The sequence below is a fragment of the Bacillus rossius genome, chromosome 1 (assembly GCF_032445375.1).
Source record: "Bacillus rossius redtenbacheri isolate Brsri chromosome 1, Brsri_v3, whole genome shotgun sequence".
Lineage (NCBI taxonomy): Eukaryota > Metazoa > Arthropoda > Insecta > Phasmatodea > Bacillidae > Bacillus > Bacillus rossius.
In genome coordinates, this window is record NC_086330.1 from 237,350,473 (window position 1) to 237,600,983 (window position 250,511).

A 250,511-nucleotide genomic window follows, 5' to 3' on the forward strand; every position below is an offset into this window, starting at 1 on the left:
AACGTATTTTCACATTAGAAGCTATAAGTATGTAAATAATATATATATTTTTTTCGTCTTTTAACCCCCCCCCCCTCCCCCCCCCCCCTGAAATTTTAATGACGCAGTCTGCGCCGTTACCCCCCCTTGTGGGCACCCCTGCCTTTTCCCACCAAATTTTCCCACCTTTGCCGGTATCAATGTGCGGTTCTTAGAAGGCGGCCAAGTCGCCGCTATGAGCTCACGACAGGGACCGGAAGTGCGCGTCACGGCGTCGTGACGTCACGGAGGAGTGGTCGGGCAGCGGCCCGCGGTCGAGCGCTCGAGCCAGTGTGTCAGTCTGCGACGAGCCGCGATGTGGACGACAGCGTGGTGCGCGCTGCTGGCGGCGCTGCGCATGCGCGCGGCGGGCTTCAACCTGGACAGCGACCACGCCGACGTGCTGGCGGGCGCTGCGGGCTCCTACTTCGGCTACTCGGTGGCGCTCCGGGGAGTTGGCCGCGCCGACGCCAGGTACGTGCCTCGCGTCTACATTGGCACGGCTGCCGCGTCTGCTGCGTCTGCTGCTTCCTCTATAATGCTTCGAGATCATAGCACGGGTAGAATTTACATGTGTAATAAAAATAATCGACAAAGTAATAATAGAACACTAGATATTCTTGTTCTTGTAATAATTTTTAACGTATTTAGAATATAAATAAACATGGCTACAACCGCAGATAAGTTTTCGGCTTCTATCGTTCTAAGGAGCGACGTAACGGAAGAGCTCAGCACCGCCGAGCTAATCTGTACGGGTTCGTCTCCGTCTGCGTGCTTTTGTAGAAACCCTGTTCCGTGAGATCTCCGTTTACGTGATCCGTCTTCGATTCCGTGTCATCGTAGAACGTCCCTAAGAGCCGGGCCAAACTCCACTATTATAGAAGATAAAAAGACTAAACGCTACCGTGGCTATAAATGTAAACGTGATCTGCGCGGCATCACAGACATTTTAGGGTTTATAATTATGCTAGATGACCCGGTGAACTTCGTACCACCTAAAATTAATTTGATTGTAACTCTTCATAAGCGATTATCAATCCTTATCAACCTTCCAACTCGAATTCATTGGAATCGAGAATTTTAGCGGCATCGTGTACGGTTTGGGTTTTGTTTGGTTATTAAATGAAACTCGTCTGTAATTTAAATGAATTCAATGTATTTTATTTACATGAAAGATAAATGCAGTTAACATTCAATGCAAAGCTTTCTGGTAAACTGCATTTTTCGTTTTGTTTTTCGGCGCATAAATAAACAAAACTGATGGCTTTCCAACACGCTACATACAGTTGTCCATGCGCGAAACACTGAATCTCCAAGTACTTAAATGTGCAAACTTCAGTGGTCATCAGTGCGGTTCGCACGTGAAGTAGCTCACCGCGCATTTAAATGACTTCGACGACCTATGTCATTGCAATGAACACTGTAAAACAACACAATCATAATCAATGAAATCTGTCGAACTTGCCTTGAGAACTTTACAACTTATTATTAACCTCAAACTTATTTCTCGAGTTTTGCTAAAACACATTTTAATGAATTTGTGGTTATAGTTAAGCCTGCAAAGTTAATTATCCTTTAAAGAATGGCTGATCAAAATGAATGTTTGCAAAATTTAATTAATTAAATTCGCTTTAACCAAATCTATTATCAGTAGGTATATATAGTATGTCCTGGTGCAGGGGGGTTGGGGGTCGGGAGCCGGGGAGCCACGGCCACCATCTCGGATTACGTCACTTCCGGCGGCCATCTTGGATTCGACCTTGACCTTTGACCCCGGCGGCCATCTTGGATTACATCACTTCCGGCGGCCATTTTGTTTTTATCTGCCATTTTGTTTACTAGAACATTCCGCCAATTTGAGTTTCGTCCGCCATTTTGAAAATCTTTATTTATTATACGATTTTAATGAAATCAATTTTAAAATTTATAAAAAAATTAAATAAAATTTAAAAATATATTACTTAATAAAATTTTAATTAAAAACCTGCGCATCGAACACCCCACTCCTCTACATTACGAGTACACAAACTAGCCCCCCCCCCCTCCACCTCTGTTACAATGACATCGTCATCGAACACCCCACTAACCCCTGTTACATTTTTTCGTTACACCACATTCTTTAAAATAAATTTATTATCAAAATAAAAATATATATACCATCGTTGTCTGCTGGAGGCAGCCATCTTATTTAGTGGAGACCGCCATCTTGATTTCATCTGATGGATGTCGTCATCGGGTTTAGGTTTCTAAAGTATGTTAGTGTATATAAGGTCGAGTTTCAATTCTCTACCAACATTATTATGAACCTTATAGACCGAAATTTACAAAATCCACAGTCATTTTGTTGTTGTAACCATAATTTTTTCTTAAAGTCTTATCATTTATAGGTTTTAACTAAAATATATATCATCAATACTATCGTTGTGGATGCGTTAGTTAAAGTAATGATAATTAAAAAAAAAATTATCACTCCATCTTAGCGGACCAGAAATTTTTCAGTCTCCTAACTTACAAGTAATATTCTCTTCTCATGTTTGCGTACACATGTTTAAAAGCTGCATGGAAGCAGATATTTTTTAATGTTTGCGTATAATATCATTTCACTTTTCCGAAACCAATTTTAAATAAAATAATAGGAGAATTCATGTTTTATATTAAAATAGTAAAACAATATATGGGTAAAATTGTATTTATTAAAAATAAAATCTCATGAAGAGAAAAACGTACAAGAAAAACAGAACTATACAGCAAAGGGAAACCATGCAACAAATGGAAAATTTACAACAAAATAGATATAACAGCAAAAACAGAAAACTATACTGCTAAACTGTAACTATACACCAAAATGGAAAATATATACAAAAAATAAAACGACAAAACAGAAAATAAATACAGCAGAAAAACTATACAACAGATTATTTTACAGGTCATTGCCAACATATCCGTGGGGGACCGTGCGGATACCATCTTCGCAGATCAGCCGTTTGTCGTCCTCCCACGTGATGGCCAGCTTATTGCTATATTCGCTGTATAGTATGTGCTGCCGGGAGCGAATGGCTCTTACACCCGCCCTCCTTGTGCGGTGTTCTTGCAGGGCAACCAGGTAGTCGCTGAATGTGATGCGGTTTTTGACCACGCACCGCTGGATGCCCTTGGCCTTTTTCTCGCTCTTACCACCACACCTGTAGGCGTAGAGTTTGGCTCGTAAGCTTACAAACTCCTCCATCACTTCTCCCCCACATTCATCTTTGAATTTGCCAACAACTTTCTTGTTGGTGGGGGAGAAGCAAGGGTGGCCGGAAGGGTAGCAGCTGGTGTCGAACTTCTCCATCAGTATAGGGTCGGCTTGGAGGTCATGGTAGAAGTCCTGTGTCTGGATCTCATACACGAAACTGTCTGTATCCATGTACGCCAGATGAATATTTTCAGAGTATTTAGGCTTCATGGTATTGTAGTGGAAGTCATACATTAGAATCTTTGATAGCTCAAGTACGGCCAGTCCGGCATAGATCGGCTTGTCAAATATTATCGTTTCATGGTTCAGGTGGACTAGAGACAAATTCGGCTCGTACATTGTGCGATCCTTGAAGGATGGGCGGCACACCAACTTCTTGAACCTCTTCTCAGAACACACCAACTCCATTTTGAGCCTTCGTCTCTTGTTCTCCATCAATTTTCCGAAGGTGGAGTTCACAGCCAACTTGAAGAACTCCTTCTCGAATTCGTTTGCTGCTGCTTTACGCTTGTTGGTGTTCAGTCGAATATAGGGCTCCAACCATGCCGACTGCTCAAACTGAAGAACTTTATGTATTCTTATGATTTTTAGTCCATGCGATACGGCTTGCTGGAGGTTTTTATAGTGGACGATGTAGTGCTCTTTATTTTCCAGCGTTGTCATCAGCTTTGATTGTTTTGAGCCGGGAGGACATTGATTCACGGGGAGAAATGGCAGGTCTTTGTGACTTTCGTGGAGCTCGGGAGGGTACTCCACGTCACACTCAATTATGTATCCAGTAGGTGAATTTTCCGGAATAGACATAACATCAACGGATGTATCCGACCATTTGAAATGACGAATTGGAAGCGGTAGAGACATCGCCCACCCGTACAAATTATTTGCATCAATATACTCTAGGAATATGGATGGCTTGGAAGCATCATATGTCTCAGGCACATATGAATTATTCGCAACACAATGACGTTTGATGCTTTGCGCTACACCACCACGAATACCAGCCTCCACAAACATATACATGTCATAATCTGTGAGTAGCTCTAGCTGTACACCTGTGGTTCGAAGCATCGCGTCGAAAGCGAACCCAGGACAAGAAATGTAGTGAGATGGATCTAAACTATATGTCTCCAAACATATGGAACGGAAATTCTCGAATACATCTGCTAGGATCAGAACATCCGTCTTCAGGTACAAGTCAGCATACTCCCCCAAAGTAGCACACTGAAACTTGTCCCAGACTTTCACTGCATGAGCATACTCCGTCTCTGAAATCCCAGAATCAGTCAGAATATTAAAGAAATCATCGATAGGTGGAAGACTCGTATCGTCTAGTCGAGCAAAAGAATCAACGAAGTCGTAGGGGAAGACTCCCTTGCGAGTAACCAACTCCAAGTCATCAGGAGCGAAAAACTCAGCAGTACTGACAAACTTGTCTGCAGGCAAGAACTCAGCGAGCGAAGCAAGACCCCGACTCATGAAACGGAACGTATCAACAAACTGAATGCTGAACTTATCATGTAACTTTTTGGAAAAAGTTATCAGCTTCTCTTCCGAATTAGGAATGATGAAGATGTCTTTAGTGTCGTACCCCAACTTCCTGATAATGAAGTTCTGATCGTACGCCAGGTTGTGGAAGAACACAATCATCTTTTTCGGTCTGCGCCTGAGAAGGTTGCAGTCATTACATGCAGGTCCAATAAATTCACCGGTGAAGTGATTATGATCACGAACTTTCTTTGCGACCCCTCCGAACTTTCCTTTACAGTAGCAACAACACCTTGCTTGCAGAAAAGCAGTGTTCTGCGAATGTGTGAGCGGAGTCATAGGAACAGACGTAGAAAATATTTTCTGTACGTCATGTCCAATCTCCACAATGCGGGATATGAATTTGTCTTCTGCGTCACAACCACGATACACTTCAGGCTGTGAAGAAGTGAGGTGTGCTGGAATGACGGAGTTATCTGCTTTCACATAAATGCAGTAGCTGTATGCTTTATGCTTTTGGTACTGCAGCGTGTATGGCTCATCAGGATTCGGGTGACACGTATGGATTTTCTCCAGAATAGCTTCAAAGTCGCAATATACCACGATGGGCATCTTATCACTGTGATGGAAGTTTTTGAACTTCAGAACAGGTGGCTGGCCATTTTCATCAAGCTGTGGCATCTCAATCCTAACAGCAGCATGCTGTTTGCAGAGCACACTGTGTTTTTCCAAACACTGAAGACCAGTGAGCCCACTAACCCTATCCTGATCATCATAATGCTTGAAGCATCTTTTGCAAACATGAATAGCCTCAGTGTGTGTAGTGAGTTGGGACCGAACCAGGGCAGAAAATTTTTTAATGTATGTGAAATGGGACGAATCGTCATTGACCAAGAGCAGTAGATCGAAATGATGTTCTTTCTCTTCAGGAGCGACTCGTGCAGGAACAACATTCAGATTTTCGTCGATACTGTAGATGTTGATAGAGACTCCGGGGTTCTGTTTTTCAAACAGCGGTATTTGCTTGATTGGAGTAGGAAACTCGATGTTCGTGAAGTTGAATTTCTCTTCCAAGTCATGGTACCGCTGGTTGACACGTTCAGGATTCCGCCCTTCCACATACTTTACCAGGATCGCCCACTTGAAGCACATGTGATCATCCAGGTTTTGTGGATTGATCACTGCATGTTTTGTTTCGATGGAAGTAGGTAGGTCGATGTAGGAGCTGGCACGGAGTGGATCAAGCTTTTTGATTCTCAACTGTAGTCTCTTAACGGCCGATAAAGTCCATCCGGACCCCTTACCCATATAATCTTCCTCCTCCTTGCAGATCTTGGAGATGGACTCGGCAACTGCTTCCTCCACCTCGTGAACTGCGTAGAGGGGGGCATTCATGGTTTTGAAGGCCCTCTTGTCTTCGCTGGCATCCACAGGTTTCTCGTAGTCACACTCCAGCATTATGTTAAATTTCAGCGGTCCATTCTCTTCAATCTCCTCCATGAGCTGGCTTATTATTTTTGCCTTGATGGAGTTGAGATATGCGCATATGTCCTTGGCAGTACTTGTTGTGTTTTCTGCCACGTATGTTTTCAAGTTGCCCTTGAAACCTACTTCGGCGGTGATGAAGCCGTGGGTATTGGCCAGACCCATGCCGGTCACCACCTTTGTACGACCTGGCTTGGACATAACTGCAGGCTTAACTACTGCCATCCTCTGCTTTTTGGTCGGAGGTGGAGCAGGCCTCTTGCATACCTTAATGTGGGCTTTCAATTTGTCAGCCCTGGCGAACTCCTTAGCACAGTTCTCGCAGGAATGCACTATGCGGTTTGGGTTTAGTCCACAAGCAGACTTCTCATGTCGTCTGGCATGGCTGGAGTTCTTGAAGGCCTTATAGCAGAAACTGCACCGCATGCTTGATGTCGTGGTGATAGCACCGGTACATGATGCAAGGTGCAGCTGCATCTTGTCACTGCGAGCGACAGTCTTGCCACATAGGTGGCACTGCTGGTAGTCACAATGCAGGTTCTCGGCACACTGTCGCTCGTGTCGGTAGCAATTCTTAGATGCCGTGAAGGAGGCAGAGCAGAAACGACATTTCTGAACGGTAGATGTCATCTCGACAATCGGTAGTCCGGTCTCAACGTACGGAACACGCGAAGGAAGCTCGACGTACGGAGAACTGCAACAAAAGAATTAAGAATACAATGTAGCTATATGTTACATGAAAACAAACATAACCTCAAAACTCTAGCCCTCAAGCTTACTAACCTAAACTGCTAGCAATGTTACTAAATAAAAAAAGTTGCAAACATATCCTCAAAACTCTAGCCCTCAAGCTTACTAACCTAAACTGCTAGCAATGTTACTAAATAAAAAGGTTGCAAACATAACCTCAAAGCTACTCCTTCATGTACAATCCTAAAAATGGTAGAATATTTAAAGTACTGATAAAAGTTAAAGCTGAAAAAGTATTCAATGTTAACTCAAAATGATTGATTACATAACCTCAAAACTACACTAATGCACAACTCAAAAATGCTAGAATATTTAAAGTACTTACTGTTAAAAGTTTAAGCTAAACAATTACTGGTTACCCACACATAAGTGTACAGAGAAAAAACTAGCTAGCAGATAACCTACGAAAAAGCTGAGAAACATAAAAATATTAACGAAACATGTAGCATACCTCAGAAAACGATGAAGTGGAGCTGCAGAAGATGATGTATCGTTGGCGGTAGGAATCATGGTAGCAGCGAAACTCACACACGAACTAGCTCACTCAAACTCCAATAACACAATGAAGCTCCGACAGCTAATCCTGGCCTTTTATAGCCTCGGACCTGCCTGTTCTTGGAAAAACCATTAGGAACAGAGTATTTCTGTTGTATCCGCCAATAGGAATGTAGTACATGGAAGTACCATTGTCTTCGGAAAAACCCAGCATGACTTATGTGCATGTCGTAGCAGGTCTGTGAGGGGTGGGGGTAGAAATGTAACCTGACAGCCAAACAGAGGAAACCTCTCTCGGGTAAAACCACTAATTACCTAGGTGATTAGAGATTAGGGCGCGAGGCACTGCCTGCATCGTGACTCATCACTCAGGAATGTCGTCTCGCAGTGCCGAGGGGACCCAAACAATAGACTTGACCGTGCATGTCACAACAGGTACATTAGTCCGCGACTTTGTGGCGCCATGAGGCGCTCATGAATGTCTGAGCCTGCCACAAACAGCTCGTCAAAGAATCATCACGAAGCACTCGAGCTGCAGTCATGACGCGCATGCTACAACAGGCCCGTTAGTCACCGACTTCGTGGCGCCAAGCTGACACTCGGGTAGACAGGTAGCTAAATGATAATACTAGTAATGCAAGGAAATAAAAAAAATCGGGTATGTTTAATACATTTTTTAAAAGTAAGAACACATTACAAAACTAAAACATTAAAAATTTATTCTACATTTATTATGACCAACATTCGTTTAAAATTTTTTAGCATTTCATTGCGAACAATCAGTTGAACATCCACAGAATGACACATTTTGCTGATGTTCCAGGAACAAACCCTTTTCACAACCATTTAAGGAGACTTTCCTTAAGCTCTCTTTTCATTGGTCAAATAAAACATCTCCCTCTCTTCCCCTTTTACAATGATGCTGCTTCACCATCACACTAAAATTCTGTAAGACCAAAAAAATATATACTTCCCTTAAACCTTACGGTAGAAATTTCATCCTAGGATGCTGTTACTGCATCTAGAAATTAAAAATTATATTATCTCATACAGGTTTTATTTACATGTTAGACTTAACCATCCTACCACACACACACACACACACATGCACACACTTACACACACATGCGTGCGCATGCGTGCACTGAGATGAAATACATACTTGCCCACATAATGTACTTTTATTTACAAAGGCAACATATTAAAACACATAATATTTAAATTTTGTGTAGATTGGATGGTACCAGAAACCATACTGCAAAACGAGCGGACAACACTTGAGTCTTTTACTATGATTGGGCTGACGGATTGCCTCTGGAACGCCCTTGTTACCTTCAACGACTCAGAATTAAAACTTTTATCCATCAAAAAACAACAACTGTTTAACTAAGCAAACATACACCCTACACCCCTAAAAAAATTGTTATTACACAAGGCATTATTTACATGGCAGGAGACCGCACACACGAAGTGCGCAGCTTCAGGTTAGAAATATTGATTAAAATAACTGCTAAAGATGCTAATTTGTTTATGAAAAAATTGCACATGAAATACAGACACTTAGTTATTTACACACACGTACATACATACATACTTACACCCTGCATGGCTTCAGAAGGAAGTACGATATTTTAAAAACCACTCAAGACTTACATCTGTTTATGAAAAGGAGCTAAATATTAAAACATTTTCAAAGTTAATTTTAGAGATGAAATATCATGTGCAAGTCCTTGCATGCGAGAACATTTTATTACGTAATTATCTTCATTTTTCCCAAACCATAGGTCTGATGTCTGGATACCACACAAATCACATACTTAAGATATGCACTACGAGATGACTGCACGCCAGTCCAAGCCCATGCGCTTAGAGACGAAACTGCACTAGAAGCGTTAGCAAGCATTGCAATTATCTAGCTTCACTAATGCAGATTCACCTCTGACTAGGTGGACCTCCTGAAACAGTAAACATAGGACAGCGAAACACATTAAAATAATACATTTCAATACATTTCAATAATATAAAACACTGCATATTTCACGAAAATCACCACGCAACTGACAGCCCTTTCAGTCACAATTCTGCGAATGCTATCACAGAATGCTAGATTTAGAAAGAAAGGATCATTCATTCCTTCATTGTGGAACAAAGTGATACATCACATGAAGAGAAACAAAAAAGGCACACACTTCGTTCTTAGACTCGTGCCGCCTCCTTGACAGAGATAAAAGATTTAACACATAAAATAGTATATATTTCATTTCCAGCGATGAAGCTGTACCAATATCACCTTGACAAGCTTAGATGATCTAGGGAGAGACAAAGTAAATATATTAACAAAAAAACGACTAAAAATCATTTACAAACAAAATACTTAACATTCCTTCGATTACATATTTTTCTCAATTTAATAAATGAGAGAACACAAACATTTGCTTAAATCACTATTAATCAATTTTAAACTCTCGTGTACATCAGGAAAAAATATATTGTAACATTCATTATTAGTTGTAATGTAAAAAATGCAAAACAGTTTCTTTGTGGGATGTGGAATGCTCACTCACGATCGAAAAAAAGAGGGGCTTCGCTGTAACGCAAGGGGAGGGGGAAACCATCTTGAAAGTTGATGTTTCTCATATATTTGGATGTATAGTAATCAAGCAAGTAATAACATTTTGTGGTATAATCTCCGTCTGATTAAAGTTTATTTGCTAACATGAATTCACAAATTAAACGAATCTCTGAGTACATTTGCTTATCTTTTATAGAAAAAAATGCACAGATTGATTGTTTTATCATGAGTAACCAGGAGCACACTAAAAAAACCAAAAAAATTCTCGCCAATAATAACCAACAGCACACAAACAATAGAAAAAAACGATGTGTCAGTAATAACATGCAGCATGCGAAGAAAATCACCAAAATATTGTCAAGAATAACCATCAGTACATGTAGAATACCAATAAAAATTAATATGAAAAATGCTGAAGTGCACGGAGAAAATTATCAAATTCTTGTCAGGTAAAAAAAGCAGAAGCAAATGAAAAAAAACTCAACAAAATTATAACACAGTAAAGTTGGAGCACCCGTAGAAATCTATCGAAATTTCATGTGAAAAAATAGGAGCACTCAGAGAAAACTATCAGTGAGAAGATTAAAATCATCATACATTATCAATTTTTTTTTAAAAGTTCAAATAAAATCCTGCCAGATCTCTTTGCTTAAGCAACATGGGAGTTCTTGCACAAGTCAGCTTGTGAACTCTTTGCTTAAGCGACATGAGAGTTCTAGCACAAGTCAGCTTGTGAACTCTTTGCTTAAGCAACATGAGAGTTCTGGCACAAGTCAGCTTGTGAACTCTTTGCTTAAGCGACATGAGAGTTCCGGCACAAGTCAGCTTGTGAACTCTTCGCTTAAGCAACATGAGAGTTCTGGCAGGATTTTATTTGAACTTTTTTAAAAAAATTGATAATTTATGATGTTTTTAATCTTCTCACTGATAGTTTTCTCTGAGTGCTCCTATTTTTTCACATGAAATTTCGATAGATTTCTACGGGTGCTCCAACTTTACTGTGTTATAATTTTGTTGAGTTTTTTTTCATTTGCTTCTGCTTTTTTTACCTGACAAGAATTTGATAATTTTCTCCGTGCACTTCAGCATTTTTCATATTAATTTTTATTAGTATTCTACATGTACTGATGGTTATTCTTGACAATATTTTGGTGATTTTCTTCGCATGCTGCATGTTATTACTGACACATCGTTTTTTTTCTATTGTTTGTGTGCTGTTGGTTATTATTGGCGAGAATGTTTTTGGTTTTTTTAGTGTGCTCCTGGTTACTCATGATAAAACAATCAATCTGTGCATTTTTTTCTATAAAAGATAAGCAAATGTACTCAGAGATTCGTTTAATTTGTGAATTCATGTTCGCAAATAAACTTTAATCAGACGGAGATTATACCACAAAATGTTATTACTTGCTTGATTACTATACATCCAAATATATGAGAAACATCAACTTTCAAGATGGTTTCCCCCTCCCCTTGCGTTACAGCGAAGCCCCTCTTTTTTTCGATCGTGAGTGAGCATTCCACATCCCACAAAGAAACTGTTTTGCATTTTTTACATTACAACTAATAATGAATGTTACAATATATTTTTTCCTGATGTACACGAGAGTTTAAAATTGATTAATAGTGATTTAAGCAAATGTTTGTGTTCTCTCATTTATTAAATTGAGAAAAATATGTAATCGAAGGAATGTTAAGTATTTTGTTTGTAAATGATTTTTAGTCGTTTTTTTGTTAATATATTTACTTTGTCTCTCCCTAGATCATCTAAGCTTGTCAAGGTGATATTGGTACAGCTTCATCGCTGGAAATGAAATATATACTATTTTATGTGTTAAATCTTTTATCTCTGTCAAGGAGGCGGCACGAGTCTAAGAACGAAGTGTGTGCCTTTTTTGTTTCTCTTCATGTGATGTATCACTTTGTTCCACAATGAAGGAATGAATGATCCTTTCTTTCTAAATCTAGCATTCTGTGATAGCATTCGCAGAATTGTGACTGAAAGGGCTGTCAGTTGCGTGGTGATTTTCGTGAAATATGCAGTGTTTTATATTATTGAAATGTATTGAAATGTATTATTTTAATGTGTTTCGCTGTCCTATGTTTACTGTTTCAGGAGGTCCACCTAGTCAGAGGTGAATCTGCATTAGTGAAGCTAGATAATTGCAATGCTTGCTAATGCTTCTAGTGCAGTTTCGTCTCTAAGCGCATGGGCTTGGACTGGCGTGCAGTCATCTCGTAGTGCATATCTTAAGTATGTGATTTGTGTGGTATCCAGACATCAGACCTATGGTTTGGGAAAAATGAAGATAATTACGTAATAAAATGTTCTCGCATGCAAGGACTTGCACATGATATTTCATCTCTAAAATTAACTTTGAAAATGTTTTAATATTTAGCTCCTTTTCATAAACAGATGTAAGTCTTGAGTGGTTTTTAAAATATCGTACTTCCTTCTGAAGCCATGCAGGGTGTAAGTATGTATGTATGTACGTGTGTGTAAATAACTAAGTGTCTGTATTTCATGTGCAATTTTTTCATAAACAAATTAGCATCTTTAGCAGTTATTTTAATCAATATTTCTAACCTGAAGCTGCGCACTTCGTGTGTGCGGTCTCCTGCCATGTAAATAATGCCTTGTGTAATAACAATTTTTTTAGGGGTGTAGGGTGTATGTTTGCTTAGTTAAACAGTTGTTGTTTTTTGATGGATAAAAGTTTTAATTCTGAGTCGTTGAAGGTAACAAGGGCGTTCCAGAGGCAATCCGTCAGCCCAATCATAGTAAAAGACTCAAGTGTTGTCCGCTCGTTTTGCAGTATGGTTTCTGGTACCATCCAATCTACACAAAATTTAAATATTATGTGTTTTAATATGTTGCCTTTGTAAATAAAAGTACATTATGTGGGCAAGTATGTATTTCATCTCAGTGCACGCATGCGCACGCATGTGTGTGTAAGTGTGTGCATGTGTGTGTGTGTGTGGTAGGATGGTTAAGTCTAACATGTAAATAAAACCTGTATGAGATAATATAATTTTTAATTTCTAGATGCAGTAACAGCATCCTAGGATGAAATTTCTACCGTAAGGTTTAAGGGAAGTATATATTTTTTTGGTCTTACAGAATTTTAGCGTGATGGTGAAGCAGCATCATTGTAAAAGGGGAAGAGAGGGAGATGTTTTATTTGACCAATGAAAAGAGAGCTTAAGGAAAGTCTCCTTAAATGGTTGTGAAAAGGGTTTGTTCCTGGAACATCAGCAAAATGTGTCATTCTGTGGATGTTCAACTGATTGTTCGCAATGAAATGCTAAAAATTTTTAAACGAATGTTGGTCATAATAAATGTAGAATAAATTTTTAATGTTTTAGTTTTGTAATGTGTTCTTACTTTTAAAAAATGTATTAAACATACCCGATTTTTTTTATTTCCTTGCATTACTAGTATTATCATTTAGCTACCTGTCTACCCGAGTGTCAGCTTGGCGCCACGAAGTCGGTGACTAACGGGCCTGTTGTAGCATGCGCGTCATGACTGCAGCTCGAGTGCTTCGTGATGATTCTTTGACGAGCTGTTTGTGGCAGGCTCAGACATTCATGAGCGCCTCATGGCGCCACAAAGTCGCGGACTAATGTACCTGTTGTGACATGCACGGTCAAGTCTATTGTTTGGGTCCCCTCGGCACTGCGAGACGACATTCCTGAGTGATGAGTCACGATGCAGGCAGTGCCTCGCGCCCTAATCTCTAATCACCTAGGTAATTAGTGGTTTTACCCGAGAGAGGTTTCCTCTGTTTGGCTGTCAGGTTACATTTCTACCCCCACCCCTCACAGACCTGCTACGACATGCACATAAGTCTTGCTGGGTTTTTCCGAAGACAATGGTACTTCCATGTACTACATTCCTATTGGCGGATACAACAGAAATACTCTGTTCCTAATGGTTTTTCCAAGAACAGGCAGGTCCGAGGCTATAAAAGGCCAGGATTAGCTGTCGGAGCTTCATTGTGTTATTGGAGTTTGAGTGAGCTAGTTCGTGTGTGAGTTTCGCTGCTACCATGATTCCTACCGCCAACGATACATCATCTTCTGCAGCTCCACTTCATCGTTTTCTGAGGTATGCTACATGTTTCGTTAATATTTTTATGTTTCTCAGCTTTTTCGTAGGTTATCTGCTAGCTAGTTTTTTCTCTGTACACTTATGTGTGGGTAACCAGTAATTGTTTAGCTTAAACTTTTAACAGTAAGTACTTTAAATATTCTAGCATTTTTGAGTTGTGCATTAGTGTAGTTTTGAGGTTATGTAATCAATCATTTTGAGTTAACATTGAATACTTTTTCAGCTTTAACTTTTATCAGTACTTTAAATATTCTACCATTTTTAGGATTGTACATGAAGGAGTAGCTTTGAGGTTATGTTTGCAACCTTTTTATTTAGTAACATTGCTAGCAGTTTAGGTTAGTAAGCTTGAGGGCTAGAGTTTTGAGGATATGTTTGCAACTTTTTTTATTTAGTAACATTGCTAGCAGTTTAGGTTAGTAAGCTTGAGGGCTAGAGTTTTGAGGTTATGTTTGTTTTCATGTAACATATAGCTACATTGTATTCTTAATTCTTTTGTTGCAGTTCTCCGTACGTCGAGCTTCCTTCGCGTGTTCCGTACGTTGAGACCGGACTACCGATTGTCGAGATGACATCTACCGTTCAGAAATGTCGTTTCTGCTCTGCCTCCTTCACGGCATCTAAGAATTGCTACCGACACGAGCGACAGTGTGCCGAGAACCTGCATTGTGACTACCAGCAGTGCCACCTATGTGGCAAGACTGTCGCTCGCAGTGACAAGATGCAGCTGCACCTTGCATCATGTACCGGTGCTATCACCACGACATCAAGCATGCGGTGCAGTTTCTGCTATAAGGCCTTCAAGAACTCCAGCCATGCCAGACGACATGAGAAGTCTGCTTGTGGACTAAACCCAAACCGCATAGTGCATTCCTGCGAGAACTGTGCTAAGGAGTTCGCCAGGGCTGACAAATTGAAAGCCCACATTAAGGTATGCAAGAGGCCTGCTCCACCTCCGACCAAAAAGCAGAGGATGGCAGTAGTTAAGCCTGCAGTTATGTCCAAGCCAGGTCGTACAAAGGTGGTGACCGGCATGGGTCTGGCCAATACCCACGGCTTCATCACCGCCGAAGTAGGTTTCAAGGGCAACTTGAAAACATACGTGGCAGAAAACACAACAAGTACTGCCAAGGACATATGCGCATATCTCAACTCCATCAAGGCAAAAATAATAAGCCAGCTCATGGAGGAGATTGAAGAGAATGGACCGCTGAAATTTAACATAATGCTGGAGTGTGACTACGAGAAACCTGTGGATGCCAGCGAAGACAAGAGGGCCTTCAAAACCATGAATGCCCCCCTCTACGCAGTTCACGAGGTGGAGGAAGCAGTTGCCGAGTCCATCTCCAAGATCTGCAAGGAGGAGGAAGATTATATGGGTAAGGGGTCCGGATGGACTTTATCGGCCATTAAGAGACTACAGTTGAGAATCAAAAAGCTTGATCCACTCCGTGCCAGCTCCTACATCGACCTACCTACTTCCATCGAAACAAAACATGCAGTGATCAATCCACAAAACCTGGATGATCACATGTGCTTCAAGTGGGCGATCCTGGTAAAGTATGTGGAAGGGCGGAATCCTGAACGTGTCAACCAGCGGTACCATGACTTGGAAGAGAAATTCAACTTCACGAACATCGAGTTTCCTACTCCAATCAAGCAAATACCGCTGTTTGAAAAACAGAACCCCGGAGTCTCTATCAACATCTACAGTATCGACGAAAATCTGAATGTTGTTCCTGCACGAGTCGCTCCTGAAGAGAAAGAACATCATTTCGATCTACTGCTCTTGGTCAATGACGATTCGTCCCATTTCACATACATTAAAAAATTTTCTGCCCTGGTTCGGTCCCAACTCACTACACACACTGAGGCTATTCATGTTTGCAAAAGATGCTTCAAGCATTATGATGATCAGGATAGGGTTAGTGGGCTCACTGGTCTTCAGTGTTTGGAAAAACACAGTGTGCTCTGCAAACAGCATGCTGCTGTTAGGATTGAGATGCCACAGCTTGATGAAAATGGCCAGCCACCTGTTCTGAAGTTCAAAAACTTCCATCACAGTGATAAGATGCCCATCGTGGTATATTGCGACTTTGAAGCTATTCTGGAGAAAATCCATACGTGTCACCCGAATCCTGATGAGCCATACACGCTGCAGTACCAAAAGCATAAAGCATACAGCTACTGCATTTATGTGAAAGCAGATAACTCCGTCATTCCAGCACACCTCACTTCTTCACAGCCTGAAGTGTATCGTGGTTGTGACGCAGAAGACAAATTCATATCCCGCATTGTGGAGATTGGACATGACGTACAGAAAATATTTTCTACGTCTGTTCCTATGACTCCGCTCACACATTCGCAGAACACTGCTTTTCTGCAAGCAAGGTGTTGTTGCTACTGTAAAGGAAAGTTCGGAGGGGTCGCAAAGAAAGTTCGTGATCATAATCACTTCACCGGTGAATTTATTGGACCTGCATGTAATGACTGCAACCTTCTCAGGCGCAGACCGAAAAAGATGATTGTGTTCTTCCACAACCTGGCGTACGATCAGAACTTCATTATCAGGAAGTTGGGGTACGACACTAAAGACATCTTCATCATTCCTAATTCGGAAGAGAAGCTGATAACTTTTTCCAAAAAGTTACATGATAAGTTCAGCATTCAGTTTGTTGATACGTTCCGTTTCATGAGTCGGGGTCTTGCTTCGCTCGCTGAGTTCTTGCCTGCAGACAAGTTTGTCAGTACTGCTGAGTTTTTCGCTCCTGATGACTTGGAGTTGGTTACTCGCAAGGGAGTCTTCCCCTACGACTTCGTTGATTCTTTTGCTCGACTAGACGATACGAGTCTTCCACCTATCGATGATTTCTTTAATATTCTGACTGATTCTGGGATTTCAGAGACGGAGTATGCTCATGCAGTGAAAGTCTGGGACAAGTTTCAGTGTGCTACTTTGGGGGAGTATGCTGACTTGTACCTGAAGACGGATGTTCTGATCCTAGCAGATGTATTCGAGAATTTCCGTTCCATATGTTTGGAGACATATAGTTTAGATCCATCTCACTACATTTCTTGTCCTGGGTTCGCTTTCGACGCGATGCTTCGAACCACAGGTGTACAGCTAGAGCTACTCACAGATTATGACATGTATATGTTTGTGGAGGCTGGTATTCGTGGTGGTGTAGTGCAAAGCATCAAACGTCATTGTGTTGCGAATAATTCATATGTGCCTGAGACATATGATGCTTCCAAGCCATCCATATTCCTAGAGTATATTGATGCAAATAATTTGTACGGGTGGGCGATGTCTCTACCGCTTCCAATTCGTCATTTCAAATGGTCGGATACATCCGTTGATGTTATGTCTATTCCGGAAAATTCACCTACTGGATACATAATTGAGTGTGACGTGGAGTACCCTCCCGAGCTCCACGAAAGTCACAAAGACCTGCCATTTCTCCCCGTGAATCAATGTCCTCCCGGCTCAAAACAATCAAAGCTGATGACAACGCTGGAAAATAAAGAGCACTACATCGTCCACTATAAAAACCTCCAGCAAGCCGTATCGCATGGACTAAAAATCATAAGAATACATAAAGTTCTTCAGTTTGAGCAGTCGGCATGGTTGGAGCCCTATATTCGACTGAACACCAACAAGCGTAAAGCAGCAGCAAACGAATTCGAGAAGGAGTTCTTCAAGTTGGCTGTGAACTCCACCTTCGGAAAATTGATGGAGAACAAGAGACGAAGGCTCAAAATGGAGTTGGTGTGTTCTGAGAAGAGGTTCAAGAAGTTGGTGTGCCGCCCATCCTTCAAGGATCGCACAATGTACGAGCCGAATTTGTCTCTAGTCCACCTGAACCATGAAACGATAATATTTGACAAGCCGATCTATGCCGGACTGGCCGTACTTGAGCTATCAAAGATTCTAATGTATGACTTCCACTACAATACCATGAAGCCTAAATACTCTGAAAATATTCATCTGGCGTACATGGATACAGACAGTTTCGTGTATGAGATCCAGACACAGGACTTCTACCATGACCTCCAAGCCGACCCTATACTGATGGAGAAGTTCGACACCAGCTGCTACCCTTCCGGCCACCCTTGCTTCTCCCCCACCAACAAGAAAGTTGTTGGCAAATTCAAAGATGAATGTGGGGGAGAAGTGATGGAGGAGTTTGTAAGCTTACGAGCCAAACTCTACGCCTACAGGTGTGGTGGTAAGAGCGAGAAAAAGGCCAAGGGCATCCAGCGGTGCGTGGTCAAAAACCGCATCACATTCAGCGACTACCTGGTTGCCCTGCAAGAACACCGCACAAGGAGGGCGGGTGTAAGAGCCATTCGCTCCCGGCAGCACATACTATACAGCGAATATAGCAATAAGCTGGCCATCACGTGGGAGGACGACAAACGGCTGATCTGCGAAGATGGTATCCGCACGGTCCCCCACGGATATGTTGGCAATGACCTGTAAAATAATCTGTTGTATAGTTTTTCTGCTGTATTTATTTTCTGTTTTGTCGTTTTATTTTTTTGTATATATTTTCCATTTTGGTGTATAGTTACAGTTTAGCAGTATAGTTTTCTGTTTTTGCTGTTATATCTATTTTGTTGTAAATTTTCCATTTGTTGCATGGTTTCCCTTTGCTGTATAGTTCTGTTTTTCTTGTACGTTTTTCTCTTCATGAGATTTTATTTTTAATAAATACAATTTTACCCATATATTGTTTTACTATTTTAATATAAAACATGAATTCTCCTATTATTTTATTTAAAATTGGTTTCGGAAAAGTGAAATGATATTATACGCAAACATTAAAAAATATCTGCTTCCATGCAGCTTTTAAACATGTGTACGCAAACATGAGAAGAGAATATTACTTTTAAGTTAGGAGACTGAAAAATTTCTGGTCCGCTAAGATGGAGTGATAATTTTTTTTTTTAATTATCATTACTTTAACTAACGCATCCACAACGATAGTATTGATGATATATATTTTAGTTAAAACCTATAAATGATAAGACTTTAAGAAAAAATTATGGTTACAACAACATAATGACTGTGGATTTTGTAAATTTCGGTCTATAAGGTTCATAATAATGTTGGTAGAGAATTGAAACTCGACCTTATATACACTAACATACTTTAGAAACCTAAACCCGATGACGACATCCATCAGATGAAATCAAGATGGCGGTCTCCACTAAATAAGATGGCTGCCTCCAGCAGACAACGATGGTATATATATTTTTATTTTGATAATAAATTTATTTTAAAGAATGTGGTGTAACGAAAAAATGTAACAGGGGTTAGTGGGGTGTTCGATGACGATGTCATTGTAACAGAGGAGGAGGGGGGGGGGGGCTAGTTGGTGTACTCGTAATGTAGAGGAGTGGGGTGTTCGATGCGCAGGTTTTTAATTAAAATTTTATTAAGTAATATATTTTTAAATTTTATTTAATTTTTTTATAAATTTTAAAATTGATTTCATTAAAATCGTATAATAAATAAAGATTTTCAAAATGGCGGACGAAACTCAAATTGGCGGAATGTTCTAGTAAACAAAATGGCAGATAAAAACAAAATGGCCGCCGGAAGTGATGTAATCCAAGATGGCCGCCGGGGTCAAAGGTCAAGGTCGAATCCAAGATGGCCGCCGGAAGTGACGTAATCCAAGATGGTGGCCGTGGCTCCCCGGCTCCCGACCCCCAACCCCCCTGCACCAGGACATACTATATATACCTACTATTATCAAAATCCACTAGGTACCTTTCTTTTACGAAAAAATTATTTTAAATGTAAAAGATTTCACACAACCGTACGGAATGAATAACAGTCATGCATGGCGCAGCTCTTATTCCTCGAGTCTCAATAAAACACACTTAATGAATGTGTGGTTATGTATAAGCCTGCAAAATTTACCTTAGAATGGCTGATCAAAATAAATGTTCGCAAAATGTGATTAAATTCGCTTTATCCAAATCATTTCTCAAAATTTTCTACCTCTCTTTAACGAAAAAACTATTTTTAATGTAATAGATTTCACACAACCGCACGGAATGAAAAACACAGAGGAAAAACAGTTATGCACTGCGTAGCTGTCAAACGAAAGGTCCGCCACTTAACGCCATCTATTGAATGTAATTGGAAGTGGCAATTCCCATACAAAATACCAATTTCGTTTTTTTCATTATTTCGGCTGTTTCTTTGGGTTTTTTTAAACTGTTATTTTTTCCTAAACCACCCCAGTATTTAGGCAAACAAAAAAAAATTCAAACCGGTCGAGCCATCTTCGAGTTTTTGCGAGACTAACACATTGCAATAATTGATTTTTATATGTAGAGACTAACTAATGCCCGGCATTCGTTTCAATGCCTCTTTAATTTTTTTTTTTCAAAATTTTAAAAGTAGGTATACATAAACAGAGTGTGTGTGAGTGTATCTCTCTCTCTCTTTCTCTCTTTCTCTCTTTTTCTCTTTTTCTCTTTCTCTCTTTCTCTCTTTCTCTCTCTCTCTTTCTCTCTTTCTCTCTTTCTCTCTTTCTCTCTCTCTCTTTCTCTCTCTCTTTCTTTCTCTCTCTCTTTCTCTCTCTCTCTCTTTCTCTCTCTCTCTCTCTCTTTCTCTCTCTCTCTCTCTCTTCTCTCTCTCTCTCTCTCTCTCTCTCTCTCTCTCTCTCTCTCTTTTCCCCTCCCATCATTATTATTCGGACTATAGCAAAGAGGAAATACTATAAAATACTTAACAGGTATCTATCCATACGACTCGCGCGCCACCTTAAATTCTGCTTTAAGGGTTGTGTTATCGTAATCTCACATAGACAGTGACCTAGCTCGTGTTTCGAAGGTCAAGTGTGCAAAATTTCATCGAGATCGGATCAGTGGTTTAGGAACGCATAGAGGACAAACACAGAAAATTCAAATGTTATTCTAAGTGGCAATTCCCATACAAAATTACCTAACTCGATTTTTTCGATTTTTTAGCTCTTCCTTTGGGTTTTTCGTAGGTAATGTTTTTTTTTTCCTAAACAATCCCTGCAATGAGGCGAACAAAACAAAAAAAACAACAAACAAATCATTCAAATCGGTCGAGCCGTTTTCTATTTTTAGCGAGACTAACGCACGGCAGTTGATTTTTATATAAAGAGAAGACTAAGAGATTTTCAAATTTATTCTATCGGCGTAAAAAAAGAAAATCTGGAAACTCAACTGCTCCCTTCTTTTGGTCCATCCCTCACTCAATACCTACACTGAACCTCCCATTGTTAGAGATGTGCAAGATCTTCGTGTTATTTCCTGGCTGCAGGCTGAAACCCACATTCTGGCTTGTGCACAAACAAGTCACTGCGTTAGGTTCAGTGGACCTTCCACCCAGAATGCACATAGTTGGATTATAATAAACTTGGTATTTTAGTATTGGTTTCTTGTTTGTAAACTCTCCATGATCCACTGAAAATGTCATTCAAACGTTTAACGATGCACAGTCTAGCCTGTCTCCAAACAGCGCTAATAGGGCCGGTCCTGCCCAGTAGGTCTGAAGACCCATGCAGTAAGTGTAGGATCGGAGCTGCGCAGTGCCGAGTTTCTCTGGTCTAAATGTGCCGTGCCTGTAAACACGCGACACAGTCGTTGAGTAATTAGTACTCATCAAGGATTCGTGCCGAAAAATAAAACGGGGGGAAACGGAAGTTTTGCTTTCCGTTTAATAAATGTAGGGGTTGGCATTACTGAGCTGAAGTTAACTCTATCCGCCGCGCCGGCTCTATCCGGCCGCCCGGGAAGCGAGCGTGAGACAACAGCCTGTCATTCCACGCAAGTACGGCAATTTCCAGCTGAGTTTTTATATTTTTACAAAGAAATGCGTGAGGAGGGCTGGTACATAGCGACCTCATACATGTGTGTACTATCAATAAAACTTAAAACCAAAGTGCGAGCCATCGCACAGGTCTCACCAGAGGCTGTAATAGACTCAAATGTGTGATTTTCATGGTCTCTGTCACAAAACTTATTTTTTAAAACCTACTTTGCGAACTTTCTACAATATAGTAGGTACATAGCGACCTTCACACAAGTATTGAAAAATTAGTCCTCTTGGTTCAGATATGATTTGCCTATACGCTTGACACGAACATGACCTGTTTGAATGGTATTCCAAATATCGAAAAATTAGAACTCTTTATGTTCGGAGGCTCTTGGCCTACACGTCTGACATTGTACATTACCTGTTTACAATGTCCGTCGAGTATCGACGAAGAAGGCCATACCTTTGAATACATATACTGTTTAGAAGTCGCGAGTGGATAGGATTTACTCTACGTTTTTCAGAAGCGTAATATCAGCTTGGGAACTTCACCGCTGCAGTGCGCTGCCGTAACGCCCTGTATCGTCTTAGTTGTTATTTACACGTTAGAGCGCAGCGCTGTCGCCTGCTGTCATTCCCCGCACCCCTCATCAATCATTCATTGCAGCTCAACGTCGTTCAACAGGAGGGGGAAGGGGTGAAGAGTTCGACACTTGTCCGCTAGGGACCACCACAAGTCGATGCCCTAGAGATGGTGGCGATTGCGGCGGTGAATTAACCAACTACCTCAAAACCGTATTAGAATTTTTATCCTGGGCTGGCGACTTCTATACAGTATATATATTCAAAGGCCATACTGCCTGTATGTGCCTGACCACCAAATTGACATGCCTAACCAACCTACTAGTCTTGCCTGGTCAACCTGCTAGATGTGTCTGTCTAACCTATCTGATGTGCTTGGCCACCGACTGGGTGTGCCTGGCCATCAACTGGATGTGTGAATCGAACCAAGGTCAGGTATCGATCGAATCAATTGGAGGCTGGTAAATGAGGAATTTATGCTTCTTTTAGGATTTTTCGCCATATTTTATTGAATAAGTATATTTGCTTCGCCTAAAATTAACATTTTCTTTGCATCGAGGACAGAATTCAATTTAATCTCTCAATAAATTAATAAGTTTTTTTTATGTATTTAGAATATTTTCCGAATTTATAGCTTAATAATTACGGATTTTCAAAATAAATTATTCGAAAATAGTGGATTTTAAGTGATATAAAATGGTCGACGAGGTTCCGATCGTAGGCATCGTGCGACGAACACACTCGAACATAGACGCATCTTCACGATTGGCAAGCTAACAAGCAATCAAGCCACCAAGTCGTAGTCCCATAAGAAATACATTGCACCAAAACATACCAAACTGTACTATTGATTTATATCATTAAAAAAGCCTAACACATAATTTCATTACATTAACTAAAATTCCGAAATACCATCTCGAAAATCACAAATTTCTTAGTGAACGACTAATAATTTTCACGCATTTTGGCATTACATTGTTGACGTGATAAAGTATAAGAATAGTGAAGCCCAACAAAAGCAAGCAGCGTGTTTCTCCATGCAATCGCGCGTCACTCACCGGCTTGGCTGTCGGGGTGCCAGGAGACACAGCCCGCTCTGTTATCATCGACCCAGTGCACGGCGCAGTAGGAGAGTTGCAACCAGCGCTTCAATCACCCGGGTACTGACTCAGTACTCAGCAATGAATGAATCATGCCGCTGCAACTTGCTTTTTCGCAGAAGTATGATACCCGAGACGTAGCTGCCACTGAGGTGGTCTCTAGGAAAGCATTTACCGCAGACCCCAACATGGAGCCACTATCTTGAGACTTACATGTCTTTACTCGATTTGTATCGCAGTTGCCCATTAAAATGAGTAAATAGTTACAGCAAGTGAATCATCATCCTGTTGAAAATTAACATATATTTAATTGATGGAATTTTTTACAGCAATGCACACTATCTCAGCGAATAATTATATACACACCTACTTCAAATAGCTGCTCAATATGTACATTGATCGGCAATATAGATATTAAGGGGCCCTCACACTGGCAAAAATTTTACTCAATATTTTGAAGGTGTCATGTTTGTACGAAAATATTGAGAGAGTGAGGAAATATATTGCGCAAAAAAAGGGGTGTTCAATATTTTGTGGAGTTTTCAAAAGTTTTCTGAAAGTTTATAAAAGTTTTGCGGACCCGTCAATATTTTATAGCACGAGAGTGCCGTTTGAGGGGGCTGACAAAATATTGCGCAATATTTTTGTGTAGTGTGAGGGGTCCAGACCATTCAATATTGTTGTACAAAAATGAGCTCAACAATTTTGCGCAAAATATTGAACGAAATTTTTGTTAGTGTGAGGGCCCCTTTACCCTCACAGCTTGTTAAATTATCCCTGTAGTGACAACAAATATATTTCTTTTTGCTGATAAACCTTTTCAGGCACACGCAACACATTATGTAACTATATTTCTAAATATCTACTGCATAACTTGAAACACGCTGACAACAAAACACTCTCGGTTGTTCTATGTTGATGTGACATGGCAATGTTGTCGGCATAAAGAGAGCTGAGTCTATGACCATAGCGTATGGCGGCTGGAGATGCCTCCGATTGCTGAGTGGAGGAACAGTCGTAGCTGCGGGATAACCTCCAGCCAAGAATCCTGCGGCATAGCTCAGATTGAATTCGTTCGGCTGAAAATCATTCAGATTAAAATCATCCGTTTTGTACTTTGACTGAAACATGTTCTGCCGAGCGGCATGCCCTCGTGCAGCAAGCTCCTCGTGCAGCAAGCTCCTCGTGCAGCAATCTCCTCGTGTAGCAAGGTCCTCCTGCAGCGATATACTCGTGCAGCGATATACTCGTGCAGCAAGGTCCGTCGTGCAGCAAGGTCCGTCGTGCAGCAAGGTCCGTCGTGCAGCAAGGATCCTCGTGCAACAAGATCCTCGTGCAGCGATATATTCGTGCAGCAAGCTCCTCGTGTAGCAAGGTCCTCCTGCAGCGATATACTCGTGCAGCGAGATACTCGTGCAGCAAGGTCCGTCGTGCAGCAAGGTCCGTCGTGCAGCAAGGTCCGTCGTGCAGCAAGGATCCTCGTGCAGCAAGGATCCTCGTGCAACAAGATCCTCGTGCAACAAGATCCTCGTGCAGCGATATATTCGTGCAGCGAGATACTCGTGCAGCAAGGTCCGTCGTGCAGCAAGGTCCGTCGTGCAACTAGGTCCGTCGTGCAGCAAGGATCCTCGTGCAACAAGATCCTCCTGCAGCGAGATACTCGTGCAGCAATCTCCTCGTGCAGCAATCTCCTCGTCCAGCAAGGTCCTCGTGCAGCAAGGTCCTCGTGCAGCAAGGTACTCGTGCAGCAAGGTACTCCTGCAGCGATATATTCGTGCAGCAAGCTCCTCGTGCAGCAAGCTCCTCGTGCAGCAATCTCCTCGTGCAGCAATGTCCTCGTGCAGCAAGGTACTCGTGCAGCGAGATACTCGTGCAGCGAGATACTCGTGCAGCGAGATACTCGTGCAGCAAGAGCCTCCATGGCGAAACGCCGTGCGCGTTGGTGACGATGCGACTAAAATACTTTTCTGACCAATCACTTTCAACGTTTCAACACATCTGTAAAGTCAGCTGTGCGAAAAAAAAAAAAAAAGCGACAGACTTGCGGAATAGAAAGAGTTTCGGTTACCATCGCGTCGCGAGTGCAACGTTACTGAAACAAGCGTCGGCATTTCGATTTTTCAATTATGGTTAAACTGGTGCATTGGTAATGCATTAATCACTCGTGTAATTGGAAGATTTTGGCTACCAAGTTCGTTTGTGAAATATTTCAATACGTTTGTCAGAAATGATTTTTCGAATAAATATAAAACTTTTATTAATAAGATTTGTTTATCAAAAACATTGCATTCAAACATGGTTAGACTTGCTCCAAGAAAGTGAAAGAAAAAAGTCATTGGATCGTATATGCTGAGACAACGCGGAATATAGTGGTTCCTGGGTAGGAGGATTGACGTGTAAGCCGGTCTGTGGTGTTGCGGGCGTCCTTGGGCGACTTGCGGCCGAGGTCGAGGTCGAGGTCTTGGGAACCGCTGTTCTGCAGCTTCCACACAAAGGCGCAGGCACGTGCTTCAGCTGATGGACCGCGCACACTTCTAGGTGAGTGCTTAAAGTGGCTGTGGAATGGCAAAGCACCCCGCACCTAATTAAATGTGGAAAACCTAGTGTAAGTTTATATATAAAAAAGGAATTTTAATGGTGACGCGGCTTCTCGTTGATGAGCAAAGAAGTTGTCACCTATACTTATAAATAAAGGTGTAGCCAATCTTGAAGTGATAAGTAATTAGCGTTTATAGCCGGTAGGGTAAGTTGAGGCAATGACGTAATCAGTGTGTGACGAAAGTGTAACGGTTAGAAGGCAACGAAAAGTGCAACGATCAGAAATTGGGCACGCTAGAAGGGGTAGAGGGGTTCCAGGAATAGGGCCATATATGGCATGTTTCCAGCACATGCATATTTGCGTATTTGTATACCTGCGGATTGGCAAACTTGCACTTACGCGCTTGTTTTAATTACTTGGTACACTTGCATACTTGTTCAATCGCAGTCTTATATACATTCGTAGCCTCGCTTCTAATGTGCGTGGCGGTCAAGTACCCACCTGTTATTTACAGCAGTAGTACGTTGCTTACGTAGAAGAACGGTTCAGAAATAACAGAGAACGTAAAATAATGATGTCTAGCATGAAGTTAAGTGAAGTGCGGTCCTTTCCGCATGACAATGAGCCTGCTTCCCGAGATCACGGAGGACGGAAGAAGCCCGGGGAATTGGAACTACGTCACGCCTGAGTGGAGTGGATTAGGGAGGGGGTATTGTCTCACGCGCTCTTTTCCCGGTAGCTTCGAGGCTCCTGTGACACGCCCATCGGCTAATGGCGCCTGCTTTTGATAACGAACCAATTATGTTTTGCAAAAACGTGACCATTTCATATTATGAATAATTTAAATTAAATATATTGCTCAATACAAGCACCACATTTCAACTTCGATGACGTATTTTTTTGGAGAAACATATACTAGTTTCAAGATCACACCCTATTCATGCAATTTCACGCCATCGTCCGCTACTGCCGGGACTTCCTGTTCTTCAGTCGGAAATGTAGCTTCAAAGGCTGAATTTTTCCTGTACTTACGGCACTGACGTTACTGACGAGTATGAAAACATTCTGGAACACCAATTCTCAGTAACATGGCAAGTGCTCCTTCCTCCGGCCATTGTCACAGTGTTTGCCTCTGCCGAGACTGCGTGACCTGCACAGAATACATTGTTCTGTACTTTTACAAAAATATTCCTTTGGAAACCAGTTGCCAAAAAATAGTTTATATTACTGCAAGAAATATATTGTAAGTTTGTACAACACTTGGCTATGGTTAATTTTGCATACATGAAATACGAACATTGGCGAATAATTTTATTTTAATTTGTTTTCTTTAAACTTTTTTTTTAAACCATGGAGAAGATAAACGACTATTCAATAATTGGACTTCATTTTGTTTTATTATATTTATTAATGTGCACAGTTAATACTGTAAAGCTATTTAGGGAACAGTTTACAAATAACTTCAACTATCAGTGGAACTAGAGCAATACAAAGCATAAAATGTCCGGGTAACTATCCGATTCCAGTATTACGGTACTGCGAACACTATTTAGTAATGAAACAGTTGTTTTCATGTAAATGTACCAGTTTATAAATATCTGTAATTTTACACGAATATTTCTGTTTCATTAACAAAAAAACGTACGGTGTGCACTGCAGCTACTGCAGCTACTGCAGCTACTGCAGCTACTGCAGCTACTGCAGCTACTGCAGCTACTGCAGCTACTGCAGCAGGAAGTACAGTCTCCAGCCCAGACGCTAGAGCTGTCAGTAACCTCGGCACGTACGGGAACGCGCGCCAGTCATCTCGGACGTGGGCAGTGGAACAAGGAACGCGGCCAGTGTCCGCTCGGGCTCGCTCGGTTGTCGTCGGCAGTGAGTCACGAGGATCGCCGAGTCGTGTCTCATCCCAGGCACCGCTGCGGTCGCGACTCACTCACGACTCTAGCAGCCGCGCCTGCTGCGACGCTGCCTGCTGACTGGCTTGTTTGTTCCTCGCGTCACCAGCATGTGCAGCAGATCTTTTAAACCATGGTTGCGTGTTGTGTTGTGTATGTCTGCAAAAGTATCAAAATTAAGGAAACGGATTTCTTGTGTCACCTTGAAAATGAACTGCAATGCTTTGACAATAATTCTAGGCTGCCACAAATTGGCCAAAAGAGAATTAAGTCATTCGTCTAGCAGGCAGAGCCTGTGAATGTGGTATAATTCAGCACTAAACAGTTCTTACGACATAACACTGGGTTTTAACAGAGTAAGTCATTAATTTACAATAAACTTTTGGAAAATAAATACAAGTCCAAACTTGGCTTATCTTAGTTTTCTCTGGCAGCATTGCATTTTTACATTCTGACTGCGGAAGTTTTAACCAAATGATCCAGTTGTGGTCTTGTTTATTTATTGTTATGAAAGATGTTCAGTTAAAGAAACATATTTTATCAATCCATCAGAAACATGATTTGCCTTTTACTGTCGTTGTAAACATTACATATTGGGTAAAGGTTTTTTTTTTCTTTTTATGCATGATGACGTTTGCCTCAAGTCTCAGTTTCCATGCGCTGTGCCTATGGTTAAACTCGCAAATATGAATTATAATAAATTTTCTGTCTCTTTTATAGATGTATAGTCATGTTCAACTCACATGGCCACCCACACATCAATGTACTTTTTTTAATTTAGGGAATTAATGAATAACTATTATTTACTGTGTCAATTATGTAAACTTTAAAGAACTACCTTGCATGAAAACAATTGGAAACATTTATACTTTGTTACTATAATTTATTTAAAATACATTAAGTATGTTTGATATGTGAAACTCTAAATCGTGTTAGTATAGTGAGAAACCATAACACTGCATTCTTGGTGTACTAGGTAATTATTGAACAGAAAGAATACTAGCAGTTTTCATGCAACAGTGTTGCTATTTACGTGTAGCCAAGTATGAGTTACTTATATAACTAAAGTTTCATTATAGATGGATATGATACTTCGAATATTAACACTTAAAATACACATGAATAGATAGTTTTCCCCTAGACTAACTCAGTCTTCAGAAAACATTAGCAAGGACCCCTGGTTTTCTAAAGTTAGTAGATGATTTCTGATAAATACAAATAATTTAATTGTCTTTCCATTTAAAAGTGTCTAGGAAAAATACATCAACATACATCATAGTCTTAAAAAGTATATAATAATTCTCAGTGTAAACAACAAAATTTCAGTTGACTAAGATTCTTCATAAACAATGTCTTTGTTCACTAGTACAATAAATTCTGAATATCTTATAAGTTGCATGCTCATCTTTATATTACTATATTACTTTATATTACTGAAAATTGGTGTCGCTAGTAATAATCATCAATTCCTGCTTTTAAATAGCACATAAACGCTAGGACTATATTCTTAACACATAATAAAACCAAACTTTTATTTATTTCAATATGGCACAGCCAAAAGTCACTTCCTCTCCATTTGTTGTTCCTTGTCGAGAGTCTCTAATTTTTGCTTGGCTTTTTCACCAGTCTTGTATTTGGTGTTGCATTAATTAGTCTGTGATTTGTTGGAGCTGGCTCGACGAGCTCTCATTCCTAATTTCATCTTGGCCTCCATGATTTTGGATACGCCCCAAGCCGTGATTTTTTCTCCTAGTCCCGCGTTCGACGATTTACTTATATCTTCGGCTTCCTGCCCTACCAAAAATTTACAACAGAAAACAACAGAAAATACAACAGAACTTTACAACAGAAACCAAATGAAATACAATAGGATACAACAGGATTTTCTGTTGTATTTAATGCGGGAATTGGCCGCTTTCTGTTGGTTTCTGTTGTAAATCTTAGTGTATTTCAGTGGTTTCTATTGGTTTTTGTTGCAAAACATTCTAATGGATTCTGTTGTTTTCTGTGGGTTTTATTGTATTATGTTGGGTCTTGTTGTTTTCTGTTGCAAAGAGTTATGTTGGTTTCTGTTGCATTTCAGTGTTATTCATTGTATTCTGTTGGGTATTGTTGTTTTCTGTTGCAAAAAGTTCTGTTGATTTCTGTTGTATTCCAGTGTTTTTCATTGTATTCTGTTGGGTTATGTTGTTTTCTGTTGCTAAGAGTTCTGTTGGTTTCGGTTATATTCCAGTGTTTTTCATTGTTTACTGTTTCAAAGAGTTCTGTTGGTTTCTATGGCATACCTGTGTATTTCATTGTATTCTGTTGGGTTTTGTGGCTTCATGTTGCAAAGAGAGAGCTGTCTAGGCTTGTTTAGCCCGCATGATATATACATTTCCCTTCTACAATCGTTCATGTTACAACTTTACATATTGCTATCCCTTTGGATGTTTTGCATTTACAATATTATTTACAAGGCTACAAAACATACTTACACTACACACTTAATAATCTTCATAAATATTTACAATCATAACATGTCTTAACATAACTATAATACATTGTCTGTTCATATTTTACAACTGCCATCTGGTGACGAGTGGTGGCACTACAATGGCCATGGCCGGAAAATTGTGCCGCGGACAGGACTGTGACCCGGGTTTTTGTTTAAATAAAGAGGAGGTACAACGTCAATCTGTTGCAAGAGTTCTGTTGGTTTCTATTGTATTCCAGTGTTTTTCATTGTATTCTGTTGGGTTTTATTGTTTTCTGTTGCAAAGAGTTCTGTTGGTTTCTGTTGTATTCCAGTGTTGTTCATTGTATTCTGTTGGGTTTTTGTTGTTTTATGTTGCAGAGCGTTCTATTGGTTTCTGTTGTATTCCAGTGTTATTCACTGTATTATATTGGGGCTTGTTGTTTTCTGTTGCAAAGAGTTCTGTTGGTTTAGGTTGTATTCCAGTGTTTTTCATTGTAATCTGTTGGGTTTTGTTGTTTTCTGTTGCAAAAAGTTCTGTTGATTTATGTTGTATTCCAGTGTTTTTCATTGTATTCTGTTGGGTATTGTTGTTTTCTGTTGCAAATAGTTCTGTTGATTTCTGTTGTATTCCAGTGTTTTTCATTGTATTCTGTTGCAAAGAATTCTGTTGGTTTCTGTTATATTCTAGTGTTTTTCATTGTATTCTGTTGGGTTTTGTTGGTTTATGTTGTATTCCAGTGTTTTTCATTGTATTCTGTTGGGTATTGTTGTTTTCTATTACAAAGAGTTGTGTTGGTTTCTGTTATATTCCAGTGTTTTTCATTGTATTCTGTTGGGTTTTGTTGTTTTCTGTTGCAAAAAGTTCTGTTGATTTATGTTGTATTCCAGTGTTTTTCATTGTATTCTGTTGGGTATTGTTGTTTTCTGTTGCAAATAGTTCTGTTGATTTCTGTTGTATTCCAGTGTTTTTCATTGTATTCTGTTGCAAAGAATTCTGTTGGTTTCTGTTATATTCTAGTGTTTTTCATTGTATTCTGTTGGGTTTTGTTGGTTTATGTTGTATTCCAGTGTTTTTCATTGTATTCTGTTGGGTATTGTTGTTTTCTATTACAAAGAGTTGTGTTGGTTTCTGTTATATTCCAGTGTTTTTCATTGTATTCTGTTGGGTTTTGTTGTTTTCTGTTGCAAAAAGTTATGTTGGTTTCTGTTATATTCTAGTGTTTTTCATTGTATTCTGTTGGGTTTTGTTGGTTTCTGTTGTATTCCAGTGTTTTTCATTGTATTCTGTTGGGTATTTTTGTTTTCTGTTACAAAGAGTTATGTTGGTTTCTATTGCATTCCAGTGTTTTTCATTGTATTCTGTTGGGTTTTGTTGTTTTCTGTTGCAAAAAGTTTTGTTGGGTTCTGTTGTATTCCAGTGTTTTTCATTGTATTCTGTTGTTTTGCTGATAATTTTGAAGCATATATGTAAAGTCCTATTACCATCACCATGTATCCCGTACATTAATACTGATATAATATCAATAGGTAAAAGTTCTGTATCGCGTATCCAAGATTATCACTTGGCCCTGTACATTTTGTTCCCCCATAACCTGAATAAAGATTATAATTTCTTTTATACGTCACATTACGTGCTATCGGACGTAACACGTTGGCAATTCGGGCCTCCATACTGCTAAAAAAAATTCCTGCAAGGCTTAACGCTTGGGCTTGGGTACACAGTAGGGACTCACGTTTTTTTTTGTTATTATTTACGTTGCATCAAGTAAAACAACAAAGCATATTTTTTATTTGGATATATTAAAGCAATGTAACATAAATAACAACAAACATAAATTTACATTATTCCCTACTGTGCATCCAAGCCCAAGCGTAAATCCTTGACGCAAGCCTTAATGTTTAATAAATCTTATCTATAACCCCTAAATATATATTAAAAGAAATTATTATTTTTTCAATTTCTTCAATCACTTTCGTAGCAAACAAATGTCACATTCGTAACCTTGCAGTGTGTCCCAGCCTGTACAAAGAGAGTGAGCCATAAAAATGTGTTAAATAGTTAATGAAATATGTATTTAGAGAAATGTTATTATCCAATGGTAATTTTACACTAATAAAACTCGGTAAATAAAATATGTAAACGATAAACAGACGTTTTTCTTAAATGCCAAAAATAATGTGGGTAATGCCGATCAGTGGTGGGAAATGTGATCACTGTAATCGGCATAACGCCCGAAGTCATCCGCCATGAAACAGATTATGTACAAGGAAAAAAAAAATTATACAAAAATCACTAAAGAACAGCAAGAAAAACAAAAATTTAAAAAAAAATCCATAAGTCTAGCATAAAAATTTCAGATTTACAAGATGGCGGCCATAACAAAAATTGAAACAGAGACATCATTCAAAATAGCAGAAAGCTCTAGAAAGTATGGCGGAATTAAAAATGGCGGAAAGTTCGAGAAAATAAAATAGCAGATCCAAGATGGTTGCCAGGGACAAGGTCAAAGGTCATCCAAGATGGCCGCGTTACGTCACAATCCCAGATGGCGGTCAGCACCAAGCACCACAGCCAGAAGTCAGTCCCAGGAGCTCCTTTTCTATACTCCTGTCCACGTAACCCCCTCTCCACACAAATGTTAGAGAAGCATTTAGCTGAAAAATATTCAAAGTCCACATAGCTACATTTTCTTAAGAACACAGTAGTTGCTAAACGAAAGAAAAATGTTCAAAGTTCTGATAGCTAACAAAATTATTTAAAAGACCCTATAGATAGCCGCCCACGAAAAGAAAAACGAATACACAACCTCAAATATACGCATTTACATGAAATCCATAAATTAAAACCACAAAATACAACTAATAACACTACCCCTCAAAATAACATAAAGTAGCCCTTGATTCTTGCTAGCTTTTGTGCAGGTGTTCAAAACAACTCGCGAGTTTTGGCAGGTATGTGATGTGTGAAGGGGTATGGCGTATGGGGTAAAAATATGTTAGCAGCCTGGCAACAAGTATGATTAACCTAAACATCAAGGACCAATTACAACCACTATTGACTTTGGAAATTAGAGATATGGTCGGGAGGTACCCCCAGAATTATGACTCATCGCTCAATAATGTCTGAGAGCATGAGCTAGCCACAACAGACTCAACCAATTCACGACATCTTGGACCCAAGAGTCACTCAGCACACAGACATTATCTACTCACACAGCTAAACTTGTGAATGACAATATTTGACATAGTAAATGTTATAATTATGAGAGGAAATAGAAAAAAATTGAAATCATTTAATACTTTTTTTTTAGATTCAGAACATACACATGCATGTGTGAAACTTAGTGTGGGACTTAAACGAAAACATTAGTTGTTCACGAAACATTTTTAGTAAATAACTTCATACCTATAAATACCCCTATTAAACCCATAAATCATTGTGATAAATTATCAAACCAACCCACAACACCATCAAATTAATCTGCAAGTTAGCATAATGCAGCCCCTGTTTTGAAATCAACCTAAGATAAAAAATCACTTAAATACCACCAATGTAAAAATACAAGGCGAAAAATATGCATGAGTTCAAGTGTGGAGGTTATCTCATCCATACTAGTTTAGGTTCTTACATTAAAGGAAACAAATATCTCACCCTGGCCACCAAATCATTTAGACCATCCCAAGATACCTATAATATCTCTTATTCTGCCAGTATTCTGGAAATCACAATAATATTTCGTTTCAACAACAGCCGCATAGTAAATATTCTCATCATCTTCTCAGCTATCATCAACTCAGCTATCATCATGAGCAACATATTCATCCAGATTATTTTAAGATTTCGTAATCTTTGACATCGAAGCTTCTTCTTTGTCCTGAAGCATCCTTTCTAAGTGTCCATCAGTTTTCAAAGTTCGAAGGCTCTACTAGAAATGGGCTAAAGCATATTCTCAATTTTCACACTAATGATACTTACATCGTCTTCAGTCTTCCTTAAACCTTCAACATCCTTAATTTAAAGTTCTTCATGGCAAGGAATAATATTCAACATTCAGCATATTTTTTTTGTATTGAAGCTCCATCATTGTAATTCATCTTGCCATGTATTTTTAAGCTCTCTCTCTCTCTCTTAGAGCAAAATACCTATCACACGGATCACAACTTAACATTTTATGTTGTTGGCTTTTGACATGATCATTCTTTCTCGAGGTTAAACCCTTGCCACAATAACTACACTAGTGATCTTTTCGTGACGTTAATAACATCGATCCAGAATCCATATAACTTTGTACGACAAATGTCAGAAGCAACCTGAAAGTTTGTATGGAAATGCCAAACGTAAATAGAAGATTAAAATATACTATCAGCGAGAGTTAATTCCGAATTTGAAATAGTACTTGGTCAAGTAGTTCCGCTTCTCACAAATAGATTTCGCAACATGCTGATTTAAAGTATTAATTTTTTTATTCGTTATGAAGTAAAATTGATTTAAAGGACATAATATTAGTCAATCATAATCGAATGTTGCCCCTCATGGCTACAAATGTAGTTAATTCAGCAAAAAATAGATCCACTTTACTTCATCTGGCTACAAATGTAGCCCTGTAACCTATGTATTCCGATACTCAACTCACTTTGTTTCGGAGTCTGATGGCTGTATTTATGCTGTTCATAAAGCTATGTTATTATGTAGCATGCAGGATGTATACTTGTGTTCACAAGAGAAGGAAGGATTCGATAGGTCTGAAGGGGAAAGAAAATAAAAAAAAAAATTCCTCGGAACATGCTACCATTTCTTTTATGTAACAAGATAGTGGATTTTAATCAAGTGTCATCATTAATTTATCAGAAATTCTTAGCAAGTAACAAGTCACATGTAGAAATAATCTGACTATATATGGTTTATTACCTCAGAATTCACTGAAAAATGCTATGTGAAAATCAAATTTATTTCTAAATTAAGTCACCGAGTCACCAATTCTGACAGAAAAGGCAATAAAAATATTATTTTTACTCTAAAGCTTTAATATCTGTAAAAAAAAAAAAAACACAAAGGATTATAATAAAAAAATAATAATAATTTTCGAAAGCTTGTAAACTTCTTCTTGCTAAAGCAAGGATAAAGTTCTAGCACAAGTAGTAAGAAATTATATATTTTTAAGTATAATATTTGTTGATTTTTCTAAGACCAAAAATAATTAAATGCTTAAACACCAGTTAATATTTCACAGGATAAACTATTTGTAATAGTCAGTCGCTATTAATAATGAGGCATTCCACAGCATGTGCAATGCTGACAAGTGCCAAATTCTTAAAATTAAATAATAGAAACAAGATGTTGACAAAATGGTTGAAACCTGGATGGTGTATTTCAATTACATCTCTTTAGAAAGAACAAAAAAGAAATTTATCAGATGATCTTGCTGAAATAAACCAGGCAAATATATTTCTACAATTATCATTCCAATTTTTACATTACAAAATACATTTTTCCAATACTTTAAACAAATTTTCATTACATTATAAAGTTGTTTCTGAAACTTTTACGCTCTACGGCGTGCATCTGCCAAAAGAGTACAACTAAACAAGGACCGCGCTGATGGCAGAAATAGTGCGTTGGAAAGAGAAAGTAAATTCCCATTTAAAATGCACATTGCAATCTAAGGTAAAGCTGCGTTGTATCAAAGAGTACGGATAAACAATCTCGAAGTTGACGAGTGACTCACGCACATGGCGTGTTCACGCTGGATCAGGGGTAAAGAAGGTCAGAGGACGAGGAGTCCCCCTTCCCCCGCGGTTCACTCACGGGGCAGTCCCGTCTCTTGGCCTTGTTCCGTCACACCGAAAGCCATGGAAGTGAACCTTCTTTACAGCCGGTAGAGCGAGTCGAGGTGACGTCATCATAGCGTCACGAAAAGAGCGTCCAGGCCCTGCCTACCCCGGGACACATTACGGTGTGCAGAGCTTCAGAAGAGATCACGCGATCTGAAAACTGCATTTGCGCTGAGAGCGGATGCTATTTCTGTTCTATATTTTTTAAACTGTAACACATATTTAAACTAAATTAGAACACGTATTTTCATAATAATGTTTAGACATAAAACACCTGTTACAGATTCATAAAAGCACTCAAGGGACTTGCACTACACCTTAAACTTCATATATACACCATCTAAAGTTATGGTTACCGGTAACATATAATACATAGTTGCCCTATTCAGGACAAGAAGACTGCGCGTCAGTTCAGAGCCTTGAGCTTAGAGAAGATGATGCGCTAGAAGCACCAGCGAGCGTCGCATTACGATCCCGCCTCACCAACTCGGTCACACCCCTGACTGGGCAGGCTCGCGAAAAAGTGTAACGCTCAGTGAGTTATTTAAAGTGTAACTATCAGAAGGAGGAAAAGTGTAACCGCGTTGCTATTTGGCTCCATGTTTGTTCCACTTGCACTTCTCTGGCAACGCCGAGCAACTGGGAGTGGCGAGGCCTGTGGCGACGAATACAACTGCTAATTACACACGACAAAACTGAAGCCTCTTGACACTGCCAGCAACTGAAATTTCAGTTTGATATGAATTTGAAAAATATATAGCTTTAACATTTAAGCCCCTCGATCCGTGAATGTATGCATTATTGTTTAGCCATCATTTTACTTGCTCAAAACACAGATGGCATCAGTAGCAGCTGTGCTATTAGGAAAAAAAACAACATAAAACTATAACCATTATGTGAAGCTTCACTTATTTACTCACGTGAATTTCGGCCAATTACCGGTTTAAAAAAACGGTTTGTGTTCTATGCCTATATCTAACTTTACACTCACAATAATTAATATTATGAAAATAATTTAATTTTTATAGCTATAATTACTTAACCAATTAACCTAGTTTGCATTTACGTAGCTTTTGGGTAGTAATAATCTCAAATAAATGTTTGTTTGGCAAGTCATTCCACAGTTTGATGGCTGAGTATGCAAATGATTCATTTTGCAAACTGTACGTCATGCGATATGAATAATGACTCAACGGTTGACATCAAGGCCATGACGGGTGATCCGTTGAGATTGCAGCATTGAAGGAACACGAACGCACGAACGTGCATGCACACTTGTTCCGTTCCATCACTCCATGCGCGTGTTCATCAATAGAGCGGCGGAATAACTTCCACGCATTCGTTTAGTCATTTTATTTCTATTATCGGAAAAGCAGGACAAATGCACTTAAAAAAAATACGCGCTATTTTATAATAGGTGTCACTTTCCTACATGTGCTTTAACGAAAATTAAAACTTTGACAGTTGAATATTGTCATGTAATTAACAAAACAAAGGCAGATTAACATAGAATCAGACTAGCTTATCTTGCATGTATTAAAATGGTAATTTTTTTATATAAGGGTTGTGGATTTTGTTTAATTAAAAAAAATTCTACAGCCATTCAAAACTTGTCTTCGACGTTAAATGATTTCTTTGAAATACCTGCGGTAAACACGTCTGAAAAATACGAGGGAAATAAAGGTGCAAGAATTGACGGGCCTTGCCTGTGCTGAAGGCAAGTACGTCAGCTGTTTCTGTTAAGCTGTAGCCTTCAGGTAATCAAGGCTGGCCGTCGGCTGGAACCACATACAGGTTCTCATTCCCAATGGAGATATTTTCGTGAACCTTTCCTCCACCGTCCCAACTTCCTGGCGCGGCTGATAGCTGCACGGATACACGGTTTTCCTCGTCGCGATGCCACAGCCGTCACCGTGGGGGGGATACTCCCACCACGGCCGTCACGCCCTGGTCGTGGACTGACGGCGTCTCGTGACGGTAAGCTGCGGTGACGCAGGCATGAATGTGGGATGGGATATGGTTGACAACTCTCCTTCCTGGATCACAAGCCAACATTTCCAGCTGCTCAAATTTAGTGGTCATTTATTATATTTCCCTGGGTGAAAATGTAGAATGGCACTGAAGTTTAAATTATTCTCTCGCTATGATAACCACAGCAGTTACAGTTCAAGCATCAACAGATGGAAAGTAGTTGCTAAATAAAATTTACTTTTTTATTATGTATATCACTAATAGTTTAATTAAGTTTTAGTAGTAGATATCTCATATGAGAACTTGAAAGCTTAGTGTTAACACCAAGGGCAAAAATATGTAGGATTCCCTGGGGTGAGATTACGTTTATCATACTTGTTTCACAGCTATGGCTTTGCAAATGGGCCCCCTCAAAGAGGGGCTATTTGATTCCAGGGGGACCACGCCCATGGTTAACACCTTATCCAAGAATGTCTGTCTACCCAGAGAACAGACACCGACACCACCTATACGCAAGATTGACCGGAAGGAATCTGACGAAGGCTTGACATTATACGACTGCTTTGGTTTCGGAACCTTGGCGCACACTGGAAACGGAATCAGACGCGATACCTGGTTTTCGGTTGCATAAATGCTTTTATTGCGGAAGTTTGAATACAGAAGGCGGCGATGCCAGACCTTAATTGTATTTTCCTGCAGTAATGGCATGGGTACAGTTCAGGGTGACACCAGAGTTTTGTTTATCAATCAGGACACGACAATAAGACAGAAGTGCAAGGAAAAGTAAGTAAAAAAAAACACAAATGATTCGAATTTAAAACAATAATACGAAAGCTACAAAAAATAACGTTAAAAATGTTAATATAAAATGGGGAGAAAATACTGACCACAAATTTGAAATATGCTTCACAAAGGCAGCCGAGTCCAATGAGCACGTCGTGACACCTGGTGTCTCGGGACCCCGCACGCCGCGGGCACCGAGTGTCTGCACAGGCAACACTAGTCGCAAGGATGCGGCATGGGTGGCGCGATAGTCATGAAGGCGGCGGTGGGGGTAAGGGTAGCGCGCATGGACGAGACGATGGGATACCGGGATCGACGGAGAGAGGAGAATCTGTCGGCGCGACAAATCCTAGTGCAAGCCGACTGCACTATTGTATTTATTTACGTATTATTATATATTGAGAACCAACGCCCCCGGAATAAGCCGGGGGCCAATCAGCGGGCGGCTTAGAAGACCCCTTGCATCACGTCGGCGCTCCGACAACTGCGCAACTGTGCCTGGTCGGCACAACCACCTTGAAAGCGACTATAGTTTCATTTTAAACTAAAATAATGTAGACAGCTTTAACTTACGTTTGCCCTAGAATCATTGTTACTAGGGACCTGCAATGGGTAAGGTTGATTTTAGAAAAATAAGCCTAGATATTGGTTTCTGCGAAGAATGCTTAATATTTGAAGAGCAAGAACGGCCCCGTTGCTTCAGAATAGCATCGCAGCACTCAAGCTTCCTTCGGTTTGGAATCGAGGACGACCAGGTTGTCGAGGAGCGCAGTGGCAAGACACTGAGGGTTCAGCCGTCCTGACTTCCTGCAGAGTACCTGCAGGCCGTTCCCGTTCCTTTCGGAATACCCGTGCTTCGTATCTGCAGTAACCTCGCTTACCATTCATTACAAACCTCTACACTTGCTTTCCGACCGTCTGGCCTAGTGCCCAGACTGGTTGCTTTTAAAGGGGGGTGGGTGGGGGGAGATAGAACTACTTTTCCCGCTGTTTGCTTTTGTTCTATACTTTTAGCACGCCTGCCAGGAATGATAGGAAATGTACAGCAAAGTGTTTCAGAGGCATGACTAAATCATAAGACAATTTCACCAAAAAATAGTGAACTGTCTGCACAAAATGATTACTGCCTTCTTACACAAGTGAGCCTTCACGCACCACACCACTGCTCTGTGAACATAAGATACGCCTATTACTTTACGCCTATTACTATTAATTTCGTGTTTTACAAGAGTAAAGGAATACCCTTCACAGCGTGTTGTGCAGTGTTCGTGACGTGAAAAGAGCTGTGCATTTACTCTGTACGCTGTTATTATGTAACAGCAAACAATTATCACAAGAATTACGGTTAAATATAGTTCTTAGCACAAAATAACTATTTAAGCAACACTGGCGTCTCAAGGTGTTACCACTATTACACAGTTTGGTTCTTTCAGAGTTTATTGCATAAACCTAATCAAGCGTGATAAACTATAATTGGCCTCCCCCCTCAAAGACAATATCTAATATATTAATACAAAAAATATAACAAAAATATTATTGACCTCTTTTACAAAATAAATTATCATTTACACTGGGCTTTCATTTAAACTGACCCCGCAAAAACAAAGATACTAATTACTCGTCTAAACCTCAGCTTCAAGTATGTGACTATGTCAACCTCGAGGAAAATATCAGCACCTATCGAATCGCCACGCTCTTCTAGCAATTATAACACTGCGGAATGTGCGGCCAGTCCTCGCCTTCCTCCTGTTGTTCAGCTCGTGGTCACACCTCGCTGCGGCACCACGAGCCTGACACGGTGTCACCAGTCAGGGGCTAGCAAGGCCGGGACGCCGACAGCAGCAGCCTCTTGGCCTTGCAGTCCGCGCAGAATGGATCCGCCTGCACTGAAAAGCTTCTAAACGACGGGCACTCTCAAACCTCGTCCAGCTCAAGAGTATCTCGTCTAGGTCAAAGAGTCAAGACTCCAATAGTAGCCTATTCAAATTTTGTATGTCCAAATCCCAACCAGTTGGTTATGCACCGCTTATCACCTAAATCCATGCATATCGTTACAACTCGTCCTCCTTTTACCAGCTCATAACCACTGCTTCATGTCACGCCTTTGCAGATCCAAATGATATCTGCCTCCTCCCTGTGTCGACCAATACCTCTGTCCGAAGCCTCTCTCTACTCCATGATAGGTAAAGTCCCTTGTAGCCTCATAGTAATCCAAGCTGTCTTACCAAGTCCAACTCGCACGTGAATATTCTCGGCGGCCGCGACAGCGGTTCTTGTTGACAGTGCAGGACACCCCCTCCTCGGTGGCTCCCCTCACCCAGTCCCGGCTGTAAGCTCAGGCAGCCCTCTTTATACGAAAAAATCTCCTGCCCAGACTATAATAAAAAATTCTAGACACTCTCAGACAATATGGCGGACTTACGCCACTTCCAGCCACTCGCCTCTTTCCGATCGTGGCTAAGTGGCTCCGATGCTTCACGAGCTAAGTCCGCTCGCTTCAACTTGCGCGCCCACGCCGTGTCGGGCGGGCTGCGTCACTGGTGGTCGCAGGAGCGGAGAATCTCCTCGGCAAACGGGTACGCAGGTTCCCGTAACAATTTCAAATACGTTCCGTTTGTTCGTGGGAATGATAGATATTTTAGGATTTCAGAGGGGGTATAATTCCCCCCCCCCCGTCCCCCCTGGAACAGTAGCCCGCTGCCTCGTTTTCATAAGTATAAATTAAGTTTTGGCTGTTACGAACTAAAATCGTGTTTACTTTATTAAAACAGTTTGTGAATGTCATTTTTTGAACTGAGCACAGGGTTTGAACCCAAGCCTGTCGGATGCGATTTAGTGAGTGGATAAAAATAGTTAGTCAAGACTGGGTTAAATAAAATGATTGGGTTTCGGACAATGGGTTCAAATTCCCGTGGAGCAGTTGCTGCCTAGCCTGTGTGTGTTTGGTAGAAACATATTGGCAGTTAGGTTAATTTGAATGCACTGTGGATGAACTGCCAGGGCGCAGGACCGCTCTGATGTCCCCGAGACAGCTCTTTCCCGTCAGGGGTCGCTACTAGACACTCCGCGTGGTCACTGCTTCTGTTTGGCAGGCTGTTGGTCTCGGGTTCACTTCCCGGTCAAGTGCGGAATTGTTCTCTCAAGTTCTGAGTGTTGTGTAGTCCTCCACGAGCGCACTGCCATGACGGCCTCAGGCATGCCGCCGTCCCATAGGCGTCACCTCACTTGCAGGGCGAGCAGCTGTCCTGCCCGTAGCGTGACAGCCGTTGAATAAACAGTACCAAGGATTTGTGCCGGAAAGGACCCTTCTTTTCATTTGGTAAATCAAGGGGTTGACTGCTGGGTTCCGGGAATAGGACCACGCAATCAGGAGCGTTTCTAGAATTCCATTTCGGGAGAAGGGTGGGGATAGAACCTGTGTGCGCCCCTGCAGGCAACAGCTGCACTAGTCGCAGCCCGCGAGGCCGCGAGGCTGCCCGGCTCTGGCACAGCCGCGCCTCGGGAGTCGTGTGCGAGGTGCGCATCCTACATGGTCGCCGGAAGTGGCGTCCGCTCGCGGCACAACAGGAAGCCCGTGCGGCGAAAGGAAAGAAGGCGGCCAGAGGAATTCCCGAGCGAGTCACGTGAAAATAACCAGCGGTCGAGAAACGTTTCCTCACTATTTTCAAATAGTTCCGTCAGTACTTTTTGTGTATCTGCTGACCTGCGGGTTTGGTACAGTTATAGGGCGTTCTGAATTTTATTTTGAGGAGGGCTATATATATTTTGGAAATTTCTGAATTTTATTTTGAGGAGGGTTGTATATATTTTTTGAAATTTCTGTCAAATTTATAGTAGCACATAACGATTTGTAGTAATTTTTTTAGTCTTGGTAGCCTGAAATGTGTGGTTTAACGTAAAACCCGGGCCAAACAGCACAATAAAAACAGGTGATTGAAGTACGTCTCCAAAAGCGAAGTAATTTTATGACCTAGGGGAGAGGTGTATCCCGATATCCTAAAAATATTATAGGTTAATCAATTCCACTAATCACTGTCACCAATATTAATAATAATTGAGTATCCGAAGTTTCCATGTTCAATGTAGCAGAGAGTTCAAACCTCTTCTGTTGATTAAGCATTCTTAAAACCCATTCTCAACAAGTGTTATTTTACCCTTAAATGCCATACTGCTCTAATACGATTTATGCTATCCAAGAATCCGAAAATGTGGATTCTGATTATGGGTTGGTAAGGCTTGGATGCTGGTTGGAATCCTCAGCTATTAATGGGGTGGATAGGGTGGACTATGCGACATGATAATGTGGTGGTTCTCCATTTCCTTCCGTAGTATTGAGGCGACCCACTCCTGAACCCAAGGTAAATTTTTCTTACGTGAGAAATCCCCAACATGGCCTGGAATTGATATGTCACATGCCTATCTTGTATATTTCGGTCTGATATTCACAAACCGATATTTAAACGACTAAACATAAACATATGTTCTAAACCTTTATGGCGTGCTTTCACTTCTGGGAGAAGTTCATAATCAGAGAGAAGAATGATGGTCCTTTGGTCATGCAGCACTGCTTAGAACCTTCACAAATTTTGTGATGCGTATGGGCGGTGCCCTAATGCCGGTGCATGCTGTTGCAATGCACGTATACTTATTAACCTCCTACATTGCCTTATGGACGATTTGTGACTTTAAAGGCCCAGAGACAACACTCGCTTGAAAAAAATATCAGTGCTGCGGGCTGCGAAGTAATTGGACAGCAATTGTCTGGTGTTATAGTACATTTATGGTATGTACATTATTTTTTTCTTACGATTCAACCCAATTTATTTATATTAAGGAGTCACCTAGTCAGAGGTGTATCTATGTGAGTGAGGCGGATGATAAGTGCGACGCTCGCTGGTATTTATAGCACGGTATCACTTCTAAGCGCAAGACTCTGAACTGGCGTGCAGAAATTTGAGTGGTAACCATAACAGTATATGGCAGAGAAATGGAGATAAATGTGCGCAATGCAAGGCCCTTCGGTGCTTTCAAGAATATTTACCGGGCATTTCATGCCTAAAAAATAGTCTGAAAAAAATGTTTTAGCCCTTTTCACTCTTATAAAAATACAATTTAAAACGAAACACGAAAGCAGAACTACCATCTGCCCTCCACGTATTCGTAAATAGACCCAACTCTGATGGCTTGAGCAGTGTTTAAATCGCGTGGTTTCTTCTGAAGCTCTGCGCACTGTGTGTGTGCTCAGGTTTGAAAGATACCATACTTGTTTCAACATTTTTTTGGCCATAACAGTTTTCCATCGTTTAATTTAAAATTTGGCTTCCTTAAAGAACAGATTATAATTTATTGAAATGACTGAAGTTAATTACTACTTGGTGGCTGCTGCAAATAGCCTGTGAAGTCATAGGCATTTATCATGAAATTTATGTTTAATAATGACCACAACTGTAATAATACTGTCAATAGACACTATGTAAACAATTTTTTTGTATATTTTTGGGAATTTTTTGGTCAAAAATTAAAGAATTTCAAGTTTACGGCCAAGGTCATGACCTCGGTGGCGTAGAGTGGCTTGCTTTCAGGAGTCTTAAGTCGCTTTCAGTAATTTTCTTTTTTTCTATGTCAAATGTATTTTGAGGCATTTCGAACTTTAAATTTTTGAATTTTCCATTAATAAAACGGGATAGTTTCCCTCAAAACGGGAATTTTGAGGAACTTTGAATGTCAAGGTCATCCAAACTGGCCGCCGTGACGTCAGGGTGGTCGGTCATTAACCCCATCCACAATCCACTCGCTGGACCCTGTCCCAGTACCGACATTCCTATACTACTACGAATGATATTAAAAAAAAAATTAAGGCATAGTATATAAATGGAAAGCCTGAAGTTAATAGGGACTAGCTATTGTTAATATTTCAACCTGTGAAATCATTGGTGTATGTTTCTTATTGTTTTATTTTCGAAAAATTTTACTGCCAGTATAACAACATTATGGACTCTGTAAATCTCAAACAAATTTCCAATAGTAACGCATAAAGAATCGTTAGGTATAAAAACCTTTTAATCTATTAGGCTATGGCATGTTTTTGTTCCTTATTTCCTTTCAACAGTGTTCCTTTTTTGACAGTTTTATTGTCACGTGGCAAATTGCATGGCCTGTGTCATCTGTGTCAGGAAGTCAAACAAAAAAGCATTAATTTTTGTTTTCTTCATAATTCAGGCTTTGCTTCAAAAATACCTCAAATTGTTTAATGGGATATGTATAAAATATCCCCGTTTATTTTATGAAAATATTTAGCATGTCTGTAATTGAATTAATGTAGGGACAGAATTATTTGACGAATCAGAATAGACTGTTTCACTTCGCAACACACAATGTTATTTTTAATTAGTTTGAATGCAATTACTTTGTAAAGCCAGTCTCGTAAATAGTATCTTAACATAGGTGCTTCCAGCTCCATTGGACCCAGCTTTAGATTTGCTCAAACCAGTTATTTTAGAACACAAATCAACAATGTGACAGATTTTTTTATAATTTCCTAATTACTTAATTATCGCCGTAAAGGCTCTGCAGTTATGTAAAATTCTTATCTACCTTGGAAAAAAGGAAGGAAAAAACCTTAATGGTCCGTTGGTGGATCACTCGAGTCGTGGCCAGTAGGATGCTACCCTGGTGATAGCGACTGCATTGTCGACTGAAATGTCTGTGAAACCTGCGTCATCGATGCGGTTGGATTCCACAAGTCAAGAAACTTCAGACAGTGGCAGCGAGAGCCCGCGATTTGTATCATAGGTATTACTTTGGCTCATAACGAGAATAAAAAATAAGGCTCTGTAGTAGATCTAAACTTGCCGCAAAACAACAAAAACTAAATCCTCAATTTGTCTAACATTGCTAAAATCTAAGCGGAACTGTATTTATAAAAGTGTTTGACTGATCTGATTTCAGTTTGGTGGTTGGTGCTCCTCGGGCTAACTCGTCATTTCCAAAAGATGCACGTTTTGTGGAGCCTGGAGCCGTTTATGAGTGCAGGAAGAATGGGCCGAAATGGTTGTGTGGAGACTTGGATCTCGGACCAAGTAAGTATGCACATTGTTAACAGATGAAGATGAAAAGTAAGTTCAAGGAGAAGAGAAGGTGGAGGGAGGCGGTGTCAAATGTTTCTTGGTTTTGGTTTAATTTTTAAAGTACTCAAACGCAAAGTGTTAAACATGCATTTTATGCAAATCTTGCTTAAAAAAAATAGAAGCTACAATTTTAAATTGTTTTACTGCTGGGGAAAATATTTTTCGTAGGTCTTTATGTATGTTAGTGTTTCTGTAATATGTGAAGTCTTCCAAAATTCTTATGAAAAATATTATTTGCTATCATTGAACTTTAACTACATTTGGGAAGGGGGGGGGGGGGGATATTTTAATTCAAACCTGCCGTGAAATGTTAGAAAAATAATTTATGGCTGTTTTAAATTGACATTGTAAGCTTATTAAGATGAACCAAATTAGTTTTAGAGAACGAACATTAATTAACATAAAAAAATGTAAGATGGATGTTTTTGTTAGCTTAAGTTGAAACTAGTTTAGTATTATATATATTGTTACGATTTACCGCGGGTTCGTAAAGGATAGCCCAATTAAAGATTGTGTTACACTACACAGTTTTATTTATTTCCACTACTTATGTCACTTACAATTAATCTTCTAAGATGGCAAACAATTAACTACACTTAAAGAAATGTCTATTCCCCCAGTCACTCGTTCCACACACCTCGCTGGGCCGCACTTCCGGCGCAACTCTCGCCGCAGCACCCCTCGTGGGTCTCCGCCGCAGCACCCCTCGTGGGTCTCCGCCGCGGGACTCCGTCGCCACACTCCGCCGCCGCCGTCACACCCTTCGCCAAGATCCCACACGACGACTCGCTCGCAACTTCACTTGGGACTCCGCCGCGCCCGCGACTCTATCGCCCGGAAACTCCCGACTCCACTGAACTCACTCACTCCCTGCCCTGGAACCTTCGTACAAGGATTCGCCACTCTGCCGCACCCACGGCACTATCGCCCGGAAACTCCGCCGCGGGAGAACTCCCCACTCAGACTCTGACTGACTGACTCCAAGGTCGGACCAACCTCCTTATATAGCCCTTGGGTTCCCGTCCAGAACAATCGGGAATGTCTCCAAGATATCGCGCGCCCTTCGCCGTCGAAATGTCCAGAAACGCGTCGTGAGTCCTGTCGAAGGACGCGGCGGCTGCTCAAAGAACGCCGATAAAAGCAACAAGCATCAGGTTCCCACAAAACGCGCCGATAAACATGTCTGAGTCCTTTTATTCCGCAGTGCGGCCTCTTTTAAGTAACTCGATCTGAGGCAGGTGCGCGCTGCGACGGTCAGGATGTCGCGAGATAGTATGACACGAGATACCAGGGAGAGGATGGGGGTGGAAGGGGGCGCAGACAGGCCGAACGAGCGCGGTGATGCCAAGCACTGCAGCCAAGCGCGATCGTAACTATATATATATATATATATATATATATATATATATATATATATAGCTTAGTGATGGTATGAACAACTTTGCTCTTTTCAATGATCGTTATGTTCGAGAACATTGAATGAAGAATGGCTATCATTTTGTCTTTTTCTCTTTTTCTGACTCATTTTGTTTATTCTCCGTATTTTTTTTATGTACAAGATAAAGTATAAAATACCAAATCATTTAATTCAATATGTTTCATAATGATAATATGTATCATAATTACATATCAGTATTTAATTAAATTGAAATTGAAAATACAATAAACTTAGCAGATCAATTTACATAATAAAATTGGTACTAGTTTATTTACAAATCGCGCGACAAGCTTTTATGATCATATAAATTGTATATAATGAGGTTATAAGTTGATAGTTAAAATTTTTAAAGAAAAATTTATTTTCCTCTTTTTAATGCGTTTAAATAAAAGCTTTTTTTGCTTTTAATTTATTTCACTCTCCTCGCCGCGCCATACTGCTCACGCTAGTGGCCGCCGCGAGCGCTGTCGTCGCCGCCGGACGAGTACACCTCGCTAACACCCCTCGCATCAGAGGCCAACGCCAAGCTACGTCGTTTACCAAATCTAAGGGCGCGGTTACACGGGAGTCTGAACTACTTCAGGTGAACATGTTCAGCTGTTGAGTGCGGTTACACACAGTCTGAACATGTTTCGTTCGAGGCCATTTCTCATTTAACTTAAACAGGTTGGCAAAGTAGTTCAGATCGACATATCTTCTACATTAGCCTCTGATTGGCTGGTTAGAATATAAACAGTCTTTTGCAGAAATTCTAGATGGAAAGTGTTTCTGGCACAAGTTCGAGTAATATTTTACCGAATGCAACAAAAAAACCAACAGATAATTATACATATTTTTTAATTTATCCTGACCTTAATTTTCTTAAAACTGAGATAGGTACTCTCGCTCAAAAAATAATAAAAAATAAGTTTAAAAATTTTACTGTGCATGTTTGAATTCCCGATTTGTAAAAAAATATTGAGCAATATGTAAACACATTTCATTTCTGCTGATAATGCTGTATAAACAAGTGAGAAAATCCCGCGTTTTCTGGATGCAATTAAAAAATAGAGATCAACAACACAGTCATTCGTTGACAGTAGACAATCGGTTTTAGAGCTAAACACACTTTTCAGCAACTACCGTGTAACCGCACACTTTCGCGTTTGTAAACGTGTTTACTTAAACATGTTCACCTGAAGTAGTTCAGGGTCCCGTGTAACCGCGCCCTAAATTAACAGCTAAATTTACAAACATATGTTAAAAACATTGTTCATAATTTTTCTTATATACAAGTTTTAAACAAATATTTAATCAACGATTAAATTTTAGTACACATGACATGTGACAGGACGTTATAGAAACAATTGATGGTTGTACGTATCAATACATAATTGTTTCAGATGTTGAGACAATATTCTGAAGGTTTAAAAAAAATTAACATCTGCCGGATTAGGGTAGTAACCTGTTTTATTTACCCCTTACAGTAATGGTTTGTCATTTCAAAAACTGATCTAGACGGAATTTTTTGGCATTACTCTTGCATAGTAGATATAACAATTTTTAACGGTTTCAATATGTTTCATGTAAAGGGAGTTATAGTGATTTTCTGGTTTAAAAAAAAATCATCCTGACCCGATTATGAACTCATTATGAATCGAGATTGTAATTTGTGCATGCAAAATTATGGCAGCTATTTTATCCATGAAAATAATATTCAAATGAAAAGGTTTTAGAATCATGGAAAATGAAACGAAAAATTATGTAGAAACATTTCGGAAGTTACACCATGATAACGACTGCACTATGTAGGGGAGAGTTGGGTAAAACAGGGTAGTTGGGTAGAACGGGGTACCACTGTTATTTTCCGTACACGTGGTGCTATCTGTGTGTACGTTTGGTAAGTTACTCCTCTATACGTCGTCACTAGAGTGAGGTAGTATGAAGTGTCGCACAGTATTCTTTCGTGCGTAATAATGGAAATTACAAATTTATGATGTTTCACTAAAATGTTTAGCGTGTATTGGTTATACAATATTTAATCAGTGGTTGCAGATATATTTTATGGTAAGTTGTATTCAAGTAAAGTGTTATATTTGCTATGTTGTGCCATAGTAACCGATGTAATTGACGGGTGTTAAGATTTTCTGTTGTCTTTTTGCTTGAGAACCTGCATGTAGGGTAAAACAGGGTACACAGGTAATGGGTAAAACGGGGTAGTACCTCGTTCTGTCCAACCAGTTTCCTGTTTTAATCATCTTTTCGATCAATTGTGCAAATGACTTTTAAAATTAAAAACAGTTTTGTTATGCATACTAAATGTTATACAGAGTTACCTACAGTACATTTATACAGTCAACCAAAAGTCTTGTATCGGTGAGGAAAAAAATTGGAAACGTAAAAATGTTGTAGGCCCATGTAATTAAATTGTAATTTGACTTTATCTTTTTTTCTATTTTTAAAAATAAAAACCATGCTCGAAAAAACCATGTCGTCCTATTGTGTTTCCCCCCAACTGCACCAATAGGTTGCAGCCCTTAGATGTTTCCTTCATGTCCCCATTGATGCAGTATTTTAGTGATGAAGCAAGGAAATGGGTTCGTTTACATCCTGGACGTCCCATTACAATTAACCAGATCGGGAAACTCTATGGCGCTGCATTTATGAAGGCCGCTTCTATAGAAACTGCGGTAAATGGTTTCAGAAGAACTGGAATATTTCCCCTTGATGCAAGTATCTTCCCAGATTGGATGTTTTAGCCAGCGGCAACAACTGACCGAGCTAACTCCAGGCCTTCAGAACCGAGTGGAAATGACACTGTCGGTGATATTTCACTGACTGCTGCAACAACTGACCGAGCTAACTCCAGGCCTTCAAAACCGAGTGGAAATGACAGTGTAGGTGATATTCCAGTGACTGCTGCAACAACTGATCGAGCTTACACAATGCCTTCAGAGTCCCATGGAAATGTCAGTGTTGGTAATATTCCTGGGACATCTGGTTTGGTATCTTCACCAACTGAATCTCGTTTAGGCCTATCTGATAAAAACAATCGAAATGCTTCATCAAACAGTAGCTTCACAATTCCACCGACTACAGTGATGCCGATTTCCCATGTCAAAAAGAATCCTGCAGAAGGAAGAGGACGACGACGTGGCAAGGCAGCTGTGCTGACCGACTCGCCATATAAGAACGAACTAATTATTATTCAGTCAGCTTCACCAAAATCTTTAAAAAAGAAAAATGCTGGTGTGTCTAAATCTCAAAACAGTTCTAAAACACATAAGAATAAAGAAGACAGCAACAAATCCATACCAACAGTAACTTTGCGTGTGTCTGATGATGATGACGTTCCTTGCATTTATTGCGCTGAACAGTTCTCCACTTCAAAATCAGCCGAAAGTTGGGTGCAATGATTAAAGTGTCATTCTTGGAGCCATGAAGGATGTGCTGGTGTGGACACAGATGACTGTAGGCCATTTGAATGTGATTTCTGCCAGTTTGGAATAAAGACTCTGGCCTTATTTTGTGTTCTGATGGGCCTACTATTCCATATTAGGCTAATTAAACAATCATATGTTTTGTCAGATATTTGGGTTCACCGCATATGCAAGTTTGTATTATACATAGTTAGATTATGCTTTTAGACTAACCACTTCCTCAAAATTAACAGTGTTGTGTTATTGTTGTTCAAACAATGTTTGTGATTTTCCGCAAACCAATGTTTTTGTGAAGTTTTACTGCAAATACAGAGGAAAATGTAAGGTGAAGGCTTATAATTGATTTTTTTTTTAAATTCTCATATTTTTACTGACATTTGTATTTATTTGTCATACTACATGTTGTTCAGAATTTTTTATAATGCACATGTAAAATCATTTTAAAAATCTGCTTTCTGTACCCCGTTTTACCCAACCAGTTGGGTAAAACAGGGTAGTGTGCATACATTCAAATAAATAAATATCTCTGCAAGAATAATATTTCAGAAGACACGGTACTAGATGCAGAATTAAACTCACATTCTAATCTACGCATGCTGATGTTTTCAGACAGATACAGCAATATTAAAACAATAAATTAAAGCGATTTATACTAAGTACCCCGTTATACCCTACTCTCCCCTACCTGAAAATATGATATGAAATATGTAAAAACTAATTCCATAAACTAAAAATATGAAACTCAAACAGATAAAATAGTGATAACTAACTGTGGGTGGGTAATCCCTAATTCTAAAAAAAAAGCTTTATTTTAAATTGCAGTGTTAAGGTATACCTATCAATGGAATGCGCAAGTCCTATTTCTTAGTTGGTTGTTGCCTGTGAAGGTCATGGTGGGCCCATCTCTGGTAGCAAATGGAAAATTATGTCAAACAAGAGTCATGGGATTAGTAGTATTTCCTCTCAAATGGAAGCTGACATAGGGTTATATTGTGGTAATGGTTTAGGGTGGGGGGATTCTCCGTTAACCAAGCTCTAAGTCAGAGGGGCAGGGTGGTGCCATGCTCCTAGAGCCAGGTTTTTAATATAATAATATGCCTCATTAACTAGTTTAAATTGACAAAAGTATGTTTTAATTTTTAGCCACTGAATATTTTGTAAGATTTTATCTTTCATGAGTGACAATTTTTTATAAGAATTTAAGGTTTTTAGAAGTACATAAGTATTCTTAGTTAGCCTAAAATAATGTTTTCAAGATTTTATGGGGGAAAACCCACACCATACCCCCAGAAACAGACCTATCCAAAATATTTTGTTCTTGTAGCTTCCTTTGGCCTCCTATACTTCCACAAACCCTGGCTATACCTATACTTTAAGCCCAGGCTAGCAAAAATTCACATCATAGCCTGATTTCCTGAGCAGCAGTTTTGCTTGGATGAGGAAGGGGTAGGAGAAAATCACATTCTTGAATGATTTCAAACTCGCATTCATTCATGATGCACCTGGAAATATGTTGATGTGGATTTTGATTTTCCATTATTTTTTTTTATTTTTTTAATTATAACCTAGTAAAAGTAAAAGAATTTTTTTAGATACAAAATATGGATTTCTTAACTTGTATGTAATAATGATAATGAATGTTTACCTGTGTAGGAAGGCAAGATAAGTGCAGTAGAACCTCGTATATCCGGCCCTCGATTCGGATCTCCGGATAGTCCGGATCAGATTTGTAAACATTTTATTTAATGTTCACATGAAAATAACGTTTGTATTGTACATCTATGCAAACAAAGACGGTTAGTACACGACAATGTGCCGGACCTGCTTCATTAAAACGCCATACATGTTTGAAACAGAAAAAAATTGACAAATTCTTTGTTAAGAAATGATGTGAAAAGTAATTTTACATTTTTAATGAGTTGTTAACAATATAGGGCTTCTATACTGTGCAGTTTTGTTACAAAAAATAGTTTTTTAACATTGTAAATGGCAAGTCTACTTATTTAAGGATTTTATGTTGCTTATAACCCATTTCACCTGGATCATCCCGATTTTCAATTGTCCGGATTACCTTTGGTCCCAGTAAATCAGGATTGACGATTACTAACTGTATATGGACTATACATGTAAATAAATAAGACATCCTTTATTTATTTCTTTAAAGTTTCCTGATAAATTGTGCAGATAATCTGCTTAGTAAGAAACTGATAGGCAACTTTCTTTATTGTAATGCATTGTTAATTAGAAATCCTGTATCAATGTGAACCAGTACTTTTGTGTTTTCCTCAGAGAGATTGAGTTCAAACGTTGCGCAGTACAAGTACAAACTGCGGAAGGAACATGCCGGATATGGGGCAGCCATCGATACTCAGCCAACAAGCAACTCCCCGCTCGTGGTGAGTATTGTCTGTGCTGATCGCAATTTGACTAGTTTTGAATGTTCGTTACTGAATAGTACTATAGTACCTCTGCCCCACTATCAATGTCAACTAGCCGCCTACAAAAATTTAAGATTCATCATGGTTTTTTATTTAAATGAAACATGAGTACGTATTTATTGCTAGGGATAGTATAGAAGGCGATGAATGACTGGGGATGGCGTATAGGGGGTGAGGATGACTGGGGATGGTAGATATTGGGTGAGGATGACTGGGGATGATAGATATTGGGTGAGGATTACTGGAGATGGTAGATAGTGGGTGAATATACAGTCAGTTACACAAGAACGTACGGGCTATAACTTCAAAATTAGGGTTCGGGGGTAGCGGGCGGGGGGTGATATTTTTGGTATCAGGAGACATAAATCTATCATGCAACGATGTCAACTCCTTAGCCGTTACGCTGGACCCATTAGAGTGCAGTAATTGTTGCACAAGTTGCACCGTAACGCCTACATCTGCACGTCAGTCCGATGCACATTCAATGCACATGCAGCCTGCTAATGGACCGATCGTGACCTAAGCTCATCCAGGTATATACGTGAGTTGGGATAGGTACTAGACGCGGTGTTGCGTCAGCTTATTCTATGTCAATGATACCAAGAACCAAGAAGTATTGCATAATATAATTTATAGTATGCAATTATTTCGACGTTTACCGTAAATCTTGCGGTCAACGCAATTTCTACAAGTTTACGCCATAATTAAATGAATAATGACATGCTGTTTGTTTACAAACACTGGAGTAGAATGTGTACCTAAGGTGGTCAATACATTCGACGATTACAAAGTGCATACGTTTTGACATGCTAACTTTTTCAAACTTCGTACAAACAGTTTAACTTGCACGCCATATCAGCTGCTTCGTGTCTGCTTGGCCGCACCATCGAGCTACCGATAAGACCGCGGCGCACGTGACTCTCCAACGCCGCATGGAGCTCCTGGTCACACAATAGATTGAGATGCAGCGACTGTGCTATCTTTGAAGAAAAAACCTTGTATTTCTACTCAGGCGTATCAACAGTAGCTTCAGCCCGTTACAGAGCACGTCGCAACATACAAAAAGTTGAGCTCGCAACGGATTTCTCAACTTTGTATAATGCAAGCCTGAAAGCCCGTTGCACATAGCAACGCGCGTGTAGACATTCTTTTTAATTAATTAACCACACATGACGCACACGCGCTGAACTTCCGTGAAATTCTCAATAATATTATTATGGACAACCACTAACATTAATACCGAGCGATACGGTTATCGTTATCCTCATTCTTCATCGGAACGATATTATATTTATAAAATTCCCGTTAATATCATTGTGGGCAACCACTAAGATTGATACCGAGCGATACGGTTACCGTTATCCTCATTTTGCAACGGAACTATATTTTTAGGTTAATTCCACCGGGATTTACCAAATCACATAGCAACTACCCCGTGTAGTTATTGTAATATCCCGAGATAAGGTATTTGGAATAGTTTGGTTGCTATAGTCACAGAATAAGAGAAGTGAGTACGGTTTTCACCAAGATGACAGAGGTTTCATAATGTTTTTGCAACATCACATAACATTGTGTCTCAAGCATCGCTTCACATTACAGCATACAGAGAACACATCAGACGTTCATACTTGCTGCCTCAAGCAAAGGGCATGTCTAACGTCACTATCATTGCTGAGTGACGGCATGACGACGGATCGTAACAAAGACACTGTTCACGTCATGTTCAGTTATGACCTGCGTCAAGCTTGTGTACGTGTACGACACATGAACACACACACACGCACACGCATACAAGGAAAACGTGTTATGATTTCAGTAAATGTCAGGAACGTTTTAAGATAAAGTAATGTGTGTAACAGAGGTCTGAGAGCAGGTGAGCCTGGCTCAGGTATGGTAGATTGTTGACGTTGACACTAGCCTTAGGATCGATGTTACGTTACTAGAAGTCAAAGTTTTGCGCCAAGGCGTTCGTTAGCTCTGCAGCGTTTATCTTCCTATCTTTCTGCAACACCTGAGAGTCTTATTTTGCAGAGATTCATGCCTAGACCTTATCCAGAAGCGTGCCAGGAGGCTGGCGACCATCGTTTGTGGTGAAAAAATTCAACTGCATTCTGAGCCAAATGCATCTCAATGCATCAGGTTGACATTGCAATGTCGAAATTCCTATTCTCACCTGATGCTGCATCTAGGAATTATGCACTGTACGCTATTGTGTTCCAGACTGTAACTGGGGATGGTAGATATTGGATGAGGATGACTGGGGATGGTAGATATTGGGTGAGGATTACTGGGGATGGTAGATATTGGGTGAGGATGACGGGATGGCTAATAGTGGGTTATTATTACTTGGATCGCTCAGAAAGTTCGTCAGCTAGTGGGTTGGAGTGAGGAACCGTGTGGTACGTGATGTCACCGGTGCCAGTGTCGGAGGCAGCAGGGTCGGCGAGCCCCAAGATACCGCTAATGCCACAGCACAGACCAACCTTGCACAAATTTGAGTAGTCTTACATTCGGCTATTGAAACCTTCTCGATTGAGAATCGTGAACATCCTATACCTTCGGCGAGAGCGTAGGGATCACGGCAGAATCAACCATCGACCTTGCAGCCCTTTGTCTCTTGGCTGTTCATCAACCAATTGTCACGGTGGTGCGTCATCATGGCCTTGGTAATCCAGGGGTACACAGAGGGTTGGCATCAGTGTGTTAATTTTTAATTTAAAATTTATTTACAAATTTAGTTTATTTGGTGAATAAAAAGCGTTAATTTTTATAGTATTACATTATTCAAAATGTGTTGTCTCTAGAAACTTAGATGTTTTAATCAGGAAAACTTATTTAATTGGTTTAGTTACATTATGTTTATTTTGCTGGTCAAGCTAGCAAACCATGTAATTATGCTTTTTGTCAATGTTCAATTTATTTTCATTAATTCTCTCGAATTATTTTCTGCATTCCTCATCAACCAAGCAAGTTTTTTTTAAATGAAAAATCCCATTTTGGCACTTTTTGCCTCCAGGGGTGAATGGGCACTCTAAATGTATCTTAAATTAATTAATGTTTGCTATTAATTTCATTTTCTATTTTTTTTTGCAAATATACATGCAAATAATATATTACAGGTAGCCCTCATAAGTAATGTTCATATTGTCTTAGTATAATTAATATTGTCACTGAAAATTAAAATAAAGGAGGTACCAAGGTATGAATATTGTTACAACTATTAGTAAGGTTGGAGTTAACGAGTTTTGGTTTAATTCCATTCCTGTAATTTTTCAACAGGAAATTACGAGGTTTGCCAACCTGAAGGGTATACGTACACCTTTATAGTCACAAGTATATTTGGAAATAAATTCACGATATTGCTTTGTCCATGTAGCATTTTGAGTCAAGTATTTTACTCTCTGTGTTTCATGTACTGTTTCGTGTACTGTTTCAATAAGTATGTATTCTTTGCTGTGGAAAAGTTTAATATTTATGACTACCAATGAGAAGTTTCGTTTCAAAATTGAAATAGTAACTCAAAAAATTGAATAATATTTTTATTTTGACTAATATTTTTTTAAGTGAACTACATGTCTCTAATTGTATACTCAAGATTACTGCAAGTATTCATTATGTTTAAATATCTAATGAACGTTTTATTTAAAGTATTGTCTTAAAATTATGAATTGATGCGAATTCGTAACGACATTTTACTATAGTGTCATCCTACTTGTTTAAGTATAAATGTAACAAACTCAATTTGCTGGATGAGTCAATCTAATCCTCATATACTATAATTTCATTGGTTGTCAAAATATTTCAAAGAAAATATTGAAATATAGTAAATAAAAACACAACGCTGAAGTCCTGTTACTGTTCACCAGTATGTCTGGTACTCTTAGTATGTAAATCAATAAATAAAATTACTATAGGTATTGTTTCAAGAAACTTAAATTGTGACACAAACATTTAAAGGGTTAAATGGTTCAACGTAATAGTTTATATCTTTTATTTCTTGTGCGTAATTTATTTTTAAACCCTAGAGACCTAGATTTGGATTTGAGTGCTAGATTCGAGGGACTCTTAGATATTCAAATTCTTGATTTGAATTAGAGAACATTGTGATTTGTTCCATCACTAGTTTGGATTGATTATTTTAATCATATAAACCTTTAGAAGTAAATTCTGAGTCAAGAGAAAAATAATTTTCATGAACCAATGCTTAAAATATTTAAAAAAAAAAATTGAGTACATATATATATTTGTAAATTTATATTTCATTCAGCTGTTCATGATTATTTATGAGGTTTTTATTTTACTTTATTGTTGATAACATGATGAATCATGTCATTGAGGAATTTCTTTTTATCAAATAATACTAGGTAATATTTATAAATGATACCGGTAACTATTGTGGGTCAGTCTTAGTTAGTTGTCACATAAGTGTTGTATTGCAATACATGTGATTATAATGTGATTTAATCATTTCTGTGTACCTTTTGTTAGGATTTTGGGTCTGTTTTTTTTCTTTTCATAAATGTGTTAACTGTTACCTGCATCTGTTCTATCGGAAACTGGCCAACAATTGGCAGAGAAACGTATAAAGTTACCTAGAAAAATCACTTTATTGCGTCCCCCCCCCCCCCCTTAAGTTAGGATCAATTTAGTCATCATGTTGTAAGCCAATGTATTTTAAACAAATTTTCCTGTTTTTTATTACTTGTGTTATTTTTATATAACTGTAATGTTAATTATTAATTTTTTTGTGTACAGGTGTGTGGGCCTGGAATAAAAAATGAATTTCTCTACCAGACATATTACACGAATGGCATTTGTTTCGTTTCTACAAAAGGTGCAGAGGAACCTGCTGTTAAGTTACCCTTGTCAATCTTTCGTAAGTGCAAACATTTTAATAAAGCATGCTTACCGTGATTGTCTTACTCGTATGTTCAGGGGTGCCACGAGAGTTTCTTTTAAGGGGGACCATTAATTACAGTTTCTTGGTAAGGGGGAGGGTTGTTGGTCCTCCCAATTTTGTGGCGGTGTTACCTTCAGCCGTGGGTTACTTTAAAAATAAATTCATTTTTGGACATTTTTGTTTCATGGTATTCTAAAAACTACCCTATTGCCTTACCATGATTTTTCCAAAAAATGAAACACTAGTGTGGTACCACACAATGACATGACCTAACTTTCAAATGGATTTAATTTCTTAAAATGTTAATGTTTACGATTTTTAAGGCCCTAAACTATAGCACAGTCTGGCGATACCTAATGAATTAACTTATATTTATTTCATGTGTATTGGTTGGAAACATTATAATTACATCGAAAATCAAGACAATTGGGAATATTGGCTACTGATGATGAGTCTTTCTACCCATTACTGGGTCTCATGAGCACAGGCAACGGCACAGTGTTGACAGCCGTGATGTCCTTATGCTTGTCAAGGCAGGACTACGCAAATACTTAAATTATTATATTGGAACATCACTGTATTAGCGAGTAAGTTTAAAAACTTTAAGTGGAGCCATTCCTTAAAAAAAAAAAAAACTACTCCTAAAAAGGTTTCCAAGTAATGCAGAGATCGTAATATTACATGAAGCGTAGCTTTGTTAAAGTTAAGCAATGTGGTATTATTACGTCACAGCGATCTCTGCGACGTATATTATGTAGACAGAACCCAAATTTGTTAAAGTTGTATATCAAATACAACAAAGTAATTTGTGGTCTCACAGTTTGATTAAAACAGTTCATCTTTTTAAAAAATTGAGTCTGATTTATTTATTGATTAAATTAAAGATGAATAAAAAGTTACAATATGTATTGTTATTACCAGTTACTTTGACATTCAAAATGAAAAATCTCTAATGATGAATGTTAGTTATGAATATTTGGTCAGGTCTGGAGATCGATTCAGGAGGCTGCAACAAAGTGCCTGGAGCCATGGTTCCCACCTCCCCAAGTGTCGAGGCGTAGTCCTGTCCTCAGATACTGGCACTTGAGGCGTAGTCCTGTTCTCCTCAGATACTGGTTATGTTCACACGTGATTTATGTCTTATGCCTTACTTCATCCAACAGCCAAGTACGTAGTAGTTAAAAGGGCTGCCGAGTTACTCGTCATTTGCATGTTTCTTTGCAACATTTATGTGCTCACAGCGCTGATGTGACGTTCATAACGTTGTTTGATTATAATTATTTTTACCTCGTTTTTGAAAAAATCCAAACAGTAATAATAAATACTGCAATAATGTATTTCGTCTTCATAGCATTGATATAATTACTTTTGTGTGAAATATAATATATTAATTGTTAAAAGTTATCACTGAGCAGTTGGTTATCTATTCACAGGTTATAATTGTTTTTGTTTTTTTTAGCTAAGCAAACAAATAGTAATGGAAACCCAAACTACGCTTATGGTGAGGCAGGAATGTCAGTTCACTTTACTAAGGTGAGTGCGGTATTTTATTGCATTAATTGTTTTAAAGTAATATAGATATATGGTACATTAGTATCTCTCATTTTTATTACTTTAGCCATGAAGACACTGCTATATTATTTTAAGAGATAAATTCACATTGTGCACTAATTGGTACAGTATTAGCATTATATTATTAAATTAAATTTTTGCTTGCTACTTAAACAGTTGTGTAGCCTAATTAGGCTAACACTGTGCATACAAAACTGCAAAAAAAAAAAAATGAATTGCTAGAAACACATAATTGCTAAACAAACATTAAATTAAACTAGTTGTCACTGATAAGGTTTTTTTCTCGCTGTTGTAAGTAGTTTAATAGGCTGTTCTGGACAACCTTGCTTGCGTAAGTTTAGGTTCTTTAAAGTGCTCTGTGCTTTTCTGAAGCGAACAGGAGACTCGTTTGCACATTGGTGTGCCTGTGATATCAGTAGCAATAATGTGTGCTTCATCTTCAATTATGTACCATCTTAATAAATATATAACATGCTCTATTTGTACTTATTACGAATAATGATGAGTTTGCATGTAATTGTAGGAAGTTATCAATATTGTAGTTTGCACCTATTATTCAATCTCAAAAATACAATAAATATGTGCGTATTTTTGTCGCCAGGATTTAAATTATGTAATCAAAAATATAAAACAAATACATAGAGGTCAATACAAGACAGATATTATAGAATTTTGGGATCAATAAACTCTATAATCTGTGCTGCTGGTGAGGGGGGTTCGTTAAACTTACCTTCTCTCTTTCTGTACTCTCTTGGCAAGAGATATCTAGTCATTATAAACGATCTTAATTAACTAAATACTTTTCCTACCCGGCTCTAAAGATCTAGTTTCTACATCCCATACAGGATGTCTAGAGAGAGATGAGAGCCAAAGGCTGTACATAAAAATAACCATTAACACTAGGTTTCAAACAACTAACATTTATTTATTTAAAATAACGAAACCAAAATTATAAGATGTTTTCAGTCAGCCTTTACATAAAGAACTTTTAATACTAGGGGACCTAAAATCTCTTCATCATTAACCCAGCTACACTTACCCATACGACCAATGAACAAGAGAGTGTATCAAACCCTTCATTTACTGTAACGTTTACTAGTATTAAAGTTAGCTTAAACGAACACGTAACCTACTGCAATAGTCTTAAACTAGAGAGACAATTCCCGTTAGTAGTTAGATATAGTTCCTCCGGGGACAGTGGATTGTGGATGAGGATTCAGGATTCATGACCTTTGACCTCTGACGTCACTGTTATGACCTTTGACCGATGACATCATCACCGATTTCCTGGAAATTTCCCGATTTTCCACCAATTTTCCTCAAAATTTCCCGTTTTTTCCCTCAAATTTTCCTCAAAATTTCCCATTTTCCCTCAAAATTTCCCTACAAAATTTCCTCATTCCTCCAAAATTCTAACAACCCGCAAATCTCCGGATAGTGGGTTGGAATCATCCTTACCTACCCTCCCATCTCCGGATAGCGGGTTGGTATCCCCCTTACCTACCCACCCACCCATAGATGACATCACCGCACCCCCATCTTGGATTACGTCATATCCGGTCACCATCATTTCCGACCGCCATTTTGGATTCAATTTTCGCATGCTCTATCATTCCATTATTATTATGCAATCATATAGTATTACATCATATTATCTGACCGCCATCTTGGATGACCCGGCTACCATATAGTATTACGTCATTTCCGGCTGCCATCTTGGATTACATCATTTCCATTCACCATTTTGAATTCTAGAACTTTCTACCATTTGGTTTTCCAGTATTTAATATTATGAAGTCATAGCCGCCATTTTAATCACACCTGTTGCAATTTTCGTTACGATCGCCATCTTTGTTTATGACATCACAACAGTCATTTGTTTTCGTCTGCTGAAGGCCGCCATCTTGGATGTTGTTACTATCGCCATCTTGATTTTTTTTTCTTCTGTGCTGGGGCCCGCCATCTTGATTTTACATTATGTTCCGCCATCTTGGATTTCCCCATCTATGTTTCTGATGTTTGTTCCTAGAGAGCATCACCATCGCTCTATTCAGACTCATAAGGTTGATATTTAATTACATACCAATGTTATTATGGTCCTTATCAATATATTAAAAAAATATTGTTTTTATACAAAATACATTCGGTACAGCTGAGATTCGAACCATCACACAGCTCTGGCCTTTAGGTTAGAAAACATACGCCTTTAACCGCTCGGCCATCAAGACAATTACCTATGTAAGAATTAAATAAGGTATATATATATATAAAACATTAACACACATATTCGGACTTGTAATATTTTTATTGAAAGTAATAATAGCATCATCTTTTCGAGAATTATACGACATATATATTTTTATTATTGTTTCAATACTTGCTACCAGGAGCACTAGTGTCTAGCAGAGTGTGGCCGCCATCTTGTTTTCCGTATTCGCTACCAGGAGCGCTAGTGTCTAGCAGAGTGTGCAGCGGCCATCTTGTTTTCAAAATTCGCTACCAGGAGCGCTAGTGTCTAGCAGAGTGTGCAGCGGCCATCTTGTTTTCAATATTCGCTACCAGGAGCGCTAATGTCTAGACAAGTGCAGCCGCCATCTTGTTTTCAATATTCACTACCAGGAGCGCTAGTATCACTTAGTACACACATTAACTGCCTGAGGGCGTCATATTAGTTTGATTCTGCCCTGCTGGAGTGTAGTGCTGTCTTGACCTATAACATCTTAAATATGTCCCTCACCTTGAACTTTCCACTATATTGGATTATAGCATTTATGTTCGTCATCTTGTCACCAACACTATCTTGGCATCATCACATTTCACATTACTGTCGACACCCTGAACTTCCCGCCATCTTGGACTATATCATCACATTTGACTTATAACATATCCACACCGCCGCCAACTTAGATTTTGTTATCACACACTTTAATCTTGACCACCAACATATTATATTATCATCTCATGTATGCACCCACCATACTTGATTATATTAGCATACTAACTTTCATCCTCTGCTAGAGTATGTAGCTTAATTATTCGTAATGAGCATCACCTGATCCTCCCAAATACTAAGATTTAAAAAAATGTATTGTCATTAAACTTATCATGGTCCTTATACCAAAGTCATACTGCAGACTGTGCACTGTAGCACCCTACTCAAACTGACTTACATAGCTTATGTTTTCTTTACATGCATTCCTTTGCGCTTACATTTTATTTATATTGTAACTCTGTATTTCATGTAAACAATATTTAAGTATCCATATATATTATTAATCTTAATAGCAAATGTTATGGTCATGCATGCATCCTTATTTTTATAGTTGTCACCATAAATGAAGCAGGATAAATTAAGGGAAATTAAAAACATAGTATACATGAAACATTTATTTTATTTATAAAGTTTATTATATAACAGTCTTTTTACACAAAGATATATACATCTATTTATCTAGTGGGTCGAAATGGCTAATTCTCAGCTCCAGACGGTTCACCGAATTCAGCGTCCAACCAGATCCTTTACCCATATATTCTTCTTCTTCCTTGCAGAGTTTTTCAATACTCTGTTTAACTGACTGCTTCACGTCGTTTGAAGTATAAATTGCAGCAGCCGATGTCTTGAAAGCACGCTTGCTCACTCGATTCTCGTGCGGCTCCGGTTTACCATATAGACAATCCAACCATAAGTTATATTTTAAAGGCCCATGCGATGCTGTATCGTCCATAAGCTGTTGTATTATATTCTGCTCAATATCACTCAGAAAAGTGCAAATATCTTTTGCCTCACTAAAAGTATTTAGATAGTAATAGTCTTTCAGAACTCCTCCAAATGCAGATTGTGCCAAGTAAAATCCATTAGCATTTGTCTGTAACTGACCAAGCACAGTGTTAGATTTATGTCCAGTTGACGATGCGGGTGGTTGTTGATGCTGATTTCCTTTAATGCCGGAGCCTGTGCACATGGGTACCTCTAGTTTAAATTGAGGAGTCATGATGTTCACATGCTGTTCTACAGGCAAGCGAACTGCACCTTTACAAATCTTCATATGTATTTTCAAACTATCAATGCGAGTAAACCACTGATTGCACTTAACACACTGAATCTTTATACGAGAGGGACTCTTCATACATTTACTTATCTCGTGCCTTCGCGCATGATGAGCAAATGCAAACATCATGTCGCAGTAGTTGCAAGGATGTCTATTTGATGTGCCTTCCATGTCTCGGTTAGCTGTGTCCAAGACCGATGGTGCTTCACTTAAGTTTGGTGTGCTATTTTCAAAATCAATGTAACGCTGTCGTGCTGATGTCCTCACTTTCGACCGCCTAGCTCTTCCTTTGCATATCTTCAGGTGTATTTTCAAGTCATCATTGCGAGTAAACTTCTTCCAACATTCATCACATCTAATCATAGTGCGAGACGGATTCTTCAGGCAATTACTCTTCTCATGACGTCTCATATTAAAACTTGTTGAAAACATCATATTACAGTGCGGACACCGATGCTTTATTGGTGGCGATGGCTCCATGCAGGATTCCGAAGAACTCGCGGTAGGATCCATACTCTCCCCAGATGTCTTTGTAGTTAAACAAGAAAGATAGCTCCCAAGCGATGTTCACTCTTCGGATTTAGGATGACAACTAAGCTACTAATTCCATCCACATCCCTACATATAAAGACAACCCCTACCCCCACTACGACACTCTTCACATCATCAACATGTTTACTTAGGACTCAGCTTACATAGGGTCTCTCTCTCTCTTCTACTCCATATCATTCAACTATCCTAGAATTCTTGAAACAATCTAGAAAAAGCAGATTCATAACCTAACCAATGTAATCATGAGATTATTTCTTTGTATGGTAAACACAACTAAAATACATCTTCTCCAGCTGTCATGATCTATTATTAATAAAATGCCTCATATCCTCTTAAATATTAACATCCTTATAGGACTTTGCACACCTCATTTAATTTCAAAAACTCCCAGCCACTATATCTACGCAGAACCATAAATCATTAATACTATTCCAAATCACAGTCTCACACCAGCATGTTTGTGTAATATTATCCACTTTATTTTTCGTAAAGTTACCATTCCAACATAACCTACTAACATAATACTTTGATAATGTTATGTAGCATTCCATACCATTATATCAGTTAAAGTTGTTACCGTGCATAACTATACTCTAGCCATTGTTCCAAAGCAGCCAAATTTAATACTATCAGCCCATCATTATCATACTACTTAATATAATTCCATACACATTTACTATATGCAAAGATTAACTACGCCATAGTAAATATACAACATAGGTCCACCCAACAATCCAAAATGAATGTCGGTCAAAAGACAGTTTTAAATCTACGAGCCATAACATACATTCCTATTCCTCAGCCTCGCAGTACCCAACTTTCATCAGCTTACAAACTCTTTAAATTAAACATTTAATTATGTATTTTTTCTTTCATTCTTTGAATGATTCTTGCAGTAAAGATTTTTTTTTTGAGTCAAATACTATTTACAGACAATACAATTCACCATCCTGCCATATAAAAAAAGAGATCATATCTCGACTTAACCATAGGATAAATCCATGCAGCATCTAAAAAATCAACTAAATAGATAATACTTAAGATATGAACAAAGTCCGATCTGACATTCTGGTCGAGTCATTGCATATGAATACAAATAGGAGGAGGGACCATAACATATGGATACAAATATGAGGAGGAGGAGGGATCGTAGCTTATGGATACAAATATGAGGAGGAGGGATCGTAGCATACATAAATTACACCCAACTTTACTCAAATACCAACTATATCAACCAGAAAGTAAATTATAAGAGGTATGTTTCCAATTTAAATTACTTTCCGATCGATCATTCAGAAACCCAGGCATAAAACACATAAATATCGTCGAAGATCAAAAGAACTGCAAAGTCAACATATAATATCACAGTCTAAGCCATAAGATCTATGTCCATCGCATTTATATCAACCATTTCCCTTATACACCTTAAGTGTATGAAATGCAAGGCCAGCAAAAATAAATACCTGATACATATTGTCCATTTTAATTGTCCTTTTCACGATGTAAATACTTGTAATGATTATGCGTAGAGATTCCGAATAAAATTTCTTACTTAAATAACAACTACTATGCCACCAATTCATATTATAAGTACTGCTAATAACTCTCCTTACCCACATAATATGAACGTAAAGACAAAAATTACTCAACATGTTAGTAGATCTACACAACAACAATATATAAAGTCATATGTATAAGCATTTACAAAACTTGCACGAATCAAGAAGTTAAACCATACAGGCTAAACATTACTTTAAACCTTAAATATGTAGATCATAAATATATTATTTTCAGAAGGATTGAAACTGTATTTGGCATAAGCATTGCCGCTAAGCTACATACATACAAGTTAATGGCATTAGAACTCATACGATTATTGAGTAACAATTTTGAAGCAACATCTATAATGTAATGTTAGAAAAAAGGAGAAGTAAATGAAATGAGAAGAATCTAGAATTGACAACAAATGCTGGAATTTGACTCACAGCTTTATTTTACTATATATATCACTGATACAGCTAGGTAAATTATACCAGGAACAAGTTTTACACTTTCAATTACGTCCAACAATATTCGGTGATTCTGGATTCAACTGCGAAAACATATCATGAAAGAAAATGTTCTTTATCAGGTTCTTGTAGTCGGACATTACTTAATGTGCCAAGTTAAATCTCTTTAGGTGAATATCTATTACACACCGTTAGTGAACAATCATTTCCAACTGCTTCACTTGAAAATCACATCATCATCATCTGGAAGCCGGCGAGATCTTGTAAACTGGAGGCCAGTCTCATAGTAGTTTGTGCTGGGCTGGATGCTTTCATAAGAATGAAATTATATGTTGCAGCGACTCATGTGCACATTCAAAATATCGCTTCGTGAAAACAACTTTCCACATCTATCACACTGATGCGACTTGGAGGTAGGATTCACAAGACAATGATGTTCTTCATGTCACCGAGCACTACTGCTGCTTGCAAACTTCTGCTTACAATATCTACACAAAATTTCGGATTTACACTTCACAATATGGAGGTTAAAATTTTCTCGTCGCATCAACAACTTTCCACATCTGTCACACAGAAGTATTATATCGGGGGAAGTCTTCATACATTCATATTTTCCAGCACGTGATGATTCTGGTGACACTATAGGTGATGTAGGCGTTGGTGATGACGGGTGCGATGACCTCGGCTTCATTTCCTGTGTAGTAGAATGATTCACTGCTAGTGATCTACCACTAAATGTTTGGCCCATTGCAGGAGAAAAAATAACTCGGGAAGGCTATCCCAATGAGTCTCCGCTATTTAAAGCCCAGAAACAAACTGATGGATTGCTATTTACATTGCGCCTTATATACTCTCGAAACCATGATCACATCATATTTACCAATCAAAAGAAGCCGAGTTCTCTTACATACATAAATATGTATTCACATGGACATGCATGGACATGCACTGCACTCACTGAATACACACAGTGGCCACACATGTGACTAAAACTAGCTCCTAATGGATCCAAATACCTTCAGTAGCTATAATAGCTCCAACTGCTACCATAGCTCCAACTATCTCCAATAGCCCAAATAAGTTCATTAGCTTCAACTATCTCCAATAGCCCAAATAAGTTCATTAGCTCCAACTAGCTCCAATAGTCCAACTAACTTCATTAACTCCAACTAGCTCCAATAGTCCAAATAACTTCATTAGCTCCACCTAGCCCCAATAGTCCAACTATCTCCAACTAGCTCCAATATCAACAACTGCTACATTATCCCCAACTAACTTCATTAGCTCCAACTAGCTCCAACAGCTCCAACTAGCTCCAATATATCCAACTAGCTCCAATAGTTCCAACTGCTATAATAGTCAAACTGATAAAATGACTCAAAATCAATCCAACTGCTAAAATAGCTCCAAACGGCTCCAACTATCCAAATAAATCCAATAGCTCCAACTAGCTCTAATAGCTACAATAGCGTTAACTAGCTTCAGTACTTACAATTAGCTCCAACCTCATCTGACTCTAGCGCCTCAATTGCCCCACAGACTCCAAAGCACCAACCGATTTCAGATATAAGATTACACGAAATAAAATTTAAAAAAAGTTTATATTTATATTAAAATTTATTTCACAATTTTATACACGTTTCGGTAAAACATATTATTGTATGTAGCCTGCTCTCCTTAGTTAACGAAGTATAGTCAATGTTTCTTTGGTGATGGATACTTTTTCGGCATTTTGAAAAGCAACTAGAAGCCTTAACCTATCGACTAATATATTAGGATCAGCCCATGATGTGTAATCTATCTTGCTTATTGTTATTAATATTTTTAAGCTATCTGAAGTCTTCTGTTTTAACAACCGTCTCATTGTCTTCCACGCAGTGATCATCATAAGAATGACCAGGTTTATTTATTTTAACACGACGTTTCCATCGTTTAGGTCTCACCGCTTCAACATATTCTTTAATCTTTTTTATCTTCGGGTGCTTCATCAAAGTCTTTGATGTTTTCAGTAACACAACACTTCCCTTGTTTAGATCTCACAACTTCATCACATTCTTCAATCTTGTCAGTTTCGGACACTTCATCAAAATCTTCGATACCTACATTTCCATCGTTGAGGTCTCTAAAACTTCATCACAGTTCATAATCTTGTGAGCTTTAGGAGCCGCATTACAGTCTTCGATATTGCCAGCTTCGAGTGCTTCATCGAAATCTTTGAAGTTGTCAGCTTCAGCCTGTTCTATGTTGTTCATAATTTAGTGAAGGTAACTTTAATTTGGTGTAAATAATTTTTTTTTATTTCGAATGAAGACACTACTTTCTTCATTAGATTTCAATTCTATTTCATTAGTGATATCTAGTTAGAGTTGGTAGAACCAGCATTTTCAACTTCGAGTTCATAATAATTTTTTAATAATTTATCTTCTTTCCTCTTCTTTGCTGTTGTAGACCTGACCTCGTTATCATTAGATAGCCTGGTTGCACATATCTTGTGATGTTTATTCAACAAATATCTTCGGCCAAAGTATTTCTGACACAGATTGCAACTAAATGGCTTTTGGTAAGGACTTAATGTACACTCTGCTCTGTCATGTCGCTTCGCATTTTTTTTTTTTTTCCCCTCAAGGTGAACTCCTTGTCGCAATATACACACCTGCGTCCTTTCGATAACATTGCTGGCAACGACTCAGAATACATATCAGCTTCTACGACTAATACCAGATGCATATTGGGAGTTTTAATTTGTAACAAATACTTAAATATTATTTTTTTTAAACATGCCATCAGCGGTAACTAATTTTCCTTTTTTTAAAATATGTAGGTTGCAAGTAGTTTCGCTTCATGCTAACATATATCACCACATGCTGTGTCAAAGTTAAGTTTGTGTATAATTAGGTAGGATGCTCTCTTACAGTCACAAGAGATGGAGAGATTCGCTAGACCTCTAGGGGGGAAGAATTCTTTCTCAAGGAAAATATCAGGTAACATACCGAACTGATGCTGGTAGCGATAAATAATCCATGTTAGCTTCTACAGCCAATACAACTTATATGTTATTTTAATAGTAGACTTAAAAAATTCCAACACCAAGAATAAATGTTTCTACTTAGATAAATAAAATCATAAATTGGAGAAGGAGATTTATCAATGTATTTTAATATTAGAATATGTCGTTGCGGATGAATGTGTGTTGACAGCTTTTAACATTTTAATTTTTTTTTATAACAACTGCCTGCAGTCAGCTAAAGAAAAATAAAGCTATAATAAAATTAATTATCTCCCACGACGGCCAATTTCTTTTCTGATGTAGGTGGGCACCATATATTTTATGCTTGCATATTTGTATTAGATATATTTAAAAACATATGCTGAAGCATATATATGTTAACATATCTAAAATTTAATTTATTTATGCTTAAGCATATTATATGCTTTAGCATAAGTTATATACTATATATATATGGTGCCCACCTACATCAGAAAAGAAATTGGCCGTCGTGGGAGATAATTAATTTTATTATAGCTTTATTTTTCTTTAGCTGACTGCAGGCAGTTGTTATAAAAAAAAAATTAAAATGTTAAAAGCTGTCAACACACATTCATCCGCAACGACATATTCTAATATTAAAATACATTGATAAATCTCCTTCTCCAATTTATGATTTTATTTATCTAAGTAGAAACATTTATTCTTGGTGTTGGAATTTTTTAAGTCTACTATTAAAATAACATATAAGTTGTATTGGCTGTAGAAGCTAACATGGATTATTTATCGCTACCAGCATCAGTTCGGTATGTTACCTGATATTTTCCTTGAGAAAGAATTCTTCCCCCCTAGAGGTCTAGCGAATCTCTCCATCTCTTGTGACTGTAAGAGAGCATCCTACCTAATTATACACAAACTTAACTTTGACACAGCATGTGGTGATATATGTTAGCATGAAGCGAAACTACTTGCAACCTACATATTTTAAAAAAAGGAAAATTAGTTACCGCTGATGGCATGTTTAAAAAAAATAATATTTAAGTATTTGTTACAAATTAAAACTCCCAATATGCATCTGGTATTAGTCGTAGAAGCTGATATGTATTCTGAGTCGTTGCCAGCAATGTTATCGAAAGGACGCAGGTGTGTATATTGCGACAAGGAGTTCACCTTGAGGGGAAAAAAAAAAAAAAATGCGAAGCGACATGACAGAGCAGAGTGTACATTAAGTCCTTACCAAAAGCCATTTAGTTGCAATCTGTGTCAGAAATACTTTGGCCGAAGATATTTGTTGAATAAACATCACAAGATATGTGCAACCAGGCTATCTAATGATAACGAGTTCAGGTCTACAACAGCAAAGAAGAGGAAAGAAGATAAATTATTAAAAAATTATTATGAACTCGAAGTTGAAAATGCTGGTTCTACCAACTCTAACTAGATATCACTAATGAAATAGAATTGAAATCTAATGAAGAAAGTAGTGTCTTCATTCGAAATAAAAAAAAATTATTTACACCAAATTAAAGTTACCTTCACTAAATTATGAACAACATAGAACAGGCTGAAGCTGACAACTTCAAAGATTTCGATGAAGCACTCGAAGCTGGCAATATCGAAGACTGTAATGCGGCTCCTAAAGCTCACAAGATTATGAACTGTGATGAAGTTTTAGAGACCTCAACGATGGAAATGTAGGTATCGAAGATTTTGATGAAGTGTCCGAAACTGACAAGATTGAAGAATGTGATGAAGTTGTGAGATCTAAACAAGGGAAGTGTTGTGTTACTGAAAACATCAAAGACTTTGATGAAGCACCCGAAGATAAAAAAGATTAAAGAATATGTTGAAGCGGTGAGACCTAAACGATGGAAACGTCGTGTTAAAATAAATAAACCTGGTCATTCTTATGATGATCACTGCGTGGAAGACAATGAGACGGTTGTTAAAACAGAAGACTTCAGATAGCTTAAAAATATTAATAACAATAAGCGAGATAGATTACACATCATGGGCTGATCCTAATATATTAGTCGATAGGTTAAGGCTTCTAGTTGCTTTTCAAAATGCCGAAAAAGTATCCATCACCAAAGAAACATTGACTATACTTCGTTAACTAAGGAGAGCAGGCTACATACAATAATATGTTTTACCGAAACGTGTATAAAATTGTGAAATAAATTTTAATATAAATATAAACTTTTTTTAAATTTTATTTCGTGTAATCTTATATCTGAAATCGGTTGGTGCTTTGGAGTCTGTGGGGCAATTGAGGCGCTAGAGTCAGATGAGGTTGGAGCTAATTGTAAGTACTGAAGCTAGTTAACGCTATTGTAGCTATTAGAGCTAGTTGGAGTTATTGGATTTATTTGGATAGTTGGAGCCGTTTGGAGCTATTTTAGCAGTTGGATTGATTTTGAGTCATTTTATCAGTTTGACTATTATAGCAGTTGGAACTATTGGAGCTAGTTGGATATATTGGAGCTAGTTGGAGCTGTTGGAGCTAGTTGGAGCTGTTGGAGCTAGTTGGAGCTAATGAAGTTAGTTGGGGATAATGTAGCAGTTGTTGATATTGGAGCTAGTTGGAGATAGTTGGACTATTGGGGCTAGGTGGAGCTTATGAAGTTAGTTGGACTATTGGAGCTAGTTGGAGTTAATGAAGTTAGTTGGACTATTGGAGCTAGTTGGAGCTAATGAACTTATTTGGGCTATTGGAGATAGTTGAAGCTAATGAACTTATTTGGGCTATTGGAGATAGTTGGAGCTATGGTAGCAGTTGGAGCTATTATAGCTACTGAAGGTATTTGGATCCATTTGGAGCTAGTTTTAGTCACATGTGTGGCCACTGTGTGTATTCAGTGAGTGCAGTGCATGTCCATGCATGTCCATGTGAATACATATTTATGTATGTAAGAGAACTCGGCTTCTTTTGATTGGTAAATATGATGTGATCATGGTTTCGAGAGTATATAAGGCGCAATGTAAATAGCAATCCATCAGTTTGTTTCTGGGCTTTAAATAGCGGAGACTCATTGGGATAGCCTTCCCGAGTTATTTTTTCTCCTGCAATGGGCCAAACATTTAGTGGTAGATCACTAGCAGTGAATCATTCTACTACACAGGAAATGAAGCCGAGGTCATCGCACCCGTCATCACCAACGCCTACATCACCTATAGTGTCACCAGAATCATCACGTGCTGGAAAATATGAATGTATGAAGACTTCCCCCGATATAATACTTCTGTGTGACAGATGTGGAAAGTTGTTGATGCGACGAGAAAATTTTAACCTCCATATTGTGAAGTGTAAATCCGAAATTTTGTGTAGATATTGTAAGCAGAAGTTTGCAAGCAGCAGTAGTGCTCGGCGACATGAAGAACATCATTGTCTTGTGAATCCTACCTCCAAGTCGCATCAGTGTGATAGATGTGGAAAGTTGTTTTCACGAAGCGATATTTTGAATGTGCACATGAGTCGCTGCAACATATAATTTCATTCTTATGAAAGCATCCAGCCCAGCACAAACTACTATGAGACTGGCCTCCAGTTTACAAGATCTCGCCGGCTTCCAGATGATGATGATGTGATTTTCAAGTGAAGCAGTTGGAAATGATTGTTCACTAACGGTGTGTAATAGATATTCACCTAAAGAGATTTAACTTGGCACATTAAGTAATGTCCGACTACAAGAACCTGATAAAGAACATTTTCTTTCATGATATGTTTTCGCAGTTGAATCCAGAATCACCGAATATTGTTGGACGTAATTGAAAGTGTAAAACTTGTTCCTGGTATAATTTACCTAGCTGTATCAGTGATATATATAGTAAAATAAAGCTGTGAGTCAAATTCCAGCATTTGTTGTCAATTCTAGATTCTTCTCATTTCATTTACTTCTCCTTTTTTCTAACATTACATTATAGATGTTGCTTCAAAATTGTTACTCAATAATCGTATGAGTTCTAATGCCATTAACTTGTATGTATGTAGCTTAGCGGCAATGCTTATGCCAAATACAGTTTCAATCCTTCTGAAAATAATATATTTATGATCTACATATTTAAGGTTTAAAGTAATGTTTAGCCTGTATGGTTTAACTTCTTGATTCGTGCAAGTTTTGTAAATGCTTATACATATGACTTTATATATTGTTGTTGTGTAGATCTACTAACATGTTGAGTAATTTTTGTCTTTACGTTCATATTATGTGGGTAAGGAGAGTTATTAGCAGTACTTATAATATGAATTGGTGGCATAGTAGTTGTTATTTAAGTAAGAAATTTTATTCGGAATCTCTACGCATAATCATTACAAGTATTTACATCGTGAAAAGGACAATTAAAATGGACAATATGTATCAGGTATTTATTTTTGCTGGCCTTGCATTTCATACACTTAAGGTGTATAAGGGAAATGGTTGATATAAATGCGATGGACATAGATCTTATGGCTTAGACTGTGATATTATATGTTGACTTTGCAGTTCTTTTGATCTTCGACGATATTTATGTGTTTTATGCCTGGGTTTCTGAATGATCGATCGGAAAGTAATTTAAATTGGAAACATACCTCTTATAATTTACTTTCTGGTTGATATAGTTGGTATTTGAGTAAAGTTGGGTGTAATTTATGTATGCTACGATCCCTCCTCCTCATATTTGTATCCATAAGCTACGATCCCTCCTCCTCCTCATATTTGTATCCATATGTTATGGTCCCTCCTCCTATTTGTATTCATATGCAATGACTCGACCAGAATGTCAGATCGGACTTTGTTCATATCTTAAGTATTATCTATTTAGTTGATTTTTTAGATGCTGCATGGATTTATCCTATGGTTAAGTCGAGATATGATCTCTTTTTTTATATGGCAGGATGGTGAATTGTATTGTCTGTAAATAGTATTTGACTCAAAAAAAAAATCTTTACTGCAAGAATCATTCAAAGAATGAAAGAAAAAATACATAATTAAATGTTTAATTTAAAGAGTTTGTAAGCTGATGAAAGTTGGGTACTGCGAGGCTGAGGAATAGGAATGTATGTTATGGCTCGTAGATTTAAAACTGTCTTTTGACCGACATTCATTTTGGATTGTTGGGTGGACCTATGTTGTATATTTACTATGGTGTAGTTAATCTTTGCATATAGTAAATGTGTATGGAATTATATTAAGTAGTATGATAATGATGGGCTGATAGTATTAAATTTGGCTGCTTTGGAACAATGGCTAGAGTATAGTTATGCACGGTAACAACTTTAACTGATATAATGGTATGGAATGCTACATAACATTATCAAAGTATTATGTTAGTAGGTTATGTTGGAATGGTAACTTTACGAAAAATAAAGTGGATAATATTACACAAACATGCTGGTGTGAGACTGTGATTTGGAATAGTATTAATGATTTATGGTTCTGCGTAGATATAGTGGCTGGGAGTTTTTGAAATTAAATGAGGTGTGCAAAGTCCTATAAGGATGTTAATATTTAAGAGGATATGAGGCATTTTATTAATAATAGATCATGACAGCTGGAGAAGATGTATTTTAGTTGTGTTTACCATACAAAGAAATAATCTCATGATTACATTGGTTAGGTTATGAATCTGCTTTTTCTAGATTGTTTCAAGAATTCTAGGATAGTTGAATGATATGGAGTAGAAGAGAGAGAGAGACCCTATGTAAGCTGAGTCCTAAGTAAACATGTTGATGATGTGAAGAGTGTCGTAGTGGGGGTAGGGGTTGTCTTTATATGTAGGGATGTGGATGGAATTAGTAGCTTAGTTGTCATCCTAAATCCGAAGAGTGAACATCGCTTGGGAGCTATCTTTCTTGTTTAACTACAAAGACATCTGGGGAGAGTATGGATCCTACCGCGAGTTCTTCGGAATCCTGCATGGAGCCATCGCCACCAATAAAGCATCGGTGTCCGCACTGTAATATGATGTTTTCAACAAGTTTTAATATGAGACGTCATGAGAAGAGTAATTGCCTGAAGAATCCGTCTCGCACTATGATTAGATGTGATGAATGTTGGAAGAAGTTTACTCGCAATGATGACTTGAAAATACACCTGAAGATATGCAAAGGAAGAGCTAGGCGGTCGAAAGTGAGGACATCAGCACGACAGCGTTACATTGATTTTGAAAATAGCACACCAAACTTAAGTGAAGCACCATCGGTCTTGGACACAGCTAACCGAGACATGGAAGGCACATCAAATAGACATCCTTGCAACTACTGCGACATGATGTTTGCATTTGCTCATCATGCGCGAAGGCACGAGATAAGTAAATGTATGAAGAGTCCCTCTCGTATAAAGATTCAGTGTGTTAAGTGCAATCAGTGGTTTACTCGCATTGATAGTTTGAAAATACATATGAAGATTTGTAAAGGTGCAGTTCGCTTGCCTGTAGAACAGCATGTGAACATCATGACTCCTCAATTTAAACTAGAGGTACCCATGTGCACAGGCTCCGGCATTAAAGGAAATCAGCATCAACAACCACCCGCATCGTCAACTGGACATAAATCTAACACTGTGCTTGGTCAGTTACAGACAAATGCTAATGGATTTTACTTGGCACAATCTGCATTTGGAGGAGTTCTGAAAGACTATTACTATCTAAATACTTTTAGTGAGGCAAAAGATATTTGCACTTTTCTGAGTGATATTGAGCAGAATATAATACAACAGCTTATGGACGATACAGCATCGCATGGGCCTTTAAAATATAACTTATGGTTGGATTGTCTATATGGTAAACCGGAGCCGCACGAGAATCGAGTGAGCAAGCGTGCTTTCAAGACATCGGCTGCTGCAATTTATACTTCAAACGACGTGAAGCAGTCAGTTAAACAGAGTATTGAAAAACTCTGCAAGGAAGAAGAAGAATATATGGGTAAAGGATCTGGTTGGACGCTGAATTCGGTGAACCGTCTGGAGCTGAGAATTAGCCATTTCGACCCACTAGATAAATAGATGTATATATCTTTGTGTAAAAAGACTGTTATATAATAAACTTTATAAATAAAATAAATGTTTCATGTATACTATGTTTTTAATTTCCCTTAATTTATCCTGCTTAATTTATGGTGACAACTATAAAAATAAGGATGCATGCATGACCATAACATTTGCTATTAAGATTAATAATATATATGGATACTTAAATATTGTTTACATGAAATACAGAGTTACAATATAAATAAAATGTAAGCGCAAAGGAATGCATGTAAAGAAAACATAAGCTATGTAAGTCAGTTTGAGTAGGGTGCTACAGTGCACAGTCTGCAATATGACTTTGGTATAAGGACCGTGATAAGTTTAATGACAATACATTTTTTTAAATCTTAGTATTTGGGAGGATCAGGTGATGCTCATTACGAATAATTAAGCTACATACTCTAGCAGAGGATGAAAGTTAGTATGCTAATATAATCAAGTATGGTGGGTGCATACATGAGATGATAATATAATATGTTGGTGGTCAAGATTAAAGTGTGTGATAACAAAATCTAAGTTGGCGGCGGTGTGGATATGTTATAAGTCAAATGTGATGATATAGTCCAAGATGGCGGGAAGTTCAGGGTGTCGACAGTAATGTGAAATGTGATGATGCCAAGATAGTGTTGGTGACAAGATGACGAACATAAATGCTATAATCCAATATAGTGGAAAGTTCAAGGTGAGGGACATATTTAAGATGTTATAGGTCAAGACAGCACTACACTCCAGCAGGGCAGAATCAAACTAATATGACGCCCTCTGGCAGTTAATGTGTGTACTAAGTGATACTAGTGCTCCTGGTAGTGAATATTGAAAACAAGATGGCGGCTGCACTTGTCTAGACATTAGCGCTCCTGGTAGCGAATATTGAAAACAAGATGGCCGCTGCACACTCTGCTAGACACTAGCGCTCCTGGTAGCGAATTTTGAAAACAAGATGGCCGCTGCACACTCTGCTAGACACTAGCGCTCCTGGTAGCGAATACGGAAAACAAGATGGCGGCCACACTCTGCTAGACACTAGTGCTCCTGGTAGCAAGTATTGAAACAATAATAAAAATATATATGTCGTATAATTCTCGAAAAGATGATGCTATTATTACTTTCAATAAAAATATTACAAGTCCGAATATGTGTGTTAATGTTTTATATATATATATACCTTATTTAATTCTTACATCGGTAATTGTCTTGATGGCCGAGCGGTTAAAGGTGTATGTTTTCTAACCTAAAGGCCAGAGCTGTGTGATGGTTCGAATCTCAGCTGTACCGAATGTATTTTGTATAAAAACAATATTTTTTTAATATATTGATAAGGACCATAATAACATTGGTATGTAATTAAATATCAACCTTATGAGTCTGAATAGAGCGATGGTGATGCTCTCTAGGAACAAACATCAGAAACATAGATGGGGAAATCCAAGATGGCGGAACATAATGTAAAATCAAGATGGCGGGCCCCAGCACAGAAGAAAAAAAAATCAAGATGGCGATAGTAACAACATCCAAGATGGCGGCCTTCAGCAGACGAAAACAAATGACTGTTGTGATGTCATAAACAAAGATGGCGATCGTAACGAAAATTGCAACAGGTGTGATTAAAATGGCGGCTATGACTTCATAATATTAAATACTGGAAAACCAAATGGTAGAAAGTTCTAGAATTCAAAATGGTGAATGGAAATGATGTAATCCAAGATGGCAGCCGGAAATGACGTAATACTATATGGTAGCCGGGTCATCCAAGATGGCGGTCAGATAATATGATGTAATACTATATGATTGCATAATAATAATGGAATGATAGAGCATGCGAAAATTGAATCCAAAATGGCGGTCGGAAATGATGGTGACCGGATATGACGTAATCCAAGATGGGGGTGCGGTGATGTCATCTATGGGTGGGTGGGTAGGTAAGGGGGATACCAACCCGCTATCCGGAGATGGGAGGGTAGGTAAGGATGATTCCAACCCACTATCCGGAGATTTGCGGGTTGTTAGAATTTTGGAGGAATGGGGAAATTTTGTAGGGAAATTTTGAGGGAAAATGGGAAATTTTGAGGAAAATTTGAGGGAAAAACGGGAAATTTTGAGGAAAATTGGTGGAAAATCGGGAAATTTCCAGGAAATCGGTGATGATGTCATCGGTCAAAGGTCATAACAGTGACGTCAGAGGTCAAAGGTCATGAATCCTGAATCCTCATCCACAATCCACTGTCCCCGGAGGAACTATATCTAACTACTCCCGTTCTCTTCAAAGTCTTAGAATTCTTCGACACGGTCCACAGCCCGTCCAGCAGGCCCTACATCTCGAACTCCACCGACCGCCGCCGGAGTGAGCCCCGAGGCGCCCACTATCTCGCACTTGAAAGCCTAGCTCCCCCCTTCCAGAAGGTTTCGGCCTGCCATCCCCAAATGTCGCAATCAGGACACAGACTCGCTGAATGGAACCCACTTCGCGCGCGCTCCGAGCGACTCGGAATCGCCAGCACGAGGCAGCGCCGGACGCGCGGCCGAGCACACGCCACACAGTGGTACAGTGGTACAGTGGTACAGTGGTGTGTGCGGCGCCATCACTACCACAGCCCGCTCCCGTCTCCGAGTGGCGACACACAACCAGCCTGCGCCAGCCAGGCGGCTATACCGAACTATTCTGAAACCTGACATTATAATAAAATTATTTCGGCAAATGTATGAGACACAGTCTGTTGTAAGGTGCGCCCATTTTATATGCTCAAGAAGTCACAAAAATTGAGTGTCTTAAAGTAAATATGGTTCTCTCCAGTGACAGCAGAAGCTATCAACCAATGTCTTTCCTCTTTTTCCTGTACTCATTTCTTGTCAATATCTTGTCAATTCTAAACGACTTTATTTTGTAACACGTGAAGTGCATAATGCAAGGTTGTGTTGTTGCCAGAATGCTACGGAGCTGCTTATTGGAGCCCCTGGAGTGCAAGTATGGACAGGTGAGCAGACGTAATGAATGAAAAGTAACAGTGGAGGTTGATTGTAGTAGTTTTTATTGTAAAATTGCATCATTCATCTTGAGTATTAAGTATTGCATACATCTGCTCCTAAGGATTTTTATGTGTTTGCTAAATATCCTTAATTATTAATTTCTTCTCCAAATTTAAACTTTTAAATAATGTCACTTTAAAATGAGAATTATATTTACCAAGAACGTGGTTGAAACATTCTGGAGCGAGCCTTTGTGTTTGATTCCAATTAGCTGCAGTATTGTACCATATTGTTAGACATCTTAATGTTCTGTTAATGGGTACATTAGCCAGTTCAAAATTTAGATCAATACCCAATCAAAATTTAACCCTAGTAAACCTTAAATGTGAAAGTTTCTTAGAGAAGGTTCAATTAATCAACTATGCCCCAAAGTTTGTCACAAATCTCCTACACAAAATATTTGACTTAATTTTAATGTTATATTTGTATATGATTTAAATGATGACCCTCTGTTCAGATGTGGTCATTCGGAAAGTCATCAACATTGGTTAAAAGCCAACCCATGACTTGGCCTAACGTATTTTACCCATGATTGTGTTTTCGTGTTTTTTTTCTGAGAAAATGAAATGAAACATCAGTATTTTAACAGGTTTAAATGATATTTCAGAAGTTAAGATACAGTTGCTGTTTCAGAATATCTCCTTATAGGACCATTTACCGTGAGTTATCCTTGATAAGTACATGTTAAAGGATGCCTGCCATTTTTGTTGACCTTAGAATCACCGATGTGAAAGAACGAGACTCACGTCCTCACATGCATTCTTGTGGCCTTGGAAGGGTTTGTGGCGCTGTCTTTTGATGGAAATGTAACAATAGTCTGTTGCTAGCTAGCCAACTGCTGCCTGCACCCTTTAGGTTGAGCGATAGAAACAGTTAGACGCCATTTTAGTGTCAACTGTTTTAAAGGTTTTTTTGTATAATTTAGTATTGGAAATTAGGCTCCATTAAAGGATAGTATGTATTTAAAGTTAAAATAAAACAAATTGATTTATATGAACAGTATTATTACAGTTGTATTATTCTCAAGATTATATTAGATAGTACAGTGTTTCATCGCATTATCGTCGCAATATTATTTAAGAACGTCAAAATTTGGAAAAAAAAAAATTCTTGCCTAAAAATCGCATGACGATTATGGTTCTGCCATTAGATTCCCAGCGCTTTGTGTAGATAGTAAACATGATCTTGCCAAAGATCACAGGACAAACCTAAGGTGCAAAAGCAATCAGTTTTCAAGTTACTGCCAGGTAGTGCGGTGGTTATAATGGGAAAAAACAATTATTACAATCGCAGTAAAATTTGTTTAAGATGTACCAGCACGACACAATTTCCCATCCAACACGGTCAAATGTTTCGGTCCCGCCATTTCTTCCATATAAGATGTACATTATTTTTTTCCCATGTAAGTTGTTGCTCATAAACTTATTTTCCCATATAAAACTATGTATTTTAAAGTTCAAATTAATTTTTCGTTAACATATACGAAGTTGTCCAAAGTGTAAATTTATTTTTAAAGAATTTTCAAATATTATAACATCTGTTCGTCATCATTGTAACGCTTATAAAAATGTAACCAGCACAAATTAGTGTACAAGTAAACAGAGATTTAACTTCCAGATGATTTTTTTCTTCTGGAATCGGTCCTTATGATTCTCACAATACCAACCACTCAGCAGAAAACCAAAGCAATTTAGTTTTGTCCTGAATTATATCAGGATCTAGGTTATTATTAGAATTCTTCAGGTTCAGGATCTATGTCTATTAATACATTTATATGTTTTAGTGAAATATCGTCTTATTTGTATTTTATTTACTTATATTCATGAAATTAAGGATTTTTATAAGAATTTATTTTAGAGATGCAAGGTGGTGTTCGTTGGTGCTCTAGAACAATGTATATAACAAAATATATAACCATTTTTGGCTTGTAAAATCGCGATATTAATTTACATAATGCCCATCTAACCCAGTACACACAAATTGGCTTTATTTGAAGTGTTAGCTACAAAACCGCAAATATGCAAATAGGAATATACCATTAACTAGTGCCTTTAATACTTAATTAACTGATAAATTCAAGCACACATGGTCACACAAAAATCAACACAACTGTTTGAATTTAAACGTTTACCGAGGTCTCCCAATTCATTTACATTTAGGAGTTTTATATTATTTAATAACTATGCATAATATTTATTATTTTTAATGTATGTAATTTACAGGCATAAGCAACGATCTTTTCACAAGCACAATTAAAAAAAAAAAAAAAAACAAGGAATCCAACCTGATGGTATACCATTTGTTGATTCACACCTTAATTTAAAAAAAAAATATTGTAAAGTGATTTCCTGAAAACTAAAATGTACAAGTCAAAATAATTATATTAAGAAAGTAAATTCACATTTACTTCACAAGTCACATCATTAAAAATTATTTATAATTCAGCTCTGAATGTGAATGACATTCTGATATTGGTATAGACGAAATCCTGAAGCCTGTATCACACGATGGAAGGTTTCGTCAGGCTCCGCTAGAAACTTCTAACATAACTGCTAGCTAGGCGTCCATGGCAACAAGCATGGGCGTTTTTGTGGAATAACCTATCACACATGTTTCACCCATAGAATCTGCAACAAACAAGTCAAGTTCATTGTTTGTGGAAAAAGTAGGTACTTTAGTTTATACGAAGACATAAATATTTACGAAGAAAATATTGATTCACTTATTTAGTTATTATGAACTCTCGCGTCATTTAAAAGACTGTTTGGCCTAATGCTTGTTAAGCGCAATCTCTATTTACATTTTTGTATTCTGTATGTAAATATTAAATTTCAAGTAGTGTTTTGTTCATTAAAAAAGACATAAGGGGTTTGTACATGGACTTTTGTAATCACTTTAGTACATAACTAAATAATACCTTTTAATGGAACAAATTCTTGGCAATATTGGGGAAGAATATAAATGGTTAAATTTCTAGTGTAGCTGCTTCTGATAAATAATCTAGATATTTGCCAATAAACATTATTTCAGCAACTGTATTTTTGTCTTATTATTTATTTAATAATTTTGTGGGTTTTATTGATGCGAGTTATTTGCCAGGATAAAGACAGTCAACCTCCATGGCAGGGACACAGGAATGAACATTGTGAAAATAAAAGCTTATCCTTTTCCCCCCTTTCAATAATTATGAATGGACCAAAATTGATGTATATCTGGAGTCATTTGAGTGCATTTCAATCCCGGAATATATCTACTTTATTATAAATAAATGTGCACATAAACCTTCCACTAGTTCTGATGTGGTAAAAACCCTAAAACATGTTAGAAATACTTTGTATGAAAAATGATGTGGATTATGCAGAAAAGGACATAGTACCTAATACTTGGTAAAATCACAAAACACAATTAACAAATACGGTAGGTGTCAAAATTTGAAGCATCGAAAATTTTTGCACCGATTTTCATGTAATATTTAAAGTTACGAGACAAAAGAAAAATTACTAAACCTCGTGAACACACGAATTATATAGTTTGGAATGACTTTCCTAGTGTAATTTAATTCAAATGCAGAAAACTACTTTACTTCATAAGTCATAACTACCCGTGGTTTTGCATCGAAGTCCTTGTGTATTTGATATATCTCTGTCTTTAACTGGTGCCTTTTTCATTTATCACAATATTTCGGTGAGGCCTTTCATACTCGAAAAAAAAAATTAAATTCGTAGTAATGCGCATTACAATACTGTCGACTTAACACGTGGCATGACAATGGTATAAATGGGCAAAGCCACATCACATAATTTCTTCTAGCTTGAAACTGGAAGTTTTGCCTGCAAAAGCATTAACACCACTGTTTATATGCAATAAACTTCCCGTCACACACATACATAGTTTCTTGAAAAACTCGTATCCGGGTAAAGAGAGGACTCAGTCGGACACTTACTTGGTTGAAGTCTTCATTGCTGGTTGCCCACCATCAGCATCGTACGCTAAGTCTCAGAGTACGCCATTGGCCGTGCTTCTGGCCCATATGGCCTGGGAAAATGTCGTCACCTGCTCGCAACAAACCCTGGCGACTCGCGTTCTGTTGCGTATCATCGAAATAATCGAAACTCACAAAGGACGTCGCCCATTCACAAAATCTGTGCATAGTTCCGCTCCATCCAGAGACGCGATAAAACACACGTCAGGCTTCCGCGAGACCGGCTCTCCCTCGCTCTCTCAGCTGTTCGACTTAGCTCGCTTCCCCTCCATTCCTTCACGAGGTGAGGCGGCGTACATCGTAGACACACGTAAAACACACGATAAAATATTGGCACCAGCGTAAAATGTAAAAGACAATGATCTAAATAGTTCCACTAAATAAATAAAAATTATAAAATTAATTTAAAATACTGTTACGATTTATTTATGTGGGGAGAATTGGCGGGGGGTTCTCTCTCGCCCTCTTCGCCACTGTTGCACTTCCCTTCGCTCGGAATCCTCTCGGAACTGCCGTGGAGGCCGGCATTCTTCTCTAAGGGAGAGAGGGGCTGATGACGAGCCGCATCATCCCGGGCCGACCCGACGCTCGAACAGTCGAGAAGGGCGTCGTTAGCTCACGCGGCGGCCCGCGGAATTACCAAGGCCGCTCAGCGATAGCTAACGGCGCCGAGGCAGGATGATGCGCGTAGAGCGGAGGGGGAGGGGGTAGTGACGACCCTTGTAATCCGGCCAGGAACGCATGACATGCCTTACGTCAGTGGAGGCCACGTGACACGCGCCTGACGCCGGCCAACACCGAACCCGGCGCGCGTCGCGGCCCTGCTTGCGATTGTAACAATACCTATAAAAATTTATAAGAAAAATAAGTGACAAAAACGAACAAACGTAATAGTACTAACTTAGGTGTAAAGTTACCAACGTAATTATTTTCTAACCAAAACGGCTCCCCAAACAAACTACGAAATAAAAAAAAACACAGATAGGTAAATTAGCAAAAAAAAAAAAAAAGGTGGGGGGTTTCTCGTTAGAAAAAATTTATAGTTCATGCAGAGTCAGAAAACCCCAAGGTTATACTACAAAACCTTCCACAAAAATTTGAACACGACCGATTACAAAAACTTTTATGAAAATGACTAGCCCTCTGCTAATTCTTCCACACAACCATCTATACCTGCTGCCATGGAAGACCTTCCAAAGAACTTCCATTGTGTGATAAGGGCTTTAGTGTACAATAAGTGCATCGTAAACCCTATCTATTGACCACGGTTGTATAGATAGGTCTGGCAACTTCCTATTCTTTGCCTTGGCTTGTCTTGTCTGCTTAGAGAAGCTCGTGACGGCCTGCGAACTAACGGTGCTAGTAGTAGTGGTGCCCATCATTAACATTGTGTTAAATGAGAGTCTGTTCTTGAAATTTTTTTTTTCTATTTTAGTATTATTTTCATTTGTTTGAATTCTTAGTTAGGTAGTACCTACCAAATTCATACCAATGCATTAAAATTTAATAGTATTTGACAGTTAAGCTGAAGTGGTGAGAGAGAATGCCTTGCTCTTGTGCCAGATTTTAATGAAGGTTACGGCTGAAAACTGAATTTGAATTTCCGGTTCCCGTTTGAAAACATGGTGTTTGTTTTTGTTATTGAAGGAAATGGAAGGTGTTGTAAGTCAAGAAGAGCCACTTTGCCTTACTGAATAAATATATAATATTGAATTCCCACAACTTTCATAAGTTCATTCTCAAACTACAAAGCATCAAAACAATAAACAAAAACATTTGGTTTGGCACATTTACTGCGATCTGGTGACAACTTTATAAATCAATACATTCGGACATCGGACATCGCAATTGTGGACAGGGCAGTTTTCGATGAGACAATGTGACGTCACTCACATTCGGATAAGGACACGGACCACGCACAGGTTTGGACTATTGTAGACGGGCTCTTACGATATTAATATTAGGTAGGTACTACGTCGACAGTTATGGCTACATTATATTAGTTCCGGCACACATTCAGATCATGGTTTTCGTATTTCTGATTTAAGTGAAAATAAATATGTTTTTATTGCACGACTAACTAATTTAAATTGTTTGGCATGCTTTATATACTCTCATGTTTTGTTTTTATGAAAAAATTTACTTCAAAAAAAGTGCTTTTCTGGTGTAAAAATTGCACCCTTACTTTCGAAACGTTCTTAGCATAAAACTTGTGCGACGCTTATGCATTGAAACATGGTATTATATACCAATGACTTCACAGGGGATGTATTTGTAGCATCCATTCACTTTTAATTTCGGGCATTTCTTAACATGACATAAGTACTATATTAAAAAAAAACATATTTGAAAAATTAAACAATAGAACATTGCTATGGCCTAAAAACTACTGTTGCAACTAGTATGGAATCTCACTGTTTCTATCTCATATACTTAATTTTGTTTATTATTTTAAAGCGACTATCTTAAATATATAAAAATTTATAATGGCTTGAAAATAGTGTGGAAAAATCTTTAAAAGTAAATAAATAACTGCCAATAATATGTTTCTTTTTGAGACATCAGATTGTGTTAGCATTAACAGAATTCAGACATCCTTTCACAAGTAGTTTTTCACTAACTGCAGCCTACAATATTTGTTGCAGCCTCTATATTATGGTCAGCCTTTGGTTAAGAGAACTTCAGTAAAGAACACAGTAATTAAGTTCATTTAGTTAGAATTGGTTGTATTGTCTTGGGAAAATTAACAGTACAATCCAGGTGGGGAAAATTCTTCTAGTATAATTTGATGGTTATAAAATGATGTCAAGTGCCCTTTAACTCCATGCTGTGTTGCATTTTTTTTGTTTGGTTTTACAGGAACAGTGATCAAGTATAATATGGATGAGCCAGGATCAGTTGCGTTGATTCCTGACCCAGCCAAAATAGAAGGGCTTGGATATTATGATTACTTTGGTAAGTGGTTAGAAATAAGTACTTGAATTAAAACCACACAATGTTCTTGGTCTCGCGGTTAGATTCGGAGCACTTTTGAGGAGGTGAACATGTTCTTGCCGAAGGTCACAGGACAAAGCTAAGGTGCAACAACAATCAGTTTTCAAGTTTCTGTTAGGCAGTTTGGTAGTTATAATGGGAAAATACAGTAATTACAATTACAATAAAACTCTTTCAATTAACCCCTTCCTGTCCAATATGTTAAAATGTTTTAAGTCCTGTCATTTTATCCATGTAAAATGTTGCCCATAAAATCTTTTCTTGTATAAAACTATGCATTTTAAAGTTGAAATCCGTTATTCATTAGTATATTAACACTTAATTCATTAATTAACAGAAATTTACAAGTCCAGTGTGTAAATTTTATTTTAAAAACGTTTTCAAACAATATAACCAGCATCTATTCGCTGCTTTTGAGTAGCAAGTATAATAATATAGACATCGCTAGTTGTGATCATTCATGTTTGGTTATGTTGATGACTATATAGAGTGTGCATACTTAATCGAATATTGATATAGATAGTCCCCGATTGCATGAAAAGGGCGCACTCTGTCTCATCCCGAATAAACTACATGTGATAGCCTGAACTGTTTCTTGGTTAGTACTGCCGTCACCCGGCCCTTTTAGAAGGCCCGGGAAGTACCTGATGGGCGCTACGGGCGTCGCGGTGCTGCTGTTGTCCGGGGGGGGGGGGGGGGGGCAGGCTAGTGACTAGTGAGACACACTAGGCCGTTGGTGATGGGTCGTGGGTACTCTGCCCCTGCATGCCCCACCAGGTACGTGGCTTGAAATCTATCCTGAACTCCCCTATTTGGTTGTGAGGCCGCTCGGCCGTGTGGAGGACAGTGTGGAGAGAAATAATCGTAAGCGATACAGTTTATGTTAATTTGCGTTTAATTCACGGACTTCTCCGGTGGTACGCATGGGTACGCGGTACTCCCTATGCGTACACTACGCGGTGTCAGAACCGCTACAAACACTATGCAAATGCGCTATGCGGCATCTGAGCCGTTGTACAGTTACATTAACATACGCTGATTACAGAACAAAACACGACACTAACATAACACTATGAATTTGCCACGGCAGTCTCGCGGGGCGCGGTTACTCATGCTCTGGAGACGGCCAGTACCGAAAGTTAACTGTCTTAGGGGGGCTCTGGTGAGCGTGATCCTAAATTACACTTTACACTTACTTGAGGTTGCAGTCGGCAGGCGTATGCGCGGCGATCTTAGCGAAAGCACGTTGGCTGGATTCGGCCAGTGCCGTAAATTGCGTGGTCCGCGACACGGTGCGGAACCACTTAGGAAGAAGGTCGAGATAAGCCTGGGTCCGCGAAATACATGCCGAGTCGACGTGAGCAGCAATGAAGTAAAAAGGTTTGGATATTAAAGCGAGTACAGAATGAACGATCGGTGGAACAAAGTGGAAGGCTGCTCACGGACTCACATCGATTCGGCGCGGAGTGGTTGGAGACTCCCGAACATTGCCTTCTCGCAAGGGAGGGAAACTTTCACCTCCTTTGTGAGTCGGTGCCAAAAAGTTACATTAACTTAATTTGCTCTATTATAAGCTAAAAACACGTTCCAGGTGCCCAATTAAAAGGTAGCACCTGGTAATTGGGTGCTTAAGGCTTAACAATTGTTTTAGAGTACCTATTTAATTATTTGAATTGTGGCATCAAGTTGGCGACTGTATATTTATTAACATATTGTCTCCCTGTGAACTGTATTAGTGGGATATTCCTAATCCGACTTGATCATTGTCATGGACACTTTAATTAAGGCCAGTGGCCACGGTGACTGTTAATGAGGTTCGTTGTCTGCTCCGTGTGTGCGGTGCTCGCACAGAGTGGCTACGACACAATTGTTTAATGTCTGTGAATTAATAATTGCGTCCTATTGTCGTGTCCCTTCATTGTTTTACGGGGTCGAAAACCCGGAGTTTCGTGCCCTTAAGTTTATTTGAGTCTAAAGGGGTCACGCCCGAGGCGCTAGCCTGACTCATTCCCGCTGGGCTAGGGGTGCGCTCCGAAAACAGGATCTGGTACTAGCGGTGCGGAGCACGGGCTTAAAGGCCATGGTCGGGACGACATCAGTACGTACTACAACGATAGTTATGGGCCCAGAACATAAGTTCCATTTACATTCGGGTCATGGTTTTTGTAGTTAGGTTTTTATTGCATGACACTAAAAAATTAAATTGTTTTGTATGCTTTTGTATACTTTGCATTGAAAATAAACATATTTCCCTTGAAAAGTTTTGTTTTAAAAAAAAAAAAAACTTTTAAAAATTGCTTTTCTAACATAAAAATCGCAACCCTTCTATTCAAACTTGATCTTAACAAAACATGTGCGACGATTATACGATATAACAGAGTATTATCGTAATCCACTCTATACACTTTAAACAGCTCTTATTCTACCACACACGACTAGATTCTTCCAACATGCATATGTTATCGGCACAGGGCTTATCCATCCTTATAAATGAACTTTTAAAGTAAGGATGATCTAATACTTCCTTTTCCACCAATTCCTGATATCCCAATACCACCAACGGTACGTTTTTACAATCAACATTTACAATTACTGCCACATGGTATTAATCAATAATAGTATGCAACTTAATTTTCTATGATTCTCTGATCTTAGATGTTCCTAAAGTAATTTTTTTGTGCTAATTCCAGATCTGCAATCCGTTTTACTTGCTATCACTTTTTTTAATATCATGTAAAGTTTTTTTTAAATTTAGGAAGATCATTTAATTTAAACGTAAAATTTCCAAAAGGGGGTTTTCATTGCAAAGAGGAAATTTTATTTTGAAATAGAGGGAATGGTTGACTACACATTGTTACACCCAGCTGTCCTTAGAAGGGAAACAATAATTCAAATCATTTAATAAACCAAACGTGTTTTGTTATAATTGTGGTATTTATGTAACTGCTACCCAAAGACAAGACATCAGTAGTTTTGTGAGAAATGTATATTATGCTTACTTCGGCGTAAAGCTGGGTGATCAAGACAAGAACTAGGTACCGCACAAGGTATGTCGTACATGTGTTGAGGGACTGAGACTGGAAAAATGGTGCAAAAAAATCAATGCCCTTTGCAATTCCAGTGGTTTTGAGGGAGCCACAAAATCATATCAACGACTGTTTTTTGCTGTTGCCGTCGTCCGGGGTCTCGGGCTCGAGTCCCGGTGCGGCTCCTAGCGGGAATGGCTGTTGTCGATGTAGTGTTTCCGGGTGGGCGCCAGACTAGCTCTGTTTCTAGTCGGTAGGTGGGTCGTGGGGTCGGTTACCCTGCGTGGCTCACTAGGACTGTCGGCGATGTTGCGTGGGATATGAGGAATTCCCTACTTGGCGGTGGTTGGGAGTCATATGGTTAATTTATTAGGCGCTGAAGTAGTGCAACAAATGACGTGCGTCGTTTATTCATGTGACTGTGGGCTTGGTGTAATACCGTTGATTACACACCACGTCGTACAGAGGGTGACGTCACACAATACAGAAGTTACACAATTACACAAAGTTAGTCTGAAAGTTACGTAATAAGACGTGGCACAAATTAACAAAAAATGTTACGTGATGGGACGTTGCACAAGTTTACTGAATGTTACGTGGTGGCGCGTCGCACAAGTTTACTAAAGACGTTCCAGATTCAAAGTGTCGCACAAAATTACTAATTATTACGTATTAGCGTGGCACTAGGCGGTTCTGAGCCTGGTTACTCAAAAGAGGGGTGAGGGCGATTGGAGGCGGCCAATCCCGTATATTAATGTCTCGAGGCGGTGTTCGCATCCACTGTAGTGGAGCGCGGACCGCAGCTAAATTCGTCCAAGTTCCCTTACGGGGTAGAGTCAGCACCGGAGCGACTGGTTTTAGTTCAAGTTTTGTGGTTCGGGAGGCGGCCCGTACCGTATATTGAAACTACCCCGCAGACCAAGTGTGGTGCAGGGGTTTTTAAAAGTTATGCGGCCGGATGAAGTCCTGGACTGAAATTGGACTGGGTACGCACGGAGAGATTAGTAAAAAGAGGTTTCGAGGAAGTGACTATAATTACCAGAAGTGAGTTCAATGCAGACAATGGATGATGTCTCTCCGTGGGACGTGCGTCCGCCCCGGTCTACGAGTCGCGCTGTACTGGTGTGATGTCATGGCGTCCGGCCGAGGCTTGGTGTCCCTCGCGCCAGGGTTGACCTCATTATGTTATTTTCTGATGTGACACATTAATAAGAGATTTTAAGGGCGCTAAATTCCTACATTAATTATTAAGGCTAAATTAACATTACTCATCCCTTCTACAATTTAGAGTTAGTATGTTTACGAATTATGTCCTTTAAATTATACGTCACACCAGCGACTGTTCGTCTCTTGCCGGACTGCTCTGGTGGGGGGTAATAACGAAACACAAGGGGTTAATAATTATGTCACATGGGTTAATTAACTAATCTAGGCAGAAGGCCACCAGGGGGACACTCACGTATCGACGTATTTACACACGTGAGTGCCCGGGCACTCCTACGTCGCACTTTCGTTAATCAACTTTTAATTTATACGTAATATTTTTTAATATTCTGTGTTTGTTTTTGCAACGTGGTTGGCTGTAATGTCGGTCTGTCTATTAGGGGGCCGGGTTCTACCTTGGTTGCTGGTGGCTCGCCTGACTTGGGTGGGCCATGGCTAGGGGCGCATTCCGTTAGCGGGGTTGAATACTGGCGGTTCCAGGTCGGGTTTTAGGGTGGCCTTCGGTCGGACGACGTCACTGTATGGTTAACGTTCAAGGTCGTAACGCAAAAACTAAGGACCTATACTTATATAGTCTTTGACATACACTATCCAAACATTCCTTCGGCCATACGACCAGTTATACTTTGTGAATCTTTTCTTATCCCAGGCCCAGTGCTACAGGAGAGCAATTCAGAAAATGAATGTGATAATGCTGATGATTACAAGCCTGAAGAAAATTCTGCATCCAAATTATTCACCCAAAATGTACTTAACGATTTAACTCATGACCTAAATCTGACAACAGATGCTGCTTAATAGCTTGGATCAAGATTGAAAGCAAAAATCTACTACTACTTGGAGTTTCGTTCTCTTGTCATAAGACTCGAGAGATGGAATTAACAAAATTCCTTTAAGATGAATATTCTCTTGTTTATTGTTATGATATTGACGGTTTATTAAATTTATGTAATGCCACTTAAAATCCAAGTGAGTGGAAGTTATTTATATACTCGTGCAAAAGTAACCTCAAAGGTATAATTTTTCACAATTTAAATTTCTTTTGTTTGTTACTCATTGAACATTCTGTGCATCTCAAGGAAACACATGAAAATCTCAAAGTTCTGCTAAAATGTGTGAACTATGAAAAACATTCTTCGGACAATTTGCAGTGATTTAAAAGTTGTTGGTATGCTACTTGGTCTACAATTTTGCTACACAAAAAAGCCATGTTTTATTTGTGAATGGGATAACAGAGCCAAAGACAAACATTGGAAGAAGACAGACTGGCCCAAAAGTAAAACCCTACAACCCGGTTCACAGAACATAATAAAAGTACCATAGTGATGGGTCGAGTCACCCTATTTCAGCATCGAGTCGAGTTCGAGTTAAACAAAGAAATTTATCTTCGAGTGGAGCTCGAGTCGAACTCATAGAAATTTGTCTTCGAGTCGAACTTATAGAAATTTGTAGAGATGAGTCAAACTTAGCGAGGTTCAAGTGGCAGAATGATGAGCGAAATAAATATAATTTAAATATTTTTCAATATAATATAATTATTGAAGGTTGCCCTTTTTTTTTATCTTCATACTGACACTTTAAGTAAAAATGCACATCCAAGTGACGAATCAGACTTTAAGTTGATGAAGACGGAGTCTTGTAAATTTTTTTGCAGCACTTGCATCTAGCTGTCTGATAATCAATTTTTTCGAAAATTTCCCAAATCTCTGCTCTTGATTTCTGTTCGTCACTTTGTGACGTCCTAGGCCGTACAACCATATCCATTCCACTAATATTAAACAGTTTATGATCAATACGACGTCGGCGACGCAAACATTACTTTCATGTGTAAACATAAACTTCAACAACCTCAATTTTCCGTTCGGCCATGGAAAAATGGTTGGAGATTTCAATTATTGTTGATATCGATTTGTCAATGTGGCAACATTCCCTGGCTGTATGATGACGTACGTAGGCCATTGGCCCGGAGTTAAAATGGCGGCTATCTTGTTTTTAGTAGTAAATATTATTTACTTCCAAAGCTGCCCAAATATTGACGATGTTTGTGGTCTTGTTCATGACTCAAACTAGAGAACATTTTTAAATTCCGTTATAGTTAAATAAAGGTATTTTGTTGCAATTAGAAATGTTAAGTGCATATTGAAGAATGGGATGCACTGTTTGCGGTTATACACGATCGAAAATAAGGCTGTGTTCCAAATAGGTAAACATGCGTGCTCACGTACTCGCTCTCGGAAGTGACGTCACGAGAGTGTTGTTCCATATAGTCGAGTGCGAGCACGAGAACGAGTGCGCATATCGAGTGTTTTTGAATGCATGCTCGTTGCGTACTCTCGTAACCATTTTTTGTTTACGTTTATGTCTGGACTATTGATCTAAAACAAAGGCAAATGAACAATGCACGTTTCATTGTAAGTACCTGTTCGTAATTAAACAACACGCGATGTCTTCATGTGATCTGTAAGACTTGGAACAAATATGCAACAAAGATGAACAAGTATGATACCGGTAATAGTACGGAAATTGACCCGGAGGTACAGGTTAGGATAGTTAATTTTAACATGATGAAACATAAACATATACATACATGCATTTAGGTGATGGATAAACCAACGTACATGTCTAAATGAAGCTGTTAGCATTGTACATTGTTGTAGGAAGCCTCATACACATGGGTGTGTTTACTTTGGAGTATGGTTGTGTTCCAAATGGCGAGCACGCATGGAGCATGCACTTTGCACGCAAGGAATTGTGGGTGTGAGTATGAGCACGAGTGCAAGTGCGAGTGCAAGTGCGAGTGCAGATTATTTGGAACACAGCCTAAATAATCTTCCGACGTCGTTTTCAAGGTTTTCAGTGTTGGATCAGAGGTTTTCCACTAGGTAGGCCTAAATAATTCGTTTTATTTTATTTTACTTTATTTTAAAATACATGGTTTGGTTAAGTACCTTCACGATTGGAAATTGTTCAACATTATGGTCGAGCCAAAAACTAAACTTTGACGAGACGCGCTCGATTTTTCGAGTCTCGACCCATCTCTAATGTACCACTTGTTCAACAAAGCGAGGTACATTAAACTTCACATTAAACTCGGATTAATGCAGCAGTGCACCAAAGCACTTCCAAAAGAAGGTGACCGTTTCCAGTATTTGGTAAAAAAAAATTCCTAAAATATCTTATGCGAAACTGAAAGAAGGGGTCTTTGTTGGACAGCAGATCATAAAATTAATGAAGGAAATTATAGTATAGTATGTTCAATAATACGATGAATCCTGTAGAAAAAAAGGCCTGTGTTTCTTTTAAAGAAGTTGTGGCCACACTTTTAGGTAACAAAAAATTTCCATTTTACAAATAATGGTTAAAGAAATATTGGAGGATTACATGGCATTAGGATGTAACATGAGTGTTAAACTTAACTTCTTACATTCTCATATTGATTTTATCCCTGCAAATCTTGATGATGTCAGTGAAGAACAAGGAGAACATTTCATGATGACATAAAGGACAGGAAAAGAAATATCAGGAAAGGTGGGATGTAAAGATGATGGTGGACTACTACTTCATGCTTAAAGAGATGGCACTGCTGAAGGAAGACAATCGAGGAAGAGAAGTTTCAACCCTTGTCAGACAGATCTTGAAGTTAAATCAACGAAGACAAATTAAATTGTCAGATAATGTTGTGTTTTCATAACAGTCATAGAATTTTAAAGTGAGTATAATATATTATACTATTGTCACTGGAATTTAAGTGCAGTGCAATTTCATACTGGTTTATAAAATACATGACTTTTAAATGAAACTCAAATAAATTGTTCACGCTGCTAAAAATTTTCATTTACTTCAGGGGTTTTATTTACCCTGGGCCTAAACAAGCATTTTGGGATGCTAAATAGTGCATAACTTCTTTAATACTTGGTTTATAATTAAGATTTAGCAAATAATTTAGATAATAATGCAAATCAAATATGAAAAGTGAAATCACTCAAAAATATTAAGTTACAAGAGAGAAAATGGGTGAAAACAAACTTTATTTTACATATTCAGAAATTATTTCTCTTGCAATGTACTTAACATTTTTTAATGGTTGCAATTTTAATAATTCATTTACATTATTATCTAAATTATGTGCCACAATAGTCATTATAAACAAAGTATTAAAGAAGTTATGCACAATTTAGAATCCGAAAACACTTGTTCCAGCCATGGGGTGTCTTGCTACCCTTTAAAAGAAACTCAAAATTGAATTGTATAAATACCTTACGTGATACAGGAAAAGTAAAATCATGTTTGACATCAGCATAAAAAATACTTCTAAAATCACCTTACAGTCTCAAAACATTGTTCCAAAATTTTAAAAGGTTGCATTGTGTAACTGAAAGATAATTATTATTAATATTATTAATAATGCAATTTTTATCAAATTATATATATTTAAAATTTTTATTCATTTGTCAATATGCAGTGTCTAAGTTAATAATTTTTATGATTTGGTCTTAAATTGAAGTTAAAATAATTCATTAAAGAAATATTATTAAAACTACTGCAAATAAACATACTTAGCAGTTATTTAAAAAAACAACAATTTTTTATTATATTCTTCCTGATACCTCTGACCTGTGCTTGTTATCAGCCAAGAGCTGAATATCGGCCAATAAACTTTACAGTATGAGGTATCTGAACAGCCCTATTTTAATTTGAAAAAAGTGAAGTTTTATTGGAAATACTTTTTTTTTAAATATATTTTTTGTTTTGTTTTCCATTACAGCACTTCACATTCCAGCAATTTTTTTTCAAATTGTTGTTTGAAGGTACTTGAAAGATGTAAACATAGGTATGCCTACAAAGTTTAATTCATGTTTGGCAAGTAAATGCAAAGCAGTAAAGCAAGGGTTTGAAGAATGGATGATTCAGGATTACAGTTGTGCAATATTTTTTGCTTTCTTTTTTTCCCCCCCAGGTTTTTCTGTGTGTTCTGGGAAATTCTATTCGTCACAAACACTGTATGTGAGCGGGGCACCCAGAGCTGCCTTGCTGAAGGGCAAGGTGAGTAGCTGACCCTCTTCCTGCCTCGTGTCAACTGTTGGTCCTCATTTCTCCCATGACAGGCGTAAAATATATTTGAGGAAAGAAATTTCAGAAATTCACATTTGTAGTTGACAAGCACTACATTATTAATCACCACAGAAGCTATGAAAGAAATATTTGTAGGTATCTGGCACTAAGCTACAGTACTCTTAGAATGTTTGTTTAGCATTTCAGTTAATGTTTTTAACATAGAAAGAAATTGTACTTTTAACATAGATATTAATATTCTATGTATACAAATGCATACACACTCTTACATAGATACACATACAAATTGTATGTGTATAATATTCCTTAAAAATGAAATTTCTGATTTTGCTTGAATCTTATTTTATTCTGTATTTTGATTTGAGGTACTCATAAGGATCAAATTCAAGATTTGTATTTGAGGAAAAATGGATTCGACCCATCACTCGTATGAATTTCAGCCTCCTTAAATGCTGGAAATCACAATGTTGAACCTGGTGTGCTGTGTATGTGGGAGCTCCCTTGGCAGCTTCTCGTACGCCTCACAGCGGTGTCGCCAGGGGCTGGGCCCGACAGGGTGGTGTGGGGTCCATTCCTCGCAAGGTCAAACCTGGCTTTTCCCCCGTCATATAGTCACCCTGACATTGACAAGTAGTTAAGCACTGCAGTCCATTCTGGCTTATCTGTTCGCTTTTGAATTCAACTGTTGAAAGAATTAAGTGCTTTTAACTGGGAATTTAAGAATTTTTCATAAGCTGGGATACACCCAGTTAGGTTGTTAGCATATCAAGAGAAATATTTACTCGACTTAACATCCTATAAAAATATTCTGTGTTTGAAATTGATTATTTACTGCTAAGATGGTTTTATTTTGGTTAATGCACGTTATGGTAAAATTAAACGAAAAGCATTATTTTTATATCTCTAAAAATGTTGCAGTGGTTTAGGCAAGTGATGGAAGGGTACTGAAAGGAGATGTTCAGCTGTATTTAATTAATTAGTTCATACAGACTGTAAAGTTTTTATGTTTATGGGTTGGTACGGAGGAGGAAGTGTTGTTTGTCGGAACATGGTCGGATATGGAGAGTGTTTTGTTTAAGGTTGTATTGCCGTTTTGTTTTTTGTTCAAGGATGTAGAGAGTTGTGTTATGGAGAAACATGGAGATATAAATGTGCTGATTAAGGATTCATCTTGGTCATCATTACAAACATAAAACAGACATGAATGGTTTCTTAGGTACTGGTGTTCGGTCTGACGGAGGAACCCTGGCAGCCGCTGCAGACCCACGAGCAGCTGGAGGGGCGGCAGATGGGGGAGTACTTCGGCTCGGTGTTGTGTGTGCTGGACCTGAACGCGGATGGCTTTGACGACCTGGTTGTGGGCGCACCCCGCCACTCGGCGCGTGGCTCCCTGGCGGGCGACCACGGCCGCATCTACGTCTACCTCGGCAGCCCGCACGTACGTCCCTCTGATCCACCACCCAATATTATTGTTTACATCTGCATGCACTCGTGCTTTTCCCTTAGTGTTAATGTGATATATCCTGATTTAAAAGTTTTTTGACTCCATAACATTAAATATATATACATATATATATATATATATATATATATATATATATATACACACACACACACACACACACACACACACACACACACACACACACACACACACACACACACACATATATACACAATTCTTTTTTAGTTTTGGTAAAGGTTGAGTCCTGAATTTTTTTCATTTTAAATATTTCTCAGGGAAAGCTGCAAGACATGAACGACACAGTAATCACCGGTAGTTCATGCCCCTCAGCAAATTTTGGGACAGCCATGGCATCTATTGGCGACATAAACATGGATGGTTATCAAGGTATGTTTGTATGTCATACAAGTTTGTTTATTTTATTTAAGAATAATTTTTTTTCAACCTAAAGTGCTAAGTTTTTATTATTTTTTCTATAGTTAAATATTCAAATGTGTTGGATTTGAGGAGTTACGAGGAAGAAGGTCCTATAGCAGGTGTTTGTAAGTTACGAAAGTCAAAAAAGTAGCCTCGAAATAAACGGTACTAATGCGAGTATTCAAAAATTTTGATTTTCAACAGCTTTTTTCCTATCTTGCATTTTGTTTTTAAACTCCTTTCTTCAGTGTATAGTCGCACATTAAATATAAATACAGTAGTTGGAGGTATGAACTCAACATGAATAAAAGAAATCGGAATGAATATTTAGAAGTATAAGTAAATGTAATGTAATGTAATATAATATAATATAACTTGAAATACAAAATGTAATGTCTAATAAAAGTTGTCTGTAAATGTGCTACCTAGTGTTAGATTTTTAAGTTTTTTTATTGGTTTCCGAATGATGGTTGTAATATTTTTGTTAATGTTTCATTGTGTTTATTATTATTATTATTATTATTATTATTAATAATATTATTACTATTACTATTAAAGTACCTTTACAGGCATCTATTTTAATATTTTGTACCATTTTGGAAATACATGAAACATTATCATGAAACTTTATTTTAATGATATTCAACTACTTTTATTACATGGTTAAATTATTCTATAGAGAAGTCTTCACTTTTGGTCTTCTAGTGTCACTTATCAAGCATTATTAAGTATGTACTCCTCAACATGGTTTGTATTGGAGTTGAAATGATCTTGATCTACTCAGAAAGACTGGTGTATATTTTTCTTGCAAAAAGGGAATTGGTTAAAACTAAGAAATGTTAGTCTTGGAAATACTATGTTATACCGTCAGGAGGCATTCCTGAGCATGTAGGTGAATATAGGAAGAGTGAAAGGATGACTTTAAGAGCAATTACATTTCTTGGCAGATCTTGCTGTTGGTGCACCGTATGAAGACAAGGGCGCTATCTACATCTATCACGGATGCAAAAATGGCATGAAACCAAACTATGCCCAACGCATCTTGGCTTCCGATGTTGCATCCCATATTCCCCTTGCCGGCTTTGGATTCAGCATTTCATCTGGGCTGGACATTGATGGCAACCACTACAACGGTACAGACTCTTACAGAACTCTTAGTGCTCAAAGTCCAACACAAATTTGCATTATGGATGGTACAACCTGGTTAAATTAGAAATGTTCACATTTCATATATGTATTAGTAGTGTACTCTTGACTACATTAACCTAGTAACAGGTGAACATTCTGACCTGACATGGTACATGGACAGTGCCATACAGTAACTGGGTGATAAATGGAGTTGAAGGACCAAGCTCCTAATATGTAATATCTATTAAATTTATATACTGCTTTTAGTTATGATAAGCTGTCCCAAAAATATCATAAAGCCCTTTCTATAGTTCCCTATTATCTTAAACATGCAGACTTTTCTTATCACTAGAGACCGGATTATATGTGATTGCATATTTGCATATGCATTTGCATATTTAGCCCATTTTTGTTGGTTATTGCATATTTTACCTAAAATCTTGCGATGATGCATATTTTCGCTATATTTGCAATATTTCTGGGTAGGATAGTTAATGATTGATAATGACCAAATGAAATCGTAAGTTGTAGCTGGCCATATTGATTAGTCGCACGGTCCTTCGAGTGCACTTAGCAGCCGCCCGTATATTGTTTTGGTAGGATAATATTACTGGAGGTTCGTTGTGCAATCAATTGTTTTCAGAATACAAACCTCTAGGGTCAGTTTTCATTAGTTCAACTGTTCACGTTGGGAATATAACCATACACCACCATCACTAGGCAATTGTTTCTGCAGAACATTCATATTTGGTTAAGTTGATTACTGTGTAGATTGCGCTCGCATAGTCCAATATCGATATTGATAGCTCACTGATTTCATGCAACGTGCAAGCGGTCTTGTACCGAGTGAACTACATTTAATAGCCCGCATTATTTTGTGGTTTTAGTCTGTATGACAACAATGTAATGGTGAAATTTCACCAATAATAATTAAATTCTGCATTAAGGTTTTGTTTTATCGAAATCTCACCTAGGCAGTGACCTATCCCTTGTTTGGAAGGTCAAGTGTGCAAAGTTTCAACCCAATCTGATGAATGATGCATGATCTCATAGAAGACAAACACACAAACATTCATTTTTATATATAAGTTTTATAATTATTCTTTTTATATTAATTCTTTGACATAAAAGTACATGGACTGCTAGCACGAATGAGGTAAACTCTGCAGTTATTTTTGGAAGCTTGATCATGGCTTTGCGATGTACTAGCTCCCAGCGTTGTTTTTAAAGTTTCGGCGCTGCACACAGGCCTTGGGTGTTGATGGGTTATGGCTGGTAGGAGGTCAAACTCGTGAGTGTCTGTGTCAACACACAAGCCTGCTGGTGTTGCAGACATCGCGGTGGGTGCCTACAGCTCTGCCCAGGCTGTGGTTCTGAGGTCTCGGCCGGTGGTACATCTGCACGGGACGCTGTCCGCTGATGTTGCTATGATCAGTCTGGATGACCTCGCATTCTCCTTCACTGCTTGTGTTAACTTCACCGGTCAATTCTTGCCACCACAGTTGGGTGAGTACTGCATACTGTGTCATGTGTCTCGTAGATGGCTGTTTATAGTATGTATTAACTAAATAGTAAATACTCTATTTGCCCAAAAATAATGTGACTCTAAATATAATGCGATCCAAAAATTTTTGATATGCATTTATGAAAAGGATGAAAAAGACTTTACGGAGAGGAAATCGCCATTAAAGTACAAAGCACTTGAACATTATATTAATTAATAAATTTGTTCAATATTTACTAAACGTTTTCTGATTCCACTCTCATTTGAAACTTCGAAATGCATTTAGAAAAAAAAATTGTATTATGACTTACTAGCTAAACCCGGCCACGCTTTGCTGTGGCACAGTTTAATATTAATTCATTGTTTAATTTAATATTTTACTGTGCATGGCTGTGGAATGTAATAGAAGAAATAAAAATGTGTTTAGCTTAAATATTTTTATTGTAAAGCTAATGGAAGGACTACATTCCTTGTTTTCCCATTTTTTGCATAAACATATAGATCAGATGGTTTACCGACTCTGGAGCACCCGACATATAACTGTCCATGATAGAAGCATTCATTTTCTAAATTCAAACCGCACACTTGCAAAGATTGTCCTTGTGCTTTATTGATGGTCATAGCGAACGCAAGGCGTATTGGAAATTGAAGTCGTTTGAACTCGAACGCCATATCTGTCGGAATAAGTGGCATTCGTGGAAGTAATACGTCTTCACCTTTATGAAGTCCAATCAAAATTGTTGCTTCAATAAGATTATCCATTAATTTTTTAACTACTAATCGTGTACCATTACATAATTTAGGCTGACAGATATTTCAAAGCAATATAATTGGCACACCAATTTTCAAATTCAAAATATGTGGTGGTAATCCTGGAACATCAAGTGAATTGAGAAATTCCGTTGGAAAGTTCACTGCTTCATTTTGGTGCACTACTGAATCAATAGATTTGTATGTCATTGTTTCACCTTCGATTCTGTTTATAATACTATTGTTCATATCGTGTACGTCAACATTTTTAGCCGCTAGAATGGCTCTTTCGCTCAACCATGCATGATTTTTGAATTTTGTTTCGATGTTTTGGAATACCTTGTCTACTAATTCCTCTTTTGAATCTACGATGTTGCATAAATCAGATGATAAGCTGATTTTTCCTGTTTCTGGATTTGTAGGTACAGTGCCGTTACCAACTTCAATTAATTGTCTTGAAAATATGACTGCTGTTGGATCGTTCTGAAGTTTAACTCGCATATTCGTGGTTAAATGCATTTTTTTTACTGTGCTCCAAAAATTTGAATATTTTTTAATTTAAACGTATTTTTATCAATAGAGTCGAAAGAATATACTTTCAAATTAAATAAAGTTTTTTATTCTTTCTTGAAATATATATATATATATATATATATATATATACATATTTGTGTAAATTATAGTCGTCAAGGCACAATGGTCGAGTAGCCTGATGTGCTTGAACTTCGACAATATGGTACAGCATCGTCGAGCGTGGTCACAACTAAGTTGGGTGACCATGATATTTAGTTATAGAAACTTTTTTTCCGACTTTTCCGGTGGATTTTCCCAAACTTTTATTTCATATAAACACTCTTCTGTTAAGATGCAATGTTCTGTAAAAATTTCAATCCAAACCATCGTATACTTTCCGAGTTTTGCGGCCAAATACATACGGAAGCTAAATTTTTATATATATAGATGTTCAAAAGTGGTTATTCAGAAAGCTATGAATGTGGTGGTATACGTTGGTCCCCATTGGTAAGCTACAAGTTTGTGATTATAATCCGACCCCCACTTTTGTTTTCAGTAGTTTTGGTAAAAATCATTGCATTACATTTTCAGGTAAATACAGTAGGTGCGTAGTTGTTAGGAAAGAATTTAAAAATCACATTCAATCCAAAGTTGAGGCCAGACTTATTTTAATCAATAATATTTTTATGTAAGCCAATTAAACTTTAACCTAAAGAGTAAAATTCAAACTTTTGGTGTTGTGCCCTTAACTGCAAGGATGTCAGACTTTATCATATTTGTGTTTCTTGCAGGCATAACTGCTTCCCTGAAGGTGGACTCAGATCTCAACAGAGTCAGTGTTCATGGCCAGGAGAACGGCCTCAGTTTCAACACAACCGTCAGCAGACAGGCTCAAGACTGCAAGCGTTACACTGTGAAGATAAAGGTACCTAACAATACCAACCACTCGATGCCCTCTTCTATGACAAGTTTATGTGTAATGCCTTGTTGTGCCGGAATTATACCCAAACTCTAGACACCTGCGAGTACTCGAAATTCGAGTTTCGAGTCGAGTTTTTTAGTAATACTCGAACTCGAGCTCGTGGTTTTCAACAACTCGAAATTCGAGCGAGCTTTTCTTGCACTCTACCTATAGAAAAAAAAACTCTCATTATATCGGAATGAAAGTCTTACAACACTATTATCCTTTACTTTATAATGTAACATGATCGACCGTATACATGAACACATCATTTTTACGTACCCGGGATTTACGAATTTCCGTGATTAATTTTTTTTACTTCTATAATTTTCCGCATAGCATTAATGTATCACTTTCCTGCTTTATGCGGAAGTATTTCCCGCTTTATGCGGAAACATTTCCCGCATTTTACTGTAAAAAGCGTTTAAATTGTCCGGGGTCTCATCATTTACGCCATTAAATGTGTGATATAAAGTCCCGTTTAAAATTTTTATGAAAGTTCCTGCCAGTAATGGCGCACGTAAATATAAATATGAAGAAAAGACAAATGAACAACAACTTACGAAGAAATATGGATGATGTACCATAACTACAGTACAATTCCAATAGTTATCTTAAGATAATTACCATAAAAAGAACTAAAGATTCTTTGTAGATACCATAACTACTGCAGAAGCATGATAGTTACCACATTTGCACTATAGTTGCCGTAATAACCGAGATGTGTATTTACCGTGATGGTAATGTATTTATTTAGGACATATTAAAATTAAAGAACATTATTGAAAAAAAAAGGATGTTAAATCTTGATATGTACGGTTGGCACATGTTGCTAAGAAATAATGTGATCTGAAAGAATGCAGTACTACTACGAAAAGTGAAAAGGGTACTCGTGGATTTTTAGGTTATGGCAGTCTCTCTTTCGTTTTTCAGTAATATCGGCCGAAAATTAACAAGAGTATTGGAAGTTGGCAGAAATGCCGATTCAACTAAATATTGGCAAAATCGGCTTCTTCAGTACAGCTCTACATTTGATGACATGAGTAAACATATTTCAGACTACAGGACATTGAAAAAGACTTTAATTTCCATGTAGGTTTATTGTGCGTAAGTTTTTTTTGCAAGTGTAAATTGAATTAAGTAAAATGCTTCTATTTTTATTACTTTAAATTGATTAAACTTAATGACAAGTTACAGATATTTGACACTAATTTTGAGGTTAAACAATTTGGTAAATATGTAGAGTAACGGTATATGCGAAAAAAAATGCTAAAAATCTATGCTCTTTCACTTCCTCTTTTCAAATCAACCGGCGGAGATAAGAAATTCCAAATACTTTAGGAGATATAGAATTTTTTAATTTTGCAATACAACACCTGTACAACCATTAGACCGACGCCATTTTTGTTATTTTGCCGTATGTTCGTGAATGCTTAATAAATAAAATGGTCGATTAGGTCAGGTCAGTTACATTATTAATACTTTCAAACTAAGCGGACATAAAAAATAATGTGAATTAATTTCAATGGTTCTTTAGTTTTAAAGTATTTATAATGTAACTGACCTGACCTAACAAACCCGGACAAATGATGAACATTAACAACTCACGTAAAATATTTTTGTTACTTATTACTTGCGCAACAATATCCAAATAAAAAATAAGACTTTAAAATTAGAAACGTTAAAAACCCACCTAAGTTGGAGGCGGGTACATTTCCTTTGCCATTAGAAGGAAATGATGTAGTCGTTCACCTACGTCGCGATACCTCCGACGGAACATTAATAAATAAATAAATAATCACGTATTGGTTCATTTGAATACTGGCCAATCACGGAACTGTCACGTGACAAAATTGTCCAATAAGAAACATAATAGATACTCGTAAACCAGAAACAATGGTGATCGCCGCATGAATACCCAGGTATTGTGATGAAAATTAAAAAATTCGATATTCCTAAAGTATTTGGAATTTCTTATCTCCGCCGGTTGATTTGAAAAGAGGAAGTGAAAGAGCATAGAATAAAAGTATTTTCGGAATTTTAGCATTTTTTTTCCGCATATACCGCGACTCTACATATTTACCAACAATTTTACTAAAGCATTCCAGCCACACAGGTTGCCAGCGAGAAATGCTTCTCATCTGCTGTAAACACCATCTCCAATCGTAGAGCTAATTTAACTCCTGAACGTGCAGAACAAATTATTTTTCTGCATGATAGATTGAAGAACAGAATTTAATACTCTATGACAATCTCTCTCAGAATTTTTGTGCTGAAAAGTGGAAATGTTGAAACAATGTGAATGTACTTTTCAAACAACATGATTTTTGGTGCTCAGTTAGTTGAAGCTCAGTAAGGACTCCAGAAAAATTGACAAGGATGAAATTATTCCAAAGATATGTTACATTTACACAAACATATACGTACTTGTAAACTGTGGTTATGTTAGTTGGATGATATCAGTTGCTAATGAACCAATGGAAACAGGTTAGATTCAATGGAAAACATGTTTTTTTTCCTAGCAGTGCAAATTATAAAAGCACTCTGTAAATAGTTACCCAAAATTAATAAGCCCACTTCATTTTAATACTTTATTCAAACATTATACCTACTAAGTTTAAGGTAAAAATAATTTCCCAAAAGTGTAACTGTATCACAAAAGCTCAAGCTTCGAGAACTTTCAAGTAAGCTCGCTCGAGCTTGGCTCAAAGTAAAATTCTTAGGCTTGCAGACCTCTAATGTAGGTCTATCTATTTAGTAGGCTAACAATGAAAATGGTTTCTTTTTTTATTTCCATATTTTTCTCAAAAGTTCTCACATTTTATTACTCCATCACAGTAAATTTATGTGCAATAAACTTTAAAAAAAAACTCGAACTCGACTCGATACTCGCGAGTATTTTAGCAAACTCGCTCGAGCTCGACTCGAAGTGAAAATCTTCTGCTCGCAGAAGCCTACCAAACTCTAAATAGTATGTAAATTATAACCTTCCAAATACCAGTATGAAATATTCAAATATTACAAGGAATTCAAAGTTAAGAGTTATGTAATGCCCTGCTGGATTGACTTAACAACTAATATTAAATTTATACTGTGTTTAACTGTTTAAGACAGCTTCTGAAGGGCTGTTTTTGTAAGTATAAGTTATTTAAATGACATTTGTTTAAAATGGCACACAACAGCACAAAAATAAATGAACAGAAGTAAAGTATGCTGAGAGATAGTTTGTGTGTGTGTTTCTGTGTGAGGAGGAGTGGAAGAATGTGAGAAATATCCTGCAAAAAAAAAAAAAGGTTCCTAACAAGAAAATTACCTCTTTGAAAGAAAATGAATGTTTTAGTAATAAAATTTACTATTTTACCAACCAGACTTGTTTTGTTAAAATATTCTGCAAGAACTGGATATATGACTAATTAAGTAATTAATGCCATAAATAACTAAATACCACAGCACTGTGTGAAGGACAAATAGCTTTTGTGTACATGTTGTTTGGAAACTCATAGGAAATATTTTGGTAGGTGATTTATTATGTAAATTGAAGTAGAATTTATCTAAGCCACTTGCAGACTAGTTCAATTCCAGTGATATCAACACTTGAAAATTAAATTTTTCAAATGGAGTTACAATAATATATAAAAATTAGGGATGGGCCGGTCAAATCCTCGAATCCTCGAATCCCACCAAATCTCTAGTATTCGAAAGATTCGAAATTCGAGGGAAAAGATTCGGGATTCGAGGAAAAATATTGAAGTAAATGTAGTATGTACTTTAAAAACTTAAATACTTACAATTTACTTGACCTGTTTACGTTTTCCATGGAACACATCCTATTGAGGTTTTGTACTTTTAATTTGTTATATAAAAAAATTATGAAGCATGTACTGATTTGGGAAACATACTTTATATTCATGAACATGGATGCATTGTCGCTACATTAGCATTAAATAAGGCATAAATCACAGATGTATTCTCAGAATATGCTAAAAAATAAAATAAAGCACATTTAGGATCTAGATTAGTAATATGAATCTTGTTTTTTTTTTAAATAACTTTACCGAGAAATCAGTTACTTAGTAATACAACAAAAATGCCGACTTTCATCACAAGTTACGGTCACACATTTACTAATAACAATGAAATAATGAATGATAAAAATTAATACATTATACAATTATTATTTTAATCGTGATTCAATTTTAAATATTCTGATACATATTCTATTTATAAATTTTTTTTAGGATCAAGTTTGTTTTGTGTAGACTACCAACGTTAAAGTATGTATTATCAGAAAATTCCATGATGGCCAACCAATGAATTTGTTTGCCAATCATTTTGAGCAACACAAAAAATAACTGATATTAATATAAAGAATTTTAATGGGTAAACTGGAGAAAACACCACGTAACTTTTAACTTCGAGCATATTAACACTATGCTTTAGTGAGGGTTAATTTTAAAAGATGCACGCCAATATTTCTTATGGCCTAAAACCATTGAAGCCAAGATGGCGCCTTTCAGTTTCCATTAAATATTTCAGGAAAGCGTTTATCTTCATTTGGGACTTTTAACAAATGTCAAGTTGGTAACTACAAAATATTGTTCCGTCGGATGTTGAATTTCGTTTTCCGATTTCCGTGGATACATGAATTCCAGAAACCATGGTGTTTTTGTAGGAAAGGTGTGAGAGTGTTATTTAAATGCAAGAAATTTAATTTACGAGATTAGAGAAGATCAAAATGTTGAAGTGTAGGAACAGTTTTCAGTTTATGCTAATCCTAAATATGCCACCTGCAATCACTGTAAACAAAACATTTCTCGTGGTGGCACGAGAAACATTTGAAGCTACACCCAGTTCATGTTAGGGCCGCATCATGTTCAGTTAGTAAGCCTAACGAAAATATTTGTGAGAATGTAGATGAACCAAATTTAGTTACAACTGAAACTGGTTCGCCTAATGCAGAAGATAAACCAAAATGTAGCAAACCCATGTTACATAACACTCAACCAACACTTAAGGGTTTCATTGAAAAAAAAAGAGAAATTTAAGCTAGGCGATTCAAAAAGTGCTGGTATTACTAGGTTAATCGGAGAGATGATTTGTTTTGATAATCAGCCTTTTACAGTGGTCAAAGATAAAGGTTTCAGAGCTCTAGTAGCTCACCTCAAACCTAGATACATCATACCATCAAGAAAATAATGCTTGTTTTTTTTAAATAAAAATTTAAAGGGTTAAATAATTATGCATAATGTTTAATTTTTTCTCTTAACTTATAAATTATTTTATAATTAACCCTTGAGATCTGGATTCGGATTCGAGGGGTGGATTCGAGGTACTGTTTGGGATTCAAATTCAAGATTCGGATTCGGGAAAAATGGGATTTGACCCATCACTAATAAAAACCTATTTTAAATTTAACTACAACTGTGGGGATTGTGTTTAATTCTATTAAAATTCTTATAGGTAGTTAAATTTTCTCCCCTTAGTAAAAATGATAAGGCAACCTTTTGTTGCAACTGAATAGAACGCACTGTTTTAACGTAAAACACATTCAAAAGTTTCAGCGGAAATGATTAAATGCCTAAGAAATAGGCAATTTTTTGAGCAGGCAGATATGAACACAGTTATATGGCAGGGAATATTGCATAGTATGATTGTCGCCAGGAACAATCTTATGGCACAGACAATATGTTATTCTTGTACACAGCTTGTTAGTATTTGATGTACATGTTGAGTGTGTGTGTTTTTGTGTCTCTTGCTCTCATGCAAATGCTTTCATGCACGTGCGTGTTTCAATACTCGGCACTTTGTTCTGTCCTCTTGCAACTTCAGATATCAGTTATTATCAGTGGACAATACTTCATTTTTTATTGTTGAACTAAATTACTTTCCTGGCCGTAAAGTACTAAGCAAGTTGATATGTGTTGCATCTATTGTCATGAAATTTTATATTCTGCTGATGTGTTTATTTTCCCACAGACGGGAGTGGATGACTTCGCCAGCCCTGTAAAAGTGTCTTTAGATTTGTCTCTACAAGACACTATTGTAGTGGCTGGAAGTAATCTAAAAGGAGGTAAGTGAGACATGGATTCATATAATTTTTTAGATTTATCATCTTTAATTATACATAATTTTTTATGGGATCAAATATTTCAGAGAAAATTTTTAACTTGCTCTAAACTGATTACAAACCTAGTTAAAGTGATCTCTGCTAGGTATGTAAAACTGTACTTATCATCACTGCTCTGTGTCCTGAAATAATTTGTCTGTGCAGACTTCTGCCAGTCATGCCCGGTAGTGGACCCTGGCAGTAACGGCACTGTGATGTCTGTGCTCTTTGACAACGGCTGTGGGAGCGATGCAGTGTGTCAAACAGACCTGGCTGTGCATGTACAGTTTGTAAATATCACGTGAGTATCTGATAGTTTCTTATTTATAGTATTTGCTTAAACTAAGGAACATCACAGAAGTGTTTTGAATATTTTAGTTGTAGTTTTTTGTTTAACTTAATCTCATCAGTGTATGTTGGTTTATGTACACATTTTAAGTATCTTAACACAAATTGTAGAAGGTGTTGATCAGTGTTGTTCTTGCATATTTTTTTAAAAATTTTAATGATGATTAACATAAAATCCACTATTTACAATGATAAAATTTGCTTTTTTATAACACCATAAAATCTTGGCTATAGAGATTATTAAAGTTATTTTCTTGCAGATTGGTGCAAAAGAGTTTATGTTTTGAGCATGGCTAGAAACATAAATATTTTTTCCTGGTGCCCTAACCGAAACAATATTTATTGAAAGTGGGAATGTTTCTTACTTATGAGGCTTCTAAAATTAAGTATTTTTGCTGAATTTTTGCGTTATAACATGGCACTAAATTAAATGTTAAAATAAACAGTTACATTCTTGATGAATGTTACCCTGTATTTAAATTTAGTGTACAAAATTCCTGTAAATCATTAGTTTTGTGTAGTCTTCAAGTAATAAACAATTTGTTTAAATGTTTCAGTGAGCCATTCATACTGGATCCGGAGAAACCATTTAGTGTGGCTGTGAGCGTGGCAAACTCAAAGGAACCGGCTTATCAGAGCTGGTTCACTTTAGAAACATCAGGAGATGTCTCACTGGTGAAGATACCATCCTCCTGCCAACAGCTTCCCGACACGTTGACTCTGCGCCTTGAGTGTACTCTGGGTCATAAGCCTCTCACTAATGTCAGCCAGCCGGTGAGGGTATTTATATCTAGCAGACTTAAAATAGTGCATATCTAGATACTGCACTTTCACTGGTATTGTCGTAATCATCATTTGCAATTTGCTGCCTAACAATCATGCAGTTGTGGTAACTGCTTATAATCAGTCTTAATACAAATAATTAGGCCTGTGAAAAATTTTGAATGCAAATAATAAATTATTCATATTTGATTCACTCTCGAATACTATTTGAAATAATCAATATTCGTTTCCTAATGAATATTATACATAGCATACCTTGTGAGTTTGTCTTATACCAATGTTCACTGTTGAGGTTAAGTTATTTTTGCAATATAAATACCCCTTTTTTGTTGTTTTAATGGGACTTTGTAATCAAAAACATTAACAATAAGCAATGTTTTAAACATGCTGTCTTGCTAAACAGTAACAGAAACATTGTGTGAACAATTCAAAACACTACATATTAGTGATTTCAAACTTGAACCAAAAATTTGTATTCAATTCAGCACATGCACCATAAGTAGGAAAAAAATCTTCAACAACCGTGGACTACAACACCACAAAACATGGACACTCCATTGCAATGACCATTAAAAAAGTAACCGCCATAAGTTTAGTGTCATATAAATTGATAGTCACAATTGATTAAAAACCATGCAACACAGTATCAGCTTACTTGCTGTATATATCTATGATGAAGCAGATGTGATTAAAAAACATATAAAAATGTACATAATGGTTTCAGATTTTCAATGAAATTAGCCAAAATGGTTTTTATAATATTGCTGAACTAAAATAAAATATATCTGGTGGCCGTTAACAACGAAAACTCATGAATAACTAGAGTTTAAATATGTAAATATGAGCTCATTAAATTACTAATTTGGAAATAACAGCATAAAAAAAATTAACATTTTTCTTAAAATAGATTACATTGGATTTCATGGTATTTTGCGATTTGCGAAAATTTTCTGGATCTATATGCAGAGTAGCAGGTTGTAGAAAGTAAGGATAATTGGAACTGAAATGAAAGATTTGTTGGTTAGGTTAAGTTAGGTTAGCTGCTTAATTAAAACAAAAATTATTTCATAATTTAAAAATCTTAAAAAAACATTTTCCTTATAGTTATTGTAGCTGACTTAACCAACCTCTCACTTTAATATTATTTGTCTAATTTTCCAGATGTTATTACATGACGTGAAAAATTTTTTTTACTGGGATTGTATTTTTCATTCTTACTATTAAAATTTGATATTCATATTCGATTCAAACTAGAAAACTGGTATTCACACAGCCCAACAAATGATATATTTTTCAGCATACAAGACAAATTATATGCAAATTTGAAATTTGAAGAGGGTAAGGGTGTGTGCAGGTTGCGGTGGTGATGGAACTGCATGAAGAGGTGTGCGACGAGCCAGCCCCTGCAATGTGCTGATGGGAGAGTGTTTGCAGGTGGCGGTGGTATTGGAACTGGGTTTGAGCAAGGTGGCAGCCGGCTCAGGAGTGATTGTGTTCAACGTAACGGCGGGGAGCTCTGGGGATGAACAGACTCCTCTAAACAACACAGCGCTCTTGAACCTCAAGCTCTTCTTGGACACCGAGCCTATTCTCATAGGGTATGTCCATGTTTGCTTACTTCATTGTTTTTTTAGCATATGGTGGCCCCATATATTAACTGACAATAGATAAGTGTTAGTGATATGCCAATACCACCCTGTTGTTTCATGAAACAAATTCTTCAACTAGGTTTTTATAGGTATGTGCACAAACCAGCTTATTTCAACCTTACTTATTTTCATGATCAAGGTTTTTATTAGATTGTTTTTTAAGGGGAAAAAAACTATTTTTTTTTACAATTTGTATTTCACAAGTAGGGGTGTACATCACAAGTAACTATATATGCAATTAGTATATTATTTATAATTATAGCTGTCAATATTCTTTAGAAAACAAATTTCTATAAAACTCATTTCCATGATTGGCACATATCATTAAGGTACCGTATTTGATTTATGTTTTAATGAAAAAATTTTGGGTGCCTAATGTAGAATTTACAATTTGTGGCTGTGCAATTTTTTTGTTTTAACAGTTCATTATGAACCCTAGTGAATTCCTGGCATAATTTGAAATCAATTTTGATTCCAGTTACGAATCCTCAATTTTTAAATTTTAGATTAAGTATGTCAAAACAAAACTGTATAACACTATGACCATAGAATTGTTATTAATTAAAACGTTTATATGTTTTTTATTTTTTTTCTTACTTTTAAATTTTTACTTTGAAACAGGCACATTTTACTTACAGGTAGGAATGTGTACTTGTCTGCAGTGTATACTGCTGGCTATGACATGTATTTAAAGGGGATTAATCCCAGGAACTTTAGTTTCTTCCATTTCTTGCTATATAATTTAAAATTTGAGGTATTTACCTCATTTTTTGACATGATGAAGCTTGCAATATCTTTCCAAGCTTTTATACAGTGTTACAATGTGATGTTTACTAGCAGGTTCCAGTCTGTAACAACTGATTGTCTCACGTGAGTGACTACTAAATAGTAATCATGTTCCTATCACATGTATGTATATGTTGTTTTTACTGAATATTTTACTGCACTTTCTGAGATTGGGACATTAAATATTTATATATTTTACACAGTTTTTTTTTTATCATATTGTACCACTCATAAAATGATATGTGTAGTTTTTAGGAAGGTAATATATTTAAACTGCTAATGATGTACTGTATTTAAATTTTATTCACAGTTGGTTTGTTAGTGTAGTTTGCTTCATTATGGACCTTCACACTCTTGCAATCAAGCTACTCTGTAGCGCACAGATTTGTGCAGAAATTTCAGTAGAAGATAATTTTCTTACTATTTTTACCTTATACAGTGATAAAATAAGTAATTTTAATGTCTTGTGAAATAATTTTCCAGGAGATCCAAGCCAACCACACTGTACTTCAGCCAACAGTCTGATGACATGATGCTTGCACACGTCTATGAGGTAACTAACACACAAACTAACTTAAGTATATTGAAGAAAATTGCCCTTATATCAAACTCCACTGAGAAAAAGACATCAGTACCTCCTGTTTTCACACTTTCCTTGATTGTACCCAAATTTTCTGTATTACTCTATTTATGTGACATCACCCCACTCTATAGGAGCACCGTAAAAGGGGCATAGAAGAACTGTGTGCAGAACTATGTCTATTATAAATTAGTACATTCCATGATTTAAATCTTAACATGTGTTCAATGTCATTGACTGTAGTGCTATTAAAGAGTTGTGTAGGTGATATACATATTGATAATCCTGAATATTCTTTGCACAGGTCATCTAACAGGTCAGTGAATAGCCCCTGTGATGAGTATGATACATCCATTAATAGTTCTATACTATCTTATTATAAATTTGAAAATATTGCAAATGTAAGTGTATCGAAGAAAAATTCACAGATTCTTTCAATTTACTATGTTTAACATGTGAAAAAATAACTAGATTTGAGTTTGGTTTTTTTTTCTTGTTTTAGTTTGGTTAAACTCAGTATTGCCAAGTATTGCAAATTTCATTGATTATTATTACCGATTCAAACATCCAGTTATGGAACTATGGAGTGTTATGTATTTATAATGAAAAAAAATAAACTTAAGGATGTCTTAATCAGCATTTCATACAATAAATCACGATCATGTACCTCTTGTGATAAGAAGGTAAATCTTTTGCAAAGCATCTAATATAAATATCAATACTTAAAACGTATTTAGCTTTTTACTCAATTAGTGGTTTGCAAACCTGTGTTACTTTTAAATTATTTGAGGGATGTTTTATCTCGTTACTGTATAGAAGTGGTGTTAATTATTTGGTAGAGTTTAGTCTCTGGTGTAAACTTCATAACATTTGTATTGAACATGTTGAATTGTATGCATGATTGTGATTAATAGAGACCCCGAAAAATGGTGAAGCACGAAATTCACGAAATAACGCGAAAATTTGATACTTGAAACGAATTTTGCGACTTTCCTATGATTTCGACATATTCGCGAAATTCACGAATTTTCGCACGAAATTCACGCATTTTCGCGCGAAATCCACGCTTTTTCGCACAAAATAATGTCCTTAAGTCGCAAGTTCTATTTATTTACGCCATCATAAACATAAGCGTGAAATAAACATAGACTGAAAGACTAGTGCCGTGATATTATCTTCGTTTTGACACGTTACTGAAATCCACGTATTTTTATTACTCTGTTTACAAGCAGTAAATATTGCCATCGCAAATGAAAACAAAATGTAACAAATATCAACAATCGATATGTGCGCACTACCAACATAACAAAATTGACTGTCCACAGTTTTCGTGGTTTGAATAATGGTCGTTTCTGCCGCAAGGCGCACTGGTGTCGATTTTTCTAATCTAATTTAATCGCATGGAGCTAAGATGGCAGTCATTTTTTCGTGCATATATCTATGAGTGTTTACAAATACGTCTACATTTTGTAAGTTTAGTGATACAATTGAAATTATGGCTAAGATGCCGAAAACTTCGACAATGTTTGATCGCGAAAGAGAGATGAAATCGGATGGATTTTATATTTTTGATCAGCGGGACAAAATTATGATGTGCAAGTTCTGCAATGTGCGGGTTGATTGGACACACACACGTGCAAAAAGCATGTGGCAAATGACACACACAAAACAAAACAGAAAAGACAATTATTTTGTCAAGAAAATTCTACAGTGTCTAAACAAATCTCGATAGGCAACAGCGTGAATAAAGCAAACAAGCTTGAAAGTGCTGAAAACAAGAATTTGTTTCTGAATTTGTTAATATTATGCTGTAGGTTAACATTCCTTTAGAAAAAGCTGATCATCCAGCTATGAGGGAATGGTTTAACACCCATGTTGAAGGTTAGCCTTATTTATTTAGAAATGTTTTCCCCCTCTAATAAAAGTTCATAAGCATATGTAGGCCTACAATATTATCAATTAACTTACCTTTAGGCCCAACTTTCCTTCACTTCAAATAAATATGCAAATACCTCAGATTAACAAACACATAAATAGAATGGATTGCATTGTGAAATGGTGAGCACACTACAAGATATTTTTGACTGATTGATTGATGGTTTGACTCTGTAATCCAGCAGTAATCTTGAAAAGGTTAGCTTAGGTCTGGCTTAGAATTGTTTTGAGTAAATTAGCCCATTAATATTTTCAGCGATAACCTTATAAATGCTACCTATTTATAAGTATATTGTAAGTTATGTATACATTAAAGGTGCAGGGGATTTGCCATCAGCCAACACTCTTAGAGAAACTTATGTCCCAAAATTTGGCCAGGCAAATAAGGAAGCAGTAAGGCACGCTGTAGAAGACAAACAGATTGTATTCTTGTGTGATGAAACGACAGACAAAGTGGGCCGATGTAAGGCAGAGTCTGCTACTTTGTAGTGCCTATCTGCTATGAGGTTTTTTTTACACCGCCAATGGCATAATTTTTTCACCTTTTTTGTTTTTTGGGGTCTCTACCGATTGCTTATTTTTACACAGATTTTTTGCACCGCTTGCTTATTTTTACACCGATTTTTTGCACCGCTTTTGTCATTTTTTTACACCGAAATGAGCCAGTTTTATTTACCATTTTCTGGGGTCCCTAGTGATTAATGATGGTTGTGTCTGGTATTAAACATTTTGGGAAAGTGAGGCCATTACAGATAGTGTAACACACAGCAATGCAGGACGAGACTATTAGCGAAGACATCGGCCTTGGCCTTCAATAAAGATAGCTGTGCCTTGGAGTAAATGCCTCGTTGATAAAGAGAGTACTATTACAGTTGGTATATCATACAGCAACACAGGACGAGAATATTTTAGAAGACATCTGCCATGACCTTCAGTAAGGAGGGGTGTGCCTTGTAGTAAAAATCTTGAGACAGTGAAATCATTACAGATGGAAAAGCACACAGAATGCGGGACGAGAATATCTGGAGAAGACAACCTCCATGGCCTTCAGTAAGGATGGATGTGCATGGAAAAAGTCTCATTAATAGCGAGACACTTACAGATTGTATAACACACAGCAATGCAGGACGAGTATATTGGAGAAGACATCGGCAATGGGCCAATGGCCTTTAGTAAGGATCCATCCAATTGTGTGCCTGAAGTGATGTGGGGAAAATGTGGAAGACTGATATCAGGAGGGTTGGGTAAAGTTTTGACCTCTGATTACCTGGAGTATGAGCTTTTGTCTTACCACTTCTTTACACCACTTCATTTCTGCTAGGTTGGGGAAGTGAAGGGAGAATATGAGGTGGGGCAGCAGTTATGAGTGCCCAAATAAAATTTACCTTGAAACATCCTGCTTTTGAGCCTGGGATAAAGCAGTGGACTGTACAAGGGGAGGGGATGGCTAGTGACCACACATGTAGCATGTGTGCTGTATTACACTCAGGCAGCATCACACTGCAGCGTGAACAAAGTGTGTCATTATCAACCAGTGTCTGTCCTTAGGTCAGGAGCGGTGGCCCTAGTCCAATGGCAGAAGTGGATCTGGAAATCCTGGTGCCGACTATGGCCGTCATTGGGGAGAAGAGCGTCAGTGTAGTGAGCGTTGATGTTGTTTTGGTGAGTTCTCCTCCTAGTATGTCTTTCAGAGTGATGAGCAGTCTTCCTAATGTAAAGTATTCACTTTGTTAATTAAATACAGTAAATAACATATATCTAGTCTCCACACGCATGAACACACGCACGAACGCACACACGCACACACACACACAATCGGCACAATCTACACACACAATCTACACTCACTACACACACAATCTACACTCACTACACACACAATCTACACTCACTACACACACAATCTACACACAATCTACACACACAATCTACACACACAATCTACACACAATCTGCACACACAATCTACATACAGATTCTTCAGTTATACTGATATTAATTTCAGCACACACACAATAAATATCTTACATAGATACTATACTATTCAACCAAAAAATATTTCTTATTTACTTTACCTTGATTGCAAGTTGTATTCAGTTCAAAAAACATTTTACCATTAACAAAACATTTGATTTACATTCAACAGATTATTGTTAGTAGTATGAGGTTTGTGAATACTGAATATGACATTTCTTTAAGAAAATGAGTCATTGTAATAGTGAAAAAGATCTTTGTTGAAGTTTTATTAGTACTGTATTGGTCCGAATATAAGGCGACCATTTTTACATAAACGAGAGATTCGAAAATTGGAAGTCGCCTTATTTTTGCACCCAAGACGTCAGAACCGCTAACATTAGTTCCAAGCTGAAAGCTACAGTAGAAAAATTGTTAAACAAAATGTTCACGATTTTTTATATTAACTAAAACTTTGTTACCTCACACGGGGAAAACGATAAATCCACCCAATATTGCAGTAATTCATAATTGTTTAAAGTTGAAAATTAAAATATTTGTTCTTGAGTGAAAATGTGAGTGTTGAAGCATCTTAAAATGGCAACCTTTTATTACAAAATTCATATTTGTACTTTGTGTACAATCGCGTGTCAACATTTACGGTAATTTATTTTCAGATTTTTAACAGAAATATTTGTACTAAAATATCACAGCTATTTTCAGAACGATTGTTTACATTTACAAAGAACATTTCGGATGAAATGTTTGGAAATTCACAGCTGCCAACTGTCTTTCCACAATATTTCTTTGTTGTAAAACGAACATTGCCGAACACGCACGAATACGCCATATTTACAGGAATTGGGTACGTTGCTTCAAAAGCTATTTTAATAATTTCACAGTAATCCACAAAAACCTTTCAAGCAACATAATTATCATAGATTATTCTTTAAAATTCATAGGACAGAGACTCTGTCAGAGAGTAATATGGACAAATATTCGCGGTAACGTCACCGAAGTTATTCATGGCCGTATGCTTCCCCATGGCAGCTAGCCACTTGTTTTGTTCCGACAAGCTGCATTCTTTGTTTGCTTTGTTACGTTTAACACACAATACTAAATAGTAATACGTAGCTTAAGTGAAACGGAAAGTTAAATGCTGTATTTTAAGTGTGATTAATAGCCATTGTAAAAATTTTAAATTCGTAGATACAGTAAACTGTGAAAAATGAACGATCACACATCGGTGAAACGGCGGAGAACGAGCTCTAGACAAATAAACAGCTCTGAAGATGACAATGATGCAGCTGCATTAGAGTGAACATACAAAATAATTTATAGTGTAATACTTAAAAATGTAAATATTTTCTAATTGTTTTCTTTTGACTTTTAGGGTAGGCCATTAAAACTTTTTTTAAATAAGTATGTAATGTGATAAATATAAATTAATTGTTATACATAAATGCAAAAAGAATTTATCAACACAAAATGTATTTCTAATGAATTTTTACATTAATTTCTACCAAAATTATTTTTACATTTGTTTGGCCTCCTGAAACTGCAGGTCGCCTTATATTCGGGGTCGCCTTATATTCGGGCTAATACGGTAAATGTAATTTTTTCACAGAATTGTAGAAACTCTTTTTCTTTATTAAAATATTTAAAAAAAATTTAATTTAAAAGGAAGCCTATTCATTAGTTACTTACCCAGATATCTTATAGAAAAAAACTTTTGTATGGCTTTCCATATTCAAAGAGTTATATAAATTAAGATTTTGTCTTTCCACAAAAAAAATGAATACAATATGTATTTTGAAATTTCGGGAGACTAAAATTAAAATGTAATTTTGCATGAAATATAATTATTTTTTTTAATAATAACTATTAAACTTCAGTAAATTTCTTACTTTGTTACAATGTTACAACATTTTTTTGGAGATCTATAAAAGTATTTGTTTACAAAAATTGAAAATTGTAAGAAAATCTGTCTAAAAGTAACCTTGTATTAATTTGGGCACTATGTATTCTGAATACTGTACTGCAGCACATTTTATCCACCAAGATCGCTGGTTGGTAGCAGAGTGGCTGGACCACGAGATCTAGCAGTTCACCCTTTTGAGGCAAATGTTCCACCAGCTACCTGCATTCCTGCATTGCATTGCAGTGACAGCACTGCAGCCACTCCCCATGTCTGTGTTAAGCATCCTGCTCCGTTTCTGCCAAACTCTTTACATTTACCCAACATTTCTGTTGATTTTTCGTATTTTTGAAGTGTGCGAATAATGATGCTGGACTTCTAGTGTGCGGAGAACGAGACAAATCTCACTGTTCACATGTTCAGGAATGTGGCGGTGCATTCATGGTCGGGAAGTGGGAGGTGCTGAAGTTATCAGTTCGTGTCTCGTATAGTGTGAACTAGTACCAGTGAACAGAAATTGCACAAAGTATTCTTGTTTTCTTTTAGCAAGTATTTATTTCTATTCCACTAGCTGAAAATATTAATTCTATTGCATTGGTGCATATGTTTATGCATTGTCTCTGTTGTTTACACGTGTGTTCGCAGGTATGCACAGTTTCACCAATCATAACGTCATAACATGTTTGCATTAAATGTTCACGAGTAACTGACACTTATGACTACCTATAGCTCCTTCACATATTAAAATCAGATCTTTCTCTGTGAAGCATTGCCGGGCACTTGGCAACAGTGCATCAACTGTCATGCACAGCATTGAGATAATGTACATGAACTATGCATCATGTAATTTGCGGTAGTTTGGGCTCTTAAGACAATAACAAATGTTGATATTCTTCTTATGGTCATTAGCCACCAGGCAAGCAATATCAATCGAGTTTGCAAGCAGCCATGCCGTCGGAGGTAGGGTAAGCCTCTCTCCGTCATGTGCCACAGCCTTGCATTCGCTTCCTATGTCACTGCACTCGTTTGTTTTGTGGATAGATAAGGCCACGTAGAATGGGTAATCAACCTGAAATAATTTGCTAAATTTGAATAAATCCTTTGTTTTTACAGCAACATGCTATTGAAAATGTATGTGGAATGCAGTAAATAGGGTTTGTTTTTTACGTGAAAACGTCTATTAAATCGATGAATGCGGGCTGCACGCACGAAAAAGGATGACTCATTGTCCCGTTACGCACATTGTCCCATTACGGTTTGTCCCGTTACACTCATTGTACGCTTGCGCCGCATTTATCTCTCTTCCACTCGATTGGAACAACCATCGATTTGACTTTTTCGAGGCACATTAAACTTGAAACACTCCCATTCGTTTCCTACTTTTCCTATCATCGTCCTATCCTTAACAGAATAACAAAGATTGGAATAAGTTAAATAGCAAACATGTATAAAAGTTATAGTTAAAATAATATTTTCGTAAAGTAATAAACATATTTGAATTAATGAGTGCAAATAAAAATAAATTTATCCATTAAATTGTAGATTTCATTTCACTCCTTCTTTGTATCCATACAAAATAGTGATAATTCAATAAAAATTATTCAATTTTATTCATAAAAGTATGCAATAATTTCATCAATGTTTTGTTATGACGTTGTCACGTTAAGCTGTCGTCCGTAAACCTACTTTACAGACAACTTTTTTTTTTTTTTTTAGTAAAAGGGAAGTCATAAATACATTTTTCTTGCAAAAAAAATAGTCTATTAAAATAAATTGTATTTAAATTTTTAAAAAAATAATTGTCATTCTAGAAAATTTTGAACTAGACACTAAGTGAAAAATTTATTTTGAGGTTATGAGACTGGTAAAAATTAGTCCATATTGCAGCGGACAGCTAGCGCTGTTCGTGCTGGACGGCCCTCCCCTCCTTTCCCTCCCCCCTCTGTTCCGCCCCTCCTTGCTCCTCCCCTCTTTCCCCTTCTTGCCTCCCCTCCAGAAGAGTGCTGTAGCTGTTCGGCGGGGTTGACGGCACTTCTCTGTCTGGTTTGGTCGTGAGTGTTTGCTCGGAGGCAGGACAAAGGTAGGGTTGGCAAGTGATAACAACTGTTTGCGATGGAGTGTAGGAGGTGTGTCAGTTGAACATGTCTGTATCGTAGTGTTTCTTGCTGGCCTTTGTGATGAAATTCCCTCTCGGCCTTTCCCCTCAAAATTCATTTTGGCATTCTACGATTTCAATGGTTAATGATTTTAATCTTGTTTCCGCCAACCATGCCAGTGTCTGCTTTTCCAGTGCCTTGTTCCCTTCGTTTTTGAACGCCCGTTTTGACCTATAATTAGTTTTCTTTGTATCTGGGTTTCTTGTCAGGTTAATGATTCACGACCGAACGAGAAGCGAGGTGTCGAATTTATCGTGCTTCTTGGTTAGGTTTAATGTGTATAGAGTTGTGCATAGTGTTTAATGTGTAATAGAGAGAATTAAATTAACTTGTACTAATTAACTTGGCTAATGTAGAGATGTTCTATTTATTTTTGTGAGCTTATTTATGCCCATGCGCGGGCGAACTTTCATCTTGCTTGTTTCATGATGGTCTCAGATCGGTATTTTTATAGCCATTGTCATGTGGTTTGTTTTCGCAAGTTCTGTATTTGCGTGAATGTACTCGCTCATGTATAAGGAGTGTAATCGAGTCTAACCTACCATAGTTTTGACTCGTCTCGCTCGGAACTTTCGGCGGTGTTCGGGGCAGCCGCTCCTTACCCTTAGACTAATGGATCTCGGCCATTTGGCGAGTGATAACCGAGGTCGATGTAAATGGGTATGAATTTAATGACATTAAAAATATATTATATATCTAATAATAGGTACCCTGTTTGGACTTGTGAGTATATATAAATGTGACCCTGAGACACCGTGTATATAGGAAAAGATTGTGTAAATCTGATTTTCCCACAATACTAGCTATGGCAGCTCCTGCAGTGCCAGCAATCATCAGTCAGTCCTTATTTCCGCACGGCCGGGGTAGGTCGTTTCATCAAGATTATTGTCTGTGCTGTTCAGTCAAAACAGCTCCTTTTCCCAGAAACCATGAAGGCCTGTAGAACAGAGAGTTTACTCTCTGTTCAAACTTGGATTTTAACATGATAAATTGATAAACTAAACTGAAATCATTAAATCAAGTGCAAGTAATTATCAAATGTGTTAATTTTGTGAGTTAATTCCTTGGGTCAAAAGTTTACTTAGTGAATATTTTACAAAGTCAATATGAAAGATGTTACTGACACCCAAATAAAAATTTTGAATGACATTTCTTAAAGAATATTTCCTGATAACCATGTAAAAATTTGTTTTAATAAGTTTTAAAAAATCACATTTTTGGATCTCTGGTTGGTAATATCATTTCCACTTCAGTACTTAAGTTAAAAATAAAGGTGTGCATCCTTTTAAGTCTGTGATTTAGGAAAACTGCTTGATTTGTTAAAAAAAAATTAGATTAAAATTTTTTTTTTTGGAGATCATTCTCAGATTAGCATTTGTGAGGTATCAATATGTTTAAATTGACATGAGTACTAATATCATAATATGTGATAGTTTTGGAACCTGTGTTGTGTTATCACACTACCATGTGTAAAGACAGTGGTTCCCAACCTTGAGAACCCAGCGGCCCACGTGACTGCCAGTGTATTTTGCATTTATGTAAATGTATTAAAAAAACTTGCAGGTAGTGAAACAGTGAAATGTAACAAAGAAACATGATTCATATCAGTTAAATTGGTTCTGTTCTACAAGCTCAGAATAAAACCATTTTAAAATACATGTTAAAAAAAACACAGGAAAAAATTAATTTGACCTTTTTTTTACCTTTTTTTTTACCCTGATTATAGTTTAAGGTTTAGTGGGAAATGTTTGGCGGCCTGGCATTTGGGTAACACAGCTGTAAGAGTCCGTGTCACGTGCCAGTCAACTGTGCAGTACAGTTGTCTATGAATCACACAATCACACAGAGCCTATCCAAATTTAGTTTGTTTTGTTAGTAGAAGAGATAAAGTATAGTTTATGAATGTTTTCAATTTTCTCAAACATTTCTGGAAAGATTGTTTTTGACTGTTTTAGAATGTAACCAAAAATAATAAATTTGATTTTATATCAATTCTGTCTTGGGTAGAAACAGTGTTGTGATTTATTAGAAACTTAATGGTTTTGATCCCCTACATGATTTTGAGTAATCATTTGAATGTGGACACATTGTGCTACTTTTGGTCATGCTCAGCCTGAAATAGCTATGTGCATGATTAATGACAGGTATGGAAGAAGAGATGTAGTAATGAAATGGAGATTCAAAACTTGTTTTTCTGTCTGCAGTGTTCATGATTGGCGAAGGCCTGTTACGACATAGCCTCTCAAATATGATATAAATATCAGGAGAAATGCACTCCAGAAAATGGTGCTTAAGGGTCGGTCCCACATGTCAAGTTGGTTATTTATTTATTTTTTTTCATTGGTATTATTTATTTATTTCAGTAATTTTCTTGTAAATTTATTTCACTAGCACTTTTGCATATTTTTTTTCCACAAATTATCCCCCATGTATTTATTAAACAACATTTTTGAGCTGTTAAAGATAACACAAGTGATATTAATTATGGGCACATGTGTATGCTTTAACACTATTGGATGATATTTAGTAAATATCTGCTTAGAAAATTTGAGATGAAACACAAAATGCAAGAGAGCTATCTGAATAAACTTGCAGGAAAAGATTCAAACAATAGTAATGACAAGAAAGTTAATAACCAACTCGGCATGTGAGACCAAGCGCTAATTTGTGATCCTCATGAAATGTATCCAGTGTGTCGGGATTGAACGGCAGTCCTGGTGTCCATGACTAGCGTTACTTGACTGCTGTGTGATCGTGTTGCAGGGACAGCTTGGTGCGCGGCAGCTCAACTGTACGTGGCGGCAGAGCTCGGTGATGAGCACGGTTTCCGAGGGCAGCAGGTCTACCAACACGACCCTGCTGCTGTCCTGCGAGCAGCAGCCGGTTAGCTGCGTGGCTGTCACGTGTCACGGAGTCGGTCCATTCCCCACCACTCGCACCGCGGCGGTGGTGTCTGTTCACATGCGTGCCCTGCCCACCCCCCTCTGTGAGTAGCCGTGCTCTTCCGTTGCTATTGCAGGTTCAAGGCAGATACCACTAATATTAGTGACAGTGCACTATGTTTCATCTCTCTTTTATGTTTATGGTATCCATCAGTATGTTTTGACTGAGAGCTATATGAGTAATTAGTATGTGACTGCACTTGGAAACACATGCCTGCCATTGGGGCTGGAAGGCAGTGTGAAACAACGTGGTGACTGTGACTCAGTAAGTCTGGATCCACAATGTACATGTGGCTACCGCTTGCTACTAACACATTTGTGGTGGTTCACATCATAATAAGTTTACTATAAATTTTATTTTTAATAGTGATGGTTCAAATCCCATTTTTCTCGAATTCGAATCTCGAAAGAAAAAATTAAACATTATGCAGAATTATTTAACCCTTTAAATTTTTATTTTAAAAAAACAAGGATTTTGACAGGGTCTGGATCAAGACGATTCCGTTTTTAGTCACATATGTTTCCTGCAGTGCTGAACAAATGTTCAGAGAACACTGTTGCAGGTGGTGAACACAAATATTTTTTGGACAGTTTATGTAGCCTGGGTGAACACGCAGACTGAGTTTTCCAGTATTTGAGGATGTTTATTTCTGGGTTAACTGTAGGATCACGTAAGAATCTGGTCACTTCATCAATTGCTGTAGAATTCGACTTGGTGGATTTAAGGCATTCAGGCATTATCTGTGAGTACAGTGATTCATGTATCCACGGAAATTGGAAAACGAAATTCAACATCCGACGGAACAATATTTTGTAGTTACCAACTTGACATTTGTTTAAAGTCCCAAATGAAGGTAAACACTTTCTTGAAATATTTAATGGAAACTGAAAGGCGCCATCTTGGCTTCAATGGTTTTAGGCCATAAGAAATATTGTCGTGCGTCTTTTAAAATTAAGCCTCACTAAAGCATAGTGATTAATATGCCCGAAGTAAAACGTGATGGGGTGTTTTCTCTAGTTTACTCATTAAAATTCTTAATATTAATATTAGTTATTTTTTGTGTTGCTCAAAATGATTGGCTGACAAATTCATTGGTTGGCCATCATGGAATTCTCAGATAATACATATTTTAATGTTGGTAGTCTACACAAACCAAACTTGTTCCTAAAAAAATTCATAAATAGAACGTGTATCAGAATATTTAAAATTGAATCGCGATTAAAATAATAATTGTATAATGTATTAATTTTTGTCATTCATTATTTCATTGTTATTACTACATGTGGGACCGTAACTTGTAACTGTTGTATTACTAAGTAACAGATTTCTCGGTTAAGTTATTAAAAAAAACAAAAACAAGATTCATATTACTAGTCTAGATCCTAAATGTGCTTTATTTTATTTTTTAGCATATTCTGAGTATACATCTGTGATTTATGCCTTATTTAATGCCAATGTAGCGACAATGCATCCATGTTCATGAATATAAAGTAAGTTTCCCAAATCAGTACATGCTTCATAATTTTTTTATATAATAACGAATTAAAAGTACAATACAGTAGAACCTCGTTAATCCGTGATGCGCTAATTCGGGAATCGGATAATCCGGGACGATTTAAAAGAGCAGAAAAAAAAGAGAAGTAAAAATTGTCAGCGCTTAAAATTAACGTCATGCGGGCCATGGGGGGGGGGGCAAACACTGCAAGCCATCGCGTGGGCCGCCAAACTCTGCAACGCTGTTTGTACCGACCCTTTGTGTCGCCCCCTTTCAGCTGTCACATTTGTCACTCTTTAAACTTGAGGGGGATGTCCTGACTTCTGCTTCCCGTCTGCCAACGCACGGCAAGCGCCTGGCGAGTGCCGTGTCTGGCTGGCATTCGGCTGTAGGTTGGGGGGGGGGGGGGGGGTGCAAGGTCAGCACAATCTTATCTTTCTCTCTTCGGCTGTGAACTAATGGCTAGGCAGTGCTGTATTTTTTTAAGCCGAGACTCTAATTCTAAGACGGCGGGCCGTTACCGTGAACGGATTATCCGGGTTTATTTTTATTTTTTACAGTATTTCAATTATCCGGGCATCGGCGGGTCCCAATTAACATCGGGAGTTTACTATTTTTTATCCATCTGCTGCCAAGGCGCAGTAAGCCTACGGAGATGTTACGTCACATGACCTTGGCCTTAACCCAGCTGCACGCCGGTGTCTGAGACGCTTGACAAGACCTTCCGGGCTTTTAATCGCTAGTCCATGAAATTCGGTAATCTGTGATTATCTCGATCCTGACCATCACATATTAACGAGGTTCTACTGTACCTCAATAGGATGTGTTCCAAGGAAAATGTAAACAGGCCAAGTAAATTGTAAGCATTTAAGTTTTTAAAGTACTACATTTACATCAATATTTTTCCTCAAATCCCGAATCTTTTCCCTCGAATTTTGAATCTTTTGCATACTAGAGATTCGGTGGGATTCGAGGATTCGAGGATTCGACCGGCCCATCCCTAATTGTTAATTTTATTTTTATTTATCACATGCCCACCAACAGCCTAGGGCAGGGGTCGGCAACCTGCGGCTCGCGAGCCACATGCGGCTTTTTGGATGTGAAGCTGCGGCTCTTTAGTTCCATTCCAGAAATACTGCGTCACCAGGTCGTTTATACAGAAAATACTTTTTTATTACAAACCAGTAGTAAGCCTGGTTTTTTTCCACGCTTGTTACATTTTACTAAACAATATGTCATCAAGCAGTTAAATTATCAATTTGTCATCCGCCCGAGGTTTTCGTTTTACTAGTACTTACGGGCTGTGCTGTTAGTAAGTGTTTAATTGTTTTAATTTTTTACTAATATAATAAGTAGTTATCTAATAAGACCATATATATTATCTAATTTGTTGTGAAAAAACACTACTTATATATGAATAAATTTTTCTTTTGAATAAATAGATTAGTTTTTTTATCCAAAAAACTTTATTATGCAAGTACTATTTATTGTTGGCAAGAAAATTTTTTGTGGCTCTTTAAAAACTTTGAAATTTTGTAAATTGTAATTTTTGGCTCTTCCGACTCAAAAGGTTGCCGACCCCTGGCCTAGGGCTTTAGTTTTTGTTAGTTAGATCTCTAATTTTCAATTAAATATTAACATGTCTCATGTCTTATATGAGTGAAGTGATTATTGATCCTACCATTGTTTCAGATGCAGTCTTAGGTCAGAAAAAGTATATTGAACTGTCAAGCTTGGGGAGAGCAATTTATACACTTCCAGAGAATTCCATTGAACGAAACAGAAGCAGGTAACTATCTAGTGGAAAGTTTAGGGACTAGTAAATCGCGTGATATCGAATTCTCATCATATTTTTATCAAACAGCTGTAAAACATTTTCCAGAATAGCATGTTTGAAAAACTATTTTTGTTAATAATTCATGGCTTAATTCAAAATTTATACTATGTAACCTGTTTAATGTTTTGTAGCTTGTACAACCCTGCCGTTTGGTTATTTAAGGTTTTATGTAGTGGTGCACCGATATGACTACCTATTACCGATTCGATTACCGATTATGAGAGCAATAATCGGCAGATACCGATTCAGTTACCGATTATAATGAACAAATTTTTTTAAGTGTAATAATGCACACAAAAATTTTTAATGTATGCAAAATTGCCAATAATTTATGTTAAGTAAATAATACAATGTTGGGCATACTATGAACATAAAAATTATATTTTGTTTGGGCAATTAAAATGTAAATACGGCGGCCATCATGGCTTCAGTCAAGATTATGGCCAGCGAAGCGGTATATAGCCAGACTGCTTGACAATTATGTTGTTAGCAATGCTCCAGCGAGAACGTGTTCTAAACTACCCAAAACGTTACGTAAATAACGAGATTGAATTTTTTAAAAACAGAGACCCAAGTGAAATAAAATTAAATAAATTTTTAAATAACAGTGGAACATTTGATTCCAAAACACACTGATATTGGAATATTAACCATACATTTGTGCGATTGTGACACATTTCGATATATCGATTTAGTGATCAATCCACTATTTACTGCACGGAGTAAAATCAACACGTCAAATTCGTGTTTACATTCATAAACTATTATTTTTGGTGCTTATAGCAAATACCATAAAGATGTGTATTTGCTTATAGTGTGTTCTGTGTTGTACCTGTGGAGGTTGTATCATTGTTTTGTTTCCTGGATCTTTGTATATGACTCATGCAAACACACTCAATACTTCCTCATGCAGCATGAGGTAGTATTGAGTGTGTTTTTCTTTACCGCGTTGCCAAAAATTAAAGCCACCCCCGAGTCGCGTGCAGCAGAGTTCAAATCTGAAGGGCTGTATACCTCAAACAAAATGTTGTTTTGCAAATGATGTAATTGTAGAGTGGACCATGAAAGACGTGACACTGTTGACTAAAATGTGCAAGGCAAACATCACATTAAAGTAAGGTTGGGTAGTCCCGGTACCAGCAACAAGCGCCTTGCAACACTGGAAGAGGTAGCTATAGTTGGAAAGAGATGAAAGATGACAGGGAAAATTTCATTTTGGAAACCACAGAAGCATTTATTTCGGCGAACATACCACTTGAAAAGTTAGACAGAAAATTTTGTTGCTGGATAAAATAAAATATTATGTGAGGTGGGGATATTCCTTCCACTAGTTCCCTTCGTAGAACATATGTATCTCCAAATTAGGTGAAAAAATTGAAAATGACATTAAGAAAGAGTTTGAAGGTAAAGATATTTGGGTCCTTTGTGATGAAACAACTGACAAAGGTGGAAGATGTGTTTTCAACATTCTCTTTAAGAAATTGGAACCAGCCAGTAACCAGACCACAAAGCTAGTTGATTCCACTGTACTTGATGCTGAAAACTATGCAACATGTTCAAAAACAATTTTGGATACCCTAGCAAAGTATGGAATTGGATTTGATTCAGTTAAGGCCATAGTGAGTGATTCTGCTTCTTATATGACAAAATGTTTCAATCATCTTTCTGGTCTACTGGAACATGCAGTTAATTTGCAATGCTGGGCCCACAAGACGGACTTCACTAACACTGTTAAACATAACAGTGGCAAAGATCAAGAAGGCATTTTTGAACAGCAGGAAAAGGAAACACCACTACTTATCCTAAATATCAAAAAAGTATGGAATGTCCAGTGGAAAAGTAAAGGTGTTCCCTGAGCCAGTTTTAACGAGGTGGAATTCGTGGTTCCGTTCAGTAGTTTACATTTGCAGCTATTTTGATGACGACATTGAGTTCTTTGCATCATCTGGTAATTCATCAGACTATAACAACAGTGGTATTACTTGGCTAAAGGAGAGGAGCTCTGCAGAACTGCTATAAATCAAAGTTGAGGCTAAATTTGTTTCAGAATACTGCAAGCCAATTGAAGAGCTAATAACTTTTCTCTTCTGTCTCCAAAACAACTGTATTTACAAAATCATTAGTGAGAAACAACTCAAAAAATTCTATCTCTGTGGATTCTGAGATGATACTACCTGTGATGCCAGCAGTACTTATATGAACTTCATTGAACTAAATGTTAATCACCGCCTTAACGCCACACGTAAGAAGTTTCAATTTTCTTTACATATGATTTTACATTTTTACACTTTATTAATCACCATCACTTGTTTCACCTTCTTAATTGATTTCTACTTTCTAAACATGAAAGATCCAATCCTAACTCATTGAAGTAATTTATAACTTCATTAGACTGCAAAATATCCGCATGTCTTTTTGTTGCCATGCCGTATTGTCACCATTACAGTCCACCCTGTATTATTGCATAATCGTCGCACCCATATTTTAGGGCGTCAAAATTTGGATTAAAAAAAACTCTAGCGTAAATGTTGCATGATGATTTTGGTCTCGCTATTAGATTCCGTGCGCTTTGTGTGGGTATCTTTTCCTTATAAAACAATGTATTTTTAAGCAGAAAGCTAATATTTATTCGGACATTACCACTTACTTATTTAATTAACGGAAATACGAAGTTGTTTGATATGTAAATTTTCTTTTAAAGACTTTTTAAACATTATAACCTTTATCTGTTCGTTTGCGTCACCGTGGTGTACCACTTATAAAAATGTAGCCAGCGCTAGTCGGAATCATTCATGTTTGGTTATGTTGCTTCCCGTATAGAGAGCGCACACGTAGTCGAATATCAATATCTCGCCGATTCATGAAACGCGCGCTATCTGTCAGGTGCCGAGTTAAATGCATTTGATAGCCCACACTCTTTCGTGGTAAGTGTGTAGTGCGATAATAGTTACGCGTTAGTTCAAGTCCCAGATTCAAGTGGCTTGCGTTCGGTCACAGATTTTGTTTTTCTATTTAAATTTGAAGAAAGGTTTTTGTTCCATAACTTATTAGTAGTAGGGATGGTGATTTTTCATTTTCGCGAAATAGATGCGAAAATATGCTAAATTATATTTTTTCCGCTATAAAATGTGAAATCTAGACTTTTCCGAGATAAATGCAAAATCAAGGTAAAAAACGTAGATTCGTCTTCACTCTACACAATTTATTTACCGATTGTATTTCGTTTCAGTTCAGTATCAAAAGAAACCATCATTTTATGGTGTATTCAGCTCAAGTATCTTATTGTCACGTCATTCACAACAACTATTGTTCGTAAATATTGAATGAAGAATGGCCATCCGTGCCTCGCGATTGTAAACAAAGCAAAGAACAACTAGCTGGTAGATTGTCCGTTATCTTGCGGAGTACAAGTTTTTAGGCCACCATATTGCGACATCTCTGCTTCGCTTCAATTGTAAGTCCCATTTTCTGGCTGTGTTTCACGTGAAAGCCACGTTATTATGTAGTCTGTGGAAGGTGGTGTGTTTATAAATACGTACATATTTGTGAATGTGTTGTATACTGTTATTTCTCGTGGTAAAAATGGGACGAAACGTTATTTCCATTCGCGATCGTATAAATAACAACATTGGGCATATGCCCACCATTTACATCTTGGCAGTGACGAATCGTTAGCACTACATGTTGCATCACCTTCGCCAAGATTTCTTGGGAAATGTCGAGGAATGCCATGCGAATGTTGTCTTTGAGGGTAGCAAGTGTCCGTGGTTTATTTCTGTAGACACTGTCCTTGAGAAAACCTCACAGAAAGAAATCGGGGGCGGTGAGATCCGGTGACCTCGGCGGCCAGTTAATGTCTCCATTACGGGACATGACCCGACCTGCAAACATCTCCTGAAGAAGTGTCATGGTCAGCCGAGCGGTATGACAGGTTGCACCGTCTTGCTGAAACCAGACCTCGTCATTTTCCACAGCCAATAATGATCTGAGAAATGTGCTCAACATGACACGGTAGCTTTCACCATTTACAGTGATGGCCACCCTGTCAACATTTTCAAAAAAGAAAGGGCCGAAAACACTATGTGCCATTATCCCCCACCACACTGTAACACGTTGCTCATGGAGGGGTCTTTCATGAATCATTTCCGGGTGTTCAGTCGCCGAAATGCGGCAGTTCTGTTTATGGACAAAGCCACTCAGGTGAAAATGGGCTTCGTCACTCATGAGAAATTTCGTATGGAAATTGGGTTCTTCTGCCATTTGAAGAAATTCATTCGCAAACTGCAGTCTTCTGGGCAGGTCGGTAGGCAATAATCGTTGGACAATTTGATTTTTGTATGGATATGTGTGTAAGTCAGCAGTTAATATTCTGTGTAACGGAAGATTTCGTTATGCCAAGTTTTTGAGAACGACGATGAAGCGGTTTCTTGGGACTGTTTGTCACTGATGTGCGGGCATTGTCAATATTGGCTGCGTTTCGCGCCGATCTTGGACGTCCACTTCTGGGTCTATCAGCAACATTTACATTATCTCGGAAATGTTGCATGCATCTTCTTATTGACGTGTTTTGATGGTGCGGCGCGAACATAAAATTTTCGTTTGTACGCCCGCTGGGCTTGCACAGCACTATGCCCATGCGTGAAGTAAAATTCAACTATGGACGCACGTTCTTTCGGGCTCCACCTATTCATGATGAATCTCCAATATCACTGCAACAATCTGCAACAAACAAAACAATTATAACTACTATGGTTCCTGGTTTATTTGAGTTTCAAATGGGTACACTACTTTTGGGACATCCTGTATAACTTTACCTAACAAATTTATTTTTTTTTCTCGCATAAATGTTGCACCCCTACTTTTCAAACTTGATTTTGGTAAAATATGTGTAGGGATGGTGATTTTTCGTTTTCGCGAAATAGATGCGAAAATATGCTAAATTATATTTTTTCCGCTATAAAATGCGAAATCTAGACTATTCCGAGATAAATGCAAAATCAAGGTAAAAAACGTAGATTCGTCTTCACTCTACACAATTTATTTACCGATTGTATTTCGTTTCAGTTCAGTATCAAAAGAAACCATCATTTTATGGCGTATTCAGCACAAGTATCTTATTGTCATGTCATTCACAACACAATTGTTCGTAAATATTGAATAAAAAATGGCCATCCGTGCCTCGCGATTGTAAACAAAGCAAAGAACTACTAGCTGGAAGAGTGTCCGTCATCTTGTAGAGTACATGTTTTTAGGCCACCATATTGCGACATCTCTGCTTCGCCGCGCCCATATTCTGTCTGTGTTTCACGTGAAAGCCGTGTTCTTGTGTAGTCTGTGGAAGGTGGTGTGTTTACAAATACGTGCATACTCATGAATGTGTTGTATACTGTTATTTCTCATGGTAAAAATGGGACGAAACGTAATTTCCATTCGCGATCGCATAAATGAATACAAAAATGAACAGTTCTACGAAAGTGATATGAATATTTTAATGTGCAATTTATGTAAACGCCGTCTGGAGTGGAAAAAAAAATATGTACTTGAAAAGCACATTAAATCTGAGGGACGTCAGGCAAAAAAGATTCACCGAGAAATCGGATGAAGAAAAAAAGTCTGTAAAACGGCAAGCAACGGTTTCTGGCATGATCGAAAACCAAAAGAAGGCGAAAATTGAAAAAACGAGTTTCAATAACATTATTTGTGCACTCTACATCAACAATGGCCATGAACACGGCTAAAAAATATTTATTGTAGTTTTAAGTATTCAATTTATTGCACTCATTAGTGCTAAAAGGTTGTTTGGAAACCTGCCAAGATAGGCTATCTTTGTAGTTGTGTTAGATCTTTATTTCTGTGGTTGTTAATATTTAATATGTGTATTATTTATTGCTTTTTAAAAATATACTTTTCTTCAGTAATGTAAAATGAGAGAATTGGCTAAATCTTGTTTTTAAAAATGCTACAAAATGCTAAATTTCAAATTCAAAATGCTAAATGTTATTATTTTAATTGTTATAAATCACCTTGTCTAAATATGTGCAACGATTATGCGAGAAAACATGGTATCTGTCACTCCTAGTCAAAATAATTAACCTGCTTATTGGGCAGAATGTTGACAAAAGTTACTGTTGGTGCTCAATATTGGTAATAAAAGTGAACAAACAAAATCATTCCAAGAGATGCATACTTATAAGTTATAACACTAGCTTATACATCTACAAGTTTACCAGGCAGCCACAGAAGCAAAGATTTCAACGCGCAGGCTAGCTGCGTGCATGTTATCGACCTAAAAAAAAAAATGCATTTTAGCTCTAAAAGTGAACAAACAGAATGTAGTAAAAAATAAATATAGATCGCTCTAGCATCTATCTTTATACACTGGGTGTTCGGGAACCAAAGAAACGAGGACTAGTTTAGAGGTTAGTGTAGCTCAGCTTGTTTGGGTCTGTCCTGAGAGGTGACGCTGGCAGTTGTGTCACTCAGAACTCACGAGTCCTAGTTTGATTTCCGAGTGGTCGATAGCCAGCCGTGGTCAGGGAGGCTGTACCTGTGTGCAAAGTAGCGGAAACTTTAGCGGTGGTTGTTTACTGCGCTGCTTCAGTGAGCCGGGGATGCTGGTGGCAGTGACGGGAGCCACCTCGGTGCTCATAGCGGACGTGGCAGCGGAGAAAGTGGAGCCCTGGATCCTGCTGCTAGCTATCCTGGCCGGACTGCTCATCCTGCTGCTGATTGCACTCGGCATGTACAAGGTGAGTCCTTGCTGCCCAAGCCTGCCTCTTCTCCCTCGGTAGCTTGTCAGCATAAGGCATGTCTCTGGGCAGAGTGGTTTGAATTACACCGTAATGTAGGTGAAATTGGTAGTGTTGCAATATGTAGTACATCTAGAATTATACTGGTAGACTTTTCGGGCACCACCTCACATTTTATCAACTCTAAACTTTCCTTATCTATACATTATGAGAAGAACTGTGCAAATATTTAATTTTTGAATATGAATATGAATAATAAACTATTCATGTTTCATTTGTTTCGACCTCAAATATTGTTACTTCAAATATTAGCACTTCGAAATAACGAATACTCATTTGCTTATGAATATTTCATATAGCATACCTTGTGATTTTATTTTGTATTAACGTTAGACACCTGCGAGTACTCGAAATTCGAGTTTCGAGTCGAGTTTTTTAGTAATACTCGAACTCGAGCTCGTGGTTTTCAACAACTCGAAATTCGAGCGAGCTTTTCTTGCACTCTACCTATAGAAAAAAAAACTCTCATTATATCGGAATGAAAGTCTTACAACACTATTATCCTTTACTTTATAATGTAACATGATCGACCGTATACATGAACACATCATTTTTACGTACCCGGGATTTACGAATTTCCGTGATTAATTTTTTTTACTTCTATAATTTTCCGCATAGCATTAATGTATCACTTTCCTGCTTTATGCGGAAGTATTTCCCGCTTTATGCGGAAACATTTCCCGCATTTTACTGTAAAAAGCGTTTAAATTGTCCGGGGTCTCATCATTTACGCCATTAAATGTGTGATATAAAGTCCCGTTTAAAATTTTTATGAAAGTTCCTGCCAGTAATGGCGCACGTAAATATAAATATGAAGAAAAGACAAATGAACAACAACTTACGAAGAAATATGGATGATGTACCATAACTACAGTACAATTCCAATAGTTATCTTAAGATAATTACCATAAAAAGAACTAAAGATTCTTTGTAGATACCATAACTACTGCAGAAGCATGATAGTTACCACATTTGCACTATAGTTGCCGTAATAACCGAGATGTGTATTTACCGTGATGGTAATGTATTTATTTAGGACATATTAAAATTAAAGAACATTATTGAAAAAAAAAGGATGTTAAATCTTGATATGTACGGTTGGCACATGTTGCTAAGAAATAATGTGATCTGAAAGAATGCAGTACTACTACGAAAAGTGAAAAGGGTACTCGTGGATTTTTAGGTTATGGCAGTCTCTCTTTCGTTTTTCAGTAATATCGGCCGAAAATTAACAAGAGTATTGGAAGTTGGCAGAAATGCCGATTCAACTAAATATTGGCAAAATCGGCTTCTTCAGTACAGCTCTACATTTGATGACATGAGTAAACATATTTCAGACTACAGGACATTGAAAAAGACTTTAATTTCCATGTAGGTTTATTGTGCGTAAGTTTTTTTTGCAAGTGTAAATTGAATTAAGTAAAATGCTTCTATTTTTATTACTTTAAATTGATTAAACTTAATGACAAGTTACAGATATTTGACACTAATTTTGAGGTTAAACAATTTGGTAAATATGTAGAGTAACGGTATATGCGAAAAAAAATGCTAAAAATCTATGCTCTTTCACTTCCTCTTTTCAAATCAACCGGCGGAGATAAGAAATTCCAAATACTTTAGGAGATATAGAATTTTTTAATTTTGCAATACAACACCTGTACAACCATTAGACCGACGCCATTTTTGTTATTTTGCCGTATGTTCGTGAATGCTTAATAAATAAAATGGTCGATTAGGTCAGGTCAGTTACATTATTAATACTTTCAAACTAAGCGGACATAAAAAATAATGTGAATTAATTTCAATGGTTCTTTAGTTTTAAAGTATTTATAATGTAACTGACCTGACCTAACAAACCCGGACAAATGATGAACATTAACAACTCACGTAAAATATTTTTGTTACTTATTACTTGCGCAACAATATCCAAATAAAAAATAAGACTTTAAAATTAGAAACGTTAAAAACCCACCTAAGTTGGAGGCGGGTACATTTCCTTTGCCATTAGAAGGAAATGATGTAGTCGTTCACCTACGTCGCGATACCTCCGACGGAACATTAATAAATAAATAAATAATCACGTATTGGTTCATTTGAATACTGGCCAATCACGGAACTGTCACGTGACAAAATTGTCCAATAAGAAACATAATAGATACTCGTAAACCAGAAACAATGGTGATCGCCGCATGAATACCCAGGTATTGTGATGAAAATTAAAAAATTCGATATTCCTAAAGTATTTGGAATTTCTTATCTCCGCCGGTTGATTTGAAAAGAGGAAGTGAAAGAGCATAGAATAAAAGTATTTTCGGAATTTTAGCATTTTTTTTCCGCATATACCGCGACTCTACATATTTACCAACAATTTTACTAAAGCATTCCAGCCACACAGGTTGCCAGCGAGAAATGCTTCTCATCTGCTGTAAACACCATCTCCAATCGTAGAGCTAATTTAACTCCTGAACGTGCAGAACAAATTATTTTTCTGCATGATAGATTGAAGAACAGAATTTAATACTCTATGACAATCTCTCTCAGAATTTTTGTGCTGAAAAGTGGAAATGTTGAAACAATGTGAATGTACTTTTCAAACAACATGATTTTTGGTGCTCAGTTAGTTGAAGCTCAGTAAGGACTCCAGAAAAATTGACAAGGATGAAATTATTCCAAAGATATGTTACATTTACACAAACATATACGTACTTGTAAACTGTGGTTATGTTAGTTGGATGATATCAGTTGCTAATGAACCAATGGAAACAGGTTAGATTCAATGGAAAACATGTTTTTTTTCCTAGCAGTGCAAATTATAAAAGCACTCTGTAAATAGTTACCCAAAATTAATAAGCCCACTTCATTTTAATACTTTATTCAAACATTATACCTACTAAGTTTAAGGTAAAAATAATTTCCCAAAAGTGTAACTGTATCACAAAAGCTCAAGCTTCGAGAACTTTCAAGTAAGCTCGCTCGAGCTTGGCTCAAAGTAAAATTCTTAGGCTTGCAGACCTCTAATGTAGGTCTATCTATTTAGTAGGCTAACAATGATAATGGTTTCTTTTTTTATTTCCATATTTTTCTCAAAAGTTCTCACATTTTATTACTCCATCACAGTAAATTTATGTGCAATAAACTTTAAAAAAAAACTCGAACTCGACTCGATACTCGCGAGTATTTTAGCAAACTCGCTCGAGCTCGACTCGAAGTGAAAATCTTCTGCTCGCAGAAGCCTAATTAACGTTCACTGTTGAGGTTAAGTCATTTTTGTGTTATAAATACCCTTTTTTGATGTTTTAATGGGATTTAATATTCATAAACATTAACAATTAGCGATGTATTAAGCATGCAACGACTATTAAAAGTTGTTTTTTTCCCATGACTGTCTCGATTAATAGTCATGGAAACATTGCGTGAATGATTCAAAACTCAATTAACAGTCATGGAAACATTGCGTGAACGATTCAAAACACTGCATATTAGTGATTTCAAACTTTAAAATAAAAATTTGTATTCATTTTATCACATGCACCATAATTAGGAAAAAATAAATAAACAAGCTTCAACAACCATGGTCTACAACACTACAAAACATGGACACTCCATTGTAATGACCATTAAAAAAAGGTAACCGCCATGAATTCAATGCCATAGAAATCGATAGTCACAATTGATTCAACATCTTGCAACACATTATCAGCTTATTTGCTGTTTATATGTATGTCGAAACAGACGTGATTCAAACGATAATTTAAAAAACGTAAATAATGAGTTTGGATTTCAGATGAAATTACCAGAAATTGTTTTTATAATATTGCTGAACTAAAATACAGTTTACTTGGCTGCCATTAACTACGAAAACCCGTGAATAATTAGGTTTTAAATACCGTGTTTTATCGCATAATTGTCGCACGCTCGTAATCGTTGCAACCATATTTTAGGCTGACAAAATTGGGATAAAAAAACTTCTCGCGTAAACGTCGCATGATGTTTTTGATCCCGCTAGTAGATGCCGAGCGCTTTGTGTAGGTATCTTTTCCGTATAAAACGATGTATTTTAAAGTAGAAATATAATATTTATTTGGTCATTACCACTTAATAAATTAACGGAAAAATACGAAGTTGTTTGACGTGTAAATTTTCTTTTAAAGACGTTTTTAAACTGTATTTCCTTTATCAGATCATCTGCGTCGCCGCGGTGTAGGTATAATCTAAAAATTAATTTCGGTTATTACCACTTATTTATTTAATTAACGGAAATACAAAGTTGTCTGACGTATAAATTTTCTTTTAAAGACTTTTTAAACGGTATTTCCTTTATCTGATTGTCTGCGTTACCGCGGCGTACTGCTTATAAAAATGTAGCCAGCGCATCATTCATGTTTGGTTATGTTGCTTCCCGTATAGAGCGTGCACACGTAGTAGAATATCGATATCTCGCCGATTGGATGCAACGCGCGCTCTCTGTAAGGTGCCGAGTTAACTGCATTTGATAGCCCGCATTCTTTCGTGGCAAGTGTGTACTACGACACGTTAGTTCACGTCGGATTCAAGTGGCTTGCGTTCGCGTTAGAGTTTTGGTTTTTTTATTTAAAGTTGAAGAAAGGTTTTTGTTTAAGAATTATTAATATAGATTGTGGCGTGCTCTTGAATACTTTACCTTTTTTTAAATAAACGTACTTTCCATGAACGAGTTTGGTTTTTATGAATAACTTTACCTAAAAAAAATTTTTGTCTGCATAATCGTCGCACCCATACTTTTCAAACTTGATTTTCGAATAAAGTGTGCGACGATGATACGAGAAAACACGGTATGTAAATACTAGCTCATTTAATTACTAATTTGGGAATATTTCGTGGTACTTTGCAGTTTTATAGATCAGTATGTGAAGTAGCAGGTTCTGGAAAATAAGGCGAATAGGAAGTGACATGAAAGGTTGGTTGTTTAGGTTGGGTTAATTTAGGTTAGTTGCATAATCATAATCATAACCTAACCAACCTTTAAATTTAATTTTATTGGTCTAATTTCCATATGTATTTGTTAAATAATGTGGAAAAATATTTTTAGTTGGATTCATGTTCTCATTTTTATTGTTATAATTCAATATTCGTATTTGAGAATAATTTTGAATTCTTTAACATATTCAATTCAGTTTTGAATCATATTGTGTCCCCTCCGTACACTGTGACATGTATGTATTATGATTAGGGCCTGGAAAATTTTGATGTTTTCAGTATGCAAAAAGCGGTACTTTCAAATTAGAAAAGCGGTGGTTTAAAGTCGGTATTTTCGTTATGAAATGGAAATTTTACCGGTATTTTAAATGTTGACTAAATTGTGCAGTTATTGAATATAATAGTTTACATATTTAATAAACAATCCATGTATACTAGGAACAGACTAATATGCATAATAACAGCCAATTAAATCCAAAACAGTTACACAAAACAGACATGTTGCTATAGATGTTTGCAACTACAAATTTTCTTTTGTTTTCGGCTGCCGATGCCACATGCTTAGCCGACTTTAGGTGTTTGTCAATGGAATCTTTTCTTTTCCATGAAACTTTACAGTTGCAAAATTTACACATCACTGTGCTATTGTCAGTACAATAAAACCCATGTTTCTGATACTGATATGCTCGGTTTTGAGCACTCAAAAGTATTATTCGGCATTTTCAAACTCTAGACAGAAATATGTTGCAACATACTACATACAGGTTGTTACGAAAACAATCAACTAAACTTGGCGCGCGAATAAATATCAGCAGTGGAATGCCACTACGTTGGGAACGCTGTCGCGGCTCGTAGCGTCAACAACAGATGCTGGCTGCATGATAGTCACGCATGCCGGCACACTCCCAGTCTCGCTGCGCAGACTAATTTCGTACCCGCAAAATCATTATTTGCTTATTCTCTTTCTATTTATGAAGTTACACAAAATAAACAACTATGGTAAGATAAATTCGTTAGGCGCTAACATATGTGTTTAGCTTTACACAAAACAAAACTTCTCACAGTCTGAGAAATGTATGATCTTCATTAAGGAAGCATTCGCTTACGTGAGAGGTTAGTAGAAGCTATGTTGGCTAACCTGGACAAACGAAGTTTGTTTTGTTTACATTTTACCGTATATGACGCAACGTGGATAAATACAAGATATTAGGTTATTCTTTTGCTTTGATATAATATTTTATACACTTTTCGCAAAATGCAATTAACACGTTCTCATATCCGGCCAAGTGTGCACGGTAGTTTAGAATTCGGCATTATTATATTTTTATTTTTCGTAGAGTGCAAAAGTTTGAGTTTGCTTGCATTCAATAAATACAGTATTGGCATAATGGAGTGGAGGAACACGGGGTTGCCACTTGAACAAACCCCGGCGCACAAATGAGAAGAAACTTAGTGCGAACTATACCCGAGATCAATTTTGAGCATCAAAACCATACACTAACACGGTTTATGTAAAAATCAGGTAATTATGCTGAAACACAAGACTTGGGTTTAAGGATACTTAACCTTGCATGAGTATTAGTGATCTGCAAATACAGTAGAATCCCGCTATGCGACCCCTCACGGTTTCCGGAAAAACGGACTTATAAACGGAATGGTCGCAATAGAGAATTCGGGCCATTTTTTACCACCCCCCCCCCCCTTCCCCCCCCCTCCAAAAAAAATCAAAATACATAAAAAATCGCCTTTGTTCGCATAGATTTCATATTCAAATAGTCTATGGTGTAAAAAAGACAACTTTTTAAATTCATATTACACCTCGGACTTGCATACCCCGAACAATGGGTTCCGATAAATACACGCGCTAAGTGAATTCGCGTCACGCAAGTTCGGCTATGCTAGCCGTCTGGTGGTTGGTTATTTTCGTTCAAAACGTGGCGAAGGAACTTGTGTGGATCAGGTAGAAAACATTTGGCTATAAACGAAAGATATAAGAACAATGCTATTCTGAAATGCTGTGACTTGTTTTTGGAGTAGATAATCACAGCGACAGACCGACAGGATGCGCTCCTGCCCTTGCGGGTAGCGATGTTTATTTTGACAGCTCAAGCAATTATCTTTTCCACGTCCCTGTCAAGCCGCCGCTACCGCCAGCCTGGCCAGACGAGTTTCTTACCCTCTCGCAGAAGCTACCACAGCTGCTTTTCGTGCGATAATGGACGGGCCGAGCTAGGCTAGACACTGCTGTGTGGACAGTCTAGAGGGGTGGTATCTATTTTTAGCCGTCTTTTGTATGCCTGCCTGTTTACAGTACAGCTCTCGCCAAGATAAACGTGATCACATAGCGCCCAACAAAGTGTAACAGACTTGTTTTTCAGCCGATTTAACTCAAATTTTCGACTTTCTCTGCTCATATTTTTCACTGTTTCTCAAAAAACGGTTGTATAAACGGAATGGACGCATCAGAGGGGGGTCGCATCGGCGGCATTCTACTGTAATGGTACTTTTCGGGGATATATTCGCAGTGTAATATAGAAATGTTGTGGTTTTCGCAAATGTACTTACTTTTCGCGTTTTCATGCAAAATTTGCGCGAATTTTCGTAAAATTCGCGATAGCGAAAAATTCCAGGCCCTAATTATGATTGTAAGTCTTTCAGTGGTTATGTATCCCAAAAGCTCCAGCAGACATGTCGGGTTATTTAAATTTACTGTACTATGTTTATTATGTATTAACACATTAAAGTGTTAATCAAAATAGCAAGTGTTTAAAATATTCCCAACTTACCGAAATTAATAAAGAAGAGAGGTTAATTAAATAAAATAAAAAATATTGATTCGGGTCCATGGCTTGTAATAATCATAAATAAAACATATGTAACATTTCAACACAAATTTTAATATGAGTATTTTGTAATGGTAACTTTATATATTAAAATTTAAATATGTATTTGTTAAGAGAAAAGTACACTAAATTAAGATATCAGTTAAGTACTATAATGAGACACAGTGATAGAAGAAACAGCATTACAAATAAACAAATTTAAGTACAAACAATGATTCTCTGGACTTATTCAAAATTGTATTTAAAATTAGAATTATTTATAATATTTTCATAAAATTTCCTACATTTTCCAATAAATGACCAAAGAGTGATAATTAAACAGATCTAGAATTTCAGAAGAAAGTAAGGATAAAGACTTACGTGGTAGCATTGGCCAGTATGAAAATATTAGCCAAGTCCAAATAGAAGACAATAAAGTTTGAGACAGACTTATCATTTTGCTGCCTTTAGCTGCACATTACCTTCAGCTCATCTTGGCAAGGTAAATAGTGGCGCCACCTGCGAACTGCTAATAACCCAAATAAAAGGCAAGAAACAAATTAATTTCTCCCCACAATGATTATAGAGAAAAGCCAAACATAACAAAACAAAATTTAATTTATCTCGAAGGCGGTACAATCGAAACTGAAGCTGAAGAGCAGAAATCTTTAAGCCATGTGTTTCGGTTGAGAGCACAAAAAAGGGCAAAATATCATAAGCTAATAATATAATCCAAAAATAACGTAACTGGAATAGTGCACTCAAGTACAACAAGCAACACCATTGAGTGTTCGTTTCACAAAGGGAGTAAGTTGGAAAAACTTATACAGTAGAATCCTGCTATTTCGAATTAATTGGGACCGAACACTTTTCTGTTTAGCGGGAATTCGGAATAGGCGGATTTCATGAATATCAACATATTGACTTGTTAAGGCGTAAATTAAGTGCTACACCATATAGAACCAGAATACTAGTTGTATCATGGAATTAAGTAGCATTTAACCTAAAGGTAATACACACTATAAAAAAGTAATTGTTTAATGTTGGAAATTAAAGTAATTCATTTCTGGACATAACGTTGTATCAAATTGCATGGATCAGAAAAATTAATTTAATTTGTATTATTGTGCATATCTTAGAGAATCACTTTTAAACCAATAATGCTCAAGTATTTATTTTTATTGTTGTATTTTAGACCAATGTATTACAAATTATTTTATCGTAAAAAAGTAAAATATAAATTTCTTAACTATTTGAGTGGAGTAAGAATTACAAAAAAGTGTTTATAGAAATAAAAAATAAAGTAACTTGAAACCTTCTGTTTAAAAAATGAAATTGGACTAAAAATAAAACCATCAAATCTGGTATCTACTTATGTAATATTGTGCCTCTATTTAGCTCTGTGGGTCTTTCTGCAGTGACTGTTATTTCAATGGTATAAATTTAAATGGAAAGTTGTTTGTACTAAAACATAGTGAAATATTTCATACTGTATTTACGTAAATCTAAGATGCTATCAATTCTAAGACCCTTTTAGTCCTTTTAGAACCAAATAAAACTATTTTTAGTTGTTAGTTTCTTTTTTAAAAAAAGACAAGTTATAAGAGCCTTTTTTTTTTTTTTAATAGAAATGTGATCCATTCATTTTAAATTCATTAGATTTAAAAAAAAGTTTTTTTCCCCCCTTCAAATTTTACAGTGCTGCCTAGCAGATTTTGGGCCATTTGTCAGCATTGTATTGGAAATATTAAGAGCCAACTGTATTTCTGAAATCAACATTATAATTACGTACACCATGATGCACATGTGGCAGTTGGCTAACCACCACTGTTTTTTGTGTAACATTCTGCATTACCATGCTACTTAACCTATTTTGTTTGTTTATACTTTTTATAGTAGTGATGATGAACTTGCTTTTAAAATGTAGGATGATGTGGAGTGATCAGCATTCTCACTTTCACAGATTAAAAGGTATGACAAATCATGTACAGCTAAGACTCCAGTAAATCCTGTAGTTTATATTAATAACCAGAATTTCAAACTCACTGAAATTGCGTCAGTGCTCCTGATAATACAATATTTGACTCAAATTTTTGAACTGTATTGTATATTCACAGTGTTCACTACATTTTTCATGCTTCAATGCTTCAATTTAAATCGTAAACCATAAAATTGTGTCATTGTTGCATAAATTAGCTAGGCATTATAAAAAATTATATTCAATTATTTGTAATGTGATTTAAATAGAACCACAAAATATAAATTAAAGAATTTGAGAGCACAGAATTGCATCAAAGTCAGTAAAACATTAAGATGGTTCTATCATTGTATTAACCTCATATTATTTCATAGCAATGTGCAAACCTAAATGCGTGTATCTTACTCTTGCAGGCTGGATTCTTTAGGCGAAAAAGAAGTGACTACAGTGAACTTCACGAAGGAACAGTGCTGGTGAGTTTTGTACTTCTAGTACCTCAAAGCAACCTACAATATGTTCTTCTATACTCAACAAATTTTTTTTTTTAAATTATTTGTTAATTTGGAGCATGTAAAAGGAAATTAAATTCAAGTGATAGACAACATTCTTGTGAATTGTGGCCACAATGAAGTTGATGTTAGGGCAATTTGTGAGAATAATTTTTTATGGAGCCTTGTTCTAGTATTTTTTAAAGAAATATTATGCCTTACACTTAATTTAAGAAATTTTCACATCTCACTTCGGTAATTTCATTATATTGAAGTGCGGTGTGCAGAGCATGTCTGTAATCACTAAGCCACCTGGCCGCACTGCGTCATATGTTGCCAGGGCAACCTTGCCGTGAGCCGGCAAAGCTATCCGAGCCCTCCTGACCGGCCACTACCCCTGTCTACCCCCTCTCCCACCAGGCCGGCCAAGTGTGCATGGTACGACAGCCATCTGGAGTTCAAGAAGCGGCCGGCGATTCCCATAATTCCTCCCTCTCTACATCACTCCTGGGTCCTCAGGACGGGTATAAAAGAACAGCCCTTGGCCAGGCAAGTTAAAATGTGGTTCTTAAAACTGTACTTATGAATTTGCACTCCGAAACGACCAAAATTAAACAAATTAATAAATTAAACAAGAACTTCATATTAAGCGAAGTTTACTATCTAATAATGAAATCACAGAGGGGCAAGAAGACTGAATTTGTCGCAACTCTGTGCATCTCGGGTAAAGGTAGTCCGTTCCGTGACCTACATCTGACAGCGGGATACACGCAGTGTCACAAGTGGCAGTAACTCCAACCAACATGCCAACTTTCAAACTGCCCTACCAGCAATTCACTTACAACGTTATTTCTGCTATACATACTATTCCCTATTTTTCAGGTACGGGATCTGCTAATACTAATGTTTTCTGTTCTGCGCATTTCCTTTCCCTTCCTCCCCAAATGATGATGAATAACTATAAATGCGGCACTTGCGCATCTTCCGACACGCGCTCTCACTGGAACATTTATGATCACTCCCCAACTCCTAGCTCTGTTCTGCATTGCTCTGCACGGTTTTACACGTTTCTGCTCTGTTTGTGACTCTTCGTTACAGCGCAGTGTGTTTTGTGTGACTTGGCTTTACATTAGATCATAGAACCACATTTAAAATATGTAAAATCATTGTTAAAATATTTTAATTTGCCTTTCCGTAAAAATCACCCAACCAACGGCAAAAAGAACCTTGAAACTTAAATAAAAACTTTTGTATTTGTCAAGGTGCCTCTGCTAATACACAAATTCAACGAGGTACTGAATAAAATAAATTGGCTTTAACACGTTAGTAACAAATAAACTTCGTTCTTTTGTTTACTACATGACATGAGTGACTATAACTTCAAAGCATGTATATGTAATTTAAAACTGAAAAATATGTACCTCATAAACAGGAAAGAATGCCAAACATATAAAAATACACAGGTTAAAACCTGCTTGTAATATTACTATGCCCTGCTGGAAAATAACAGTGTAAGTAACAGATACAAAATTCTATTTTTTTTAATTTTTTTTTTATTAGTTTATGGAAAAAGGTAATGGTTTGTTTCAACAGTTACCTAATTCCAAATTTATTACTGGTGTACAAAATTTGGAGGTAGAAATCATGTTCTTCTTTGATAGATATGCAGTTTGTTTGATTTATTCAATGTGCAGTTGTTTCAGACTTGAGATTTGCTATGAATGGAAGTTTTCTTGGAGCAGGTGGCTCAGAATTAAAATTGCAGTCTCTAATAAATTGGTAATGTAACTGTTTATGTGTAGTATTGATGGTCTATTTACATTCACAGAACACTGTCGATGAAATGGGCTCAGAGTCGCCTGGAGAATCTACACGATTGCCACACAAGTGAAAGCACCTTATGTCCACGGTGCAGTTTGTGGTCGGTTCTTGCAGTCTGCTCAAGAATGTATGTTTTTGTACATTGTTGATTCCAAGTTTTATAGTTTATGCTATGGCTGTGATATTTCGTAAATTGAAAATAATTTTGACTTTTTGTAATTTATTTTTTTCATGGGTGAAAAAATAATATTTTCTTAAGGAGAAATAGGACTTGTTTTCCTCCAGTTATGAAATTGAGCTTTAACATTTGCAAGTCAAATGTTAACAATAAATAAAAATTTTATACAGTAAAATTATACTTTCCTTTGCGGAAAATGTAACTTAACTAGACTTAGCTCAACCTAACGGATAACAGTGATTACTGAACTAATAATATTCTAGTCTGTCAATAAAATGTAGTTTAAACTAGATTTATTCTCAATAAAAAAAAAATTTAAGTTTTACTTTTCCAGTTCAGTTGAGTTCACCTGCAGCCATTGTCTTGTTTTTTTATGTAGGGTCCATTGTTCTAAATATAATTTTAACATTGTACAATCTATGTACTTAGTTTGAACCACAGTTTTACACTTTTTACACTCATTTGCTGCAGTCATCTGAAAATACTATTACTTGGGAACTTTTGGAGAAATTGCAGTAGATGTTTTTGGAAATCAGATGTAGTAATTATTCCCTTATTTTGAACATGGTATTGTTGCGGTTCGGGTTTCGAGAGGGTCGCTACGGTGTTGATTGATAATGGGCGCCACCACGTGGAAGGGCACGTGGACCCGGCTAACATCCGTCTCAGGGCGTGACGTCACCCGTGTTAGGCAAGACCGGACCCTAGGTTAACTCCCGTAGTACGCTCAGACCTGACCCGTTCTCAGTGTCGGGCACGCTTATGGTATAACAAGTAATAGTGGGCTCTCCAGGCGTCCCACACGCCTGCTCACGAGGTATAGGTTGCCACGTGGTCGGTGCAAAAAAATACAAGGAGACAATTAGAATTAAGACGTTTAATACATGCATGTACTCCCATACACAGTCTCACGAGGTGCGTCTCCAAGATCCCAGGCACCTAATCGGAACGCAGGAATAAGGCCCACGCACGTGGCCTGCACAAGCGATTACTTAGAACGTGAAAAGTCTCGTTAAGAGTTGATAAATGATTACGTTAAACAGTCCCCCGACAGAGGCAGGCCCCGGGGATACGTGAAAGAGATTTGAAAGAATTAAGCAGAAAACTGAATTAATAGTCAGCGAACAAAGAGTGAAGTCTCCGGGTGCGGAAGGCAGCATCTTACCTCGGTCGTTGGCGGCTTAGAACCGGCCGAGCGCCGGGCTCCCTTGAAGCAACATGGTGCCTTCCCGCCTTGCCAGTTTACCGTTACGCCTTTCTGATTAAGTGCCTTGTAATCTTATATAAAGAAATACAAAAACACTCCCAAAATTAATACACGTCCTCCCACGGCTCTATTACTATTTAACCTAGAGTTATTAATTAATTAAATTATATATACATGTTAACTTCGTTCGTGTTCAGGTCCGCCCGGCAACGTCTTTAACTTACACACTAAAACTTATATTCTAAACAAAACAAAAACCCACCCGCCCGTTAGTGGTGACACAAATGATTGGGGAAAAAATAAAAAGCTATACAATATAATTATTACAAATTTAGGGGGACGTCGCACTGCCGCTACAGCGCCCTCTTGAGGTAGTTCGTGGCGCGCTATTCAAACACACACACACGACTACGTACTCATTACGGAGCGACTGCCAGTACGGGAAGTGGAACGGGGGGCAAGGGGAAAGGTGGCAGAGGCTGACCAGGCTTCGGTTGACGTCAGTATGTCAAAAATTTCATTAAAAAGTACCAAAATACTGCTTTAAGAAGTGGGAAAGGAATGAGATTTTTTTTTTGTTTATCTTAAATAGACAGGGGTATGGTGGTACTTTTTTGAAATCAGATGCAGACATTAATTTTCCTCATTTCTGAACGTCAAGTGTGCACATTTTCATAAAGAAGTTCTAAAATACTGCTTTAAGGGATGAAAGTAGAAATTTCATGTAGACAGTGACTTTTTTTTCCTCTAAATAAAATTAAAGCATTATTTTTTCTCTTATTTTGAACATCAAATGTGCAAAATGGTATAACAACGAAGTACCCAAATTCTGCTTTAAGGGTTGGGAAAGAGGATGATGTGGTTATTTTTTCTTAAATATCATGTACAAGAAACTTTCCTCTTGTGTTGAAGATCAAGTGTGTAACATTTCATCAAGCTTGGAGTAAAACCCGAAACAAACACAAACATTTCACCCCTTAGGGTTTGATTTTTGGACAATAGTTTGTACATTTTCTGAAAATGGTTCCTTCGTGTGACTTTACATTATAAAATTAACATAACTTTTAAATTTCATGTTTGTCAAACCTGCTGTTTAGAAGGTTAGTAAAAACTATTGTTCCCCAATTAACCCGTTCAGAATTTAAATTTCACAAAATCTGTTCTTAGCCAGCACCATGCAAAATTTCAAGTTTATATTATCTGTAATATAGTTTTTGAGATTTTGTGATAAGAGTGCGAGTGGTATTGGGATTTTATGTACATAGATTCCACACATAGGGAATAGCTCCCGCTAATAGATATATAACAGCACACACGCCAGCAAAGAAGTGACGGTATGGCAGTGGAAATGAAGCTTGAGACGTAAGGTGAATAAGAATTTAAAACATAAGCTCACTGCTACAAAATATATATATGTGTGTGTGTGTGTGTATATATATATACACACACATATATGTGTATGTGTGTGTGTGTGTGTGTATATATATATATATATATATATATATATATATATATATAAGGAGTGTGCGGGAAAGGAAATTTAGCCTCGGGAAAATTTCTGGAGGGAAAATCAAATTTCACTCTGGAAATCGGGAAAAATCGGGGGAAAAAAATCACAAGCTATATAGGATGCCAGTAGGTATATTTATAAGTTTTGGAGTGTTTTTACCACAACAACGCCATTAGAAAACAGACTTAGTATAATGCTCTGTTTTCATGTAAGAAAACCAGTTCTTCCAGGTGTTTAGTGGATAAAGATTCTCTCTTTGCAGATACTATGTTTACTGCAGATGAAAAAACCCTTTCACACGCAGTTTCGGTCGCTGGTATTCCCAGATATGCCACTGCTAACTTGGATAAATTTGGTAGTATATTTTCATTTTGTTCCCACCACTTCAATGGGTTTCCAGTTCTTTCTAAAAGTGGCATGTTTAAATATGTTGCCACCTCTGTGTTTTGCTGAGCACCTACTAGAGATTTTGCAGCTAGACTATCGAATTCATGCCACAAAGAGGAGTGGCTTGAGTCACTTTCTGATTCAGGTTTTTGCGGACCTGCAACATAAGGAAATAAATACTTCAAACCTCTATCAAACATCTGAGATGCTAACTTGTAACAACCAGGTACATTACTAATAGTTGAAATAAGGAGCCATAATGTATGCTTATTACCAAATGTACTAATACGGACTCGAAAATATCACAAAATAAATTTTAAATCCAAAGAATATTATATTTAGCAAAAACTCCCTGAAGTAAAAAAAATTATTCTCTTTATTATTCAGTTATGTACCAAGTTGTTTATAAATTATGATTTAGTTAATAATGTTAATATAAAACTAGCACTTTACCTGTATCAATGCCTTCTTTTAGACAACTGTCAAGTTTTTGCTGCAAAGTATTAACAGCGAGTTGTTTTTCATCGATAGGCACAACAACAGCCTTGAAGCGTGGCTCTAACAGCATTACTGTAAAATATGGCTCTTGCCTTTTATATAAAGGAAAGCTTGCCGTCAATCCAAAAAGCAAAGCCCTACAAAATGTTACACCAGACCCAACTTCACTAGCATGAGTCTCCATGTAGTTATTCAAAAATGTATTGATTGAAAACAAAACTGGAGTAACCATTGAAGCTGTAGGTATTCTTTCTCCAGAGAGTTCTACAGTGGCTTCATGCAGTTGTTTAAGAATTTTTATGTAACTTTCAACAAGCCGCCACTCGCTCACACTAAGATTGTCTACGTTCACCTCTGCCAGATGACGCGTGAGAACAGGTTTATTTTTAGTAGTCTTTCAAGCATTAGATACTCAGAATTCCATCTCGTCACGCAGTCTTGAATTAGTTCTAGACAGTCTAGTCCCATTTCTGTTTGAATTTTGTGAAATGCAGAGGTTGCTGATGCACTGTGCTTATAGTAACCTACAATACCACAGGCCTTTTTCATCATAGCCCCCATTCCTTCATGAGACTTTTTAGCATCTCCAAGAGCAAGCTGCAAATTATGAGCAAAACACTGCAAATGTGTCAGAGGTGCTTTGCAAAGACTAGACCCCAGCTTGATGTTCCTTGCATTGTCAGTAATAATAAACAAAGGAATTCTAGCACTGATGTTATTTAAGATGTTCCACTCATTCAAAATATCAGTAATTTTGTCACCTTTTGCCAATGCTGTGTGGCTCTCAGGAAAACTAACACATTCAAGACAGTATTTTAAAAGAGTGAAGTTACTGACGAAATGACAAGTCAATGCCAAGAAAGCATCATCACTATGTGATGTCCATAGTTCACAAGTAAATGATATCGACTTAACTTTGGCAATTACTTGAGAAAGTTCCTCAGAGATTTTCGATTTTACAGAAGCAAACAAATTTGGAATTTCGTTTCTAGAAAATGTGGCTCGGGAAGGTACTTTGTACAATGGTTGAGATGACTGCATGAGCTTCTGGAAATGTCTATTGTCTACAACACTGTATGGAAGCATGGAATCGGCCAACCACTCAGCAATGTTCTTTGTAATGATTTTTGCTTTTGGATGATGAGAAGGCCACTGGAAGGTATCTTCAATCCGTTGTTGTTTTGATGGACCTGGTTGTGAAGAATTTGCCTTAACGGGCCGTGAACTTAATTCTTGCCGTCTCTCATATTCCAACTTTACAGCTGGATGTTGAGTCAAGTGCCTTATGAGCCCCGATGTGCTGCCGTAGCTTGTTTTCAGAGTTTTATGGCATGTCTTGCATTTAGCACTAAGTTTATCATCGCTTCTAGCAAAGTAGTTCCAAATACGCGTCTTTTCTTCAGCCATGTTTACTAAACAACTAAACAAAACAACCGACATGTAACGTGAACTAAATGACAAAATATATAACCATAATTTTGTATTACTACGTGCCCATGTGAAATTCCCCTAATATTGTGGACCTCAAATAAACATCAGAAAAGTAAATTATTCAATTTAATCTTATTTTCACAATTTACTTGTCAGGAAAAAAAACTGACGGTGCTGCCATCTCGTTTGGGCTGTAGCGTAACCCCGCCTCTAAGTGACGCACTGGCCTATTACAGCTGTCCCTGATAATTACGTCACTGTTTTTGTCTTTATTTTTTGATGAAACAATTTTAGACGTTGTAATACAATTTCATTCCGGTAAACAAACATTAATACAAATATAAAATTATGAAATATGCAATATACACGTGATTTGTCAATAATGCGGCAAACTATTAAAGTAATGTCTCGTTCAGCGTTGCGTTTCAGTCCGACTGCTTATTTAAGTAAGTTATGTAAGTTTAGAAGATCGTGACGTATATCATTTTCCGCGATTTTTTTTCCCATGGATATACGTTTACATTAAAACATAATTTAATTAATAAACGTGTTATCTTTATTAAACCATAAAGCAATCTCTTTATTTTTCCTTTTATTGTAGGCCAAACGGGCTGTTGTCACAAACATAATTTTATTCCCGAAAATACCGGGAAAAATAGTATTCCCTCCCGAAGGGAAAAAATGCAATGCCCTCCCGAAACTTATCCCGAAATTCGGGATCCCACACACTACTAATATATATATATATATATAAATTAGTATCAACCCACCAAAATTAAATGTAGAATAACTTAGTATTTTAGATCTAGGTTTACCCCTTAGTTATTGATTTCTAAACAGCCATACCTCGTTAATAAATTTTTAAGTAGCCTTTTTCAGCAACAGCAGATACAGCTGAAAAGAAAACTATACCTTAGTAAATTGAAATTTCAATTCAGTTATAAGTTTTATTTAAGTTCTCAGATTGGAGGAAAGCAAGCCTTACGAGGGAGGTAGGGCCAGTCTTTTATCATAATATTTATTTTCTCTCTAGAAAATAGTAGTGGGGATTTTAGAATCATGTTTCTTTAAGTTTATTCAACTTCTTTTAATGCATAAATTTATTTTTACTCTGTGATGGTTTGAACTTAAGATTTGAAAATTGTATTTTGACCTGTATTTGCAGTTTTTCTGTGATACTTTGATGACATACCTGTAACATAGCAGTAAGTATTTAGTACCTTAACAGAGGTATTTTATCTTTATTTGTACATTTTGCAAGTGGTAATTGAATTTTTGGAATTGTTTAGGTATTAGCTGTTTGTAAAGTTGTATGACTCATATCTGAACTGAGACACAGCAACAGAAATATACAGATATAATTGTTTTGTGTTTATTTATATATAGGTTTAAGTTGTTTGATATTTTTTTTGTACATTAGTTTGTAGGTAAATTTTTTATGTCATTTTGGTACCTGTATTTAAAGTACCATTTTGAAAAGTACTTATTTATTGTTTGAAAAATGATTGTAATATTTGTAAATAAGTAATTTAAAATTTTTTAGGAAAGAATGTTTAAATAATGTTTACCCAAATGAAAATATTCCAAGTATTGAATATTAAAATTATTTTTTTTATTTGTATTTGATTTGTTTTAAAATACTTACACTACAAAATAATAATTATTAATTATTTACTGTTTTAAGTGTTGTGAAGCAGTTACATATCATCTTGTGTAACTTTACCCAGTTTAAATGTACTAATGGGCGGAATATAAATAGTCATACTTCATTTCAACATACAATGTATTGAGTAGATATGTTTAAGTTCAGATGGGTAGGAAATCTGAAATATTGTGATAACTTGTAAATCAGTAAGCATTTTGCAAACACAGCAAAAATATCTCAAATATTCAAAAAATATAATTATTTTTTAGATTTTTTTTGTACTTTTAAACATTAACATGAAATATAAATCTTTAAAGCTTTAAAGTATGACTTTTTAACTAGCATAAAAATATTAGAAAAAAATTTTTCCCACACTCTTGCTATGGAAATTGATCTATTCCTATTTAATAGTATTTTAATTTTTGCATTCAAAAATGTTTTGAACTTAATACTGATACTCATTCTTGGCAATGAACATCAACAGGCACTTCAACTTAAGTGTAGCAACTATTTTTGAATTTTTCTGGACACTTCTGACAATTCAGTTGCATTGTAAAGTATCTACATATCTAGGTATGTATGCATGCAAGAATACATACATGCACCAAAATTAAAGCTTTACGTTTACTTTTGTATTTAATTCAGTTCAAAGCTTTGTAACTAGTCTCAGGTTTCCCATCTCTTCTTTATGTTTAAGTAGTGTTTTTTTTTTTTCTATATGGTTGATGTGTACCTACTGAAGTGTATGTACTAAAAAAAATCTGTATTGATTGATGAATAGAAGATATATGGAGGAATTTTCAATAAATTATTTATAAACATTGAGAAGTTTTCCATAATGCATAATTAAGTTGAAGAAACTAACTACTTCTTGATTTTTAAAAAAATGTATGCTAAAATATTGACATTTGACCTATGTAATGTGTTCTTGTTTGCTTGTAAAATATCTAGTCATTATGAATATATAGTTTTTATGATGTTTATCTGTTTATGAACTTATCATCAACTGCGGAAATAATGCAATAAAAACGGTTATAGCCATTTGTGCTAGTATATTTGAAATCTTTGCTGTGAGTTAACATTTACAGTCTTTGTAAATTAAGCTCTGGCATTTGTATCAGTTATTTAAGTGAGCGGAAAAATTTTGTTGCTGCTCGCAACTTAATTGAAAACATTGGGAAATCCATGTTTTGTTGTAAGATAAATGTAATATCCAGAGTTTAGTTTCCATGCTATCCAAAAATACCTTTTGCTGTTTGATTTATCTTTGGCAAAACATACATGGTGTAAAAATTATTTTGAGTGTGTAAGTTGTAACATATAACATAATTGTTTTATTGTTATAGTTTTTAATTTACAAACAAAATTAGAGCTGGTTGGGATCCTGGTTTTTCACCAAAAAAAAAACGGGAATGTATCTTTTCTGAAACTTTGGGTGGGAAATTCCTTCCTCCCATTTCCTGATTTTTATTCCGGTAGAATACACGTCAATATGCCAAACTTATCAAAATATTTTCAAAGAAATTGTACACTTAATCAAAAACACATTTTTCAGTGGTACAAACTCAAATTATTATTGTGTCTTAAAATATATTCACATATATGATCGTAAACAAGCACTTTATTTAGTATTTGAAACATACCAAATAATCAAAGTTACATCACTACTGTTACAAAACAGTAGCAGAACAAATCTCGTTCCCAATGAAAATATGAATATTTGATATATTAAACACATAAGGAACAGTTATTTGTTTTATATCTTGTATAGATATGTAAAAAAATTAATAATAATTGGCTACAACCATTGCTTTCATCAACAAACACAGAAACTCTTATGGTGTGGGCAAATGTGAACACAATAGTTGAAACTATTTTTAAATTTATATTTACAACAGTGCTGCATTTATCTCTGGTTTATACCTTGAAAACAACCAAAAAAGTAAATAAAATGCCAGTATCGAGTGGAAATTATCTGTAAATTCGCATGTAATATTGCCGAATGGGTAAGTGGCCATCGTAATTAACTAAAAAGAGTAAGTTTATAATGTAAATATGAGCTAATTTCATCACTATTACACAAATTAGGCTCTTTGTTTCAATTCTGCGGCTATCATCAAATTTAATAGGTTTGGTCTTATTTCGTGGTATTTTGCTTTCCTTGAAAAACCTGCCTCTTATCGATTTATAATCACTAGATTTGGGCCTACACAATAAAAAGGAAAACATTTTCCTGTGTAGTTAATGAACTTTTTTGAAATTTGTAACCTCAAATCCCCGATCCTGTCCAGTTTCCTATGGGAATTTTTTCCCACCCAAAATTTTCTCAACCAAAATTCCTTGTTCTGACCAACTCTACAAAATAATGTGTGTGTGAAATTCCCATTCTTTTACTTGGGAGCAATAGGCATAGGCTCACTTGATGTCGGAGAGTATGAGTGACAGTGCTTACTAACAGCCCATTCTCACTAGCTTTTTGGCAGTTATCTTGGTTGTTAAGCATTCCAATTTGTTGGTTATAAATATTTATAGTTTCTGTTGCAAGTAAATAATATTGTTATTTTGTATTGTGTCTAGCATGTTTATGTTTAGTCATTTGTTCATTCCGTTTTCCATTTTTTCCACCAGATACAGCGAGAGTAGAAGTCTAAATTTGCTGGAAAGTGAAATAGGGTGTTGTGCGAGAAGAAAAACTCTTTGGAATCAGTGCGTGGCTGGCCACAAAATGTATCTGAATCATTTTACTGTCAAAATGCAACAACATTATTTTCTTAAGTAAAATATATAAACAATAAGGCTGCATAAAAATACAGATTGGTAACATATTTGATCATAGTCATTCGTACCTAAAGAGTTACCCTCTGTTGTGTTTTAAGTTGAAATTAATTAGCAACACTAAAAACAGTAATCAAACAAGAGGGGCAGTATAAACTAGAGAGAGTTTACATCGTATTCCAGCGTACAAATATTTCAAAAATGTTTCTGCAGCATCTGTCATGAGTGTCATGTGACTTTTCTGGGAAATGCTCAATGATTTATATGGAATAATATCACTTGAACAACAAATAGCCAAAGATATGATGTATTAGTGATGCAATGTGTCATTAAAGGAATTAAATTTAATAAAAAAATTTTTGAAGCAGAATTTCATTGCATGAAATTGTCTTCACTATCTCTCTAACTCTCTCTCTTTCTCTCTCTCTCTATCTCTCTCTCTATCTCTCTATATCTCTCTCTCTCTTTCTATCTGTGTTTGTGTGCACTAGAGTTGTGATGTAAAAAATAATTTTAGAAATCAATATTATAAACTAGAGCTGGGCGAACCTCAGTTCTCTGGTTTCGAACCGAGCCGAACCGAACCTCATACAGAAATAATTGTTTTGAATTAAAATGAACCCATGACCAGCATTTTGGTCTTTAACTGAATGGTGAGAAAGAAAGGTTCTCCAGCCATATGTAAAATTAAAACATTATATGTATAGCTTAGCTTTATTAAAACATTGCAAAACGTTTTATAAGTAAAGTTTATGTAATAAATAATGAAGGAAAGAAAACAGTTTAGAGAAAATCATTTTGCACTCACTCACTCACTCTTTTAATTCATGAAGAAGTTCCATCTAAATTTCAAAAAGACTATCTTCCTTTTTCAGTGTACACTAACCTTCATTTAAAAAAAATAATATTATAAAGGTGACGAACATTCAGCATAAGGCCACATAACATATTTTTGTGGTAGACATAACCTATTATTTTTAATAAGTAAAACTTTTTAATAGGACATTAAAAAAAAGTCGAATGTGAATTAAGTTACCTATCTACATTACAAAACCCGCTGACTGCAGTTGCTGTTTTCTTGGAAGAATGCTGCTCGTCAGAAGAAACTTTAGACATTTTTTGGGGTGGTTCAGGATCATCTGGGTCGTCATTATCTTTTCTCCATTTGGAAAATTTAAATGACGTAAGCCTGCTCATCGCAAATCACCTCAAGAACAATAATAATGTAAACATGTCGTAAGAAGTGTGGTTATAGAAATTTGCATCGGAAAAAAGAAAACGCAAGAAATAATGATGGCTGCCGCGACTACGCTAGTCAACTTAGTACCGTACTGTAAAATTTACTGGACCAGTATAATCAAAAAGGCAAAAGAAAATAAATACATCCCAGTAATTTAAAATACGTAATTTACGTAATCATTTCCTACCACATTTGTCTTGTGTTAACTTGATCACGTCAGGTTTGCCCAAATACAAGAGTTCTCGTACATGCACTATAGTTAAAGGTATAATATACAAGACCTTTGGCATTTGTACGATAGTTTATATTATGTAGTACGAGAAATGCATACAAAATTCTCTACAGTAAACAAAAAACAAAGCATGCCTATATGAAAAAATTCTATGCTTGTTATGCGACAATTAATAAGAATTTTTTTTATATTTTGGCTGCGCTTGAAACTGTTGATGCGACGATTATGCGATAAAAGTCGAATTATTACAAGTAATGTAATTTTGTTGTGCTGTTCTGTGAATGGTCTCAAATGGGGGTTAGAAAATTATAAAAACGTAACTTTTTTTAAAAGAACATTTGGTTTTTCGAATATATTTTAACAGGTTTCGAACCGAACCCTTACGTTCGGTTTGGTTCGGTTTGAAATTTTCAAACTTCGCCCAGCACTATTATAAACTACAACTCTTATTATGAAATCATGGCTTGGTATTTGGGATTCAATACCTGGGGTGAGCTTTGTCGCATGCCTGTGCCCCAGTGAGAGGGCAGGAAGGTCAGTTCCTTTGCCCAGACGCACATAGTGAGCCCGTGTGTGTTGCCAGCACCCTCTCTTACCCGGAGTATCCCCAGAGGCTCCGACCACACCTGAAAGGCTGCCATGACCTCCAAACACATTGTCAATTGAGGTGGCAGTCCACTTGGCCCCCCATGAGACGTTGGGTGCAAAAAATGTTAGAACATAGTGAAGAGGAAGGGGAATATTGTCACGATCCACCTTCAGAGGGGGGGGGCGAGAATCGTAGCTCTTTACATAGAAACAACTCGCTTGGCATCAACTAGTCTTAACTTCATAAAATACTTTACTGTACCTAGGATCATAGGTTCGTCATCCCGTACAGGATGTCTGGTGAGAGCTGAACTAAGGAGATTTTGCAAAATAACATAATACTAAATTAAAATTATTTTATTCTTAAAGTCAAATAATCAACATCATTCTTGACGAACATTTACACATCGGGATTAAAATTTAAAACAATACTCTTCTTTACTTCCTTAACGATTGAACGACCTTACAAGAGAGAGAATGAGAGAACTTCACTAAACACTTCCCTAGTCCTTCCGAATACCTCAAATCATAATTAATACTTAAAATTAAAACAAAGATAAGTCCATACTCACATTTTCCGAAAAGCCTTTCTTGATCGATTACTTAAAACTAACGTAGGGGCCTCTCCTGCCCTTGAAATCCCGAACGAACATTACATTTTAAAAACTATGACGCGTGACCCCTGACGAGGGCCATAGCCTCCGCCCGAAAGCTTGACGACTACATTATGACCTAACTTAAATTAAACGACTCGTGGCCTCTGGCGTCGACCATAGCTTCCGCCCGAAAGCTTGAATTCCTACATCACGAACGAACTAACAACTCGTGACCACAGGTGAGACGCATAGCCTCCGCCTGAGTGAGCCTGAATTCCTACATCACGAACGAACTAACAACTCGTGACCACAGGTGAGACGCATAGCCTCCGCCTGAGTGAGCTTGACGACTACATTATGACCTAACTTAAATTAAACGACTCGTGGCCTCTGGCGTCGACCATAGCTTCCGCCCGAAAGCTTGAAGATGACTACATTATGACCTAACTTAAATTAAACGACTCGTGGCCTCTGGCGTCGGCCATAGCTTCCGCCCGAAAGCTTGAATTCCTACATCACGAACGAACTAACAACTCGTGACCACAGGTGAGACGCATAGCCTCCGCCTGAGTGAGCCCCGAGTCACCACTCACTTGCGCTTAAATTCGCGCGCCCTGCCGCGCCTACCATAACAAAAGCTCGTTATTGAAGTCAAATTTACTAAACAACTAACTAGAACATCTGGGAAGACTACCCCCCCTCTACCCCGATGTGCAGGCCACACCGCGCGGCTTGTTACGACAGCGCGCCCCAGTAACTGCGGCCCGTGGCTGCGCCAGCGCGCGGCCAAACAAACAAACAAAATTCTGCAAGCCCGCAGCGCGCCGCGCCGGCCCCGTGCCCCAATTACATGGTCACGCCACTTGCGCTGACGAGTGAACAGAGCAGCCAGCCCAGAGTCCCGTCAGTAAAGTCCCTAAATTTGATTTCAACAACCCTGCAAAATTTCAACCCGCGACATAACCCTCCCCTCACAGAGCTCGAGCCCCATCGAGCTACCTCAAAATTACAAATTGTCTTTTTCCATTAAACCATAACTATAAATTCCTCATTTCACAAAAATAATAATTTTCTTAGTTCCTTGCTGTCTGAACATACATCTAGATTCTGCATAAGATTTATTTTAAAACAACAAGTATTCATAAAATTAAATGTAAAACTTTTATCTGGTTATGTCTCACAGGGACCTTCAGAGGCTCGAGTTCTCAATTCTAAAAAAATTGTTCTGTTAGTGAAGCTCTCTTTACAAATTAAATTACTGTTCTTAGTTTCTCAGTATTCGTTAAACAATGTGCAAATTCTTGATAATTATTATTTTTTTTTTTTTTTCAGTTTCCGTTTATTACCATACTTCTTTCGTTCTTCAAAAAAAATTAAGTGTCCTTACAGTGTTTCAATTAATTAAACTCTTATCTCGTGAAGGTTGGTGCAACTCCTCGAAGTCAGTGTTGTCGAGAAGAGTAGCTCCCTGGGCTGGCCATCAGCAAACACCACTCAACTCCAACAGCTACTGGACTGGCTTCCAGGGCAGCTCACAACTTCTCCCCACATCTGCTTCGGAGTTGTGCCATCCTCATCACGAACAGATTACAATTCTGAAACATCATCAACAGGCATTACCATCACGCCTGACAAATACAAAACTAACTACTAAACTGCAATCGATGGGCAAGGATGCAAACACACAAAAAAATAAAATTAATTAATTCAACTGCTAACATAAAGTATCCCACCCTTAGCATAATCTAATCAGGCAAATAATTTGATAGGAAAAACTTAAGGAAGGGAAACATGACCTCCAATGATTTTCCCTAACTCTTGAGTCTTGATCTTCTCTATACAGCAAATAGTCCCCACGAAGTAACTGGGTTGAAGGTCAGTTCACATGACCCACCCATAACCTCTTCTACTCTTCTTTTCTTCTGGGGGCAACCACAATGCCCACCAATCTCTCTCCATGGTGCCGAACCAGCTATCCCATGAGAGTAAACAACGTAGTCAATAGAAGCGCAGAGGGGAAACACCAATCTCTGGCTTGTCGAGTCATAAAACTGCTTTATCTTCTTCTTCTTCTGAGTACAAATATCTGACTAACCTTGCTTCTATTCTTCCAAACAGTAAAAGTTCATCAGGTATCTTCATGAAAGAAACATTCTAACTAATAATTCTTCATTTTTCTTCTTCTTTATTTCTGTTAGTTGTAATAGAAGGCCATGTTAGGGAGGTTATAGGGAAAAAGAGTGGCCAATTCCCACCCCATCACCCACCTAGATCATGACTAATTAACTTTTAAACTTTCTATTTCAAACAAATAAAAAAAAACATTTTTTTTTATTCAAACTTTTAAACTATAATTACTTTTACTTCATAACCTCAAAAGCTAATCAATAATTCTAAATGAAATTGTGATTTACTGCATCCTTGTTCCATCCGATCTGTTTGTTTATAACCTTTCTTGTAAAGTATAAAATTTTCAAACATTACTAATTCAAAAAAAAATTAAATTCTGGTGTCCTTTGAGTTACAATTAACTTTACTATTTCTTAGCTTGAAATAATTTAAGTTTTCAGAACTATTTCATTGTCTAATTCACAACACTTAAAAATCAACTCAAAACAACAAATCATCAAAATCAATAAGATCATCTGACCTACCTATCAGTACTGTGAACTTGAACTGTTCGTACACATTTATAATAAGCTATTGTATTTAAATTCCAACCTAAATAAGGTTTTAAAAAAAACTACTAATCCCTCTGTAAATTAAGAAAATTAACTTTAAAAATTAAACTTAAGGTATTAGTTCTTTTTGACAGCTACCACAACTCACTAGTTCCATTACATTACTATAACCTAAAAAGTTCTGTAAATAATGTTTATAACAAAAAAAACTCCAGTTACTGTCTTCCATAAAAAAAAATAAAACTTTACATGACCTTATTAATCTCCACTTGTAAGTCCATGGCTGCCAGCTTTCTCTTCTCTTGAATCTTCAGTCTTGGCTCTTGTTTCAGTGATCTTGTATCTTGTCTCTCGAACTCTTGTCATCTTGTAAACTGGACTGCTGCTCAGCTCATCTTAAGGAATCTGTAACAGTTTCAAAAATACATGTTAATTTAAATTACATAATTCCTGTTCTTTGGTCCTAAAAAAAAAATTGTATTATTAGTACACATTACCCTGAAACAACATTATTATTCATTGTTTATTACTTAAAAAAAATGCTTTACCATAAAATCCTTTTTTGTTCTTTTCATTAGGCCTATTTATTTTCCTTCTTCTTAATTAAATTCTGCTTCAAATGTTAATCCTAACTTAAGACCTACCATCTATTTATTATTCATTACCTACATTATTTATGTTACCCTAAAATTCCCATAAGTTTCTAATACTTCCTATCAAAGACATTCTCTCTAAAAAAAAATTTACTTGTGACTCTTAACTTAACAAACTTAAAAAAAACTTTTACACTAGACTTAACTTATTATTCATTCTTAGTTACTAAATTTCTATATGTAAACTTTAGTACTTACAAACAAAAACTGCCTATTTCTCTCTACCTCTTAATCTCTTTCAATTATTACAATAATAATGTTACCTTGCATCTTTAAACTTTCTTCTTTTCAATTAAATTAGACATCTCATAACAATAAAAATTCTGCCTATACTCTTCTTATGGGTGTACAAACCAACAACAAAATTTCAAATTCTCAAGTTTCCTTATATTTAAATTATGCAATACAAATAACCTCTGTGGTGCCTGTACCCTTTTAGGCCTACCACCTTCTCCTCTCACAGCATGACAACTCTTATTCCTCGGGGTCTGTATTCACTGTTCCAAATCAAATATCTCAAATAAATTAAAAACAAATTTATTATTTTAAGAAAACAAAAATTTACATTGAATTTACTATGGAGCCTGGAAATCTTAATGTCTCACAGCAGCTAACATGACTAAATCCCATGGAACCCCAGGTTTACCTAACCTGTGCCCAAAAAAAATTTAAGCATACCAGGCTTTCTCTGCACTGGTTTTACAGCATCACACACTATTTAGGGCCCCTGATCTGCCATCAGTCCCAAGGAGTTTTCCCACAACCCCTCTCTACACAAGCGCCTACCGCATTCCTCTCAATTGGCTATCGGTTTTACGGCATTCTTTTGGGATCCGACCATCAAGTTAGGGCTAATCGAACACTAAACCTCCATACTTCCAAACTAATGTAAATCAATTAAATTTTCTCTGTAAATTCTAAAAATCAAAAAAAATTATTCCAACATGCCAAAGAAACTTCCAAAAAAAATTCATAATCTTATCTTCAAACCCTTAAAATAAAAATAAATAGATTACTCTGTTTTCTCCTTAATAACTGTAAACTGTCAACAAATATCATGTCGTAAATTTTAACTATGCTTACTGACTCTTAATCAAAAAATCTCATTTGTCCTAATTAATAAACAACCGATTTCCTTAAAATCTCACTGTATCTCTCACACTCAAACTTCACTGGCTGAATATCTCAATAAATTCAAAAACAATTATCTAAACTCTTAAAGAAACTCCTCCCCAATTATTCAAACTTCTTCACATTATTTTATTTCATTACTTAAAACACCTTACTCAAAAAAAATTAATTAATTCCCTTCCATTATTATTTATTTACCGAACAAAACTTTCTCCTAAATTAATTTAGTAAAATTCAATTTCACATTAGGCAAGTACACTAACTCTCTACAGCAATGTTTCTCATTTCCCTCCTTCCTAACTGAATCCAATCTTACTTAACCTCCAGGGAATTTACCTCACAAAATAACCAAAAATTTCACTGTAGTGCCTATCTGCTATAGGCCCACTACACAGGGGGCTCTAACCCCACCAACAAACTTCATTGAAATGGTACCCTATCCCATACAGGATAGCCACTTCGGTACTACCATGGGGAACTCCTGCCCCAAACTACTCACAACTCTCAGGATTCTCCTGACCCTTAATTCCGTAGTCAGCCCATCTCCTATGGTCTGCGCTACAATTCCCTTTCTTCCCAGGGACACAACGCCTCACCTTAGGGTCCCTCGCCCTAATGAAAACATTAATTTTGTCTCTCTGTTCTTTTGGAGTAAATTCCCTCTATACACAAAAACTATCCTTCCCACTTTTCTCAATGCTTATCGATTTTATAGTGTACCTCCTTAATAATGTTTACAAATCCCAAAAAAATATTTTTAAAACCGAGGTAGAATTTAACTAACAAAAACATAAACAACTTACAACGAAACACTTCTAGCCTATACATCATACACTTCTTAAAATAAATTACTTACATACTGAAAGTTCCTCTTCTTCTAAAACACACTTAAATTTAAATTTATTTAACCAATAGTCTATTTTCTTATCGCTAAGTTACCGTACAGCTGATCAAAACAAGGTCACGGCCTGTCCACGTCTCCTTATGAGCCCGTGACGTCACCGAATTCCATCAGGTGCGCCAACCCTCGCTTGCGGTTCCTCCGTTCTCCGCTAGGTCTCAGCACCTCCCCGTCTCGTGTTCATTCTGCCACGTCCACTGACGTGTCGTTCTGAAACAACTCTCAACATTTTTCTAATTAAAACAAAACATCACTATAAATTCTATAACTCTCTTTTACATAAACTCTCGTTTTCTCTTTAATTCCTTTCTAACGTTTATCCTTCCCTCGACTGATTTAATTCGTACGTCTCGTCTCCTACGCGCACGACAACAAAACAAACTTCACTTGAAAATAATTCCTATTTACGACAAAAAATTTTATTTTAAATTATAATTCTCTTAACCTACAATCTTAAAATGAACTTCAATTAAATTAAACCACTTGCATTATCTCTAATAAGCATTTAACTTATAACGTATTCTCCTCACGTAATAATCCCCGATATAAATCTACAATAAATTCAACGACTTAAAACAACTTATCACTATAAACTTTATCCTTACAAGTATCCTCAAATAAACATCTGTTACGTCAAAAAAAAAATCTCAAAGACTTCCTCCACTATAGACTAAAATTCCGTAATCCTCTCCTCAAGTAAACTCTTAATAACCTGCTATCAGAAGCTGAAACTAACTTAATAATAAACATAAAAATCTACCTCTCTCTCTCTCCAGAAATAGAACCTACCCGGCGCCTCCACCATTTCTGTCACGATCCACCTTCAGAGGGGGGGGGCGAGAATCGTAGCTCTTTACATAGAAACAACTCGCTTGGCATCAACTAGTCTTAACTTCATAAAATACTTTACTGTACCTAGGATCATAGGTTCGTCATCCCGTACAGGATGTCTGGTGAGAGCTGAACTAAGGAGATTTTGCAAAATAACATAATACTAAATTAAAATTATTTTATTCTTAAAGTCAAATAATCAACATCATTCTTGACGAACATTTACACATCGGGATTAAAATTTAAAACAATACTCTTCTTTACTTCCTTAACGATTGAACGACCTTACAAGAGAGAGAATGAGAGAACTTCACTAAACACTTCCCTAGTCCTTCCGAATACCTCAAATCATAATTAATACTTAAAATTAAAACAAAGATAAGTCCATACTCACATTTTCCGAAAAGCCTTTCTTGATCGATTACTTAAAACTAACGTAGGGGCCTCTCCTGCCCTTGAAATCCCGAACGAACATTACATTTTAAAAACTATGACGCGTGACCCCTGACGAGGGCCATAGCCTCCGCCCGAAAGCTTGACGACTACATTATGACCTAACTTAAATTAAACGACTCGTGGCCTCTGGCGTCGACCATAGCTTCCGCCCGAAAGCTTGAATTCCTACATCACGAACGAACTAACAACTCGTGACCACAGGTGAGACGCATAGCCTCCGCCTGAGTGAGCCTGAATTCCTACATCACGAACGAACTAACAACTCGTGACCACAGGTGAGACGCATAGCCTCCGCCTGAGTGAGCTTGACGACTACATTATGACCTAACTTAAATTAAACGACTCGTGGCCTCTGGCGTCGACCATAGCTTCCGCCCGAAAGCTTGAAGATGACTACATTATGACCTAACTTAAATTAAACGACTCGTGGCCTCTGGCGTCGGCCATAGCTTCCGCCCGAAAGCTTGAATTCCTACATCACGAACGAACTAACAACTCGTGACCACAGGTGAGACGCATAGCCTCCGCCTGAGTGAGCCCCGAGTCACCACTCACTTGCGCTTAAATTCGCGCGCCCTGCCGCGCCTACCATAACAAAAGCTCGTTATTGAAGTCAAATTTACTAAACAACTAACTAGAACATCTGGGAAGACTACCCCCCCTCTACCCCGATGTGCAGGCCACACCGCGCGGCTTGTTACGACAGCGCGCCCCAGTAACTGCGGCCCGTGGCTGCGCCAGCGCGCGGCCAAACAAACAAACAAAATTCTGCAAGCCCGCAGCGCGCCGCGCCGGCCCCGTGCCCCAATTACATGGTCACGCCACTTGCGCTGACGAGTGAACAGAGCAGCCAGCCCAGAGTCCCGTCAGTAAAGTCCCTAAATTTGATTTCAACAACCCTGCAAAATTTCAACCCGCGACAATATCATTCCATATTCCAAGAACTTTTCGATGATGACAACAATTTTATAAATACTTTAGAATGAATGACCCCTTACGCCTTTTCTTAAACATTCTGGGATCCATAGACATTGCTTAGATAAGTTGAGAAGAATACAATATATACATTTATTATTATTTATATTTTTTAACTTATAAGATAATCAAAAATATAATTAAGTTTGTTACATTCAAGATTGGTCCGGCTAAGCAACCCAGAATAGTAACAAGACAATTTAATCACTGGAAACTTATGATATTTTATATATGATAAATTTGAAGTTATGTTTTTAAGTTCATTTTTCCCCAACATTGAGGATGAATTATTCTTTCAATAGAGTAGTTTTTTGTGCTAGGATTTTCAAATAAAAGGAATTTTTTGCACAGTCCTTAGTTTTGTTATACTTTTTTTCAAAACATGTTGATAATATCTTACTAGGTAATTTTCTGCACACATTCACAGTAGCTCGTTACTCGATTATAATTAAAAAAAAGTCCCTTAGTTAAATTCTTAGCTAAGGTACAATAATTAGAGGAATTATTCAGGCCACGTTGGCCTGAACTCCACTCTCTCTCCGACTGGAGCTACGCGGGCAAATCAGGGCGAGTCTCAGGACAATTCGCAGCAGGGACTTAGGGACCACAGGCCAAGGGACGTCAGGCTTATCAATAACATATTTAATTCGTTGGTCAGATATATTGTCTTGAGTTGTTTTTGTAGAGTTAATAATTAATAAACTCTGTGAAAGGTAATGGAAACCAAAATATAAAATTTATTTAATATTTAGTTACACTTGTCACTGTTCAAGTATCGAACCAAGGACAGGATCAAATCAATTTGTAAATTGATTGTTAAATTTTTTTGGTGAATTTTGGAATTTTTCCGTATTTCTAGCTAAATAATTACACAATTCCAAGATGGCACCCAAATTTAAAGATGGCGGACACCTCAGTTATAATAAATGATTACTGCACTCTAGCAGGTTAGATTAAAACTATCATGATGGAATGATGGTAAGACGAGTACACACACAATATGGTGTCCTTCAGCAGACGAAAACAAGATGGTGGCAATGTCCTATAGCAGGTGGTAGCTCCTGGTAGCATGTACTGAACATAAAATGTCGGATCCATGATGGTCGTCAAGGTCAAAGTCAAATTTCAAGGTCAAAATTCAAAGTCGAATTTCAAGTTCAAGGTCAAATGTCAAGGTCAAAGTTCAATTCCAAAAGTCTAGGTCAAAGGTATGGTGAACAGAAAATATACTAACATTTCGCCAGCACACTCTAGCAGACGAAAACAAGATGGTGACTTCCAGCGGACGAAGACAAGGTGTCGGACATGATGTCGTACCAGTTGAGGATATACATGGTATTAGGAAGAAAGGAGGTAAGGGCATGCGCATCTTCCCTCCCTCCACTCCTAGGCCTCTGACGTCACCTGGCGGCCAGGCCATGCGCCTGGAGGGGCGGGCGCTGCACGTGTTTACCAGGAAGTTATTGGCCGCTCTTAGTACGCCATTGTCTGTGATTAACCTCGTGAAATGTTTAGGAGACGGCAGCAGTTTTAAATATACTTAAATATAATATTATTTGTATTAGTTTATTATAAGTTATAATTAGATACCTGTAAAATTCGCGATTTCAAATCCCTAAAGGATAGACTCCATGATCCTCTATGCGCTCGTGCAAATTAAATCTGCTGATTGTTTACCGACTCGTAACACCTGTTGACTGGAATGATCGTGATTCACTAATTCTTCTGTTAAAGATTTTTCATTGGACCAGAGTCCTTCAGATAAACTGTGGCCCAATCACTGAAGAAAAATAATGTCAAAAGTCTTTGGACTCTTATCCTATCGCGAAATGAATCCGCGAATTTTACAGGTCTCTAGTTATAATTCAACTCACATATATGCAAGACTTAATTTAGAAACCATGTCATACTGCTCTGTCTTTGGGTGCAATAATAGCAGTAGGCGAAATAAAAGTGTGAAATACTTTTGTTTTCCTACTTGCTCTGAAATTCAGAAGTTATGGATCAACTGCTGTCGAAGGGCAGATGTAATTAATGTCAAAACCGGTAAGTCATATTATAATACACAACTTTTAATATTGTTTACAAGAGAATTAAATCGTTTCTATGTTGTCAATAATCTATGTACCTACGTGTTTTGTTCATTTTCAGCACGAGTATGTTCAGCTCATTTTAGCGAAGAGTGCTTCTACAAAAGCTTACGAGAGAAACTGCTAAATTACTCACCGGTGAAAACTCGAAAATTAAAGGACCCAGTGCCTAACTTGACGCTTCCAAACGTTACCTGCACTGTACAGTTAAATAGAACTGAAAGACAGAATATCAGAACAAGGAAGAACTTAGTAAGGGAAATTCTACTACATGCAAACAAAACAACAGAGTGAGTAGTAATTAAAATCTGTATACTAGCATTAATCTGTCATATTAGTGACATTAATTTATTAAAACTAGCACAAAATCATTTCATTGATAAAGGCTACGACCTTAAGTCAGAAGTTATTGATAAAACATCTATCGAAAAGCTACTGTGCAAATCAACACATGATCTAAAATTAGCACCGAAACTGACCCAAAATCATCTTGATGTCCAAGGGAGTAGAAGGCAGAAAGTCAAAATTGCTGCACAATTATTTTCAAACACGGTTTCGTATTCACTGAAGTATGCATATGCTAATAACCTTATTGAACCTGATGCTAGTGTGATCTCAACATCAAATTTTCTCAAATTATTTAATGACTGGTTTGATATTTTTAATTCTTCTGTTCTACAAACTGTATACTGGAAAGGTTTGGTTCATCAGGATAAGATTTTACGTGAAATGACAAACACAATCGAACTGCTGAGAGTTAAAGGCGGGAAATATAAAATGACTTTTCAGAAAGGAATTCAGATAAACAATCAATCTTTGAAAGATTTATTTTCCTACTTAAAAAAGTCCCTGAACGTTCGGTACATCACGACTGTTAAACTTAATCAAGATGTATTAGAATGCTTATTATTTTTTTTTTCATATATCAGAGGAATGGGCCATCAAAATACACATCCATCACCAGTAGAGTTTAAATACAGGCTAAAAAAACTATGTACCTATTTGGTAAGCATTCTGCTGCAGTTTTTTTCTGAGAAACAAAATACCAACGAGAGATCTGAAAAAACATGCTTGCTTGAGGTTGCATCTCATGTTTGCGAAGGAGAAAAATATGTGGGTGAACGTAACAACTTATTACTTCAAAGAGAATTTGACGTACGATCAAAGCTGCAAATGGAAACTTTAGCTGCAAGTGACTGTGTAGAGGAATTTCCTTTCGAACACAATGAACATTCTGAATTGACGGAACATTCGATAAGGAACGAAGGGTTAAAATACATTGCAGGCTATCTTGCTCACCGCTTCAGAAATGCACATCGATCCTGAGCTCGGCTCTGTGAAATTGACAACGGAAAATTCTTTTATTGCTACACAATCTGTGGGAGGCTTAGTAAATCCCGAAAATGAATTTCTTGAAAAAAATTATGTCGCAGAAAAATGTTCGATCCATTGATAAAAATATATTTGAACTTTTGACAGGTGTAATTATGAATGAAATAGGGAATACCTTACCTTTTAAAGTTGTTCACTGCTTCGTAAGGACAAGGTAGAGGTGGGTCGAAAAGTATCAACCTGATACTTTGGCACTGATACGCGCCTGTATCAGGAACGGCAAACGAGTACACTTGAAAAGTATCAAGTACTTTAGTATCAGTTCAGAATTCGCCTGGAACAACACCACGGCCAATGTGCGCAGAACCCGATCGCAGATGACGGTCACTTGGGCGGAGCTTGTGAAAGGGGAGGGAGCAGGAACGACGAATAAGGGTTAAAGAAGGGAAATAATGTAGGGGAGGAAGCGCAGGGGAAGGCGTTGAAGGAGAGGCGCAAAGCCAAATTTTGTTACGAGTCGTTTGGTTATTGTCCCACATCAAAGTACGCTCAGTGCGCAGTGCGTGCACAGTCTCGTTCAATAATAAAACTAATGAAATTTTAATATTAAAAAGTACATTAATACAAGATATAATATTTATATTTGTGCACCTAACAGCTATGAAACTGCAAATAAATTCTCAGTTGACACTAATAACAGATGTAATCAACATATGGACTTTTTTTTTCGAAAACAATTAGTAACTAGTGTTTTCATACATTAAAAGATTACGATTTTATCAAAAATTTAAAATAAAAAAAAACAGATACGTACATTAGTGAGCATACTATATCAATGTTTACGTTTCAAATGTTTCTTCAGATTAGTCGATGATGATTTATAACTCAGTTTTTGTTTACACAAATTACAATTAGCAAACTCATTATTTTCCGTAAAAAAATTCCACACAAATGAAGTCTTTTTCCTGCACTTATCCATTCCTTATTTCACTATAAAGATACTAACTACAAAGCATGACAGCCCGCAACAATGTACATGGTGGTAATTAATACACGGCCAGGACGAACTGCAGTGAATGTTGAACTGATTGATACTGGCTGTATCAGGCGGGCATGAGAGTAACAGAGGTAGAGAATTACCGGGCGTGATAAATAATGTATCAGAGACACCGATACCTTTTGACGCTGGTGATGACGGCACGGAGGATGTGTACCCTGTAACGTGAATGCTGATACCATGTCGCTTCCAGGGACCGCTACTCTCTGATACAAAAGTATCAGAGACTTGTAACTAGGTACATTACTGTATCAGTATCAGGTTGGAACAGATACCGAAAATTGCTGTAACAACCCACCTCTAGGACAAGGACATATATACGCATCAATAGGGATGCAAACGATACATCGATGTTTTCAAAACATCGATGTATCGTTCATGAAACATCGATGTTAGCATCGATGTTTTGAAGAGCGATACATCGTCGATGCATCGACGAAAAAGTCGAAAAACATCGACATCGTTCATCATTAAAATTACCCTAGTTTTTTATAATATTTTGGCTATCATTTCATGAATATTTATTGAATATATTAAAAAAACATTACTATACGTCATTTAGTTTTCAAGATCCAAGTTTTTTTAACTGTCTATACTTACTATAAAAACCTAAATTTTAAAGTAGGTATCAAAAATGTAAATACTGAACTGTTTGGTTGATTTCGGTATCAATTTTTTTCCAGTACTTTAAGATGTGTAAAATCATTTGGAAAAAATAAATACCGTTAAAAAAATTTGTTTGCATAAGAATTGTATTTAAATTTTGAAAAATATAAGGAAAAAGCAGCGAGACTTCATGGACAATTTCATAGCTTGTTGTACATACAAGCAGGGGCGCAACAACAGGGGGGGCAAGGGTATTTTGCCCTCCCCCCCCCCCCCTCTGAAACCTTGAAGTGGTGGCAAACGGTGGCAAAGAAAGTGCTGTACAAGTCAGATATGTTATTTCCACTAGCTGTGTAATCAATTTTTAGATAATAAAACTGCTTGTATAGCACCATTTTCCACCTTGAAATACAAATTTTCCCGGGGGTGGACCTCCCTCTTCAATAAAGGGGATCGATGATTCTTTATAAAAAGGTATATTCCCCCCCCCCCCCCACCCTTGAAAATTTTGTTTTTGCGCCCCTGCATACAATATAATGATTGGTACCGATACGGTTTCACTAGCTCTATCGAGAAAATTAACGTTACATTTTTAACATGCACATACACTTCATGCTTTTTCCCTATTTTTGACGTGACAACGTCTAATAAATCGATGAACGTCGGCTGCACGCACGAAAAAGTGTCCCGTAACCACATTGTCCCACTAGGATGTGTCCCGTTACGCGTATTGTATGCTTGCGCCGCATCTCTCTTCCACTCGATTGGAACAACCATCGATTTGACTTTTCAATCATGTTTTCGTCGTTTGAATTATTAATATTATGTAATTTAACGATCGTCCACCGATTTTCAGCACAATCGGTACAGTTATTTAAAAGTAATGTTGAATTTTAAAATACGTTTGTTGACGTGACAACGTCTAATAAATAGATGAACGCCGGCTGCATGCACGAAAGTGTCCCGTAACGCACATTGACCCACTACGATGTGTCCCGTTACGCTCATTGTACGCTTGCGCCACATCTCTCTTCCACTCGATTGGAACAACCATCGATTTCACTTTTCAATCATGTTTTCGTCGTTTGAATTATTAATATTATGTAATTTAACGATCGTCCACCGATTTTCAGCACAATCGGTACGGTTATTTAAAAGTAATGTTGAATATTCAAATACGTTTTTGTACGAACAATGGTGTTTTACAGTTACACATAATAATTCAAATTACACCCGGGATCTTTTGCACAATGTTTTAAAAAATATTGTATCACATTATAAATAAGTTTGGTGTATTTGGGATGCGTATTTGTTATAAAATTGTATTATAAAAACGAAATCATATTATTCCCCTACGGTTCTTCCATCTACGGTGACGGACGCGAGCCGAACGAATCGTGCTATCTACCCGCTTCCGCGGCAACCAAAGCACTCGTTAATACATATTTTCCTTTGTTTATCGCGAGGGGCAATTCAATAAAAATGTTTCAATTTTATTCATATAAGTATGCAATCATTTCATCAATGTTTTGTAATGACGTTGTCACGTTAAACTATCGTCCGTAAACCGACTTTACAGACAACCAATTTTTTTTTTCAGTTGCTTTTGTTACATGTTTTTGTTCTGCATGAGACACTACTGTAAATGGGTTGTGGATATTGTGGTCAGGAACCTGTAGTAAGTATGGTTTTTGGATACATACTATAATTTTAATCATTTTGGCATGTTTTTCTCAATATTTAAAAACATCGGTTAAAACATCGATATATCGGTTGTCAGAACGATGTTTTTTTACATCGATACTTTTTCGTTAGAACATCGATGTTCGTGATATCGATGTTTTTAAGAGCGATGTTGCATCCCTACGCATCAAGCATTTGAATATAAAGAACAAAAATGAAAAGGACAAGAAGAGGAAAGAAATAATCAAAATGCAAAAAAGTATTAACTAATTTTGTTGAAAACGGTACACTACTATCACCTAGGCTGTCAAGGTTTCTACGGAGTTTGAACATAAACTTTATGTTTTGTGTAGTAGAAATTGTTGAATGCATTATCTTGTTCTGTGAGAATGCACATGTCGAAAATAATAAATATTTTTGTTAATTTTTTATGTTTCCCAGGTATTGTGTTCATATAAAAAAAATAATTGTGTTTCGTAAATGTATACTTCTTTCATAAATTTGTTTTTGTTTACTATAAAGTTCTACTTTGGTAAGTAATTTTTGTAACACGTTTGATTGGCCTACATGTTAATGCAAGTTCTAACTACTTCAGAAACACTCATATATATAATTGCATTTATTAAGTAAAAAATGTATTTGTGATCGTTCGCAACGTTGTCGGCCGGTTCAACATTGTACATTTCGCTGTCACCAATGAGGGAAAATAAACCACAGTAGCTGGCTGAATAGGGGCCGAGCGTGTTGGCCGAGCGGAGAGACAAGCCAGGTGGCTGCCATATGACATCATGCGCAGTAGCAGTCGAAACTCGTCGGCCGCTTGCCTGCCCCCTGGAGGATATATACCTTGTAATTGGTGGTGGTAGGTAAGTAAGTCTGTAGGTGGCTTCTGTGGAAGAAGGATCTGTTGTTTTTTTATTTTTTGCTCTTACCGGTTTCGTACCAAGGATGGGAATCGATCTAATCAATCATTTTTCTAATAAGTTAATTTTTTGGTGAATTTTGAACTTTTTTTCATTAAAATCAGATAATAAATAAAGATTTTCAAGATGGCGCCATTAACGATAATTGATACAAGTGGTGACATAATTCAAAATTTTGCGTGTGGTGTAAAACATTTTTATTACTTTTTGTTTAGAATTTTTTAAATATATTAATAAATTACTGGTTTAGTCTCGTCGGAAATTGAACCGAGCACCGAAATCGTTTAAATAACTAAACATCTGAAGTAGGCGATTTTTAAAATAATTTTTGGAATTTTTTTGGAATTTATAGCATTGAAATTACGGATTTTCAAGATGGCGGCCGTAACGAAACATGCAACATTAATATGATCCAATATGGTGGTCGTAACATAAAGTGTAACGATGACATCGTACTCAACCAAGATGGCGGGCGTAACGAAACATGCAATATTAATAGGATCCAATATGGCGGTCATAACAAAGTGTAACGATGACATCGTACTCAATCAAGATGGCGGGCGTAACGAAACATGCAACATTTATATAATTCAAGATGGCGATCATAATGATAAGTGCAACAGTGGTTTTTAAGTATTATTTTAATAAATGTTTATTATTTAATTAGATTGATTAATTTTTTATTGATTTTTAATAGTTTTCTCGATTTTATAACATAAAAATTACTGTTTTTCAAGATAGCAGACTTAACGAAAAGTGCAACGAAGGTTTTAAAGATTTTTTTTTTAAATTTTAATATATTTTTTTATTTTTTATAATTTTTTTCCAATTTTCACTATTATAATTACGGATTTTCAAGATGGCGGACATGATGTCATACTTGGTGACGATATCTATACTTTGACATAAGTGGTGGGGGGAGTCAGTCTGCCAGCGGCTTCCTTGGAAGAAGGTTAGGTTGCCATTTTAATTTCTTTATGCCCTCACTTGGTTCGAAGCGAGGACTCCGAGCTCTATGTCGTAAAAGTTTTTTTTAATAGTTTTATTAAAATTTTATTAATTGAATTTTTTTATAAATTAAAATTTTTTTCATTTAAATGATAATAAATAAAGATTTTCAAGATGGCAGCTGTAACAGAAATTGCAACAGTGACGTCATACTTGTAGATGACGTCTGCGGCTTAGAGTGGCTAGCTCTTAGGACTTTTAAGCCGCTTTTAGGAATTTGTGTTCTTTCTAAGGCAAAAGTATTTTTAAGTTTTTCGAAATCCTAATTTTTGAATTTTTGAAGAAAACGCGAAACTTTTATTTAAATCCAAGATGGCAGCCGTGTCGTCAGAGCAATAGGCCCGCTCCACACCACCGGCACCACCGCCTGGCGCCTGTGCCAGGAGGATCCAAACTATACTACGGCCCAGCTTTTCACCAGTAGTTTTTTCTACAGCTACTAATTCTACAAAATTTTCCTCAATTTCTGCAGTGTCTTGGTTTGTTATTCTTAGAATTATTGCCAATTGTTCATTCGGAGCTACTTCTCGAGTGCAGTCCAAAATGATTGCAAAATAGGTACTTATTCTTTAATACTTTATCTATTATTTTAGCTCTAACATGATTGGCCATTATGTCGATAAATTCATTATGAATAGTTTTACTCAGGTAGTGGTTTCTGGCAACTGTCTTGTTTATAGTTTGGTGCAAGTGCTCTCGCAATTTTGGGTCAAATCGTGCAATCAAATTAACTAAATCCAAAAAATTTCCACTGTTATTCGAATTGGATAACCTCTCTTCATGCCCTCTGAAAGTCAAGTTATGAGTAGCCGAAAACAGTACGATGGCTAATAACCTTTCTATGTCTCTCCAGCGTTGTTGTTCAGCTCAAATCTGGGCCTGGGTTTGTGAATCAATAGTTTTTCACAAAAAAAAAAGGCCATTTTTTTAAACTAAGCCATTTTACCATGCATTCTTTGTCAAACTTGCTCTTTTCGTGAGACTTGAACATCTCGGATATATGCTTCCAGTCACTCATACCTTCATTAGATCCAAGGGCACTGTTGGGATTAGGTCTAGAGTGAATAAACGACATGCAAAACAGTGCCGTCGCCCGGGTTCTCGTGTTCGAGACTCGGCGGTGTTCCTAGCGGGAAGGCTGTTCTGTTGCGGGGAAATGTGTCCGGGAGGGCGCCAGGGTAACGCGGGGGTTAGCCACGAGGTGGGTCGTGAGGTTCGAAGGCCCCTGCGTGGCCCACTAGGAACTGCAGCGGTGGTGATGATGCTAGGGATCCTTAATGCCTGTTGCCCCACTGGCTCTACACAGCATAGGATGCTGATCCCTAACTGGATTGGTGAGGTTTAGAAATAATATACACGGTTTGCACTGTCGTTCGCACGTCACGCACAGAGTGTGCGGAGTAGATTTTAATTACATTGGCAAATTACACGGCACTTACAATCACACGAACTCCCTAACATAAAGTACATTGTCCATTACACACGAGGCGCTCTGACGCGTCGTCACTAACGTTATGCCCTCACGCCAGTTGCAGCTGAGGGAGAGTGTTCGATTATAATCGGCTAATCCCGTAATTGGTAAGCTGCGACGCGCGGGCCCACCTGTGTGGACCGCGGCTCGTTATTAAATTAAGAACACGTCTACGCTTGGATGTAGCAAGTGCCTGTGCACTAAGCAATTAAGTAAAGTTCTGTGGTGGCGGGAGTCGGCCCGTGCCGTATATTGCACGGCCCCACGCAATGCTTTGTGTGGGGCGTGTTAAATTGACGCGGCTGGGTTAGGCCCTACACCGGAAAAAGGACCGGACGCACACGGGGAGTATTTTAAAAAGGTTTCGGTTGTGACTATAATTACCAGATTGAAGTTCGATGAATGCGAAAGATGATGGCTCCCCGTGGGACGTGCGTCCGTCCCGGTCCGCGAGTCGCGCTGTACTGGCGTCTGGCCCTGGCGCGAGGGGAGGGGTGAGCTCCCTGTCGCGCCAGAGTTTCTAAAGTTCCGTTATTCGTAAAAATCTATATAATTAACTAAATTAAGTGGCTCTAAATTCACATAATAAAACATAATGATTAATTTAATATCTATATATGTTTTAGAAATGACATTTAATAAGTTTGTCTAAAATAAGTTTGACTATTAGAGTCAAGCTGGAGACTGTCTGATTCTTGATAACTACTCCAGTGGCGAATGATAATGATAATTTGGGGCGGTTTGAGTTACGTCACACATTTGACTACTGAATTTAGGCTGAAGGCCGCAAGGGTTGCACTCAAAGCTGTTTTAGTAGAAAGTTACACGGGAGTGACCCGGGCACTCCTACGTCGCACTTCTGTTGCATGGTGTTATTAATTAAATGTGGCGGGTTCATTAAGGTTTAGTGAATTTACTGTGTAACAGATTTAGTTTGTCTTGCCAATTAATGAAGGGCGTTGAAATACCTAAGTATCGCGGCGTTCGCCTGACTCGGGTGGGCCATGGCTAGAGGCGCATTCCGTTAGCGGGGTTGGATACTGGCGGTTGCAGATCGGGCTTTAGACTGCCCTTCGGCTGGACGACGTCAAACGCCCCCCCCCCCCCCATCCCCTCGAGAAGCCCGACCTTGCGCCGCTAGTGACCCCGCCACGTGGGGGCGCCCCTAGCTTCGGCAGCAGCTCCAGCCAGGTGTCGCTCGCGGTGGCCGCAGCTGGTATGCTCTGCGCTCCGGTCCCAGGTCGTCCCACGTCGAACACCCGGGTGCTGGCCGGGTGGCGTGGTCCCTCGGCGCCTTCCCCTGGTCATAGTCGGCCAGGTAACCTGGCGGGCGGCGGGTCCTCTGGGGTCGGCCGCTGGGTCCGTCTCCCTGGTGAGGGGGCTCACTGTGGGTTCGGGTGCCTGAGGCCGCATGTCCTCCGGTGCTGGGCAGGCCGTGGCTTGATATGGCCTCCTCACCCGTTCCGGTATGCCGGGCGGGTTCGTACTGGAGGCTTTCCCAGCCTCGTCGTCCGGCTCTGTCACCACGGGGGCGGTGTCGGCGTAGTTGTTTCCCGTCGGTGTGCCGGGGGTGTGGGAGAGCTCGGTGATGGAGAGTACCCAGTGGTTGTCGTCCTGTCGCTCCGGTGGTGTCGCGGGTTCTGGTTCAGCGGGACACTCGATGAGGGGGCCTTGGGGCTCTGGTGGTGTCGCGAGTTCTGGTTCGGCGGGCCACTCGATGAGGGGGCCTTGGGGCTCTGGTGGTGTCGCGAGTTCTGGTTCGGCGGGCCACTCGATGAGGGGGCCTTGGGGCTCTGGTGGTGTCGCGGGTTCTGGTTCGGCGGGCCACTCGATGAGGGGGCCTAGGGGCTCTGGTGGTGTCGCGAGTTCTGGTTCGGCGGGCCACTCGATGAGGGGGCCTTGGGGCTCTGGTGGTGTCGCGAGTTCTGGTTCGGCGGGCCACTCGATGAGGGGGCCTTGGGGCTCTGGTGGTGTCGCGAGTTCTGGTTCGGCGGGCCACTCGATGAGGGGGCCTTGGGGCTCTGGTGGTGTCGCGAGTTCTGGTTCGGCGGGCCACTCGATGAGGGGGCCTTGGGGCTCTGGTGGTGTCGCGAGTTCTGGTTCGGCGGGCCACTCGATGAGGGGGCCTTGGGGCTCTGGTGGTGTCGCGAGTTCTGGTTCGGCGGGCCACTCGATGAGGGGGCCTTGGGGCTCTGGTGGTGTCGCGAGTTCTGGTTCGGAGGGCCACTCGATGAGGGGGCCTTGGGGCTCTGGTGGTGTCGCGGGTTCTGGTTCGGCGGGCCACTCGATGAGGGGGCCTTGGGGCTCTCCCAGCGGTCCTTCTTCCCGGTTGTTTGGCGTCCCCCCAGGAGGAATGCTTTCCTCTGGTTGGACGGGTACGTTGTCCGCGGCTGTGTCGATGGTGCTTCCTGGTGTTGTGGTTAGGACGTATGTCTCCAGGTGTCGAGGGAGGCGCCGTTGCCGGTGAGGTCGTGACCTCGCCTTGTCTTCTGAGTCTGTCTCTATGGGGTGACCCAGGTGCCTCGTGGGGCGTGGCCCTTGTCCTGGTGAACGAGGTGTTGGTGAACACCAGTGTGCGGGGTCGCAGTGTTTCCGGCTGTCGTGTGGGTGTTGGTTCTGGTGAGTCGTCCTCCCCGCATGCCACATCCCGTCTGTAGGTGGGGGGGGGGGGTTGTCCTCCTCCGCCACTCGTTCCCCCGGTAAGGGGGCGAGCCGGATGTCGTCCCGGTGGATCTTCTTCAGGTGCCGTCCTTCGGTGCGGACTAGGTATGTTGTCCTCCCCAGTCGCCGTCGCACGGTATACGGACCACTCCAGCGTGGGGCCAGCCCTGCGCAATAGTTGCGAGGTGCAGATGAGAGTGAGTGCATGCGTGCAAATACTTGATCGCCGACTTGTACCGCGGGTGGTTGGTGGTTGGTGATGGGCGTTATCTTGGCGGCGTAGTCTTCCTGTCGCCGTCGTGTCCCGTCGTGGAGGGCGAGGCGTCGTTGGTCACATCCTTCTGTGGTTTCGTTGGGGTGTGGGGTGCCATGTGTGGCCCATTCGCCCGGCAATGGCAGGTTGTGTCTGTGGATCATTTCGGCGGGCGTGAGTCCGGTGGCGGCATTACGGCGTCGTCGTACGCAAAAGAGTGCATCCGCTACGTGTGTGTCCCACTGTGAGTGGTCCGCCCCCAACCATATGTGGAGCTGCGCCTTCAGCTCTTGGTTACGCTGTTCTGTTGGGTTCGCCCTTGGGTGGTATGCGGGCGTGGTATGGTGCCTAATCTGTTGGTCGTGGCACCAACCTTTCCAGTGGCGTCCCAGGAACTGGCTCGCGTTGTCCGTCAGGACCAATTGGGGGTAGCCCCAGATGGCAGGAACTCTCGGGTTAGTATCGTGATGATCGTGGGCGTTCTCACATTGCCGCATGGATACGCTTCTGTCCACCAGGTAAATAAGTCTGTTACTACGAGGAGGAAGCGTTTTCCGCGCGGCGAGCGGAGGTATGGTCCCATCACATCCAGGACTATCGTCTGGAAGGCGGTTGTGGGTTCTCGAGGACGCTGTTGCTCTTCGCCGTCCCGTCGTCGTGCCTTCCTCGCCTGGCAGACCTCACACTCCCGCACGTACATACGTACGTCATGCGTGATACGGGGCCAATGGTAGTGTCGGCCAATCTCCCGTCGTGTTTGGTCGGTCCCCGGGTGTCCAGCGAGATCGTGGTCATGGAAGAACCGGAGCATCGCCTCGCGGGCCTCCGGCGGGACGTAGGTCCGCCAGTCCCCGTGTTCTCCCGGTGTTCGTGTCATAATTACGCCCTGCTGCACGCGCCACGCTTCGTCCCCGGCGATCGCCTGTTGGCGGCGTCGGTCGGCGTCTAGTGACATCCCTTGGGCCCGGCTGACCCAGTGTTGTACATCGGCCTTTGTGTTGGGCAGGTCCTCAACCCCGTCCACATCTGCCGTGATGCGTGTACACGCCGAGTCATGTCGTGTGTCCCGTCATCTGCTGTGCCCGGCGGTAGTATGCCTTCCCAGTCGTCGGTGTCTGTCAACTCCGCCTGCTCCTCGGGTTCTCGTGAGAGTAAGTCTGGCAGCTGGTTTTCGGTGCCAGGGATATGTTCAACGTCGAAGTCAAAAGACCGGAGGAACAGGGCCCACCGGATTAACTTGCCCTTTCTCCCCTGCATGGTGTGTAGCCATGTGAGGCATCGATTGTCAGTACTCAGCGTGAAGTTCTTCCCCTCCAGGTGGGGCTGGTACTTCTTCATGGCCCAGACTATGGCTAGACACACTTGCTTGTTACTATAGTACCGGCATTCGGCCGGCCCGAGCTTCGCGCTAGCGTAGTCGACGACCTCCCTGTCGCCGTTCTGGCCCACGTGGAAGAGTACCGCGCCCACGCCACGTGCGCTGGCGTCCGTCTGTAGGTAGAGGCGGCGCCCAGGGTCTACTCGCGTGAGTATGTGGCAGCGGGTGAAGGCGGCTTTTATCCCGTCAAAGGCACGTGCGCGTGTTCGCTCCATCGGTACCACGACTGAGGGGATAGTAGATCTGTCAGTGGGACTATTATCTGTGAAAATTCGGGTATGTAACTCCTAAGCCAGTTCACGAGGCCGATGAACCATTGCAATTGCTTGCGTGTTCGTGGGGGTTCCGCCTCCGCGATTTTCCGCAAGTGCTCCGGCTGAGGCCGATTTCCTGCCGCGCTCACCAGGTGTCCCAGGAACTCCATTTCTTAAGTCCCGATGTGGCACTTCTGGGGCGCGACCGTTAGGTGGTGGGTGGCAAGGCATTCCAATACCAGCACGATGTGTCCTATGTGGCCCTCCCACGTCTCAGAGAACACTATTACGTCATCCAGGTAAGCGATCGCGAATTGATCTAAGTAGCCCTCTAACACTCGGGTCATCATCCCTTGAAATGTGGCTGGGGCGCATTTTAACCCAAACGGCATGGCGCGAAACTGGAATTTCAGCCCATCAGGAATCGTGAATGCCGTTTTATTCCTGTCCTCAGCTCATATGGGCACATGCCAATAGCCAGCCTTCAGGTCGAGTGTACTGAAGACTCTCGCTCGACCGAGTCCAGCCACGGCGGCCTCGACGCTGATTTTAGGTGGAGGGGCACTGGTCGTGATTGCATTTAACGGACGGAAGTCGGCGCAAAACCGCAATGAGCCGTCCTTCTTGGGGTCAGAACCACGCATGCGTTATAATGGCTGCTCGAAGGCTCTATCACCCCGTACTTGAGCATGTCTGACACCTGTTCGCGGATGGCTCGCTGTTCACGGAATCCGTAGCCACTCGGGGACTCGTGCACGGGGTTGTCGTGTGTTGTCGGGAGATGATGCTCTGTGACAGTGGTGTGCCTGAGGGGGTCTGTGACACTGAAGATGTCTCGTCTCTCGGCTAGTACGCGGTTGACGGCTGCCTGGTACTCGGGAGGGACATTGTGGCGCAACTGCTCCAAGGTTAAGCTCTCCGTGTCTGTCTCGGGGATGACCTCGATAGCATACACCGTGAGGCGTTCGCGGTTACCTATATGGACTCGCGTGGGTCTTATTTCTATCACCGCCACCTGCTCTGCTAACCACGGCTGGCCTAGTACGATCTTGTGCAAGTTCTCAACGACAAGGGCAGTCACTGTGGTGGTGAAGTCCCGAAGGCTTACCTTGAGCTCTGCTTGTCCCACCGTCACTCCTGGTTGGGTGTTGGTTGCTAGTCTCAGCTCGGCCTGGTGTGGCTGCAGCATGCCGGGCGGTACCAGGTGGGGTGCCACGAAGACGTGACTCGCGCCTGTGTCCTCCACGGCCGCCGCGGGGTGTCCGTTAACCTCCACCGGGAGTCGCAGTAGTCCGTCTCGAGCGCGGGTCAGCTGGTTCAGCTGGGGTGGCGTCTCCTCCGCGTGTCGCGCGGGCTGGGTCGTGGTGTTCGGAGGCATGGTGTTTAGTGCCACGCCCCCGGGGTTGCGTTTCCCGTCGTGGTGGGGGGTGTGTTGGTTTGCTGGCGAGTGGGGCAGTCGTTGTGCCAATGACGTGTGCCGGTGGGGCAGCCTAATCGGCACTGGGGTAGTTGGGGGTCACCTCGCTGTGGTGTCCCGTCGTACCGTCCCGGTGTCGCTGCTTCGCGGTGCGGTGGTGTGCCTTCGATGGTGCGGCACCGCGTGGTTGGTGGGTACCCGCCTGTATCGGTGTCACGTCTGACAGGCATCCTCGGCTCAAGTGCGAGGCTGGTGTTTCCGCGTCCCGTGCTTGGCGTATTGCGGCGCCACAGCCCCTGGAGGTTACGTTCAGTTTCTGTGGCTTGTTGTACGTAGGCCTCTATGGACTCGGGTCGGCAACACCGCATGAAGGGTTGCAGTTCGTTTCGCATCAGGGCCGTCACTGTAGTGAGAGCGGCTATCGGTTCGGCGGTGGGTGCTACTCGCTTGAACAACTGGATCTTCTGAGCTATGAAATGTTCGGCAGGTTCGCAGTCGCGTTGGTGTTCGCCGTAGAATCGGAAAGTGCATTGGACTAGCGCTTGGACGGTGTCGAACCGGTTTCTGAGTGATGTCGCGAATTCTTCCCAGGGCATGGCGAACCGTCCCCACAGGGCCCACCACTGGTGGGCGGTCCCCTTCAGCTGCTCGCTGACGCGTCCCGACCACTCGTCGGCCGGTATGCCGGACCGTGCTAGCCTCGCTTCGCAGTGTGTTAAGAACTCCTTCGGGTCCTCGTGCTCGACTCCGCTGAATTCGGGTAGCACCAGCTTCCCTGAGTAGCAGGGGCTGTGACTGTACGCGCCGGTGTGTGGTACGGCGAATGACGATGGTTTGCAGGCATAGATAGTGGTCGGGTGGGTGTGTGTACCCATCTGGCACGTAGTTGGTAGCGTGTCTACTAGGGCCTGTTTCATAAAACTACAAGTTTACAAGTTACAAGTGAATTCACTTGTAACTTTTAAAATTCGATTAGTTGCTGTTTCATAAAACTACAAGTCAACATTCCCTGTTACAAGTAAAAACTTAACAAGTTACAAGTACGTTTTACAAGTTAATTGTGATTCTGTTTCACAAAGCAACTTGTTATTTTCATGGACTTGTAAATATGTAATATTTCTTACAAGTAACCAAACCTAGTTGAAACCGTTTACAAGTTTATTTCGTGACACAGTTTAGTACCGTAATGTGATTAACATGTTTGTGTTGTATTTGTATTAGTGCAGTTTCAAAAAGCAAAAGATGGATATTGTGTTTACCGATTCTGACGAAGATGAAAACTTGAATTTGCAGGTTAGAAGGCCAAGAAAGTTTTGAGAAAGAATTAATGTGTTTTTTTTAACTTTTTATGAATACAACTAACGTTTTCGCATAAGCTCTGAAAAACTTGAAGATTTGTTGCTAGAATTTGGAGCTTTTCTATCCCATGCAACAAACAGAAACAAAGCCCTTTCTCCAATACAGCAACTGTGTATTGGATTGCATTGGTTGGGAAACGGTAGGCAGTACCATGCTGTCAGCGACATGCATGGTGTCTCAAAAGCAACAGTGTGCAGATGTGTAAAGAGAGTTGTTACAGCTGTAAACAATGTTTTTCCCAAAGTTGTAAATTGGCCTAATGATGTGGCCTCTGTAGTTCAACGTTTTCATGCATTTGCTGGAATGCCACAAGTATGTGGTTGCATTGATGGGACACTAATAAATATTGATTCCCCTCAGGCACACGAGGCACATTTTGTAGATCGACATGGTAACCATTTCATAAATTGTATGGTGGTGTGTGGACCTAATTACCAATTTTTTATGCTAGTGCAAATTGGCCTGGAAGTGTGCATGATGATAGAGTGCTACGCAACAGTACTCATTGTGAACACTTTGGCAGTGGTTGGAGGCTATTTCCCGACTCTGCTTTACTTGGAGACTCTGGCTATCCATTGAAGGAATGGTTAATGCCTCCTGCAATGCACGACTTAGCAAATCCTGCAGTCATTCGATATAATAGATCTCATAAAAGTACTAGGCATATTGTAGAAAATGCCTTAGGTATACTGAAAGAGAAATTCCCTTGCTTGAACTACCTTAGAGTCAACCCTACATATTCAGCAAACATTTTTTAATGCTGTGTTACACTTTGCAACATATCAAGAAACCATGACCAAGAGATTCACCATTTACTTGTAGCAGAGGACAATACAATTCCAGAAGAAGTGGACGAAATCCCAGTTGCAGCAACACATCGGCAACAGAAAATTATAAATCATTTTGCATAAAGCAGAAAAAAATAAACCTTTTCCTTCAAGCATTGTTTATAGAGCAAATAATGTAAATGTTTTAGTTCTTGTTGATTTTTATATTCCTAACTGCATGAAATTGTACATGTTTACAAAAAGCCATATTGAATCACGTAATCTTTTTTAATAAAGTAAAATAAACTTTTATAATTCCAATTTATTTATTGCAAGAAATAAAAATATATACAGTAGTAATTTAAAAGTTAATTCTAGTAACAATTCATCCGTCATATTTTCATCAGCTGTATACGATTCAACTGGTTGAATATCTTGTGTGAATTTGTATCTTGGTAAACTAAGTTGATGCTCCCTATACAAAATGTCCAACTTTGTTTTGTAAATCTGGACTTCCATGTACTCCAGCTGCAGCTTCCTCTTTGCTCTTAAAAATACATTTTCCTCTGTGCATTTTACAGATGAACGTTTCCTTTTGGAGCCTGAAACATTAATGAATTTGAGTAATTATTCCAAAAAAAAAAAAAAAACAGTTCCAAAAATTTTTTCACAGGTATCGAACACTTAAAATTTGCTACTTTATCAAAAGAGCACAGAAGTTACTTATTTGTCCCAATTACATGTAAATTCTACTCGATACACGACTTGTAAGTAATTTAATTAAAACCCTTCAATGAAAAAATATTACTATAGAGAAAGGATGGATATATATATATATATATATATATATATATATATATATATATACATACATACATACATACACACACACGCACGCGCGCACACACACGTGCACACACACACTCTTTCAGGGAAACATAAAGTAAATATTGACAAGCATGACACTATTGAAAATTACTATTCATTTCGTCCCAATTTTGCTAAGATTTTGTTCTATTTACAAGTATACTTACTGGGGGAGACTAGGGAGGTATGAGACAAGGGAGTTTTGAGATGGTAGCTTTAACTTTTAAATGTTGGTAGCTCTTGGCTTCTAATTTTTGTCATAGGATGGTATTTATAGTCAGTCATCTATGGTACAAAAGTGAAGTGAAGTGAAGAAGCACGAGGTTAGTTTTTACATGTTGCAGTTTTAGAGTTCGGTAAGTAAATATATTGGTGTTTATTATTTGTTAATTTGAAAGTCATTAAACAAATGACCTAATAATGTATAATTCCTGCCATATAAATTATATTACTAGCTATATTTATGATATGTTATGTTATGTGTACTTTATAGGTAATACACTAGCATGCATAAGATTTTTTCACAAAATGGCGCAATAGGGAGGTTTGAGACAAATGCTATAGGGGAGTTCTGAGACGTCTGATTTCTCCCTAGGCAGAAATGTTTATTTGCTATTCTCTTTAAACATTTTATATGGTGACAGCCCAAGGTCGTTCTTACTGAAATATTATTCCATACAAACTACCGAATAGAGTATTTAAACATTTGTTCTTAATATTCATTAATGATATGTAGTGGGGCATAAATACTTAAATAGTATTTTTGAGTTTAACTTATTATTTTTTTAAGATTTTCTCCAAAACATTTTGAGGATTGTTATGAAGGAAAGTTGTAATGTTGTTACAGGTAAGAATGCCGCTGCATTGGAAGAAAAATACTGGGCGTGATACAACACCAGGAGATGTGATGAAGGCTGCAGCAGAAGAATGCATCTCAACAGGGAAACTCCGGCCAATTGCAAAAAAATTTGGTATTGACAAACAATTTCTTGCTCGTTATGTCAAGAAAGTTCGTACTGGTGGTGAAGAACTGTATTTTACTCCAAACCGAAAATGTTCACAAGTTTTTACCGACGAGGAAGAAAACCTTCTACAGGAGTATATTCTCACTCTTCAAAAATGCACTATGGACTTTCAGTTCTAGCTACTCGTAAATTAGCTTTTCAGTATGGAGCTGCAAACAAAAACAAAATGCCTGTCACATGGGAAGAAAACAAGATAGCAGGATATGATTGGTATTTAGGTTTCATGCATCGTCACCCAAGTCTCTCGTTGCGATCTCCTGAATCAACCAGTCTGTCACGTGCCACAAGTTTTAACCGAAAAAAATGTGATTGACTTCTTTACCAACCTAGAGAAAATTTTGAAACGAGAGAAGATTGAGCCACATCAAATTTCGAACGTAGATGAAACTGGGTTTTCAACAGTTCAAAGGCCACCAAAAGTAATTGCACAGAAAGGGTGCAAACAAGTAGGAAAATCAACTTCAGCTGAGAGAGGTTCTTTGGTGGCAGTTTGTTGTGGTATGAATGCTACAGGTAACAGTGTTCCACCGTTTTTCATCTTCCCACGAGTGCACTTCAAAGAACACATGCTATCTGGGGCTCCTCCTGGCAGTTCAGGGGAAGCTCACACCTCAGGATGGATGACCAGGGAAAATTTTGTGCTCTTCCTCAAACATTTCATCAAGTTCTCTAGTTGCTCAAAAGAGAGCAAAGTGCTGCTCTTAATGGACAACCACGACATCCATATTGCCATTGACTCACTTAAAACTGCAAAAGACAATGGTATTATATTGTTGACTCTGCCTCCACATACAAGCCACAAGCTGCAGCCTCTGGATAAGTCTGTATTTTATTTATTTAAGGCTTTCTACAATAGAGCAGCAGATTCTTGGCTTACATCGAATCCAGGAAAGACTATTTCCATTTACGAGATAGCTGCATTAGTTGGAAATTCATTCCCACTTAGTTTCACGCCAAAGAATATAGTATCAGGATTTAAAGACACAGGAATTTCACCTTTCAACCCTGATACATTCTCAGATGAAGATTTCCTAGGCTCTGATGTGACCAATCGACCACTTCCAAATTCGCAAGGCAAAACCTCTGGCATTGGGAAAGATCAGATGCTTCTTGATGGAACTTCAACATCTGAAGTGGATCTAAATGCTGTGCCATCCACATCATCGCAAGAAAACACACCTGGTAAGAATGGTAATCATTCTTGTAGCTGGATCCAAAAAGGATCTTTCTCCAGAAGATGTGTGTCCATTACCCAAAGCAGCTGAAAGAAAAATACCCAAAGCAGCTGCAAGAAAAAAGGCTTCGGGTAGAAAACCTGCGAGTACAAGAGTATTAACAGACACACTAATTAAAACACAAATTGAGGCAGAACTGATGGCTCGCCAACAACGTAAACATGCTGCTGCAAACAAGACGTTATATGATCCAACAGTAAAAAAGAAAAAAAATTGCAAGTAACAAAGAAAATGTTGATAAAGATACTAGTGATGATTCACGTTATGTGAGTGATGCTAAAACAAATGACACAGACATCTCTACATCTGAGTCTGAGGATGACTATAGTGGACTTTGCTTGAAAACATTTTGTGATGTTTCGATTGGTGACTTTATCTTAGTAAAATTTACCACAAGCAAAAGTAGGCCTACTGTGCATTACATTGCACGTGTCACAGAAAGTTTTCCAGAGGGTAATGAATTTGGTGTTAGTTTTTTGCGACGAAAAAGAGATCACTTTGTCTACCCCTATAATCTTAATGATGCAATAATTTCATTTGCTGACATTGTCTTTAAGCTACCTCCTCCTATGCCAACAGGAGGAACTCAGAGAATGGGTTCCTCTTACAAGTTTCCTTTGACTTTCAAAAACTTTTGTGTTCGCTAAGAATTGTCAAAAGTGATTAGCTCATTTTATATTGCAAATTTTAATTGTCAATGTCTCTATAATAGGGTAGTAAATTACATGCAATTAATGTAATTTTTATAGATATGAGATGTTATGTAAATAGTAAATGCAATTAATATTACATTATAAATTATATTGGGCCGTACATGCAACAACCATTATTATGTACCTACACAAAAAAAAATATTAAAGCTAACGTCTTAAACCTCCCAGGCTGTGTCTCAGACCTCCCTAGCAAAGGGAGTTTTGAGACAATTTGCACTGTTACTTTTGTAAAAACAATTTGATGCATCGTGACGCTAAAAAAATTCCAGTAAGTGATCATGACTGTATACTAAATATACAAATAAATTTTAACTAATATGTAAATTACACAGACTAAAATTAAATTAAATTTTAGTTTTGTCTCAAACCTCCCTAGTCTCCCTATATATCTACTATAGCAATTATTAAAATGAATGCTCAAACTCATAACAGACTTTTAGAATAAACAAACACCAAGCAAATTTTATTTTTACATATAGATCACAAAACCATAAATATAAATTGAGCTTAACACACAAAAATGGTAAGCTAATTTTTTTAAAACTATTTGAGTATTTAAATACCTAAATATGGTTGGGATTGTGTACTTTTTTGACGCGATAACGTCAAATAAATCGATGAACGCCGGCTGCACACACGAAAAAATGTCCTGTAACGCACATTGTCCCACTACGATGTGTCCCGTTATGCTCATTGTATGCTTGCGCCGCATCTCTCTTCCAATAGATTGGAACAACCATCGATTTGATTTTTCAACCATGTTTTTGTCATTTGAGTTATTAATATTATGTAATTTAATGATCGTCCACCGATTTTCAGCACAATCGGTACGGTTATTTAAAAGTAATGTTGAAATTTCAAATACGTTTTTGTACGAACAATGGTGTTTTACAGTTACACATAATAATTCAAATTACACCTGGGATCTTTTGCACAATGTTTTAAAACATATTGTAACACATTATAAATAAGTTTGGTGTATTTGGGATGCGTATTTGTTATAAAATCGTATTATAAAAACGAAATAATATTATTCCCCTATGGTGCTATCGTCTACGGTGACGGACACGAACAGAACTAATCGCGGTATCTAGCCGCTTCCGCGGCAACCAGGCACTCGTTAATAGATATTTCCTTTGTTTATCGCGAAGGGCGTTATTAATAATGAATTATAAATAAAATTTCGTGCCCGGGGCCACAATTGCGTATCATTTTGAGCACTAGAAGACATAAAAATGTAATATATTCTCGATGAATTTTAATCTCGGCCCCAGCGCACCACGAGCGTCTGGGTTGGAGATTAAAGCCGAGATTCATTCATAAACTTACTAATACTTATTTTATTAACTTCAAGGGCATTTTTATTAAATTCTACGTTTAATTTCACGACGAACAAACTTCGTCGTTAAATGTGTAATTGCGAAAAAGCATATAGAGGTATTTGAGAAGCCCTCAATAGAAATGAATTTTACGTTTATTATTTTACTTCTTACCTCTATGACTTTGTCTTAGTCCTGTTATGAATTATATTTACCAGTATTGTATCTCTATGGTCAGGTCAATTTGGTTTTACTCTTTAAGTATTTTCATGTTTTATCTAAGTAATAATTTTATGAAATGTCTTTGCAAACATTTGTTAAACGGCGACGAATAGGAAATGAGCTTACACCTTTTAATATTGTTTTTGGGTCATTACTGAGGAAAGAGTATATGTGATTGGACGCTCGACTGCGCATAGATTTTATTTAAAGAATTTAGTATTTCCAGTGTGATTTCGGAGAGTGTTCAATAGAGAAAGCTTTGACTGTTTGAAACAAATTGGAACTTGAGTTTCTGTTCTACTATCATGGGAGAAGGATTAGAGAGAAAGAGCTCCGTGATTTAGTCATAAATGAATGTAAGAATATCACGTAAAACATTGGTACGACGACTGAATAGCTAGAATCTACGTGAAATTGATGATTTTATAATAAATACCGGAACTACACAATGAAGAAGAGGTAGTTACCGATGTTCGAAGCTCTACTAAAGAATCGACGACGACGATAAGTTTTGACTAACAGCATAAATAGAACTGGATCAACGACGAATTAAGAAGAAACGAAGAAAAGGACTATCAATCTTCGATATGGAAGGAGTTCGACAGCGGTAGACGGCATCGTAGACGGTGTACCGGAGGACATCATCCTTCTAGACGACTCCAGGTGACCGACGCCAGTCCTGCTGGAGTACCAGCAGCACGAGAGGAGGTGCATCGAGACGGAGACCCAACCAGCGACATCGGAGGAGAGTGAGATCTAACCAGCAACATCGGAGGAGAGACAGGGGTTCGGAGAGGTTTTCCACAGCCTCTTGGTATTGTAACGACGCGACGAGGTTTGTTTGCCCCATCCCCGAATTAACAAGAACAGCGAGAAGTTACCTGTCCTATTTTAATGGCAAGATATCTTAAACTATGATGTTTACGATCAAGACCTAATTTGAAACTCGCAAAAACAACTTAATACTACTTAACTACGTAAAGACTTGTAGCTTGTACATACTGGACCTGGTTAACTGACATTGATCAGCAATATGTACGATATCAAAGTTAAAATCTGTTAAAGTCATTAATTGTCTTGAATGTTTAAAGAATAGCCCCAGGTCCAGAAGTCTTGAGACAGTTTGATCTACCGAAAGAGACTGAGCTAGTAAAAACAAAGAAAAGACTAATTTGCCAGTTAAAATGTGTTTCAATAATATTTAAAATATTGACTGATAACCAAACTATTATTCAGTGATACAATTACGTAAAACGTAATTAGTTCTGAAAGACATTTAAGTATAACGGATATTGAAATTTTGTTTAATGAAAAACCTATTTAAACATGAATAATTGTCTCAAAGGTATTTGTATGTTGCTTGCTAATCATTGACTCTGTCACTTTTCATGTTACAGTTGGATATGTTGCAAAAGAGTATTGTCACCCATACAACCATGATTTTGACCCTAGTAAAAAGTTAAATTTTCATTATATTTTATTTTTCCGATTGATAACCATACTTACATATCATGTGTATGTTAAACCAGATAGACAGAAATATTTAGCTTGGATTGTCTTGAAAGAATAATTAGTTTTTATTACACTGAGATCAGCAGTCATAGAGAAGTTAATGCTTTTAAACACACTACTTATATTTGTTGATTTTAAGGTCAGAATACTTACACCAAAGAGAAGGAGACATACTGCTAAGGAATTATACGACATTTTATTGTTTGGTATTCACACTGAGTCAAACTACACCAGTACATACAACTTGAGAATAATTTATTTTCACTATCAACATAACAAGACATATTTTAGTTAATATTCTGTAGAGGTTAGTAGTTGTGCTACATACACAATCACAGCACTAGTACTTTATAGAGTTTTCACGGCGCCCAACTAGACCACATTTTACATTATAGATATAGGCATTTTAGGAAATATACTCCATAGAGTAATTCTGAAAACACTTCAAGCATAAAACATTCTCGACGATCTTGAAGTTAAATAGCAAACACGTATAAAAGTTATAGATAAAATAATCTCTTCGTTAAAGTAAAAAACATATTTGAATTAATGAGTGCAAATAAAAGTAAATTTATCAATTATATTGTAGATTTCATTTCACTCCTTTGTATCCATACAAAATAGTGATAATTAAATAAAAATGATTCAATTTTATTCATAGAAGTATGCAATCATTTCATCAATGTTTTGTTATGATATTGTCACGTTAAACTATCGTCCGTAAACCGACTTTACAAACAACCAATTTTTTCGTAAGTTTTTATGTTTTCGTATAAATGATAGTACATATTTCCACAATAAATATTCAATTGTTTATTGTAAATGCTGTGGGCGAAACTCGTGTAATAGGTTATTCCATAGAAACACCCATGCTTGCTGACATGAAGGCCTGGTTAGCAGTTTTGTTGGAAGCTTCTTGCGGAGCATGTAAGAAACCTTCCATCATGGAATACAGGCTTTATTAAGTAGGGTAGGTAGGACTACATTCAAACCTTAGAACAATTGGTTCAGTTGGGTTAGGTTAGCTACTTTAAAAATACCGTGGAATCATGAATAGTTCTTTAGATATGGTTAGCTTCATTAAAAAAATCAAGTACGATAGTAAAATAGGTGGATAATATTAAAAGTCAGATCTATTTTTAATTTGTATTCCTAATCAATTGTTCAGTGATCCTTACAATATTTTTAAAGTAGCTACAGTAATGCACCCGATTGTTCACACGATTAAATGCTTGTTTTCAATGTACTTAACCTAACCACCTGTTAAATATACCTTGTAATTGCACCCAATGAGAAATTTTTTAAAATTCGTTTGTTACATCAGCAGATGTTTTAACCACGACGACCTCTGCAGCCATCTCATGTTCGTCCATATCAACATCAGCTTCTTCTAGCATACTTGTTTCATTATTGAAGCTTGATTTAGAAACCTGGGAAGTGACAGTGCTGGCCCTTGCCCAAGTTTCTGCAACGTCCAAGCTATGGACAAGAGGGGAGTCTCTTCCAACAATATCCAAAACTAAATTGTCGATGTCTGTCAGCTTTGATCCGCTTCGCCCCGCAGCAACTGTCTTCTTTGCATTATCTAGTTTACTCTGCCGAAAAGAGAACAACACAAGTTTAATTTAGGTTAGGTAACTGCTAAGTGATAATCTAATTGTACTAAAATTCAATACACAAATTTGTTATGACTTTATTATTATAACTGTTAGGTAAGATATAGAAAATAATTTAACAGAATATTCTTACCATGGTTCTTTTATTGACATTTTGCCAAACAACATCCCGAACATACCCCAGTCTTTGCTTTCTGGGATAATTCCCAACGAAGCTGCAAAGTCCCGAATTTCCTTCCATGCGAACATTTTGATCTCTTTCGTCAGCGTATCTGAGAATGCCCCGAACAAAACTATTTTTGTTCTTTTATTTTGTTCAGAATCATTATTTTGTTTTCAGTTTGCTTTCTGGCAGTCATTTTCGCTTTGGCAATATATATTACAACTGTGTGTCGACTTGTAAAACTATAGATACACCAATTGGGATTCACAAGTCGATCCATTTTGTTCGTGAAACACTTGTCAACTAGACTTGTAGAATATTGAATTTTAACTTGTAACTTGTAAACTTGTAATTTTATGAAACAGACCCCTAATGTCTCGTGGGTCGTTGTTTCCGTCTTGAGTGGTACCCACTGCCACGATAGTGGTACCTGAGGTTTTTCCGGTGGTGCTTCGTCCCATGGTCTGACCCAGGTGTAATCGGGCGCTACGTTCATGTACACATTCGGTACCATGGCAGTGATCCCGTCAGCAGGTCGACATTTTTTGGTAGTAGGCAGTGTGCGCACACGACGCTTCTCGGTGGTGCCTGAATGGTTTTGCGGTTGTTCTGGCCTATTGTTTACTGTTCAATCGGGCTGGTCTGTGTGCGCGCGCGTGTCCGTCAGCTGCTGGAGAGGTGCCCGGATGGCCGCACAAAACGGTGGCCGAGAATGGCCGCGTCGCGGGCAGGGGTGCAGATGGATGTGCGAGGTGATGGACGAGAGCGCCCGGACGGCCGCACAAAGCGGAGGGTGGAAACTGGTGTACTGGAGGGGGGGAGTGCGGATAGCCGCGCGCAGCTACAGCCGAGAGCGCCCGGACAGCCGCACAAAGCGGGGGTCGAAACTGTCCACGACGGAGGAGGGGGTGCGGATGAGCATGCGAGGCGACGGGCGAGGACGCCCAAACCAAGGAGCATGTAAGAAGATCTGGAGTGGACATGTGTAGGGCGAGAGCGAAGCCAGCCGGTTGCGAAGGGTTGAAAAGAAAGAGGAAGAGAGCGTATTTCTACTGCAAACGCAGCCCCAGCCCACTTGTCCTTGAGGTTTGAGTGGCGCTGGTGTGCGGCTACAATGGTGATTTCCTGTAGCGCATATGGCTGTAAAAATCGATGGAATTCCAAGCCGGATGGCGTTGCTTTTCACATGTATTGAAGATTTTTTTTTCTTTTGTTAACTAAATTAATTCCAAAAACTTTTGAAGCATCAGAAAAAAGTGGCAAATTTTTTAAACGGAAGTAACTAATCTTCGAACTTTTCGAAAAACCTAAGAAAACTATTTAACAAAGAGAAGTTGTTTCAGTTGTAAGTATAATTCTTTACTTTTTTCATAGATTTCCAAAACGTGACGATCAACGACAGATCTGGGAAAAAGCGACAAAGCGGTAAATTGGACTGCGTCTCCGAACCATGCATTGTGTACAGTGCATTTTGAAGACAAATGGGTCTTAAGAAGCGAAAATCTAACTTGATTAAAGGATGATATGGTGTTCGGTATATTAAGGTTTCCCTCAAAGGAACGGTTTCACAATGCTTTTAAGATATTAGATAAATCCCAACATAAGTTTAAAACATTTCTCTTAAAAGTGTGCTTCGTAGCATTAAAAGACGTGCCTTAATTATTTTGCAAATTTATCATTGTTATGGTGACGATGTCAGGGGTTTTCGTATTTTTTTAAGAAATATAGTACAGTATGTATTAGCAACTACGTTAAGAACTGTTATTTTATTCACACAGAGAAAAGAAATACAAAATGCTAAAATTTGGCGTCTGTCTTTTTATATCCTATATAGGCTTGTTATTATATGTGTGTTGTAACATGTATAAAAATGTTAAATATATTCAACAATATTTGGTAATTATATATATTTAAAAACTTTTATGTACGCTACTTGAAACTACGTGAAAGGTTTTCAGTCTATAAAGGCCTATTCTATGCTTTTTTAAAATTATTAATTCTTATGCAAACAATTAATAAAATTGAAAGTTTCTTACATTGTCAGTATATGCATAGCATTACAGTTATTACAAACAATTCTCTACCAGTGTTTAGCTAAGGTTTGCATGTTATGTTGGTTGAGTAAGTAGACTGGAACATGAACATGATATTGAAAAGACTTCTAACTTCTACTAATACACGTATATTACAAGAGATTTGTAATAGATTAAATGAAGTAAGTAAGAATTAGTTTTTTATAAACGTTGTGTATGAAATTATAAAATTTGAGAAGTATAATAACAAAAAGAAGTGCGTTACGAAGACATATGTCGGTAGTGTTACCCACTGAAACATTATTCCCACTTCAACTCTCTGTAAAAATAAAAGTATGGGGTTGAATGCGTCAAGAGTGGTATAAAAATAAAATTTGAAGCTTCTTCCTAATTTCATACGCAGATGTCCCCCACCTATAGTTGCAAACAAAAATTTTTCCTCGATGTTGAAATTTACTCTGCGTATTCACAAAAAAATTTGGCAGTAAATAGGTATTTAATTTTTAAAAATGAAAGTATTCATGTTTCGAAAAAAAGATTAAAGCGGTGTGGGGAAGAATGTTTACAGATAATCCAGTAAAATTTTCAGTTTGATTGTTTTGATAGTTTCGGAGCTGTTGCGAGTTTAGTTTGGAGGATTTTACGGCCGCGCGAGACAAGTTTGGCTCGTTTTCGTTTTCTTCCAGCGTAGGAAGCAGGGAATAAACGCCGATACCCGGCTTCACCTCGCATCCTTTGCTGGCCTTCCCTTGTCCTCTCCAGATGTATTACTGTATATTAGCTCCATGGCCCAAACACTCGCACAGAGCGGAGGACGGAAAACGGGCGAAATGGCAGGGGGGTGTGGAGGGGTGCTGGTGGTGATGTCGGTGGTCCGCGTCACGAGCTGGGCTGGAATTTTTGCTGGTGTAGGGTGGTGGGTATGTTGTAGCCCCTTTGTCACCGTGCTGCGTCGCGCCGGCCTGTCTGACCCTAATCCCTTCTTCTGCGCAAAATGGCCATCCTGTGTCCGCGTTGTGGCCGGAAAGCAAAAAATGGACGTATAATGACTAAAAAAAAAATGTTTTCGGTAAAGTTTTCTTCTGTAACGCACGTGAAGGAAGTCTTGACTGTTCTGTTTTCGCCCCACGCAGCGGGTGCCAAATGCCGTCGCTCGGGTTCTCATGTTCGAGACTCGGCGGTGTTCCTAGCGGGAAGGCTGTTCTGTTGCGGGGAAATGTGTCCAGGAGGGCGCCAGGGTAATGCGGGGGTTAGCCACGAGGTGGGTCGTGAGGTTCGAAGGCCCCTGCGTGGCCCACTAGGAACTGCAGCGGTGGTGATGATGCTAGGGATCCTTAATGCCTGTTGCCCCACTGGCCCTACACAGCATAGGACGCTGATCCCTAACTGGATTGGTGAGGTTTAGAAATAATATACACGGTTTGCACTGTCGTTCGCACATCACGCACAGAGTGTGCGGAGTGGATTTTAATTACATTGGCAAATTACACGGCACTTACAATCACACGAATTCCCTAACATAAAGTACATTGTCCATTACACACGAGGCGCTCTGACGCGTCGTCACTAACGTTATGCCCTCACGTCTGTTGCAGCTGAGGGAGAGTGTTCGATTAGAATCGGCTAATCCCGTAATTGGTAAGCTGCGACGCGCGGGCCCACCTGTGTGGACCGCGGCTCGCTATTAAATTAAGAACACGTCTACGCTTGGATGTAGCTAGTGCCTGTGCACTAAGCAATTAAGTAAAGTTCTGTGGTGGCGGGAGTCGGCCCGTGCCGTATATTGCACGGCCCCACGTAATGCTTTGTGTGGGGCGTGTTAAATTGACGCGGCTGGGTTAGGCCCTACACCGGAAAAAGGACCGGACGCACACGGGGAGTATTTAAAAAAGGTTTCGGTTGTGACTATAATTACCAGATTGAAGTTCGATGAATGCGAAAGATGATGGCTCCCCGTGGGACGTGCGTCCGTCCCGGTCCGCGAGTCGCGCTGTACTGGCGTCTGGCCCTGGCGCGAGGGGAGGGGTGAGCTCCCTGTCGCGCCAGTTTCTAAAGTTCCGTTATTCGTAAAAATCTATATAATTAACTAAATTAAGTGGCTCTAAATTCACATAATAAAACATAATGATTAATTTAATATCTATATATGTTTTAGAAATGACATTTAATAAGTTTGTCTAAAATAAGTTTGACTATTAGAGTCAAGCTGGAGACTGTCTGTTTCTTGATAACTACTCCAGTGGCGAATGATAATGCTAATTTGGGGCGGTTTGAGTTACGTCACACATTTCACTACTGAATTTAGGCTGAAGGCCGCAAGGGTTGCACTCAAAGCTGCTTTTGTAGAAAGTTACACGTGAGTACCCGGGCACTCCTACGTCGCACTTCTGTTGCATGGTGTTATTAATTAAATGTGGTGGGTTCATTAAGGTTTAGTGAATTTACTGTGTAACAGATTTAGTTTGTCTTGCCAATTAATGAAGGGCGTTGAAATACCTAAGTATCGCGGCGCTCGCCTGACACGGGTGGGCCATGGCTAGGGGCGCGTTCCGTTAGCGGGGTTGGATACTGGCGGTTGCAGGTCGGGCTTTAGGGTGGCCTTCGGCTGGACGACGTCAACAGTAAACAGCATCTTTCGACTCGGAATAAACTAACTATCGCCTATCTTGCTCTTCACCATTTATAAATGTTTTTATATAATGTGTGTCTGTTAAATGTCGACCATTTTTTTTTTGGGTAGGATTTATTGTATACCCTCACGGGGCCGTTTTGAACTATACGACACTGGTCTGATCTGGCGACACTGCACTAACAACCAGTGGCGTAGCCAGGATTTGTGTATGGGGGGTGTTTAGAAGCATACATCTCTCCCCCCCCCCCCCCCGTATTAAAGCGGTGGGTCCGGTGGTCCTCCCCCGGGAAAATTTGGATTTTAAGGTGTAAAATAGTGCTATTTTAGCAGTTTTCGGTATTTAAATTTAAATATTGTAATGGTAAAATTTTTATTAATTTTAATATGAAATTTGTTTGAGTGATGAATAAGAAATTAATTAAAGATTGGTTGTTATGGGGGGAGGGGGGGTTGACCCCTAACCCCCCCCCCCTCCCCGGGTACGCCCCTGCTAACAACATCGGTCTGTAAAGCGTACGTTCACACCCCTCCACTTTTGAATATCGTAAAAGGGAAGGGAAGGCTAATTATCAGCCGCTGACTACAGTCACGTAAATTGAGAAGGTTGAGAGGAAGTTTAGGGTATACATAGCGACCTATACTTTCAAATCCTTTGATAACTGGCAGCAGTAATATAAACATAAAACCTAAAAAGCACAACTGTATGTACTTTTCACCGCCCTTCCCCAGAGATACATCAGAGGAAAACGACACTAAGAGCAAAGCCTTGTTGTCACCGTATCTGTGATAACTGTAACCTGAAGCAAACACTAATCAGCATCGCCGGCTGGCAAGTCTCCCATATTGCAAACCCGATTATCTGACACTCGTCTCCTGCATGTTGCGGGTAATACATATAAAGGAGGTTCTAATAAACATTAGGGGTGTAAAACTTAATTTCGAACACCTTACATGACAGGTGCTAGGGTGAGGGCAGACGCGGGGCCCCACTAGGCGCAGGGCCCTGGGCGATTGCCCAGGTCGCCCGGACCTGGATACGCCCCTGCTGGCAAAACTATTAACAATTATCACATTATACTTCACCCATAAATATTTTTAGTTATCTGAAAAATCAGCATACTACCATTATTTTTAAACGTGATGCAACTCGTGAATATTTTTAATCATTAACAAAATTTACATTATACAGTCTACCAGATGAAATACATTAAACACGAAAATCATATATCATTTTAGTTTTACAAATTATAAGAACAGCAAGACCTCAAGCATATGAATATTAAATTTATGTAGGAAGCTATAAACTAATTAAAGTTCACAATTGACAAAGTACTTAAGCAAATTATAATAATCTATACAATGTGTTAACTCGTATTTACGACTCAGCACGTGCATCGAAATACAAGAAAAATACTAATTTATTAAATGTATGTTTATGTGAAGAGGCTAGCCAAGTAAACGATTGCCGAATCTGGAGATGTTACTCGTTTTGATTTTATGCTCGCTGGTGTGCACTGGAAGCCGTGAAGTCGTTGTACTGTCGATCCTGTGCTCGATGAGTCGACCTGGTACCGACTTGGAACTCGTTCTCTTCTCCTCGCTGCTTTATGAACAGCCACTCAGCAGGCAAAAGGCCACAGTGCACCACACTGTCTCACTTCCTCTGCCACTACAACACTGGCAGCCAAGTTCAAACACACAGCAGGTGGTAGCAGGTCTTCTAAGATCGCAGTACATCAGTTGGCCATCGCTCTCTTATTCCACACCCTTCTTTTATTTGATCTCATTTACAGTGACATACACCCAGACTTCAACAATTGTTTACATTACATAATTATTCTGTTCCATATAGTATTTTACTTAGAGATACAATTAAAAGGTTTGGGGTCACATGTTCAGAGGCTCATTAGTTTTGGGTAACTACAGTGAAGTGCTTCACTCTGAAGCATTTCTCAGTTGAAGTTATAGATTTTTAGATCCCTACAAGATGTCGTATGCAGTATAAAGAACTTTTATTATTACCTAACAAAATTTTGGGCCTTTTTTCAGGTAAATTGCAATACAAATTTACTGTACTTTTTGTATAACAAATGAACTAGGATATTATTATAAAACCTTAATTTACTATGGCAATTAAAGTATTTACCTGCAGAAGGTTCGCCCCTGTGTATGGTTCGTATCTATAATTTTGGGCATAAAAATCTCACATTTTAACCGAAGGGTTACCCTCACATATGGTTCGCACCATATATCTGTCTTCATTAACATACAAGTGAAGTCTTTGTCTCAGCTTATTGCACTATAAGAAACACGGCACTGATGTTGTCACTCTGGCCTTTGGCTCTCTTATCCATTCTTTACGGACCTTGCTCTAAACCCCCTCCCCAGACCTTTTCTATCTAACAAAAAATACAATGGATAACAATACCTTTTTTTATTCCTGTATTTCCCTTCCCATCTATTGTATATATTTTTTTACCCGGCCCCTTCTCCAAGTGAGAAATGAGGGCACACTACTATTTCTTTTCAGTTTTTTTGTCAGTTCCTTCAATAAAAACCAGCAGTTTTGTCATAGAATGTTGCAGTTTAAAGCATGGGAAATCTCACACAAAAACAATGTTTGGACACAGTTGCGTCTCAAAAGCCTGTCGTGATAGACACGTGATAATTGTGTACTGTGCCAGTTAGCCTCTCCCTCCCCTTAACTTTCTTACACTTTGGTTTATTTTTAGATTTTTTCCCCTCTTGCCAAAGGCCAGCACAGGGGCAGACAGCCATGTCACTTATCAGCGGCGGCCGTGTAGCCGCCCGACAGGTGGAAGATGCAACTCAAAGGCATGCAGTTCATGATACTTTATATGCACTGCTGAGATAGTTTAATTAAATAATATATTACTCACAACATATTTATTAAAAACCAACACAGGCTAGTTATTTAAAAATATTGAAATGACATAATGCAATGTTAGTTTTTTTTTTACCGAAAAACTCTCATGACCACTCCTGGACGAGAGCCCAGACTTGAAAACAGTGTGCCCGCACTCTCAGATGGAGATATGCAACCCGAAAATGGGCGAAGCTAGGTTTCAGTTCGGGTGAAGGAGGGGGGGTTGTTTTTAAAAAATGTCAAAAAGTGCAACATTAATATCCATGTAAGAAAAAACGGCAAACACAAAACACATTACAGAATATTCTTCTGTTTTTCTTTTTAAATATAAGTAGTATGTAAATGGGGCTACTAGATCTGGGTTCTGGGTGCGGATTGTGATTGTCGGTCCGCCATATTTGATTGTGTCGTCACGGCGGTCATCTTGGATGAGTGTAACGGGACATAGCGTAACGGGACACCGCGTACGGGACATAACGTAACGGGACAAGTATATCATGGCAGCCATCTTGGATCCGCCATTTTGGATGACGTCATTGTGTTCTCGAACATTCCGGCGATGTGTTTTCCGCCATATTGGATGATGACGTCACCGTTGCAATTTCCGTTACGGCCGCCATCTTTAACTTTTTTATTTATTATCCGATTTTAACGAATTTATTTTTAAAATTTATAAAAAAAAATCCAATAATAAAATTTTAATAAATTATTAATAAAAATGTACTTTTACGACATGGAGCTCGGAGTCCTCGGTTCGAAACCGACGAGTGCAAAAAAAAATAAAAATGGCAACCGATCCTTCCTCAATGGTGACTGCAGACAGACTGACTCCCACCACTTTTTTTAAAGCATATATATCGTCACCTAGTATGACGTCATGTACGCCATCTTGAAATTTGGACGCCATCTTGAAAATATTTATTTATTATCCGATTTTAATGAAAAAAATTCCAAAATTCATCAAAAAATTAACGTATTTGAATTCTGTTTGATTATATCGATGTATGTCCTTGGTTCGATTCCCGGCAAGAGTAAACGGTCGATCCTTCCTCCATGAAAGCTACCTAGACTGATCTACCACCAACAATACCAAGGTATATATCGTCAACTGGTATGACATCATGTCCGCCATCTTGTCTTCATCCGCTGGAGACAACCATCTTGTTTTCGTCTGCTAGAGTGTGCCGATAACATGTAGTATAATTATCTGGTCACCATACTATTGTCCTCAACTGTTGACACTGAACATTGACCTTGAACTTTGACCTTGACCTTGAAATTTGACCTTGAACTTTGACCTTGACCTTGAACGTTGACCTTGAAATTTGACCTTGACTTTGAAATTTGACCTTGACCTTGAAATTTGACCTTGACCTTGAACTTTGACCTTGACCTTGACTTTGAAAGTTGACCTTGACATTGAAATTTGACCTTGACCTTGAAATTTGACCTTGACCTTGAAATTTGACATTGTCCTTGAAATTTGACATTGTCCTTGTCGACCATCATGGATCCGACATTTTATGTTCAGTACAGGCTACCAGGAGCTACCACCGCTGGAGTACGCCATCTTGTGTGTGTACTTGTATTATAGAGTACATTTCCATCTGGATAATTTTATTCTAACCCGATACAGTGCAGTAATCATTTATTATTGCTGTGACACCCGCCATCTTGTCATTTGGCCGCCATCTTGAAAATCCGTAATTATTTAGCTAGAAATTCGGGAAAAGTTCCAAAATTCATTAAATAAATTTGTAATCTATATACAGATTGATTAGATCGAATAAGGTCCTTGGTTCGATCCCTGGCCGATACAAAACAACTTTAATTTTAAAAAATACCACAAAAGCGACAGGTTTGAGAAAATAAAAACACCGCAAGTTCTTTTAAAAACTTTTATTACACAAATTCAGTACACTACTACAAGTACAAAAAAAACACTGACAAATTACCAAAGCCTTTTGGATACCTCGATTCAAACAGTCTTCTTGTTGTATGGTACTACAATTGTGTATTACATAATCACGTAATTTCAAGTTTTTGATCTTCTCACAGTACGTGCAGTCGGGTGATGGAACACCGCTGGATGCACCTTCCTTCATCAATGCCACTGGAACTGTTGACAACCATTGTAACACTGCTGACATGTTAACTTCTGAAGCCGTTGAGGCCTGCTCTGCAGAAGATGTTGCACGCGTCGAAATCTCCCGCTGTGCTGAGAGAGCAGGTGTAGCTGTAGACATCGTTGTCATCGTGCTCTGCACTGATGATGGTAGACCTTCGATCCAGGTTGGTATATATAGTGGTAATGATGCCATCGAGTTCTCAAGAATAGCTAGATACTGGTCCATTATGTTATACAAGTCTAACTATCCGATCCGTTCATTACCGCAGCCAGAGACGGACTGAAGTCCATATCACCAGGGTCTCACTTATATAGACTCATCAGTCGGTACAACACATGAGTCAAAACAAGATCCATGTTCATTATACGTCTCGGAGCATTTTTTATAATGAAGATGTAAGCTATCAAGACGTGAAATTAGTTTTTTGCACTTATTGCACTGAAATTGTATTCTTTTAACATTATTAGAACAACTGCTTCTTTCATGTCTGCGAGCATTTGAGGTGATAGTAAATGATGCGTCACAGTATTTGCACTGACGCAATGTATGCTCTTCATTAGTTGAAGAATCCATTGCCGACGATGAAACTTCGGATGATGGTGGTATCACATCTGTTGAAATCTCTTCCAATGTTGACGCCATCGTTGCCAACGGGATCTGCACCTTCTCCATCGTAGCTGTCGTCAAGGTTCCCGTAGACGATGGTACAATCTCCGAGATCGACGTTAAAGACGGTAAAATTGCCATCGAGGTCTCAACAACAGCTAATTGACACGACTTATGCACCAGAAGAAACAAACTAGGTGATCCTTACACCACCGACGTCAGTAACAAACTGAGCGTCCTGCTGTCTAGGACTCGCTTATATACATGCACCGTATGGAATAATACGCTAGTCAAATCAAGAGCCATTTACAATAATACTAAAGTCAAATCTACAAATTAAAAAAGAGGATCATTTGATCGAAAAAAATATCGATCTCTCCAATATACGCCAGGCTCCAAGAGCTACAATTCACGTCATCAGATCCATCTACATTTTGCTCCTATGCTTCAATTGACCATTAGCTGCAAGTGCTCCAACAGCTCCATCAGCTTCAACACGTAATGTACGCAATGTACGCGCAATACATGCAATTTACACGCAATAAATGTAATGATTACACAGTACACACAGGAAACGGAACGTACACACAGTACACACAGGAAACGGAACGTACACACAGTACACACACAGGAAACGGAACGTACACACAGTACACACAGGAAACGGAACGTACACACAGTACACACACAGGAAACGGAACGTACACACAGTACACACACAGGAAACGGAACGTACACACAGTACACACAGGAAACGGAACGTACACACGGTACACACAGGAAACTGAACGTACACACAGGAAACTGAACGTACACACAGGAAACTAAACGTACACACAGTACACACAGGAAACGGAACGTATACACAGTACACACAGTAAACGGAACGTACACACAGTACACACAGAAAACGGAACGTACACACAGTGCACACAGAAAACGGAACGTACACACAGTGCACACAGGAAACTGAACGTACACACAGTACACACAGGAAACGGAACGTACACACAGTACACACAGTAAACGGAACGTACACACAGTACACACAGGAAACGGACCATACACACAGTACACACAGGAAACGGAACGTACACACAGTACACACAGGAAACGGAACGTACACACAGTACACACAGGAAACGTAATGATCACACATACAGTAGCGGAAACACACACAGGCTTAGTTGGAAATCAGAATACAAGAAATAAAAACATTAAATTTTTACTTTCAATATTTTATTACTTCTCAACATTACACAAATACAAGTAAAAGAAGCCATAGTAGTATATAATAGCCGGAACTGGCACTGGCGCTGGCGCGTGGAGCCTGAGCCGGTGTCCGCCATATTGGATTGTGACGTCACGGCGGCCATCATGGATGAGTGTAACGGGACACAGCGTAACGGGACAAGTTTGACCTTGACCTTTGACCCTAAAAATTCGCCAAAATTGGGCAAAAATTGCCCAGAATTCCTCAAAATTCGTCAAAATTTACATTTCTGTGAAAAAATTTCCGCCAAAAAAAATCTCAAAAAATTCCTCAATTCAAAAATTAGGATTTCGAAAATCCTCAAAAGTCATTTTGTCTTAGAAAAAACCCAAATTCCTAAAAGAGGCTTAAGCATCCTTGTTTACAGCCTCCGATAAGCCTCTTACGTCATCTAGGATTACGACCGCCATCTTGGATTATGTCGTCACCGTTGCAGTTTCCGTTACGTCCGCCATCTTGATAATCTTTATTTATTATCCGATTTTAATGAAAAAAAAATTAAAATTTATAAAAAAATTCACTTAACAAAAATTTTATGAAAAATATTTAAAAAACAAACATTAACAACACGGAGTACGGAGTCCTCGGTTCGAACCCGACGAGTGCAAAAAAAATTAAAAATGGCGACAGGCTCCTTCCCTCACAGTGGACGCAGGCAGACTGACTCCCACCACATGTTTCATAGCATATATATCGTCACCTAGTATGACGTCATGTACGCCATCTTGAAATTTGGACGCCATCTTGAAAATCTTTATTTATAATCCGATTTTAATAAAACAAATTCCAAAATTCATCAAAAAATTAACGTATTTGAATTCTGTTTGATTATATCGATGCACGTCCTTGGTTCGATTCCCGACGAGAGTAAACAGTCGATCCTTCCTCCATGAAAGCTACCTAGACTGATCTTCCACCACCAATACCAAGGTATATATCGTCAACTGGTATGACATCATGTCCGCCATCTTGTCTTCATCCGCTGGAGACCACCATCTTGCTTTCGTCTGCTAGAGTGTGCCGATACCATGTAGTATAATTATTTGGTCACCATACTTTTGTCCTCAACTGTTGACCTTGAAATTTAACCTTGACCTTGAAATTTGACCTTGACCTTGAAATTTGACCTTGACCTTGAACTTTGACCTTGACCTTGACCTTGAACTTTGACCTTGACCTTGAAACTTGACCTTGACCTTGAAATTTGACCTTGATCTTGAAATTTGACCTTGACCTTTAAATTTGACCTTGAACTTGAAATTTGACCTTGAAATTTGACCTTGACCTTGAAATTTGACCTTACCATGAAATTTGACTTTTTCCTTGACGACCATCACGGACCCAACATTTTACGTTCAGTAGATGCTACCAGGAGCTACCACCTGCTGGAGTATGCCATCTTGTGTGTGTACTTGTATTATAGAGTACATTTCCATCTGGATAGTTTTATTCTAACCCGCTACAGTGCAGTAATCATTTATTACTGTGACACTCGCCATCTTGAAAATCCGTAATTTTAATGCTAGAGATTCGGGAAAAAGTTCAAAATTCATTAAATAATTCACTCATTAAAGTAATGATTGATTGGATCGACTAAGGTCCTTGGTTCGATCCCTGACCGATACCAAAAAACAACTTTAATTAAAAAAAATACTAAAAAAGCGACAGGTTTGAGAAAATAAAAACACCACAAGTTCTTTTAAAACAATTTTATTACATAAATTCAATACACTACTACAAGTACAATAGAACACTGACAAATTACCAAAGCCTTTTGGATTCCTCGATTCAAACAGTCTTCTTATTGTACGGACTAAGCCTTTTACATGACTTTAAATGTCTATCCGATCCGTCCATCACCAGAGCCAGAGACGGACTGAAGTTCATAGCACTTATATATGGTCTCATTAGCCGGTACAACACATGAGTCAAATCAATAACCATGTTCATTATACGTCTCGGAGCATTTTTTATAATGACGATGTAAGCTATCGAGACGTGAAATTAGTTTATTGCACTTATTGCACTGAAATTGTATTCTTTGAACATTATTAGAACAACCGCTTCTTTCATGTCTGCGAGCATTTGAGGTGATAGTAAATGATGCACCACAGTATTTGCACTGATGCGAAGTACGCTTTTCATTAGCGGAAGAATCCATTGCTGATGAAACTTCGGATGATGGTGGTATCACATCTGTTGAAATCTCCTCCAATGTTGACGTCGTCGTTGCCAACGGGATCTGCTCCAACATCGTCGGCGCCGACGTCATGGTTCCCGTAGTCGATGGTACATCCTCCATCGAGTACGACGGTACATCCTCCATCGAGTACGACGTTAAAGACGGTAAAGATGCCATCGAGGTCTCAAGAACAGCTAATTGACACGACTTATGCACCAGAAGAAACAAACTAGGTGATCCTTACACCGCCGACGTCAGTAACAAACTGAGCGTCCTGCTGTCTAGGACTCGCTTATATACATGCACCGTATGGAATAATACGCTAGTCAAATCAAGAACCATTTACAATAATACTAGAGTCAAATCTACAAATTAAAAAAGAGGTTCATTTGATCGAAAAAAAAATTCGATCTCTCCAATATACGCCAGGCTCCAAGAGCTACAATTAACGACATCAGATCCATCTACATTTTGCTCCTATGCTTCAATTGACCATTAGCTGCAAGTGCTCCAACAGCTCCATCAGCTCCAACACGTAATGTACGCAATGTACGCACAATTCATAAAATTTACATGCAATAAATGTAATGATCACACAATACACACAGGAAACGGAACGCACACACAGTACACACAGGAAACGGAACGTACACACAGTACACACAGGAAACTGAACGTACACACAGTACACACAGGAAACTGAACGTACACACAGTACACACAGGAAACTAAACGTACACACAGTACACACAGGAAACTAAACGTACACACAGTACACACAGGAAACGGAACGTACAAACAGTACACACAGTAAACGGAACGTACACACAGTGCACACAGGAAACTGAACGTACACACAGTACACACAGGAAACTGAACGTACACACAGTACACACAGGAAACGGAACGTACACACAGTACACACAGGAAACGTAATGATCACACAGTACACACAGGAAACGGAACGTACACACAGTACACACAGGAAACGTAATGATCACACATACAGTAGCGGAAACACACACAGGCTTAGTTGGAAATCAGAATACAAGAAATAAAAACATTAAATTTTTACTTTCAATATTTTATTACTTCTCAACATTACACAAATACAAGTAAAAGAAGCCATTATTGTATGTAGCCAGCTTTCCTCAGTTCTTTGAGTATGAAGGTTATTTCTTTGATGCACGGATAGTTTCCTGCACAAAGCGAGCCATGTAGAAGTCTTAGCCGGTCAACCAATATGTTTGGATCTTTCCATGATGTGTAATCAATCTCTTCTACCACCATCTTACTTGCTTGTTTATTATAAATACTTTTAATATCACAATCATCCCAGTGATCATAATAAGCATTACTTGATGTAAGTTTTTGGACATACGCCATTGCTAAGAACTTTTTCTGTTGAAGAAAAACTAATAAATAAAATAAATAAATAAAAATAAAAATAAAAATACTCAAAAAAAGATACAAAAAACACACAAAATTAAGCAAACAATTGCTGTTGTCAACAAGGATATGAACACCACAAAATATTCCGAAACAGGAATATGGTCAGCAAACAAAGAAAAAACAAAGAAAAATGTACTGAGAGAACGAAAAAATCCCCACAAATGATGACAACACAAAAATATTGAAACCCAAAATAATTCAGCACAACAGTTGAAGCGAGACAAAAAACATGACAAAACGAAAAAACAAACAAATACAATAGTTTTACCTTAAACAGAAACAAGCGACGTTTCGGGAACTGCTATCTGCTCCCGTCCTCAGGCAGAGACGCACATGGTACGGAAACACAGGTGCGACTGAGAACTTACATCAAGTCATGCACTCCCATTGCACAAATCTTTTAAAGATAACATAATAAGCATTATCAGATATTTTTATTATAACACGACGTTTCCATCGTTTCGGTCTCAGGACATCGCCACATTCTTCGATCTTGTCAGCTCTAGGTGCTTCATCATAGTCTATGCCTTTGTCAACAGCCTCAGAGTCACTGTAACAATCACTGTAGAAGACATCCTCTTCACCCAGATTACCGTATGAATTCGCTATCGATGATGTCGAAGTGTCTTCATCGTCTTCATGCTTCCTTTTTAGAAGTCCATCATTTTTACAAAGAATGGAGGATCTACTGAATATAGGCTTGAATGTATTCTCACTTTTCACGGTGTTGATACTTCCATTAGTTTCAGTCTTCCCGAAGCCATTAGCATCCTTCAATTTATGTTCTTCCTCACGATCGGGTGAGCTAATACCATCACGCTCAGGACAAGGAAAATTATTGTCATAATGCAGATTTTTTTTTTTTTAGTCTAGTGGATCCATCGGTGTCCTCTATGCCGTAAGTAGTCTTGACTTTACGTGTTCTACCATGTCTTTTTAAGCTGTCAATTCGTGTTAACAACCTGCTACAACGATTACAGCTTAACATGTTGCGTAGTGGGTTTCTAGCACAATCATTCTTCTCATGACGTCTAGCATTCCTTCTCATGACAAAATCCTTGCCACAGTATCTACAGCGGCTTCCTTCCGATTCAGCTATAGATAACAAACCACGATCCATGGTAGCTTCTGTGACTAATGTTAGATACAAACTGTCAGTTTTCTCCAATTGGAACCATTTCTTAAATAGAGTTTTTGAAATATTTCATCAGCGAGAGTTAAGTTATCTAATGCAAAGCAAATTGATGCAAGTAGTTCCGGCTGTCGTCAACAGATGGCGCCACGTGTTGCTTGCAGGTAAATAATATATATATTTCATTAATGTGGGATGCGGAACGCTCACTATCGATCGCAAAGGGAGGTTGGCTTCGATAGTATCCAAGGAGAAAAAAGTTCGTCCTTCCTGCTAGTGCTTCTCAGATTTCTCACGGTCCGCAATCTTGGATTGTGACGTCACGGCGGCCATCTTGGATGGTTGTGACCTTTACCTTTGACCTTGACCTTTGATCGAAACCGCAGGAATGATCGCAAGCACACAGATTAACCATCAAAATATTGATAAGAATAATCAGGAGCACACAGAGAAAACCATCAAAATATTGATAAGAATAATCAGGAGCACACGGAGAAAACCGCCACAAGTTTTCTTTGATATCATTAAAATACAAAAAAATAAAAATTAATAAAAAATAAAAAAAAACGAAAAAAATTCAAACATTCTGCTAGCTTGTGAACTTCTCATTGTTAAGCAAAGATAGAGTTCTGGTACAAGCCAGAATGTTTGAATTTTTTTATTTTTTTTTAATTTTTTATTAATTTTTATTTTTTTTTGTATTTTAATGATATCAAAGAAAACTTGTGGCGGTTTTCTCCGTGTGCTCCTGATTATTCTTATCAATATTTTGATGGTTTTCTCTGTGTGCTCCTGATTATTCTTATCAATATTTTGATGGTTAATCTGTGTGCTTGCGATCATTCCTGCGGTTTCGGTCAAAGGTCAAGGTCAAAGGTCAAGGTCACAACCATCCAAGATGGCCGCCGTGACGTCACAATCCAAGATTGCGGACCGTGAGAAATCTGAGAAGCACTAGCAGGAAGGACGAACTTTTTTCTCCTTGGATACTATCGAAGCCAACCTCCCTTTGCGATCGATAGTGAGCGTTCCGCATCCCACATTAATGAAATATATATATTATTTACCTGCAAGCAACACGTGGCGCCATCTGTTGACGACAGCCGGAACTACTTGCATCAATTTGCTTTGCATTAGATAACTTAACTCTCGCTGATGAAATATTTCAAAAACTCTATTTAAGAAATGGTTCCAATTGGAGAAAACTGACAGTTTGTATCTAACATTAGTCACAGAAGCTACCATGGATCGTGGTTTGTTATCTATAGCTGAATCGGAAGGAAGCCGCTGTAGATACTGTGGCAAGGATTTTGTCATGAGAAGGAATGCTAGACGTCATGAGAAGAATGATTGTGCTAGAAACCCACTACGCAACATGTTAAGCTGTAATCGTTGTAGCAGGTTGTTAACACGAATTGACAGCTTAAAAAGACATGGTAGAACATGTAAAGTCAAGACTACTTACGGCATAGAGGACACCGATGGATCCACTAGACTAAAAAAAAAAAATCTGCATTATGACAATAATTTTCCTTGTCCTGAGCGTGATGGTATTAGCTCACCCGATCGTGAGGAAGAACATAAATTGAAGGATGCTAATGGCTTCGGGAAGACTGAAACTAATGGAAGTATCAACACCGTGAAAAGTGAGAATACATTCAAGCCTATATTCAGTAGATCCTCCATTCTTTGTAAAAATGATGGACTCCTAAAAAGGAAGCATGAAGACGATGAAGACACTTCGACATCATCGATAGCGAATTCATACGGTAATCTGGGTGAAGAGGATGTCTTCTACAGTGATTGTTACAGTGACTCTGAGGCTGTTGACAAAGGAATAGACTGTGATGAAGCACCTAGAGCTGACAAAATCGAAGAATGTGGCGATGTCCTGAGACCGAAACGATGGAAACGTCGTGTTATAATAAATAAATCTGATAATGCTTATTATGATCACTGGGAAAAGTGTGATATTAAAAGTATTTATAATAAACAAGCAAGTAAGATGGTGGTAGAAGAGATTGATTACACATCATGGAAAGATCCAAACATATTGGTTGTCCGGCTAAGACTTCTACATGGCTCGCTTTGTGCAGGAAACTATCCGTGCATCAAAGAAATATCCTTCATACTCAAAGAACTGAGGAAAGCTGGCTACATACAATAATGGCTTCTTTTACTTGTATTTGTGTAATGTTGAGAAGTAATAAAATATTGAAAGTAAAAATTTAATGTTTTTATTTCTTGTATTCTGATTTCCAACTAAGCCTGTGTGTGTTTCCGCTACTGTATGTGTGATCATTACGTTTCCTGTGTGTACTGTGTGTACGTTCCGTTTCCTGTGTGTACTGTGTGTATGGTCCGTTTCCTGTGTGTACTGTGTGTACGTTCCGTTTCCTGTGTGTACTGTGTGTACGTTCCGTTTCCTGTGTGTACTGTGTGTACGTTTAATTTCCTGTGTGCACTGTGTGTACGTTCCGTTTTCTGTGTGCACTGTGTGTACGTTCCGTTTTCTGTGTGTACTGTGTGTACGTTCCGTTTACTGTGTGTACTGTGTGTACGTTCCGTTTCCTGTGTGTACTGTGTGTACGTTTAGTTTCCTGTGTGTACGTTCAGTTTCCTGTGTGTACGTTCAGTTTCCTGTGTGTACTGTGTGTACGTTCCGTTTCCTGTGTGTACTGTGTGTACGTTCCGTTTCCTGTGTGTGTACTGTGTGTACGTTCCGTTTCCTGTGTGTGTACTGTGTGTACGTTCCGTTTCCTGTGTGTACTGTGTGTACGTTCCGTTTCCTGTGTGTGTACTGTGTGTACGTTCCGTTTCCTGTGTGTACTGTGTGTACGTTCCGTTTCCTGTGTGTACTGTGTGTACGTTCCGTTTCCTGTGTGTACTGTGTAATCATTACATTTATTGCGTGTAAATTGCATGTATTGCGCGTACATTGCGTACATTACGTGTTGAAGCTGATGGAGCTGTTGGAGCACTTGCAGCTAATGGTCAATTGAAGCATAGGAGCAAAATGTAGATGGATCTGATGACGTGAATTGTAGCTCTTGGAGCCTGGCGTATATTGGAGAGATCGATATTTTTTTCGATCAAATGATCCTCTTTTTTAATTTGTAGATTTGACTTTAGTATTATTGTAAATGGCTCTTGATTTGACTAGCGTATTATTCCATACGGTGCATGTATATAAGCGAGTCCTAGACAGCAGGACGCTCAGTTTGTTACTGACGTCGGCGGTGTAAGGATCACCTAGTTTGTTTCTTCTGGTGCATAAGTCGTGTCAATTAGCTGTTGTTGAGACCTCGATGGCATCTTTACCGTCTTTAACGTCGAACTCGGAGGTTGTACCATCGTCTACGGGAACCTTGACGACAGCTACGATGGAGAAGGTGCAGATCCCGTTGGCAACGATGGCGTCAACATTGGAAGAGATTTCAACAGATGTGATACCACCATCATCCGAAGTTTCATCGTCGGCAATGGATTCTTCAACTAATAAAGAGCATACATTGCGTCAGTGCAAATACTGTGACGCATCATTTACTATCACCTCAAATGCTCGCAGACATGAAAGAAGCAGTTGTTCTAATAATGTTAAAAGAATACAATTTCAGTGCAATAAGTGCAAAAAACTAATTTCACGTCTTGATAGCTTACATCTTCATTATAAAAAATGCTCCGAGACGTATAATGAACATGGATCTTGTTTTGACTCATGTGTTGTACCGACTGATGAGTCTATATAAGTGAGACCCTGGTGATATGGACTTCAGTCCGTCTCTGGCTGCGGTAATGAACGGATCGGATAGTTAGACTTGTATAACATAATGGACCAGTATCTAGCTATTCTTGAGAACTCGATGGCATCATTACCACTATATATACCAACCTGGATCGAAGGTCTACCATCATCAGTGCAGAGCACGATGACAACGATGTCTACAGCTACACCTGCTCTCTCAGCACAGCGGGAGATTTCGACGCGTGCAACATCTTCTGCAGAGCAGGCCTCAACGGCTTCAGAAGTTAACATGTCAGCAGTGTTACAATGGTTGTCAACAGTTCCAGTGGCATTGATGAAGGAAGGTGCATCCAGCGGTGTTCCATCACCCGACTGCACGTACTGTGAGAAGATCAAAAACTTGAAATTACGTGATTATGTAATACACAATTGTAGTACCATACAACAAGAAGACTGTTTGAATCGAGGTATCCAAAAGGCTTTGGTAATTTGTCAGTGTTTTTTTTTGTACTTGTAGTAGTGTACTGAATTTGTGTAATAAAAGTTTTTAAAAGAACTTGCGGTGTTTTTATTTTCTCAAACCTGTCGCTTTTGTGGTATTTTTTAAAATTAAAGTTGTTTTGTATCGGCCAGGGATCGAACCAAGGACCTTATTCGATCTAATCAATCTGTATATAGATTACAAATTTATTTAATGAATTTTGGAACTTTTCCCGAATTTCTAGCTAAATAATTATGGATTTTCAAGATGGCGGCCAAATGACAAGATGGCGGGTGTCACAGCAATAATAAATGATTACTGCACTGTATCGGGTTAGAATAAAATTATCCAGATGGAAATGTACTCTATAATACAAGTACACACACAAGATGGCGTACTCCAGCGGTGGTAGCTCCTGGTAGCCTGTAATGAACATAAAATGTCGGATCCATGATGGTCGACAAGGACAAAGTCAAATTTCAAGGACAATGTCTAATTTCAAGGTCAAGGCCAAATTTCAAGGTCAAGGTCAAATTTCAAGGTCAATGTCAAATTTCAAGGTCAAGGTCAAATTTCAAAGTCAAGGTCAAGGTCAAAGTTCAAGGTCAAGGTCAAATTTCAAGGTCAAGGTCAAATTTCAAAGTCAAGGTCAAATTTCAAGGTCCAGGTCAAAGTTCAAGGTCAAGATCAAATTTCAAGGTCAAGGTCAAATTTCAAAGTCAAGGTCAAATTTCAAGGTCAACGTTCAAGGTCAAGGTCAAAGTTCAAGGTCAAGGTCAAAGTTCAAGGTAAAGGTCAAAGTTCAAGGTCAATGTTCAGTGTCAACAGTTGAGGACAATAGTATGGTGACCAGATAATTATACTACATGTTATCGGCACACTCTAGCAGACGAAAACAAGATGGTTGTCTCCAGCGGATGAAGACAAGATGGCGGTCATGATGTCATACCAGTTGACGATATATACCTTGGTATTGTTGGTGGTAGATCAGTCTAGGTAGCTTTCATGGAGGAAGGATCGACCGTTTTCTCTTGCCGGGAATCGAACCAAGGACGTACATCGATATAATCAAACAGAATTCAAATACGTTAATTTTTTGATGAATTTTGGATTTTTTTTCATTAAAATCGGATAATAAATAAAGATTTTCAAGATGGCGTCCAAATTTCAAGATGGCGTACATGACGTCATACTAGGTGACGATATATATGCTTTAAAAAAAGTGGTGGGAGTCAGTCTGTCTGCAGTCACCATTGAGGAAGGATCGGTCGCCATTTTTATTTTTTTTGCACTCGTCGGGTTCGAACCGAGGACTCCGAGCTCCATGTCGTAAAAGTACATTTTTTATTAATAATTTATTAAAATTTTATTATTGGATTTTTTTTATAAATTTTAAAAATAAATTCGTTAAAATCGGATAATAAATAAAAAAGTTAAAGATGGCGGCCGTAACGGAAATTGCAACGGTGACGTCATCATCCAATATGGCGGAAAACACATCGCCGGAATGTTCGAGAACACAATGACGTCATCCAAAATGGCGGATCCAAGATGGCTGCCGTGATCTACTTGTCCCATTACGTTATGTCCCGTTACACGGTGTCCCGTTACGCTATGTCCCGTTACGCTCATCCAAGATGACCGCCGTGACGACACAATCAAATATGGCGGACCGACAATCACAATCCGCACCCAGAACCCAGATCTAGTAGCCCCATTTACATACTACTAATATATACACTATATCATCCGCATCAAATTCTGTCCCATAGTGTATATTCATGAGAGCCAAACCGTTCAATCTGTTTTCACTGGTCGTGTTGCGTAAGTAGTTGTTCAGTCTCCTTAGGCTTGAAATGTCCTCTCTGGGGTAGCGGTAGAAACAGGTATGGTGGCCAAAATTTGTAGCAATGTGTAAACATTTGGATACAGTTTTCGATCGCAATTATCTAGGCATTCCAAAGCACATTTTGGAGTAGGAGAGGTGCTTGTCATCACTGCTTTCCATACATCTAGTTCTGCTTTGACTGCAGATGTACTTCTTTCGGGAAGCACTGACGAGTACATACAAATTGACTCTTCAATTTCGGAACTGGCCGCGAAATTTGAAGGTAATACACCAGATAGTGCCGTCACTACTTTACGGTGCTTCGTAAACCTTTCATTCAATTGTTGAATTGTATGTTCAAGGAATGGGATGAAGAAATTTATTTTGTAATGCGAGCATATATTTGACGTAGGAATGTTTGAGCGGTTCAACTGCCTTCCGACTATGCGTGGCATATGCATTATACCACCATTTTCTTCGAGCAAACCCTTTGCTTCTTTTAGAGATGAGGATACTCGTCGTCAGCTTTATTCCTCAGAAGTTACAAGGCATTAATAACATCATCCACATGGCTGAATACAGTGATCAGGTCGGTGTTAATTGCTTGCAACTGTTTTGACAGCGACAATTTATAGCTCATGACTTTCTCAAGAATCACTAAGGACATCAAAAAATTTGAAGCTCGAAGTGTGTTAAGCATCTGGACGGCTTGTTGCGATGTTTCCTTATTATGGCTAGACTGGAGTTCTTCGAGAGCATTCACAATCGCTGAATAAATTTCTTTGAATCTCATGACAGCTTCATGCTTGTATATACCCACCGTGTTTCACACATTGCAAGCAGGCTTTTTTGGTGATCGGCGGATAACAGCTCTCGAATTTTTTCTTTCAAAACAGCAGTGCGCTGAGTAGAATGTCTGAAATACGAACCGACAGACTGCACAATCCCAACACAATTTCAGATATCTGCTCGTGAACATGAGTCAGCAATGGCGAGGTTGAGAGAGTGTGCACTACAGTGTACATAAAGAGCAAGAGCACATTCTTGACGAACATATGCCTGGGCACCATGCAAATACCCACTCATAGCTGCAGGTCCGTCGTAACCTTGACCAACCACATGAGAATATTCAAGTCCATACTTTTTCAGAGCTGTAATAATGAGATTTGCTAGACCGGATCCTGTGACATCAACAGTTGGAATGTTCTCAAGAAACATCTCCTTAACTTTATGTTTAGCATATTTTACTTCGACATATCGCAAGCACGGCGAGACTTGCTCCACACGCGTGATGTCAGTCGTTTCGTCAGCGAGAATAGAAAATAATTGGGCTTCCTTTACTTCTTCGATTATCTTATGTTGAATTATTTCACCACAAATTTTTATTATTTCGTTTTGGATCTGAGGACTTGTGTAAAGAGCATTCTTCTGAAAAGTAGCTAACTGCTCAGACATATCTTTATCCCCAGACTCGGCCTCATACCGCAACAGTGCCCGAAAATTACCATCATTCTGCAGTGGTTGTTCAGGCTAAGGTTCTGGTTTAAAATGAATCCGTCCCGAATCGGTTTTACCTCTTAATGGGATACCTTGTTTGCCGCAAAAAAATTATTCCTTTTATGATAGGGATTAATTTCTTTCGGTTTTCATGTTGGTGTCTCTTTCTCTCAGAAGACAGCTGCTCAGTGACTGAAAAAGCCTGCGAAGAAATTACTTTAAGGAAGTTATCTGAAAGTTCCGAATTTCGCTTGTGATATCCTGTTTTTGCATGGGTTTCAAATATTTCAAGTGCATTTTTCCACTTGCAGAATGGCTCGGTTACGAGCTGGCCAATTCGCTGATGGCCGCCTTTACCTTCATCAAGCGAACGCCCCATTACGACGCTAATTCTGCAAAATGTTCCACTTTTATATTTATTCAGAATATGACAGTAGTATAGGATAGCCGGAACTGGCACACGGCTTCTGGCTGAGGATTGAAGATTGTTTACATTGTGACGTCACGGCGGCCATCTTGGAGGAGTGTAACGGGACATAGCGTAACGGGACAAGTTTGATCTTGACCTTTGACCCTCAAAATTCGCCAAAATTGGGCAAAAATTGCCCAAAATTCCTCAAAATTCGTCAAAATTTACATTTCTGTGAAATAAATTCCGCCAAAAATTCTCAAAAAATTCCACAATCCAAAAATTAGAATTTCGAAAAATCCTCAAAAGTCGTTTTGCCCTAGAAAGAACCCAAATTCCTAAAAGAGGCTTAAGCATCCTTGTCTACAGCCTCCGATAAGCCTCTGACGTCATCTAGGATTATGACCGCCATCTTGGATGGTTGTGACCTTGACCTTGACCCCGGCGGCCATTTTGGATCCGCCATCTTGGATCCGCCATTTTGGATGACGTAATTGTGTGTTCTCGAAAATTCCGGTGATGTGATTGCCGCCATATTGGATGATGACGTCACCGGTGCAATTTTCGTTACGGCCGCCATCTTTAACTTTTTTATTTATTATCCCATTTTAATGAAATTTTTTTTAAAAATTATAAAAAAATTCAAATAATAAAATTTTAATAAAAAATATTTAAAAAATAAACATTTACGACACGGAGTTCGGAGTCCTCGGTTCGAACCCGGTGAGGGCAAAAAAAATGGCGACCGATCCTTCCCTCACAGTGACTGCTGGCATACTGACTCCCACCACTTTTTTCATAGCATATATATCATCCGGCAGTATGACGTCATGTACGCCATCTTGAAATTTGGACGCCATCTTGAAAATCTTTATTTATTATCCGATTTTAATGAAACAAATTCCAAAATTCATCAAAAAATTAACGTATTTGAATTATGTTTGATTATATCGATGTACGTCCTTGGTTCGATTCCCGGCGAGAGTAAACGGTCGATCCTTCCTCCATGAAAGCTACCTAGACTGATCTACCACCACCAGTACCAAGGTATATATCATCAACTGGTATGACATCATGTCCGCCATCTTGTCTTCATCCGCTGGAGACCACCATCTTGTTTTCGTCTGCTAGAGTGTGCCGATACCATGTAGTATAATTATCTGGTCACTATACTTGTGTCCTCAACTGTTGACATTGAACATTGACCTTGAACATTGACCTTGACCTTGAAATTTGACCTTGACCTTGAAATTTGACTTTGTCCTGGAAATTTGACTTTGTCCTTGTCGACCATCATGGATCCGACATTTTATGTTCAGTACATGCTACCAGAGGATACCACCTGCTGGAGTACGCCATCTTGTGTGTGTGTGTACTTGTATTATAGAGTACATTTCCATCTGGATAATTTTATTCTAACCCGCTACAGTGCAGTAATCATTTATTACCAAGGTGCCCCCGCCATCTTGAAATTTGACCGCCATCTTGAAATCATGTAATAATGTAGCTAGAAAAGCGGGAAAAAATTCAAAATTCATTAAATAAATCACTCATAACTTACATATCGATTCGATCCGCTCCAGTCCTTGGTTCGATCCTCGATCGATGCAAAACATTTAATTTTATGAAAAAAAGTAATAATTCCAATAATGCATGTTCAACATTCTTAAAGAGACTTTAAATCATCTACTACCATCATCCTATCAGACATCAAGACCACCATATTGGAAATTCGTAATTGTAATGCTAGAGATTCGGGAAAAAGTTCAAAACTCATTAAATAAATTTGTAATCTATATACTGATTGATAAGATCGACTAAGGTCCTTGACACGATCCTGGACGAAGCTAAAATAAATTTAATTAAAATACCAGAAAAGTGTAAGGTTCGAGGAATAAAACACCTAAAAGTCTTTTACAAACATAATATTTATTACACAATTTCTATCCTACTACAGAATCACTTGCGAAAGCCAGCAATCTTATAAACATTTAGCCCTGCATAGACGTACAACGACTACTTCTTAGCTCCAAATGGCTCCAAATGCTCCAAACGGCCTCCAAATGGCTCCAAAAGCTCCAACAGCCTCCAAATGCTTAACACAGTTCCAAATGGCTCCAAATGCTCCAAACGGCCTCCAAATGCTTGACAGCTCCAAATGTTTCCAGCAGCTCCAAATGCTCCAAATGCTTGACAGCTCCAAATGCTTCAAAAGGCTCCAAATGCTCCAAATGCTCCAAACGGCCTCCAAATGGCTCCAACAGCTCCAACAGCCTCCAAATGCTTGACAGCTCCAAATGTTTCCAGCAGCTCCAAATGCTCCAAATTCTTGACAGCTCCAAATGCTTCAAAAGGCTCCAAATGCTCCAAATGACTCCAAAAGACTCCAAATGCTCCAACAGCCCCAAAAAAAAGGCTCCAAATGCTCCAACAGCCTCCAATGCATAACACAGCTCCAAATGGCTCCAACAGCCTCCAAATGCTTAACACAGCTCTAAATGGCTCCAAATGCTCCAAACGGCCTCCAAATGCTTGACAGCTCCAAATGTCTCCAGCAGCTCCAAATGCTCCAACAGCTCCAAAAAAAGGCTCCAAATGCTCCAACAGCCTCCAAATGCTTAACACAGCTCCAAATGGCTCCAAATGCTTGACAGCTCCAAATGCATAACACAGCTCCAAATGGCTCCAAATGGCTCCAACAGCTCCAAAAGACTCCAAATGCTTCAAAAGGCTCCAATTGCTCCAAGAGCTCCATCTTCAATTGGTTCCAACTGATTCCTATTACTTTTATCGAACTTGGCATGATTACTAACATGTCTTTATCAGTATACATTTTGACTGGCAGTGGTAACGTTTTTTACACCTTTAAGTTATAAGTTTTATTTAGAAATCAGATTTCGATAAATGATAGCTTCCATCTGGAAAGAAAATATATTAATTTTTCTTCAAGTTTATACACATACATTTAATTTAATCCATTATTATATGTAGCCAGCTTCCCTCAGTTCTTTGAGTATGAAGGATATTTCTTTAATGTTTGAATAGTTTCCTGCACAAAGCGATCCATGTAGTAGTCGTAGCCTGTTAACCAATATGTTAGGATCTTCCCATGAGGTATAATCAATCTCTTCTGCTGCCTTCATCATCCTTGCATGTTTATAATAAATATTATCTCTGGTGTCTATCGTTTTAACACCAACCACAAGGTCACTTTCGTCATCTTGCCAGTGATTATCACAAGCTTGATCAGGATAATTTATTTTATTACGTCGTTTCCATCGTTTTGGTCTCAAACCACCGTCACAGTCTTCGCTCTTGCATGCTTTTGGTGCTTCAGTACAGTACTCAATCATGTCAGCCTCAGATGTGTCACCACAATCTTCAATCATGCCAGCTTCTGATGTGTCACCACAGTCTTCAATCATGTCAGCACCACAAACTTGATCAGGATAATTTATTTTATTACGTCGTTTCCATCGTTTTGGTCTCAGACTGCCATCACAGTCTTCGATCTTGCCTGCTTTAGGTGTTTCAGTACAGTACTCAATCATGTCAGCCTCAGATGTGTCACCACAGTCTTCAATCATGCCAGCCTCAGATGATTCATCAAAGTCTTCGACCTTGTAAGCTTCAGGTGGTTCTCCATCTTTCACATTTTCATGGAGACGACTAGATATTGGAGTAAATATATTTTCATTTCTAATGTGGTTACAACCTCCTTCGTTTGTTATAAATTTTAAATTATTATCTTGATCTAGATCAGTAATTTTAGCATTAGCTTTTTCGCCTTCGTTCCTCAACCGCGATGTTGTAGTCCAGTCTTCGTTATCTTTATTCATCTTAATTGTACAGGTCTTGTAATGTCTATCCAAGTAATATCTTCTACCAAAGGATTTCTGACACTGACTGCAATGAAATGGTTTTTGACAAGGACCCAATTTACACTCACTTCTCTCATGTCGTTTAGCATTCTTTCTCAAGGTAAACACCTTGCTACAGTATCTACAGTGATGACGTTTTGATACAGCAACAAATCCCGTTTCAGGATTCATATTAGTTATTGAGACTAATTCCAGATGCAAACTAAGAGTTTTAAGTTAGATATATTACTTAAATAGAATTTTTTAATTATTTCATCAGCGAGAATTAATTTATCTCATTCAAAGGTACTTGTTGCAAGTAGTTCTGCTTTTCAACAACAGATGTCGCCACATGTTACTTGCAGGTAAATAATATTTAGTTCTTTTATGCGGGATGCGGGATGCGGGATGCTCACTAACGATCGCAAAAGAAGGATGGCTTCGCTAGACTCCAAGGAGAAGGAAGTTCGTCCATCCTTTTAGTGCTTCTTAGATTTCTCAGAGATTATTTGACTGAGTAATGATATTTTTTTTTTAAATTTCCACCTGATAAAAATATTACAAGTGCTGATTTATTGGCAGAATTTCAATAATGAAATGCAACCTTGAATAAAAAATGACATGACTCATTAAGTATAAAATTCTTCATGCAGAGATCAATTCCTCATCAGTAACCAGAAGCACTCGGAGAAAACCATCAGATGTCTAGTCAGGAATAATCAGAAGCACCCAGAGAAAACCATCAAAATATTGTCAAGAATAATCAGGAGCACACGGAGAAAACTACCATAATATTGTCAAGAATAAACGGGAGCACACGGAGAAATCCACCATAATATTGACAAGAATAATCAGGAGCACACGGAGAAAACCACCGCAAGTTTTCTTTGATATCATAAAATTTCAGGGAAAAAAATAATAAAAAATAAAAATAAATTAATAAAAAATTTAAAAAAAATAAAATAAAAAAATACATAAAATTCTGGCTTGTACTAGAACTCTATCTTTGTTCAACAATGAGAAGTTCACAAGCTAGCAGAATATATTTATGTATTTTTTTATTTTATTTTTTTTAAATTTTTTATTAATTTATTTTTATTTTTTATTATTTTTTTCCCTGAAATTTTATGATATCAAAGAAAACTTGCGGTGGTTTTCTCCGTGTGCTCCTGATTATTCTTGTCAATATTATGGTGGATTTCTCCGTGTGCTCCCGTTTATTCTTGACAATATTATGGTAGTTTTCTCCGTGTGCTCCTGATTATTCTTGACAATATTTTGATGGTTTTCTCTGGGTGCTTCTGATTATTCCTGACTAGACATCTGATGGTTTTCTCCGAGTGCTTCTGGTTACTGATGAGGAATTGATCTCTGCATGAAGAATTTTATACTTAATGAGTCATGTCATTTTTTATTCAAGGTTGCATTTCATTATTGAAATTCTGCCAATAAATCAGCACTTGTAATATTTTTATCAGGTGGAAATTTAAAAAAAAATATCATTACTCAGTCAAATAATCTCTGAGAAATCTAAGAAGCACTAAAAGGATGGACGAACTTCCTTCTCCTTGGAGTCTAGCGAAGCCATCCTTCTTTTGCGATCGTTAGTGAGCATCCCGCATCCCGCATCCCGCATAAAAGAACTAAATATTATTTACCTGCAAGTAACATGTGGCGACATCTGTTGTTGAAAAGCAGAACTACTTGCAACAAGTACCTTTGAATGAGATAAATTAATTCTCGCTGATGAAATAATTAAAAAATTCTATTTAAGTAATATATCTAACTTAAAACTCTTAGTTTGCATCTGGAATTAGTCTCAATAACTAATATGAATCCTGAAACGGGATTTGTTGCGGTATCAAAACGTCATCACTGTAGATACTGTAGCAAGGTGTTTACCTTGAGAAAGAATGCTAAACGACATGAGAGAAGTGAGTGTAAATTGGGTCCTTGTCAAAAACCATTTCATTGCAGTCAGTGTCAGAAATCCTTTGGTAGAAGATATTACTTGGATAGACATTACAAGACCTGTACAATTAAGATGAATAAAGATAACGAAGACTGGGCTACAACATCGCGGTTGAGGAACGAAGGCGAAAAAGCTAATGCTAAAATTACTGATCTAGATCAAGATAATAATTTAAAATTTAAAACAAACGAAGGAGGTTGTAACCACATTAGAAATGAAAATATATTTACTCCAATATCTAGTCGTCTCCATGAAAATGTGAAAGATGGAGAACCACCTGAAGCTTACAAGGTCGAAGACTTTGATGAATCATCTGAGGCTGGCATGATTGAAGACTGTGGTGACACATCTGAGGCTGACATGATTGAGTACTGTACTGAAGCACCAAAAGCATGCAAGAGCGAAGACTGTGACGGTGGTTTGAGACCAAAACGATGGAAACGTCGTAATAAAATAAATTATCCTGATCAAGCTTGTGATAATCACTGGCAAGATGACGAAAGTGACCTTGTGGTTGGTGTTAAAACGATAGACACCAGAGATAATATTTATTATAAACATGCAAGGATGATGAAGGCAGCAGAAGAGATTGATTATACCTCATGGGAAGATCCTAACATATTGGTTAACAGGCTACGACTACTACATGGATCGCTTTGTGCAGGAAACTATTCAAACATTAAAGAAATATCCTTCATACTCATAGAACTGAGGGAAGCTGGCTACATACAATAATGGATTAAATTAAATGTATGTGTATAAACTTGAAGAAAAATTAATATATTTTCTTTCCAGATGGAAGCTATCATTTATCGAAATCTGATTTCTAAATAAAACTTATAACTTAAAGGTGTAAAAAACGTTACCACTGCCAGTCAAAATGTATACTGATAAAGACATGTTAGTAATCATGCCAAGTTCGATAAAAGTAATAGGAATCAGTTGGAACCAATTGAAGATGGAGCTCTTGGAGCAATTGGAGCCTTTTGAAGCATTTGGAGTCTTTTGGAGCTGTTGGAGCCATTTGGAGCCATTTGGAGCTGTGTTATGCATTTGGAGCTGTCAAGCATTTGGAGCCATTTGGAGCTGTGTTAAGCATTTGGAGGCTGTTGGAGCATTTGGAGCCTTTTTTTGGAGCTGTTGGAGCATTTGGAGCTGCTGGAGACATTTGGAGCTGTCAAGCATTTGGAGGCCGTTTGGAGCATTTGGAGCCATTTAGAGCTGTGTTAAGCATTTGGAGGCTGTTGGAGCCATTTGGAGCTGTGTTATGCATTGGAGGCTGTTGGAGCATTTGGAGTCTTTTGGAGTCATTTGGAGCATTTGGAGCCTTTTGAAGCATTTGGAGCTGTCAAGAATTTGGAGCATTTGGAGCTGCTGGAAACATTTGGAGCTGTCAAGCATTTGGAGGCTGTTGGAGCTGTTGGAGCCATTTGGAGGCCGTTTGGAGCATTTGGAGCATTTGGAGCCTTTTGAAGCATTTGGAGCTGTCAAGCATTTGGAGCCTTTTGAAGCATTTGGAGCTGTCAAGCATTTGGAGCATTTGGAGCTGCTGGAAACATTTGGAGCTGTCAAGCATTTGGAGGCCGTTTGGAGCATTTGGAGCCATTTGGAACTGTGTTAAGCATTTGGAGGCTGTTGGAGCTTTTGGAGCCATTTGGAGGCCGTTTGGAGCATTTGGAGCCATTTGGAGCTAAGAAGTAGTCGTTGTACGTCTATGCAGGGCTAAATGTTTATAAGATTGCTGGCTTTCGCAAGTGATTCTGTAGTAGGATAGAAATTGTGTAATAAATATTATGTTTGTAAAAGACTTTTAGGTGTTTTATTCCTCGAACCTTACACTTTTCTGGTATTTTAATTAAATTTATTTTAGCTTCGTCCAGGATCGTGTCAAGGACCTTAGTCGATCTTATCAATCAGTATATAGATTACAAATTTATTTAATGAGTTTTGAACTTTTTCCCGAATCTCTAGCATTACAATTACGAATTTCCAATATGGTGGTCTTGATGTCTGATAGGATGATGGTAGTAGATGATTTAAAGTCTCTTTAAGAATGTTGAACATGTATTATTGGAATTATTACTTTTTTTCATAAAATTAAATGTTTTGCATCGATCGAGGATCGAACCAAGGACTGGAGCGGATCGAATCGATATGTAAGTTAATGAGTGATTTATTTAATGAATTTTGGATTTTTTCCCACTTTTCTAGCTACATTATTACATGATTTCAAGATGGCGGTCAAATTTCAAGATGGCGGGGGCACCTCGGTAATAAATGATTACTGCACTGTAGCGGGTTAGAATAAAATTATCCAGATGGAAATGTACTCTATAATACAAGTACACACACACACAAGATGGCGTACTCCAGCAGGTGGTATCCTCTGGTAGCATGTACTGAACATAAAATGTCGGATCCATGATGGTCGACAAGGACAAAGTCAAATTTCCAGGACAAAGTCAAATTTCAAGGTCAAGGTCAAATTTCAAGGTCAAGGTCAATGTTCAAGGTCAATGTTCAATGTCAACAGTTGAGGACACAAGTATAGTGACCAGATAATTATACTACATGGTATCGGCACACTCTAGCAGACGAAAACAAGATGGTGGTCTCCAGCGGATGAAGACAAGATGGCGGACATGATGTCATACCAGTTGATGATATATACCTTGGTACTGGTGGTGGTAGATCAGTCTAGGTAGCTTTCATGGAGGAAGGATCGACCGTTTACTCTCGCCGGGAATCGAACCAAGGACGTACATCGATATAATCAAACAGAATTCTAATAAGTTAATTTTTTGATGAATTTTGGAATTTTTTTCATTAAAATCGGATAATAAATAAAGATTTTCAAGATGGCGTCCAAATTTCAAGATGGCGTACATGACGTCATACTGCCGGATGATATATATGCTATGAAAAAAGTGGTGGGAGTCAGTATGCCAGCAGTCACTGTGAGGGAAGGATCGGTCGCCATTTTTTTTGCCCTCACCGGGTTCGAACCGAGGACTCCGAACTCCGTGTCGTAAATGTTTATTTTTTAAATATTTTTATTAAAATTTTATTATTTGAATTTTTTTATAATTTTTAAAAAAAATTTCATTAAAATGGGATAATAAATAAAAAAGTTAAAGATGGCGGCCGTAACGAAAATTGCACCGGTGACGTCATCATCCAATATGGCGGCAATCACATCACCGGAATTTTCGAGAACACACAATTACGTCATCCAAAATGGCGGATCCAAGATGGCGGATCCAAAATGGCCGCCGGGGTCAAGGTCAAGGTCACAACCATCCAAGATGGCGGTCATAATCCTAGATGACGTCAGAGGCTTATCGGAGGCTGTAGACAAGGATGCTTAAGCCTCTTTTAGGAATTTGGGTTCTTTCTAGGGCAAAACGACTTTTGAGGATTTTTCGAAATTCTAATTTTTGGATTGTGGAATTTTTTGAGAATTTTTGGCGGAATGTTTTTCACAGAAATGTAAATTTTGACGAATTTTGAGGAATTTTGGGCAATTTTTGCCCAATTTTGGCGAATTTTGAGGGTCAAAGGTCAAGGTCAAACTTGTCCCGTTACGCTATGTCCCGTTACACTCCTCCAAGATGGCCGCCGTGACGTCACAATGTAAACAATCTTCAATCCTCAGCCAGAAGCCGTGTGCCAGTTCCGGCTATCCTATACTACTTATGACAGCCAGGGGAATCTCTCTATCCATTTCAATTGAAAGCGCAAATTTATCTTTGTGGAAATGGGAAACTTATAATCTTGGGATGGGGTCCAAAGCACTTTTAATAGTTGGGCTTTCATATATTCATCCACGATTTTGTCTTGATTCGAGTAAATACCAACGTCCAATATAGCTACAGAATGAAAAGGTGACGTAACAGGCAAGCTGGTCGGTTCCTGACTAAATGCAGGCTCGGTGGACGTAGTCATGAAACAGGGCGCCGGCGCTACTGACTCCATTTCGTCGTTAGATACTGTAACTGAGGCCGAAGGCTCATTTGTCATCACAGTCTCATTGCCAGCAGCATGCAAGTTTGTTGTAGGTTCGGTAGACAAATGCGCTTATTTACTGGAAACTGCTTGACCACACCACTTTTTCTAATAGTCCATACCCTTAAGCTTATCGCCTTTTCTTTTTTTCCCTCCATTTCTTGACAAAGTTAAATTTGTATGCAAGAAAAAATATTACAAACATTACAAATAATATGAAGTACATAATATTAAATAAAAATAGGTGTAGGCCTAATGGTCAAAAATAAGCACGTTTAAATATTACATTTCCTTAATACTTTTATATTTTTGGAATAAAATTAATGTTATTTAAAAATAAATTAAAATACTATTATTATTTTTATTTTTAACTTTTCATCGTGGATTAAGTATATTGGTACAATATGTAAAAAAATATATAATATGGTATACTTTTTTTCAATTATTTAATTAATTTTTTATATCAAAAATACAAAGTGTGCTCACAAATAAATTGTTTATCACGTATGCTTGCCACGATTTTATATATAATTTACTAGCAGGTAGGCCAAATACTATACATTTTAAACCGCACAAATGTACATAAAATTATTCCCCTTCCTGAATGTAATTATTTCTGCACATATAGTATAAACATACAGCCTAATAAAATGTCCGGCACATAGTTTTGTTCTACCTGAGTTATCTCGGGCAAATTCATTAAAAGAGGTTTACATGTCTGACAAATTGGCAATTTAACTAAAACTTACCGTCAAGTTTATATTCCTCTACACTGCTCATCTAGAATTATTGACATTTACTAAAATCTTATTATTAAATTACAATTTACTTACTCCTGTAATATGGCCAGTAAGTTACTTCAAGTTCAATAAACACACAAACGACAACATTACTTCGTTCACACTGCAGTCTACACGGTGTAGATTCACTCAATAATAGTTGGCGAATGGCGACAGCCGAGTCGACTGAAGCAACAGGTGCATGTGCGGCGCAGGGTACAGTACGAAATAATGTCGAAGGTTACCGAACGAATGCGACGATGCGGGCGGTGACATTGGATAATCGATGTTGAGCGGCAGCGTGGCGAGTTCAAAATATTAATGTAATAGGTAATAAGTAATTACTGTGGAACAACAAGTGTGTATATTTCAATGTGATAGCTTCGAATGAATAACATTAGCAATCACAATTTCCTTGCCTTCATTTTGGGTTGGGTTTGAACTCCCAAAACCCCCCTCTGGCTACGCCCATGAACCCGAATGTCAAAACCAAACATCAGCCCTTGCTATCGAAGGCCCACCGGGTGGGAGACGCCAGGCCGCTGCCCCAGAGTGGCGGAATGCAGGCAATAGGTTTGACAGAGGCCGACCACCACAGTGCCGCCTAGGATGTCCGCAGGGCACATACAATTGGCATCAGGACTGCCCAAGACTACACTACCAACAACAACAAATGGCGAGAAATGGTCAGCCGGGGGTGTAGGACCAACAGTTCTGTCACCACACCACCTAACTCTTCCTCGAACCACGGATGAGACACCTGGCACTGGAACAGTTCGCCTTGCCAGACGACCAGTTGCTGTGGATCCTCATCACCCTGAACAGGAGACTGACGGTTGCTGTCTTAGACATAGGTGCGAGCTACGTGTTTGTGACCCAACACTTAGTACCGCCAGCAGACTTCACACTTAGATGCTGCGCGCTGCTTCTGGCCACGATACCGGGGACGAGACAGCCATCGGAGACACCATCATAATGGTGAGTGTGAGGGAGCTGTTTACCCAAACCGCAGCAGTTGTTATAGAGGAACTCAGGGAGGACCTGCTACTCAGGCAACCTTGGATGGTGGAGCACAACACAGTGATAGACAGCACTGGCCTTGGGGCTATTGAATGTCGGCATACATAAGCACCTGGCAGTATATGCACAAGGTAGAGAACCACTTCCCCCGAGAGAGCACATGAGGTTCTTGCACAATGATGTACCCCCAGAATATCAGTAGCCATTCAGGCAGCTGTTAAGGGAAAGGCAGAGCTTCTTTGTCACTGCAGCCCTATTCAGGCGCACAACAATGAAAGAACATCAAATCCCTACTACACATGACCAGCTGGTGTATGAGGCCCCCAGGGGATATAGTTTCTGTGAGCAACAGGTGATACATGAGCCGGTGCATAAAATGTTGCGAGGTGGTGTCATCGGACCCTCCAACAGTGCATATAACTCGCGAATCATCCTAGTTGCCAATAAGGATGTAACCATGCATTTCTGTGTGAATCTCAGTCACCTGAATAGTGTTGCAGTCAGCTCCCCACCACCGCAGATCAGTGTGGATGAAACCTTGGCAAGCCTGGGCAATGCACGAGTGTTTATGACCCTTGACTTATGTTCGGGCTACTAGCAATTGCCAATCCACCCAGGTGACAAAGAGAAGACCACATTAATTGTGCCCGATGGTAGACTCTTTCAGTTCTGTTCAATGCCCTTTGGGCTCAAGTGTGTGCTGGCCACAATTAAAATTATGATGGCCCGCGTACTGTAAGGGTACATCGGACAGTTCGTGACAGACTACATAGACGATGTGATCGTGTACTCTGAGACCTGGGAATACCATGTGTGGCACATGTCCCAGGTCCTGTAACAGCTCGAGATGCACCACCTGACCTGTGCCACACCAAAGTGCCACTTTGGACGGAGAGAGATGGAATTCTTGGGACATGTGAGGGATGGCGAGGGTAATTGTGTGTACCCGATATACCTGGTGAAAATTGCAGGAGCAGAACACACTATAACATGCAAGCAACTGCATATGTTATTGGGCCTCGGAAACTGGCTACAGAACTATATCCTGCAGTTCTCCATGCTCACTGCCCCCTGACAGATCTATTGTCACCGAGACAGTGCTACCACTGGACCCTGGCCGCACAGGAGGTGCTGGACATCTTAAAGGTGTTTTTTTTTTGTACCGATACCACACTGTGTCACAGATAAACCCCGATAGTGTGCTGTACATCCAAACAGACGGGAATGATGAGAGGGTGGGCACGGTGCTATATAAATGGGACGAAAGTTGAGACAGATGCATAATTGACTATGCCAGAGCCAAGTTTGGCTGTGCTGAATGGAACTACCACAGCAATGAACAGGAGTGCCAGGAAGTGGTATGGGCACTAAGGAAGTATCGTCCCCACCTGGAGGGTAGGCAATTTGTGCTGCTTATGAACAACCAATGTCTCACATGGTTGCAGACCCTCCTTGGCGGAAAAGCAAACTCGTGAGGTGGGTGCTGTTTCTAAAATCGTTGTGGAACATTGCAGGATGGGAAAACAAGCTCAAAGATGTGGTGTCATGGGTCTCCGATGAGGGATCGCGCCTGGAGGACGATGTATCATGGGACAATATACTGCTGCGAGACGTGTGATAACAACTGAAGGGACCCAATCTGCTGCCTGCTTGTCCTCTGGATGAACGACGACCCGCCTCCTGCAGACCTGAAAGGAGCTGAAACGTCAGGCTCATGACGCCCAACGCTTCTCTCAGCATGCCGAGCGCAGACGAGTGAAGCAAGTAGAGGAACAATGTAAGACCTGGACCATGAGATATGGTGTGCTCTACACATGAGGAATGGTACCCTAACAAGAGTGGCGCACATATGTACCGCCGGAAGTATGCGAAACAGTGTTGTGCTTCATGCATGATCACAACCTTTTAGGACACCCAGGGGTTAACCAAACACAGTGGGTGGTCGTTTAGCACTACCACTGGCCCAGCATGGCCCGCGATGTGTGGGAGTACGTGAGGATATGCGAGACATGCCTGGAGCGATGGAATGAGGCAGTAAAAACCCCGCCTCCCTACTACCCCATTCCAGTCCAACACACTGGAGGTCATGGGGCTATATCCGCGCATCGCCTGGTGAAGCAGTTCCTGGTGGTAGTGACCAATCTCTTCACACACTGGGTAGAAGAACCAGCAACCAGTATTGTTCGGGCCAACACAATTGGGACAATATTTCAGACATAAATCTTCCTGCGTTGGAGGTATCAAAGAGACCTGCTGACAATGCCAGCCAATTCGTCGGGAGACATTGGCGGGAGATATGCAAATTGTGGCACGCAGTACACCGGACCATGCTCGCCTGCCACCCCCGAGCCAACCCAACGGAGAGGCGAAACTAAGAGTTGAAACTGCAGATGCGCATAAGTCTGGGTAGCAACCATACCACATGGAACGACCATCTTGCAGAGGCTCTATCTGCATCCGTTTCAGAAATAATGCGGAATGACCCTAATGAAAATGGTTCAAGGCCACAATTTGCCTATGCCAGGGTAATTGACAGCCCATGGGGTAGCTGACGAAGGGGAAGACCCAGAGGAGTGCCATCAGTGGTGAGAGGTGGAACTAGCAACAATGCGCGAACATCATAGGGCCTACACTCGTTAGATAACACTGCAGACGACTCGACCACCACCAGAACTGTAACCTGAGAGCATGTGTACGTGCACATGCAGCTCCTGTCCAGCGCACTGAATAAATTTAGTGCTGGGTTGAGCCCCAGGTGGTCGGGACCACACCCGATTTTAAAACGGCTGAGTAGGACCATCTACTAGGCTCGCTTGGATGGTAGGCAGGTGCGGAAAGTGCATCGGGACATATACAGAGAACAATATTCTCGGAAGAAATCGTGGTCCTTGAAGATGCCACTCCAGTAGAAACGTATTAAACGCCTACTTAAAATGACTCGTTCACGCCCCAAGGCATGTGGGGCCTGTTTCATACCACCCCCAGTCCAAGAATAGCTATGTCGAAATCAGAAGGAGGCTCTGCCACAACCTTGAGGCGACACCATCGGGGACGTACAACGCGGCCACAGATCTGTGATGTCACCGGGATACTTCCGAGGCGGGCATCGACACGGCGGACAAGAACCCTTTACTTACTGAGCCAGATGAGGAGGAAGCAGCTGAATCACCCTTCCCCACCCGAGGCAGATAGAAGCATAGTAATTCCCTTACCGATGCAGAGTTCCGGCTCAGGGTGGAGGAGTTAGCCGAGACAATCCCAAGACACAACCAATGGCAGCACTGAACCCCACATTACCTTGCAGCGGCTGCTGCTACCGTTTCAAACGTGCACGCGTTTGCCGACCTCCCATCAGTCATAGGTCCCCTTCCCATTTCATCCCCTTCTTCTTGTGATGTGCCTTTTCTTCCCCTACCTCGCCGGGGCGCTTGCGCTGTGGCATAGGCCTAAGGCTTTATAGTGTGGGTCCGCTGTCGGACGAGGCTTCTTCTTCGTCCTCAGTCTGTCGCAGCATTAGGGTTTTGTGATTCAGCTCCTGCTGAATACTTTGTCTTCGATGTGATAGGTTTGCCGTAATTAATCGCACGAGATCACGAACCCACATGGTTTTGTAACTGCTGTGGTGTTAGTTTGGTCTATGTAGTGCAGGGTAGCCGCTCTTTAAGGTAGTTTATAAATTCTTCGTGCACTTTCTTTCTAATTAAATTCCTGTATTTTGCTACCTATAATTGATTTGATGTTAGTGCGTGATGGGTGCGGTACTTCAACATCGAGCGTTGCAAAGCCATATCTGGTAAGTGTGTGTCTCAAGTGCCTTCTCTCCCTTTTTTTTGTGTTACGATTCCGTCCGTAATTAAATTTTTGTAGTGATCAGTACATTCTGTAATGTTTTCTGTTCTGTGTTGAGTCTCGCCCCATCTGGGCTATGAAATAAATTTAGCTTGTTCTCGCGTCTACGAAGTTCGTGTGTTCGCCCCGTTTGATTTCATTATTGCAGACGTTTCCGTGTTTGTGACACATGCCTTTTCACGTGCGTTGCCTTCCCTTTGACCCATGGGTCGGTCATTTGCTGTAACATTTCACTAAAACTTTTTTTTTAATGTTTAATTGTATTTGCATATTACGCGTTGCGGGGCAATATAGCAAGTAAAAATTGTATATCCATATATATGCATTTGTTCAGCGTTCTGCGGCATTAATATTTGTATTTCGTTAGTCATGCTATTTATTGTACATTATTATTCTGTTTTCATGTCTAATCAAATATTTACATTTTGAGGTTTGTCTGATTGTTACCTTGTTTGGAAAATAAATAAGAATAACGTCTAGTTAATGATATTTTGCTTGTTCTCTTGTTTAAGATCACTCACCTAGTCTGTTCAGAACACCCGACTTTGGCTGCCTAAACCATATTGGGCATTGTGTTTGTGTGTCTTTCAGCATGGAAGTGTAGGCTACTGGGACCTAGGGATCCCGGGAGGCTGCAACCTGGCAAACTATGATACAGGCTCAGAGCTGGATTGGCTGGTGAATGGCGACCTGATAACTCCGGAATGAGAGAGGCGGCCCTAACTCCGAAAGAGGGAGAGGGTGTCCCAATCCTACTGCTCGCAGGGGGCGCGTGGACGCCTTGACCCGTGCTTATCCAGAGAGGATCTGACATCGTACCTCCCTGCCTCTTCTTTAAAGCCTGGGTTCCAGCCCTGTCCACAGCACGCCATGGGTTTGTTCATGATGTCACTTTTGCTCTGTGCGTGTGGGAGTGGCATCCCAGCGAACTGGTCTCGAGTCCCGCGCAAGCATCCCTCGAGGCCAGACACGGTCGTGAGACACCCAGACATCTTATTATTTTTTGACGTGACAACGTCTAATAAATCGATGAACGCCAGCTGCACGCACGAAAACGTGTCCCACTACGGATGTCCCACTACGGATGTGTCCTGTTTGCTCATTGTACGCATGCGTGGCATCTCTCTTCCACTCGATTGGAACAACCATCGATTTGACTTTTCAATCATATTTTTGTCGTTTGAATTATTAATATTATGTAATTTAACGATCATCCACCGATTTTCAGCACAATCGGTACGGTTATTTAAAAGTAATGTTGAATATTCAAATACGTTTTGAACCAACAATGGTGTTGTACAGTTACACATAATAATTCAAATTACACCCGGGATCTTTTGCACAATGTTTTAAAAAATATTGTAACACATTATAAATAAGTTTGGTGTATTTGCGATGCGTATTTGTTATAAAATCGTGTTATAAAAACGAAATAATATTATTCCCCTACCGTGAACATAATTTTAATAAATTGTATATACCCTCTGAAACTATTTAATTTCAACCATGGCCTTGTGGCCTGGCGGTCAGCACTGCTAACATCCAACCTAAAGGTTGGCGGTTGGAATCCCGGCTACTGCGAAATATTTTTTGTACTTGTAAAAATAATTACGACGCACACAACATTTCAAAAGTAATAAATATATTTGAATTAATGAATGCAAATAAAAGTAAATTTATTAATTAAATTGTACATTTCATTTCACTCCTTTGTATCCATACAAAATAGTGATAATTAAATAAATATGATTCAATTTTATTCATAAAAGTATGCTGAGGTAGATTTTATCATACAAAAGATATAAAAATTAAAAAATAATTCTTCCCTTAAATAATATAATATTTTTAATGCCTAACTGGTATGGTTGCAAAAACCTATTACGGCTCAGTCTCAGGCCGAATATATTTCCTTTTCTTCTGGATCAATCATTTTATCAATGTTTTGTTATGACGTCACGTTAAACTATCGTCCGTAAACCGACTTTACAGACAACCAATTTTTTTTCTTATTATTATTTTGGTGTAATGGTAGGGGAGACCGGGGCTAGTTGCAACAGGGGCTGACGTCGTCCGGCCGGAGGCCGTCTTCAAGCCCGACTTGCGACCGCCCGTACTTAGTCACGCTAACGAAGCGCGCCCCTAGCCACCCGGTCGGAGTCAAGTGAGCTTCCCGCCACTCCGTTCCACAAAGGTAAATTGCGGTAATTACTGAGGGCTCGAGTGCCCCTCGCGTAAAGACGAGTAATTAAGGGAGCCCAGTAATTACCCTAATTTTTACAAACTCTTCACAAGAAAAGTGCGTCGTAGGAGTGTGCCACTTACTTCCGTGGGGAACTTGAAATCACACGTAGCAAGTGCCCCCTTTGCGGCCTTCTGCCTAAACTAATTAAATGACTCTTCCATCATCATTTTCCCCCCCGTTCTAACTTGTCTGTAACTGCTGGAGTAGTTGGTTAACTAACAAACAGTCTCCAACTTGACTCTCCTACCTTTTAAGTACATTTAAATACAATTAATGTAACTACGATTACTATAGGCCTTCCACCATTAGAATTAAGCCTTAGTAATTATTGTGTGAACATTGTAGTGGTTATGATCTCTTTAAGTTATCTTTAAATAAATATAACAGTAAACGGCGAACTTTGGCGCGCGGGATCAGCCTACCTCTCCCCCGTGCCAAGGCTAGCACGCCAGTATCGAACTACTCGCGAACCGGGCCGGACGTCCTTAGTGCCACGGGAAGCCATCATCGCTTTGCAAACACCAAGTAACGCTGGTAAATATAGTCACTAACCAAACCTTCCATTTTCAGCTTCCCGTGTGCGTCCGTGTTCATTTACGGTGCAGGGCTTAACCCGGCCGCTCCAACTTAAACTGGGCGACGCAACTCCGGTCCACCGCGCAGTGTCTATTTACGGTACGGGCCGACTCCCGCCCCTCATTTACTACAAGTAATAACATCGCGCACACAAGTGCCGATGCTAACTTCATGGGCATTCGCAAGTAATTTAACACGGACCGCGGCTCACACAAGTGACCCGGCCGCTGCTAAGAACTAAGCTTACGGGATTGGCCGCCCCCAATCACCCCCCATCCCCCCGTTGCTATGGGTGGAAATGGCGTAAGGGCGGAACTTTCAAGTGTATAATGTAAAGTATAGTGCCTCTCCAATTGTGTGAACTGTAACGTGTAACTCAGTGCTCACAGCACAAAAGGGGTCAGCCCGAATAAAACCCAGTAACGTAATCAATTGTGTTCTTCCGTAGTGTTGTTTGCCCCCTCCAGCTAGGGATCAGTGTACTATATTGTGTAAGGAGAGTACTGGATAACTAGCTCTACGAAAACCCCCCTCTTAAATTCAATCACAGCCGAAGGCCTAGTGGTCCACGCCGGGGCAGAAAGTATCCACGCCCAAAACCATTGGTTAACGACTGTGCTAGCCTGGCGCCCACCGGAACATACCCACACACCACCACTTCCCACTAGGCCTCGCCCAGGTCTCGAAGCCAAGACCGCGGGTGACGGCAGGGCAAGTTGCAACAGTGGCTTTAAATCATTAACCGATGGTACTAGTGTTGCACCACTACGGGAAGAAAAGGAACCACACGTAATCTTAAAGGTATTAGTTCAAGTCGTAAAAAGATCGCGCTTGGCTTTGTGGTTTATCTATGGTTTTGAAAATACTGGAAGCTGCATCAAGTGGGCGAAACAGTAACTACTGTTTACTCAGAGGACACAAGGGAGCAACCAAAAATATTAGTTAGTTCTCACAAAGGGTACTAGGAAGGAGGATCGTATTTGAAGTAAAAAAAAAATGTATGTTTGCTTAAAATTTACCCTTTTTATTGTTAATTAAAATCTGCATTATATTATTTTGATGTTCTTTGAAATTACAAATTTACCATTATTGGAATCAATAATTAATTAATTTAAAGGGGGCCCGGGCCATTTGAAGTCATTGGTTACAATTTTATGATACATTTCATAAATGAGACTATGAAAATAACAATAATTGTTTTAACATTAATAAATGTAATAGTTATAAAAAAACATTAATTGCTCTGATTGGTGCAGGAGTACATATTCAAAATGTTGCGTAGCGGACTGTTCACTGGCGGAGCATAATTAGGAGGTTCTGGGCTTCAATCTCCGAAGGATCGGCGTAAATTTGGCAGACTAAAGAGGTCACTCACCTGTAACTTCCTTCGGGCAGTTGTGGCTGCGTAGCCGTTAGTCTGTGTCAGTACTAGGTACTGAGAGGTTGTGGTAGGGCGATGGCTCTAAAAAATATATATACCTAATTTTGTTGTTGCGTTAACTTCTGTTAATGTACATGAAGATCCAGAAACTATGAAAACGCCTGCAGTCGTAAGAACGATGCCCGCAATTCACGACGCACGCGCCAGGTGATTGGTGTGCATAGTCAAGAGATCAGAGCCGCTTGTTGAGGTTCCGGTGTCTTCGGATTCTCGCGCTGAGAACCGGAAACAAGGTCAAGCTGTACTTCCTCTCTCGAACCAGCTAGATAGTTACAACAGCTAATGGGTGGTCGGGTTTTGAGATTGTGGGTGATTCCCCAGCGAGACTCTGCGAAGACACACCAGAAATGCTGTGATCAACGAAGTCTACACCATCAAGAGCTTACCAGCTGTCGTCGCCACCATAAGAGCCTGCATGAGGACTGTATTTCTGGTAAGCCCTCTGTGTGCCAGTAGACATCCTAACACTATTGGAGTAGTATTCCTTTGGGTTACTGGGACTTACAATAACTTCACAGTTGTGCCTTAAAATATTTTCGGTGCCATGATTAAAATGAACTATGGCTATGGGTGACAGCTTGGTTTGGAGCAGATGAGAGTTAGCAAATTACAGATTTTGTTTCATGACATGAGACAAGAAGCATGAATGACATTGTCAACAAGACTTATTTAAATTTGTAATTAGTGATAGCTGTGACACGACATAAATAAAATTGATAATTGAAATACATAGGACATAAATTTCTTGATATTAGTACATTTATGAGTCCTTTCTGGTGTCACTTTCATCCACACTAGTGATTTACATGGCTGATTTTGAAACAACCCACAGCAGTTCAAAAATTGTTCAGATAGCAAAGAATTTGGGGATAAACAGTTGGGTCACATGGGAGGGTGACTGAGGATGGGTTTGCTGGTAGCTACAGTGGAGTGCGGGAGGGGAACCCTGTGACAAACAAGCTCTCTCGTTCCCCTCCACACCATTTTAAAGTGTTATACTGTCTCATCTGTTACACCCAATATAAAAGTGGCAGTGATGCATTGTGCTGAGGGCCTGCTCGGTGGATGGTTTCGTAACGAAAGTTAATAATGGAAGCCACTGTATAGAAAGGGCACACAGACTCGGCCGAGACCCCTCAGGTGTGACATAGCCCATGAGAGAGCAAGTTCGTACCCTCTTAGCTTTCTGAACATAACCTACCAAGACCTGGCCTGCTCTCAGCATCGGGCACGCTTGCACCTGTCTAAGAGTCCAGTGGGCACTCAGAGTGTCCCTCACACCCGCTAAGGAGAGATGGTCGACACATGGCCAGAAGAGAACACAGTTTAATTCACACGTTTTGAATGCTTCAGAGTTTACACGCCCTCGTACATGTATTTACTTAATAAGCAGAAGAAAAGCCCCAAGGCACGAATCGGTTTAAGTTGTAGTGTGGTTGACACATATGGCCACATAAAGAGTTACGTAGTTGATGATTAAAGACTCGTTAAAGAGTTAATAAAACAATTAACTAAGCAGCCCACGCACCGAGGTAAGCCCTGAGGACAAACGCAAAACAGTTTTTAATATATGACCGGAAATTACTTATCAGTACTGCATGACATGAGACCCCCGGGGTGCTCGTGCGTCTAACTCGGCCGGTGATGATGATGATGGACTGTGCGAGAGCTAAGTACTCCATGGGCAACATGGTGTATTTCACGCCGAACTAGAGTTCTGTTACAGTATTGTGATTACGTGCCAAGGGTAAATGACGAAATGACACATAAAACACTGTTACCATTTTTGCATGCCTTATCGCGGCTTGGTTACTTAATAACATATAGTAATTCATATTTTTAGGTTTTAAATTAACATCGTCCAGGACTACGCCCTCCCTTAAGGCCCCCACCTACTTGGGTACACACACAGTGCGCAGAGCTTCAGGGAAAACAACGCGATTTCAAAACTACTCGAGATATCCGAGTGAGGTCTGTTTACGAAAAGCATTTAAGAGTTTGCTGAGGGCCGAAAAGTACTTTTGATTTCAGATTAAGTTTTAGGACTATAATTTTAGAAGAGTTAAAATGGCTAAAACGTGTGTTTTCAGAGTAATTTTTAGACATAAAACAATCGGTACAGATTCTTGAAACCACTTAAAAGACTTGCATTACACATTTATCTTCATTTCTTCACCATATAATTTAACGGTCACCACTCAAATTTCACAGTTTTCCTGTGACGAGAAGACTGCGCGCCAGTTCAGAGCCTTGTGTTTAGAGGCTATACCGCGCTTGAAATACCATCCAGCGCCGCGCTCATCACACCTCACTGACACATATTCCTACACCCCTGACGAGGCGGGCCCCTTTAGCCCGACATGCCCCGCTTCAAGCCCCCTTCTTCAACCCACCATCACCCTCTGTCTCAAACAGCCCACCGTATGTGTGCATGTGTGCGCGTCGTGTTTTGAATGGCACACCACTGACTCCCTCAAGAGGGCGTTCGCTGTAGCTGCAGTGCTGTCCCCTTATATTATTATTAATTAAATTGTAAACTTTTATTTTCACCCCCAAGGGTTTGTGTCACGGCAGATCGGACAGAAGGGTTTTGTTTTGTAATTAGTGTAATACCCCTAGTGTCTTAAAGAATAATTAAGTAATTAGATAAAAAGATTTGGAAGCTCTGAATACTGGGGCCCTCAATTGATAGCTATAAAAGTCAACAACAGAGGCGACACTAGGAGCAAACAAAGAAAATTTAGAGACTCCCTACGAACACTTGGGAGAAAAAGGATCGTTATTATATATCAAATAAATAAAAACAACTGTTACGTCTATAGACTTCCTTATTTTATTAATCATTGTTCTTTCTTTTTTTTATAGATTAACTTTTCCTTAGTAACATCTTTTTTCTTGATAAGTGATCTAACATAAATTCCTCACAATTACACTTATTATATGATATTCCTTAACGTTATTTACGATAGGGCCGGCCCTGAATGTATAACAAAAATTACAATATTTAAAAACAAGAATGAAATTAACATTGGTAACTTTAAAGGTTGTAAATATAGTCCTTCCAAAACATAATATAAATTTCTTCTCCTCGAACTGCTTTTTACTGTCCGCTGTCTTAACTGGGTTACACTATTTTTGAGTTCGTGAATAAAAAGATAGAATTATGCGGGTATCACCCGGGGCTGTAGGTAGACGGTGATTGAGGTAGTAGGCCTAAAGATGTTGTATTCTGCGCAGGAACCGACTCCAGAGGTTCTGGCAGAGGATTTTGGCTGCCCCAAACTTGGAACCCTGTCTGAAACAGAAGTCCAAATTCCAAAGAATTAGACCTGTTTCCAGACAGTATGCTTAAATGGCGCAAGAGGCCAATAGAGGGAAAATTAAAGGGGGGGATGACGTCAAGACTTACCAAAACAGGGTGTTGGTCCTGGCGCTCAGGATAGGGCGTCTCGTCTCCGCAAACTCGAACCACGATTCGCGGTAGCCACGGAAGTCATCATGATTAAATTTAAAAAATATATAAAAAAATACTAAATTTCTCTAGGTACTTTAAACTAAACTACTGACTGGTTAATAATTTTAGCTAGGGACTCCATCCCTCTAGTCTGAGAAGACTACATAATATACGATGCGATGATTCGCCGAAGATCGCAGATACAAACGGTACCAGTCAGTCAGGAGTCGCGCACCGAAGTAAGTTCAGAGCGGGATATCACCAGGATATCATAAGCGCGGGGTCTCTAGAGAATGGGAGGGGGGGTAGGCTCTGAGCCGAAAATGACCGAGTCCACCCGAAGGTGTCCGGCATAAAAAAAAAAGATCTTACTGGAGTGACTGCGCGACTGAGGCGCTATCTTTTGGTGGCGAGAGGAGGTACTAATAAATCGACTTGTGAGCGACGAGAGTGTCAAGCTAGGGGGTAATGGAGTAACCAGTGGTGCCACCTAGCGGCCTGAGACATAAGGAGGGGAGAGAGGTTGTCGTTACCTCCGCGCGAGCGCTGGTGTCGGCGCTGCCGACGCCCACAAGTGGCTTTAGTGACCACAGCCGTCACAAGATGTCGTTAAGGTGCAGAATCGTAACTGCGGCTGTCAAGCCTGAGATGGCCTTGACTTCGGTTAACGTACCCGAGCGGTCGTCGCTCCTAGCCACTTCTGAGAAGAAAGTGGTGGGTGAGCAGTAGGGGGATGGCTTCAAAAAACGCATGGTCTGTGGGACACAAGGCCCACGGGATCCTCCTGTCGTGTCTTGCTGCTAGTGAACCTTATACCGATTCGTGACAGAGTTAGCAGGGCTCAGCACTGCTTCACAAGCTGCTATAGGCAAAAGAAGACCCGCGAAGAAATAACGTTACCGGCTCCGACGTGCCTGGAGGCAGGAGAAATATTAGCCAGAATGCTAGCCTAGCATGAGGCTGGGAAAGAAAATCAGCTCGCCTCTGAGAACAGAGGCTGAGGGCCTGGCCGTAAAGAAAATAAGATGAGAGAAAAAAAAATATTTCCAAAAATATTTAAGATTACAAAAATTTTTTTTAAAATAAAACGTGCCTAAATCCCTAACACACGGCACATACTCCCCCGCGTTAAAGCGGAGCTTAGGGGAAAGCAAAAACAAAAACCAAAAACTTCAGTAGGACGTGTTACCAGGTTCGCCTGTATCCTACTACTTACCTGCTAATACACACAAAAAAGATTAAACACTCTTATGAACTAATGTGCACATTCTTAATGACTAACATGATTAAATTCATTATCTTAAATAAAATTATTAACTTAAGTGGCCACTTAAACTAACACCTTATATTAAGTTTTCTTACAAACTAGTACCATGGATTTTTATTGTTACTTAATGTTACTACCTAGGTTTTGTATTCTTCAGTTAAACTCCTTATTGAGTCTTAAATATATATATCTGGCATGCCAAGGCTTAGAGAAAGTAATCGCTCCTATTTTAAATTCGGATGCGCTTTCTTAAGGTGGGAGATGTGCGCTCGTGTCACATACTCTCCGGAACTGGCGTCGGCTAGACTCACAGTCACTGGGGTTAGAAATCGTTGGATCTGTAATGGTCCAGTCCAGCGATACGATAACTTGGCCGATCGCTTATCGATGGCCTTACTCTGCGGATGTGCTTTGCACATTACCGTGTCACCTACCCTGTATGGGTTAGGGGAGCGGTACTTATTGTACCTTCTCTGACTTGTTTGGTGAGCCAAATTTAAATTCCTACGCACCTTTCTCCAAATCTCCGTGATGTCCTTGGGATCATCCGGCAGTAGGTCTTCGAGAGACCAAAGATTGGAAAGGGGTGTGTTGGGCTTATAAGTAAACATAATCTCAAATGGGGTGGATTTGTGTCCTTCATGTCGGGCATAATTAAATGCCATCTGTAACCACACCAAATTACTGTCCCATTTTTCCTGCGCCTTCGCGTGGAACGCTATGAGCGCCGAACGAAGATTTCTATTAAATCTCTCCGCGTGCGAGGGTTTAGGGTAGTATGGCGATGTTGTCACATGCTGTATACCATGCGAGAAACACATGTTCTTGAAAGTTCTGGATGTAAACTGTGTTCCGTTGTCGGATACAATTATGTTCGGTAATCCTGAAGTTTTAAAAATGTGATTTTGTAATGCACGCACAGTGGTGTCAGCTGTAGCCTTACGGAGTGGAATAAGCCAAACAAACTTCGAAAAGGCATCTATGCCCACAAGAAGCATAGAGTGTCCGGATTTGGATCGAGGAAATGGCCCTACAAAATCAATAAAAAGTTTTTTCATAGGTCTTTCGGCTACTTCTGAGGCAAGAAAACCGTACTGTGTATTTTGTGCAGGTTTACTTAATGCACATAGCTTACATAACTTAACTCGCTGTGTAATGTCCCGGTGCATTCCTTCCCAAGTAAAATGGCGTCGGATACCTTGAATGGTTTTATAAATGCCTAAATGGGCACCGAGAGGTGAACTATGGTAATATGTGAAAATCATATCACGCAGATTTTGTGGAAGAACAATTTTAAGGTGCCTTGACTGTTGTGTACGTTTTTGTAGGAGACCTTTAGCTAACTTATAAAATTTCGGAGCTGTACCCGCTTTAACTTGTTCAATTATTTTTGCCAAATATGGGTCGGCTTGTTGATGTGTTTGTATGTCCTGAAAAGCTAAGGGGAAATCGGTTAGGAGTGCCTGACACGAAATCTGAGGTTCCTCCTGAGATATTGTTTCGGAGGGGTTCTCGAACATTCGAGAAAGTGTGTCAGCCACAATGTTTTGAGTACCGCGAATATGTTGAATATTAAATTTGAGAGAAGAAATTTTGGTGATCCACCTTCCAAGTTTTCCTAATTGTTTAGGGTGAGCTAACAGCCAAGCGAGTGCCTGATTATCAGTTTCCAATAGAAATTCCCTATGTTCCAGAAACTGTCGGAATTTATCAATACCAAAAACTACTGCTAAACAGTCCAATTCATACACTGAAGATGCTTTCCTCTCCTGAAACGTTAATGTACGTGAGGCAAAGGCAATGGGTTGCCTGGCACCATCTATTTCCTGAGACAATACCGCCCCTATAGCAACACTTGAGGCGTCTGTTTGTAAAATAAAGGGTTTACTAAAATCTGCCATGCGCAGAACAGGTGGATTCGCTATGGCTTCTTTCAAGAAATTAAATGCCTTGTCTTGTTCAGGACCCCAAATATATTGTGTATTTTTCTTACGTAATGCATTTAAAGGTGCCGCATGCTCGGCGAAATTTGGTATGTATTTGGCATAAAAATTAGCCATGCCAATAAAACGAGCTATGCCCTTTGTGTCTGTAGGTGGTTTAAATTCCCTGATCGCCTGTGTTCGTTCTGGATCAATTGTAACACCTTTGTGTGATACCAAATGTCCAAGAAAAGATATTTCGGAAGCAGCAAAATTTACCTTTTTTGTATTTACAGTGAGGCCTGCCTTGCGCAGTCTTTCAAGGACAAGAGTCAGATGCTGGATGTGTTCCTCAAAACTTTCTGAATAAATTACAAGATCATCTAAATAATTGTAAACAAATTTAAATTTAAAATCTCCTACTACTTGTTCAAGAAGTCGTGTGAGTACTTGAGCACCTGTGGCCAAGCCAAAAGGTACCACATTATACTGGTAAAGATTCCAAGGTACGCAAAATGCGGTAATAGGTTTTGAGTCTTGCGTGAGTGGGATCTGATGGTACGCCGAATTGAGATCGAACACACTGAAATACCTGGCCTTACTAAACCAATGAAAGGCCGAGTTCAAATCTGGGAGGGGTGTTTGCGGTATTTTAATCTGTTTGTTCAGTTTTCGATAATCCGTGACGAAACGTTGTTCCGTGCCCTTGGGTACTAGAAATGCAGGTGAACTGAAAGGAGAATTAGAAGGTTCTATTACCTTATTATCTAACATTTTCTGTATGTGTTTTCTCATAATTTCCATTTTAGGACCTAAAAGTTGATAAGGGTGACTTTTGACTGGCGTGGTATCAGTCAATTCAATTTGATATTCAATTAGGTTAGTTCGACCTAATTTCTTAGTTAGCATATCTGAAAATTCATTACACAAATCTCGAATAGCAACTTGTTTACTGGGCTCGAGATGATCCAGGGACAAAGAATTTCTCTCGTCAGTGTTGGTAGAAACATTAGTAACTTGTCCTGACCTTTTATTTTCAGGTTCCACGAATGATATGACAAGATTTTTATTAAATTTAAATACAAAACTTCCTGCTTGTAGATCAATCAAAATACCTGTTTTAGCGATGAAGTCGGAGCCTAGAATAAGCTGCGTGGCTAAGTTTTCTGCCACAAGAAAAGGGAAATTCCAAGTGAATAATTCTATCCTGATTTTCACTATAGCCACTTTGGATATACATACTAATTGGTTCGTCCGCTGCAGTAAAACAGCGCACATCCGTGACTTCTGTTTTCAGAACCTGCTTGTTCTTCTGTAATTCCCTAAACAAATCGCCTGAAATAAAACTACGAGTAGCTCCTGTATCAATTCGACCAATAATTTGATTTTTGCCAAACATTGCTTTAGTGTATGGTAATACAGTTCGGACGTGACCGAAAATGTTGTGACACTTACGTTTTCCTTGGTTAGTCAGGCTAACACATGTTTTACAAATTCTTGTGAATTTCTCAGAATTTTCTTTATGATTAATTTGCTGTGTTATAATCTTCTGTTTGTGTTTTCTGTCTTTTTCTGTGTATTTCTTTCGTTTATTTTTCTTGTGTTTTTGTTTTCCTGCGTTATGCCTTTTTTGATTTTTGTTTTGTTTTTGTGATTCGTTAGTATGCACATTATGCACTGAAAAATTCCTCTCGGATGAAGTTTTAGGTGGACCAGGTAGAAATTTGCCTGGCCACCGCCTTACGCGTTTTTTGCCTTGTTGAAATTTGGTTTGAAATTTTTGTGGTTACATTGCTCAATGTAATGTCCTGTTTGCTTGCAATAATTACAGAAAGGTGTTTGTTGTTGTATGTTCTTGTTTGAATTATACTTATTATTTCTGTAGTAGTTTGTTTTCTGTTGTGGGTGGCTATTTTGTTGTTTCGTGTATGGAAAACTATTTGCAGTTTCTGCCTGAGAATCATGCTTATCCACGGACTTCGCTGACCTGTTTCTCTGAGTGTCTGCATATTCGTAACTCATGGCTTGTATACAGAGTTGATCTAGTTCTACAAAACTCCGTGGCCTAGCCTGGAAAACAGCGCGTGAGCGCTCTGCCTGATTTAGTCCGTCTACTATGCAACTAACAATTTCGCTCTCTGATACGCCCAATCTGAGAACCGCCGCGGCTTCTCTGATTGATGCTACATAGTGTGTCAATGCTTCATTACTTCGCTGTAGCCTGTTGTACCATTCCAAACGGTAATTTGTCAAAAGTCTGGCAGGTATAAAAAAATTCAAAATTTCTTCGTGGTATTTGTCAAAAGAGTAACTATTTTCTATAGCTTGACTCGTTCTTTCACTTAGTGGTGGTTGGGTGTAAGGAAAAACTATCTCCAACAACTGTTTGTCAGGAATGCCCCCTTTCTGTCTGATTTTAAGTAAGTGCCTTATGAATTCGATTAATTTATCTGGGTCAAGACCACTTGTTTCGGGAAAACCAACAAGTAATCTCTCGACTGGATGGGCAATTTTCCCATAACAGCTATACTCAGCCGCCCTTGGCGTAACTGGTAATGTTGTTTCTGGTTGATTCTGCGTTGATGGCGGAGGTGGGGGTGAAGGATGTGCAATTTGCGCGGTAGGGATGGTAGGGATCGGAGTTCCTTGCCCGGATGTCAATAAAGAATGAAACTGGGAATATGGATTAAAATATGGCTGGTTTGTGGCGAATGGGAAAAACAAATTTTGTTGTGTTAAAGGATGTGGATTTGCAGGCAAGTTACCGGAAAATGTGACACTGGTGATGGGAGCTGTAGAGACATGCACGCCTGAGGGAATTTGAGTGGTGGCTGCTGGGATGGGAGGGGTTGAAACTGTGATGAGTGATTGAGATGTTGATGTTGATGAAATGGGCGGAACCTGCCTTGTTTGACACAAAGATACTTGTGTGTCGGGTTGCCTTATTTCCTGAGGAAATTCCGGATTTTCACTCTCTACATTTCCTAGTGTTTCCATTCCTAGGTTATCTGCCTGGGCAATGTTGGCCCGGAGGTCCTGTTGAGTTTCTAATTGGGCTGCCCTAGCTTTCAATTTAATTTGGAAAGCGTTTGTCTGTTGCAGACAACGATTTAGCTCTGTTCGATAAACACCATTGAGCACATCTGCGGAAAGTACCACAACATTTTCCAGTCGTCTGGTGACATGCTCTAATCGCATAATGTGTCGCATTACATTGGGCAAATTCTCTTCCACATTTGAATAACTTACGAAAGCAGCTATGTCGTAAAATTTGGAGCAAGCTATGTTGAATTCCTCGAGTATTTCTAAATTTAGATTATGTACTGAGGTAGGTAACTTATCACGTACTGCGGCTCAAAGCCTCTTTCGCAGCTCTTGCGCATTTCCAGTAGTTGGTAAATTACGCAACTGCAACTCGTAACTTAATTCATCTACTAGTAATAGCTCCGGAGTAATCATCCTGTCCGGATTCATAGTATTACACAAAACAAAACACTACCCTCTTAAAATTATCTCTTAAACTTTAAACTTAGGTATACACTTAAATCTAGCTTATGATTAAAACAATTGCTTTATTGCGTGGGAAGTATGTGCCTTCATAATTTATTATTATTATTACTACCCGCGTCGGGAAATGAACAGTGTACTCGGGTGTAACAAGCTGTCAGGTTAGCTTGCACAACACGGTACCTACAATGAACGTCACGTCAGCCGGCAGGACTGACCTTGGCGCGCAGCGCCTTTAACTAGGTGTGTGGGGGGCGGGAGTATCTTGTCCAGCGGACACGTCTCTGTTGATAAGCCACGCGCGAGGGCTGAGTTGCGTGGGCGGGCAGCCAGCCAGCGGCTCACCGCGCGCGCCCAAAAGTAAACACAGAGACTGAAGTGCAGCAAAACTTATTATAATTTTAAAAATTCAAGGCTCAATTTAGCTACTACATGTATCAGTGGACAGTTCACAAATTACTTACTACAAAAAGATTCTAAGTGACAAAAAAAAATATAAAAAAAAAAATTTTTTTATTCAATTTTTTTTTTTATTTTAATTTTAGATATGACCTTTCAACTATGGTATGCCTATAGACGTAACCACGCTCTGCTACCATTTTGTAATACCCCTAGTGTCTTAAAGAATAATTAATTAGATAAAAAGATTTGGAAGCTCTGAATACTGGGGCCCTCAATTGATAGCTATAAAAGTCAACAACAGAGGCGACACTAGGAGCAAACAAAGAAAATTTAGAGACTCCCTACGAACACTTGGGAGAAAAAGGATCGTTATTATATATCAAATAAATAAAAACAACTGTTACGTCTATAGACTTCCTTATTTTATTAATCATTGTTCTTTCTTTTTTTTATAGATTAACTTTTCCTTAGTAACATCTTTTTTCTTGATAAGTGATCTAACATAAATTCCTCACAATTACACTTATTATATGATATTCCTTAACGTTATTTACGATAGGGCCGGCCCTGAATGTATAACAAAAATTACAATATTTAAAAACAAGAATGAAATTAACATTGGTAACTTTAAAGGTTGTAAATATAGTCCTTCCAAAACATAATATAAATTTCTTCTCCTCGAACTGCTTTTTACTGTCCGCTGTCTTAACTGGGTTACACTATTTTTGAGTTCGTGAATAAAAAGATAGAATTATGCGGGTATCACCCGGGGCTGTAGGTAGACGGTGATTGAGGTAGTAGGCCTAAAGATGTTGTATTCTGCGCAGGAACCGACTCCAGAGGTTCTGGCAGAGGATTTTGGCTGCCCCAAACTTGGAACCCTGTCTGAAACAGAAGTCCAAATTCCAAAGAATTAGACCTGTTTCCAGACAGTATGCTTAAATGGCGCAAGAGGCCAATAGAGGGAAAATTAAAGGGGGGGATGACGTCAAGACTTACCAAAACAGGGTGTTGGTCCTGGCGCTCAGGATAGGGCGTCTCGTCTCCGCAAACTCGAACCACGATTCGCGGTAGCCACGGAAGTCATCATGATTAAATTTAAAAAATATATAAAAAAATACTAAATTTCTCTAGGTACTTTAAACTAAACTACTGACTGGTTAATAATTTTAGCTAGGGACTCCATCCCTCTAGTCTGAGAAGACTACATAATATACGATGCGATGATTCGCCGAAGATCGCAGATACAAACGGTACCAGTCAGTCAGGAGTCGCGCACCGAAGTAAGTTCAGAGCGGGATATCACCAGGATATCATAAGCGCGGGGTCTCTAGAGAATGGGAGGGGGGGTAGGCTCTGAGCCGAAAATGACCGAGTCCACCCGAAGGTGTCCGGCATAAAAAAAAAAGATCTTACTGGAGTGACTGCGCGACTGAGGCGCTATCTTTTGGTGGCGAGAGGAGGTACTAATAAATCGACTTGTGAGCGACGAGAGTGTCAAGCTAGGGGGTAATGGAGTAACCAGTGGTGCCACCTAGCGGCCTGAGACATAAGGAGGGGAGAGAGGTTGTCGTTACCTCCGCGCGAGCGCTGGTGTCGGCGCTGCCGACGCCCACAAGTGGCTTTAGTGACCACAGCCGTCACAAGATGTCGTTAAGGTGCAGAATCGTAACTGCGGCTGTCAAGCCTGAGATGGCCTTGACTTCGGTTAACGTACCCGAGCGGTCGTCGCTCCTAGCCACTTCTGAGAAGAAAGTGGTGGGTGAGCAGTAGGGGGATGGCTTCAAAAAACGCATGGTCTGTGGGACACAAGGCCCACGGGATCCTCCTGTCGTGTCTTGCTGCTAGTGAACCTTATACCGATTCGTGACAGAGTTAGCAGGGCTCAGCACTGCTTCACAAGCTGCTATAGGCAAAAGAAGACCCGCGAAGAAATAACGTTACCGGCTTCGACGTGCCTGGAGGCGGGAGAAATATTAGCCAGAATGCTAGCCTAGCATGAGGCTGGGAAAGAAAATCAGCTCGCCTCTGAGAACAGAGGCTGAGGGCCTGGCCGTAACGAAAATAAGATGAGAGAAAAAAAAATATTTCCAAAAATATTTAAGATAACAAAATTTTTTTTAAAAATAAAACGTGCCTAGATCCCTAATACACGGCACATTAGCAACATAAATATGGCAACGTACATTCCCGAGGCAGACCCCAATTCCACCCGAAGCCAGACTTTATTTAAAAATTAACTTTTAAATTATTGTCTGTAAGTCCTAAAGTACTCTAGCCGCAAGAAAGCACACCATAATTATAAGAGTGTTTTGTATGTTTAGTTTTTAATAACCCTTGGCATGCAATCTTGAAGAAAAAATAAGGTAGTTTGGTTCACCACAAAGGCACTAGGTTGCCCGTGCAAGCGTTTGCTCCCCCCAGTCCTTCACCATCACCGGCCGAAAAAAGACGCGCCAGCACATTGGTGACCTCACAGCTTGCATTCACCGATAAGTAGTTTACACTTGTGTTATTTAATTCTCTTAAACCTTTTACGTTTATCCTCGGGGCTACTCTTGACCGGCAGGCTGTTTAATTAATTGCATTTTCATTCTACACAAGTTTTTAACCACGATTATGTAATTCTTTGTGTGGCCATGTGTGTAGACCACATCTCACCATAAACCTATTTGTGCCTCGAGACTTTTCTGTTTAAATCTTTATGTGTACATGTATGTGTACGTGTGTAGATCAAAATAAAACAGGATGTGTACTTCAAATGGTATTACTTTCTTCTTTGCGCCCACATTTATAGCACCTACTGCATGGCGGCATGTGGGATGACTTAAAAGAGCCCACTGCGTTCGGTAATATAGCGTGGCCACCGCTGAGAGCATACGTACTTCAAAATAAATTGGGGGCACGAGCCTCGCTACACACGGGTGACGTCACGACCCTGAGACGAGACTTGCAGTATCCACATGACCAGTATTCCACGTGGAGGTGTGTGGTGGTGCCCATGACATAACAATACATTTTGATTAAATAAGTATTAA

The 250,511-nt window shown here is 38.6% G+C and overlaps 1 protein-coding gene across 3 annotated transcripts; it reads left to right on the plus strand.

Annotated features, from left to right (window-relative positions):
* The first annotated feature begins 316 nt into the window (after window positions 1-316).
* Window positions 317-156,032, plus strand: LOC134527386 (integrin alpha-4-like). Of its 3 annotated transcripts, XR_010074179.1 has the most exons (25): window positions 326-492; window positions 46,073-46,203; window positions 53,398-53,504; window positions 58,302-58,422; window positions 59,906-59,979; window positions 79,545-79,593; window positions 86,487-86,582; window positions 95,829-95,914; window positions 97,161-97,382; window positions 97,685-97,796; window positions 98,774-98,959; window positions 100,287-100,460; window positions 102,513-102,646; window positions 108,659-108,752; window positions 108,954-109,089; window positions 109,694-109,910; window positions 111,354-111,517; window positions 112,838-112,907; window positions 116,418-116,531; window positions 123,660-123,882; window positions 127,027-127,123; window positions 133,773-133,920; window positions 144,150-144,209; window positions 146,053-146,172; window positions 155,530-156,032. XR_010074179.1 is itself a non-coding variant. In XM_063360034.1 (24 exons), the coding sequence occupies exons 1-24, from the start codon at window positions 335-337 to the stop codon at window positions 146,113-146,115; spliced, it is 3,036 nt and encodes a 1,011-aa protein (XP_063216104.1). In that variant the 5' UTR covers window positions 317-334; the 3' UTR covers window positions 146,116-156,032. The 3 variants fall into 3 exon arrangements, 2 of the variants coding, with proteins under 2 accessions (XP_063216104.1, XP_063216103.1); XM_063360034.1 differs by having other exon boundaries at window positions 317-492; window positions 146,053-156,032; XM_063360033.1 differs by lacking the exons at window positions 146,053-146,172; window positions 155,530-156,032 and adding an exon at window positions 144,565-144,834 and having other exon boundaries at window positions 317-492.
* The last annotated feature ends 94,479 nt before the right edge of the window (window positions 156,033-250,511 follow it).

Bases quoted from the DNA above. Each gene is read 5' to 3' on its own strand.
- LOC134527386 (XM_063360033.1), top strand. From the start codon at position 335: ATGTGGACGACAGCGTGGTGCGCGCTGCTGGCGGCGCTGCGCATGCGC. The intron at 46,204-53,397 runs GTAAGTATGCAC...TGTTTTCCTCAG, and splicing joins AGACTTGGATCTCGGACCAA to AGAGATTGAGTTCAAACGTT. The intron at 58,423-59,905 runs GTAAGTGCAAAC...TGTTTTTTTTAG, and splicing joins GTTACCCTTGTCAATCTTTC to CTAAGCAAACAAATAGTAAT.